The sequence below is a fragment of the Acartia tonsa genome, chromosome 2 (assembly GCF_053477335.1).
Source record: "Acartia tonsa isolate MP-2025a chromosome 2, ASM5347733v1, whole genome shotgun sequence".
NCBI lineage: Eukaryota > Metazoa > Arthropoda > Copepoda > Calanoida > Acartiidae > Acartia > Acartia tonsa.
Genome location: NC_137261.1, coordinates 20,648,819 through 20,937,176, shown reverse-complemented (window position 1 = coordinate 20,937,176; position 288,358 = coordinate 20,648,819). Strand labels below are relative to the sequence as shown.

General features: G+C 32.1%; 8 protein-coding genes across 12 annotated transcripts; 3 read left to right on the top strand and 5 right to left on the bottom strand.

Moving 5' to 3' along the window:
- Window positions 1–1,688: 1,688 nt before the first annotated feature.
- Window positions 1,689–20,513, bottom strand: LOC145306581 (uncharacterized). The gene is made up of 16 exons (XM_080148786.1): window positions 20,101–20,513; window positions 19,611–19,717; window positions 18,617–18,735; window positions 15,231–17,966; window positions 14,963–15,030; window positions 11,757–11,824; window positions 11,229–11,352; window positions 10,740–10,807; window positions 10,094–10,193; window positions 9,714–9,781; window positions 8,765–9,535; window positions 7,098–8,507; window positions 5,801–6,329; window positions 5,428–5,517; window positions 4,235–4,604; window positions 1,689–4,089 (listed from the first exon to the last, which is right to left on the bottom strand). Exons 1-16 carry the CDS (start codon window positions 20,464–20,466, stop codon window positions 2,540–2,542), a joined length of 8,544 nt encoding a protein of 2,847 aa, XP_080004912.1. The 5' UTR covers window positions 20,467–20,513; the 3' UTR covers window positions 1,689–2,539.
- A 725-nt stretch (window positions 20,514–21,238) lies between these two features.
- Window positions 21,239–29,103, bottom strand: Mvd (mevalonate diphosphate decarboxylase). Of its 2 annotated transcripts, none has more exons than XM_080148798.1 (12): window positions 28,959–29,103; window positions 28,489–28,585; window positions 27,069–27,198; window positions 26,009–26,123; window positions 25,655–25,715; window positions 25,008–25,147; window positions 24,552–24,672; window positions 24,035–24,181; window positions 23,120–23,212; window positions 22,315–22,387; window positions 21,891–22,035; window positions 21,239–21,622 (listed from the first exon to the last, which is right to left on the bottom strand). In XM_080148798.1, exons 1-11 carry the CDS (start codon window positions 29,069–29,071, stop codon window positions 21,962–21,964), a joined length of 1,164 nt encoding a protein of 387 aa, XP_080004924.1. In that variant the 5' UTR covers window positions 29,072–29,103; the 3' UTR covers window positions 21,239–21,622; window positions 21,891–21,961. The 2 variants fall into 2 exon arrangements, with proteins under 2 accessions (XP_080004924.1, XP_080004933.1); XM_080148807.1 differs by having other exon boundaries at window positions 21,413–21,622; window positions 21,897–22,035.
- A 1,389-nt stretch (window positions 29,104–30,492) lies between these two features.
- LOC145306605 (E3 SUMO-protein ligase NSE2-like) lies at window positions 30,493–43,759 on the bottom strand. Its single transcript, XM_080148820.1, has 7 exons — window positions 43,560–43,759; window positions 42,604–42,725; window positions 41,783–41,846; window positions 41,244–41,343; window positions 40,008–40,105; window positions 39,589–39,664; window positions 30,493–31,254 (listed from the first exon to the last, which is right to left on the bottom strand). Exons 1-7 carry the CDS (start codon window positions 43,632–43,634, stop codon window positions 31,145–31,147), a joined length of 645 nt encoding a protein of 214 aa, XP_080004946.1. The 5' UTR covers window positions 43,635–43,759; the 3' UTR covers window positions 30,493–31,144.
- LOC145312315 (uncharacterized) lies at window positions 32,910–36,623 on the top strand. The gene is made up of 8 exons (XM_080151559.1): window positions 32,910–33,003; window positions 33,563–33,636; window positions 34,284–34,388; window positions 34,835–34,912; window positions 35,640–35,736; window positions 35,803–35,867; window positions 36,049–36,193; window positions 36,435–36,623. Exons 1-8 carry the CDS (start codon window positions 32,944–32,946, stop codon window positions 36,621–36,623), a joined length of 813 nt encoding a protein of 270 aa, XP_080007685.1. The 5' UTR covers window positions 32,910–32,943.
- LOC145306606 (peptidyl-Asp metalloendopeptidase-like) lies at window positions 36,725–39,593 on the top strand. Its single transcript, XM_080148834.1, has 5 exons — window positions 36,725–36,851; window positions 37,701–37,799; window positions 38,072–38,149; window positions 38,667–38,745; window positions 39,112–39,593. The coding sequence occupies exons 1-5, from the start codon at window positions 36,799–36,801 to the stop codon at window positions 39,223–39,225; spliced, it is 423 nt and encodes a 140-aa protein (XP_080004960.1). The 5' UTR covers window positions 36,725–36,798; the 3' UTR covers window positions 39,226–39,593.
- A 1,697-nt stretch (window positions 43,760–45,456) lies between the features above and the next one.
- LOC145306614 (uncharacterized) lies at window positions 45,457–172,744 on the bottom strand. Of its 2 annotated transcripts, XM_080148849.1 has the most exons (11): window positions 172,255–172,744; window positions 171,696–171,770; window positions 170,460–170,625; window positions 170,070–170,179; window positions 169,072–169,906; window positions 168,361–168,584; window positions 168,057–168,118; window positions 64,863–64,914; window positions 58,423–58,500; window positions 49,858–49,914; window positions 45,457–46,991 (listed from the first exon to the last, which is right to left on the bottom strand). In XM_080148849.1, the coding sequence occupies exons 2-11, from the start codon at window positions 171,759–171,761 to the stop codon at window positions 46,929–46,931; spliced, it is 1,713 nt and encodes a 570-aa protein (XP_080004975.1). In that variant the 5' UTR covers window positions 171,762–171,770; window positions 172,255–172,744; the 3' UTR covers window positions 45,457–46,928. The 2 variants fall into 2 exon arrangements, with proteins under 2 accessions (XP_080004975.1, XP_080004970.1); XM_080148844.1 differs by lacking the exons at window positions 168,057–168,118; window positions 168,361–168,584; window positions 169,072–169,906; ... (2 more) ...; window positions 171,696–171,770; window positions 172,255–172,744 and adding an exon at window positions 124,846–126,520.
- Window positions 172,745–172,844: 100 nt separating this feature from the next.
- On the bottom strand, window positions 172,845–207,464 carry LOC145306628 (uncharacterized). 3 transcript variants are annotated; one of them, XM_080148861.1, is made up of 9 exons: window positions 207,050–207,463; window positions 206,329–206,464; window positions 205,544–205,642; window positions 204,240–204,302; window positions 201,498–201,597; window positions 199,894–199,963; window positions 192,580–193,279; window positions 173,260–173,334; window positions 172,845–172,919 (listed from the first exon to the last, which is right to left on the bottom strand). In XM_080148861.1, the coding sequence occupies exons 1-9, from the start codon at window positions 207,376–207,378 to the stop codon at window positions 172,863–172,865; spliced, it is 1,629 nt and encodes a 542-aa protein (XP_080004987.1). In that variant the 5' UTR covers window positions 207,379–207,463; the 3' UTR covers window positions 172,845–172,862. The 3 variants fall into 3 exon arrangements, with proteins under 3 accessions (XP_080004987.1, XP_080004997.1, XP_080005008.1); XM_080148871.1 differs by lacking the exon at window positions 204,240–204,302; XM_080148882.1 differs by lacking the exons at window positions 204,240–204,302; window positions 205,544–205,642 and having other exon boundaries at window positions 207,050–207,464.
- A 45,568-nt stretch (window positions 207,465–253,032) lies between these two features.
- LOC145312459 (uncharacterized) lies at window positions 253,033–278,271 on the top strand. Its single transcript, XM_080151717.1, has 3 exons — window positions 253,033–253,149; window positions 253,451–256,564; window positions 278,234–278,271. The coding sequence occupies exons 2-3, from the start codon at window positions 253,729–253,731 to the stop codon at window positions 278,269–278,271; spliced, it is 2,874 nt and encodes a 957-aa protein (XP_080007843.1). The 5' UTR covers window positions 253,033–253,149; window positions 253,451–253,728.
- The last annotated feature ends 10,087 nt before the right edge of the window (window positions 278,272–288,358 follow it).

Below are 288,358 nucleotides of genomic sequence, written 5' to 3'. Positions count from 1 at the left end.
CAAAACATCTGAGCTGCCAGCCTTTAGCCATTACTTTTCCAACTTTTTGTTCGATTTAGGAAAAAAGACTTACCAAGGATTATTCATGCAAATTTCAGATCAAAATTCGAATTCTAAGTGTCATTTAATCATTGATTACGAGATGGTTGCATAACCCCCCCCCCCCCTTACTTCATATTTTTTTACGTTTTTTAGGTAAAATTTGCTTTAAAATGTTATTAGATCCTAGTCTTTGAGTAAATAGAGGTTTCATTTGTAAATTTTAACGTGAAATTTCAATGTTTTTTCAAAAACCCAAAAAACCTTGGGTTTTTTTTCAATGGGTTTTTTAAAAAACCCTGGGTGGGTTTTTTTGGGTGGGTTTTTTGTATGCCCACCCTGCTTTCAAGCAATGTACCTACCCAGTTAATATTTCTGTTTGCACCAGATCTCAAGGTTTATGTTTATTTCCCTTTTTTTAAAGAGAATCTTTTATACATTAAGGATCGGTCCGTCCGTCCGTCATGGATAGTACGGACTGTTATTTTTATGTATTTTATCAACTTCCAAGCAATTTGTTTTCTTTTGTGACTGTTATCATCCATGTTAGAAGTTAATTTATCATACATTAATTTCTAGTTTACAATCAAAGTGATGATTTTTAAAAAATATGTACGTACAGGTCTAATACCTATATTTATTTATATACTTTCTGTCTATAATCTTAGATTTGTTTGGTGAAGGGATGGGTTTGTAATTCTTAAAGTTTAGGAGATAGCTTATTTGGCTTTCTGATAGAGATATCCTAGATGCGTACTCTCTAAATCAACCAATAGGAGAACAATGGAGGTACATTCCAGACATGTAACTAGCTGAAATTGTGAACTTTTGGTATGAACTGACATCTATATATATTACGTCTATTAGGTTTCGTGGTTTTATTTCATCGGGACGTTCCAGTGGTTTATTTTCTTTTATTACATATTATTTGCAATTTTAAAGAATTTTTTGTATTATCTAATATTAACTTTTCATCCCTATCCTTCTTTCAGTGAATATTTATCCTAGTTGAAAAGTGATGATCAACACTAAATATTTAAGTATTCTAAATAAACCAACACATATTAATGTCAATAGTAAAATAAGTAACATCTCATCTGGATTTCGGCTCAGATGGAATTATGTTCAAGACGTAAACAATGCCAAGGGCAATGTTTACAGATTGAATAGTTAGTAATGATTGGACTAAGAGTTGAGAGTAACTCGTTTCTTTAACTTTCTCAACCACATTTACCACTGCATACATATGGGAAAGGTCTACAGGACTTGATGATAACCTAATACAGAAAATATCTCCAACAAAAAAGAAATGAAGTGCAGCGACAAAATATACAAAGTTTAGTTGCCAGGTATTGATCATCAGGAAGAATTTGATTGAAAGAAAACTTTGTTCTATTCTTAGGAGGTTGCCCAAGGCGTTCAGATATCCAAGCCAGGATTAAAGGATATTTTATGGGTAGCTTAGAATAAAACAAGAATAATTTTTGAAATTATAAAAAAAATACTGTTCTTTCGTGTGAAGAAACATATGGAATTTTATTGCCCTGTAAAATCGCCTCAATATTAATAAAACCAACCAAAATAAAAGAAAAATTCTTCTAGTCCAACTGTAACCAAAGTTACATGTTTAAGGTATTAAAATATAAATATTCATACCTAATATTTTATTTGAATTTTCATGATAATTTTGGTATAAAAATGATTAATTTACATACAATATACATACAAATATTAGAATAATTCATTTTTAAAATTCATTGATAATTTTGTACTTTTTATTAAAGTTATGATATAATGCAAAAAGGGGGATTCAGAAAATAATCAGTACAGCAAAAACAAACAGACTTATTAAAAAAACAATAAAGATTTAGAGGGTTTATCCCATCCATCAAGGTAATAGGAACATTTAGAAATATTCTAAGAAGGTAAAGGGAACTATGCACAAACGAGAGCAAGTGATTTTAAGCGCCTTCCAGCAGTGAACCTGAGAATGTTTTGGTGAATATACTAGGTTAATATTAAATACAGTTATATCGCCTAAAAAATTAAGTTCATATGAAATATCATCAAACGTTTTGGTGAGATCTAACTGTTGTTTTAAAAGCTTTGACACTAAAGTATGTTTTTTTCTATTAAACATGATCATTCAGAAATACAAAAAAAACAAGGTGAAGCTTAAAATTTTAGTCGATATAACTAAAAAAACATAAACCTAGTGCATACACCAAAAAAATTTAGGTTCACTGCAGAAAGGTACTTAAATATTTTGCTCTCGTTAGTGCACAGTCTCCTTTGACTATCATAATAATGCCAAATTTTATTCAAGTAAATTTTAAATTCATATGTTTTACAATATTATAAAAGCATTAGTTACAAAATAAATTTCATTACAAAAATATCATTTTCATACTTTACTATGTATACAAATAAAATAATCAAAGTACAAAAGTATAAAATATGGCAAATTAGATGATAAAAAATGACTTTTCACACATTTGATTTACTCATTACTTTGTGACTGCACACAGATAACTGGAGAGGCGGACGCCAGACCAAATCCTAATTTATTCCTTCTTTTCTTCTTACTCTTTGCACCGCCATCCGGCGATGCTTTGGCAGCTTCGGAATTTTCCCCAATGGTTGCACCTTTATTTTCCAACGGTTGTGTACAGATAGTTTCGATTTTGCCTTGGGTAGCTTTATGTTCATTTGTAACATCTATATTACTTACACAGGATTCAATTGTCGTAGGCTTGCTGTCAACTGGAGCAAGAATGAGAGGCATACTTGGCGCTACAGCTTTCGTTTCTAGGTCAACTGGTTTAATGACATCATCTGTTTTATTATCAAGTATATTTTTGATAGCATCTTTTTTAATTGGCACTGTAGCTGGTTGAGTATTCAAAATTTGCATACTCTCTGATTTAGCAGTTGAAGGGGAACTTAACTGTGTAGAAAGGTTGACAACAGATGCAGGAATAGGATTTGCTGTTCTTTCATTGCCACTATCATTGCCTTCACTAGAATTACTTGATCTTCGCCCGACTATAATCTCCATCGGACCCTTTGATGGGCGAAGACTTATTCGTTTCTTTCTTTTCTTCACTATTGCACTGCCTTTGAAAGAAGATAAACTTTTGAAGTCAATAACAGCATTTTTGTTGACATTGCTGCTTGTACTACCTTTGGGTAGATCTTGAACTTTTAAATTCGTAAAAGGTTTGTGGGAAATAGAAATTGGTTTAGCTTCTGGAAATTTATTTTTGGGGGGCGACATTGTGTCTTCCAGAGGGCTTAAAGGTCGTGGTAATGGGCTAATGGGCAATGGGAAGCTTATGCTCTTTTGGGGAGTTACAAACAGTTTTTGTGGTTTCTGTTCGATTCTTTTAATTGGGGTTCTACAGGGTTTCATAGGAGAATCTGCATCGCTTTCACTCAGAGCTAGGTCATCCAGAATATCAACTGATTTAGAATCAGGTGGAGTTATGTTTGATTGTCCTGATTTTGAGAATGGCGGAGTTGTTTTCTTAGGCAGATGAGCATTTACTTGATTTGGAATAGGGAAACTGTTTGCAAATGCAGCTCGAGCTTTAGCAACATTTACACTTTCTGTAACATTGTCTTTGAAAGTCATTGTATTCTTAGTTACAGGAAGAGATTGTTTTATAACTGGTGATACTTTTGTTGTTGGTGAAATTATTGGCATTTTTGATGATGATGGCTTTGGTGTCTGGGATAAAATTGACGGTGATACATTACTTGATGTCTGTTTTGTTGACATTGAAGAAAAGGAAGGACTATGCGATATTTTAGATGAGGTTGGCTTTGGTGACATGTTATTGGACGCTTTCATTGTTGAACTTTCTGATAATTTATATGATATTTCTGCTGTAGTTTTGGCATTAAGTGTTGATTTAACTGGATCATACTTTATAACATCAACAGGAACTGCAGGGATTGAAGTATCATTAGCTACTTTGTTTTCAGGTATAGGTTGAGCTCGAGCTTCTTTAAAGAGATCGGCTTTGTGTGAATCAGTGGATGGTTCATCTAAAATAAAAGATATTTTAAGATTTAAAGGTTATGTAAAAATCTTAAAATTGAGAAAATTAATAATAGATCATCCAATTAAACATAATACATTCTTGTTATAATTGTGTAATGTGTATTTTTAAATAGAATAGTTAGGTATTACCTTTTGCATGATTTTTAGCTAACTTCTTTTTCTTATCGGCGTCCCACAAGGATAACTTCAGTGGAGAAACTTTTCTTTCTGAATCCTCGCTCGAGGAATAAGCTCTTTTCAACGGCAATTTTAGAGGAGGCACTTTTTTGTCACTAGTCAATGGAGACGGACATTTTTCTTGTGCAACATGTAATAGTGTTACATTCGTGTTGCAATTTTGTAAGTTGTCTGTAGTATTTCTGAGGGATAATTTAAGTGGAGCCACTCTAGGTTTACTTATGCTGGCGTCCTGATCACTGCTAGAGCTGGTGCTGTCAAAATTGCGCCGCCTAGAGCCACCGTCTTCTTTTAGTCTTTGCTCTTTAATCCGGATCTTTGCCTATAAAAGTATTACAATTTATTACTTTAATCTTCAATGAAAATGTTAGGGGTAGTATAATTTCAGTGAAATCAAAATTAAATGAAATAAGAGTAAATAGATAGGTATTAGACTATAAAAGTTTTAAAGATTTTTAATCAATATAATAGATTTGAAATCTGCATAAAATTTTAAGGATTTTTTTTATAAAATTCGTTTTTTATATAAAATTTTGACCAATAGGATAGCTGGATTGGAAACTACCTACGCTCTAATTGGTTGAATGATGTACGTCACTTAAGCTTCTCCAATCAGAGCGCAGATAGTTTTCAATCCACCAATCACAGATCTCAAAATTATTTAACTTAATTTGTATTTGCGCCTTTAAATAAAGAATTATATAAAAAACTAATTTTATAAAAAATCCTTAAAATTTTATGCAGATTTCAAATCTATTATATTGATTAAAAATCTTTAAAACTTTTATAGTCTAATAGGTATTTAATTATTTTTGTTTAAATCTCCTCTAAAATAAATTTTCCTTCAGTTTAATTTATGTTAGTTCTCTTTCATGTATTTGATTTTATTACTAAATCAAAGCTAATACTTTAAATTTAACTATCAGCTGGGCCCGTAGCATCTAAGGGCTCTATATTCATAGGAGTAGAGAAAGACAGAAAATAGCTTAAAACCATTCCAATTCTTCTAAAAAATAACTTTTCTAAAACCATCTTGGCACCTATATGAAGCTTTAATGTAGAAGCCAATCGGTTCATTAGTTATAGAAAATATTAAGCTGCAGACTGAAAAACCTTGAAAACTGATTTTTAATAAAAAAAATCACCTTCAAAGTATCTTCCACTTCCTTAAGCTGCTCTAGTTGCTTCTGTTTAAAAGGTAAAATCTGATTGTAAATTTCGTCCTCAGAATAATCCTAAAAAAGAAAAAAATCATGAGGGAAAACTACCTAGGCAAGCATTGTAGAACTACAAAAAGTTTGAGCACGAGAAATTCAATTGCAGTATGAATATAGAACTATTTCAGAAGACTTACAATAGAGATACCAAGTAGATAATATTTTCTCAATACCATTTTGTAGATGCCATTTGGTAACAACCACAACAAAAACCACACGTTAATCTTGCAAAGAAAACAACGTTTCCCAAAAAAATATCATAGAGTAGATTCTCTTAGAAATTATAATATATAAAACTAACCTTCAAAACGTCACTGTCGAACTTGAGCTTATCTGATTCATTTGAATGATCATCCATCATTTTAGGAGACTCTTCAGCAACCATAGTACTCTCTGACATATCAATATCACAACTCTTGGAATTCTCCTTATCACTTCCACTCTCACATCTTACTCTGTTTGGATCCATTTTGGGTTCATTGTCTACATTAGGATTACTTTTAACAACTTCAATACCATTGACTGTTGCTTGTTTAGATGGTTGTGGAGATAATTGAAGCTGACTCAGCAGAAATTGTTTCTGTGCCTCTAAACTTTCCAGAGATTCATTTTCTAGCAAGTTTTTATCTGCATTCTTTCTTCTGGGTGATTTATCCTTTTTGCTGGATTTTTCTAGCCTTTTGGGGGAAAGAGATTGAGATCTTCGGGCCATACGAAGACGTTTTCTGTGGGGGCTATTGGATCTCTTGCGGGATGTTCTTCGTGTTCTGTCCCTCGATCTCGAGCGTGACCGTCTAGCATGTCGATTTCTTGACCTGGTTCGAGGTGATCTGAAATACATATAGATGAAAGCAGGGATTTAAAGGGATAAGACAATAGCAGATAAATTTAAGTACATTTGCAATGATAATAAACAAAATTACTACTTAGGTAGATTACAATTTGTGGTTGAAACATTTAGACACTCAACTCAATAAACCAATCAATCAAAATTCTCTAAAAAAAGTCCCCAAAGGTGTTGTTAAGCAACGAATAATAAAACATTAATATAAAACTTTGGGGACTAGTGTATTAAACAGCCCATTTTCCCCTCCATCTCTGAGATTAAACGGATAGTTGAAGACAGCCTATTTGTGATTGTAACCTTCTCAATAAGACTAATTTTCATAAAAACCGTAAGATATAGAAATTATATTCTGACACTTACAGGCTAAACAAGTTTACTATCAACATATAGCACCCTATCTCCTAATTAAATAATCTCAAAATTAATAAAAAATTTACCAAAAAAAACGTTTGCAACTGTTCTCATGTTTCTAACAACATGAAGAACCAAAGTAGCCGAAGTGAAAAAACTTAGACGGGGATACAGACGTACAAACGAATGGACTTGGACATACAAACGGACCCGAGGCGAACGTTTGTAGTGTCCTAGATTGATTAGATCCCTATTGAAACGAAAAAAATAAAGCACATTTCTAAATACCTAAATATCAACTTTTTTGTATTTTATCATTTTCTGTAAGATTTTCAAATAAAAAAATTAAAATTCAGCAATCAGCATTTTAAATATTTGATCTTAAATAAACAATTCTTACCTGGAACGACTGCGATGGCTTCTTCTGCGTTCCCTTCTGGCATTTGACGACCTTTCTGGAGAAATTGAACGTTGCCGTTTTCTAGATTTTGTCCTATCTCTATCATCCTCTTTTTCTCTTGTTCTCATCTTTAGATCATTCTTAGTTTTAGATTTATCTTTCTCATTATCTTTTTCTCTAGATTTTTCATCTCTTTCATTTCTTCTTATATAATCATCTTTTTCTCTAGAACTCTCCTCCCTATCTCTGCGTCGGTCTCCGTTCTTTTCTCTAGATTTCTCATCCCTGTCTCGTCTTATTTCACCATCTCTATCTCGTCTTCTATCTTTTTCTGAGGATTTGTCATTCCTGTCTTTTCTTTTTCCTGGATCTCTTTCCACATCCCTTCTCCTTTCATCACTAGAAGATGTTGTTTTTAGATCCCTCTTGTCCTTCCTGTCTTCTTTGGCATGCTTTCTCTCAACTTCTTTTGAATCTTTCTCTTTTAGATCCCCTTTTGGTTTTTTGGGTATCGTATATTTTTCCATATTTTGTGGAGATAAAGCATCGCATGAAGGAATTGTAGCCTTGATATTTGGAGTCTTTGAGCTATCTTTAATTTCATCCTTGTTGGCAGACTTCGAACTGATGGCTTCTTTAGTTACTATCTTATTTTTAACAGATATATTGTCTTTAGATGGTTTGCTAATTGTAGCTTTCATAGGAGAAGTTTCAAGGTTGAAGTCAAGTAAATCTTCATCAAAATGTAGTTGTAATTCATCTTCTTGAGAAGTAAAGTCAAGAACTTTGGGCTTTGGCATTGTAGTTGGAGAATCTTCACGAACTTCCCCTTCTTCAAAAACTTGGGTTTCATTTGAAGAATACATTGGTTTTACTTTAGAAGGAGTAGTTTCATTAACATTTTTGTTAATAACAACGTCTTCATTAGTTAAAGCATGTGTTGTGTCTTTCTCCTTGTTGATAGGATCAGAAATATAATCAGCTATGTTTGCAATTGCTTCACTCACTTCAGATGTATCGTCAACTTTGTTGACATCAGTTTCTAGTTTGTCAGTAATAAAATCTTTTTCAGCTTCTTTTACTTCTGCAGGGGACGGAACAGACTTCATGGGAAATTTTCCAGTTGACAAATTTTCAGAAAGAGAATCTATAGTAGGCTTGTCAGAGGCCTTAGCTGTAGTTTCTACGTCAGTTTTAACAGAACTATTTTTGTTGTGACACTTGATAGGACTTGCAACGTTAGAAGACTTTATTCTTTTCTTTGGAGAAGTTATTTTACTGCTTTTAATAGATTTTTCTATTTTCTCATTGACAACTTTCTTTTCATGATTTTCCTCTGGTTCAAAATCAAACTCATCATCATGAAGAAATAGCTCAAGATCAGTCTCATCAGTCTCACCCGTGATGGAACTTAAAATATAAGGAAACATTAATTTTCCAATACAGAATGGTTATTAAAGCTTAAAAATAAACATTGTATCATTAAAAAAAACTAGCAATAATAAGCTTACTATGACAAAAAAAACTAAAACTGTATTTTATTAAAAAATGAAGCTAAGAACCTGTCCGTCCTCCATTGCTAACACTTATTTTGTTTTTCAACTAACGGACTTGTAGCTATTATTCTTATGAAAAAGAGCAATTGCTAGCATTAAAACTGAAGTTACCTGATTGCTAAATCAAGTTCTTCATTACCCACAGGTCCTCTAAGCTTTGGCTTCTTAAGGAATTCAGGTCCAATATCAGGTGATGATCCTCTTTCTTCCTTGTTTTCATCCACTACTTTTTCAACAACGTTTGTAGCTTCAGTTGGAGAATCTACTTCATGTGTGGGGGTCTCAATTACTTTAGGAGAAGTAGCTTTAGGAACATTTTGCTCTGAATCATTTTCAGCAATGTTATCTTCAGTAGTCTCTTTGGGAGATTTTTCCACTGTAGCTTCATTATTTGTTGCAGTTTCTACTTTAGCCTGGGTTTGATCTGTATCAGTTGTTTCAACACTAGAGATTGTGAGAGATGGTGAAGTAGATGTACATGTTTGAGTTGAGGAAATAGAGGTAGTTTGAAATTGGGGTTTAGCTGTTGTCTGGGGCATAAACCAAGATTTGCTGAGCTGAGGAGAAGCATCAGAATCATCGTCAGTAGAGCTGTCAGAACTATCACTATCACCACTACTTGAACTAGAGCTTGAATAAACTTTAATTGACTCCTTACTTTCATCTACTTTTGGCTCTGCAGATTCATCTACTTGTGGCTCTGCAGTTTCCTCTACTGTTGGCTCTACAGTTTCCTCTACTGTTGGCTCTGTAGTTTCTTTTATTGGTTCTTTATTTTCATCGACTTTTGTCTCCTTAGATGTTTTATCTGTTCTTGGAGTTTTTTTATTCTGTTGATTCTTGATTTGTTCCAACATGATACCAGAATTATGAGTTATGCTTCTAAAATAGAAAAATATTATAATAACATTTTTACAATAAAACATCAGACCTTCCCCTTTCTCCTTTCTTGCATTTCGTGTTTATGAATAGAATATCATTAGGTATCTATTCTATAGTTATAGAACGGTAATTATCACGTTGGCAATAAATAAACAAATTTTATTTTAATTTTTGTTACCTGTGAAAATCCCTTGAAAATCTTGATAAAAATCCAACTTCACATTCACGACACTCCCAACATGAAATCTAAAATGTTTAATTATTTTAGAACAGAGCTTAATACAATAGGTAAAAAAATCAATTTATGAATTATATCGTGAAAGAATAGCATAGAATGATTAAACGTTTAGCTGCTGATATCATTGATGTTCAAGAAAAAATCAACCCTAACTCTTTTAAAAATATACATCTTGTTTTTTGTCTACCATATTGAAACGTTGCCCCCCCCCCCCCCCATTGAAACTTTTCAGTTCACTGTCAAAAAGCAATATTATCTTTCTTTGAGTATCTAGAATGACATAATGCTAAATAAAACTTATAATTTTGCAATAAACTTACTTCAAAAAGCTCTTTAGTTCCCTGTGCCCGAATCAATCTTTGTTCCTCAGTTTCTTTACTTCTAATTCTTTTCTCTTCGGCCCCACAGTTAAACTTCTCTCTGAAATTATTGTCGGCATTAAAGGGTTAGTTCTATGTGGTAGGTTTAATGCAAAGCGGAAAGAGGCGTGTAAATAATACCAGAACCAAAAGTTTTATAAAAAGTAAACGCGTTATCTTATTCGTTGGCACAAAAACTTTATTAAATTGTGATTGGTTGGTTCTACATTACAATGGTAATGTTAAATTTTTCAAGTAAAAAATGTTTGTCATAACTGAAATGTATAAAAAAATGTCCTTTGTTGTATTTGCAACTTAGGGGACTTATATAAGATTTTGTTTGGTTGATTCATTAGGAAGTTGATTTTGGGACCGAGGATGCAAGCTTTTCCGGAGTGGTCCTATCCGGGGAGATGGAGAAGAAGTCCCCGGGCAAACCTGCATCAAACACACCTGCTTGACCATTGACCAAAAGTTTCAACCACTCATTGCAATCTACAGAAGGGTTAATTTTGTGTGTCATCATTTTGGGTATACATTAATTTATCTAACAGTGTAACCTTTTCAATTGCTGAGTACAAAGAAAAAAATCTAGGGAATAGTATACCTGTGATCACGCATGTCTTGTCGTTTAGGGAATCCTAGCTGGCATAAATCACAGTTCCATTTTACAACCTTAAAAATTTGACAATTTTATTTAATGTTTCTAGAATATGCCTCAATTAAGTATTAAGCATTAGAGTAAAACAATAAGGGGGAGGGGGTTAATTTTTTATTATAGGTACTAGTTGCTTCGCCATTAGCCACTAGGATAGGGCGAGGAAGGTCAAAAAATAGCCTAAAACCAATCTATATCTTTTATAAAGCTTCCCTGGAGAGTAAACCCCATTAGGAATAGCAATTTCCGAGTTAGTTTGCTTCATCCAAATAAAACCCTAATACTTTTATAGGGTTGCCCGTAGATAAGAAAATAATTTGTAACTGTTTTCAATATATTGATTATCGCGCGGAAAGATAAAAGCGTGACTTTTCTATTGAGAAAAACTTTTTTTAAAACAGTTAAACGACTGTTTTTAATTTGAAATAATCTAGGTACCTTGTAATGTTCTTTGGTCCCCGTAGAAGTTAGAGGAACCTTTTCTAGAAGTTTAAGCACTTCGTTGTCTTCAAGTTTGTCCTCGGTTAGACTTTTAATTTTCTGGAAACAACCTTTCTTTTTCCTAAACAAAATAAGATGATTAACTACGTCCTATAATCAGAGAGATAGGGGACGATGGGCGTTTTTACAATAGTTCCAGGTATCATTTTACATGAGTTAAAGCAAAAATGAGTTTCAAAAGTAGATTCCTACGTAATTAATGATAAATTTGCCCTAAAAATAGCCAATAAAAACGGCTGAACTGCTGATCCGTTAGCCGTTACTTTTCCAACTTTTTTATTCGATTTTGGGAAAATACACATACTAAGGATTATTTATGCTAAGTTTCATAATGAAATTTAGATTCTAAGTGCCATTTGCGCATTGATTACGAGCTGGTTGCATTAAAAAAACCTTATATTAAATAAGTATTATATTCTAAGGGATTTTTGTGTCTATAAAATTATTTTAAAATCATTGTTATACCTGTGAATCAAATATTGACTTTTGGAAAAGAAACCCAGCTTGCACAAATCACACTTCCATCGAGCAGTCTAAAGTAAGAAAAATTGCAAATGCTATATTTAATACTAGCAGCTCCGCCCCTAGAGACCAATAAAAAAAATAATTTAATTGGAATTCAGTTATATTCCTCCTTTTAATAATTTTTAATTTTATGCAATTTTTTTAATTTTAAGTTTGAAATCGATAAGACAATTCTAAACTGTTTAAATTAACGAAAAGAGCCAACTGTCCCGGACGGACCGACCCTAATTATAGAAAAGCTTCACTTTTAAAAATGCAGTTTTGCACAACTATTCCTTGCACGTTGCATAAGACTCTGTAAGAGAAAGTGATACCATAAACAGAAGGCAACATCTTTGCAACCACGTTTTTACTATTTGTCAAGACTTAATAACATCAAGGTTCTTCAGTACCTTTATATCCAGATCAGGGTTAGCTTGAAAAACGTTGCGGATTTTTATAAGAGCAGCTTTTCTATACCAAGGGTCGGTCCGTACGTCCGTCCGTATCGGATAGATCTTATCGTTATCGAATATCCGTGCATTCATCTCAAACATGTGCATAGGAAAGGAAATCTATCTATATAAATCAACAGAAACTAAATTCCCTCAAGAGCATTATAAAAACACAAGCAGATCATAGAGGTTAAATAGTAGATACTCATATGTCAGCGGAATCTTTGTCAATACTGCAAAATAAAGCACTACCAACGGAATACCTTACTCTAAAAGTAAAAAGATTCAAAGAACTCAGGCAAATTTAGAATATTTGTTGCAAAAAAGGGAAAGAAAATGTGAGTGTATAAATAGTTTGTGTTACTGACATGCAACGGATTTTTGGCAAAAAATTCGCCAAAAAATATTAGGTATCTTTCACTAAAATTTGTCTTTTTTAAACAGAAGTAAAAAATTCTTTACCTATTTTATACTTTTCTAGAATAAGTAAGTACAATGTACATCCTATTATCTAATGTAGTAAGATTTTTCCTAAAACGAATGATATCTTTAACTACTGAACCGAATAGCTTGTTATAGGTCCTGAGATCGTTTAGACTCTGATTATTTTTATAAAAATAAGTCTGGGTATGGTTCAAATCCCTTCAAATGCTAGGGGCGAGGCCACTAGGATAATTTAAAAAAAAACATAATTAATTTTCTAAACTGTGACATCCCAACAATATATGCCTAGTGCATGAAGGTTTACTACCAACTTTACGGCCGGATTTACTCAAACATAGATTCAAATAGTCCCAGTGTTATTTTACTTATTTGTACATTACATAAAGTTTCTTCGTTGTAGATTATGTAAACGCGGGGTTATCAGAAAAATAGCCTAATAGCTCCTCCCCACTTCATTTATAAAGCTTCCAAAAAAGAATAAACCATTAAGACCAGCCATTTCCAAAATCTTAAGTTGTAGACAAAAAATCTTTATTACTTTATATTGGAGGGTTTAAGGAAAAAATGAAACTGTAATTTCGGAAGGGAGTGAGCAATAGACTGTAAATTTTTAAAACATGTTCTGGTATTTGTTAGCTCAAGAAACTGCAGGGGGTGAGAGTCAGGGATAGGTGAGAGTGTATCTTAATGGCATTGTACAAAGTAACTGTATCCAAACTTTTCCACAGATAAATTTCGGAAATTTAGTATTAATCAATAGGTAGTAAATTGTTCTATCTATTAGATCACAGCAGTTATAATTTTGTTTTTATATTTGTAATTTCTTTGTGTTGTCACCTGGAAGGAACATAATTTTTGTCAGAGAAAAGGCAACTACACAAACAGTAGAAGAATGCCTTCTTGTAGTATGACAATGCATATTAGAGGATTTCATATTCAGAAAATGAAACATTTTTTAGATACCTACAGAAAGTCTTATTTTTAAAAGCGAAGTATTTCTATATTTAGGGTCATTTCGTCCGTACGTTCGTAACAAATTGTGTTTTAGATTCAAACTTGGCATGGTGATTCCTGTAGTAATTATGTACGATATAGAAAGCGTACCATACGTCCATTTAAAACATGTTGATTTTTAACCTTTTTGACGAATTTTTATGTGATATAATTATCACATTAATCTAATTTTTGGAATACTGATTCCAATTACAACAAGGATCAATGCTTTAAGAGAAGCATCCCTAGTATCAAGTCCTAAAATGTAAGTATGTCCTTAAACAGTATCCTGTATTTAAGCAGTTTTTCAACAAATTTATTTACAATTTTGTTAAGACTTATACATTTTTTTCATCGACATTTATCATTTTTTATACATTAAAAAAAATACTGCAATGTTGTGTTATGAAACCTTCTAATACGCACATTACTTTGTGTATATGACCACAATTAAGATTCAAACTGGATATGAGTCTTAAATCCCAGCCATACTTTTTCAAAGAAAAAAATATTTTTGATTACAAGAAGTTAAGTAAAATTAAAGTAACAGGATCTCTCTGTGTGTATCTGTACCTAGAATCTCTCTAACCGCTGAACCAATATGATTCTCCTTCACAGTGAAGGTTCTTATAGGTCTTGTGCTGGTTTTAGGCTGGTTTTATATTAAGTCTGGGTTGTTTTTAGGCTATTTTTCAGCCCTTTTATATCCCTTCGAATGAATAGCTCCCAGATCCAGAATAGTAGCGTAAAAAATCTAAAGTTAATAAAAATCCCAATTTCATAATAATATAACCACATACAATCCCAGGCATCAGGGTGTCGGAGCCGTTTAATTTTGATGCGGCTCCGGCTCCTACCTTAAAATTCATACATCAACTTTTGTTCATTATTGAAATTGATAAAATAAAATAAATAATATAAAATATTTTGCTTTTATTTGATTAAAGCTATATAAAAGTAGAAGGATGTGTGTCTATTTGTTAAGTAACAATAGTTTTTCAGTTTATTATATGGAAATAGACCGTTGCCAAATTATATTATTACTTTAAAAAATCACTTTTGGCTAATCTGGAGCCGGAGCCGTTTTTAACGAAAAATACGGCTCCGGATCCGGCTCCGGTTCCACCAAAAATGTTGCTGCTCCCGGCTCCGAAACCCTGCCAGGCATTATGCAAAACTTCCTCACAATTTATAACTCATTTCAGGGGTTGGTTAGCGAAATCTTAACAAACGGACAAATATTACTACATATTGTTTAATAAGATAAAAGCCAACCTGATAACTTTCATGGGATCCTTCAAATGGAATGTTTTGACCGGGGACTTCAGCATAAGATATTTTACCTGAAAAGATCAAAATTAAAAGAAATTAATCTTATTTTTTTTAGGCAATAAATTGTTTTCAATTTCAGACTAAGGTAAAATCCAAGTAAAAATTTGCAACAAAAAGAGAAGCAAAGTGTTCTTATGTTAAAGCTAATCTATAATTCACTTTGTCCGTGTGTTTTTAAATTCTATAATGATAATTCTTAAAAGTAACTTACTTCGTCTAAGGCTTTTTCTAGATCTAGTCCTAGGAGTATATTCCACATCTATCTCGTCCTCACCCTCTGACAGCATTACTTCAACTGAAGGCTCATATTCACTGTCATCTCCATCTAACTCTTCAGCATCTAATGAGTCTTCATTATCAATAACCTCGTTTTTTATATCCTCAAATTTAATTTCCTCTTTAACTTCCTTAGAAGTTTCAAGATATATTTCGGTAATTTTTTCAAAGGTTTTACTTTCAGGTATATTTGCTATTTCAGTTTTGTTAACATCTTCCATATTCTCATTGACGTTGGAAGTGTCTTTCTCGATTTCACGGATTTTGTCATTTTCAACTTGAAGATTTTTGTGTATAGTTTTGTTGACAGTTTTAATGTTGTCCTTTTTCTCCTTAGCACGAGAAGCATCTTTTTCTGTTGCTTTGATATTTTCGTTGATAACTGGAGAAATTTTGCCTTCAGTTTTCTGTGAATTAGTTGTAATATTATCAACGGTAATGTTTTCATCAACTTCATTGCTTTCATTGACTAGATGATCCTTTTCATCATTCTTACTTTCATTGACTATAGGAGTGTTTTCTGCAGTGGTATTTGTGGCATTAATGTTTTCCAAAACTTCAGCCGATTTTTTCATATTGACTGTTTCATGAAGGTTTTCACTGTTCTCTTTGACTGGATGTTTTATAGCTTCAGTATTCTTATCATTACTTTGGTTGACTTCTGTATTATTTTCATCTCTATCTACCATTTTGGTGTTGACTTCAATGTTCTTTTCTGTATTATTTGTAATAGAAGTAGTATCCTTCAACATAGCAGTGTTAGTAGCTGTTTCTTTTAATGTATTGCTAGTTTTAGTTAACCACTTTTCCTTTTTGTTTCCTTTATTTTTATCTTGAACAACTGATTTTTTGCCTTCAATTACTAAAGCTTTAAGTTCATCATACTTACTTATTTCTTGATCTTCATTTTTCTTTTCAGCATCAGAAAATAGTTCGTGCATTTCTTGCTCTAATTTATCTCTGGGCAATACGGTCTCATTCTTTTTGGTCACATTACTTTTATCTGATATTGATGTGTCAATTTCTCCTTCTTCAAATTGATTTTTGTGCTGGTTAGAGAGAGCCTCTGACAAGATTGCTCTTGTCACTGTTGGCGGAGCTGATCTTGTTCTGCGCCTTACATCTTTAGTAGGAGAAATAAATGTTAAAACTTCATTGTCATCAAATTTTAATGGTCTGCTTCTACGAGCAAAATACAGTTTATTATCACTTACATTTGGAGCTGAAATATGCCTAGTTTTACCAGGAGATCCATAAACTTTTGACAGGTCGCAAAACTCAGGAAGAACCTTGAGTGATGAAAAGTCAACTTTCTTGAACCAAGGTATAGAGGAAGCAGGTTTATTTTCTGATTTTTTAACTTCAGTGGCTACTTTGCCTTCAATGGATGTACCACTGTTGGTAGCCGTCTTGTCATTCTTTGATTGTTTATCTTTGATATTAACATCGTTTGATGAATTGTTCTCAATATTACTTTTAGAATTTGCAAGGGTTATGGTAGATTGTTTAGCCTCTTTGATAGTTTCAACATTGGCAGCTACTTTTGTCATTTTGTTGCTGTTATCACTGACACTTTTTAAAGGTTCAGTCTCTACAATTTTCTGTTCACCAGGAGCCGGAGTTTCATCGTCATCACTGTCAGTAACTTCTCCTTCTTCAATATCATCCTTTGCTGCCTTTAATTTTAGAGTATTTTTCATTTCAGATGTTGGTGGATTTTTTGCGACAGCTTTTGGTGGATTTTCAGTTATATTAATGGATTGTTTTTTGTCATCAATTTTCTTGTTATCATTAGTAGAAATGGATTGCTTTTTTGGTGAACTTCTCAATTGTGGTTTATCTACAGAAATCTTCTTCACGCCAATAATGTTGTTGTCTACTGTTTTAGATTTAGATTCATCTGAAGTTGAAAGATTTTTTACTGCTGAGTTTGTAACATTTTTATTGTCATCATTACTGTCAACTTTCCGACCGAGTCTGTCTTTGATGGACTTACGTGGACTAGAACGTCTTGTTTCAATTTGACGGGTGATTTTAAGTTCTTTGCTAGTTTCAGGTTCTTTATTAATATTATTACTTAAACTTCTGGTTCGATTTCTTTTACTTGAACTTTCTTTTTCAATCTTAGCAATTTTATCATCTTTGTTAGATATTTCTGTAGATTTTGAAGATTTTTTATCAACAACTTTTTCTTTATCATCTGATCTTTCAGAGGTTTGTTTCTTTCCATTGTTACTTCTTTCACTTTTTCTTCGTGATCTAGTTTCTACTTGTGGCTCAACTACAGCAGGACTTGGTTCCTTGAAATCTTTTGCTTTAATATTGTCAGCATCTTTAGATGCTCCAATTTCAGATTCTTTCGCTGAATCCACTTCCTTCCTAGGTTTACTTTTGGACTTAGATTTGCTTTCATTAATATATTTATCAGTATTAATTTGATCTGCAAGCATATCTAGTCTCGATGGTTCTTTTCTGATTTTAGTTCTTGAATTAGCTGATCGACTCTTAGGTCTATCATTCTCATCTATCAAATCCTCTTGCTTAATATTCAATCTTGAGCTTGAACGTCTTTTGATGGTAGGTTTTTCAGTAGTTGTATTTTCATTCTCTTTGTTGTTGTTTTCTGGAGATTCTTGGCCAGACTCAATTTCTTTTGCGATTTCAGCAGCTCCTAAAACGAAATAATATTTAAAATGAAAATTCTACAAATAATTAAACAAGATATATGTATGTAGAGAAGGTTGTAAATTGTTTAAAATGCAATTTGAATTGTATTTATTTCTTATCTCACTGCCTAGTTATACAAACATTTTACATCGCAACTTTACTCAACCCTAAGTTATAGACTACCGATGTCCCCTTGCCCCCAAATTTTTAAAGGGGGGGGGGGCGGATGAGACACTTTTTGTAATCAAACCTATAACGCATAGGAACTCGACCAAAGAAGAGTTACAGCACTGAAATTTGTCATGGCAGGTACTTAAATGTAGTATAGCGTAAAACTATAAAGAAATGATGGCGGGATCACCGCTCCCACCTAAATAAAACCGCCGTGTCTAACCAATTATTATTGCCTTTCCACACCAAATTAAATAATTTTGAATCATTTGAGTAAAACTATACAAATTTTTCTATATTTTCCTTGACACTTTTGGGTTGAGTACCTTTGGTTTGGTTACAAAAAAAGTGTATCATCCATCCCCCCCCCCCTTTTTATAAAAAAAACACTTCGGTACCCCCATCCTTCCTGATAATAATATAACTATAGCATATATTTACAAATAATAAAGATAATGCAAATTTTCAATTTATATATCTTACCCAGACAATTGAAGTTGCATGGTGGTCTTATTCTTTGAAAAAGTCTTTCAATTTCTCTTTTGGTTAAAACCTTTCCGGCTCGTCGGAACATAACATTCTCAATCTCACGTGTCAGATCCCTGAATTAAATATATCTGTCAATAAATAAAAAATGGATAAAAAATTAGGGGCCTAAAGGGATAAGACAATGGCCGATATTTTTATGTACATATCCAATGATAATACACAAAATTAACCCTGCTTTAGATTAGTAGTTGAAAAGTTTGGACAATAAACTGAACTAATGACCCAACCAATCAAATTCAATAAAACTAAAAGTTTCCTAAGTTGTAAAGCCAACGAATAAGAAAACGTTGTTATAAAGCTTTGGAGACTGGTGTAATACATTACACAGCCCAATAACTCCTCTCTCTCTCTGATTAATGGTTTAAATGCAAAATCAACAAGGGCACTACTAACCATAGGTAACGAAGTACAATTCTATAACCAAAAAACATTTTAAAAGTCAGATAAACTAAACAAAAATATTTTTAAAAAATGTAATTAATTTAAGGGCTGTGAATAATAGCAATTAACAGTTCAATAAAAGTGCTCTTTTATTCAAGACTTTTATAGAAGGGGTAATTTTGTCTAACATCTATTATTTTATCTCTTAAGATCAATGGTTTATCTCAGCTGCTTTTAAAGATAGAAGGCAAAGATTACAATAACCAAAAACTAATGTAAAACTCTTATAGTCTACATGATCTATTATTATTTTTGAGCCTTGCAACGTATAGATGTTGTACTTGTTATAAAGATAAATCTACAAATACATAGCACGACAATAACAAACATAGAATAGGAACGTCAACTGTAATACTAGCGAGAAATTTTAATTTTAAAAGAGATACTGTAACATTTGAGATTTATTATTGGCCTTGTTTATGTGACGTATGATCGGATGTGGCTGCCATATATATAGAGTAGCTCTGCAACTAAAAATTCAACTTACAAAATCTGTCTATTCTTAGCTCTGATTTCTATTCGCGATGTTGTGATAAGATTTGCTATGTGTTTCTGCAGCATTTTATTCTTCTTATCCAGCTCTATCAACTGGCTCTAGAACAACAAAGCACATTTCATTAAATGGTAGCGACTCGTTTTGAATAGACACGACAAAATAACTAAAACAGACTTTTAAAAATTTAAATTTAAGTTGCGAATTTAAGTATATACCAGTATTAACAGTTTTTGCGAAATGGGATTTATTTTGTGGGGGGATGTTTTTTTCTCAGGGTGATTTCTCTTGGGAGGGTGGTCGTAACCTCCCCCAAAATAGTTATAAATCTTTCCAGGACCTATGAAAAGCTACATTGTCAAAGAGAATCATATTGTTTAGCGAGATCCTTCGGTACAAACAGACAGACAGACAATCATCCTGTTACTTTATTGGATTTACGTATTGGTAGACAATTGTAAACCATTTCATAAATGAGTATTACCTCCAACTCCGCGTTGCGTTGTTGAATAAAGTGAAGTTGTTCATCTATCTGTTCATCTTCTTTGTCGTTAGCCGAAATATCCTTTCTAGGTTCAACCTTAGGCTTAGGAGCCTTAGGGGTAAATACTTCATTTAATAAATCATCGAGATCTTCGTTATTTTCATGAGGATGTTTAATTTTATCTTTTACTTTTGTTATGTCTGCTAATACTGGTTTAGAAATAATGTTTACTTTTTCATTGGAGGATTTTTTATTGCAATCAAGTTCAGTATCATCCATAAAATCCTCGAAATCATTGTTATCATTATTTTCAATGTCTAAATCATTGTCAAGATCTCCGTAGAGATCAATGTCGCTGTCCTCCATGGTATCAAAACATTATTTTTTTCTAAAAATATAAACAGGTGTAAAAATAGATCTTTAACAAGAATAACAACGTTCAAATATAGCATAACAATCAAGGACGACCAAGAGAGGTGTTTACCCCTCTCAAAATACTTAGAAATATATTAGATTTAACACCCAGTCTCATAAATATTTTACCCCAAATAGCCACCTTAATAAATTTTACCGTTGAGGTAATTTTTTCGGGAGGGGAATTCAAACTTCCAAGCAAATTTTGCCCTCCCCCCACAACAAAAGGCATGGACGTCCAAGAAAGCAATGGTACATTGATAATAACAATGAATACAATCAAACTATAAGATTTACTTTGATATGAAAAAAGAACTGAAATATCTGAATAAGAATATATGATAACAATATCTAAAGGCACTGCAACTGGTATTTAAAATATGCATAACAGACAAGTTTTTAACAATTTAAACATTATAAAAATAAACAATTAACAACAATATTCATTAAACAATAAAATAATGATATAATAACCATAACCAATAACCAAAACAAAAACAAGAAAAGTTTTCATGAAAACTGATGCCTTTTTGAACTAAAATAATAATGTTTACAAGATAAACACTCACACACAGTCACCGACAAATTTTTGGGTACCTATATAAAATATGTCGACAAGGCCATAGAAATGACGAGAGAATTGAATTTTTTTTTGAATTGGTGGAAGAAACGAACACTTTATGCCTTATTGAAAAAAAGGCATACCTAATAAACTAAACTAATCTTCTGTGTATCAGATCTTTATTTATCTTAGTAGATAATTTTTTTTGTATTTTTCAATTTAAAAATTCAAAATAACTATATATATATGAATAAGTATTAATGATGAGTATTTCAACTGGATAGCTAATACTGAATATTAAAAATGAGCAAAATGGGTTTAACATTGGATTGTTGTTTTCTTTCAGATTTTTTTTGATTACATAAATAAAAATAATTAAATCTATATTATTTGAATATAAGGAATTTTTAAAGCATAAAACTTGAGTAGGTATTTTTATCTAAAATGAGGTATGGAATTTCATGGAAGGTCACATTAAGTAAGCCATAAAAGCTCAAAATTTTAAATTTCTTTTGCTGTGATATCAATGTATTATACATTTCAGTCCTAAAATTTCCATACGAAAATTATTTTTACAGTTTCTTAATCATGAATTTTCTTGTAAACAGATATATTTAGCAGAAAATTAAGATAGTCTGATTGCTTACTTCGAAAAAATTTCTACTATTTTGCACCTAAAAACCTTTTTTAAGAACAATTTCACAAACTGTAAAAATTATTTTAATCTTATAAGTGGAAGTGGCTAGATTTGAAGAATTTTTAAGAGATTTTTTTAATCAAAATTTCAATGTAAATTTTTCGTATGAAAATGAACATAAACTTTTTATCATATGATTATGAATCTATTTGCTATAGGTATTATTTTCCTGCCTCCTGCCATCATCTCTATTGCATGAATTTCGGTTCTCCTTGATTGTTAAGTAGATGTTGATCAGCTGCCAATACTTCTGGCCCTTCTCCTGCAAATAAAAGGGGATATGTAAATATGCTATAATAAATATGTTAAAAGAATTTGCTGCTGCTATGTAAAAATAAGGTTGCAGACAATTCCTTGGCCCAATAACATCCGTATATCACCACCATGAATGAGATTTAAGAATTGTTAAATGCACCGGGAAAATAAAAAAAAATTAAATTTATTTATTTAATAAGAATTTTTGCTAATTTTAAAAACATTAATTTTACATCCTATTTTTCACTACCCTTAAACCGGCTTTTTCCATGGTCATTACTCCTACCTGGACGTGTACAGATGACATATTTCAGACCTCCAGCAATTCTATCCACGCTGTATTTAGATGTTTCAGCCTCCTTACAAATAAGAAAAAAAAACAATGAATTTAATTAATAAAGCTTTACTAATTCTAATACATAACACAATATTAAAGCTATCTTAACAATGTAAAAAAAATGGCTATTAAACTCAGATAGTTTGTGTTTTCAAAGTCATATCTATCCTCCATTTAAAATGGATGTAAAGTCTGACACATAACAAAGAAAAATCACCAGAAAGATTATTTTGAAATATAAATCTTTTCTTTTAAGAACCCTTTCCTATCTTTTTAAAACATATAAATAAATCTTTAAAATAATAGGTAAGGGGGGGGGGGGGGGGTTAATGCAACCATCTCGTAATCAATGATTAAATGACACTTAGAATTCGAATTTCGATCTGAAATTTTTCATGAGTAATCCTTGGTAGGTCTATTTTCCCTAAATTGAACAAAAAGTTGAAAAAGTAACGGCTGGCGGCTCAGCCGTTTAGCCGTTTTTTGCATATTTTCAGGGCAAATTCATCATTAATTACGTAGGAATCAACTTTTAAAAACATATTTTTGGTTTAATTCATGTTAAATGATAGCAATAACCATTTTTTAAATTTCTAGTACCAACAGCTACCGGCTAGAACAGTTTGATAAGGTTTTGAGTGACAAAAAGTATTATGTGAAGATAGGTTTCGTGACTAATATGCTCTTAAGATTAACAAAAATCGGCAAAAACGGCTGAAAACACACATATCATTAGAAATCCTTTAATAAATACCGTAGCTTCTTCCATGGGTAGTTCTTCTCCCCTGACAAATTCATCCCCCTCGGCAAAGAAATACTTCAATAATCCAAGCACTTTTGGCACATCCTAAATAAACAATTGATTTCTTAAACTTATTTCTCGTATTCATTCGAATCCGGTGGATAGGAACCGGTTCTCATCCATACGAAAAAACTATGTCTAGCATCGTATTATATCCAGTTTTCTACGAATATAGAAATGTACAATCACAAGATTAAAACTAGTTTTTTTAGCCGGTGCCTTCGGCACCACGGGGCTAAAAAAACTAGTTTTAATCTTATAATTGTACATTATATATCCGCGGAAAGCCGTTTATAATACGATACGAGAAATAACTATTCTCTATCTTTATAAAGCTACTCTGTACGCTTTACGTGTTAGTTGGTCTGTATGCTAATTGCACTTATTGTGAATTAGCAATTCTTGAATTTGTCTTGATAGCAATGTTCAGAAGATTTTGAAAGGAATAATATAAAAGATTTACATTTACGATTAGCTAGTATAGTCTCAAAATCAACCTCCCCTCTACCTTTCATACTTACGTTTAACCATGTACCTTAAAGAATAGGAAAATGGACGATGAATTTATTTACACCCAGTGATGATAATCAAAATTACCCCTTCTATAATGAAAAGTTTGGACGCTATCAGATTGGAATCAACCAATCAAAATTCAGTAAATATAATAAAAGTTTTTGGGCCAACAAATAAGATAGGATGGTTACAGGTATAGGTATGTATATCCAATCCATCAATAGAATTTATTAAAAAAAAAATTCGCAAGTGAAGTTTTTTTTGTGGCACTTCTGTAGTATTAAGATTACGAAATATTTTTTTTTTGAATTTAATTCAGCTGTTATTAAGTCACAAAAAAATCAAAAAGCAAACCTTCTCCATAAGAAAGATACAAGCATTTGGTCCAGCATCGAATGTATAGGTGGCCACAAATCTTCCAGAGAAATTATTGATCTGATGGACGAGGGAGGACACCTGGTGGGACGTGGGGTTCAGGTACACACATGGGGGATACGTATCCTGCAGAGAAATAAATCTAACATTATTCTATAGCTTTATTTTCAACTAGCGGCTACGCTAAGGGCATTTGGGGCTTTGAATTCAAAGTACTAAGAAAGAAGGGCACAGAAAAATAGCCTGAAACCGCCCAATGTGAAGCTTTCCTCAAAAGGAGAACCTAATCAGTTCATCAGTAGTTATTAAAATATTAGCTTCAGATAAAATAACCTTACAACTTTATATAAGCATCGCCCCTGGCCTCTAAGAAAGGCGGGAATATCATGAAAATAGCCTAAAACCACCTCAAGACATTTATAAATCTTCTGAAAAAAGAAAGTAGACAAGATTCTATCTGGAACAACAAAGCGGGTGCGTTACACTTTACGTATACCTGACACACGGCATGGAACTGGTTGCTATCCTTGATGGTGATCTGTGCAAATTTAGAAAAATCTTTCTCCTTGATTGCTTCAATCATCTCCAGTGTTCTTTTAGGCACTATCTCTTCAGCTCTTAAACAAGAAAAATAGCTAGACAACCCTCAACATAGTTTTGTAAGAAAAATCTAGTAATACATAATTAAAATTTATGGGTGGGTATTCTGTTATCGTGTAAGTATAGAATATATATATCAACCCAATCATACCAAAAATAACCAAAAGTCTAAATAACATGTTAAAAAATATCTAACCCAAAATAACAGACAATCAGATATTAATGCAAAAGCAATGAAAAAAAGACGCAAACTGAAAATATCAACCCAATCATACCAAACATAACCAAAAAAACCTGTTTTTCCGGTATAAATATTGCATAACAGCATAATATATACTTATGCTATTTATACCTATATTTAAGAAGTTGGCTGGTCTGAACACTATTCTTCATACCCGTAGAGCTACTTGTCTTCTTCCTAGTATCACTGGCCACACAAATGAGGACCCGCATTTCTGGCCAGTGGCAGGCAGGATGCAACTGGAAAGCTCTTGTAAAAATACAAAATTCAACCTTTTGCACAATCTTTTTTTTGTATATTAGGATAATTTTGACGGTTTCCTACCAAGTACATAGTAATGAACAGAAACATAGCTTTTTTTCTTGTGTTATATGATACCTTAGGCTAGGTTAGGTCAGGTTTTATTGGGTACAGGATATACCTGTAGGGGTTTGGCCCCTTAGTTTCAATATTACAGGCACTTTGAAGGAAAGCAGGTTAAATATCTTTCTCTTATTTACATTGTAAAAATAGGTCAATAAAATATACCTATCCTCATCTTGAATTCTAAAAGAAATAATGGATATCTACTGATTAATTGTCGACATGGGTGTTTTTTTCTGCATGGTATCCCCTGCTAAGGGAGGGGGGGGGGGGATAAAATCTAGAGGGAAAATGAAATATTTTTTCAGCCGGGGAAAAAATAAATCTTGTGCGAAATATATTATATACCCATGATTGTGATACAACTAATAATAGATATTATTGAATATTTTCCTGCTATCTTCTCCATCAGCCCTTTCTCCCATTTTCCAGTGCACAAAGCCACCATAAACAGACCTGCAACGATTTTTAACATCACTTTTTTTACTTTGTAATTTAAAAAAAAATTTAAAACCTATAGCAATTCTTATTTTATAGCGTTTAACGTAGGGTTAAAACCGGTTCTTGGCCATACTGAAAAATAATGTATCATACGATTACTGTTATAAATTTCCATTATACCTACTATCAGCAAAAAGCCGTCTTTTATCAATCTATGGTTAATGTTATATAAAAACAAAAAACAAAATTTCCTATTTAAAAAAATAATGATAAGATTGTGTATTAGTAACTAATTTAATTAAAATAACCTGCAAGCAGAGCCAGATCCCCGCCTGGCTAGTATAGACGTATCTCCTTTGATGCCATAAAGTTGGCACAGGGCACTCACAAGGCAGGCATAACCAGCGGCTGAACTTGCAAGACCTTAACACAAAAAACATTTGTATTATTTTGAGAAATATATTTCAAGTGGGTTTAATTAAATGTTACAAGGTTAAGGGGAGGGGGGGAAGTTCTGACACATTTGCATAAACCTGGTGTATAGGCTTTATCTTTGGATTGAGAGGATAGATTATTAGAGATAAAATCATTCTTATATAATGAATTTTCCCCAGATTTATGATGTTTTGGATAGGCCTCCAGGTTCAGGAGCTCCAGGCCTCCAGGTGGTCTCTGTACAGGTAAAAATAAATAAAAAAAATTTAAGAGTGAAATGTCAGCTTATGAGACAAAATATGTATGTTTTTTCTTCAAATATGTGAAGAACAATCAAAAAGAAGCATATTTTGTTTTATAAGTTAACCTCTAACTCTTAACTTTTTTTTAAAAATTTTTACCTGTACGTACAGAGACCACCCGGAGGCCTGGAGCTCCAGAACCTGGAGGCTTATCCAAAAAATAACCTATCTTCTCAGTCCAAAGATAAAGCCTATACACCAGGTTTACGCAAATGTGTCAGAACTTCCCCCCCCCCCTCTTGATATTAACATACAAATGACAAAAAAGAACTATTTTTTTTTCATTGGTGGAAGAAAGAAGTAAAAACTATGCCTTTGTCATAATAATACCTAGAAACTGTAAATTTTACAGCCACATTTAATTTCATGAGTATGAAAATGACAAAAACATATTGACTTTACTTTTGCTAGTCGTAGAAGTGGAATCATCCCTTCCATTAACGCTCCACATTGCACAACGTGATTATAGCCACTTATCCTGGCAAAGTCCTAGTGCTTAAACTTTTTTTTTTATTTGAGTTCCTTTGTGTTGGGTTTTTGTTATTTAGATTATTCTGAGTGGATGAGAACTCGACCTCCCCCCCCCCTCCCCCAGGAGGCTAAAATAAAGCTATAAAAAAAACTTTCTCACCAGCAGCTGTCGGAAAGTTATTTTCCGAGCAAATCCTGACCTTCCAGTCCGGATTAACTGCTGGAGCTTCCAGCTGGCGGGCCTTGGCTCTCACTTCTTCAAGACAACTAGATAATCTGCTTGAACTGGCCTAAAACGCAATTAATCTTTTATAGGTAAAATAGTACAATTCTTCATTTAATTTTAATTCTCAGACTATAAAATCTTTAAAAATAGTTATAAACATATAAAAAAAACTATATAATTTGTGACCCTTGTATAAAATGTTAAAAACAACAATATATACGTACAATAATGCTTGTAACTCTATTGAACATGATCGTATCCTTTAGAAAGGTAATAATGTTTGGCAAAGGGATATTTCTACAAAGTGTATTTAAAGAGTTAAGGTACTTAGAGTAGTGAACTTTTATATGTCTTAGTAGAATATATTAGGCATTGGATAGATATGATTATATGTTCAAGAATTTTTAACATTGACCAGACCAAACTTTTTTTATTTGACAATATCTAAAAATAGTTAAAGTGATTTGCCACATAAATTACATGAGAATGGTCTATTTTTTCCAAATATGTATAGCCAAAACACCAATAACAGAGAATCTTTTAACACATATTTCACAAGAGTTATGAAAAAATTTAACAGGGGTTCCCCTTGGGACAAGTTACTTAAAAAACATAAAAATAACGTCCGGTTCATTATAGGACAGGTTTTCTATAGATTCTTTTTAAAAAATAAAGAAAACCGTCCGATTTACTTACAATATACACATTATCTCACGCGGAAATACCAACTAACCATACAACATATATATATATAAAAAGACCAGTCTCATGTAATTTATGTTGCAAATCACTAACTTTTTTAGATATTATCAAATAAAAAAAGTTCAGTCAGGTCGGTGTTAAAATTCTTTATCACAATCATATCTATCCAATGCCTAATATATTCTACTAAGACATATAAAAAGATCACTACTCTAAGTACTATATTAAATATTTTATTGGTCATTCTTTGTTATTATGTGTATTTTGTTGTATAAAAAGTTTGAAATTCTTTTAACTAGTAAATGCTATGTAAAGTTGTATTTATGTCAAAAAAGTTTTTGCCATATATAACATGCAACGAAGTTGAAAATAAAAACGAAAAACTCATTTTTTAAGGAAAATCTCTGATCAAATCTTTTAATTTTAATCAATAACTTTATATTATGCACTACTACGTTATTTAAAATAGAAATAACTTACAGTTCACTATTTTTTTTAAAATGCACTTCGTGAAACTATCCCTTTGTTATGTTTGCAATAAAAGTAGATTCCCAACACACACAATATACCTGTAACCATTAACATGATCTACTGATGTTTGTTTATATTAAAAAGTAGCTATAAGTCCACCTTATACATTACAATAATTTACCTGTAACTCTTTATTTAACCAGATCTTGTCCTCTAGGAAGGTACTGCTAGCTGTAACAGTGGTCTTGGCATGCATCTGTTCTGAACTCAAAGTCACACTGCAACAAAATTAATTAATGAAAACTTCTGCATTTTAAAACGTATTTCAACAAAAGTAAGGTTCTTCCTAGAAGCTTATTAAAGAGTAGTATTAAAAATGAGATAACTATCGACTGTCACAAATACAAGAATTGCAAACGATATAATTGAAACTTATAGGTCTTTTAATACTATGATTTATATCATGCTTAAAATAAAGCGTTTAAAAAATGTTTTTTATACATATTATTTCACAAATCCACATTTAAGCCCATTAAAGCAACTGCCATGCCAAATTTAAGCGTTAGACTCCTGGTTTAGTCTTGGTTGGGACTCATAACTACAGGAAGTATGCCTCCCTTTCTCGTCCAGTGCCTTATCCCTGACTAATACCTGATAGAATCATTAATAGGCAGAATAAGCTTCTCATCCCTCTTTCCCCAATACTTGATGACAGCAATATTAACTGGAGCAGTACAGGTTACCAGGCGCAGTTCTTCAGACATTTTAAAGCTATGAAAAATAAAAAAAAATAATGTATGATATTAACAAGATTAAGGAATACATATTCTGATCAACAAGACAGACTATTAGTTAAGTAAAGATATTAACAAAGTTAAGTTGCTTTTAAGTATAACGTAACAACATTTCTTGCCAATCATGTACTAAAATTTTCATAAAAGAAGTTGATTACAACATCCATAAATAGCAAAATTCAAAATAATTACGAACAAACAAAGTGAGTTAAAGAGCTGAGGTGGATTCTTTAAAAAAATTGGTGCTTGCTTACATGTGAAGACCGGAGCACCGAAACCCCCCCCCCCCCCGCTTAGTTTTGACAAAAATCAAAAATAAGGGGGGGGGTAGTTTTTTAACCCCCCGCTTAGTTTTGACAAAAATCAAAAATAAGGGGGGGGTAGTTTTTAACCCCCCCCCCCTTAATTTTGAAGAAAATCAAAAATAAGGGGGGGGTAGTTTTTTCACTGTACAACGCGCCAGAAAGTTGAGTGAGGTAAATCAAGTAAATCCAGTATACCAGAGGGGAAACCTTATTACAGGGATATTCATGTTTTGGGGCATAATTTCCTTATTTATTGACTTTGGCCAGTAAAAGGTTTTAATTTTGCGCAAAATTAAAACCTTTTACTGGCCAAAGTCAATAAATAAGGAAATTATGCCCCAAAACATGAATATCCCTGTAATAAGGTTTCCCCTCTGGTATACTGGATTTTCTTGATTTACCTCACTCAACTTTCTGGCGTGTTGTACAGTGAAAAAACTACCCCCCCCTTATTTTTGATTTTCTTCAAAATTAAGGGGGGGGTTAAGTCTTTGCCTTGCTGAGCACTTTGCCTCCTTGCCTTTTCCAGACAATAAAAAACTACCCCCCCCCCTTATTTTTGATTTTTGTCAAAACTAAGCGGGGGGGGGGGGTTTTCGGTGCTCCAGTCTACCACATGTAAGCAAGTACCAAAAAATTTGCCCCACTAATCGCTTAGCGGGGCAAAATTGTTTTCGTGAAAAATCCTTCAAAATCACAATCTTATGTTAATAACCATTCTATGATTTGTTTAATTTTTGTAGATTTTTAATGTGATTTTGGTGGATTTTTCACGAAAACAATTTTGCCCCACTAAGCGATTAGTGGGGCAATTTTTTTTTAAGAATCCACCTCAGATGTTCAGTTCTTATAACAATGAAAAAAGAGAATATGTAAAAACTCGAGAAATTCACGAAAGCTTAAAAAACAACGTTAACATCTTTTGAAGTAAGACCGACAGACAGAAGAACAAAACTACGTACAAATTAGATGCGCATATGTCAAAATTACATTTCCCTCAATAGCGTTACGGGCTAACGGACGGACAGACAAAGGGAATTATAGAGTTGCTGCGCTACTAAAAACATATGAAAATTACATCTCTACTTAAATAAAATTGTCAACTCTGTTCTACTCTTAACTTTTAGAATTTGTATTCCTTGTTGTATTTATCATGTCTTAACAAAAACAGGTACTTTATTAACTGTAGCATAATGACAAATGCTTAACAATTTTCAGTGTTATAAAAAAATATTTTAACGTAAGATATAATGATTATAAAAAATGGCCAAATTTTAACATTAGGAAGTATATAAAAAGCTCTTTATAAATTTCGATTTTCTTTTAAAATATCTCTTTTAACATATATTAAGAATATCACAATAATTTCAAATGAAAAGAACAAAATGTGATCTCAGTGCAGGGGTGAGGTAATATTTTGAGTTTTAAGTTAATGACTTACAAATAATTTGAAGTAAGGTGCCTTAAAAAAGGATTTGGTAAAAAATCCGCACATTTTCCTATTAGTTGTGGAATTATCTGTGTTAATTTAAGGTTAATGGCGTTTAAAAACGTTTTATTTAGTTTATTTTCACCCCTGAAATACATGAGAAATGTTTATATTTTAGTAAAGGATTAGAGTTTGAACGATTAACGATATATTAATATGTTACCAATTTCTAGTGTGAAAGTTGCCTTTGGTAACTGAAATAATGGGATGTATATTATTTTAATCGCAAGAGTCCTCTCCGTGCCTGATTTACTGTTCATTTCTACTGGCGATGATCATCTGAACCTCTTGGTCTACCTCCAGTTCTGTTTGTTTCAGGTTGTTATTGCTACATCCCACCACTGGACATTTCACTTTACCTGAAGAAAAAAATTTAAATAGAACAAGAATAAATGGGTTCGCTGGTATGTAAGCAATGTAAAAGTAAAATAATAGAGGGAAGGTGTCCACATCCCATGGACCCTGTGCCGACTAGCAATTGGGTCTTGGAATATAAGCCAATGCAATGGCGTTTGAAATAAGTATTAACACAACCAAGTAATGAATTTTACAAAAAAAAAATAAGATTCTTAAATCTATAATTCATTCGGCCTTATTCTTCTTACATACCTATAAAACTTTACATCATAATAAAATATTGTATTTGATTTATGAGACAGACTTTATAGTTAAAACTTCATTTTAGTAAAACTTAAACAGAAGCATTTAAAAAAAATATGCATGGCCTCTGTGAAATAATACTTAACTCATAAAATATGATTACAGGGAAATGATCCCCCATTCTTTTGTGTGATATTCTGCCTTTAGAGGATTATTTGTGGGTGATGGGGTTGGAGGATAAAAGGACGTAGATCAATTAGAAGAACCCAAAAACAGATGAAATCATAAATCCTAAAATATATTTTTTCGATTCAATTAAGTTCTTATCGTCCTTAAAGTATAATTCTTAATTTCTTGTGATAATAATATAAGATGAGATAGGTTAGGTTAATGAAAGTTTTTTAATGAACGTAAGAATGGACCCTTTAATGAAGAAGTTAAAACTATATATCATAATAAACATTGGTTGAATCAAAAGTTAGAGAGCATCTTATCTCCAAATCACAAGTGTGTATTAAAAGTAAAAATACATGATGATTGTCATATTTAAGAATATAAAACCTTCAGTATCATCCTAATCTGACTTGCAGCAATTTTTAATTTACTAAACGCTGTTCAGATTTTTCTAGAAAAAAGTAATAGATAGTCTATCTGATTTAAACACTTTAAAAATTAATTCAAAAATATAAAAATGTTACAAAAAGGACTTGGTATTGGTAATATTATGTGTAGCAACTAAATAGCAAACATACAAAAGAAGTAGTAAGTTTTTTTTTTTCTCAGGCTGCAGCCACGGAAATTATTGGTATGAATATTTTTTTTCTTCGGAGAAGCCACTAGTATTGTATTAAGCTCTTTTTCTAGCTCTCCCCTAAAGTTTAGGGGCGAAGCAACTAGTAGAAAATTAAGGTAAAAAGAGGTTCAAACATCAAAGTCAAGAAGAAAAAAGTAGGATACTATTTGAATAAATAGACAATTAACTATTTTTTTTGTTTTTAGCGTTCTAAACCCTGAAAACAAAAGCGTTTTAAATATATATATCATCCACCACCCCCCCTTTAAACTAAATATTTACAAAAAGCATGATATCATACATACGAACTAAATTTAATATATAATTCATTATCCTTTCCCTCTATTCCTAGAAAAATATTTAAAACTTTCTTTTTAGAGAGCTATTTTTATGGTACTGTCACTATAGAACACAATTCTTAACTAAACTATAAATAGACTTACAATGAGTTTCACTATACTTGGTATACAATGATAAATATAAGATTGTCAAAGATAACATATGTTTATATTTAGATAATTCCTACTGAACTTTTAGGCATTTATTAGATAAATAATAGTCCTATTATCCGATTTATATCATGTTATGCTTGTGTGGGTATATCATAAATATTATTTTACATAATTTCTTTCTTTATGTTGATTTCAGAATAGAAATGAACTATCCACTATTAGTTTTCTTAATTTTACAATTAACTGTTAATTTATCATTTCAGGTGATGCTTAATAGTTAGGTATTCGAAAACGATTAATATCCGGAGTATTAGAACCGGTTCTCAGCCATACCGAAAAATTATGTATAGCATCCTTTTATATCCAGTTTTCTACGAATATAAAAATATAAAATCATAAGGTTAAACCCAGTTTTTTAGCCCGTGCCTTCGGCATCTTGGGGTTGAAAAACCGGTTTTAATCTTATAATTGTACATTTTTATATCCGCGTAAAGCTGTTTATAATACATTATACAATGCGATAAATAACTATTATATCGCGCCTACTCTATAGCTGAGGGTATGAACTAAAGGCTGTCAGCCTCTGCGTAGCTCAATCATACCAACTTATGTAATAAATGACTTACTTATTGGCGAATCTTAATGTTTTAAAATAAAATTGCTTTAAACTGAATAAGAATATGTGATATACAGAATATCATTGAAAATATCTATAAAAAAAATTGCATGTACATTTAAAAAAATAGTATTTATTATATATTAGAGCAATGAATGTTTTCTATAACTGTATAACATTTTACTATTTTAATTCTATTGTTATAGGTTAACCTAATCGAACTAAAGAAAAACGTATCAACAAAAAATATAAAATCATGTAAACCGTCAAGATTAAAAAGGTAGGCATTGGCGATACCAAAGCTTCTCCATAATTGATATGTATAAGTTGGTTGGTCCTATTGTCTGTAATGTATATTTACAAGGAAGGGCCGGGACAATAACAATCACGCTAGTTAGTTCATGAAGTTTCATAAACACGTTTTCTTATTCTATGGCGTAAAACTATGGACTTTTCAAATAGTTTTAAGAAGCGAGTAGGTGTATTTGTAATTGGTGAGACTGTACATCAATTATCGTCCATTGTCTTATCCGTAAAGCTTTAACAACAAAAGTTCAAAATTTTTATTTCAAAATTCACAATTTAAGTTATTAAAGTAGGGGGGGAGGGGTTAAAAAAAACAGTATGTCACCACCTCGTGGACCCTTTGCCAACTTTCAATTGGGTCTTTGAATATCATCCAATAGCGTCGGAAATATTAACACAGCCAAGTCGCTACATAAAAGCAGAAAGCAATTTGCGAAAAAGGTCCCCAACACTGGATCCAGATAGTTGTCTGGGTTATAAATTAATATTTAATGCATTTATTTTCAAGGCAACGTCTAAAGAAATTTTTTGATTTCTAGGAACCTGGCCAAGATCAATGCAAACCCTTCTTCACAATTAAAGACCGTTTACGAAATCTTAATAATATAAAACTTTTTTTAGTTGTACAGTTGCAAAGATTAACTTTTCAGCACTAAAACTGAAGAAGTTTGACATTCATGAATGTAGAAATATGGTTAGGAAATTTACAAACACACATCCCATGAGGTAAAATATTAAAGATAACTATGTTAGTTTGCATTAAAACTGATGCATTTTTTAAAAAGATTTCTGTAATTATATAAAAGCTTGGCTTTTTAAATTATTGCATTTTAGAAAAATACATTTTTTTATTAAAATAGGAAACTTTGAGTAATTATAATTTCCTTGAAGTGATCATGAAAATATTTTAAAAATATAATCACACAACCTTGTGGGGGAAATGGGAAACACAAGTGTGACTTACTAACGGATAGACAAACTTTTTCCTTTCTAAAAAGGTAATAGGGCTATTCTCTGATAAAACCCAAAACAACCAACACAACAAAACGTTACCAAATCAACATAAATAACATCATAGTTATAACTTATATTTATAAGATAAAATTAATGGAGAGCAAAATGAAGAGGAAAAAAGAACCATTAAAAGCTTCAATCCTCACTCTACTATTTAGATCAGTTGAAAATGGAACAGAAACTAAATCAGCTTTGTATGAAAACCAGGAAGGCTGCCAAGCTTATTTAACATTCAGGTAACCGACACTTTTTAATTCGTTGATTTATTAGCGATAGTTTCTTAGTTTTAGGATCTAAGTTTTCATGGATTAGGTTTAAGCACTTATGTTTAGAAACTAAGTCAGTTCAAGCACATTATGTCATGGCTGCTATCTCGATATTACCAAACAATCCTAAAGTAGGGCAGGTGGCTAAAATTAAATCTCTAGAAAGAAAAGCACACCCCATTGAGGCTTTGGGAAAAGGGTTATTTAAACTACTCAATAATTTCTTTTCTTATAAAACCACGGGAAGTTGTGTCAATGTATTGCAACTGAAACTCAAATAAAAATTTCAAATTAATGTTATATATCTAAAAAACAATATTTTAAAGCTATTTTAGCTTATTTTAAGCTTTGATTAGCAGTACTAACTAGAAAAAATCCGAATCTGCAATCATAAATCTGCCCAATTTTTGGACAAATTTTAGACCAAGAATCCCAATCTGCAATCTGCAATTGAATTTGCAGATTTGGATTGTTGATTTATTTTATTTTACAGAAAAAACTATAAAAATATTGTTAGAATCTGCAATCCACAATCTTAAAATACGCAAAAAAAAACCAAGAATCCATAATCCAGGGATGAATTTGCTATTTTTTGGGCGGATTTTTGTAAGAATCTGAATCTGACTCAAAAATTGGGTGGATTGCCAATCCTAGTACATGTAACTATGTAAAAAAAAACTAATTATGCACTATTCAGTGGACATTTCCTGATGGCTGTAATGACGGTACCAGGTACAGATGACTTTTTCACAATAGATCCATGCAATGCTTTTGAATTCTGCCATGTTTGGAAGGTAAGGATATTCTTTCTGTCACATGCAACTTTTTTATTAAAAATCAAAAATCCATATTAATTTAAGGAAGAAATGGCTGATAAACGTCCAGAAGCCTCAGATGTTATTGCACTGCCTCTGCCAACTTCCAGGTTACTTTTTATTTGTAAGCAGAGGAATTTTAATTGCTTGACAAAACTTAGGCATTAGGAGAAACTTTAATTAATAAATTCCATCTTATGAAAAGTAGGTCACACTAAATAGATTGTTAGGCAATAAATAAAATGATTTATAAATGGCCTATAAATTATAAAGTCTTGTTTTGATATTCAGGCTATTACCATTAGAAAGATCCTTGTTTGATTTGAGAAAGAAGGGAATAATGGATAGCACCACCTATGCAGAATTTACAGTCAAGTTTTACTATAATCAAGAATTCAAGAAAAATGTGGATAATATTAATATGTATTTTCAAGAGGTAAATTTGAACATTTGTTGCTGCAAATAATTTTTAAAATGACAAAGAAAACTGAGGAAACACTTCGAACCAACAAATAATACTTTAAATTAAAACATTATTTTTTTTATGCTTTGAATATAGAATTATGCTAATATTCAGCTTCCAACAATTATGTAGGTACTTTGGCTACAATAACACATTAAACCAAATACCTATTTACCCAAAGTCAAAATTATAATGACAGTTGTCTTTTATTTAGCTCATGATGAGGACAAACCAAGGCTTCATAAACAGTAATATCCCAGTTATAATGAGATTGCATCCAGTCATTGAGGAGATCAAATTTAAAGAGGGAAATTTCTCTTATCAATCTTATTTGGAAAGATTCAGTAGAATCAAAGGAATGCTCCATGACCATAATAATAAATTTTCATTTCAATTATCTTAAAAAGTTTTAAAATTTAAAGAAATTTTGTTAAGTTGCCACTGAATATGTTAAACACAATAGGTACCATCACTATATTTAGCAAATTATTTAGTCCCAAATGAAGCATAGTTATTGAGCGTTAATTAAAGGGGATATACCAGCAAAGCTGTTGAGAGGAGCAGACATTGCTAGCCTTATGATTGAACATACTAATAACGCTTGTGGTATCACATGGCTGGCTGCATGGAGGTAAGATTAATTTTTTTAATATCAAATAAAATAAGTTAAAATGAAAATAGACATAAAACCATGATGATTCCTGGTAAAATCAAAATATTTCAGTGGGGGCTTTTTAAGAAAATTAGATTTGAAAATTTCAAGTTCAATTTTCACCCCCTAGGAGTTGCCGCATAATCATGACAAGAAAAGCAAATATTATTTATTTTAAATTTTGAACAACTTTGCTTTTATGAAGTCCTTCTTAAAACCTCTCTATATATGATTTATTTTAGGCTGAATTTTCGTGACCTTTGCAAAGCAAGTGATAAAAATGGCCATTTATTAACTCCCTTCAGGAGTGGTTTTATGAAGAACTTTATAAAAGCAAAGTTGTTCAAAATTTAGAATAAAAAATATTTGCTTTTCTTGTCATGATTATGCGGCAACTTCTAGGGGGTGAAAATTGAACTTGAAATTTTCAAATCTAATTTTCTTAAAAAGCCCCCGCTGAAATATTTTGATTTTACCAGGAATCATCATGGTTTTATGTCTATTTTCACCATACATAGGTCCCAGGGCTCGGCACTTACTTTTGTCTTGATTCAATTCTAGCCCACAGTGTAATACTTCTGTAGATTACAATTTGTTTGGTCCGGCATTTTACATCCTCAAATTCTTGGTTGAAAAGTTTCCAACAAACCAATTAAATTTAAAATGTACCCAAAGTTTTAGAGCCAAAGAACAAGAAAATGTGGTTATAAAAATTGGGTACCAGAAAAATTTTTCAGTTAAATTTTCCCTTTCTCTCTGAATTAAGTAAAACATTAATTTTGAGAAACACATATTTTCTTCGCAGATTCATGGTTATAATTTATCTAGACTTGGAGAGCCATTCACCGTGCAGACTAGAGAATGTGCAAGGAACGAATTGACCTTTGCCCATGAAATTGGCCATATCTTTGGATGCATCCATGACAGGTTACACTTTGGGGGATCCCTGAAGGGATAAGCTCATTTCATTCATGCAGCAATACAAATATTAAATTTAGGAAAAATAGAATGTTTAATTCAAGTATGCCATAAAAAATCGCTTGTAATATTGACACCTGTCATTTAAATGAGATGTATAAACTTAAGACTTCCAATATATAAATCAACAAGAAATCTTATTTTTCGTTTAGGATAAGGATTATGTAAGTTCATTTGATTTTTTATCTATGGATTTAAATATAAAAAACTCAATGTTTTAGAAATAACACAAAAGTGGATCCTGCCAAAATACCTTACAAATATGGACATGGAACCTATATTAAAAATAAGCCTTTAAGGTATAACTTACATTACATTCATTCACGCAACTTCTCAATGGTTGTGTAAGGAGGAAAGGAAGATTATTGAAAAGTCGCGTATTTATTAGTACAGCCCTTATTCCATTCTCTTCTAAAGGTGAGGTTTTAATTAATAGCTTTCATGAGACATCAGGTCAAGCCCTTAACGTGCTTGAACAGGAAAATGGCTATTCTAAAGATTCTCGGCCTACTTCCTGACGACTTAAATCCAAATAATAATAATTTGAGGCTAATTTATCAAGAAAGTGAATTGTAAAGTAGAAGACACATAGGAAAAATTAAAATACTTTTAGCATAAGAGCAGTGCCAAGGGGTGAGGATTTAATTCAACACGTTATATCTCCATAGTGTTTCATTTTCAAAATGGCAGATTTTGATTTTGTAAAAATATGCAATTAATTTAAAAATATGATGCTCCAGGGGTAAAGGAAGTAGGTACCACATGAAAAGTGTACAAAATAATAATCCCCAAAATTTAAAAAATCTTTCAATTCAGGACAATTATGGCCTATCCACGAACTGAACATGACAAGCCAATTATTTCCTATTCTTCTGATACTTTGAAATACAATGGGGTAAGCTTTAAGTTCATGTTGTATACTAACTAGGTTGATTTTGTCTATAGGTATGAAAACTGGGTTTTATTCTTTTTCTAAAGGAAGATTGTTTCAAAAATTTCCATTTTTTAATCTAATCTATCGCTGAGACAAATAAAGTCTTTAATTTGCTTTAAATCTGGATAGAAAAATATCTATTAAAGATTGTTTTTTGATAAACAAGTTATTTTTCAATAAAAAAAGGATGGACCTAATAATAAAATAAACCTTTAAAGAAAATATAAACTTGATGCTTATTTTGGGTTAAGTATAGGTATTGAGTGTCAAGATTAAGAAATATATTTGAGTGAAAGCTCCCATACATTTTAATTTATTTTTATGAAGGATTCAATTGGAGACGCCTCAGCAAATTGTGCTCGAGTCATCAGAGAAAATAGATTTGCAGTGGCTGGTTTGAGTGAAAGTAAAATAATTCACAAAAAAATTCCTCCGCCCTAAACTTATTGATAATTCATAAATAGATGTGGTATATATCAATTTTAATTATGTAATGTTTGTTACCTAAATCTAAGACATTTTTAAAATCAATAAATCCTTGAATTTAAAGATTGTTGTCAAAAAAATTTACATTATACCTAGCCATTAGAAAGGTTAGGTTAAATAAATTGGGTTAATAAAGTTTTAATAATTTGTTGAGATTTATCATTAACAAAGTGTAATTTTTAGGTGCAATTCCGTCTAAGTAGAATTCCAAGTGAACTATTTTAACATTACTTTAAATATTTCAGGAATTTCTAAATGTAAAAATGAAGAAAAATAATAATTAGACGATATTTTTCATTAAAATTAAATAAACCTTACCTTTACTTCTTTGGAGCATTTTCAAAGCTGTTTCTTTGTCGTAGTGATGACCACATACTTTGTTCTTTACAGGTATCTAAAAAGTTGACGATTTAAAAGAATTCTTAAGACTTTAAAACCTGTTACCAATACCTGACCATATTTGCTAAGTAGTTATTTAATAAACAATTCGTTAAATGATGAATAATATCAGATATTCCAGAATCGTTTTTTATTGTGAGTAGGTAGGTACATCTTTTTCGAAAAAAAAATCTTAATTCGCTAAATTTATCAATTTTCAGGAGAATTTTTTTTTATATAAAATGGAAAAAAAGGTTGGTATGTGTGCGGTTTTGCTGGCTTTGTGATATTTTTTTTGTAGAAATGAAATTACACTGCACTGATTAGGTATCTATTATCAAAGTATAAATATTTGTTACCTCTATTTTCTTTTTGCTCCATGGATCAATGTATTGACGAGTTTCTTCCTCTGCGCAAACCAAATCTTCGTCATCAGCCAGACCACCTCCAAGCTTACCTGAAAATAGTTCTATTTGTTTCAAAACGTAAATGTCCAGATTACTCATGTGTATCAGGGATCATAAGGGATAAGACAATTGTCGATAAATTGATGTACATCCCCAATGATGAGGCACAAAAAATTACAACTTCTGTAGATTACAATTAAGTGATTCAAACATTTGGAAACTCTAAATTATAAACCAACCAATCAATTTTTGATAAAAGTCCTCAAAGTTGTTAAGCCAACAAATAATGAAATGATATTTTTCCCCTTTTGGGACTCCTGTATCAAAAAGCTCAATGTCCCCTAGTGTCAATTAAAAATTTCCATGAACTAAAAGGACATTCATTATGTTAAAATTGTGAATAACTAAAATATTTGTTTAGGTTGTTTGTTGCAAATTATTTGTGAATGAGAAGATTACCTAAATCAGAGATAATGATTAAGATCAAAGTTTTTATGATGTAATTTAAATAAAACAGAAATATAATAATTTTTCTTTATTCAGAAGCTTTTATATTTGAAATTCTTTATTAAAGACATAATTTTATTTTCAGATAATTCCACCAATTTATTAGCACACCTATTATAGGAAATGTTGCATTATATACAGTAATATAAAAGTGTGTGAAGGGGTAAAAATGTACTGTTAAGTGAAATAAATTAACTTAATAAAAATATACCTCCCCTTTATTCCGTTAATTGCAAGGATAGCATACCAAAAGTAGCTTTTAATTGGGACAATCACTACACGTTAAAGTGAAGTATTTTTAAGTAATTGGGCAATTATTTTTATTGGCTTGTGAATATAAGTTTTAGCCGCCACACCCCTCGCTCCCTGATCAAATGTAGTTATTCTCAGCAGGTAAGTACTGTCAAAATATCCCTAAAAATGTTACAAGAAGGGGACTTATAAAATTAATATGGAAATAATTAACTATTACTAGGTACATAAATTGGACAAAGGAAGGGAAGAGGGGATGCTAAAAAATGTTAATTTTGTTAGAAAATATAATACCTAGTTTGTTAGGTAGGTACGTATTAATATACGTATTAAAAATGTATCTTTTCTTAGGTAAAGAGCCGGAAAAAAATGCCTTGGCTAAACTAGTTACCTACAGAGTTAATACACAAAAAGATAAATAATACTTACTTGATATAAGCTGCTCTACTTTCAAATATTTTGGATTCTTCTTTAGACTTTCATCCGTTAATTCTTTGGCTTTATTCTTCAACTCTTCCTCATAACGTTTCTGAATGCAAAAGTGAAATCAAACGTAGTTTGTGAAGGGAAGACTTGTTATGCATAGTTTTACATTTCTTTAATTGCTTTACATTACCATGCCTCGTATGAGCGGGATTCTCCTTCGATTTTTAAGTGATCATCTAGAGAATCCAGAGCATCATCCGCCTGTAATGGGATGCGATACTCTAACACCCAAGGATATTGGGTTAAGTAACATCCAACAGACAAACAACCCTTTGATGGCACGACTTTTGTCTGAGAAGTCCTAACTGTGCATTTTAATGAGTTGCGCCTGTTTATGGGACAAGGTAATCCCCCTACTCTAACTATTTATGTCGCGTACCTGACATAGCAGCAGTAGGAACCATTTCTAACGTCTCTAGTTAATGACGCGGTGTCGAACCTAGATTCGAGATAAAGTTTCACGAGCAAGATTTGAAATGTACCTCAAATTCAGCTACCATATCTGTATCCATCGTTCCCTCTTTGGTCTTCAAATGCTCTTCCAAACTATAAAAAGCAAATAATTTAGGAGATAACATTTTTTTTGTTACATTTAACTGTCCTACAAAACTGTTCTTTCCGGGAACCAATGTTTTAGAGGGGGGTTGGGGTATCTAACAGCCGTTTCTCTTGTGAGGTGGTACCCTTTGACCAAAACAAGAAAAAAACATACTAAATAAAGCTTCACCAAAAAAGAGCCTTATCAGTCCAACATTGAGCAATTACATTTGGGTACTGACTCCCTTACATATCCAGAGACAGAAAAACATCCTGTTACTTTTATATATACTAGCGGCTTCGCCCCTAGCCTCTAGGGGCTTTGCCCCAAGAGGTATAATTACATCTTCTATTACTTACCCAGCAGAACGGATCGCAAATTTTCGCACCTACCCAGCAGGAAAACAATTTCTCGTTTAAATAACGAATTTGTAAAATTCGTAAAAAAAATAGTCTAATGTGTTCTCAAGAAACTACTGGTGCTGCTCATAGTCTAATGTGTTCTCAAGAAAATTATTTTTTTTTTGGGGGGGGGGGAATTTTCATTTTTTGGGGGGTTGGGGGTGTCCCACCCCCCAAGAAAATAGCTTAAAACCACCACAGGACCGATAGGTATATACCCTGAAGAGTAGAATCTAATCGGTTCAGTGGTTACCGAGATCTTAAACTTCAGACGGACGGACGGACAGACAGACGGACGGATGGACAAACATCAAGCTACTTTGTATTATAGATAAGAAGATTTATGCTTTAGATTTTATCTTACTTTTTAAGAATACTTTTTCCAGTTGTGTATTTAATTTCCAATCTGAGATATTCGAGTATTTGTTGTCTCTGTTCCTCCAACAATTCCATTCTTTCTTCTCCCTCCAGGTGTTCCAAAACAGACTGAAATTAAAAATAATCTAGGTAAGTACCCAAAGTTTTGGAATTCGATCATTTTCACAAAAACAAGAAATCCTTTTTATGGCAGTATAAAGTAATTTTAGAGAGGTTTGAACATCAGACCTATAAAAACAAACTAAGATCTAATTGAATATAAAAAATGGCCGTTATTAACCGTTAAACGTAGCGTTAGAAATACATAGAAATAGTTTTTTGGACATGATTTGGTTTAACAGTAGCGTTATGATTAATCTACAATATACATTCTTTTTCCGAGATATAATCAGCTAGCTTTTATATCAGGGATGGAGGATGCAGCTTGGATTTAATAGGATAAGCCAATGGCCAATAAAAATAACCATGTCATTGTAGATTACATTTGGTGGATAAAACGTTTAAACAATCAACTTAAAGGAACCATCCAATCAAAATTCAATAAAAGTTCCCAAAATTGTTAAGCCAAACGAATAAGAAACCGTTGTTATATGACGTGGTGCTTTAGGGTCTTATGCAATAAACAACCCATTGTCTCCTTTCTCTCTCTGTAGAGGATGCCATTGGTATGTGACGGTGTTTTAATCGTAATTTTTTTGGCCTAGGTATGTAAATTAATTTCTTGATCGTGACTATATAATGATCAACAAGAATTAAATGAGAGAATAATCAATTTAGATTCGCTACTAAAGCACCATCTAACGGAAACCGCTGCATGAAAGGAGAAATTCCGAATCATATAATAGGACAGAATTTGTGAAAAATACTTAATAATCTATAAAGATCAAAAGGCGAAAAGTTTTATCTTGATAAGATCGAGATTTGTTTATTTATAATTCTCACCTTAACTGTTTCAATGACTAGCTCTGTCCCTGTTTTAATATATTTTAATTGACGATCTTCTAATAATGAAGACATTTTATCTAAAAATTATAACAAAAACTTAAAAATAATATTAAATATTGAAAAAAATTAGTGAAATTTAAAAATTATCTACAGGTCGCAGGTTTGTTTTGACATGGAGCGCATATCAACATAAGAATGCCGCGTAAAAGTTGCAAATGTGGCGGGAGCAACTTTTTGGTATAAGGAACAATTAATTACAGATTTTGCTTATTTTTGCAACTTTTAAAAACAACATATCAGTATTAGATTGTTCAAAGCTTTCAAATAATTTTGTTTTAAATCCTTAGATGCTTGAAGTATAGTATATTGCAATCTATCTTCAGATTTTTTAAAATAAACTTTGCTGAAGAAAATAATATAATATAAAAACGTACCAAAAAGAAAAAATGTATATAATACAAGTTTAAATTTTTAAAATCTGGTTTGTAAAATAATAATAGTCTAGCTTCTTGATGTTTATTTCTAAAAATAGTTTTATTCTTATTTTAAAGTATTTTTGTTTTGTTCGTCTATTACAACACCTTTCCAATTTCACATCGAGTATGACGACATTCTATAACTTATTCGAAAGAAGTTGGCTCTTTTCGTCAATTTAGGCATATTAGTATTGTCCTATCGTTTTCTAACTTTGCATGATGATTCCTATGACAGTTGGGAATGGTCTACCAAGCGTAGCAACTCTATGATCGTTACCAAAATGTCCGTACGCCCGTTAAAAACAAGTTGTTTTTTAACCTTTTTGGTGATACAATTATCATCTGAGCTGGATCTTTGGAATACAGAAATGCCTATTACAAAAAGGCAAATCATCTCTACAATCAAGTCATAAAAATGTAAGTATGTCGTAAATTAAAATTAACGCAGTTTGGCAACATGTATTAATAAGAATTAAACTAGGCGATAAAATAAATCTATAAATCTTTCGTATTCTTCAGCTACGAACTGCTGAATCTCACAGAGACAGCATTAATGGGTCGATAATTTGTGAGAAAAATATAGAAAAGCTTCGCTTTTAAAAAGGAAATTAAAAAGTAAATTCAAGTAGTATATTATATAGTTATTGAAAAACAAGGATGACAACATCCATAAAAGCGAAGCACTGAAACGGTAGGACAAACGGACATTAACACTTATATAGTGTCAGAACTGAATAATCAGAATAAAAATATATAAGAGTCGAAGCAAAATTGTAAACAAATTTGATAAAATACTGCTTGATACAGGATAATGTTTATGGACATACTTACATTTTTAGGACTTGATCATAGTGTTGCTTCGCTTATAACATTATACTTTGTTGTCCCAGGAATCAATATACCAAAAATCAGATCAATCCGATGATTAGATCACATAAAAATTTGTTGTTAAAAAAGTAAAGAAAAACAACATGTTTAAAATGGACGTACGGACATTTTGGTAATGATTAATATTATAGAGTTGCTACGCTTTCTAAATCGTACCTTACTACTAAAAGAATCACCATGCAAAATTTAAAATCGATAGAACAATTCTAACATGCCTAAATTTACGAAAAAAGCTATCCGTTACGGACGGACGGGCCGACCCTAATTATAAAAAAGCTTAACTTTTAAAAACACGGTACGCCCCTCTTTCACTGGCTTCAATCTTTTGATACTGAATTGCTTAGTTTAATTCAGCAGTGGCTAATCATTTCAAACTAAAGGAGAATCATTTTTGGGATGTATTTCAAATTCTTTATAATATCCCTACTTTAAGCAAATATGCATAATTACTACGCTTATTATAGATATGTATAATCGTTCTATATCCTTTCATCTATCTATCATAATTGATCATAAAATAAAAACAAAGCAATGGTTCTAAGCATTTATTATTTTAGAAAAAGTAAACTAAATTCCATTTTTCCAAAAGACAAAAAAATTCAATTGTCAATCTTATTTCGTTTTTTTAAACACCACACAGCCGAAAAATTTTTTTTTTTTTGGAAGAAAATCATATTTTTGCTTTAATATGGATTTTTAATTTTACTTTTTCATTGAGGTAAAAAATAAAAAAAGTTTGATCTTGAATTAATTTTAAGGGTTAAAAAGATTATTTTAAAAGCTCTAAAGCTTAGAAAAACATCTTTTAAACCCTCAATAAAACTGACAAAAATTAAGAAATTTGAATTAATAAATCACAATTGAGATAAACATTGGGCAAATCGCTAAACCAATTAAAAAAACAAAAACATTAAAACTATTGCAGAATGCCCAAATGACTGTTCAATAGGTATTTTAAAATAACTAAGAGGTCGCTGTTTTTTTATAATAATAAATTTACAATTACAATTATTTAATTTAACTGTAAAATAAATAAGTGTGTGTGTGTTCAATAATTAATAAAAAGTTGAAATGTCAGGTGTCTCAAAAAATGTCATTAAATTCTGCCATAACATTTGAACCCTTTATTAATTACTCCGTTGCTGAATGTATAAATATATATATTTTATAATATATAATGTTTTGTATTCCCTCTATAGAAGAGTAAATACTATCAAATTCAATTTACGAACAAGTTATCAATCAAGAACAAGGTTCTTTTCTCAATATCAGTACAGACAGTACAAAATGCGAGTAATGACTGTGGGGCATCGCCGTACAAAATGTACGACTCAATCCATCAATCATGTTAATTCTCCAACCGGTATTCATTGTAGGTAAAATATTGACAAAAGTTTTGGCCCTAAATCAGGCTTTTATTACAAGCAATATATAATAGATTATAATATTTTGAATATACAATGTTATTATTTCTTTATGCATGGTTAGGTTATCATAATCATAAATAGCTGGTTATTATATCTACTTGTTTTTTAAAAGATAAAATATATCTTCGTTACAAATTTACAATGAATAGAAAAATTCAGTATTTTGAAAATTTAAGTTAAAATAAGAAAATATTTAGAAAAATCAAAATTTGGGGAATTTAGAAACTTTTTTTAAAGGTTTAATCTAAGTCATTCATATTTTTACAGCAATCATTTTATTGTATCACATAAAAGGTGTTACGGATTATAATATTTTAGATGTTTTTAGTTTATTTTCTTTTCTTGAATGCTGAATCAAAAATTGTACAATATAACACTTTTTCCTCCGCCAGCAAAAAAGGTCTAGAACCGCCGCCGCTGCTGGCAGTTGTACCGATAACAAGGATAATAATAATGCGAAGCTGGTGGCTGTAAATTTGTTCAAGTAGAATAATGAGGTGGTGTAGTGTGAAGGTATAATATAAATTATACTTGAAGCTATAATTGTATTTATATAATTTGTAAAATTGTTCTTTTTATTGATGGTTGTTGTCGGGGGGTTGGTGAGGGCGCACCCCAGATAGAGAGGCAAGAACGTCCTGAAATAAAAAAAAGGAATAAGTCTGCTGTCCTTAAAATATCCTTATATAAAAATAACAAGATATGTGTCTGTGTGTCTGAACCGAATGGTCTAGCTAACCACTGAACCAATATGCTTCTCCTTTATCGTAAAGCTTCTCATAGGCCCATGACAGGTTTAAAACTATTTTCGGTGAGGGAACCTCCACCATTCAAAGATAAATCATCCCCAGAACCATCTTCCAAATTATTTACTTTAAAACCCACTGAAATCTTTCCCTATTTCCCGATACATTTTAAAATACAGTCATCTAAATTTAAATGTAAATCAAATTCAAATGAATCCAATAACGTCCAATCTCAAATTTAAAATGCTAATTTTGACCAAAAAGATTTGAAAAGGAATGTTATTCAACAATCAACATACAACCCTTTCATTCAACCAATAAATGCAAGCTTACAATATCCCAATTAAGCACACAAATATATGGTAGATTTATTCACCATCAATTGTCCATTCCCTGCCAACTATTGATTTGTTACCAAGTAGATCTAAAATTGTTTGGTTTAGGGCCAACAACACTCCTACCAAAGAAAGTTGCCATTCAAAACAACGAGGAATAGCCAATTGTTGACTGGTTGATTTGGTAACTGAACTGTTTATTTGTGTTTTAGATAAGAGATCATGAATGACAAGTATTTTATTATTCTATTGAATACTAGTTATAAATAAGGCTTTATTTAAAAATGTAGTGGGCATTTTATGAAAAAGGCGTTTTTTGAGATAGGCCATTTCTGAGATGGGCGTTTTTTTGAGATAGGCGTTTTCTGAGATGGACGTTTTTTTGAGATAGGCGTTTTCTTGAGATGGACGTTTATTGAGATAGGCGTTTTCTGAGATGACCCTAGCCAATAACTAAATTTTCGGGTCATGGAAAGAAAACAAAGTAGTAGGTTTTGTCGTATTTTTACAGTAGCTTTTCTACTATTTCTAGCCCCTACTGTAAAAATACGAAGAAACCCGCTACTTCGTTTTGTTTCCATGATCCAATTTTCTCTTAGTCTTTAAAACTTAATTAATATCTATTTTAAATAATTTTAATTGTTCTTAGCGAATATTTTTTAGTTTTTCTATAAGTTTCTGAAATTTTAGTTTCTTTAAAACTAAATATTTTTCTAGATTGAATAAACATCAAAAGTTTTACTGCATTGCTCAGCACACAGAATATTGCTTTTCTACACACACTGACATGCACACATAGAATCACACAAACAAAAATTAGGACCTACAGATGTATGAAACTTCCCTAAAAATACAAATAGGAGAAAATAGATCATAATGATAAACAAAATTAACCCTTAATTCAAATTATTGGTTGAAAAGTGTAGACAATACTAGAGGGAACCAGCCAGTCAAAAATAATTAAAAGTATCCAAAGTTTTTAAAAACAATTAAGAACAATTGAATGTAAAACTTTGGATACCATTGTAATTTACAGTTCTTTGTCCCCTTACTCCTTGATAACGTGAATCCTTCACACATAAACGTTTCCAAACTTTAATGTATATAAATTTACGCAACTTGGGAGAGAAAATATGGTTATGTAAGGTGCTAACACCCTGCCTCGCCCACTTTACTTGGCATTATTTATATCCTGGCTGGATATAATCACACTTTACTCATTTGCACGATATTAATATATACTCAGTTTTAAAAGGGCAGAAATAATAAAGAGCTATTTGGACAAAGTTATGTTTTAGTTGGTTGAAATTAAAATTACAAAAATTAATTGATCCTAATCGATTACTATTGCTTTAAATAAATAAAAAACTAGAGAATTTTACAATCGCTGTTAAATTAATCTACAACCATTTCCCCCCCCCCCCCCCGCTCAATTATCAGCTACCAGAGCCAGAATTTAGACATATTTCATTTACATTTAAGTATAGCCTTATTAAGATAACCAAGTTTTCATCAGGTTAAAGAGTTATATAAACAGATTCTTCTGTACTGTCAACGTGCAAGGTGGTAGTAACCAGATACTTAAGCTTTATGCAAGCAAGGTACGTGAATTTTAAATGACCCCGTAGGTATTGTAAGATTCTGTAAGCATCTGTAAGATTTTGTATGTCCGTTGTTCACTCTATTAGTTTTATAATTAATACATATATCTTTCAATAAATGTGTTTATTTTCAGATTTTTATAGTTAAATTATAGTTTTTAATTTAAGCAATGTAAAATGTACATTTAAATCCAATACTAGTGCAAAAATGCAAATTTAATTGCAACAAATATAGATAAACAATATATTACTGCTGTTTTTAATTACTTAAAGGCAACTTCAACTTGTTTGAATCTTGTATTACTTGTGTGAAGTAAAAAATGATTGTTACAGCCAAGGTATTAAGGCTTTTTTCGTGTTACTTAAAAATACTAATATTTTTAATAAATAATGTGCACTTTTTACCCACTATATGAATAGGAAACTTTTTTCTTTATGAAAAAAGTTTCTTACCAAAAAAAGTTCACCAACTTATGTCATGTAAATAACGTAAAAATACTTATATAACATAAATAGTTTTATGTAGTTTTGTCAAGGATAGGACAATAGACTCAAAATTATTCCTCCTTCTGCCCCCCCCCCCCCTACTATTGCTTTTATGAATTTTTTGCTGAGAAAACCCAGAATTATTGATTTCCTACTTCAAAAATGTAAAAAAGAAGACCTTTTTCGGGACATAAAAGAAGCACATCTGTAAAGGAGAGCCATATCGGTACACCAGCAATTATAAAGATCTTTCAGTACAAACATAAAGAAAACAAACAAACTGCACCTTTAATAATCTATAGACCTTGCAGGGCTTCTAATAAAAAGTATAGATACCTGATTCACATTTGCTCGTAAATATTCATTTTCTCGTGATAACACAGTAACCGATTCCTAAAATAAAAAAAATAGTTAATTTTACACAAATAAAAATTATTGAAAATGTTTCCCCCCCCCCCCCCAATTTTTATCTTTTGCTCTCCTGCAATTATGTATATCAATATGTTATCGACACATTCAAAATTGATATTCATTGACAGTACCTATCAAAATTAACATTTTTAATGTACAATACTATATTTTGTCAACAAAATGTTGTTAAATACTCATTGCTCCGTTATTTATTATGGAATATCATTAAATAAATCCGTAGAAATATTCCTATTTCCTCGTTTTACAATCATGAATGTATTTCTAAAAATAATTTTTATTACATGTTATGACTACAAGAAAGTAATTGACCGCCGCAAAAAAAAACAACATTTTCTCAGAGTTTAAGTGATATTTATGAAAGGGCAACGAACAAGGATGAACACAAACAAAACTGGAATAATGTTTAGAAATTATCAATAGGAAGGAAAAATAATTTTTTAGGCAGCGATCTAAACGGATAAGACAATGGCCGATAAATTGATGTTCATCCCAAATGATGATACACAAAATTACTCCTTCTATTAATTAAAATTATTGGCTGAAACGTATGGACACTATACTTAATGAACCAAACAATTAAATTCAGCAGAAGTCTCCAGAGCTGTTAAGCTAATGAATAAGAAATACAACTTTTGGGACTAGTGTAATAAACAGCCCAATATTTCCTCCCTCTCAGGTTTTAGGCTTTTAAAAATAAGATTTATGTTGCGGAACTTGAGGTTCTTGAATAACCGTTTAATAAAAAAATGATCTGATTCTAATTGTTGAGTAGCTGCGCTACAAAAGATTGACGTAGGCACAAGATGAAAATATCAGTAAACAGTAAACTATGCGTAAAATTTGGAGCTAGATTATTGCGTCAATTCTGCTCTTCTCCCTCCTCCCCCTTCACCCACCCATACCCGACTGCAAAATAAACATTTTTTCTCTCCTTTGCCTAGGTATTTAATTGGATTGAGTTTCACACTTTACATTTTTGCATTTGGGGTTGTTGCAAATTATTTGTTTTGTAAAGGATTTTAAGTCTGTATTCTAATATCTCGGAAACTGTGGATCCTTGGCAGGTTTATGGCTAATATTTTTAAAGGGAAAATCTGCAAAAATATTTTTGTGCTTTAAATTCCCAACCAATTATAATAATCACTTATGTTCTTGAAACTTTTCATAAAAGTATGTTTCAAAACTCGGAACATCCTTTTTGCAACCTTTCTAGCTCAGCAAAAAAATGTGTTAAAAGATCAGGAATTAAAAATTGACATTTGGCGTGGAGAGAAGGCAGCCAGGCCTTGTTGTTTAGTAGATATGGTAAAGAGGCCTAGGCCTTTTTTTCTAGGTAATATTATGCGAGTGTGTGCGTGTGTGTGTGGTTGGTGTGTTAATATGGATACCAGGTAAAAAGTTATGTAAGTCTGAACTTATGAGTATTGAGTAGCTACTCAATTATTATTTAGTTTATCTGTGCGTTTTTACAAGATAGTATCTTTATTTTCATACCACAATGCTATGTTTATTGTTTATTTTTCTATTATTTATTATGATATAATTTTCGCCCTTTTAGATCTACTAGCTGCTGCGAGCCTAGCATCTGGGAGCTCTGTATTCAAAGTAGTAAGGAAAGTAGAAATTATCCAGGGGCAGTAAGAAGCTTTATAAAATGGAGATCTCAATCGGTTCAGTAGTTATCAAAATCTTAAGCTACAGGCCAAATTTTTTTAGTACTTTATTTAATAGGATTTACAGTAACATACATTTAAAGAAAAGGTATATGTTAGCTTTTATATTCTTCCTAAGAATTTAGATAGTATTCTGTAAAAAATAAATTCCGGAAGGATTGTTGACTGTTGAGCCTATAGGCTTCTAGCTACAGAAATATTTAGGATTATGTATTAAATTAAATTAATTTTCATGTCTAACTATAATTTTTAATCATTAAAAGACAGTAATACAGCTCAATAATTTATATCTACCCCCCCCCCCCCCCCCAAATAAAATATATTCCTGTCAGCCCTGGTTAGCTACCGCATTGAACATCATTTATTACAACTCGGTTTCAGTCAGCTTTACATAAGAATATTTTAGGTTTTATAACTAGCCATTCTACAACTTGGAAGATTTTAAAAATTTAATAGCATCTTTTTGCATTGGTTAAATTGTTGTTTTTAATTAACATAAAAGAAATTTGCTTTTTTAAATTGCAAATTAAATTCTTTCAGTGCAATCAAAAATGAAGGGATGAAGAAATAAAATCAGCAAATTTAAGGTTTTTTAAAAATAATGTTAGTGTGAATAAGAATTAAAAAAAAATATTTTTAAAACTTTCAATTTAGAAACAGATGCAAAATTGAAGTTTTGAATTAAACATGTTCAAATTCAAGTAAAAAAATAAAGAATGTACCTAATAACACTTGACTAAGTAATCAAAAATGCGCAGCAAGTACAATTATATATTTAAAACGCAAATTAAGATGAGAAACAGATAAGAAGAGCAGTTAAGGTCAGATTAATTAGTCCCCTGTCTACACGTGTGCTGGGATAGTAAACAAGAATCATAATAGTAAGTAGTGGCGTGATATGGATGACTCATGCCTAAAAATATAAATCTAAATTACATTAAAGTAAAAATTAGGTACTCATATAAGCAGCGCCATTTCTAATAATTGAAAAATAACGAACATTTGATGTGAAAGGAGAATGTAAGAAAGTTGACAAATGTTTTATGATTCAAGCTTAAAAATAGCCAATTATGTCACCTTATTATTTTAAAGGGATATACTAAACATTCAAAAACATTATATCTTACAAAAGAATAGCTTTGCTACTTTTAAAAAATGAATTTAAGACCTAAATCTTTTTTTTCTCCAACCAAATGAAATTTATTGCCTCTAGCATGTAAACAAGTGGCGTAATTTGTTTACAGGCAGGGAGATATCAATAGCGTTTAAGTTAATCTTAAACCCCTGCTTAAATCAATTAAATTGAAGCTACCCAATACAGAATTATACAGATTGAAATTAGGGGAAGATAAATTTATCTTGCACCTTCCATATCCCTGCATCTGTTACAAATCAGGTAAAAATTTAAATGTTTTTAATCTTTAACCTCGAAATTGTTTAATGATAGACTAAACAAACTTTTTAGAGACATTTTTTAACGGGGAGATTTTTATATAATAATGATTCATAAATAGTACCTATGACCAGTTAGAACTCAAAAACTTCCATTTTCAGGAAAGCTTTACTTTGTTAATTGACTGGTTTTAAGCTTTGAAAAGGTAGGCGTAATAAATGTTTATGGTGTCAGTATGCTGAGATACACATTAGGAAATTCACCCTTGATTTTCGTCAATTAAGAAAACTCAATTGATGAAATGAATCATGAGAAATACTTGGCGTATTTTGTGGATGTTGTCATCCTTATTGCAAAGAATGTGCGTTCTTTCTTCATGAACATTCCAGAATCATATGTATCTTTGGACAGGTAAAGAATTGTACATTTTTAAATATGTAATACAGAATATTAGAGTAGAACACTAGAGGAGGAGGGGGGGGGGGGGGGGGAGTATGGGTTAATAAATAACTGTATGCCCCTAACCTTAGGACCTTGTTCCGACTCTCAATTGGGTCTTTGAAAATCAACCAATGGTGTCGGTAATATTAACAAAGCCAAGTAGCAGAAAACAATTTGCTAGCAGACGAAAAAATCATTGGAAAAGTGGGACATGTAGTTATCTGTATAGACATCTACACTATAGATATGTTTACAGAATAATCAAATGTAAAACTCAACTTTGCCTCAACTTTTTCTGCAGTTATTTTAATAGCTGTAGTTATCACTAGGTATAGTACTCTAATCTTAGTATTTTTTATAACAATTTCTTTTTTTGTTTTCTGTTTTCTGCTTTTTAGTATTCTTATCTCCAATTTAGATGTGATAGTCTAGCGTAGATTATCCTTTTTAAAACAACGTCATTTTAAAATATGCCCGATGTACAAATTCATGTTGAAACTTTAAAAATTTTAAATGATCTTTTATCTTTGAAATTCATTTGGGCGGATAGTTTTAGGAATCTTTAAACATTAAATTGATATTTTTAAAAAATGAAGGCAATGTTATTTTCGTATAGTTTGCATTATGTAAATAATTGTATATGTAATTATTACCCTCATAAATAAAAATTTACTGTTATAAAAGAAGAAATAAAAATCAACAGTTATAACAGAAGAAATAAAAACACCTGCTTTAATAGACAATGAATTTACATTATTCTATTAAACTTTTTGTATTCAGCGTAGCTGCTCTAAAGTTAACTTTTTTATTATGTTTCAAATGGTGATGGTAATTGTAATTCAGTTATAAATCTACAGTTATAAAAGAAGAAATAAAAATCAACAGTTATAACAGAAGAAATAAAAACACCTGCTTTAATAGACAATGAATTTACATTATTCTATTAAACTTTTTGTATTCAGCGTAGCTGCTCTAAAGTTAACTTTTTTATTATGTTTCAAATAGTGATCCTAAATTTACAGGAAGAATCTGGACTGACATATCAAGTAATTTTGTGTTTTGTAACTTTTGCTCTGGGCATATTTTCCCTCTTATCATCTTTTCTATATTATATATATTTTAAATCTATGGATGTTATCATCCTTGTTGATTACTTTTAATACAATTTTATTTCACTTTCAGACGTCTACGGTAGGGTTGAACGCAGGGATAAACGGATAGGTAAATGAACAAGAAATTAAATTTCCCTTCGGAGTTTTAATTTTTAAAGCTTAAAATAATGGCATAAAAGGAAGAGGTAATAATTAATTTAACTGCCATTGTTCTGTCCCCCAACAAAAGGAGACAGGCTCGTAAAGTTTTAATTAGAAAATCAAACAGAATAAATCTAATTAACAAGCTTGACAAAAATTTTAAGTAAAACACTAAATTCCCAGGTTTAGAAACTTGTGTCCTTTGTAAACATCAAAGGCTTTTAATTGCTACTCATAAAGTATTGAGTGGCTTTGCTCCTCAAAGTTGATTAAGTTGAAAGAAAAATGAAATCAAAACTTTCAAAATCAGAAACGAGTCTTCTAAAGCAAATTTGACCTGTTTTATTTTCTAAGACAAAAAGTTATTTTTTTCCATTTTTATTCTTCGTTTAATTTTAATTATAATACCTAGCTTAGTTACAATAGAAAACAAGGATGACAACATCCATAAGTAGCGAAGCACAAAAAATTGTGGATGTGAATACGTAGAAGTAGATTTAAAGTGTATTTATTAAAATCAAGAATAGATTTATTGGAAAAAATAAACACGAAACCTTGTTTTATTTTGTATGATAAAGACGGTTAAAGTAATTTACATACTAGATGCACATAACAATGGAAAAAAATATTTTGAAACTGTTAATGCAAAAAAGTTTTAAAATTGGACCAAAAATAACAAAGATATGGGGAAATATGTCAAACATATAAAAATAGCCAAAAACCTGCTAAAAGGCAGTTTGGCTGCCATTGTTTCTTTTCTTAAAACGCCAGAAATTTAATTTTAATATCTTTAACTCAAATTTTTTTGAAAATTGGACCATAAACACCAAAGATATAAGTAAAAATGTGAAAAATATAAAAATAGCCAAAAAACCTGCAAAAAGGCAGTCTGACTGTCATTGTGTTTTTCTTCAAATGGCAGGAAATTTAATTTTGATATCTTTAACTGAAAAAATTTCGAAAATCGGACCATAAACACCAAAGATATGGGGAAAAATGTGAAAAATATAAAAATAGCCAAAAACCTGCAAAAAGGCAGTCTCACTGTTATTTTTGTTTCTTCAAATGACGGGAAATTTAATTTTGATATCTTTAACTGAAAAAATTGTGAAAATCGGACCATAAACACCAAAGATATGGGGAAAATTTGGAAAATATAAAAAATAGCCTAAAACCTGCTAAAAAACAGTCTGACCGCCATTGATGTTTTATAGTTAATTGTGCTCCTTAATGATGGAAATGTTGTCAAAAAATTTCAGCTCTTTATCTTTTATAGGAGCCGAGAAAATCACGTTTCCCCCAATTCATTAATTACGGACGGACGGACGGACAGACGGACGGACATTGTGAATTATAGAGTAGCTTCGCTACTAAAAATTGGGTCAGTTTATAAGATAATAATAAACTGTGGTTATAAAAAAAATTCCATATAAGATCAGGGACAAGGGAGCACTGTATAATAAAAATATTGGAAGATTTATTTTGCAACATAAACTATCTTTTATAAATTATAAAGGGGGGGGGGGCGAAAGTGACACTTTTTGAAACCAAAACTAAAAGTAAAAGGAACTCAACTAAACAAAAGAGTTACAGGTCTGACATTTTGCAGGGCAGTTGCTTTATAGGGGTACAATATGGAACTGTGAAGAAACGGCGTCGCAACCGACGAAAACCGCCGAGAAAAGGCAAAAAAATTTTTGGCGGGAAACGGCGGTTTTCGGCGGTTGCGCCGCCGTTTCTTCACAGTTCCTTATTTTACCCCTATAAAGCAACTGCCATGCAAAATCTCAGACCTGTAACTCTTTTTTTTGTTGAGTTCCTTTGTTGACTTTTAGTTTTGGTTTCAAAAAGTGTCACTTTCGCCCCCCCCCCCTTTTAATTCATCTTCAGGACTATCTTATTTCTAAACGGAGTGTATCAGTATGCATACTAGCGCTTCCTAGAGGTCTCTATATATTTTGAATTTTGTGATTTCTTTTGGGTGGGCATTGGTACCTTCCCCAAAATAGCTATAAACCTTCCCAGGATCTATGAGAAGTTACACTTTTATTTTTATATAGATACTTATTTCCCTGTTGATAATAGCACATAGCATAATATTACTTGAACATGCTTAAATAACGTGAGAGAATTGTGAATATAACTGCACTCTAGTACAAGCTTAGTTGACATGGTAACCACTTAACACACTATTATTACATTACAGCAAAAAAAATTTAATATCTGGCTTTTTTGATAGTTAAGTTGTTTATCCAATTATATAAAGTAGCAAGGTTGTATTTGTATGTAGAATAATTTTGGGCTATTTTTTTGCTTTCCCCACCACTTGGAATACAGTGCTCTTAGATGCTAGGGACAGGGCCGCTTGTAAAGCAAAAATAAGTAAACAATAAATGAAAATATTAAAAGCTGTCTGTCAAGTTAGTTGTAGAAAACTAGCAGGCTATAAAATCTACGATTTTTAAGGAAAGTTCTTTTTAAAGGAAACATTGTAGCATGATTTTAATTTTAACAATAGTTTATTTCAAAAAAATAAAATCATTATCGTGATCTGAAATTTCTTTTTTTTTACAATTTATAATGAATTAAATTTATTTATTTTAAAAAATCTTTGGACTGTATCATATTTTATCCTATTAAATCTTAAAAGTAATACTAGAATGGTAACTAAATCATTTTAAAAATCGTTTTTTTTAAAGATTTTCTTTATTATTTATAAAAAATACTTTAATATTCATGTTTTTCCAGAAAAATTTTTTCTTCTGTCTTTGCTTAAAAACAATTCTGATTTTAAAAAAAGGGGAGATAATTATTTTCTAGAATTAAGATAAAGAGCCTTTTCTTTTTCTTTGTTATGCAACGAAAATTAATGTTAGTTGCATAATAGGTGTTTAATTCAGATTTGGGTAATATCCCCCCTGGTCGATACTGGACCACTTATGGCCACATCCCAACTAAAGAAAATTTCTATTTATGATTTTATTTTCAGGATAGATTACGTCAAATACGGGTTAAGAATAACCCACAAGATAGAAATCTAGGCATATATTTTGAAAACTAATAGCGTATTTGGGTGGTCAATAGATAATTCGAGGGATGTTACATTTAATTTCTGACTGCAAAAGTTAACAATAATTAAGTATTTTTATCTCTAGGCAAGATGTTATTTCAGATAAATATTAAAATTATCCCAAATTCAAAGATTTTAAAAATGCTTTATTCATAAATAAATTTCTAATTGTATGACTAATACGTCCTGTAAACTTTCAATTATAGCATTAAACAACAAACTCCCTTTTTTTGCAAGATCCCTGTTTTTGGGTTTTATAGGAGAACATTACAATTCCCAATAACTTATTAGTTTAAAAATAATATCCACAGTATAAAAAAACTTTTTTTTAAATTTCCTATTAGTTTTGCTAATTATAATCTTGTTCAGGAAGGGAGGGGACACTTGGCATATTATTTGTCCTCAAAGTTTCATAATCAATTTTCTAATTCGTTAGCTTAACAACTTTGGGGACTTTACCTAGTGAATTTTGATTGGTAGGTTTATTGAGTTAAGTGTTCAAACGTTTCAACCACTTATCTTAATCTAAAGAAGGGGTAATTTGTATGTCATCAATGGGAATGTACATCACTTTATCGGCCATTGTCTTATCCCTTTAGATCCCTGAATCTTGTTGCTATTTGTTAATTAGTTGTTTACCTCTAATTTTGTAATTTTATCTCTGAGCTCCTCCACCTCCGACCTCACGGCGCTCATCAAGTGCGATTTTACCAGGTCCTAAAATAAACAAATAATTGTTAATAACAAAGAAAATACAAAATTACTGATAATGGCAGGTATCCTCCTTTGGATTTAGCTGATTATACTGGAAGAGTGATAAATATAAGTATAAGTATGGTTTCAAAACCGATTAATATCCGTAGAACCGGTTTCAACCATACTGAAATATTATGTATTGCATCTTACAGACAATTTTCCACGAATATAAAAAAAATCATACAATCAATAGGTACCAGTTTTGTTAGACCTGTACTTTCATTAATCTTTAATTTGTAATTATATATCCGCGGAAAGCTGTCTAAAATGAGATTCGATAAATAACTATTACTACTTTGAACTACTTTACAATGTTTATAATAATCCTAAATTAAATATTTTCTTGTACATTGAACTTTGGAATTTATTTTATCTTAAAAATTTCAACTCTTTTCCTGAAAGCTTAAGATAATAAAAATGTAGTCTTATACAAGAAAGTTTTCGAGACGAAGTTGCGAATGACGAATAAATGAATTGTATAAAATCTTTGCTCCGAAGAATGTCTTGCTTATTAAACTATAAAATGATATCAGATATTGGATATCTTAAAATTTATCAATAATTTGATAGAAACTTGACATATAGCGGCTAATACGAATATTAGCGTAGCAAAAGAAAAAACGAATAACGTAAATACGACGAGGGATAATTATTCTATAATTTAAATTATGTTTTATTAGTGCAAATTAAAACTTACTAGATGTTACTTAAAAGTAGAAAGTTAATAATAAAGAAAATGGAAATAATGAGTTAAAGGAAATTATTAAAAAGTCCACAAAATTTCTGAATGTACTAACTGGATAGAAAAAGTCTCAAGTTAGAAATGTGTTAAATTGTTAAGATATCTTTTTGACATTTTTAATATAGTTACCAATTGAAATGAACAAAATTTATTTTCATGTTCATATGAACATTTTTACTAAAAGATTATTCTTTATGCTCTTCAAATTACCCACGTTTTTCGACATAAGGAACTGACAAAAAGTTTACAAGTCAGCACTAACATGCTAACTAAGAACTTTTATACATCTTGACATACAAAGATGTTTTTAGATTCTTTCAAACGCGTTTTTTCCTGCATTTGTAATATTTTTGTAAAAATAATCCCTAATTTTTAAATTTAGTGCAGGATTCTATAGGATATGATAATGAGCTTGTTATTGCTGCGTTTTTTATGGGCAAAAAAATTGTTGTACATATATAAGTGGAAAACCCCCTATTAGCGCAAGACGCAAAGAAAAACTACGTAGTTGAAATAACTTGAAAAAGAAAGTCACTTAAGCTGAGGACAACTTGAAATAATGACTTTATAAATCACAAAAAGGTTAAAAATAATCATTAATTAAATATTTAGTTTCACAAATGGAAAAACAAAAACAGAATTAATGTTTTCTCTATTTTGAATTGAAAGAAAATTTAAATTTTTATTTGTTTGTAAAATGTAATTAGTCTGCATTAAAAATTTCTAGAATTCTAGGGCGGTTTTAGGCTATTTTGATACATTTTAAGACAGTTTTTGAAGCCTCTTAACGTAAAAAATCATCTACTACCTATCTAATCCTCAAAGATTTTAACAACCCTAGGGTTTTCAAGAAAAAGAAAATTAAAATAACTTTTTAGACACATGTTTCTCCATGCTTTTAAAACATGCTTTATTTCTATAAATCAGCATGATATTCATAGATTTATTTTAGTTACGTAGCCCACTTCAATATGTTAGTATGTCTGTCCCACAGAAACAAATCGGAGACTTCCCTGGTTATTGACGAATTATAAAAATAATTACATAAATTACTTAAGATTATATGCGTCCTAACAAAAATGTTATATTAATTGACAATGTTCGCCATTTGATACAGCTGCGCTACTTAATAGATTTTGTTTCGACTATCAAATTCATCTTTTGACAAGGATAATGACTTGGAATGCAACACTATGTTGAGACATGATTTCTTTATTTACACTATACATAACACTTACGTGTACCTAAAACTATTCTAGGTACATTCATAAATTAGAAAAATAAAAATATCCAAAGATTCCTATACAATAAAGTTATAAACTAATTATCAATTTTTAATAATAAAATATAATAATACTAGGTCTTCCAATTCCTACCCTAACACAATTTCAAATAAACTGAAGTACAAGAAAACTTTTAGAGTAGCTGCGAGGGATTAAAAAAGTTAAAAACTAGACTTTATTAGACGCATGGAATGTATGTATTCGTTTACCTCGTTTGCCCTTGGATAGGTAAAGATATTCTGTCAATACAATCATGTTAAGTTTGTGCTCATATAAAAGTAACAGGATTGTTTGTGTTATATGTTTGTCTGTTTGTGTTTACTGAAGGATCTCGCTAACCGCTGAACCGATATAGTTGGTTTTTACAATGAAACTTCTCCTGAAAAGGTTTATAGCTTTGAGGGATCGCCCCCCAAAAATTGACCTTCCAACACCCAATTAGAATATGAGAAAATGTAACCCTAGAATTATGTTAGGGTGGTGTCAAGAAAAAAACTATGTTGCAAGACCTTGATATCAACACAAATAGTGTCTATTAGGGAATGGCTATACGTCAACTTTTATATTATGCATAACTTTTAACTTTGTACGCTAAAATATTAGTATTTGACCATAAATCAGGTAATGTTAGAAACTCTTTTTTTACTCCAGCAGTGTGTTTGATTTTAAACCATAAAATTTAAAACAAAAATTTATGTTATTAACTAAAATTTTAAAAAATCACAAAAAAGTAAAATCTTGAAGGGACATCCCATTAGAAAATATATTTTGCAAGCATAGAATGCAATAAAGAATGAGGATGGGGGGGGGGCTTATAGGGAGGATGGGCGTAAAGGTGGCAAAGTGGACGCCATCCAAGGACGTAAACTGGACCATAGTAAAAAGACGTTTATGCAAAATCTCCAAATTTTCACCGAGAAAAAAAATGCTATGAACTATTGGAAGCAAAAATGTACAATATGATTTAGATTTTAGGTTTTTGAGATCACAATTAGACTATTGGTAGTATTACAAAATACTTTTAGCTATTTTTTGTTGTTGTATTAAAGTGTGCTTTTTCGTGTAACCATCTCTGAAAATGTCGAAGGGAATATTAGATAACAAGGCCAACTGGGAACTTTAAATGGGAATAACATTTTCATAATTTGCTGACTTTTTTATTAAAAATTTAAGGTAAGGATGTTGCACTCGAAAGCAATTTTAAATCACAAATGATACAGAAAAATTGTTAAAATCAACCTAAGCAGCTAAATAAATTATGTATCTGCATAAAATAAATATGATATTAGGAGTAAGACCAATCCTATTTCTTAAAATTGCAACAAAATATAAGATCAAGAGAAAAATGGTTCTTAAAAACATAAAAAAATTTAGAATCACAATAGAATATCGATCTGGTATAGACTGTTGAAGAGATGTCATATTGAAGATATAGTTTAAATTTAAACCCAACGTTAGATGAAATGCATTCTTAATTCCATGAATCTGCAAAACACCAGGGTTTTCTTATTTTTAGCCCTAAAGTGTTAAAAAATAAAATTAGTAATTTATGTTTCAAAATATTAAATTTTTCAAACTAAACCTTTTTATTAATAAAATAATGAAATACAAAATCTTTATCCCTGAAACAAAATAGGAGAGTATTAAGAAAATTTCAAAAGTGCAAAATTGCTTTTCTTTTAAAGCTTAAAAATATAAGAAAATTTCATAAAATTACAATTATCATCTATCATTTGCAGAATTTATGATTTCATAGAAGAAATTTGGCAAAATGCTTTCTTTTTGTAAAAAAACTGAAGCTAAAATGACTTAATTTGAGATTTGAAATAAAAAAGCTGTAAACTGAGGACAAAAATAAGTTGTAGCCACCTTGCAATAGAGTCCAGACAGCAGTACATCTAACCTTCAGCTCAATCTTTTTGTGTAGCAAACCTACTCTTTACCCTATTTGTCTGTCATTTATTACAGATTAATGCTTCTAGTAGTTGTAGAGAAAATAAAGTTAATTTTGAATCAAGTAATGTTGCTGTTTTTTTTCTTCAAATTAACAAAATTCAAATTTTTTACTCCTAATCATTTCCTATATTCTCATTTTTAAAATAATGAAACATATTATGTCACTAGGTTTAATTTCACATAAATAAAGAATGATTAAAATAGCTGAATAATCCAAATTAAGACATCTTTACCGCATTCTTGTAACATGTCATCCTTGATTGTCAGACAACTTCACCTTGGTGGAACTATTTAAAAAGCACTGACAGGAAGGTTAAATCTTAATATGTCAGATTTAAAATCAAATTTTGTTTCTTATTGCCCCCAAAATATTTATGTATTTTGATAATTTAAAGAAAAAGGTGAAAAATTGTGTTTTAAGTACGAATCACAACCCCCTTCTCCCCCCGAAAAAAGGTTCAAAAATATCAAAAATGAGAAAAAATATCAATAGTTAAGCATAAAATGTTCAACTAAGAGTGTTTTCTTTAAATGGAAATAAAACTTTTTAGTGCACTTTATAAATTTCTGTTAAAATAACGTAACATACCTCGACATGGGAGAAAAATTCATCTAATCCTTTAAAAAATTGATGTTGGGTCAAAGAAAACGTACTTTACATTGTTTCGAGGCTCAGAAATCAGCTGTTTAGGAAATAACATGGATAAACAAATAGTGTTTATATCATTGGGTAAATGTATTATCATAAATTTAGCAAGAAAAAGTTTTCGTCATTTTTGGGAAGGTGCTTCTACAGATATTAATTAAATTACTAATGTAAACACAAATATTATAAGAATCAAATTAATTTAAACTATAGGTATATTTTAGCTAAATCATTATGAATTATTATTAGTTGTTTTGAAGCAACACCCAAGTAAACATAGCTTAGTAGTACAAATAAAACTTTACAAGAAAATGTACTAACAACTTTTTATGGCCAATTTTGGGAGATTTCCTACAAATTGCATGCATTCTAGTCTGCTAAAAAGTTTCCAATAATCTTAATCTTTAAAATTAGTCTAAAAATAATATAAAAAAATCTGTAATTTTTGAAGTAACGCAACTACTCTATATCCATGCATCTGTTAAAAGTACAATACCTAAATGTTTGTAAAAAATAAAGTATCTATCTAATATTACAAGCTTTAAGATGTAAACAAATCGAATACAGGCTTTAAATTTTTCATTTTTAGTACATGAATCTAATATTTCAACTTGTTATAAAACAAAATGTTCTTTTTATGAGAAAAATGCAGGTGGCTAGAAAAATTGATTATATTGTCAATATTTTTTCTTCAAATATAGTAGTAATATGTTCTTTTATGGTAGGTATAAAGAATAGTTATTTAAAATTAATTAATAAACTTTAAGAAAAATGTATACCTAGGTATTTTATTGATAAAATTTTTTTAGGATACTTTTTTCAATTTTTTATTGAGAAATTTTGCAACGTTTCAAAAGTTATCATATGAATAAAATATTAAAATGATATTCCAATGAAAAGACAGTTTGAATGCATGAAAGTTTCAAATTACACCAGCCTTGTCCTAGATATTTTACATAAAAAACACAACAATATTTAAAAGTCAAATTCATCATATTTTGATGCATTATTAAATATTTAGTTGTGTAGGCGGTTTCAATCAAAGTTATTATCTAAAAGATATAAATCATTAGGTATCTTTATTTCATTATTAAACTGTGCTATATATAAGTTCAAATAAACATATAAAAAGATCTTCTTAAATAATAAGGCTCATTAGGAATCGGAATTAGTTTTCATTCCAAAGCAAGTTCAGGTTCATAATTCTAGACATATAAACTCTAATTGTAGAGAAAGTGCGATGTGAAAAATTTTTTTTCTATAAACCATTACTGAAAAGAAAAAGTTACTTCAATTCAAAATGTCGGATGGCATTTAAGGTATCGATTTTTAGTGACCCAAATTTTACTAGTTTAACTGTAAATAATATTCTATTTTGCGTACTATGGTAAAACTAATTAATTTAATCAAAGGCAAGGACAAAGAAATGCAAAAGAACTTTGCAGCAATAAAATTTTAATTTAGAATTATTAAGTAATTTTCAAAGAAATAAAGTTTTATAATTTGATGTCTAGAATTTGATAAAAATGCACTGATATTCTGAGAAAATAGAAAGAGAAGGATAAAGGAAAGAAAGGTTAAGGTTGTTTTCACTGCATTGGTTGGATTTGTACATTTGTCGTGCGCGTAGCTTCTCTTCAACTCTCTATAGAGAGTTTGAATGGCAATTTTAAATTAGAAAGGAAAAAATTCTTACCATGGCTTGTTCAATTCTGTTGTCGATGGTTCCCTGGCCTGACCCAGTTGAACTGAAATATAAAAAATGACTATTAGTATAATGTATCACTGGATTCTACGACGATGACAATGGAAGAATTGTCGTTATTATAGGTTGCTAACACGGATCTAGTTTATTGATCAGTTCGTTCATCCAGTAGGAGGAGAAGAGATGGCGTAAGGGATTGGAAGTAGGTTATTTTAGCCCGCTAAAAGTTTCATGAAAATCTGGTGTAAGATACAAGTAATAACATATCCATTACGATAACATATTTAAAACATTATCAATAAAAAATTTTTCAATGGATATTATGCATTATCAAAAATGTTGTTTTTCTATAATACATTATCATTAGCTTGTATGTAAACGTCGGAAAGAAAATTGATTATGTGTCTAATAAGCAAACAATTTGAGTATGGATAGTTCAAGAAAAAAATTATTAGGTATGACAACGTTGTTAAGTTTTTAATAAAAATTATCATTATTCTAAATTAACTTTAAACTGAACAAAAATCTTTAAATTACTTTTTAGAATATTGAATAACTTTTCATAAAATGTATGAATAATACATTTCATACTGATTATTTCTTTATCCTATTATATAAAGCAGTAAGCTTGTTTTGTCTGTAGCGAAGGATCTCGCAAACCGCAGAACCGGTATGGTTCTCCTCTTTCACTGAAGCTTCCTATAAATCCAGGGAAGGTTTTTAACTATTTTGGGGGAGGGTATCTCCAAACCCCTCAAAAAAGTATTTTTTTACTTTTATTTTTAAAACTCAATTTGAATATGGAATGGGTCGACTTTTCTCTTTCCCACTTTAAGTGCCCCTAGAGGCTTCTAGGGGGTGTAGACGCAAGTTATATTATATGTTAACAAGAAAACATTAGTTTCTAAAAAAAAAGGTAGGTATGACAAGATACAAATAGTAAAAAAAAAATTTCAATGTTAAAATTGTATAAGAATTTTTAATCAAACTAGTTTTTTTTTACTTTTAAACTATGCCTAAATCTTGAATATATTGTATAATCCTCAAACAAGGTTGGTATGGGCCCATGTATTTAATGAAGCTTTGATCTACTAAGAGCAGCTTCCTGTTCATGAATAGGCCCATTTAGACAAGGAGAGGAATCATCACTAGCAAAAATTAAAATCAATTCTTTATTATAAATGGAGAATTTCTAAATAATATTAAGTTTTTACTTAAAAAGATTACAATAGCAAGTTTTCTATAGGAGCTTTATAAACTTTTAGGCTTAACAACTAGTATTCAATAAATATGGGGTTTTATAAAATCAATAAAAAAGTATAAGGACTTAAAACTTTCAAGAACTTGAGTATAAAATGACCAAAAAAAACAATGAAATAGTTTGTATTAATATCTGATAATCATATATAAATTGAATAAAAAGTTAATAACATCTTTATCCGCATCCAAACATCTCTCTGTAAGTAAGATTAATTACATCCATCTGGGATAATGGGAGACATTTATCAAACCCTTTATTAAAGTCAAACTGCTCTTGATTATAAATAATTTTAATTATGTACATTGCTTGTACTGTGTTTTATTGTGTACAGTTTTTAAGCCGTTTTGTAATGATTCTAAAATCATTAAACTTCAATTTACAATGTCATTTTTAAGAATCAATTAAGAATTTTATGCGTATATAAAAAAATCATTAATTGCAGGCCTAAAATGGCATGCCGCAATTCTAAAATAGCACCCCGCGACTATAAAAGCGCACTCCGCCACCTCAAAAGTCCACTTCCGGGTTGGCAACTGTGCAGGAACTAACTACCTTAGCAAGGTAACATATTTGAGAACAAGAGTATCTTCTCTGTGCTTGGAATCCAACATTTTGTAAGTTGTGGCACTAACATCTTTTATACTCCCGTAAAAAGAACTTGCCAAAGCGTTTTCTAGCGCCGTTTTAGTGTCCCTTTTTAAAGTCCTATACAAATGGTCTAAAAGTTCACTGATATGTCAACATTTTTATATTCACCAAGTAAATAATAAGTAAGTACAATTGTGTGTTTTGTTGAAGAAAGACAGTTCCGTACTCCTACTTTATGACCCTACCAGTTCCAACTAGCTAAATTCAGTCTCTTAGAGCATTCTGCTCTTTATAAAGGGCACACAAAATACCCCATACCCCCCTCTCTTCTCTACCTCTCTTAAATCCCTAAAAAACGAAAGAAGAGAAAAAACTAAAAAGAGAAGGAAATGTAAGGGGTATGGATTTGAAGAGAGCCTCTATTTTATAAATTCCCTCTTTTCTACAAATCATCAGGTCTAAATACCCCCCCCCCCTCCCCCCAATCATGCAGCAACCATCGTTCTATCATGGACAGATGGTTGTGTGTGTGTGAGTGGCTAGAAAGAGGGTCAGTAAACCATATTTCTACTCACCAAGGGGGTATTCCCAAACCTGACTCACTTGAGGCTGGTTCCAGAGTCATAGAAGTAACAGAAGAGTCATAGATATCAACAGCCAAAAAGTGCTGTAATAATTTTAATTTTCAAACATGAAACCATTTTCAAAATGTATACATTAGCATGTACTTCAAAACACACACATAAACACATACAGAGAGAATATGAGAAATTTCCTCAGCATGAAAATTACGACGTAAAAAAAATATTAAAATACGAAAGGAAGCCATATTTCAATAATTTTATCGTTACATCGCATTTGTTGGATATAAGATTTAAATGCATTTAAAAACATTCTTTGGAATTTCAGTTTTTATTTTAAATATTCTTAATTAAGAAACTTGAGCCTTGGAAACCGTGGATCTGTTTTAAAATAGTATTTAAGTAAAGGATTCTTTCATATAGGATACTTTATGATATGGCTTCTTACTTTTTTTTTCATAAATCAAATTTAGCTATTTAGAAGTGTTGTTAGAAATATTTGTAGATTAAGTCTAGTCTTTGATACAAAAAATCTAATAACATATTAGTAACTGTATATGAATTAAATTTTAAAGTTTTGACAATTCTTACCCTCTTTTTAATATTGTGTTAATAGCGATGAATAAGTCCTTCTTTGTGACACCAGATGGTGCTAGTTTACCCATATTTATTTATTTTTTAATATACTTTGTAATATCACTAATAGTTTATATATATACACAGCAGGGGGGTCAGGTACACGCGTAATACTTGATTAAACAGGAGGGTAGATAGATGGATAATTGGGATAGTCAAAATTTCAGGTACTAGATTAATTTCTATCTTTACAACTTTCAAGCATATCCATTTTCATATGTCTTGGCTGCTTTGTAACATTAATGTCACTCAATATGAGTACATTTAACTTTTTTGAGGGGGAAATTTGAGGTCTTTTTAGAATTAAGACAAGAATTCTACTAATGCAGGTCCTAGATGGGTAAAATACAGAGACTTTAGCGCGCCCAGCAATGCTTGCAGGAAAGCTCTAGAGTGTGTGTTTATGTGTTGCCCCTACATAGCTTGACGGTTAGGCTGTACATATTCAGCCAGGGGAAAGGGGCGTGGGTAACTGTCAGAGACTTTTAGAGATATACAGGAAAAACTCATTTTCAGGGATTAATATTACAGATGTAATAAATGAATTAGGTAATTCAAATTCAAAATAAACTAAAAACAAAAAAGATTTGTTAGAAGAATTTATGATTGAAATATCAAATTTCAAAGTAAGGAAGATATATTTTATTTTATACAAAGCAATAAACACGCTTCGCTCATTCAAAAGACACGAATTAATTCTTTCAATCTAATTTCAATTTGAAGCGAGCAGCTTCTTTATGACCTTTCTTGTCCGTCTGACTTGTTGTCAGTTTTAAAAATTAGTTATCTAGATTAATTATTCAAATTCTTTTATTTTATATCCTTTACTTCGAATGATAGAAAAATTCATATTCATAGGTATAATTTTTTATAATATTTCAGAAAAGTAATAAAAATATAAATATAGAAAACTAATAGCCTCAAAATTGCATATATTGCTATAAAAAAAAATATTAAAATGTCATAAAGAAAAGTAAATTAAGAGATTTTTGACATAAAATTGAAAGATATTTTTTGTGATGTCAAGAAAAGAAAGCTTAAAGTGATAAGGAATTCTAAGAATGTTTTACCTTGCCAATCTTAAGAACAGCGCAGCTACTCTATAAAAAAGATATACCTAATCTTGCATATTTTCTAAAATACAGACTTATCTAACTTATCTATTAGCCAAATTTACTGGACTTAGAACTAAACATTGTTTCATATGAAATAGAAAATCTCTTTAATCCTTGAAGAAGTAAAATTGAACTTTAGTTTTTAATGCTTTGTTACTAAAAAAATCATATATTTTATGTTCTTTTTATAGATGATTTCGTACTTGTTATAACGGAAAACTTCATGAAAATATTATAATATTCGCAATTTTCTTTTCAAGGGCAGAAAACATGAAGGACTCTTTGCTTACCTAGTACATTTTTGTACTATAGCTTTTTAATATTTTTTATTTCAATAGAAATTGAATACCTATTAAATTTTCAATTTTTTATCAAATCCAACTTTTAAATATATTCAAATTTACATTAAAACGATTAAAATCTTTAATTTCTCAGTATTTCAGGGCTAGGTGCATGAAAGATATTAAATAACCCGAACACTACCATTACACTACTTACTATTACATAAGGTAAGATTGATTTAACTATCATTGAACAATAGATTTATTTATCAAGCAATGGACAATACAATAGGTCGTTTGTTATTACACTATTTAAAAGTGCACACCCTTTTAAATAAAGTATGGCTTTTTTAGTCTGTAGAAATGAATCTCGCTAACCACCGAACCGATTTGGTTTTCCTTCGTAGTGAATTAGGCCCAGGGAAGGTTTATAACTGTTTTGAAGGAGGATATCCCTTCTAATAAAAAAATTCCCCACTCCCCCCTCCAAAAAAGACGTCTAGGGGCGCAACCTCTATTTAATCATAAAACATTCTACATTTTTTCATACTCAATAGTGCAAGTCTATTTTCCCGAATTTAAACATTAAGACACAATAACAAATAACTTTAAATCAACAGGTTTAGAAAAGTTATAAAATCAATAATTTCTATTCCCATACGACTCCCCCCCTCCATACATGATAAATATAATGAAAACAACCCCTGCTTGATCAATATTAACGTCTGGCAGTTGCCAGGGACGGACAATTGAATCCGCTAAGTCTAAGGCATAAAGCTTTAGTTTCTTTATATGCTAGAAATATTAATGTAGAGGAGAAAGGGTTTAAAATTAATTTTATCTTTATAGTCCTATACTTCCATGGAATGTTTTTTTTTCTTGGAATTTGTAGCATAGTACATAGTATTTATTACTTTGTACACTTTTATTTATAGTTTTTTACAAAAAGGGATAGAATTTGTCTACTTATTATGTTATATTGTGTATCCAATCCAGTAACATCTTCTTTCAAGAAAAGATCATTTTGATATTCAAATTATTTTTAATCAAATATTCTTAGAAGTCTCTAAGGCAAACTAGAAGTACCCCCTAAAGAAGCCCCATAAGGTACTTGTATAATGTAAGGGGTTATGAAAATAGTATGCAGAAGGGTTCCTAGGGCAACAACCCTACGACAGTGCCCCATACAAATATATTTATCTAACTATAGAGGGTGCTCAAACAAAACCAATTTATATGAAGATATCTAACTTTCATACCACCATAAAAAATGTTTTTCTTAAGATGTTAGGTAGATCAGTAGCTATTCTGCAATTTTAGGCAATTATAAAATTCAAATTGCTCAAATTCACTAAAAATACTTTTGCTGTTTTTAAATAATGCCAACAGCTGTTCTATATCAGATAAATGTGGGAGACTGCGAGGCCCATTCATATATATTTAGGCCCTGCAAGTACGAACACAATTCTTTAGGAGTTATTACATTTCTACCATTTTAAATGGTTAAAATACCATTAATCATGTAATGTTTGGGTGTATTTTTAGTTTATTAAATTAATTTTAACTCCCTTCGAGTATAATATTTGTCAATATGTCTTTAGTAGCTGATGACGATTGTGTAAAAATAGAATGTTTTTTTGGTCTTTTTCTTTTCTTGTTCAAATCAACATAATCAATATTTTAAAGTTTGATTAAACACAAACATACTGGATGTATATATCTAAAACTATATTGCTGATATTTTATAAATAATGTAAAAACGTCCAAATAGGCATAGCAACACCGTGATATCCATATGTATGTGTAAATGTACTGTATAAATGTACATGAGACTGCAACTTTATCAAATACCCTACATTTCTTACAGTCATACATGTATATTATGCATATAGGACTATTCTCTTGGGTTTCATAAGTAAGGCCCCTGCTAATTTAATAAAAGAAACTCATTTGCAATCACATCCTACACAAATAAGTAAAAAATTTGAATTCTGACTTTGTGTTTTTTTAAGATTACATAAATGCTAAAACGATCGTTTAACAATTTGTATGAATTTCCAAGCAGTTTTAATGGTTTTTGGCAAAGGGAAAACAGAGATAGAGCCTACCAGAGGCCACTAATGTAACACCTAGTAAGATTTGAAATCCAACTTTAAAGTATAAGTTGAGTTTGTACAAAATAGAGATGCAGACAAATAAATCCACCTTCTATTTTTTTAGATCATAATATTCTTTTTTTTATAGCATAAAGGGGATATTAGTTTAGTGTCTAATGTCCTCTCCCTGCCAGGAATCGAGGATATAAAAGGGGCCAAAGATGCTGCTTCATTATTTTTGCATGGAATACAGGGATAACGGGATAGGACAATAAACTATAGAATTATCTTCCCCTAATTCTTCAATTAATCATATGAGGCGTGTATTTGTTGGGGGGAGATTAATTTCAGTTTGTTATTGTCCAACACCTCCCTGAATGGTTTTATAACACCGTCCGCAACTTTATATAACCGTGTCTCTTTAGAATTGTGTGTGTGTGTGCCATAAATAGAAAGGGTTGGGCCAATTTCAGGGAAGTAAAGACTGATATTGCAATTCATTAGAATTTTGGAAATTTCTTTGCATTGAAATTATACGGTTGGTAATTTAAAAATTATGATCTAAGAAAGGATGAAAAAAAAAGGTTATGAATATTAAAATTTACACATTAATTTAACATAATATACGAAGCACAAAGTAAAAATATTACTAAATGTTTATTGATATCTTGAAAAAAAAACATTGCTAAAAACAAAAATTAGTTCATTGCATAGATTCTGCACTTTTTTGCAGTTAGAAATGAATAAAGTCTTCGCAATATTTCAAGTATATCACTTTTTTTCATTTAATCAATTAAGTTAATTGTTTCTAGTTGGAATATTTACAGGGACAAGGGGCCACAGTTTTAACAGTCAATTCAATATAAGGATTATGTTCAAATGCAACATTTTTATTTCTGCATTAATCACGTAATTTGTATTTTAGAGTAATTCACACAACCATCCGTTTACGAGATCTTAAAATTTACCCCTCCCCCTTAATTCTATTAGTAACAATGCATTATCTTAGAATAGATTATTTGTTTTGCTCTTTTCCATTTCAAATGTTGAATACTTAATTGATAGTTGACCTAAAAATTAGAAAAGTCTAAAAAATTTGTAATTGGCCTGTTATCTGCATGCACGTGATCAGTGTGTACAAAAGATGGTGTTTCTTTTTAGATGCAAAATTATTTTATATAATTCATATTAAGAATAGGGGCATACATATATCAAACAACTAACTTATTTCCTTCTATAAACACACAGCCCCTGATTTAATTCATACCTTACTTAAACTTAAATTAGTGATATATAAGAGTGTGTTTAAACAATTTTCGCTATCTTGGATGGACAAGAACAAAAAGATGAGAGAGAAAGAGGATGATATGCAAATAAACCAGGAATAAAGATAAAGCCTATGGAATTCTTCCCTCCAAGTGTAATGAACAAAGTTTCTTTATTAGTAGTGTAAGAATAGCAGGGAGGGGACATTGAGATGTTTATGATACTAGTCCCAAAAGTTTTATAATAACATTTTCTTATTCCTTGGCTTAGGGGACTTTTAATAAATTTTGATTGGTTTGCTCATTAGGTTTGGTGTCCAAACGATTCAACCAATAATTGTAATCAACAGAAGGGGTAATTTTGTGTATCATCAATGAGGATGTACATAAATTTATTGGCCATTGTCCTATACCTTCAGATCTCTGGGGAACAGTTGAAATACTTTTGTTGTCTTTTGTCACCTTTCAACCTTACCTCCCACGAAAATTAAGCTAACAAAGGCAGAATGTAGCTATAAAAAGTCTAAAATCTTCCATGTATGTATTTCTGTATCCTAGCATGCAAGATATGCAAACACGAGATCAAATTTTGACACATTTGGGATGCAAAATCTTGCACCACAGGTTTTATACAAAATGAAAGGATTTACAAAGGGAGAGGTCATTTTCTAGTAAATCCCGTAAAGGTGTGTGTTATAAGGCCTAAAAATAGTAGTAGAACGATAAGGTGCTCTAGATATATGTATTCCCTATTGAATAGAACAATAGGGAAATTTTTTTTTTTTTTTTTGATAACCGTACCTGGATTATCTAAAAAAAATACGAAATTTCTATCAAACGCTTTGTTTGGCTCAAACTGACAAAAATTAAAAAAAAATATAATTATAATAATAATGTTTTCTATAGGTACAAGGTAAAGGTTAAGAACAATCTATACCATTAAACAAAGGAAGAAGTCATTCTTTACAGGTTGATTTATTATAATTATATTTTTTTTATTTGTGTCAGTTTGAGCCAAACAAAGCGTTTGATAGAAATTTCAGATATTCCAGGTATGGTTATCAAAAAAAAAAAAAAAAAATTTCTTCCCTATTGTTCTATTCAATAGGAAATACAAATATATAGAGCACCTTATCGTTCTACTACTATTTTTAGGCCTTATAACACACACCTTTACGGGATTTACTAGAAAATGACCTCTCCCTTAATTAAAATTTTTGAAATATTGACATTTTTGCATCCCAAAGAAGATGTTTTTAATTTTATAAGAATTTTTTTTACTTGGAAAAAAAGAACTTCTATCATAGTTCAATCCTTATATATGTCTCTTGGGGCGTAGCCGCTAATAATCTATGAAAAAAACAATATAATAGATAAAAATATTCCTTGAATTTGAAATAGTAAAGAAGTTAAAGACAACAAATAAGAAGCAGCGATAAGGATACAATTTTGTACAAGGTTTCGTGATTTCTAAGTGAAGTATATTTCAGGAATCTTATTCTTCACTGATGGGACAATGTATGATAAATTAATGTACCCTTCATTATGTCAAACAAAAAAAACCCTCTGTAGATTATAAGTATTAGAGGAAGGATTGGAGAATGTTAATTTATACAACCTAATCATGATTCAATATCTAACCCAAAACCTTTTAGACTGACGAATGGCAGAACGATTAAAATATTTTGGGTGCACTACAATTAACAGTTCATTGACCCCTCCCTTCCTGAGTTTAAATCTTTAAATAATCAATCCTTTACCAATTAGGCACAAAATTCAAATTGGCTGAAGCTTTGAATGGGTCAATTAGCCACCTATTGATGAAAATAATCAAATTTTACTGTTTAACATTTAATTTTCATGATATTTAATATTATTTCAAGCAAATTATGCTTTAAAGTTATTTTATGGAAAAATTGCATTTTACAGTAATTTTGTGTAAATAAAATATTTTTCCATAAAATAAATATATATAATATTATAACAACAAAGAAAGTAAATGAAAGGAAAATTCCACAGGCTAACAGGTTTATCCTTATCTTTCAACTTTGTACACTTTCAACTTATACGCATTGGATGTTTATCTAGTAGTTAGAAGAAAAAATATTTTTTCTAAAAAAGGAGGGGTGATTTTTGTAGATATCACGTATATCAAGGTATATAGAAATCATTACAAATGGTTTCAGTTTATTGCAGCTTCCTAGCAACAGGTATTACATGGCATATCTTTTGATAAAATGCACATAGGAAACAGATAACGAAACCATTTTTCAAGATAAAGAAACACTAAATTTGGTCCTAGCAATTTCACTATTTTGGTTAAGTGTCCATACATTGATAAAAGAGATTTCTACGACAATTACCCATCCCTTATGACTTCAGATTGATTTATTTGTATTTCAAAATAAAAATAACTGTAATTTTTAACTTTTAAAGTGTATGTTTCATAGTTTTTAACAATTGAATCACTAAATATCAAAATAAATTTTAAATATAACAATTTAATATTCTCACCATTGCTGTTTTCTAGCATATTCATAATCAATTCCCATAACTTTTGGTGGATGAAAAAGTTTCTGGTTGCTGTAATGTATATGTACACTTGGTGAATGTAGTTGCATAGGCAGTTAGGATGGTTGTACACACACCCACACACATACACACACACACACACAATAGTTAGCTCTGATCAGCTTAATAGCTGGTACAACCCCCCCTAGGCAGTACTCTAAAAGTTCACATAAAAAAGCATAAATTATCAACTATGAGATTGTAAATTGACTAAGATTTACAGCGAGATAACAGATTTCAAAACGAATAACAGATAAACCTAATATTAGTCCTTATTTAGGCTAATAGGTAGAAATTTTACAAATTTTTAAAATACCTTTTAGGGCTCTTATATATAAACCTAACCTTACTATAAGAACTATATCAAAGCAGGGAAAGATAAATTATTTGGATAAAACTATACCCAAACCACCCTTCTAGTATTTAAAATTAAATAACCACAAAAAGAAATATCTCCATTGTTCCATCCCTAACTGCAAATACATTAAAATATAAGAGATGGTTAAGAGAAAATATTGAGAATGAATTCTCAAAAATTACATAATTTTGTTTTGAAATTTTAGAGTGTTATTTGGGTATCTACGCAATTTAATTCCTGGTAGTAGAAAGTGCAGAAGGAGGAGGGGGGAGGGCTCATGGTTATACAGGGAAATAGGGAAGGATAATTAATCAAAATTCCTCAAAAAGTAAAATGTAAACATTTTATGCCTATGGTAACTTCCAATTCAGTTTTTAATAGTTTTCAACCCCACTTGGATTTGACCCTTATTCTACGATGTCTTTTTCGCTGTATTTATCAAAAAAAGGAGGGAAAAGGGGCAGTCTAGATTGCGTTTTAAATGTTAAAGGGGGTGGGGGGGGGGGGGAAGGAAGTATTTTTGAGTGTATGTATTTCTTCTATTCGGAACCGCTAAATAGTAGCTTGGCTAATGATTTTAAATGCATAATTTTAACGTCTATAGCGAATTTTTATCAAGACCATTGGCTCAAAAATGTTTTTAATAATAAGTCCGTATATATATAATAAAGAAATTTATGATTAAAGAAAGTTGATGAGAAAATCAATATCAAGGGAGATTTATATTGATCTAATTGATATTACTAGAATCAAACTTGTGTAAAAAGAAATTATTTGATTTATTTTGGTTTTGGTTTTCCTGATTTATTAATTAAGAAATGGCGTATATGATAGAATGCAGTATTTGTAAGTGCAAAAAAAACCTTAAAACAATAAAAAAAAGAGTACCTTACTAATGTTTCGAAAGACATTTATGAAGAGAAAAAAATGGAAATACTTTATGACGGACCAATGATGTAAATTTGTAGAGTAGCTTTGTTTCTATAAGTATTTTTGAGTACATTAGCACAAAACTTACACACAAACATTAATTTTCCTCTAGTTGAAAGTATGACTTACCTAAAGAATAACAAAAAAAGTTTAATAGATTTTTTACTGCAATATATAAACAGTATATAATTTAGTTAATAAAATATTTTTTTTATCAAAGGGGTAGTTTCACGAAGTGCATTTGAACTTAATTTAGTAAACCGCATATTTTTTCCTAGTTAATGGGTTAAACTACATTTATATGACATATATTTGAAAGAAATTCAACTTTCTACCACGTAGTTTTGAAAATATCAAGACTTGAAAATCGTCTTTTTGTGATATATGCAATTTAAAAAGACGATTTTCAAGTCTTGATATTTTAAAAACTACTTGGTGGAAAAATGAAATTCTTTCAAATATATGCCATATAAATGTAGTTTAACCAATCAATCAGGAAAAAATATGCGGTTCACTAAATTAAGTTCAAATGCATTTCGTGGAACTACCCCTTTTCAAAATAAATAACATAACATATAGTTACCAAACATATCCAAGAAAGTCTTCAAAAGATACAAAAAGACTTTAATCTTTAGTTGTTTTTTTTTTGTTTAAAAAATCACAAACACATCCCTGTTATAAAACCTTAAATTTCTCGGTAAATCATTTTTAAAAATTGCCCGTAAAAAGTTTCATAATTTTTGCGAAAATTATTAAGCTTTGTGCCATCAGTTACAGGGGTTAAGAAAAAGGAAAATTTACAAATTTTATTGACGCAGCTATTCTATAAATAAAGTCTGCTCTACCGGATATCATACCACTTATAATGTTTATCGACGGATTTAAAACACTCAATAAAGTGCTAATTAATGAGGAAATGACAGATTTTAAACATTTGATAAAGTACCAATTAATGAGGAAATGAAATTACAAGAGATTTTTCGAATATTAACAATCACTAGGTACTTTTAGCAACCCTTAACATATATATCTTCCAATAAACCATTTGCCCAAAAAGGATATTTTCTTGAACTGAAAACTGGAAATTTAAAACTGCAATCATACTTTTTAAACTCATTTATTTTTTCTTTAATTTATGATAGTAGTGCTTTGTTGCATTGCAAATTGCGAGGTGTCATCACTTCCGCGTAAACTCTTGTTTTTTTTCTTTTAAATTATCAGCTTTGCCTATTAATAAATTACAACCTACCCCTTCTATTTGGTTGAATAAATGCTACCATGCATTTCGACTAACATGAAAGACTTCTAAGGCACTTTGGCGGAGACTATAACTAACCTAAATTATCCTGTTTCTATCTAATACAACTTTTCAAAGTACAAACAAAAATCTAAATATCACTTTCGAGAAAAAATAATGTGGCATTTTGTTATCTAGATTTATAAATTTAAGTAATTATATATATTATTAATATTTTCTTTTATTTGGAAATTAATGTCCTTGTGTCCTTGTTATAGTTAAATATACAATTTTATGGAAAATCTATTATTCAAATACAACATTTATCAAAATCAAATATATTAATATTTAAAATTTGACCTATTTAAGCAATTTTTGAACCTTCAGTGTATATTCATGATAAAAAGAGTTATTACTTGCATTATTCTAGTCCTTAAAAATCAATTTTAATTTCAAAACAATAAAAATTATCTTTGTCTATCATGAATTTTCAATAATGAATTTTTAAAGAATGCTAGGTTAACTTTAAGACATAAAAAAATTAACTTTATGGGCAATATTGAACAAAATTTACTCTTCTTAATTATGAACTTTAAGGATTGTCCTTCTCATAGTTTTTAAGGCCCGAGCTTTCCATTGCATCATAACACTTAGCTTGCCATGCAATCATTGCTTGGGGTCCAACATTTACACTTAGAAATGCGTGGATATGACAATGAAAGAAAATTAATCTTTCAATTAATACTTTTTAGCTCAAAAAAATGAAATATTTAAATGATTTTTAATAGGCACTTGTTTATTTCACTATTATTTTTTTCTAAACAAGTGTCAGAATTCCATGAAATTACCTATTAAATTAAATTTTTCAAGATATTTTTAAGATAAAAGTAAAATTTTTCCTTCATTGCATATTTTGAAGGTATGGAAAGTAAAAATGGTCTAGGAATTTTGGCGTCTGATGACTAATAGCCTATATAATAATAATAATAATACTGTAATTCAGCACATAATTGTTACAGAAGTGCAATCAAGGGAATCATGGGAAAATTATCCAGTTTCTTGCGGCTTTACAAAATTGAGCTGAAAAAACGATTGTTTCATTAAAAACTAACTCGATCTGCTTTTTTCTTACTTTTCTGCCAAAATCTTTTTTTTACATTAGTTGACCTTTTGGAAGGTAACTGATATGAATTTAATTAAATTACAAAATTTATAATTTAATATTCAGCATTGTTTTTGTTTTTAATGTTTAGAATTAAATTTATAAAGCAATGGAAATACCAAACTTTGAAGGGCAAGCAAAAATTATCATAAGACAAAAATAAAATAAAACATGTTTTATAAAAAAGCAATGATACAAAATTCCTTATGCATGAAGTTTATTTAATGTGTTATTTTTAAGTGTTTAGAGTTCAATGATTCTTAAATTATGTTGTCATTACTGCAGACTTAGGAAGATGTTTTCTATGTTTAGTTTTTAGACAGAAGATAAATGTTTTTATTTGTTCTAGAAAAAAACTTTTAATGATTCAAACAGCTACTTTAGGATTTTATATGCTTTAATTTAACATTTATATTAAAAATCTTTTTTAATCAATAGACAACACAGTTTTCTTTGAATCACAAACTCCCCGTTTTTAAAACTTTGGTTTAAATTCTTACCCAACAAAAGACTTTACAAATCTGTAGACATTAACCAGCATATCTTCCGTGGTTTCTTGGGACCAACTTTTAGGTATCGACAAGATCGACCCATTTATGGTCCCGGTTGAGGAGCAGGTCACTATGTTTCTGTGCTCCATGGGGGCGGCGGGACTATAAAACCCGCCTGTATTGCCAACCCCAATAGCGGCGGTGTCATAGTAGTCTGCAGTGTTGACCGATATACCGTTTATGTATCCGCCGGCATGGTTCATCATTCCATGTCCCTGGCTTTCAACTGTGCTCACAGCAAATGATTGTGTTGGCTGGGCTTGGATTAACATGATTGTTCTTGTTTTATTAAAATAATTTATATAAATAAATATAATACTTTATGATAAAATACAACACTGGTTATGTATGAAAGACTTAAATGACTTCTTTACAAAAAATAGACTTAATGATCCTCATAGATTTAAAATGTTCATTCACTGTTCGTGTCGAGGCCTACACTGCCCAAAACGAGGTGAAATTAAGAAATGTCTTTTGTATATATGTTTGAAATTATATGTCTCTTTATTTACACTCCCGCCATCTCACTCCACTTAAAAGCTGTCTCAGTTTCCTGTGCTTCCCAACGGAGTGAGAGGGGGACGGGCCAGTACGGGGAGCAGAAGGGCTAACAGGTAGTAGCTGGGGCCGGGCTGTCTGCCTCTAAGAAAAGCGCGCGAAAATCCGCGGCGCAGCACGCAGAAAAACAATGTCCCGCGATAGAGGGGGACGTTTAGCAAAAAAAATGCCAATTGTGCTTGTGCAAATTTTTTGGGGTTAATTGCTGTTAGCAAACCCTAAACGTCTACCCAAACAAAAATGAGATAGAGGATGAGAAAAGCCCAGGGAAACACGGCCCAAACATAGGGAAACATTGATAATGTCTTGGAGAATTTAACTAAATATCTTTTTTTTCAGTACAAATTTTTTTTACCAAATCACGAATTTGCCCCGTGAATTGAGAATGTTCACTTTTTTGGCGCTTTTAATTTATTACAGTATATGTTTGTCTTAATGTTTATTTAAATGTTATCTTCAAAATGTTACTGAAATAAAGACTATTTCTACTAATTTTTGCACTGTTTTTGCTTTGTAAAATTATGCTAATAAAATTTATAACTTCTGTAACACAATAATGTTTCTGTTTGTGTTGGATCTATACAATGTTGAATGTATGATTCAAAACTAAAGTTAGTCTGAGAATAGAGAGACAGAGAAAGAGTGAAGGAGAGAGACATAGTGTCGCCACCCCAGTAGAGTATATCGCGAGACGGACGGACGTTCATTATTACGGGAGGGGGGAGGAGAGGCGGTGGGGGATAACGATAACGCCGGTGGGGTGGACTTATAAGGGGGGGGGGGGCTGAGACAATCAGGAAATGAGGGATAAGACAACAAATTTTCTCAAAAATTTCCTTGAGTGAAATTCTGACTTTGGTAGACAAAATTCTTGGAGAAATTCAGGGTTGTAGACAGTTTTATTGGTTATTGTCCACTCCTTCCTTGACACGATGCAATTAACAGACTTGGGGTGGGGGAGGGGATAAGGAGAAAGGTGGCTAAGTGGGTAAAGGTTACGTTATTATGGTTTAAAAGTTCTTCTACCTGATTCGAAATTACTACCCTTGGGTCCACACTCAGAGATGTGGATATGTATGTATGTAAGTGAATATCAAAGCAGAGAAAAAAAAGATCATTGATACTTATAATGTACTTGAACGTGTAGCTTGAGCTGGCTCAGGTGGCTATACAAAAGTGTCTCAACCTACTCCATGACAACTTAGTTCCAAACACTAAGAAACTATGGCTAATCAATCAATTACCAGAATTAAGCTTCTTCTATAAAAATGTTTTAGAGTTTATTCTTATTGTTAATAAATACAATTATATCCATTAGTAGAGCAGAAATAACCATACATAAACAGATTAGATAGATGGTGTACCTAAGATTTTCTACTTTTGATTATACATATCCATACAAGAAATGTATAAGTATAACGTACCAACAAAATTGTTTGAAATTTCCCCTATTATTTGCCTTTTCCCCTCCCGGCATCCTAACCAACCCTCCCAAGACCATTTTACAGCAATGACCAACACTAAGACATACTTTTGTTGTCATTTCAGTGACATTTAACGTACTAAACAAGTAAAAGGCCTATAAATACCTAGACTAAGAGACGTATAATGTACAAAATATTAGGTTCTAAGTTTGGGATATCAAAAATAACCATATACGTGATTCGGAATAAACCAGTAACAATGAAATAATGACCAACAGTAGGAACTTAATTACTCGGACATTTTATCAATTTTAACAAAAAAAAACAATTTGGTGTTTCACTTAAGCATTACAAGCAGGATAAATCTTACACAAACTAAAAAGTCATAATAAAATGGCAATGCCCTGACAATTAGCACCAAGTGTTGGCCATTGGAGAAAAGACAATACGATGAACCCAGGTCCTAAAAGGTTTCCGTAGTTTTTGAGATATTAAAATGTGTAAGGGAAGGGGGGGGGGGGGCACACGTAACCTTGTGCCCTATATGAAATAATAGATCATTGGAATAAAGTTATATTTTATTAATTTTTCATAGATATATGATTAATAAATTTGGATTTTAAAATTCCACTTAGAGGTTTAGTTTTATTAAAAATAAACATATGCTTGATAAGATAATAAAATGAATTATATCAATGTAATAAAAACGTTTTTTTTTTCATTTGTCTCGTCATTTTTTACGGTCTAAAATAAACCAGAAATTATTGATTGAAAAGTATTGATACAGTTTAGAAAAATCTTATTTCAACAAGATATTTCAATTCATTTTTATTTAAAGTTAAAGTTAAAAGGCTAAAAACAGGACTAAGCCAAACCAAGCCGCCTAGAAAAAGTCAACCTCAGCAAGATTTTTCTTAACCATTTCTTTTTACAATTAACCAATTGTAGACAATAAAAGACAAGATATTTTCAAATTATTGGGTTATTGATACAAAAAGTATCAGAATAAGTAAATTCTTTTATCTAGGTAACCGGATTTCTCTATTTAACTGTGAATCTGTATCTTAGGATTTCGCTGATTGCAGATCCTAGATGCCTCTAGGTGCATTTTTGGTAGTAGAAAATATATTGTAGTATAATATTCCGTAAGATGAAAAAATATTTTTTTTTTTCAATTTATACTTAACATTAAAAAAAACTGTCAATGAACATGGAAAATAAATCCAGTATTTTTTCTTAGTCATAAAAAAGCTGCGTTAATAAAAAGTAAACTTAATCAATATTTTCTGAACCAATTGTTTTTTTTCTCTCTCAAAAGTGAGAGACAGTTTAAACAAGATATTTCCAAATTATTGATTTAGAAAAAATAATAAAAACCTAATAATAGCAATTACCCTACATTTTCGTGATGTAATTTATTCCCATACTGTCAAAAAATAGGAAAAAAATACGGGATAAAGGAAATTTAAATCGTTCCATGTTATTTCAAAAATAAAAGTGAAAGTTTACATGAGGTTTGCTCAATGACATATTATGTAAAGTAAAATTTGCAGAACATTTGATTGAACGACATTTGTTCTAATAGTTCCAATTATATGGTTATATGCTAGGTCTATTAACTGTTCTAAGCAAGGGTCAAACCTTTTATTTGCTTTTATTTTTTTCTTCAAAAATTGAAAATTAAGTGGGTTCTATGGTTCATTTATAGTTACGAGTGAAAGGACTTTTATTAAGAAAATTTATAAAACCCTTTATGCTTTATGTAACTAGATAGAACAAGATGAATTCTTTCAAGCATGAATTTTGTGCGAGAAAAAATAACTGAAACAATCATAATTGTTTCCATTCAAACTGGTGTTCCAAAATTTGTTATGAATATTAATCACATTAGAATTAGTGCTAAGGGTAGCTTTTAAAAAAGCTGTAAATATCATTTTTAGAACCAACTCTTCTAGCAAAATATGAGTCATTTTGTGAAGAAAATAACAATTGACAATTTATTTTCGTAATGTACTTTTTAGAAACCAAAATATCAATTTTTCCATTGCAATGGATTATTGTAATAGATGCCAATTTTTCTATAACGTTAAATACTACCTACGAAAAGAGTTTTGTCTAAATAAATAATATTTTCTGAATATATTTGACTTTTTAATTTTATGAGAACATGTAACGGATTGATAAAGTCACAGTTAAATTGTATCAGGAATAGAACAAAACAAAGATGGCAGAGGCTTTTCTCCTATTTCTAGCCTTGCAAGGGGGACTCTAACCCTGCGCGGGGCAATAACCAAAAATAACCTATCAAAAGCTTCTGTGAAAATACGAAAAAAACGCACTTTAAGAGGCGCTGTCACGAAAGGGACTATACCCAAAAGATGATTTAGTATATAAAGGCTTTAAAAAGTAGTAAGCTAAGGAGTAAAAATAGTTATTGTCTTGTTTCATGAGGCTCTAGCTGCAGGTTGATTCATGGTCGGTGAACTGTATTGATAAACATGTACAATTCATTTTTTACGTCAGATGCCCAATCCCTTCTTTCATATTTGTAAAAATGCAAAAATCATAATAGATAACTGACACACCCCTATGGCTATTTTCAGGGATGGGACAATGGAAGAAAATACCCCCCCCCCCATACTAAAAAAAAGTACGAAAATATGCCATGAGTAGGTACTATAAAAGGTTAAATTAGGGATAAAGCAATTTATATTCCCTTAACCTAGCCCAGTATGCCTGAGTATATTAATGTTATGCTATAATTTTGAAATATCAACAATGACAGAACAGTTTCTATTTATTATGTCGGTATAATCCCTATATTCTAGTTGTGAACCCTTAATTCCCCCCCCCCCCAAACCCCAATAAAGAAAAATATTTTGAATTATCATTTTAAATATCTATAATACAAAGTAGAACGAAGTCTGTCTGTTTGTTTGTCTGTTTGTTTGTAGCGAAGGATCTCGCTAACCGCTGAACCGATCGGGTTCTCCTTTACAGGGTAGCTTCTCATAGGTTCCGGGAAGGTTTATAACTATTTTCTTGGGGGGAGGAACAACCCGAACCCCCCCCCCAAAAAAAAAATTTTCTTTTTTCTTTTTAAAACTAAAATTAAAATAGTGGGGTCGACGACCCCCTCATCCCCATAAAAAAAATCCCCCCCCAAAGGAAATTTTTTTTTAGATTTATTTTTTAAATCTATATTACGAAAAATTGGTTTGATCAAACCTCTTGGGGCAAAGCCCCTAGAGGCTAGGGGCGAAGCCGCTAGTAATAATATAAAGTGGGGTTTTCGTTGCTCCACACTTACGTTTTTTTTTATTGGGTATCGCCATATCCAGTAAAATAGGCGTTTGATATGAAGAAAAGCGTACAATAAACTTAGTTTGGCAAATTTTCTTCTCTTTAAAGCATACAATGCTAGATCTTTTAAAGCATACTCGTCACTTCGCCCCTAGTATATTAAAAACTATATTAGGGTGTAAGAAGGGAGACAAAAAATTTTCTATAACAAACTGCAGCACTTTAATTAGGGAACGAAATTAAACAAAACCACTGCAAGAGCTAAAATTATTTTCTTCTAATGTAAGAAGCAGGACTACCTACCATTTACTCTTTGTCTGCCTTTTTACGGAAAGCTATGGAGAAAACGTTATTTTTTTTTTGGCTGCTCCTTAAGATAATAAGCTGATTATTCTTCGTGGACCAGTTAACATACCTTTCCTTACATAGCTAGCCCGTCTTTTTTTTGAAAAGCTTTTTTTAGATTTTTCATTACTGTTTAAAGGGGGGAGGCGGATGTGCCACTTTTTGAAACCAAAACCAAAAGTCAACAAAGGAACTCATCTAAAAAAAGAGTTACAGGTCTGAGATTTTGCATGGCAGTTGCTTTATAGGGGTACAATATGGAACTGTGAAGAAACGGCGGCGCAACCGCCAAAAACCGGCGTTTCCCGTCGAATTTTTTTTGCCTCTTCTCGGCGGTTTTCGGCGTTTGCGTCGCCGTTTCTTCACAGTTCCATATTGTACCCCTATTAAGCAACTGCCATGCAAAATCTCAGACCTGTAACTCTTTTTTTAGTTGAGTTCCTTTGACTTTTAGTTTTGGTTTCAAAAAGTGTCACATCCGCCTCCCCCCTTTCTAATTGATTAAATTTCACCTTTGCTAAGTACAAAAGAGTTTCCTTTTGAATTGATTGTATTATTCTAATCAAGAGACATGAAAGCATTCTTTCCTATAGTTTATCTAAAGTTTTAATCTGTACGTACAAACGTGAAACAAGATTTATTTGATGATAACTTATAACAAGAGTGAAAATGTCCACAACAAGAAAATAAGTTGTTAAAAATTTGAAAAACAAAGTAAAACATTTCGGTAGTTCATACATTTTTTAAAAAAAAATTTTTTTATAAACTAGTGCTCGCCATTTTATTTTTGTCTTTCAGGTGGGGAGAAATAATCCGAAAAAAGCTTTCATTAAGTTAAAAAATCCGCAAGAAAAACCTTCATTTAGTTAATAATCCGCCAAAAAAGCTTTCTTTTAGTTAATAATCCACAAAAAAGCGTTTATTTAGTTTATAATTCGCAAAAAAAAGCTTTCTTTTAGTTAATAATCCGCAAAAAAAAACTTTCATTTAGTTAATAATCCGCAAAAAAAACTTTCATTTAGTTAATAATCCGCAAAAAAAACTTTCATTTAGTTAATAATCCGCAAAAAAAACTTTCATTTAGTTAATAATCCGCAAAAAACTTTCATTTAGTTAATAATCCGCATATAATGTTCCATTTCTAAACAATCTTTAGCAGCATCCTAGCCTCACTGAAAATGAGCTAGGTATTTTATTTATCAATAACAAATTTAGGGAAACTTAATCCAAAAGAAAACAAGTTGAATGGGTTGAAAAGAACCAATATGGGCCTGCCTATTATTTTAAATGTCAAGGCACAATTGAATAACGTGATGATTATATAAACATACCATCCACGGGTTACGAAATCATACGCAAGATATGAACATCAATGTTCTGGTGAAACGGCAAAAAAAAATATTTCTTCCATATTCAACAATTTATCCTCTAGTAAATATTTATTAGTTATCAAAAATTAGATTTTCATCAAATATCATTTGAAGATGAAATAACCATTACCATTTTAACCAATTTTTGGAGAGTTAGTACAATTTTTTGTCTGCATCAAAGAAACACCCCAAACTGAAACCTGAATAATGCTATGGTTAGTTTTCAGGTGAAAACGTTAAGTCTGCTGTTTACTAATTAGCACGGAGACACCAGACTTCAAGGTTTTATAACAAAAGTAGCAAAATTAGCATTAATAGATATTGTTGCTCAAGGTTTTTTGTTTATTAAAGGTGGACAAACCAGCTACATATTTTCCAATTATCTCGAAGACATAAGAATTCATTGTTTTATTTCAAAAGTAGTCAAATTAGTATTATTAAGACACTGGTCTTCAAGGTTTAAGAATTTGAGATAGGTTTACAAATAAGTAAATTGTTAACTTTTTAGTTTAGAGAATTAAACTTTTAATATCAAAAGGAGCCACATTGGGTCTTCAATACTTTTAAAAATTTCTGTATAAGTAAGACTTTTATTCATGAAACCTACAGTCGAACAAAACCATTGAGTTAATATATCTCATATCTAAATAAAGCACTTTTATTTTAAAACCTTGGTTTTAAGTCACTGTTTGCAAAATTAAAATAAATCCGCTTAAATCATCCTAATATACATAGTTACATATTTTTTTAAAACGGGAAAAATGCAAAATTATTTTAGATTTTAGGGTGATTGTTGAAAAAAGGCGTCAATATTAATCAACACACTTTATATCACAATTATTCTATTATATAGCGAAGGATCTCGCGAACCGATATGGTTCACCTTTATAGTGAATCTTCTTATGGGTCCAGAGAAGGTTTTTTAAAAACTATTTTGGGGTTTGGTATCTCCACCCTCCAGGATAGATCGCTCCTAGAAAAAATACTACCTTAATATTATAGGTTAATATTGTTACAAAAGAGCACACATGTAATAATTAGCAATAAACATTTTGATTTCTTAGGATCAAGCTTTGCTCTGGAGAAATTACCTATTCAAATTTTTATTTTTTGTATATGTACCTATATTGTACATAAACAAAAAATTTCAACTGTTCATTTTTAGTTGGACGAATTATTGAGTTTGCTTGACATTTAGGGTCCTTTATTCCACATTTTTTTTATTTTAATCTTTGTCTTTTGTTATCAAGATTTAATTTATCTTAAAAGTTATCAGTGTTTATGTATAATTCATTGATTAGTTAAATAACTCCACATTTTTATTTAAAAATATCTTTTATAACTATTTAAATAATTTGTAAAATTCATAAATTATGATAATTTTTGCAAAATTTAAGGTACATCAAAACAAGGACAATTATATATTTAACTAGAGCAGTGGAATAACATTCTAATAAAGACAAGTAGTGATTAAATAACATTTTCGACATATGATGAAAATGTCTTAGTATTAGATTTATATTTTGAAATAGTAAGACTTAGAAACAAGCTATATCCTTTACAAAAATATTTACTCTATCTTAAGTTTGTTTTTGCCAATATGGTATTAAAAATACCCCAATACAATTTTCTAACCTTAGTATAATTCGAATATAATTGTCCTTGTTATGATGCAAATCTAACTTTTAGAGGATATTTAAAAATTACCAAGTAAAATCAAAAACAAAGAAATATCTAGGAATTCAATAATTTTAGCGTATTTTTCATGACCTTCAAGATTTCAGAATACTAAATGATAAATGTCCTTCTTAGTTTTCCAAAACTAATTCTTAAATTGTTCAAAGAAATGAAATAAGTTTTTATTGAATTCAAGGCCAGATTTTGTCAACATTTATAAAATATTAAAACTTTTAAGTTTGCTTTTTCTAAAAATAAAAGTTTGACAGGCTAAATTACTTATTTGTGGCTATGTTTCTAATATTTTTAACTTTAATTACCTATAAAAAGACATAAAAGTTTAATTCATATACCTATTTATATGTCATAAGTTATTTTAGTCATAAATACAATGAAAATGATAAATAAAGTAACATTTTAAACGCCCTTCAAGATTGATGTATTAATTCAAACAATTAAATGAAATTTTTTTTATGACCTTAATTTGTAATATCATAATATTTTGCACAATTTAAGGAGTGATAATATTTCCTTATGTAAACAAAACGACCAACCTTAATGAAAGAGTTGCCTCGCTCTAGAAATGATTTCTAATCCATCACGGTATGAGGGAGAAACAACGAGCTAATCAATTTCTTGTTTTCCCGGCCCTACGATGACAAAACACCGCCAAATTTGCACAAAAAATTGCACAATATCCCTCAAATCATTAGACGACCCCCATATGACATCCCCCCACTTGTTATTATTGAAAAATTAATTTGTTATCCTTTAAAAAGACAAGGTTGAGTAAAGTTGAAGAAAACCCAGAGGAGTTAGATCTCTTTACATAGCCTTTATGGATGCGAATCTTTTTTGCGTGTTTGGGGAGGGGTTAAGTTGAGAGACAAAAGGCAATTAGAAGGATACTACTAAAAAGTCGTAACTAAGCGCTACACTTAAACAAATAAGTTTAAATACTTATTTCATGTTAAAGGACCAGCGACTTTGCTAAAAAATGTATTAGTCAAGAGTAAGTGGGTTCGTGTCTCGGCTCAATCCCTACAATAAAAGAGAAACAAATAAAAATGCTTCATCCTGCTGCTATGTCAGACTGTGTTAGAAAATTATACAAAAGTCGAGGATATGCATAGGCCCAAACACAGGCGCAATTCAATTTCACAAATATCAGCAAATATAAATGATAAAAAGCTAACCCTTTCTCCCTGGTTATTATTACAAAATGATCTTTCTCAACTTTTTTGCCGCTTAAGATTTCTTTTGTTTATATTTTCTATCTTATTTCTCTATGGTTAGCTTACATTGACTTTTCTAGTAAATAAAAATATAAATACAAGATTACAGAATAACTTTTTATTGATGGATCATTCACAAATTGTACCTACCTTATTGTTTTAGTATTCCTTGGGTACGGTATGAAAATACAACAACAATAGAGTGCAATTTGTACATTTTGTGTAAATTAGGAAAGGCAATGTTGCCCAATTTTTCTATCTGTATATATTTTAAATAATAGGATAAAAGATTGCAGTACGATTACTTTTCAAAACTGTCAAATTTTTCATAATATAAAGACAGTGATACATGTATTTCTTTTGCTTAAAGTTAGAAGTTAGTTTTTAACTATCAGTGCAAGTAATAAAAGAAATCATAATTTTCTACTAAGGAGATAGTTCTCGAAGAAAAATATGAAGTAAATTAAATTAACCTTTACTCTAATAGTGAAATAAAGGGTTGTTGATAAATTCATACGAGAAATAACAAACAATCAAAAAGCACATACCTAGAATAAAATACATTTTTTAATATTGCTATTTTTAAAATTAGCTGTTATGTAAAATACCCCCACAGTACATTTGTTGTTCTAGAATAGACAAAAAATTAGGAATGTCTTATGAAATTTTCTTGCTTGAAAAACAACTTTTTTTATATACACATTTCACCTTTATAAGTCTAATCATATGGTAACGTAACAAGGATGGCAACATCTTTAAAAACGAAGCTCTGAAACGGAAAGACAAACGAACATTAACACTTGTAGAGTGTCAGAATTGAAAAAGTAGAATATATCTATTTATAAGCCTAAACAAAGTTGTAAGTTAATTTGCTTTACTGCTAAAATGCAGGATACTGTTTAAAGACCTACTTACATTTTTGGGTCTTGATTGTAGAGATGCTTCTCTTATGACAGTATAATTTTGTATTCCAAAATAAGAAGCACAATTGAATCGGTGCAGCAGATTCAGAGGTCTTGAGCATCAGAATAGGGGACAACATTATTATTAATGCTTCTTTGAAAAGCATACTATAATAATTATATCGGTCCAAACGCTTAAAATAGAACATAATGACGGACATTCAGCCTCATATATTAGAAAGCATATTTTTTGCGTTTTACAAACGAAGAACCTTCAAAAGTTATTAAACCATGAACAATTTCCTAACATATTCCCCCTCCTCTCTACTAGTAAGCTAAAAAGTTCATTGATCACAAATAACTTGTTATACATATATGTTAAAGCATATACTGGTTTTTACTAGAAAAAGAGAAAATCATAAGAAAATACAATAACTTCTATTATATTCAGGGGTAAAGGCTTCAGTAAGGTAAATAAGTTGACAGAATTAAGTGTTTTTAGTTTTAATTGATTTAAATTAGGGAAATTAGGTATTAGGAAAGATGTGATAATTCAAATCTCTTGTAAGGTTTCATCAGGGATCTAAAGGAATAAGACAATGACTGTTAAATTGGTGTAAGTTCTAATGATGATACACAAAATTACCTTTCCTGTAGATAGATTACAAATAGTGATTGAAACGTTTGGACACTTAACTAAATAAACCAAAAGTGTATCTTCAATTAAAAAGAACATTATTTTTGACCAAGAGACAATCCATTTATTTGATTATATTGTACATTATGAATTGAAGTATATTCTGAAAGGTTATTGTACCCGCAGTTGCAGTGTAAATAACCTTAAGAGAAAAGAGAAAATATATCATTGTAGTTATCTATAAGAATAAGAGGACCATGGAAAGGAAAGGAGATGGCGTGTTTCGTCATATTTTCACAGTAGCTTTTGATATGTTATTTAACAAAATATCTGCTGCACTTGTGCTCACCTCTCCTGTAGAATAATATACAGTTTGTTAGCAAGAGACACTGTATTTTAAAAGTTAGTAACAATAAGCATCTATTATAATAGCAATCAGCATATTATTATAGCATATAATTCAAACACAACTTTTTTTAGTTAAAAAAGATATCTTTCAGGTATTTGTAGTGTATTATTATTAATTTTTACTGGGGACACATTTAATTTGTATAAAAAGGTAAGTATTAAAGATTTCATAATTTTGACTAGATAAAGTTTTTATTAAGGTGCAATATTTATCTTAATGAAAGTCCTTTTTTGTCAGTATTCAATATAATGTTTATTTTCCCACCCTACTGTTCTGGAATATCACTAAGGAATATCGTGTTAGTGTTCAGTTTGTTGCCAAGGTAAGAGAAAAATCAATTAATCAAGGACAACTACTCACTTAGAAACATAGCTTTTTATTTGTACTATGCACAATCAAGGACAATCTTTCACTTAGCAAGGCAGCTTTTTTAGTTCTATCAACAATCAAGGATATAAGTCTACATTGTGCAGTTCTGGTAAAAAAGGACAGAGCTAATATTTTATTAAGAGTGTATAGATATTGTAAATCTATCCAATTGCTTAAAAAATGTAATTGCAACAATTAAAGATGAGGAATTTGTCACTAAGTGTTTCCAAATTCATTATGAATTTAACTAATAACAGCTTAGAATCATAATAATTTCATAGCAAATAAATTTTAGGCATTAATTGTCTTTTTCAGGGTAAATACAAAGAACTAAGAAGATTGTTGTTAAAATATTGTACAATATTTGAAATATCCTCCTGCTTAGTTTAGGTCAGTCATCCTTCAAATATTTTGATATTTAATACATTACAAAGAAAAGGAAAAAGTAAATTGAATGTAAAATTAAATAGAAGATGATATTATAACAAGCCACCAAGGATAACATTTTACAGAAGTGTCTCAGTCCCTATCATAACACTTATAGAATTAGATTGAATATAAACCAGCATTGATATTTAACGACCTTTTTCTAACTGTGTTTTGTTACTCCTTATAGTTTAGTAATCAAGACATTCCCTTAATATTGATAATAACAGCACGCCCCTGACATTACAGCAGTAATCACAATATTTAATACCTCTATTATGACGCTATGCTTTCAAATTTAGCCAAACATCTAGAATTTGATGATTATTACTTTTTGTTCATTGCCCTATTCCTCAATCCCTGGTATATATTCTATACAAATTGTAATTCGAACCTTAATCAAAGGATAACACAGTTTTCTCTTCTTCTTTCTGTGTTTGTGTATTTTAAGTGTTCATACATTTCAGTTGATAAAACGTTTAGACAGATTTTAGTTAAAAGTTTCAAAGACATTGGTTCATGGTTTTCAAATCCTACTTTAATACCTACATTTTAAATTTTTTTCTAAGGATTTGTTTTTATAGCTAACTTAAATGCACCTTATGTTACATTACAGAAAAACCTTAAAGTAGTACTATACTATGTTTGTATATATATAATATATACAAAAACAAAATTAGGTCAGGGTTTCTATAATGACAGACATACGGACAGACAGACAGCTACATTGCATGAGATATATGCATCAAAGAAGAAAATTAGAGAAAAATAACTAGTTACTATTCTTTACTTTAATAGGTTCTTTCTCTAAGCTTTCTTTTAAAGCATGTATATAATAAGTCAGAACTGCAATTTGTTCTCTAACATAAGTATTTTGTACTTTTGTATTTATATTCCGACAGAAGGGCATATAATCTAAAAAGTACTCCATCGTGACAAATATAATCATGAGAAAAAGGAAGGCTTTCTGGATGTAAGTAGGTATGGGAGTAAAATTGTTTTTCAACCTCATATTTTCACTAAGTAATATTGAGAAAAAACTTCCAAATAGGAACTTGGTATGCTTGAAAATGACGACAATTTGCAACATGCTTATAAAAAAATGTAATAATATGGTGCATTATAACAAATAGGCATAATTGTCCCTATTACCCTACTTAAATCAATCCTTATACTAAAGTAACAGGATGTCTGTCTGTTTGTGTGTCTGTGTGTTTGTACCGAAGGATCTCGCTAATCGCTGAACCGATCGGGTTCTCCTTAACAGGGTAGCTTCTCATAGGTCCCGGGAAGGTTTATAACTATTTTGGGGGACGGTACCACCACCCTCCCAAGAGAAATCGCCCATAGAAAAAATTCCCCCCCCCCAAAAAAAATTTTTTTTGTAAAAGTTTTTTAACAAAAAAAAAATACGAGGGGGGGGTGAAACCCCTCCACAAAAAAAAATTTTATTTACTTTTTCTTTTCAAATTTAAAATGATAAATTTGGTTATCAAATTCGACTCTATCCTCTTCAAGTGCCCCTAGAGGTCTCTAGGGACGTAGCCGCTAGTAGGTATTAAAGTATTTCTTTCGGCTATACTCAAAAAACGCCTATCTCAGAAAAAGCCTATCTCAAAAAACGCCTATCTCAGAAAACGCCTATCTCAAAAAACGCCCATCTCAGAAAACGCCTATCTCAAAAAAACGCCTTTTTCATAAAATGCCTACTACATTTTTTAAAAATAAAGCCCAATTTATAACTAGTATTCAATAGAATAATAAAATACTTGTCATTCATGATCTCTTATCCAATACACAAATAAACATTTACCAAATTAACCAGTCAATAAACTATGTACAAAGATGGATTAAATGGTAAACTAAAGAGTAGCTTCTATATTAAGAGTATAGGGATACTTTTAATAAATGGGGGATGGGAGAAAATTATTGTAGGGAGAACTCATTAGAGGAAAGGGTTTAATTATTGAAGCTTATTCAAAAGTACTTAATTTTCTAATCTTGTAGAAATAAGAAGGTATATAGGGATAAGTGATTAAAATAAACTCACCATATTTTTCTCCCAAATTATATCATCTATGGAAAGTAAAATTTAACAAAATGTTGAATTGCTTTATAACTTGTAATAATTATTCTGAACAAATTTTTTATTTTGAGGAATAGCTATATAATTCTGATAATTTTAAAGCATATCATACTCAATAAATATAAATGAATATAAAATTTCTTTTAAGCATAATAAAAACTAGGACAAAATTTTGTGTTTTCCAGACTATTTATACCTTCCTTACACCCTACCCAAATTTCACAACCCTATTTTGTAATTCACCCAACTCAAATTCCACAACATCTATATGAATATCTCTTAACAAATTTACCAGGTTTAGTCATATTTACAACCTTTAAACCTGATTTTCTGTTAATTCAAGATACTAGGTCAAAAAATTAAGAAAATAAATAAGAAGTATGTTTTAATGGAGCTCATAGTTGTTCATCTGGGTTGTTTGCAGTAGATATATGAAATAAAGAAACCTAAAACATGAATTCACTACGTAAAAGTTTTTGTTATTCAATTGTGATCAATTTTCAAAAAGCAAACCTTTAGTATGTTATTGATCAAAATGATAGAAAGAATAAAAAGTGCCTAAGTAATGTACAAGAGAGACATTATACTTCAGGGATAGATAATTCAATAAGAAGATTTATAATGTACATATTGCACAATATTCACAATACCTTATTAGACTTACATGTTTCACTACAAGATAATTTTAAAAATTGTAGTAGGCATTTTATGAAAAAGGCGTTTTTTGAGATAGGCGTTTTCTGAGATAGGCGTTTTTTGAGATAGGCGTTTTCTGAGATGGGCGTTTTTTGAGATAGGCGTTTTCTGAGATAGGCGTTTTTTGAGATGACCCTTTCTTTCACACAAAGTGCCTTGTTGAGCAATAATCCCCAACCTCTTTATTTTTTAAATAAATTGAAATTAAGGAGGGGGGGGGGGGTTGCTCATACATTACTTTAGGTCAGGTAAGGTTAGGCTAAATTGGGTTTGTGAAGCCCCGCAGGATAGACTGCGTAGGGGTTAGGTTTAAAAATACTGTTCTACCCATTTTTAAAATATGATATTATAAATTACAAGAAATAAAAATGTGCAAAAATCCCTTTTTATTTCCAAAAGAAAAACATACAAAAAAAATACACGAAACGAAAAAAAACATCATTTATTATTCTACTTATTCCGAGCACAACAGATTTTTTTGTACATTTCTTATAGAATTTTCTAAGAAAATATGTATTTTTTCATCAATAGATGTATTCTTATGTTATTAGGTATTTTGATTACATTTATCATTGCTATGAATAATAATATTCCATAGGAATTCATTTTATCTTTATTCTATTTTTTTATGTCTGTAACTTAAGATTTTGATAACAACTTAACCGATTGAGTTATCCGTTAAGGAAGTTGTTATATGTTTCTATATTGTTTTAGGCTATTTTTCTCCCCTTCCCTACCTACCCCTTTAAAAATAAATAAAAGAAAAGAAACAGAGTATTTGCCTGCAACTTAACGCAAAGTAAAAAAACATCATATGTAAAATAAACTATTGTCTTTGACTGAAAAGTTCATACAGAACTTATTTTAGTTACAAAACTACTTGCCTATCAAGTACCTTAAACTAACAATATTTATGAATTACAAGAAAATCCCGCCTGCAAAATTGATAAATAAAATAAATCAGGCAAAGTACAAATCCTAAAAAAAGTAAAAGTAAATATTTGTTGTGCAATATGTTATTTCATTGTTTTTTCTCAATATTTTAAAAGTAAAAGGATAAAAGTACAAAGGGGAGGCACAGCTAAGAAGTTTTAGAAAATCAATCTCCACTCAAAAAAAAATTGGTATTGTAACCCTTTCAGTAATGGTATAACAGAAGGTGAAACATAACACATTAATGAGAAAAATAGATCCTTTTTAAATCCTTGTTTACACTAAGTCTACAAAATTACTAATACTTTAAGAAGGCTTTAAAAAGTACTTTCATTTGAGACAAATTTTTGTAGTGTGTTAAGACACATGGAATGAACGCAAAGCGTACAAAAATCTTCCAATTTAATAACAATGAAATTATTTTTACTTTCATTTGACAAATATGGATTGAAACTTTTTAGTTGTTCTTAAAAGCTTAATATAATGGACCATAAAAAGGATAAAACTCTAAAATATTAAAGCTCTGTATGTTAAAAAATAGAGGATTATATTATTTGTCATTTTTCTCCAAACAAACAGGGAATGAAGAAATCATTAAATCCAAGAGCCGCGATCAAACAATTAAATTAACTTGAAATAGCCTAAGGTTCAAGTATTTTATCAGGGTTTACCCAGGTTAAAACTGGTTTTTATATTTAACCAAAGGTTAGTTGATAAGAAAGGGAGAAATGAAGAAGTTATTAAGATTTTTTTTGTAAGAAACATGCTTCTTAGACCATGGTTAAACCTCTAAAGCACAAAAAGAGGACCTTTTGTAATTAAAATGTTGAAGGCAGATTCCTACATTCCTGCTTGCAAGTACATGTTATCTCCATGTGCTCTTGCATGTGACAATCTTAACATAGTTTTACACACTAAATTGAGAAAAAATTAGATAAATAAAAGCGTCGTAAAGTTAATATTGAACAACAAATATTTTTGGTAGCACAGCATCTTTACAACAAGTGTATGTCTAAAGTCCATGGGTCACAACGACCTAATAGGCTATGCAAATTGACTTAATTCATGGAATATTTGTAAATCTTTTAAAGAATTAAAACAAAAAAAATTGCTACCTTTTTCAACAATAAATTTACTTTCATGATTTTACTTCGGCTAAGATTTTCTGTTCCTCTTAAATTCTTTTGATATTTGTATTACTGGTACTTATGAACATATTTGTTCTAGTTTAAGTACTAAACGTACAGTGCATAAAGTGAAAAAAGAACATTTTTCTCCAGTTAAGGTTAAATTTATTTTAAGATTAGTATTTATACTGTTTTTTAGATGAACTTGTATCATTTGCACAAAGTGATAGTAAAAAAAAAACTTTTTCTGCCTTTGAAATTATTAAAATGTATTGTTTGTTTCAAGTTCTTTATAACTTTAATTAATTAGTAAAGTATTTTATTTTTTACATCCTTAGATATTTCTAGGATGCAAAGCCTCCCTCGCTTTAATTGAAATACAATCCTAAACGATTTTGAATCTAGATGCACTGTTAAAAGATGATTTTTAATTAGTTAATTAAAAGCCCCACTAAAAACAAACTTTTTCTAATTGACAGGAAAAATAGGGTAATAAAAATTGAACAAAGTACATGTTATTCAAATGTTAAAAATAAATCTTTGCAACCCAAAATGAATGTTCAAATGGCATAGTACATAAATCTATTAACACTGTTTAAATGAAATTTTTACTAAAATGCTGTTTTTAGATTAAAATGTCATTTGATTATGTAAAATGGCGAATTTATAATCAATTTAAAAGGATAATTCGCAGATTTTCTCAAAAAGCGCCCATTATAAAATTTAATCTATACTCCTAGACAAGACATCTGACTTTAAGGCTGTGCAAACCGCTTAAATGGGAATTTTCAAAAACCTGGAATTTTTTTTAGCCTACCCGTTAGGTGCATGAGGTGCATTTCAGAAATGATTTCAAGCAAAAGTTACAAATATTCCGTCAAACTTTTTAATTTTGGATTACAATAAATAAGAAACAATTAGACATCACTTAAGTAGTCGTCATGCTGTTTTTGTGAAATTAAGCTAGCTAAATTAATTGCATATATCAAAAATTTACGAATTTCAATATTTTTTATTGAAAAATTTCCCTAGAAAACTTTATTTTTATGGTTAACTCATATTATGCTTTCTTTGCTCATTTAACTCAAACAAAAAAAATGCTGAACTCCATTTTTTTATCGCTGCAAATAAGTTTTCCTTGGCACAATATCTCAAGCGAAACATTGAATTTTTGCAGAAAAGAAAAATTCTGCAATACTTTTCAGTTTTCTTATTATAAAAAGTAGCAAAAAAAAGTTTGGGGACAAGAGTATTGTTACGATGTAGCGGATTTTTTACTAAAAGTTCTTAAAGGCTCTATAATACAAAGTAGAACGATGTCTGTCTGTTTGTTTGTCTGTCTGTTTGTAGCGAAGGATCTCGCTAACCGCTGAACCGATCGGGTTCTCCTTTACAGGGGAGCTTCTCATAGGTCCCGGCAAGGTTTATAACTATTTTCTTAGGCGGGGTGGGACACCCCCAACCCCCCTAAAAAATGAAAAATACACCCCCCCCCCCTTTCAAAAAAAAATAATTTCTTTTTAAAACTAAAATTTAAATAGTGGATTAAAAATTTTTCCCGTCCCAAAGAAATTTTTTTTTACATTCTTATTTTATATCTAAAATACAAAATTTGGTTTTATCAAACCTCTTGGGGCCCAAGCCCCTAGAGGCTAGGGACGAAGCCGCTAGTATTATAAAAAAGTAGCAAAAAAAATTTGGGGACAAGAAAGAGTATTGTTACGATGTAGCAGAATTTTTATTAAAGTTCTTAAAGGCATATATTTTCTAGGAGTTGAATCTTTTTTACTTGTACAAAATCGACATCAAATTGCTTCAGCTTTTGATTATTTTCCAAATTTTTAAATAATAAGATATTTTTCAAGAATGGCTATTTTTCAAAATATGTTTTTTTTTCAGGTTATAGTGGACACCAACACAAGTAAAATGCAACAGAGGGGAGGTGGAGTGCTGATAGAGGTTCCAGGTATTAATATACTTAGATGTCAGGGACATATCTTCATTCTTTACTTATTACTATTATACCTCAAAGATATACGCTAAGGTAGACAACTTAGGATTTAAATTAGGCCTGTAGTATTATCATCCTAATAAAATCTAAAAATATAGACATGATTTATGTTATTTTTCTATTATGTAATAGGAAAATCTAAATTTATTTTTAAAATCTATAAAAATATTAAAGATAAAAATCAAAAAGTATGAAAATTTAAAGATATTCTATATACTACAGTTAGGGAGTTGAATCCATTTTTATAGAAGCAGAAATATAATCTATGATTATGGTTTGGACCCTCTAAAACTGTAATCTACCCTTCCACTTTCCCCTCTCTTGGTGAAGATATCTTCAACGCCGATACGATTTTTGAAATATAAGATTCCACTTTTGTCTCTCTTGTTGAAGATATCTTCACCAAGAGAGGCAAAAGTGGAATCTTAAATTTCAAAAATCGTATCGGCGTTGAAGATATCTTCACCAAGAGAGGGGAAAGTGGAATCTTACATTTCAAAAATCGTATCGGCGTTGAAGATATCTTCACCAAGAGAAGGGAAAGTAGAATCTTACATTTCAAAAATCGTATCGGCGTTGAAGATATCTTCACCAAGAGAGGGGAAAGTGGAAAGGTAGATTACAGTTTTAGAGGGTCCAAACCATAATCATAGATTATATTTCTGCTTCTATAAAAATGGATTCAACTCCCTAACTGTACTATGTAAGGAAAAAGGATATCTGTGTGGATATAAATAATTAACAATTTACAGGGAAGTTTTATTTTGGTCTAAGAAAGACTTTAGTATATTGGGCGAGAAGATGGAACACTAATGACCACCTCCCCCCCAAAATATTCAGTATATATGTGTTGGGGAAAGCCCCCACTAACTTAAGAGGAGCAGCCCCTTGAGGCTAGGGGAGAATACACAGTACTTAATTTGATAAAAAATTGCACACTGTTCATAAGAATATTCCGGTAATTCTTATTTGAAAACCGCATACTAAATAAAAAAGATGTAAATCATCAACCTTAAGTTGTTAACTTTTTCAAATGGAAAATTAAAATCTTTTTCGTTCTCTTTTCATTTTAAATTGGCCCTGACATTTCTATTTCTATTAATGGGTCATTTCAACTACTTTTTCTTATGACAAGGACATATTATACAAAAGAAGAAATGATTTTTAAGAACAAATTTCTTTAAAAAGGGACCCATTTCGAATAAGAAGACATCCAATTTTCATCTAACTTTTCCACATGTTAGAAAAATATACAAACGAAAAAAAATTTAAATTTGTATTTCCAATATCATATCAAATTATCGCTTGCCAAAATATTAATCACGACAGAATAATAACTAAGAAAACTTAACTGTCCTAACAACTTACAGAGTATCTGCGCTATAAATAAGAAAGAGTTCTCATATGAAGGAAAAATGAAATGATCACAAACGCTCCAATTCGTTTGAAGTTTCAGCCAAGGTTGCCTTTTTAAAAGCAAAGCTTCTATATAATTGACAAACAAAGCATTATATAAACGTCTTTCTAAAATTTCAAAACTAGACATTCAAAATAGATTTTTAATATTATTTGTTACAAAAATCTGTATTTAAGTCCTCTCTTCCTTCCTTCATACCTAATTTACATTTTGAAAGAAATTGTTCAAAATGTTTATGTAAGTGTTAACATAAATTGTTGTGTAGTTAATTTCCTAACATATTAAAAAGATATTTGCTGAGGAAACGATAACAATTGAAATCAAGAGAAAATAAATTTACAAATAATTAATGAAATTATTAGTCGATTTACAGTAAAATTGTCTAAAAAATATTCTTCCAAAAGGGCATACCATTTCTGTATTGTTAACAACAAAAGTATGCCATTGCACAATAAAAACAGACTTTCCAAAAATACAAAGTGTTTGGACTTTTCTTTAATTTGATTATTTTAGTAAATTGTTTAAGTGTTGACCTAACGGGAAAGTAATGCATGGAAATATAAAATTTGCATTAATCCTCTAATGTTCAATTACAAAACTTTTACACGTTATAAAACACATTTTTTGAAGCAGAATTTATATAAAATTGTTCATATCTTACAGAAGGCTAAATTTTGATGGATAAGGGGCTATATTGATTGGAGACCTCGAAATATGTTTTTTTAGTGGCTTTTAGCCTTTGAAAATATTGAAAGAGGGTCTGAAAAAAGAAAAACTTTTGTTAAAACGTTTTTTTAAAGAAAAATATTAAAGTAGGTAAAATTTGGGTAGAATTTCCTAAACCTTAAAAGAGCTTTCTTAAAAGTCTTAATATTTTCCAGAGCATAAAATTCTGACAGTACATTTACCCTTAAACGTTTGTCGTATTTAATAATTTTTCATAATTCTTGATATTATGTACTGTTGGCTCATTTTAAAACTAGATTAATTGTAATTTAATATTTTAATAAAATTTGGTAAATTAAATTGTTACAAATAAAAATTGCTTATAAAATAAGATTAATTTTGACAAAGTTGGGTGATTAAAATACGAGAATAATGAAAATAACTATTATATGCAGTTTTCTAAAGGGGTAAGACAATAGCCGATAAATTAATGTACATCCACAAAGATGATCCACAAAATTACTTCTTCTGTAGATAGAAATTAGTGATTGAAAAGTTTGAACACTCAACTTAATTAATAAACCAATTAAAATTCATTACATAAAGTCCTAAAAGTTGTTAAGCCAACGAATAAGAAGGTTATTATAAAACTTTGAGGACTAGAGTAATAAACCGCTGATTGTCCCCTTTCTCTCTCTGATTTTATGTAAGGTCTAAAATCATGTAAAGTTTAGGTATTTTAGTGTGCTCCCCCCCCCCCTCTCCTCAAGAATGTAGAAAAAAATCAAAATAATCCTTCACGTTTACTTAACCCTTTAATGTATTCTCAATTAAAGTTTTCTATCCACAATCAAAACATACCTACAAAAAATTAAAATTCTATAGAAATAAAAAAAAATACGGGAAGTTTAAAGATGTGAATCTACTAAACTAAACATTTCTGTTCATGTTATCTAAACATTAGGTAAGATGGGTGTGGCTCCAATTCAGCAAGAAATATTTTACATATAGATAATTTATTATTAAAACTTTATATCATACTAGCGACTACGCCCCAGAGGCCTCTAGGGGCTCTTGTGGAGGGGGGGGGGGGTTCTAGTGGCGATTTCTCTAAGGATAGTGGTGGTACCTTCCCCCAGAATAGTTATAAACCTTCCCGGGACCTATAAGAAGCTACACTGTATAGGAGAACCATAACGGTTCAGCAGTTAGCAAGATCCTTTGGTACAAACAGACGTTCTGTTACTTAATTATAAGGATGTCATTATTTACCCAATTGCGCGTAGACAAAGTCAGAAAACCTAAACTTTCGTTATTCAACTTTACAATATTAACTTCTCACAAACAAACCATTTCCTTTTGTCAAAAATAAAGCAAAACCCAATTCTAGTAGTTTGGACTGCACCAAAGCATTTGACGAATTCGAGATAGTTACTTAACTACATAAAATATGTATATTAGCATAAATGTATCCTTATACTAAAGTAACAGGATGTCTGTTTGTGAGTCTGTGTGTTTGTAACGAAAGAAAATCACTAACCGCTAAACCGATCGGGTTCTCCTTAACAGGGTAGCTTCTCATAGGTCCCGGGAAGGTTTATAACTATTTTAGGGGAGGGTATCACCACCCTCCCAAGAGAAATTAGAAAAAAATTCCTCCCCCCCAAAAAAAATTTTTTTTTTACTTTTTCATTTAAAATCTAAAGTAATAAATTGGGTTATCAATTTCGACTCTCCCCTCCTCAAGTGCCCCTAAAGGCCTCTAGGGGCGTAGCCGCTATTATACATATAAAGTGTTAAGATGAAGTAAATTTGAATTTTCCTTTATTACATAAGGCCAAGTGTAAGAAGAAAAAAACTTGATGAAAGAAAAGTTAAGTTTGCATCTTAAAATTATGAAAAATACTAGGTCCTTGGATTATTGCTACAAACTAGACGGCTAAAAGATGAGTGATACAAAATATGAAAACGTTCTGCGCCTGTTTTAGGGCCTAAGCATTACTCCTACATTTCATTTTAATGTCACTCATCAGATATAGTAGCTAGATATTACAATTTAGCAATTCTAAATACCACAACATCGCAATGAATGAAAAAGACTTAATTTTCTTTCTTTTATAAATTAAGCACAATGACTATCAGTTTTATTTAAGGTTCCGTCTGGTAAGATTAAATATTTTCGCCAAAAGCACCGCATTTTTTCTGCACAGAGTAAAATGACCGCGGAGAAAAAATCTGGAAAAATAGCGTAACACATTTCAAGGAGGGATATTTTGTCTGAAGAATAGTAACTTGCGTAAGGATTTTTTTTCTTGGACTGATATGAAAATTGAACTTTTTCATCCGTTTATGAGATCTCAGCGGATATATATATAAATTTTTTTAAAATGCATAGTTTTTCATAGTATTCATACATTTCCTATTTAACACCTAAAAAACGATAACATACAAAAAATTGTTGTTTAAAGTACGGGTTAAACAGTAGAAAACTAAAACTACAGGCAGCTAGAAATTGCAAAATAGAGAATTTTCTTGCTTTTTTCCATTTTTTTTTTTTGGGGGGGGGTGAGTTTACAAATTACATCCCATATGAAAATGGCCAAAAACCTTACTAAGAACAATACGAAGACTTACACACACACACACACACACACACACATCCAAAGGGAAATAAAATATACAAACATATATTTTGCTAGTCAACTTTGCAAAAATAACATTTTGCAAAAAAAAAGCAATGTTTACTTCAAAGGATTTAAAATATTGCAAAAAATGTTTTTTTTGTGTGTGAGTGTAATTGAATGTGACAAATGTATTTTTAAAAGTTGTTAAAAAGTTTAGAAAATACAGACTGCTCGGCTGCTTAAGTCTAGGTTAATGTGCAGAGATAAAGGTAAAGATTCATCTTTCTTTTTGCAAAGCTTGACAGCCAAAGTTTTCAGTATAGATATGAGTCAATATACAATATACACTAAAAATAACTCTATTCTATTCTCATTAAGATATTGCAAACTAATGAAACAGACGATCCTGAATTTAAAGAAAGTTTAATATTAGTCCGTGACTTGTTAAAGGCAATTTGGGTGTTAATAGTTTATCTTTGGCATAAACAAAGGGGGGAGGCGGATCACTATGTGCCCAGGCAATGCAAAAACTCCAAGATTCCAAAAACTGCAATTTTGGATATTGACCATTTTTATAGTTTAAGGTTAATCTTTGTCATATTTGAGAAGGATTCCCAAAGCAAGAGGTGAAAATATCAATTACTTATGATTTTACAGCCTTTAGAAGTAGCCTACCTAGATATTTAGGATTTTGTAATAAAGCCTGACTATTGAAATTACATTTTATATGCAAACTTTAAATTATCGTCAAACTACCAAAAATTGAGCTACAGTAATATATTATACCTTTTTTGAAAGCTTATTGAATATACTATACGATTTTAAATTAATTTTTATATGTTTACTTCCAAAACTTATGAAAAAATTGATGTCAAAGCATTCCCCCCTAAAGAAGCAGGAATTATAATATTTTGTCATGATACTCTCAACTTCAAATAGTTTGATCTTTTTTCAGCTAACGAGGCCGCATATCAGACCTTTACACATGTTTAACCAAGGCGCTCAGTGAATGAATCCCGTTGGTTTCACTGGCGGCCTCGTTAGCTGAAATTTTTTTTTCGCATTTTTGTAGGTGCGGTCGGACCCATTTTATAGCATTTTTTACATAATAAAGACGAATTGAAATAACTTTTTACAAATCATTTATCGTGATATCTATAGTTCTTGATGCAATTTTTTTATACAATCCCTTATTCTTATTGCTTAAAGTCTTGCCCCTCCCCCCCCACCACTGGAGGGTGGGGTGAGACCCCCCATGCACACCCCTAGGAATATTTATTTAAGCTATGTTATCGAACCTGTTGCTTCTAATCAATTAAAAGGTATTGTTTTTAAATCAAATGAATATCATCTTAAATGTTTCAATTTGATAAAACTAAAACCTATTCCACTCCGTATACACGCTCTAAATATATAAAAGAGTTAAGCAAACTTGTAAAGAAACTAAATGATTTAAACCAATTTGTTAATAAATATATATTATACATATATAGAGCCTATGAGTATGAAGGCCTAGGGATCTAAAAGGATAAGACAATGGCCGATAAATTAAGGTACATTACCAATAATGATACACAAACTTACCTTTTTTGTAATTTACAATTAGTGGTTGAAAAGTTAAGACACTCCACTTAAAAAACAAACATGAAAATGTTATTATAAAACTTTGGGGACTAGAGTGATAAACAGCCCAATGTCCCATTCCTTCCTGATAAAGGCCCTATTGCAGACAATCAATCCTTTTACTGGAAGGCCTTTGGATTAAAGTTTTTAGTGCTTTTGGGGTGATTTGTGATGTATTCGCTTTTGTTTTTAAAACAAGAATTGTTTTGTCTATAAGTAGCGCAGCAATAACAGATCAATTTTTTAATAAAAAATTACAGTAAATTATTTTACAAAATGTTATTAACATGTTTCTTTGTTTCAAGTTATTAATGTCAACAAACCCAGGGATCTAAAGGGATAAGTTAATGGCCGATAAATTGATGAACTTATCCAACTATGATACACAAAATTACCCCTTCTGTATATTTCAATTAGTGGTTTAAACGTTTGGACACTCAACATTTGAAAAAAAATTAAAATTCAGTAAAAGCCCCTAAAGTTGTTAAACCAATGGATAATAAAACGTTATTATAAAGCTTTGGGGACTAGTGTAATAAACAGCTCAATGTCCACTCCCTCCCTGAAACAAATCAATTGATATATAAGTATTTCATTGATAATTTATTTATGGGGGGATGGGGGGTTAAAATGTGGTGACTTGAAACACTACATACCAGCAATTTTTTTTCGCGCTACTTAGTTTTAGAGATAATTAGGTAAAATATTTTGGGTTGTGAAACCAATCACCCCAAGTTTTGGTAACTTAAAAAAAAAACCGGGGCGTTCACGGCCGTTTTCCGCCACAACCAAAATATTTTTTTAAAATGTATTTCTCGCTGAATTAGGCAATTTGGAATCATTTGAGAGTGAGACCCATATCGTTTTAGGATGTCACTAATCACCCCAATTTTTGGTATCTTTGAAAAAAACGACGGCGGGCCCGCTGTTTACAGCCGCCGCCGCCAATTTTTTTTTGCATTTCTCGCCGAATTAGGCAATTTGGAATCATTTGAGATAATGTTTTTTTTTTGGCGGCGGAAAGTGGCGGTTAACGGCGGAAACGGCGATCCCGCCGCCGTTTTTTTAAAGATACCAAAACTTGGGGTAATTAGTGACACAACTCAAAAGATTTTACCCAATTTGAAGCAAAATTAACAGAATTATGAGTTTTTGTTTTATTTTGGAATTCTGGGCACATAGTGCGGATGTGCCACTTTTTGAAACCAAAACTAAAAGTCAAAGGAACTCAACTAAAAAAAAAGTTACAGGTCTGAGATTTTGCATGGCAGTTGCTTAATAGGGGTACAATATGGAACTGTGAAGAAACGGCGGCGCAACCGCCGAAAACCGCCGAGAAAAGGCAGAAAAAAAATTCGGCGGGAAACGGCGGTTTTCGGCAGTTGCGCCGCCGTTTCTTCACAGTTCCATATTGTACCCCTATAAAGCAACTGCCATGCAAAATCAAGTGGCACATCCGCCTTCCCCCTTTAGAAAAAAAATTTTCATTTTCGAATTCTCTTTTGCTTAGCCCTGACATCATATGTCTGAATTTTGTTTACTTGATCCTATTAGAACTTTTGTCGCCCGGAATCAGGCTTTTAAAATATTTTTTTCATCTTCTTAAGGATAAAAAAAACATTTTATCCTTACTTTTCAAAGAGAAGCTTTTAATGTATTAATGGTCAGTCCGTCCGCAATACCTAATATACTGAAAGTTTATGTAAGTAGATTAAAATAATTTAAACCTAGGGAAAAGAAAAAAACTGATTAAAAACTGGTGTAAATTCTGATTAATCCAAAAAGTAAAAAACACGTACTTCCAGATAAATTGCACGACAACAAGAAAAACTACAGATAATTTTGTTTTAAAGAAGCGTAACTATTCAAAATTATGAAAAAAGAACAGTTAATTTGTAGGTATACAGGTATAAGGAATGTTTGTCATTGTAATGTGCATAACATAAAAAAATATGACAAATAAAGGAAAACGTAAGAAAAAACAGGTAACCTGATTAAAAGCGTAAGGGAAAAGTTAAATATAGATATGCTACGATTCTAAAACTGTTTTTCCTCTATTGTTTGCACTGTAATAATAGTGTAAATAAAAGCAATTTCTTATCAGTTATAGCACATTACACCACATTTTATTTCCACAATAAAACAAGATTCGTTTACAGGAAAACCTATGCATTTGAATTTTAAATTATAAAAACTTTGTAGGTGGAAGATTTTAACAAAGTTTTGGGGGCTATCGTTTTAGAGGACCGTATATCAATTATGACATTTTATCTTATTTAAATTAATTTCAAATCAATACGCCTTCTCTCCAATACACAATAAAAAGTTGTAAATCAAACTAGGCGGACAACTTTCATAAGTACCGCGGAAATTATTTTAAGATGGTAGAAAAAATTATATTTTAACCAATATCGCATGTTGCTTTAAAGGTATTTAAAGAAAATTACTTTTTATTGCACGTCTTTTAGTAAAGGTCCTTTCTAAATACCAGGTTGTATTAGAATAGCTTCGCAGCGTACATCAATAAAACAACAATGCATTAGCAATAAAACTAATATTTAATAATTATAAAATAATAATATTAAAAGGATGAAAACAATGTATTTAAGACTTAAATTATCACGTAGTTTAGAAAATCAATATAAAGTATTTATTTACAGAGTAATGTTAGCTCAATTATATAATATGTATTTTCAATCAGAATAATATGTACTCAATTCATGCCGAAAACAAGGATGACAACATCCATAAGTAGCGAAGCACAAAAAATCGTAGATGGGAATACGTACAGGTAGATTTAAAAGGTTTTTACTAAAATCAAGAATAGATTTATTGGATAAATATGAAACCTTGTTTTATTTTGTATGATGACAATGGTCAAAGTAAATTATATTAAAGATGCTCATAACAATAAGAAAAATTATTTTGATACTGATATCCCATAAAAGTTTGAAAATTGGATCAAAATAAACAAAGATATTGGGAAATATGTAAAACATATAAAAATAGCCAAAACCTGATAAAAGGCAGTCTGGCCGCCATGGTTGTTTTCTTAAAACGACAAAAAATTTAATTTTTAAATCCTTAAAAACTTTTAAAATTTGGAAAATCGGACCATGTACACTGAAGATATGGAAAAAAGTGTTAAATATATTTATAAATAGCCTAAAACCTGCCAAAAAGGCAGTCTGGCCGTCATGGTTATTTCCTTTAAAGATGGGATTTTAATTTTGATATCTACAACTGAAAAAATTTTGAAAATCGAACTACAAACACTGAAGATATTGAGAAAAATGTAAAAAATATAAAAAAACAGCCTAAAACCTGCTGAAAAGGCAGTCTGGCCGTCATGGTTGTCTTCTTTAAAAGATGGGAAATTTAATTTTGATATCTATAACTGAAAAAAATTTTGAAAATTGGACCATACACTGAAGATATGGAGAAAAATGTGAAAAAAATAAAAATAGCCTAAAACCTGCTAAAAAGGCAGTCTGGCCTTCATGATTGTTTCTTTAAACGACAGGAAATTTAATTTTGATATCTGTTACTGAAAAATTTTTGAAAATTGGACCATAAACACTGAAGATATGGAGAAAAATGTGAAAAATATAAAAATAGCCTAAAACCTGCTAAAATCGGTCCGACCGCAAATGATGTTTTATAGTCAATTGTGCTCCTTAATAATGGGAATGTTGTCAAAAAATTTCAGCATTCTATCTTTTATAGGAGCTGAGTAAATCCCATTTCCCCCATAACGTTACGGACTGACTGACGGACTGACTGACGGACTGACGGACGGACAAAGTGAATTATAGAGTAGCTTCGCTACTAAAAAGATAGATATCTTATGAAAATTGACTAATAATCATAATAATTCATTAGGTGCTGCCAGGTACCCCCCTAAATCATTTTTGACCGATTTTAAAAATGACAAAATAGCTTTGTGTTATCATTTATAATCTTCTTATTATGTATAAATCTTATAGGTACCTAAATTCTGAATATTCATACTTAGAAATTTTAGAGGGTTCTTCCTAAGTCTACTTATCTTTAAAAGTTACATCTAACATAAATGTGGACATTTTCCTTTATAAGTCTTTTTGTAACAAATCTTCAAAGATTAAACATTTCATTTCCATCCCAACGCTTGAAGGGATAATCTAACATAATATCTGACATGATTTAACCTTTTTAATGACTAATGCTAAATCTAATTTTAAAAATTTGCTTCTTCTTTCAGAATCTTGGTCACAAACCTTTCAGAAGTTATAAGGAAAAGTGGATAATCTTTTTAAGTACTCTTTAATGTCATAAGAATGAGATTAGGATTGTAAATAAGGGGGGAAGTTCTGACACATTTGCGTAAACCTGGTGTATAGGCTTTATCTTTGGACTGAGAGGATAGGTTATTAGGGATAAAATTATTCTTATATGATTAATTTCCCCAAGATTTAAGATTTTTTGGATAGGCCTCCAGGCCTCTGTACAGGTAAAAATTAAAAATACGATTTTTTTGAAGAGTTAGAGGTCAACTTATAAAACAAAATATGCTTTGTTTTGATTGTTATTCACATATTTGAAGAAAAAACATACATATTTTGTCTCATAGGCTGACATCTAACTCTTAAAAATTTTTTTTTTTTCATTTTTACCTGTAGAGAGACCACCTGGAGGCCTTGAGCTCCGGAACCTGGAGGCCTATCCAAAAAATCTTAAATCTGGGGGAAATTCATCATATAAGGATGATTTTATCCCTAATAACCTATCCTCTCAGTCCAAAGATAAAGCCTATACACCAGGTTTACGCAAATGTGTCAGAATTTCCCCCCCCCCCATTAAATAAAAGATGTATACCAACAGAAACTTATTTATGATAACAATTAAAGCATGCTATTGCACCAGCTTTACTTTTTTATCATAAAAGACAACAACATAAATTAAAGGAAAGTTGTATGAGAAAATTTTTTTTAATAAGTCTTTTAGGTAAATCCGAATTTGATTAATCAATTTTCAATATTATCTTATTGAAGTGAATTAATGAAATCTAGCTCGGTAAGGATGTGTTTACAACTTCAAATATCAAAAACTTCTCTAATCTATTGTTTATTATTTAAATTAATCCTTTCCTTCTCCATACTTCAGTACTAGGAGAATAAAATACGCATTATAGTGACTAAAAATTATGAAAATAAAACTTTCTATTAATTAAGTATTATTAAGTAGGTATTGATAATTAATGGTTTAATCCATTATCAATATTCATTAACTTAAAATTAAATGCTATTAGCTTGTTGACATTAAAAGTACTTCAGAAACGAACTTTCAAAATAAAGATTAGTGCTTTTTGACAAATACCTTTCAGCTTCTAGAAAAAGAATCAATAAAGGAGAAAATTAAGTAGTTTCAATGCTGTAATATTTATTTAAGAGCTAATTTTTCAGCTTATTTGTCATTTAAACGTACTCTTTAAACTAAAGGGAGGGAATTTTAGTTGATATATCGTAAACACTGAGCTTTTAATTCGCATATATCACTTACTTTTTAGAATAGTATTATATGCATTGTTTACAGACTTGAAATGGGCGAGGGGAAAAAAAGTTAGTGAGAAATATTGTCTATAAACCTATATTTCATATTAAAATTGCATCATTTGAATGAAATTGCCCAATGAATACACAAAATTCTCAAAGATCTTACCCACTCAATGTTTTCTCATGTAAATTTTGTGATTTATTTATCATTACTCTGACATATGCGGCAATACTCAACAAAAATACACAACTATTTTCCTCTTCAAAGCAAAGCTTTTATACAAGTCTCCTCTCAAAGTATAGATAAAAAAAAGCTTCAAAGAAACAGATTACATGGCCTTCAAATAGGGCTCAGTGTTAGTTAAAATCTTTTTGAAATTAAATCCTAGCTGCTCCTTCCCACAAGATTTATTAGTAAATCCGCTGTCTGTCTGTCAGTGTCAGAAAAGTCATACCGAAAGTCCTGATCATAAATTAACTTACCAAGATCTTGTATTTCGATTCCTGTCACAATAATATATTATTTATGTAGAAAAGCCTCACTATAGTCATTACAGAAATTAGTTAGTACGTCCACAACAATCATCTTGCAGTAAAGACAATATTTCAAAAGACTGAACTTTTTGGTTGATATTTCTGTTTAAAGAATATTTTCATATCCCTGTATTAATATCAAACTGTTCACATTGAATAGGCAAAATTTACAAAATTGAGGAGGATTACTTTTATCTTCAAAGCAAAACTCAAATACCAATATGCTTATAAGGTTAAGGGTAAAGTACAGAAAATTCGTTTGGGATTAAAATTCATTCTAGAATCAACTTGTGAAATAATTTAAACCCTTTTATTCAAATGTACTTTCAAGAGCATTACAGACTAACAATCAAACCAAAAATATAAGAAAATAAGAGTAACTATTTTGCTTAAAAATGTAAATCAAAAAGAAAAACAAATAGTTTTCTCGAATTAAGTAACCAAAAGTATTTCAATTATGTATGTCTGTACTGACATAAAATTCAAATGGATTAAAATAAAAATCTAGTTATACAAGTTAGATATGTTTAAAAAATTATAATTTCAATACAATAAAGTACAAAAACAGACTATATAGCAAAAGCAATGTGCAATCTTAATAGAACAAATAGATTATGATTTTTCAGTACACCCTATTTTTTCGGCCTGTCGACTAAAATAAAAATTCTAAAATCAATGGTGAACTTACATAGACTTTCCAAGCTTATAACACAGAATAGAATACAAAGATATTCTAACTTTTTTCTCTATCTATTTTTTCATATTTGATGTACTTTAAAATGACAAAGCCGCGTGTGTTAGATTTTTTGTAAGATTTTTTTAGATATGTATTCCTTAAAATCTATTCACTAATACTTCATTTGTGATTTAGGTTTGGTTTTAAAAGTGGCACATTCGCCCCTCTTAGAATTATTAAGAACATTGTCTTATGTAGTACATATTATTAAATAAACTGTGTATTTATCGAATATATATATGAGTAAACTTGAATTCTTATGCAAGTGTACATTGTCTGTACACTTGTGGGCTTAGATAAGTGGACTCAATAGATGACTATCATATGTTAATTTGAGTATACAATAAAAAACAAAACAAGAACAATCAATATCCATAAGAGAATTAAGAGGATAAAGATTAGGAAGTTATACATCAGAAATTAAAATTTTATTTACCAATGGATGTATAATACGTGGATATTATGACAGGGGAAAAATTGTCGTCAATCTAGCTTGCCAACATGGAACTCATTTATTGGTCATTTCTTTCATACAGATGGAGAGGAGGGTATATGAAAAGAAGGATGGAATGAGGAAATAGCCCGCTGCGTGTTTCGCTTCATTAGAGAACATGATAATCTGGTGTAATATCCAGGTAATAATATTTATCCATTTATTTACACATCGACTATAGATAGTTTAGGTAATGGAGTCTCAACATCAATATAATTTCAAAGTTTAACATCTTTACAAATTCTTTCATCTACCTTCATTTCAATATAAAGGGGGGGGGGGGGGGGCGAAAGTGACACTTTTTGAAACCAAAACTAAAAGTCAAAGGAACTCAACTAAAAAAAGAGTTACAGGTCTGAGATTTTGCATGGCAGTTGCTTTATAGGGGTGCAATATGGAACTGTGAAGAAATGGCGGCGCAACCGCCGAAAACCGCCGAGAAAAGGCAAACAAAATTTCGGCGGGAAACGGCGGTTTTCGGCGGTTGCGCCGCCGTTTCTTCACAGTTCCATATTGTACCCCTATAAAGCAACTGCCATGCAAAATCTCAGACCTGTAACTCTTTTTTTAGTTGAGTTCCTTTGTTGACTTTTATTTTTGGTTTCAAAAAGTGTCACTTTCGCCCCCCCCCCCTTTTAAAAATTGAGGTTAACTGCAGCACGTTTGTCTTTTAATGACATTGCAAATCCGGGCTTTTAATTCAGAAGCATGCACGTTTCAATTGACAGTAAATGGCATATTAAAATTATCAGTACTTTATCGTAACAATAAAATGCTTAATTAGACTGGGAAACGTTTATGTAATGGATGTTATTAAATACAAAAATTGAGTGTTTTAATTTGAATCCTTTGTCATGGCCAATAAATTGATGTACATACCCAATGTTGATACTCAAAATTATCCCTTCTGTAGATAACATTTTTTGATTGAAACGTTTGGGCACCAACTTGATGAACCAACCAATCAAAATTTACTAAAGACCCCAAAGTTACTATACAACTTTGGGGACTAGTGTAGTTCAAAGCCCAATGTCCCCTCCTTCCCTGAATTTTTATACTTAACACATTTGAAAGCTTACATAAGCAACAACATAACAGAAAATTAGCCTCAAATATGTCTTTGAATTTGTTTAGGTATCTACTAAACAATTTAAACTATACAAATTCTACCTTTTTGCGATTTAATTAACAATCCATGGAATATAAACTAAAATTAACTTCTTAGCTGGGATCTTCTTATAAAATCTACTCAAATTTCTACATGGTATTCATTAAATACTAGTAGAAGGGTCAAAAACTTTTAAATAATGAATACCAAACAGCATGTGAAATGATTCTAAGATATTACAAAAAAAGGCTTTTAAATCCCTACAATATTATTTTGGAGTATAAACTTATACTTTCGAGATTTCAATAGACAAAATTACTCCTTTTCAAAATTTTTCTTCGTCATATTCAAATATATCAGGCAGCAATTGCAGGAAAAGTGTAATCGATGATAAAATTAGATAACATTAATAGATTAAAAATGTAAATTGTAAATCATTTTTGTTTTATGATTACAAAAAAGTCAAACAAAGTGGAAAATACATTTCTTTAGGTCATATTCCACCTCCCTTAGCAATGAAAAATGAAACAGCATTTTTGTATCGGTAAATTAAATATCAATAAGATAAGAAGCTGAAAGCAAATATTGTTTATGACCGGAAACGTCTGTGGCAAGACACTTGCTTATTTATTGACCTATTTACAAGGTATGACTTTATAATGTAAATATTTGCTTTATTGAAAACTTTTTTGTCATTGTAATTAAATGACAGGGATAAGTTACTTGAGGTTAATAGAATAAAGTTAAGATTCTAATTAAAATTTACTAAATATAAAGCAATCCTTAACATGTTGGAATATTTCACCCAGGATAACTTTTATTTTCATTGATGAATAGAAATGTTCGTTAAGTTCATCTTTCAATGGATTATTTTAAACATTATAGTTTACATATTCATGTTGGTGTTTCAAATAATTTAATTTTCATAACAATATGCAATCCCTGCTGACTAGCGGCCATTCTAATTTCTTCGCTAGTCATTCATTTGTACTTATGTAAGGGCAGTAATAGATATTCATCTATATGAATCATGTAATCTTTTTGTATATATATACATATACCTAGTGTTTTGTAACATCAATAGTAAATGATTAGCCAGGACGCTTCCTAAATCATTTACTGTGACAGTTTCACCCACAGTATCCCAAACTAAATTTTGGTTACTCCTTGGCATTGTGTTAGATCAAATTTATTAGGATGGATCAAAGTAGGACAACTGCCATACTCCAATATTGAATTATTTTTTTAATGTGTGGACGTGGAGCTCACAACGTAAACACAAATTTACATCAAAGGGTCCTATCTCTTTTATAATCAATAGAATAATATAGTTCAAACAACAAGTAGGACACCTGTCATAATCAGGCCAATGTTGTGAAATCTGATATCTGGTGTAGATTTATCCATGTAATTTAGACATCATTCAAATTTATTAAAATGACAGAAAATCTATCCCTAGTCCTAGTCTTATGGAACAATGGATTCCGCGCCAAAAACTGGAAATAACCGGATTTAGTGCATTTTGCGAAAGTGCAGATTGACTTATTGATTTTTAAGAATAAAGCTAAAGTAAAATAGACAAAAAATCATTTAAAAACTTTCTCCCTCATTAACAAAAAAATGACTGGTCGTTAAGATGTAAAAAATTTACTGTAAAACAGCATTAGTTTGATTTTTAAGTTGATCGCCAACACCTTTTTGAGTGAAAGCTGCGTATATCACGAAAACTTACATTTTGAATTATTAAATTATTTGTTCGATATAACACAACGTAGAATGAGGATTTGAATTATTAATGTTTGCATGCCAGCTTCATAAAGTTCATTGCCTAAAAGTACTTTTAAAGATAATGATATTTTTTCTAAACCGCTTATTTCCGAAAAGGAAAGAAATTAAAGATGAGGTTTTTCCGCTAATTTTCATGGATTTATTTTAAATGACAAAGTTACTCTATAGATTTCTTTTTCATTTAGAATTGCATTGGACATTCGTAGATGTAACAACAGTTAAAATATTTTTGTAGATATTATTAATAATACTAGAATATTGTAAATTTTATCATGTCTCTATGATTAATAGCATAATGTTATTCATTTATAAACAAATAAGTACTTTAGAATACTTACCTACCAAAAATATTCCTCAAAGATTCCTTCAAATAAAAAACATTGACATACCTAAAAAAAATAAAAATATTAGTATAAATCAAAAATATGATCCCAAACTGCTAAACAGGACATTTATTAGTGCTTTATTTTAACCTGTTCCAATTAAAAGCAGATATTTGGCGAATTCTTATTGAAATTCAGAAGAAATTGTATTTTTTAAAAGTTAAATTTAAGGGCAAACTCGTAAAATAAGAATTTGCTTGCCTTCAAGCGATGATATATACAACATATATGAGTTTACCATGTTTAATATATATTTTTATATTCTTGTTTACAAAAAATAAACCCATCATAAATTTCAAAACCCCTAATGGATTTCTTTTAGTGATATATCTATCAGATAATGATGTTTTATTTATTTAATGTAAATATCTCTAAAACGACTGAATAATTTGGGTAATGGTTTCAATAAATCTTCTTTTGTGTCCTCTTGAGGAAAGGACAAAACTTCTATGAGGTTAGAAACCAAAATTGGCTTCAAATTGAAAACTAAGCTTGATGGCATTTTTGAAGTTTAAGTTTATTATAGTACATAATCTTAAAAAGTACATGTCAAGAGTTAAAGGTGGGATTCTGCCTATTTTTTTAAAGGCAGGCAGGCGGACAGCTGGCTGGCGCAGTAGGCGGCCCTGATTCGCCTCATTTCTGGTAATGAATTTGAAAACATTGTAATTTAGTGTTGCGTGCACTGACCCACACACACTCACACACACACGCACATATACTTTAGCTACCCACCCAAATTAGGATAGAAGTTAATTTTTGGGCAGGCATTAAAAAGAATTAGGTAGATACGCGATTCATGATAATATTCTTATAGATAAGTATATAAAAGTAACAGGATATTTCTGTCTGCAGCTTAAAATCTTTCTAGCTGCTAGACCGATACAGTTCTCCTTTACAGTGAAGATTTGTATGGGTACTTTTAGGGTACCTTATTTCCCAACAAAATTCTAAGACTCAAACTTAAATCTTTATCTGTCCTTTTGTATTTTTTTATAAATTCCCCCCTCGCCAAAAGAATGGGTTAAAAGAAAAAAAAATAGACAAGGAGTGGAAAGAGTGAGGTAAACGAGAAAGAGGTGAAAAAATGGGCCTAGCAGGAGCTATATGTATTTTAGGCCTGAAATGAAAAGGCAAAGCTAATGTACAAACAAAACAATAGAGGAGTGTTGGGTGTTTTGGGTGCGTGAAAGGGGGAGGGGGGAGGGGGCTGAGCGATGAAAAAAAAACTAAGCGCAAAGTAGGGATTGGCTAAAATATCCTGAATTTGTATTTATTTGTGTGTGTGTGTTTGTGTGAGTGTGCGTACGTTCAGTGTGTGTGGCTTAATGCAAATCGTCTGTGTATTTTTGTGTGTAATATTGCAGTTTGTCTGAGTGTGTGTGTGTGTGCTATGAGCAGGTCCCAGACTGCTTGGCACCGAAATCCAGGGATAAATATTTCTCAACATATTTATACATTAAAATGCATTTTTTCCCCAAGCAAAACAAAGACTTTGTTTACGTCAAATAATTGAAAATTATAGAAATATCCCTGTTGTTCATATAGAATTGAAAATGTGTGTGAGCGGGCGTGAGTGTGTATATGTATAGCGAGAGCTAAGTGTGTGTGTGTGTGTGTCACGTGTCTGCAAAGCAAGCCTAATGCTTTATGTGAAAAAAATGTACTTTAATACAAAAATTCAAAGCTGTAACTAAAATGACATCATCCTATAGAAAAAAAACATATTTTGCTTACGGTAATCTTTTAATGCTAAATAACATTAAAAAATTTGTGACTTTTAAAATAAAGTATGAAAATGTAATTATATGAAGGTTTATTGCACTTAAAAGTGGGACAGAAATCATTAACCATTCCCAAAATTGGTGCTTGTATGAAAAATTGACAAAGCCACGAAATGTTTAATATGAATTAATAATCTAAACCGCCATCAATCATAATAATAATTGTCTATCGTATTTTCAAATGTAGTAATTTTGAGGAGAGAGAGAGAAAGAGAAGAAAATGAAAGAATAGAGAGAATTGAAAACTAGGTCAAAGTTTCGCTAGGTCCTCTCGTACTTTTCCAGCAACCAGCCTCCAATACGATCTCTCCCTTTCCCGCCAAATTTTCGGCGGAAAAGTGTCAGCTCCAGTCCCCAGGAGTAGTGGGTAATAACTGCAGCCTCTCTTCCTTATTAGAGGCCTAGTCATCCGTCTTATTTTCAGGGACGGAGTAATAGTATATTGACAAAAAAAAAATTAAAACTTAAGAAGTGTATAAAATTGTAGGTTTTCAATTAGATATGTAGAATAGCTTTTAACCTATTTGTCAGTGGATTGCCATTTCCTCTAGATTTAAAATAACACAACCCCCCAAAAAATTACAAAAATTTATTTCAATGGGAGAGGGTTTTGTACTAAAATAACCCACCCTTTGAAACCACAAGAATATGTCTGAAATTTGTAGGAAAGCATTGTATAGGTCCATAGACGTCCAAGGAGGGGGGGTAATGGGGCGATTACCCCCCCCCATTTAAAATTTACCCCTACCCTGGGGGTGCCGTAGGCACCCCCAACCATTTAGGAGGGGGTATTTACCCCCCCCCCCCAAATAATTTTGCATTTTTAATACTATATATTTAATAAAATTTAAATTACCCCCCCAAAAAATTTTACCCCTGCCAACAGATTTCAGGGGGGGGGGTAATTACCCCCCCCAAGCAAATTTTACCCCCGGGGTAAAAATTTTGGGGGGGTAAAAAAAATTTGCGGCGCGCGGCGCCACTTTACCCCCCCCCCTAAAAATTTTTTACCCCCCCCAAAATAAAAAGCTTGGACGCCCCTGTATAGGTCCTGGGTGAATTCTAAGCTATTTTTGCAATGGTAAATTGGAAGAGGCGTAGGTCATCAGAAGAAAAAACATCCTGACATCCCTGCATATACATACACACACACACACACACACACTGTTGCGACCTCATTTACTGCACAACCCAAAGGGCCCCAATCCTTTACAAAATTCCTTACTAGAAAAAAAAACATTTTCTTGGAATAAATTAAACTAACAGAGATTAATTTAAGTTTCACCTAGGGTAAAAGAAATTAACATATTACAAAAGTTTTAAAATGTGTACTTATGCCAAGTTATATTGAACCTTTTAATTAGGCCAAACAGCAATAACATTCCAAAGGAATTCTATAATTCATAAAATTTATTAGGGTAAAGCGGGGCGAACTCGGTGTATTTTTCGGTTTTTTGAACCTGCAAATCGTAAAAATTATTTTTTTTAAATGGGACCAAGACCAGTAGAAAGATCTCGGAAAAGTCGATCAGGTCCTAAAAGGACGTAAACCTAGGACTTTGGGAAGTTTGTCAAAATTGATCTCTAAAACGGCACCGACTTCGCCCCGCCTTGAGGCGAAGTCGGTAGGGCATTTTCAAGCTTCGAAAAATCGATGACGTATTGATTTTATTACAGCATGCCCAAAAGGTAAAAGTTGCTAAATGTAATAAAGAGTATGCACAAAAAAAATTATTAAGATAGGTCAATGTTTTCTACCAAAAAAAATAATTTTTCCGAAGTACGCGAAATTTGACTTTTTTTTTCGAAAATTTTTTTGATAAAAAACATAAAAATACTACTAGAAAAAATAACTTTTTATGACTTTAAAGGCCTGATCCTTAAAATTCAGGCAATTTTGAATAGATTTGGCCAAAAAAAAATTTGTTCTATTAGCAAAATTTCCTAAAAAAATCAAGTTGAAAAAAGAGAAAAGTTTGGCAAAATCTGTGGTCGATTTTCCAGCTTCAAAAAACCTATGACATATTGATTTAATTACAGCATGCCCTAAAGGTTAAAGTTGCTAAATGTAATAAAGAGCATTCACAAAAAAAAATTATGAAGATCGGACAATTTTTTCTATAAAAAAAAATAAATTTTTTCTAAGTACGAGAAATTTGACTTTTTTTCTCGAAAATTTCACTTTTTTATATAAAATTGAAAAAGTTAGTATAAAAAGTGAAAAAACCGAATTCGCCCCGCTTCACTTTTAGTCGATTTAAGAAAAAACTATACAAGCTTTTTTAAAGTTTTAAACGGAAATGGATAGCCTATTAGATTCTTAATAAGTCCCCTGAAGACGTCTAAGCTCTAGCTCTTACCAGTTTTTGTCCAACTTACCGTTTTTCCGACCGAAGCAAAAAAATCGAAAAAAAAAATTTTTTGTCGTCCGACTTTAAGACCCAATAAGTACCCTAAAAATTCATCTCACAAAAATTTCATTTTATACTTTTTTGTAGGCAATTTAATAAGGAACAAATTTGATTTTATGTTTTTTTCTGTCAGTCGATTAGAACATGGAGAAAAATGTCATTTAATGAAGGTGGTCAAAAAAATACCGACTTCACCTCAAAACCGAGATCGCCCCGCTTTACCCTATATAAAAGATTTAATATGAGATTTTCAAAAATAATACTTGTTGAATCGTACTAGTACTTTTTATATTTTGCTTACGCAGTATCAAAATATTATATAATAATCATTAAATCATATTTTTTATAGGATTCATACATTTATTCATTTTTTCAATTCAATCGGGAATATAAAAATGTTCAATACTGTAGGAAGATTGGGAGGAAGATTAATTATGTTAATGATAACTGATTAAAGGGGATAGGGCAATTTAAAAAAAATTTAGGTAGAAATTTTAACAATCATCAAAAATTAATTTGATGAACCAATAAGACCCCCCCCCCCCATTACATGCCAAAATGTTTCAGTGCTTTCACACAAAGTGCCGGTTGAGCACTGATAAGTTCCTCCTCCTTCCTCTTTATTTTTGAAATTAATTGAAAATAAGGCAAAAGGGTATGTTTTTTAAAAAAAATTTCTCCTAAACCTGTAAGGCTACCTATTACTCAAAATACCCTAACCTAACGTGACCTAAAATAAAAAAATACTTTACAAAACCCCCCTTCCCTCTTTTTTTTATTTTTATTTTATAATGAGGGAGGGAAGGATAAGTATGCTTACTTCGTGTTTAAGTGCCACTATTTTAAATTCCTAAATTCTTGCCTGTCCTGTTCTACAAAATGTCATGCCCAATGCATGATTTTTCTTAATTAGAATGAATGATTGTTATTTCAGACATAGCCTAGACAGTGGCAGTGCATTCTGTGCCTAGCCTCGCAATATTTACCCTCTAACCCCCCATCAGACAACAACCTCATACTACCCTTTCTATTTTTATTATATAAGGGTGTTTCTGTAATTTAGCCACTATTATAATGCTTAGAATAAACAGCTAACAAAATTTACTTATCCGAATGAAATATTAATACTAGCTAACAATCTTCACTAGTTTGGATTTTATTGCACTAAATATTTCGTTTAATTGCTAAATAACTTGTAAAGGTTTTGTGATTTTTTAAAACTATACAATACGTTTTTTGCTATAGTAAGTTCATTTTTTTAGGTATAATTATAAGAATACTAAATCTGGGGACATTATAAACCACAGAGGGTGTCCCATCATTTCTGCATATTGTTTCATATTTGCAAGTAAGAGTTAAAAATAAATTAAAGTGTTTAGTAGTAACAAAAGAGAAAGGGGCAGTTGTTAATATTTTGCAGATTTAATTATTGCATAAAATGATATTAGGATTAATTTTACGCAAAAAATAACGCACCACTACAGAGCAACCAATAGTGCAAACCATTGTCACTAGAAATGATAGGAAATTAATATTATACAAATGATCTAAAAATAGTCTGGTCCAAAAATAATCCTTAATTAGTTAAATAGGAAAAAAATACAAATACTGATTTGTTTATTTGTTACAATTGAAATAAAATCTGAATACGAGTTTGTGGTAACTCAAATTCTATAGCACAATAGTCAGTTCTTTTTAGTAAGATCATAATGGTTGATTACTCATTTTATTTAGAATTATTATTTCACAGTATGTCATAAAGTGGATGATCTAATCCTGAGGGCTAAATAAATACCACACACCTCGATATAGGGCTCGGCAGCTGCATCCTAATTTAGTCAAATCTTCATTCATTAATGTTAATAAGCAGTCGAAACAAGCTAAAAATGCAGTCGCCCATTAATCGCAATATTTAGAATAATTTGCAGCTGTGGTTTCTAAATAACGTCAGCACATTCATTGCTGTTATTTTTATGCAGCTGCCGATATCTTTATGGCAAGCCGTCCGTATGTTATTGATCCGCAGCCGCCAATTGGCGGCTGCCAAGTCGTGTCTAGATTGACAGATGGAAACACATGTTATTTGAAAAAAAGCTAAAGTTTTAAACACACAAAAGAAAGGACACACGTACATACACACAGAAAACTACACACACTCACAAAATCACACTGAAATTCTGTTGCTATTTGCTTTAGAATATAGGTCATTTACCACTTGTAGAGTTAAAGGGACGTTTATCTTTTATAAAAATAAAAAATCAGGACTAGGAAGAGAACTTTTTATACCTAAAAATCGTTTTATTATCAGACCATTTATACAGAACTTTTTAAGACACATATAGGTACCATAATAAAGTGTTGGTCGCTTGGTCTATGAGGCACTTGTAACGTAATTCAAGCTACTCACTGGTACTCAGCGCCCTTTAAGAGAGTATATTATGTTTAGAACGAGATAATTATATATAAAAACAAAACCTAAACAATTGAGAACAAAATAATCTTAATAAAAAAGAATAATGCCCCTTTTAAATGAGTAAACAAATGAAATAATGTAAATAAAGCTAAAGAGTTGATAAAAAGCGAAAAGGTCGGTAGAGTTCCTAAAATTCCTTATCTTTACTGCTCAGTACAAATGCAGGAATAAATTCTAATGTGCAAGGGGTAGACTGTTTGTCTGTCTAAAAATATCATTAGTCAAAGGACAAATTCGGTTCTCCTTTAAAGAAAAGCAACATTTAGATCCTAAGAAGGTTTAAGCTAGTTTAAGAAAGGGGGGGGGGGGGTGGTAAACCATCCTGTTCTAGTACAACTTAATTCGAATAAACCAATCAAAAAGTAATATATATTATTTTCTTATGATTAATACTGATATTTTTGGTTCCCTTGATAAAAATAGGATATATTCAATAAAAAAATATTTTTCATATAAATATTCTATTAATAAAAGTAAATAAATAGATCTCTAGAAATGTATTTGACATTATAAGGTCATCAAATATTTTCAGATCTAGGAATGTTGTAAAAAACTAACAGTAATTAGTTCAGAAAAATCCAGTTTTACTCAATTTTTTTTATCTTTTTACAAAATATTTTGTAGATATAGATGTCGCTAGTGTTAATAGTGTGAAAATACTCGTACTACACCAGAGAACTCTAGCGGGAGAAAGTTCATAATTTAAAGTTGCAGTGAAACAAAACTTTTTTACATCATTCATTGTAAATTAGTATATTTAGGTATTATTGTTTAAGCTAAATTTTTTAAAAAGTATTCACATGCTTTTAGGCCAAAAACTCATAATTCATAAATATTTATTTTTAGAGATTTGAAAATGTTTGTAATTTATTTCAACCTAAAGGTTAGCTATATAAATAGCTAAGATTCATCAAGAAATAGAAACCTAAACACCTAACCTCATTAATAAGTCTCGAAACTACTAAACAAGGTAGAGTTTTATAGCCGGGAGCGCAGCAATGATAACAAAAAGCTTTAATAAGACTTGGTACCCCCCATCTTCCAAAGAGAAATCACCATGGAAAAAAAAAACACCCTCCGTATTTTATGCATGTTAGACTGTAATATCACATTTGACAAATCGACACTCTAACAATAGCCAATTCTCCAACAGACAAACAGACAAAGTGACATATAAAATAGCGTCATTTTTAGAAAAAAATACAGACTTAATTGAAATATCACTTCAAACGGAAGATGAAAGGTGTACATAGTTTTCAAAGGATAGGATAATCATTCCAAAAACTATACAGGACAGATTTATTAGTAATCTTCTTATTTTAGTAATATAATCTTAAGCTATAAGTATACAGCCACTATCTGTGCGGTCAGTCAAGTTAAGTTACTTGATAATAATCACCACATACTATTAATAGCTATTGTAATAATGTTTATTAAATTTCAAAAATCTTAATCTTAATGAGGATAATCTAGACTAGCAAAATATTTAAGGTTCGATTGTGGTATCCAAACTTGATTTAGGTAAGGAAAATTTGCTTTAATCTCCTAGGACATTCAAAAAACTTGTAATTTCTCCTATTTTTTTTCTTTCAAAAAATATCTCTATCCGTAGTAGTCGGGCATTCCTTAGACATGTAAAAGAATATTTCACAAGATCTCTCCTTGACCGCAATTTATCTTCAAGTCGAAATTTCGGGTATAAAGGTTTTCAAAAATTGATCATGATATTTCAAAAGCTCCATAGATTTTTTTCTGTGTTATTAACTTTTAACAATATTGAAAAGATTAAACCCAGTTCAAAATATACCTACTGTAGATAACAAAAATTTGTCTTTAAATCTATCATTAAAATATACTTATGATTTCAATATATACCTATTAAGATTTAAACAATTTATCTTTAAACCTATTTACTTATACATGTAGTCCATGAAAAATGAAAAGAAAACATGAAGTAAAAGTGTGTCAAAAACTGCATTAATAACTCATTACACTACCCCCTAATTAAGCCTCAAAAAAGCAGATTTATATTTTTTTTTAAAACTGAAAAAGGTCATTTAATAAAAGGGCGGATTGTCTTTTAGGTGTTGGATCGCTAAATTGTTTTATAAAACGACATAAACCTAGGTCTTAAGGAAGCGAAAGCGCTCAAAAAAAATAATGGATCCGCAAATTGAAGGCACTGACGTTGACAATGTGTTTAATGAGAAATATCTCAAAAAATATTATCTTATCTCACTAACTAAATACTAAAATATTCTACCTTTTAGTTTTGGTGACCAGCGCAGTATGCTCTAAAACCTTGACTTGTTTCAAGCTAGCCTGTCCACCTGTATTCATATTCTTGCAAGTCACCAGTCCACCAGAATTGCTAGCAGGGCTGACAGATCCAACCTGCGAGGTTGGAGGAAATACAACTGCCTGGCCCTCCTGATTTTTAAGCATAACTATCTGTGTACCATAAAGACATGGTGTGTAGCTAAAGTAAGGGACGTTGTTATTGGTACAATTAAACTCATCATGTTTCACAGAAGATCCGGGCGAAAAAACGTTACAGATTTGGCAGGTTTCAACAACAAAAGGATAGGGCTGTTGATTGTTGTTGTTGTTCGCCCCCGTAGGGGTTAGGGATCTTTCATGGACAGGGGATAAATCCTCACAGCTTGTACCAACATCAGTTTTCATAAGTGACGCGGTTGCCCCTGAACACCTCTCCTTGAAAGTAGGGCTATTAGAGGTACATTCTTTGCTTTTAGATCCATTAGGATCAGAATCAATGACGCTGTTGGGTGGAATAACAGCACATGGTTTCAGCTGTTCAGAAACTGGTTTAGGGCTAATGCTACGACGTTGGACACGATACAATAAACTCCTGCGCCTTCTGGATGTTTGTTGGTTAACTTCTGGAATATTATTATTGTTATAGAAATGTTGCTGCTGTGGTTGTTGTTGTTGATAGTAAGGATCCATAATGGGATTTATATTGTTGTTGATTTGTTGTTGCTGAGGCTGTTGATAATAACCAGCTGAAGGTTCAGAATAATTCATCACAGGTAGGATACTTCCATCTTCTGTTAGATAAACAAGATTCTGCGCAAATCCCATTTGATTTCCTGTTGGCTTCAGATTGTTATAGTTGATTTGCTGTTGATTTGATAGAATGGAATTATTAACAGGGTCATTTATTATGTTGTAGGTAAAGTTATCATTACTTCGCATCATATATTGGCTTCCATCTATTTCTGGAAGGTGTATTGTATTTGACATGTTATTGTTAACACCAGAAGGATAGGGTAGGTCTTGATAGACTTGTTGCTGATGTGGCATTTGATACATCTGTCCACCACATCTTTGCCTGACAGGGCTAGCCACCCGAGAACTGGTTCTGGGTACACTTGATGAAGTTACAACATGATGGCCACTATTGGAATGAACACTTCCATTTGATCCCATATGAATGTGATGGCCTGATTGAATACTGCTGTTGGATCCCATCGGGGATATGGCTGGAGAAAGGTTGTATGATCCTCTTGCGGAAATGGAAGGCGGTACAGGGGATGAAGCTCTTGATGTTGGAAGAGAGTTAGCTGGAGAAATAGTTGTGACAGTGGTTGTCAAGTCAGGCTGGGATACTGAACTAACCCAACATAAGTTGGACAACCTGGACAACTTTCTCATAGGAAGACTACCCTCCAAACCATCAGTAACCTGCCTATGATGCGCCAGCAGATTTTCATTCAAGCTTGGCATGGACAATGAGGTATTAGTCAGGTTGGAGGTATAAGGATAGACAAAAGAACAGGGGAGATATTGGACTGGCTTTTCACGAGGTTGTTGTTGTTGTTGTTTTGAAGTTACATTTGTTTGAGTTGGAGGCATAGAGTTGTTGAAGATTGATGTGTTGGCCTGCATAGCTGGCTGACTGCAAGACCTTACCAAATTTTTATTCCATAACAGTAACAAAACAAAGGGATAGGAAAAGTTTTGTGGTAATGTTAATCAATTCAAATGTTTCCAAATTTTGACTACTGAATGTTGTATACAATTGGATGAATAAAATGAGGTAGGTTAAAGATTAAAAAAATAACTATGTTAGTGAAAAAATTGAAGAGCAGCTCGGCTCCAAACTAAAATGCACAAAATATGATGCAAGCCTATGATAGATTTCTCTACAAATGTCATATCATATGGATAAACAACTATGTGACCAGGGATAGGTTTAGATATATTTAAGAACAACAATATAGAGCAGCTGCGTTCATAATAAGATAAGAAAATTGGATGATCTACTTCAAAGATAGAAAAATTCAGCAAGTAATTCTAAATTAGGCAAAAACTTAACTTGATCTAAATTAATTTAAATCCTATTTACAGAATCTTTAAAATATGCCTGTTCTGCTTTACCGATTGTAAGTACATTAATCAAAAAAAAAAAGAATAGCATATTCCTTATTTTCTTTTATCAGTTTGTCTTTTCTTTAGCTGTTCTGGCATTTGTCTCAATTTATGATCTTTGCTGTAAAATAAAGATGCCATCCTTATCTAATAGAATCCTTATTTCTAATCCCCTAATATGACATTTAGCATAAGAACTATGCAACAAAATTACACAATAGATTATTGTTTTTTAAATCCTCTAATATTTATCAAAATTTTTCATCCTTTTTAATGACATAAATGTCAATGCTTCAAAATTTTAATATTTCAAAGTTATTGGTAAGAACCTTTAGATGTAGCTTTTAATGTAAAATAAAAATAAACTAGACAAAGAGGGTATGGTAACTAAAATTGCCCCCCCCCCCCATCCAAAAAAAAATAAAATCAATTCTATATCTTTGGTAGCTTAAAACTATATGAAGTGGAAAAAGTACACAAAACAATATGCTTCTACCTGGCCCCTTTCCCAACCTCCAAATATTCTATTTTCATCTGCATCCAATTTTTAACATATAATTTTCAATAAGTTCTAAATTAAGCACCATTTAATACCATTTCAGGAAAAACAAAATCATTTTTATTACTTAAATAGCTTTTAAAAAACTAAGAAAAAGTTATGTTCCCACTGATAAGCTTGAAAAGCTAACAAAAGAAGACAGTAGAAAATAAACACACATCAAACTTGGTGTTCCTTCACTTCCCTATATTATTATACTAATTGTGTACTATATTTGTAAACAAAGACACAACAGAATAAATGATTATAGGGTCTTTACTGCTGAGGGTAAAGTAAAGGATATGGGCCTGCAGTTTGTCACAGGGAGGGAGCGAATATTGGACTGTTTATTACCCTAGTCCCCAAAGTTTTAAAACAACGTTTTCTTATTCGTTGGGTTATCAACTTTTGGTACTTTTATTAAATTTTGATCGGTTGGTTTATTAAGATGAGTTTTCGAACGTTTCAACTACAAACTGAATCTAAAGGAGGGAAACTTTTATGTATTATCATTGGGAATGTATATTAATTTATTGGTCATGGTCTTTTCCCTTTAGATCCCTGAGTTTTGCTACTTTGATAATTTAAAGCATGTGCGGAAGTTAAGGCCCCGACATCAAACTATGTCTATATTATCTTAACACTAAAAAAGCCTTTGCTCTGAACTTTGAAAGTGATAAGATTCTTAAAAGATTTCTCCTTATTTTAATTTGAATGATTATCTCAGGGCCCCCTCCCCACCCCAAAATAAATTTTAACTTTCTTTTTTCAAGGAAGCCTTGCTGTGGCCATTTCTAATTAAAGATCAAGACAGTGATATGGCCACTAAATTTAGCCCAAAAAGGGGGGGGGTTTTAATGCAACCATCTCGTAATCAATGTATAAATGGCACTTAGAATTCGAATTTTGATCTGAAATTTTGCATGAGTAATCCTTGGTAGGTCTATTTTCCCTAAATCGAACAAAAAGTTGGAAAAGTAACGGCTGGCAGCTGGCGGCTCAGCCGTTTAGCCGTTTTTTGCCTATTTTCAGGGCAAATTCATCATTAATTACGTAGGAATCAACTTTTAAAAACATATTTTTGGTTTATTTCATGTTAAATGATAACAATAACCATTTTTTAAATTTCTAGTACCAGCTGCTAAACGGCTAAAACCGGCTGAAAACGGCTGGGAGCCGCCAAGAGTATGAAGAGTAGATAGGGCATGTGACATGTCTAGGGGTAGGTTTTTATGGTTGCTGAGCTCAAAAATGCTACCAAAAATAGTGGCGGCCCATCCATATGGCAGCTGGGTAACAGCTGCAGCTCAGCTGGGAGCGGCCAAGAGTAGAATCAGTAGATAGGGCTTGTGACGTGTCTAGGGGTAGGTTTTTATGGGTGCTGAGCTCAATTCTACTACAAAAAATAGAAGCAGCCTATCTATATGGCAGCTGGGTAACGGCTGCAGCTCAGCTGGGAGTGGCCAATAGTAGAATGAGTAGATTTAGCTTGTGACATGTCTAGGGGTAGGTTTTTAAGGGTGCTGAGCTCAAAAATACTGCTCAGAATAGTGGCCACCCATCCATATGGCAGCTGGGTTACGGCCGCAGCTCACCTTTAAGCGGCCAAGAGTAGAATGAGTAGATAGGGCTTGTGACGTGTCTAGGGGTAGGTTTTTATGGGTGCTGAGCTCAATACTACTACCAAAAATAGAAGCAGCCCATCCATATGGCAGCTGGGTAACGGCCGCAGCTCACCTTAGAGCGGCCAAGAGTATGAAGAGTAGATAGGGCTTGTGACATGTTTAGGGGTAGGCTTGTGACATGTCTATTGCCTAGGGGTAGGTTTTTATGGGTGCTGAGCTCAAAAATGCTACCAAAATTAGTGGTGGCCCATCCATATGGCAGCTGGGTAAGAGCTGCAGCTCAGCTGGGAACGGCCAAGAGTAAATTGAGTAGATAGGGCTTGTGACGTGTCTAGGGGTAGGTTTTTATGGGTGCTGAGCTTAATACTACTACCAAAAATAGAAGCTGCCCATCCATATGGCAGCTGGGTAACGGCCGCAGCTCACCTAAGAGCGGCCAGGAGTATGAAGAGTAGATAGGGCTTGTGACATGTTTAGGGGTAGGTTTTTATGGTTGCTGAGCTCAAAAATGCTTCCAAAAATAGTGGCAGCCCATCCCTATGGCAGCTGGGTAACAGCTGCAGCTCAGCTGGGAGCGGCCAAGAGTAGAATCAGTAGATAGGGCTTGTGCCGTGTCTAGGGATAGGTTTTTATGTGTGCTGAGCTCAATACTACTACAAAAACTAGTGGCAGCCCATCCATATGGCAGCTGGGTAACGGCTGCAGCTCAGCTGAGAGCGGCCAAGAGTAGACTGAGTAGCTAGGGCTTGTGACGTGTCTAGAGGTAGGTTTTTAGGGGTGCTGAGCTCAAAATACTACCAAAAATAGGGGCGGCCCATCCCTAAGGCAGCTGGGTAACAGCTGCAGCTCAGATGGGAGCGGCCAAGAGTAGAATCAGTAGATAGGGCTTGTGCCGTGTCTTGGGGTAGGTTTTTATGTTTGCTGAGCTTAATACTACTACAAAAATAGTGGCGACCAATCCACATGGCAGCTGAGTAACGGCTGCAGCTCAGCTGAGAGCGGCCAAGAGTAGAATGAGTAGATAGGGCTTGTGACGTGTCTAGGGGTAGGTTTCTAGAGGTGCTGAGCTCAAAAATACTAACAAAAATAGGGGCGGCTCATCCACATGGCAGCTGGGTAACAGCTACAGCTCAGCTAGACAAGTCACAAGCCCTATGTACTCATTATACTCTTGGCCGCTCCCAGCTGAGATGCAGCTGTTACCAAGCTGCCATATGGATAGGCCACCACTATTTTTGGTAGTGTTTTTGAGCTCAGCACCCATTAAAACCTAACCCTAGACACCTCAGAAGTCCTATGTACTCATTCTACTCTTGGCTGCTCCCAGCTGAGCTGTAGCTGTTACCCAGCTGCCATGTGGATTGGTCGCCACTATTTTTGGTAGCAGTTTTGAGCTCAGCAACCATAAAAACCTACCCCTAAACATGTCACAAGCCCTATCTACTCATTCTACTCTTGGCCACTCCAAGGTGAGCTGCGGCCGTTACCTAGCTTCCATATGGATGGGCGGCCACTATTTTTGGTAGTATTTTTGAGCTCAGCACCCATTAAAACCTAACCCTAGACACCTCACAAGCCCTATGTAATCATTCTACTCTTGGCCGCTCCCAGCTGAGCTGTAGCTGTTACCCAGCTGCCATGTGGATTGGTCGCCACTATTTTTGGTAGCAGTTTTGAGCTCAGCAACCATAAAAACCTACCCCTAAACATATCACAAGCCCTATCTACTCATTCTACTCTTGGCCACTCCAAGGTGAGCAGCGGCCGTTACCCAGCTGCCATATGGATGAGTTGCCACTATTATTTGTAGTATTATTGAGCTCAGCACCCATAAAAACCTACCCCAAGACACGCCACAAGCCCCATCCACTTATTCTACTCTTGGCCGCTACCAGCTAAGCTGCAGCTGTTACCCAGCTGCCATATGGATGGGCTGCCACTATTTTTGGTAGCATTTTTGAGCTCAGCAACCATATAAACTTAACCCTAGACATGTCACATGCCCTATCTACTCATCATACTCTTGGCGGCTCCCAGCCGTTTTCAGCCGGAGCTAGCCGTTTAGCAGCTGGCACTAGAAATTTTAAAAATGGTTATTGCTATCATTAATGAATTAAACCAAAAATATGTTTTTAAAAGTTGATTCCTACGTAATTAATGATGAATTTGCCATGAAAATAGGCAAAAAACGGCTAAACGGCTGAGCCGCCAGCTGCCAGCCGTTACTTTTCCAACTTTTTGTTCGATTTAGGGAAAATAGACCTACCAAGGATTACTCATGCAAAATTTCAGATCAAAATTCGAATTCTAAGTGCCATTTATACATTGATTACGAGATGGTTGCATTAAAAACCCCCCCCCCTTTGGTATGATTAAATTTCTGTATTATTCCTCTAATACGATAATTACGAAAAGGTCATTGAGATTTTTAAAAATTTCAGTTTAACAAGAAAGAGAAAAGGTTGAGGATTAAAAAAAATTATTCTTGGGGTGCCATATCACCATGAATTATTTAAAGGTTTAGGTGACCCATAGCACATTTTAAGATGAATAAAAGTATAATAAAAAGGCGGAAAAGGGGGGGGGGTAATTAAAACAAATAAAATTAATGGGAAATTGCTGATTTGTCTTAAGATTGAATTTATTATCAGTAAAAAGAAAGTTTATAGCTTCTCTTACAGTAGGTTAAAACAGTTTACACAAAATAACATACCTTAAATAAAGAAAATCATATGAAATAATGATAAAATTTATCACGAAACCTCATATAATAAGTAGTTTTTAATATTAACTAATTTTCTTCCGATGTTAAAGCTTAGAAAAGAACTGTTTTTCCTATTTAATGCAAAAAAATATATATTAAATAAATAATTTTTCTCCTTGCTATAAATCATTGCAAATACTTTTAGATTTGTCATTTACGGGGAGTTTTTCTAATCAAACAAAATTTAATTGTTAAGCTACAAAAATTACTGTATTTTTAAGTTTGTGGCAAGAAATCCTATCTCCGATTGTTCTATCCCCGAATAGAAATATTCTTTTCTCGTGTTCATTCGAATTCGGTGGATAAGAACCGGTTCTCATCCATACGAAAAAACTATGTATAACATCGTATTATATCTAGCTTTCTACTAATATAAAAATGCACAATCATAAGATTAAAACCAGTTTTTTCGGGGCTAAAAAACTGGTACATAATTGTACATTCTATATCCGCGGAAAGCTGTGTATAATACGATGCAAGAAATAACTATTCTTAGAACCGTATGTTTCCTTTAATCTCATGTAGTTTTAAAATCCAAAAGAAACATAATTATTAATTATCACAAATCTTAGGATTAATTCATCTTAGAATAATGCAGCTAAACTTTCAAAAGTTTTATAATGAATATAGTTTTATAACCATAGTGTGAAATTATAAGCTAGAAGAAGCCGTATTATATTTTGAATAAATATGCTTAATTCAGTAGCAATGCTTCTCTGCTTGTCTGTCCAACAGATTTGTTATTTGTTGATTGTCTTATTAGCTTATCGTGAATTAAAAGTTTAATATCTTACAAACATTTTAAGATTCAGCTAGATTTCATTCGATGAAGTTTCTAAAACCTGGTATTATTGACGAAATAGATAAACTACGACAAAATGGATGAACACAACCTATCCTTGTTAAATATAATACGTAACCATATTTTTTTAAAAGCATTTAGCATTATGATGATGACGTTTAATTTCCAGGTTTTGTCAGGAAAATAAGGGTAGTACGATGGAGAAATATTCTATTTCCCCCAAATTCAAATATGTGAAATTATATATTTGGGTTTTACAGGTTTGTAGATTAGTTTAACTTGCATTACCATCTCCCTCCTTGAGTTTTATATAAAATAAATGCAAAAGATTGGACAATAAAAAGAATAGGAAAATGATAAAACTATAAAAAATAATACAGCAAAGCTTATTTGAATTCTTTGAAAATAATAAGGATTATTTTTTTTATAATTTTCAGTCATAAGAGAATAATGAATTCTTTTATTAGTTTTTGGTTTTATAATTTAGTGCAAGTTAGTTTAGAATATACAAGGTGATATTTTCTTCTTAAAAAATAATCTTAATTTTTTTGTGACATATGAAAATAAATCAGATTTTTAGGTACTTATTTAACCAAAGACAATGTTAATCTTAATTTTTGTTATGGAATTAAAATCTGCCTAGGTGTATGTTGATTCATCGGGATGGGCGAGGTGATGGCTACTCTGTTGGGCGACACCGAGGCATCCCTAGAGTGGGGCCCGTTCATGGCCCGAGATCTTGCCAGCCTCTTTATCAACGGCTCCTCCTTGTTATGTGGCGGCGACATTTTTAGATATTTTTTGTGGTGTTTCTTTTTTGTTCACTAGAATTCTGAAGTTAGATATAGTTATAATTACAAATATCAAAACAGTTCTATGAGCATTTTAAAACCTTTCTTTTTTAGTCAAAATAAATTTTTAAGTTATTTTTTAAAAATTATATGTAATTGTATGTTTGTATCTATTTTCAGGTGATCTATACATAACTTGTTGCTCCAGCCCTGGCACATAAGGGCCGGGGAGGGGCGGGGCGGTAAACAACCTTAAACCACCTAAATACATGTATAAAGCTTCCCTTAAAAGTACAACTAATTCAGACTATCATTTTTGCGATCTTTAGCTTCAAACAAATTTTTTTTAACATTACTGATATATTTTTTTCTAAACCTTCATTGATGCATCAAATGTGTTTATGTAATATTTAGATTTCTGATAATTATACAAAATATATCTGCAATAATCTATTTTACTTTTATATTTACACAGCTACTCTATAACTTTGGTTAGTACGTGTACGTTTGTCAAACAGTAAGTTACCAACTAAAAGTTTGTTAAAAGCATTGACTAGGTATGACTAGGTTAGTTCTTTTATGCTGACAGATTTTAAAAATTGCTTAGAATAAATGTGAATGTCATACACCAATCAGGTAGATTTGTGCCATTGGGCTAAGTCCTCAAAGCGTTATAAAACGACCAAGCTAATATTGCTTGATTCACTTCTACAAGAGATGCGATTAATAATGAAGATTTTTTTTCTTTGAAATATATTTTGTTATGAAGCAGCAGTAGTTACTAATTTATTAATGTTATGGTTGAGATAGATTTATAACTGTTAAAAGTGCTTTATAAAACAGTTTTCTTATTTGTTGGCTTAAGAAAATTTAATTTAAAAGAAATAATTTTGTGTATCATCAATTTATCGGCCATTGTCTTATCCCTTTAGATCCCTGCATACCAATTCATAATCTTCCTGTTCTATTTTCTAAAAATGTTTTTTTTTAATTGCTTCGCTACTTGTGGACAAAATCGCCCTGTTAGCTTTAAGAAAATCTATTTTTTTAAACCAAACCTAGAAGCCGTAAAAGACTAAAAATTTAAGCCTATCTTCATAAATATAACAAAATTAACTATGCCATTATGTCATAAATCTTTTTATGTAAGTAATTCAAGTTTTAAATCTATGTACAAATAGGTCAACAACGATGTAAGTACTGATATAACGAGGATGACAACATCTAAAGTAACATAGAAAATATCAATATTCAATAAATAATTGTCATGGAATACGGATATTTAATGATTTAAATCAATTTGAACAATTTAATGCTTGGGCGAAATATATCTTTGGTGATCTGGTTAATAATATCCAAAATTAATGGTTCATTTTAATAAAAATCTTATTGTTTTTAGATATTAAGCAAAACAGAAAAATACTTAACACCAAATATTCAATGAGTTAATTACTAAAACTATATTTAGCGTAAACGAATATTTACATCCAAAGGTATTGAATGAAGTATCACATTTTACTTTTATTCTTCATATACGACAGACAGATACTTAATTATACAGTAGCCTTGCTACTTATAAAATGGCAACGTCTAGTTGCTGACAATAAACTGCACTCATTTTTTTGCAATCATGGGGGGCACTTAGTCGTCAGGCTTTAATTTAAAATGTCAATTTTGTATTAAAAGCTATTAATCATAAATGGACAGTACAAAATAATGTTAGATAAATAAAAATAACAAAAATAGCTGCCTGAAAACACTTTTTAAACAGCTAAAAGATCACTTTTCAAGTGTAGCTACTCACGCACACTAAGCTAGTGTGTATGTATAAAAGTACTCTGTGTCTCGCGGCGCACACTACAACACCCATAAAATATATACACTGCATTTAACATAGCTCAGCCGGTGAACTTGCGACTAATATGTACATTTAACATAAGTCTGACTGAAACAGAGGATTAGATTTCCGAAAATATCCGAAATTATTCGGAAAATCATAAAAGACATACTATCTTTAGTACTATATACTATAATATGCTTGTATTTACAAGGAGAGACAAGTCACGTCATTAGTTTATTTTAGCGGCAAATTCACAAATCGGAAATTTTAAACAATATCATTCCACACTTTTACATAAAACTGAGATATAGAGATAAGACAATGGATGATAAATTGCTTTACACTCTAATTTTAGTTGGTATTTATATTTAACATGGGGGAAAATGTTATAGATTAGACTTATCCTTCAATGACCTATCCCTCCCCTATTTAAAAATGCTTACAAATACCTATAGTCAGGACATTATGCTTATGAAACATTCAGTTAAGCTAAGCTTTGGCAATTTTCTACAACTTTCTTCAAGTAGTAAAGGTGGGGCAATTGACTAATGATCATACGATATCCAAAGTTTTATAAGCATGATCTCTTATACGTTGGCTTGTTTGGGCACTTTTAAAAACACAATTGGTTGGTTCAATCTGGCTGTGTCCAAACATTTCAACAAATAATTTTCAACTATAGAAGTTGCACTTTCATTTATATCATTGAGGACGAACATTGATCAATAGTTCTGTAAGATCCCTGCATTAATTCAAGTGGATAAAACATGAAGGACTTAGTGAGTATGGCCTCATTTAATTTTCATTTTATTAATATGAGTTGATGAAAGGTGTCATCCTTGTTTATTTTCAATCTTTATTTTTTTGACCTAATGTCATATTTTTTAGCACACTTCTGATAATGTAAGCAAAAAAACATATGTTGCAATTTTTTTCAGGCAATGTTTATAATTTTTTCACTCACCAAACTTGGGTGGGATGAAAAAAATCACCAGCAGGAAAATTAAATAGGATAAAAAAAAATTTTAACAGAATTTTTTTTTCTTCGGGGAATGCAACAACTTAGCAAAAATAAGTCTCTTAATATCTCCATAACGGCTGAATAGATATTTATATTATTCTGGGTGTCAATTTTAATCAGTCTGTTAATTTACAAAATATTTATAAAGTAAATAATACGCGATTATAAATGGGCTTTCTTGTAAAAAATTCTGCTAAAGAGAAGCTCCAATTCTGTATATGGCAAACATTACCAACGAACTAGTGCAAATATATCTGCAGTGCCCATGAAAAAACTTATTTTCTGACCAGGGGTGTATATTTTCTCCCCCAACCAAAAAAATTGGACAAACAAAATATCAGTATGGTCTGTATGTCCGTCTATCCGTTCTATTTGAGAGCATCGAAAATCATTCAACTAGTATTTAATTTTATAAGAGATAACTAAATGTTGGGTTAAAATTCCACTGACCAATAAGCATCTAATAAAAAAAAATACTTTTTCTTTTAGTCTGTATGTTACAAGATTGAGGCAATGATTTAAAACCCTGTTAAGATTTTCCTAACATAAAGTCACAAAGATCCTGATACACATGAAAAATACAACTTTGAAAATGTTAGAAATTATTGAACCCTGTTTTGAAACTCAAATAAAACTCTGAATTGAAAAAGATGTATCACCGCAACTTTTACTATTAATTATTTAATTATTAACACCTGCATTATTATTTTTCATTTTATAATTATCAGAGAAGTTGGAATGCTTTTAAATAGCGCAGCTACTCAATAACTAAGATCTGTCTGTAAGTCAGTACATCTATAAATAAAGTAACTAGGAGCTATGGACTTTTGCATATATCTTAACTCAACTGCCTTTCATCTTTTTTTATTTGTAAAACCTTTCTAGTGTTCTTTCTAATGAATAAATTTTACTTTTTGTTGATTTCTTTCATTGAAATATATTTGCTTTCGCTGTAAATATTTGCTGTAGGGTAAATTACATACTTACTTAAAAAATAAATTGCAAAGAATCCTAACTACAAAAATAACTTAACTATAGGTGAGTATAGTTTCAATGAAGTCATTGTCAGTTGCAAAAAAACTAGTTTTTAAAATCTGTCCAAAAAAAGGGTTCGCCATATTAACAAGGGCTCATAAACATTTATTAGGATAATCCCACTTATTCACAAGCACGAGAGGGGTCACCCCCTCCCCCTCCTCTCTATTTTTTAAGGTTATTTCATTGGTAAAAAATAAGTTTTAATAGGTATAAACATATTTTTATTATATGGAGATAAGGCCAAGGGGGAGATATTATTATATCTGACCAAATTTTTTTTGTGGAAAATGGGGTTCCACGACAAACGTAAGAGTCCCAAACGTCAGAGTGGAAAAACATCAGAGTGGACAAACGCAAGAGTCCCAAACGTCAGAGTGGGACAAACGTCAGAGTGGGACAAACGTCAGAGTGGGACAAACGTCAGAGTGGACAAACGCAGGATTTTTGGGACAAACGTCAGAGTGGACATTTTATAAGTAAAACGTATGAGTCTCGATTTTATAATCATTAAAGCGCTGCGGCTAGGTAGGCCAGGGTGCTGAGTGCTGCAGCCAGAGTCATTTTCTTTATGATTAGGTTAGGTTAGGTTATAGGCTAGGGGGCCGAGCGCCCGCGGCTAGGCAGGCTAGGGGGCCGAGCGCTGCGGCTAGGTAGGCCAGGGTGCTGAGTGCTGCAGCCAGAGTCATTTTCTTTATGATTAGGTTAGGTTAGGTTATAGGCTAGGGGGCCGAGCGCCCGCGGCTAGGCAGGCTAGGGGGCCTAACTGTCTATTTTTTGTCATATAATTAAAATAGCATAGACTCTGATGTTTTACTTAAGCAATGTCCACTCTGACGTTTGTCCCACTCTGACGTTTGTCCCACTCTGACGTTTGGGACTCTTGCGTTTGGGACTCTTGCGTTTGGGACTCTTGCGTTTGGGACTCTTGCGTTTGTCCACTCTGACGTTTGGGACTCTTACGTTTGGGGTAGGACCGAAAATGGTCTTTTCATAAGCTGACTTGAATGAATTGTTAATTTACCCTTTTTAGCATTTATCTTTTAGCTCCCGCCCCCCCCCCCCCCCCCCTTCTATTCATTAGTGTTGAAATAATGAAACTAGAAAAAAATGGAAAGGCATTTTAATATTTCACATTAAGACAAAACCTGTAAATAAGTAGCATTCATTTGAAATACAGGTATAACTGTTACTTTTTAGTTTGGAATCTTAACTTTTTTGTTAGGAATCGAAACTTTTCAACAAATAGTTTTAATCTACAAAAGTGGATACATTGTTAATCATCGTTTGGGGTGTACATCAATTTATCGCCCATTGTCTTATCACTTATGATCCATGATATAAGTCATTGAAAACTATTTATATTTTAGTGATTCTGTATGATCACTAATTTCAACGCCTTAATTTGAACATGGGCCTTACTACAGTGTGCTTTAGTCATATAAATAAAATAATGACCCATTCTTGAGTATTTCATTCTACTTTTAAACTTTTACGTAAAAAATCTATGCAATTCATTTTCTCGGACTTTTCGTGTGCCTTGCTAAAAATCTGGTTTGGTAAAAAGTACGTTTTTGTTTTAACAAGAAAGACCCCTTTATTAACCTTCTTTTTACCTCATTTCTATACAAAGGGCCAAAAAATCCTATAAATTTTTTTTATGACAAAAATATCAATCTATTTTTGAGCATAAAATACAAATAAAATTCTCATTAAAAAAAAGCTTAATGAAACAATGCTTACATAAAAAAAATTACCTATCATAGACCATTGTACACTTTTGGTAAAAACAGACAAAATGTGTAATTTAAAATATCATATTTATGTAGAAAAAACTCAAATTTAGGTTAACATAAAAACTTTCTTGACTTCAAACACCTTTTATATTTTTAATTTAAGTTATAGAAGAATTTTATCATTTATAAGAAGTAGGCAAGGGGGGGGGGATTTTACACTTATCGTAACCGTTTAGGTTTTACTAAACCTTAACTAAATTCAGACAAAAAATGGTGAATAAGTATAATTTAAACTAGTCCTCAAAAGAATTAAGTGGCTCTTTATATGGGTTAAAATTGCTACCTTAAACTAACTTTCATAACAAACCTCATAGGCAATTACGAATTTTCACCCTATGAAATAAAAAATGAAGATTTAAACCAGGCAAATTAACATTCAGACACTAGCATGTAAATTTAAGGAAAAATACAGAAAATCTTGATTCTAGTGGAAAATAAAATTAAACAATTTAGACACGCACATAATGCTTCAGTTGTCAGGGAGGAATAGGACATTGGGATGTTTAATACAGTAGTCCCTAAAGTTTAATGATAACGTTTTCATATTCGTTGCCTTTAGGGACTTCTAATGAATTTTGATTGGTTAGTTCATTAGTTGAGCGTCCAATAGTTTCAACCACGTATTCTAATCTATAAAAGGGGTAATTTTGTGTATCATCATTGGGGATGTATATTAATTCGTCGGCAATCGCTTTTCCGTTTAGATCCCTGTTCAGTTGTAGTAAAATGTTTAGGTATGCAATCATTTCCGAACATTGTGACAACTGCTTTTCATTTCATTTTCGTTTTCATTTAATCCTATTATACAGTGTGTTTTTTTTTATGAGAACTTTTTTGAAAGCAATTTTACCCCACTTATAGTTATCAGAATTTAATGATTAATGGCTTATTTTCTTCGTTTTTTAAGGCAATTAATAGAACAAAAAAATATTTTAGTTTTTATTTGAAAAGTACAGTAAAATCTAAAATTCAAAACTTAGGTGTCAACATCTAAAAATGGTTTTAGCGCATTTTTCTTATGCTCAAATAATCAACCTTTTGCAAGAATGGCTGCTAAACACTTCAAAGTTGAGATATAGAGCTAAAAATGTATACAGATACTATTAGGGACATGTACTAGAACATATCAAAGTTTGAAGGTCATATCTCAACCAGGGAGGGAGTACTGGCCCCCCAAAGTCGACTACAGAAAATCCATTTTTTAAAGAAAAATGCGCTAAAACCATTTTTATATGTTGACACCTAAGTTTTGAAATTTAGATTTTAATGTACTTTTTAAATAAAAACTGAAATATTTTTTTGTTGTTCTATTAATTGCCTTAAAAAACAAAGAAAATAAGCCATTAATCATTAAATTCTGATAACTATAAGTGGGGTAAAATTGCTTTCAAAAAAGTTCTCATAAAAAAAAACACACTGTATAAAGTATTAAAGTTTTTTTGTCTGAAGCTAAAGATCTTAATAACTTCTGAACCGATTGGGTAAGTTATGAACATGTGCAGAAGTAAATGCCCACCAAAAGTTTTACAATAAAATGTAGTGATATCAGTATTGACAACTTAAAATATAAAAGATTTAATTAAAATCAAAATCAGTGCAAGGGACAAACAAGAATAAATATTATAAAATATATAAACTGGCAGATGTCCTACCATAATGCATATGGAGTTATACCATCGAGTCTCGCACTATACATGCAAAGAACCCTAAGAACAATAGCCTAAATCCTACCCTTGCATTGCCTCATATTTAGCATCTTTGAAATTTATGAAACAATTTGTCCAGCTGTTTTCAAGACACACAACTTACTGTTTGTAATTAAAGATATATAAGATTTCTGTTCTGTTTACTTAAAAATAATGTTAGTAACTTTGCTGCGCTACTAATGGAAAAATTTACCATCTTTAATCCCAAATTAAATTAACTAAAATAACTTTTGTGCAGACGCTAATTTTAAAATAAAGTTTGTTTCAAGACGCACAAAAAACAAATTATGACAAAAACTTTATTATTAGCAAGCTTATAAATACAAAATAATGAAATTTTCTAATTTTAGAATGCAAGTCAAAAATTTATTGGTAAACTGTTTATTAGTACTGAATGAATATTTATTGCCCAAAAAATATTCAGTGGACATATAATATAAACTTTATAAAAGCTGCAAATTAAAAAAAAAATTCACGAAATCAAATCAATTAAACAATGAAAGAATAATCATTATATTAAGTAGAAAGACGCATTTATCATGATTTTTTGTGGGGAGGTAAATACAAAATAGATTTGTTGCAGTCCCGTACTAACAGAGATGGAGGGATTTGTCAATAAAAATAAAATCTTTTAGATGTTTAAAAGGTTAGGGGAAAATGAGAATTGAAGTTACATTATCTTTTACACTATACCCAAATGCATGTTGTGTCACAAATCAGACGCTTTACCAGGGTATCTTAAAATCAAAGGTATAGTACCTTTCGTGGCAACGCCTCTTGAAGGGCGTTTCGTCGTATTTTCACATTAGTTTTTATAGGTTAGGTTAGGTGATTGCCCCGCAGGGTTAGGTAATTGGCCCCGCAGAAATAGGTAAAAGCCACTGTGAAAATACGACGAAACCCCCTTAAGCGGCATTGCCACGGAAGGGACTATACCAAAAATATCTAGTTAGTTAAAATTATTGCAAGAAAAAATCTAGACAACATTTTGATAAATTACATTTCTCTTATTCCTAGCTCATTGCAGATATAATTCGCCAAATTTTCGCCATTTGGATGAGTCAATTTGCAGTTATTTTGGCAGGAAGAGTTGTATACTGCAGCTTTGATGAAAGGGATTTAAGGAAAGGGTTGTCTGCATAAAAAAAAATTTCTAGTTACAAATAAGTTGAACTTGAAAAAAAGATGAAAAGGTAATCTTTAATTTATTAGTAAGTCCTAATTTTCTTTAACTCAAATTAGAAGGAATATCAATTTATCGCCTGTTGCCCTATTTCTATATTATAAACTAGCGGCTGCGCCTCTAGCATCTAAATGGGGGAAGACAAATAGCTTAAAACCATTCCAAGGCTTAAATGAAAAATAAAATAGCTTAAATCCATCCCGGAAAGTATGGCAAGTTCAGTAGTTATGAATATAAAGCTTCAGGCAAAAAAAACCTTGCTAATTTTTAGAATAGGATAATTTTATTGACTTTATTTCTTTGTCACAATTCTTTTAATATTTTATTTCAAGAGAAATGAGGAAAAGTTAAACAAAAATATAAAAAAAAACTCAAATGATTTGCCCCAAAATGGGGGTAAATGCCTAATTCACCCTTCCCTTATTTTTAATGCTTGTATATCTATTTATCTTATGCGTCCTTTCTGTATTCATTCATTTAGATGCATCTTACAGTGAAGACTATGAAACTACTAATATAACTTTGGAGTGCAACTTATCTATAGTTGATTCATGTTAGTAGCTTATTATTGCAAAAGTTGTTTTTATTAGCAATTCTTAAATTTTATATTTTTATTATGATTTCTAAAAGTAAACATAGATTCTATTGTATTTTACGACGCCATTGACTTTACTATTTTAGATGAATTTTAAGTTTTCATTACTTTATAATCACAAAGAACCAGCAAGCTGCTTATGACACAAAACTTACTGTAAAAATGTTGAATAACATTACTTTAGGAACTAGTTAAACTGGTAAATGTTATGCAGCTGAGTTTTTTGACAGCACTAATTAAACAATCTTATTTTTAGAAAATTTTCATACATTTTTAGTACAATTAGATAATGATTCATTTTTTACTAAAGCTATTTTCGCTTCCAAGATGTAGAATGATGGAATTATTTTTAAGAATAAGATAGAAAATTCAATTTGAAAAGAACATTGTTCAGCTGTTCATTAAGTGCTTTGATTATTGAAAGATCCATATCGATTAAAATTGTGGGTGTTCGATTTAGATAAAAAAAAAGCAACATATAAAACAGCTTTATGCATCGTAGTGCAATTATTTGAAAAACCTCCTTCTTATTTGCTTAACAAGGGCAAATATCTTTGAAGTGGCGCAAAAATTAACACATAAGCTTAAGATAAAATTATATAATCACGGCGGCTCGCTCACTTATAGAAATGGGAAACTTATAAAAGTTTTACTCAACACACGAAATCGTAACAATTTTCATGAGAAATACGCATTTTATAAGGCATACAAAACGCTCTAATTTTTGTTCTATTTAACGTAATTTTATCATTTTTTTTGCTGTTTATTTTATTTTACATATACATTTATCATTTTATCAAAAAAAAATTTATCTTTTTTCATAATTTTTTGGAGAAATTAATGCTTAAACTAAGGGTATCTTTAGACGCAAAATTGACGCACTTAGAATAAAAAATGCGTATTGAGTACAAAAGGGGGATAATTTCAAGTCATGAATGTTCTAAAGATATCTTTTTTTCCATAAAATTTTAATGTTTAGTCCACCCCACGTCACCCCGAAAATTATATATCAATTTAGGAAGATAATTTTTGTAGAATAATTACAGAATTTACAACGTTATGGACTCTGAAAGTATAGTTAAGATCAAAGGCGTGCAAAAGGTTGGTATAGGGGTTGTTTACACCACCCTTGTAAAATTAAGGGGGATGGATACACCTCCCTAGGTTTTCACCCATGTCCACATTCTTGACAAGAGCCTACACCCTCAGATACACCCCTCTATAAATTCCAAGGGGGTGTAAAGGAAATAAATTCACACCCCTTAAAATAAAGTGGGGTTGGAGTGTTTAAGGAGGGTGTATATAAGCAAGTCACAGATTCAGATAATTATATGCTATCTATTTTTAGATAAATTAATTACCAGACTTTACTAAAATAATCTTGCAATATTCTGTACAACTGTACTGTACAACTTTTAATTAGTAAATTGGGACATGAGGAAGCTCTCATACATATGTAGGGGGGGGGGGGGAGTTAATGCAACCATCCCATAATCAATTAATCCAAATTTTGTTATGAAAATTGGCATGTGTAATCCTTGGTAGGTCTGTTTTTCAAAATTTAACAAAAAGTTAAGCTTAAGGGGGGGGGGGGGGGGGGGGTTAAGGCAACCATCACGTAATCAATGCACAAATGGCACTGTTTGCTCAGCTGTTTAGCCGTTTTTGGGCTATTTTCAGGGCAAATCCATCAATAATCATGTAGGAATCATCCATTAGGGATAGGTTTTAATGGGTGCTGAGCTGAAAAATACTACCAAAAATAGTGGCAGCTGGGTAATGGCTTATAAGGATATAAAAAAAATTGAATATTTCCATGGAATTAAACTTTTCTTAATTAACATTATAACTTTATGTCATGGACATATTACTAAAAGAACTTTTTTTAATTTCTAGATTTTGCTGTCATAACAGCTAAAAACTGCCAAAAATGGCTGAGAACAGCTGTCAACAGCCAAAAGTATATATTGTAGATTAAATCATCCCACCCTGGAAAAATTTTGATAAAAGTTTTGCCCCCAGTAAAAATTGGTTGATTTAAGCAAAAAAATGACCCATGCTAAATATTTTTCTGTGATGCAATAATTGTGACCTCATGAGCACTGCAAAGTTTTTGAAATCTGCAAAAAAAAATTTTTTTTAGTTCTTTTGTGTGATCTTAATTTTAAAGATTTTTACAAAATTTCAATTCTAGTGTGTCAATATAAACGTGAAATTTACAAAAAAAAATGGAGTAGTCTCAATTATAACATATGAAGGTGTAGCAAGTAATCTGCAAAGTCAAATTCCATTTTTGCAGAGTTTTTCTTACATAACTTAAAAATAAAAATTTTAATTTGGTTTTCATTTAGATGCAGTAACTACTGTAACCAGGCAGTTTCAAAATTTTAGCTCAATATTCAATCAATTTTGCTCACCTTCCAACACTAAACCCCCTTTATAGATAAGAAGACCATTAGTTTTATCTGGGGTTTCCCTCAAAGTTTTTACACAGATAGTGTTAGTATTTATAGTAAATTGTGACCTCAAAAATTGTATTATATATATTTATGCAATTTTGACTTTGGAAGATGTGACATGTCTAGGGTAGGTTTTTTTTTTAAAACATACTTTTGCTTTAATGTATGTTAAATTATACTAGTAACCATATTTTAATTTTCAGTACCACCCACTTAACAGCTAGAACTGGCTGGAAACAGCTGGGTGTGGTCAAGAGTATGATGAGTAGATAGGGCTTTTAATGTGTCTAAGGGTAGGTTTTTATGGGTGCTGAGCTCAAAAATACCACACAACATCCATATGGCAGCTTGCTAACGGCCGCAGCTCAGCTGGGAGCGGCCAAGAGTAGAATGAGTAGATAGGGCTTGTGACATGTCTCTAGATAGGTTTTTAACAGTCTGTGTAACAGCCCCAGCTGCCAAATGGATGGACACCCACTATTTATAGTAGTATTTTTGAGCTTGGTACCAATAAAAACCTACCCCTAGACATGTCACAAGCCCTATCTACTCTTCATACTCTTAGCCGCTCCCAGCCATTTTCAGCCAGTTCTAGCCATTTAGCAGCTGGTACAAGAAATTTTAAAAATGGATATTTAAAGCAAAAATATGTTTTAAAAAGTTGATTCCTATGTAATTAATGATAGTTTTGCCCTGAATATAGCCCAAAAACGGCTAAACGACTAAGCCGCCAGCTGTTAGCCATCACTTTTCCAACTTTTTGTTTCATTTTGGGAAAATAGATATACCAAGGATTTTTCATGCCAAGTTTTGTAACGAAATTCGAATTCTAAGTGCAATTTGCGCATTGATTACGAGATGGTTGCATTAACCCCCCCCCCCCCCCTTAAACTTGAATTAATTCCTTTAATGATCTTGATAGATATATGTTTATAACTTTTAATATATTTTACAATAGTGCTCAAAGTTAATGTTGGGAGGGAGATATATCCCAATCCTCTTTTTATAAAAAAATTTTGAAATGTAATAAATTTCTTATGTAAAGTAGTTTTGATAAAATCTTAATAAAATAACCCTTGATTTTAGTTTAAGGGGGCTGTTAAAAGTCATAAGTGGGGTGTCAAAAAATTTAGTTGTTAAAAAATTAATGGAATATAACCTGATATTATAAATTTGAAACATATTTTTGATGTACAAAGAGATTTAAGGAACATGTATTACACTTTTTTTCATAGAAGAAATTGAATAATTTTTTATTTGTTTTTTTTCAACACAAGGTTATTTGTGTATCTCTTGGTGCAAGATACCACCATATTATTAGTTAAATCTAATTTTTTATAAATTAAGTGAATCAGTCTGTTAGACCAAGGGTAGAAACTCAGCAGATAGACAGACAGACAGGCAAGAAGAATTATCAAAGTTTGACTATAATAGACAATTAATTACATAAAATCCAATAGAGAACCTGTGAATGATCAGACAGACGGAGGGATAGACAGACGGACAGACAGAGGGACAGGTAAATAGTAATAGACAGTCTTTGAGGCATTAACAAATTACAATTAGGCTATGCTAGATGATTCATTGAAATCCAAAAGAGAGGCAGTTAGACAGATAGACAGACAAGTGGTGGGACAGACAGACAAAAGGACAGACAGACAGAGGGACAGACAGACAGACAGACAAATGGGTATTGCCTAAAAACAGTTTGGCTGCTATATGAATCATTAAAACCCACAATAGAAAAGAAATTTACAATAGTTTCTTTTTTCGATACTCAAGGCCCCCCCCCTCCCCCACTCAAAGGGGTTTATTATTTCTGAAAATCAATGAGTGACTTCTCAGCATAATAAAATTGAATATACTTTTTATTTCATCAATTTATCTTAAATAGAACGAAAGTTATAATCATTTTATTGTCTACAAGAAATATGCTTTGAGTAAAAATCAACCTAATTGTCAGTAAAAACGTTATATTTATGCATATTTACACAGTAAATAAATTTTAAAATTGTATTTTATTGTAATGAATAACTTAAGGGGGTTGTATGAATTATCAAAAACCTAAAAAAAACTAATTTAATCAAATTAGTCCAAGAAATGATTGATTTAGTACAGCACATATGAATATGTTGTCAATTTCCTATCAGAGTCGCAGTGATAATCAGTTTAAAACTTCAAATCAATTTTATACAAGAATATATTTTAGTGAATTATATTTACAGATACTAATGCAAAAGAATAGAGGGGACACAAGCTATATGTAACCTTACCCACGGGGTGGGGACCCTGTGCCGACTTTCAGTTGGGTCTTTAAATTTCAGCTAAAAGCGTCAGAAATATTAACACAGCCAAGTCGCTGCAAATCAAAAAACAGAAATCAATTTGGACCAGAAAGTTGTCTGGATTATACATCTATACCTGTACATTTATTATACAGATAGACTAAGGACAAGTATTAAGTAGCTACGCTACTGCAAAAGAGCATGGCAACACATATATGTATGTATGCACTTCCTACTTTCTATTCAGAAATAGCCTTTCAAAAATGCACATATTACTCCTGATCAGTTTAACAGAGAACAGATAGAGGTCAGAAAATTTTCCACAAGAGTTGAACAAGGGAAGAAATAATTCATTCAAATTCAAGTTTATGTCTGATTATTACAAAATATGCCTTAATAGTGCTATTCGGAAGGATGAGTTTTGATCTAGTATTGGTTTTCAAAAATATTTTAGGATTTCAGCTGTTTTTTTACGAGCTGCCTCAGAAAATGCTAGGACAGCTTGCAAAAACAGTATGGTACTTGCTTACATGTAGTAGACTGGAGCACCGAAAAAACCCCTATTTATTGTGCTTGTTGGTTATACCTATTCCTAAAACGGGGCACTTTGAATCCTATCCATATATACACAGGGGTGAAGTTAAAGGGGTTTGCCCAAGTTTGAGAGGAAAAGATTTGTAGTTTTTGCATACTTGACTAAATTGATTCTACATTGTTAAGAATATTTACTATAACCTGGAGAACAAAAGAGTTTTACAAGCTCTATTACCCATTTTGAAGTCATACACCATACAGACCACCAGTTCTTTGATTATACAACCTTTGTCTTAAGGTCATATTTCAATCGTCAAATTTACTATGGATGGAAACTACGTCATAACAAAGGACATTAAAAATTTATCTGCTAATGATAGGCATTAAAATTTATATAAAATGCAAACAAATATTAAAATTTCTGCCATGTCCGACGTATGACATGAATTATAAAGGTAAATATCTAAATGGTATAAAGAACTGGACATTCAAAGAAATATGTTGATTAAAGTAGAAATAATCAAAACAATAAAATATTCTACGAAAGAACCATGTAATAAAATAATAATAATAGCAAATAGAATTTATATGACCTTATGGTAAATATTCCTTGAAAAATAGAGCAGTGCAGTAAGATTCACTTATTTATTTTATTTACCCTAATTTCATTCCTTTTTTCGACATTTTGAAGCAGTACAACAATAAACGTTACAGAATTACTATCTTATAACAAGAATAACCAAATAGCGAAGTATTAACAATTTTTCTATTTACCCTATCTTAATCTTTGACTAAGCATGAAAATATTAAAAATATCACAGCTATAGTCACTTATATATTTTCTATAATTTCATCTTTTAACGAGTATGACAAAATAGCAAAGAAATTTTAAAATAAAGCAAATAATTGACAGGAAATTATTTTATAGTTTAAATTCACTGAGCTTAATGACTAACACATTATAATTCGTTCCTAAATCAAGTTTTGATTTTGATACTATTAAAAATATTTTTACTTATAAATTCTCACAAATGTTAATCACAAAAAGTCTCCATTGAACTAGAGACTCACTTGAAAAATAAATAATTCCATAGCGTGATTTAAAAACGTATTTAAAAATTACATAGTACATTACTTTTGTATTAGGTACCTAGGTAGATAAAGAGATTAGAATACTGGTTTTGAAGCCTCGCGACGACACTAAACAAGGATGACAATGAACAGAAGTAACAAAGCATAGTACATTCATTTTGTACACCAACAATGAAAAGTATGAGTCACATGAAATAATAAAAAATAACTCCCCAACCCCCTCCCTTGTTTGCAGCACTTTTGTCTGGTTCTGAAATGACTAAAAAAAACTTTTTTCTTCAAAATTACGCCTTTAAAGTACCTATTGAAAATTGTAATGAAAAATTCATGAAATCATGTAACCTTTTATCAAGATAAAAAGGTTTAATTCTTTTATTAACACTTCAAAACATAGCATTATCAGCCAAAAAATTTACTGTTTTTAGACATCCATAATGGCTATAGAAACGATATAAAGAAAGAAACAAACCATGTACCTACACACAGGGATTAGATAATGGACAATAAATAAATTTTATCCCCCTATTCTTATGTGTAAAAATCTTTAGGGGCCTAGATAATATGAGATGCAATAACGGATTGTAGATTGATTTAATTTTAATTACCTCAATCCCTCCCCCCCCCCTGATAAAACTAAACGTACCAGTTTTAGCCGGTATTTAGAAATTATGTTTTGAATAATAAGAACAATAAGGCGTTTTTATGACTGATTATTTTCAAGGAAAGAGAAAACAATCTTAATGATATGCAGCGATCGTAGCTTTTTTGTAACTTAAGACTTAGGTAACTATTTCTTGTGAATTAAACTCATGGAATTTATGTGTGCTACATAAACAATGTCAAATGTAAATCATTGACAATGACTGCGAAAACTCTAAAATATAACTGCTCTTTTAAAACAAAACAAAAATATTGTTGACAAAACATTGCTGCCATTCTCATGTTTTGTTCTATAAATGAATATTTTTGAACATTTAACCCTGTCATTGATTTGACGTACTTTTTGTGCTAGGTATTAAAAAGGTAGGGCCATAACTTTCATTTGCTGAATACAATACTGGGGGATACAGAGCTATATTTTAGGGGGGTGGGTTCTATCAATCCACTCCCCGAAAAATAAATTGCTTTCCAGTTTACTATAAAAAAATTAGGGGTATAGTCCCTTTCGTAAGATCGCACATTATGGGGCGATTCTTTGTAGTTTTCACAGTACCTAGCTTTTCTCCTATTTCTAGCCCATGATGCGGGGCCAATTACCTAACCCTGTGGGGCTATCACCTAACCCAATATAACCTAACATAATATAACCTATAAAAGGCCATTTTAAAAATACGACAAATCGCCCCTTATGGGGCGATGTTACGAAAGGGACTATTCCCAAAATTAGAAATTTTTCAAGTTTGCAGAAAATCAAAATATCTAAGTAAGCATCTATCATTTATACATTGTTTTATATTGTTAGGTTAGGTTCACTATTGTCTCAGACAATGACAGCCCCTGCAGGTCAAGGCTTCTTTATTTGACACAGTGTTTTGTTTGTAAATCTTTGAGATTCGGTTTAAAATTTCATCCAAATATAATTTTTTAAAACTTTTTTAAAACAAAGCTACTCGAAATTTCCTTTGTTTTTCGTCCGTCCAAAAAGCATCACAGCGATTCACCAGGGTATTGTAAAACCATTGGGGGAGGTGGGGGGGTGGTGAAAAAGAGGGATGGCAAAACTTCCCAATTTCAATTTTAAGGAGGTATTGACACCCCCTACCAAAATCCACGGCAGGAAACTTATTCTTTTTAAGCTTTCTTATGACCCACTTTTACTAACCTTTTAGGACTTACTTTTAAATTTTTTTGTCTATCTATTCAATACAGTTTTATTTTATATTCATGGTTCATTACTTTTGGATGCTTTTATCCTTGTTTCACAAAAAAAACACATAATGTTGAAAAGCATCCCCAATTAAAGATGAATTGGGTTAAATTAATTCATGCATGTCAGCCGGGTGTGTTCGGATAGGGAAAAGAATTACTGTGCACGCCAATGATTTTAAAGGTTATTTTTCAAAGAAAGAATTGAGATATTTGAATTATGTTAATATTCAAATTCAAATTTTATTAAAAAAGGTTTATTAGATTAAAAAATTAATAAAGACTCAAAACTTAGAGTCTGAGGTTATTTTCTAAACAATTTATAAAAAAAAGAATATAGGTTAACTATTGATAATAAATTAGAATTAATGAAATAGGACAATGGACTGGACACTGTCTTTGGTAAATGTTAAAAGAGCAAATTTTAATATCGTTTTAGGTGTTTTAGATAAGTAAGAATTAACCATACTAATTATCTGCTTTCTAAAATCATTTTTTTTCTTTATTATATAACCCATGTCCCTGATTCGTCTAGCCAATATAGATACATCACAAAGCGCAGCGCAGTGTGCGTGCGCGACGTGCGTGTGTGCACGTCTGTAAGACAGCCGCGCCTATGAGAAAAATCAGCGCATTGTACAAAAAAAAATAGGTTTCAAAACTGCTCAAGGCGAACTTTTATTAACAATTCATTCACTGACAACACATATTTATGCTTTTTTACACACTTTTCATTACAACAACAACTTGTTTAAAGTACTATTTGAAATATATATAAAGGTTGAAGTATAATGTATAACTAAGGCTTTATAAGTTATTCTCGCTGTTGACCGTGAATTCTTCAGTGGTACTACAGCGGTAAAACTTCAAAACAACCAAAATTAATTTGCTAACATTTTAGAATAAAAAGATTTGGATACAATTTCTACTTAACACTAAACCATCACCCTTGTTTGTGTAACATAACCTTTCTCTCTAACAAAATTGATTAATTTAAAACCTGTCCAGAGCTATTTAGACCTTACTCTGAAAAGTCTAAACTCATTGGTTCAACCGTTAAGGAGATCTTACTACTCGGACAGACATTTGTCCAAATACTTAAATTTTGTGATTTTGTATGAATAAAGGAAAAAAGTATTTTTAGATAAATTATTTTTGTTTTCTTTGAATAAACACTATAACAACTTCTACTATATATACACACACCCACAGAAAAGGGGAGGTGGGGACGGAGAATTGAGCGGTTGGGAGGTAATAATAAGTTGTTGTTTTGTGGGAATAGGGGGGGGGGTTGAAGATTGCAGCAGACGATTCATGGATATGAATCTCTGTGTACGTGTGCTTGTGTGCATTTGTGTGTATGTGGGGGTGTCTGTGTAAATGTGTGTGGGCGTATGTATAACTGTGTGTGTCTGTGTAAATGTGTGTGCATGACAGTTCATGATAACTCAAAGCTAAGAGCAGGTATATTGAAAGAAAAAGGGGGGGGGGAGGGAGGTGATATAAAATCATTAACAAAATATGTTTCTGAAGCAGATAGATAGATTACAAGGAGGTCAATAACCAATACATTTATATTTGAAGATCACACTTAGTATGTATTAATAAAAAAGGAATGAAACATTGATAAGTCAATAAAAGATGATTAAATCATCCTCTCTATAAAGAGCAATCAATGAATCTATACTTTTCAAGATGAAAACTGATATGTCTGTAATAAATTGATCTATTCCTGTATTTATGTGTTTTAGTGCACTTGTACACAGGCAGGCAGAGAATATGTAAATTAAACTGGTGTCCACCTTTAACATATTCAATCTCTGTGTAACAGTGTCAAAACTTATAAACCAATAATTTAATTTTAATTTACAGAATGGGTAGTTTTGTGTATCATCATTGGTGATGTACAGTACTTTGTCGTCCTTTGCCTTATCCTTTAATTACACAGCATTATTGGGTCATTATTGGTTATTGTTATCATGCAGTAATAATAAATATTTTTAGGACCAAATTTTAGGAGGGAGTTTAAATAGGTATACAGGCTACGAAGCAAGGATTGCTGTTATCCTTTGTAAAAAGACAAATGTTCTTTAAATAAATCAAATGCTAATAGAAGCCAAGTAAAAACTCACAAAAATTACATAATAAACTACCAACAGACAGACCTAGTGATTTTATATTGGATAAGAATTGGTATTAGTAAGGAATGTTTACAAATAACTTAGCCGTCTAACTTAAATAACATCAGATAAAAAGGGGTCGTTTCACGAAATGCATTTGAACTTAATTAAGTGAACCGCATATTTTTTGCTAATTAATGGTTTTAACTATATTTAAATGGCATATATTTGAAAGAATTTCATTTTTCTACCACGTAGTTTTTAAAATATCAAGACTTGAAAATTGTCTTTTTGTGATATATTCAATTTAAAAAGACGATTTTAAAGTCTTGATATTTTAAAAACTACGTGGTAGAAAATTTAAATTTTTTCAAATATATGTCATATAAATGTAGTTTAACCAATTAACCAGAAAAAAATATGCGGTTCACTAAATTAAGTTCAAATGCCTTTTGTGAAACTACCCCTTTAAATTTCCTAAATTTATCAGACAGATATTTATAATTATTAAGAAGCTTCGCTAGTATAAGGGATACATACGTGTATGTAGCTTCTATACAAAAACTATTATGCACCCAAGTTTGGAAAATTGCTGGAAATCTTCCATAATGATTCTTATTATATTCATGAAGATTAGATCACGCAGGTAGAGCATGGAATTATTTTTTATTTTCAGTGATGGGAGGAAAGTTAATTGAAATGCCTTTAAGCTGATTTTAATACCTACCAATTATTCACTTAGGGGTAAGGATGTTGCTCTGAAACTATTTGAAAAAAATGATCTAAAATAAAAAGTACTTTAATAATATTTTAGTGTTTCAAATTTTTCTAGCTCAAAATTAGCTTTGTAAGAATTTTTTATTTAAGAATAACATTATCTCTGAAAATATTGGAATAACCAGGGTTTCGGATCCGGATCCGCAAGGATCCGCATATTTTCGAGTCCAAGGATCCGGATCCGGATCCTTGGACTCAAAAAAATGCGGAAAAAATAGAAAAATTTACCTAAATTTATATAAAATCTCAGACATTCTCTTGATGAGAGCCAATCTTTAAGGTTTAGGGTCAGACTTGAAAATTAAAAGTATTTTTGACTTCAAATTAAAGAATAAATATTTTTGAAAAGTTTGGTGATTTTATTTTTATTGTCAAGGATCCGGAACCGGATCTGGATCCGGATCCGGATCCGCACTGACCAAATTTTGAGGATCCGGATCCGGATCCGCAAAAAATCAATGCGGATCCGAAACCCTGGGAATAACATATAAATATTTTTTAAGTAAGCAGATGTTATCTTATTTTACTTTGAGCAAAGCTACTCTTCAATGGGGAATTCCTATCCAGTTTTTTGTATAGTAAAAGAAAGCATAATTTTTTAATTTTTTTTTTGAAGATTTTCAATTTTTTTTTGAAGATTTTAAAATGTTTATTAATTATGCCCGAGGGAATAAATGATGAAGCGATAGCTCATCATTTATTCATGAGGGCAAAAAATATTCATTCCTAAACAAAAAACTGGATAGGAATATCATTCTCATTTAAACAAAAACTCATTTTTATGCTAAAATGTGGTTTAATTTTGGTTTTTAATTTTCATTTTTCTCCCTGAGGTAAACATTTATTTCCCTGAGGTAATTATGCTTTCTTTTAGTAATTAATAAACATTCTAAAATCTTCAAAAAAAAATTGAAAATCTTCACAAAAAAAATTCAAAAATCTTTTATAAATATTTTCATATAAATATGACTGTATAGACATGGGAACTTCAGTCGTGCGAGGCTTGTGGTGCAGAACTGTGATTCTGTTCACCAGTTGCCATGCTTGGGGGAAAAAAATGACTTCCTCGGGGATAAAAATTACTACCTCAGGGAGATAAATGATACATCAGGGAAATAAATGATACCTCAGGGAAATAAATGATACCTCAGGGAAATAAATGATACCTCAGGGAAATAAATGATACCTCAGGGAAATTTAAAATGACTACCTCAGGGAGAAAAAAAGAATATTTACATCCACTATTTAAGGGGTCGTTTATGTGAGAATGCATTTTTTATTTGTCAAATATGTAAGTCATTCTAGAAACATCCACACGACAAAATGCCCAGTAGTTATTTTTATACTTTAAAAATGAAGACAATTTATTGTTATGGGGTGTCTAATTCAATGCTACATTTGCATAATAATATCCTTGTTTGAGAGCAAATATTTATTGATTTACAATAATGCCTATGGAGTTTGATGACTTAGATTAAGATACAATATAAATAGTATATCAATATCTTACGTTTATTTAATATCATTTTCTGACAAAATTACGCTGGTAGTTGGAATAAACTATCTTAATTGGATATGCACTTAAGAAAAACAATTTTACCTTCAATAAATCAATTCAATATCGGGGATACAAAGGGATAGGACAATGGACGATTAATTAATGTACATCCCCAATAATAATACACAAATACACCTTATGTAGATTTAATCAACCGATCAAAATTTAATAATAGTATCCAAAGTTGTTAAGTCAACGAATAAGAAAACTTCATTAAACAACTATGGGGACTAGTGTAATAAAAAACCATATGTCCCCTCCGTCCCTGGGAAATATACAATGATGGTGAAATGTAACTTCATCAATTTTGATATCATAACGGCTTTAATTTTCTACCCTTGAATGCAATGTTGCGGAGCCGGGAGCCGCAATATTTTGCTGGAACCTAATTTTCTTTAAAAAACGGCTCCGGACTAGATAAACAAAGAGATTTTATCAATTATAATTTGGTAACTCTGTTTTGTCATGTGCAAATGCCCCTTTTAAGTTTTTCAAGTCCATTTTTATCAAAAATTGAACTTTTAAAACCTTTAAAAGTAAACAAGGATGACAACATCCATAAGTAGCAAAGCACAAAATTTCGTGGATGGGAATGACCGTCATGGTTGTTTTCTTCAAACAACGGGAAATTTAATTTTGATATCTAAAACAGAAAAAATTCTGAAAATCGGATCATAAACACCAAAAATATGGGGAAAAATGTAAAAAATTTGAAAATAGCCAAAACCCTGCAAAAAGGCAGTCTGATTATTATTGTTGTTTTCTTCAAACGACGGGAAATTTAATTTTAACATCTTTAACTGAAAAAAATTTGAAAATTGGACTAAAAACACCAAAGATATTGGTGAAAATGTAAAACAAATATAAAATAGCCAAAAACCTGCAAAAAAGGCAGTCTGACATTCATAGTTGCTTTCTTCAAACGACGGGAAATTTGATTTTGATATCTATAACTGAAAAAATTTTGAAAATCGGTTCATAAACACCAAAGATATGGTGGAAAATGTAAAAATAGCTAAAAACCTGCAAAAAGGCAGTCTGACCGTTATTGTTGTTTTCTCCAAACGACGGAAAATTTAATTTTGATATCTTTAACTGAAAGAATTTTGAAAATCGGACCATAAACACCAAAGATATGGGGGAAAATGTGGAAAATCTAAAAATAGCCTAAAACCTGCTAAAAAGCCGTCCGACCGCCAGTGATGATTCATAGGTAATTGTGCTCCTTAATAATGGGAATGTTGTCAAAAAATTTCAGAATTCTATCTTTTATAGGAGCTGAGTAAATCCCATTTCCCCCATAGCGTTACGGACTGACGGACTGACTGACGGACGGACGGACAAAGTGAATTATAGAGTAGCTTCGCTACTAAAAATAGACGTGGGGAAAAAAACATGTCGAGTTTTTCTTAATTTTAGGTCGGAGCCGGAGCTGGAGCCGCAATCATCACAGACGGCTCCGCGAGGCCGTAGCCGGAACCAAAGCCGCACCAAAATCAAACGGCTCCGCAACGCTGCTTGAATGCATTCCTTAAACTCTAATTAAACTTTTGATTAAAAACATATGTCCCTGTTTTTCAGAAAATTAGTCCTAAACCTATTGAGACAATTCGACAGATAAAACAATCAATCACTTTTAATTAAACATTGGGTGCCAAAAATGGTGGTACTAGTACGTGCTTTAGACAGTACTTTATACTAATAAGGAAATGGGTTAAAAAGAAACGTCTTAATCAATGATAACTATATAAAAAATTTAGAGAGTTTAAAAAGGATCAGGTGGCTTTAAAAAAAAAATGCAACCTAAAACACTAACACACAGTGGTCCTCAAGGCAAAAAAAGTTTGACAAAACCCACCAAAAAAACGGACTATATGGCCATCATATATACCCATTGGGGGGCCAGGAACTGATTTTCTTAAAATCATAGCTGTTCCTTCTTGGGATTTATTCCATTTTTAAGATAATAGACCGAATTCCTTAAAAAAATAAGGTTGTTTGTCACTATTTTTGTTGGTATGGTTTCAGAATAGATAAAATCCTTATAAACCCTGAAAATCTGGCTCGGGTAGATCACAAAAAGTCATGACCTAACATTTTCCCCCCATTGGCGAAAAAGTTAGAGCACCTCAAAGTTTTTTTAACCATGCCCTGGTGTATTGGCCCCAGAGGGCCTCCCAGAGGAGCTAGGAGAAATCTAAAGGTACCTATAGAACCACAATGGCTGGCTCTAACTATGATTTAAAGTTGCCGGAGACGCTGGCCGGCCTCCTTCCTGCCTTTAAGTGGCGGCAAAATTAGCGCATTCCAAAAATGACCATTTTTTGATGTGTTTTTTGCGCGTAGTGCGGCGTGTGTGCAGGGCCCAGCCACGTGTATTCCAACTTTTTTGTAGGCCATCCCAAGCCAGTTCAGCAGATGTTCAGCCGGAGGCAGTCAGCCCAGCCGTTTGGCCGACAGCGGCCGTCAAAGGTTGCAAAAATCGTCAAAAATTGACGTTTTTGCAGATCTTTAGTGGGCCGTTGCAGCTAGGCCATTTGGCCGACCAGTTCAGGACTAATATCCGCCAAAAACAGTGTGTTTAGATGGTTAGATGGTTTTGGCCGCACTGGCCCACCGAAAATCCGCAAAAACGTTGATTTTTAACAATTTTCGCGACCTTTTACAGCCGCTGTCAGCCAAACAGCTGGGCCGACCGCCTCTGGCCGCACATCTGCTGAACCGGCTTGGGATGGCCTACAAAAAAGTTGGAATACACGTGGCTGCGCCCTGCACACATGCCGCGCTATGCTCAAAAAACACATCAAAAAATGGTCATTTTTGGGATGCGCTAATTTTGCCACCGTTTAAAGGCAGGAAGGAGGCTGGCCAGCGTCTCCAGCAACTTTAAATCATAGTTAGAGCCAGCCATTGTGGTTCTATAGGTACCTTTAGATTTCTCCTAGCTCCTCTGGGAGGCCCTCTGGGGCCAATACACCAGGGCATGGTTAAAAAAAACTTTGAGGTGCTCTAACTTTTCCGCCAATGGGGGGAAAATGTTGGGTCATGACTTTTTGTGATCTACCCGAGCCAGATTTTCAGGGTTTATAAGGATTTTTCCTATTCTGAAACCATAGCAACAAAAATAGTGACAAACAACCTTATTTTTTTAAGGAATTCGGTCTATTATCTTTAAAATGGAATAAATCCCAAGAAGGAACAGCTATGATTTTAAGAAAATCAGTTCCTGGCCCCCCAATGGGTATATATGATGGCCATATAGTCCGTTTTTCTGGTTGGTTTTGTCAAACTTTATTTGCCTTGAGGACCACTGTGAACAGGCATTAATGATTATGATATTATTTAAGTTATTTATTTTGAAATATCTTTAGCTAGAGTTTGAAATCAACTTATTTATGATATATCAAAGAAAAATGATAATAGCATCATAAAACCACAGAGCAGATTCTATTTTTTTAAACTTAATTTTCTAAAAGCTAACCTGTTTAATATCATTATAGAGGAAAATGCCAATATATTCAATGTAAACTGTCTATTTACACAGTAAAATAATTTTTCTAGTTCATTAATGTCATGCACCAACATTATTTGCAGAATATTTTATCATGACTCTTCTCTTGAATATGAACAAGATGATTTTCGTAACTAGAACTTTTCTTTATTTTAGCAACTTTGTTTTTATTAGGGTTGGCAAACCCCTGTGCACGCAACTAATAACAAGCATAAAAATGTACAAGAATATTGCAAAAAAGTAAGATTAAATTCATGTGGAGATCAGTAAAAGTATCAAAACATTTAAAAGCTTTATATATAGATAATAGTTATTTCTTGCATCGTATTATAAACGGCTTTCCGCGGATATAGAATGTACAATTTAATTTATAAGATTAAAACTGGTTTTAATCTTATGATTGTACATTTTTATATTCGTAGAAAGCTGGATATAATATGATGCTAGACATAGTTTTTTCGTAGTGATGAGAACCGGTTCCTATCCACCGGATTCGAATGAATACTAGAAATGCATATAGTTTCCTTTGGACGAGATTAGGGAAGAACAATCAAAATAATAGACATTTAAATCTTATTCTTGATTATAAGAATACCAATCCATGTGTAGCTTAAAGAAAGTATAGTTTGGGTTTCCATGATGTTATTGCTTGAAAAGGGATAATAAAAGTTGAACTTTACACTAAGCCTACCTGGCTATATTTAGATTACAGGGTGTTTTAATTCAATTTAAAGAAATACTAATGTTTCTTAAAGAATTAAGATTAGATTAAGAATATCCTCTGATTTTAAATTTGATGTTTTTTTGTCATTTGTTTCTTAAATATGTTATTATGAAATGATGGTATTAAATATCCATTTATGCTAAATTTTGTTTGCTTAAATAACTCATTTCCGCGGATGCAAAATCAATCAAGATTTGCTATTATTTTACTCAAAGTTTACAGTTAAGTGGAAAATTTCTATTACCCTATAGGTACAGAACATGTGTTAACCTCATATTAATTCTGTGGAATTATAGAAAATTCTAAAGTTTACGAAAAAAGGACTAATTCTGCTTGCAAATAAATTTTAGTAGCATATAACGATTAATAATAGTCAAAAATAAGATTTAAATATCCATTTTATTTAATTTTTTAGCGTGTTACAAAATGAACTTGCATTTCGGAAGTATTAAGTATCTTTAAATTCTTATAAAAGATTGATCATCTAGGTAAATTTGGAGGGGGTGTCCAATACTTTAAGCTTTAAAATCAAGTCTAAATAGATTAAAAACCTATAATATTTTTACAGTTCTTTTCTAACCTGTAATATCTGAGATTTTAACATAAAATGTAGAACTTTTTCTTACCTGAAAAAATAAAGAATGGTTAATATTTTGTACAGTTAGTAATGATAAAACAACAACAACCAAAAATACTTTTAACCATGCAAAAAGTATTATTAATAAGAGCCAATTCAAAATACTTTCACTATAACAATTTCTTATTTCAAAAATTTTGTTTTTATAAACTCATCCTATTTAGAACATTAAGCCAAAGATACATATAAAAAATATGTCTTATAATAAAATATTTTAAAATGTGGAATTAATTTAAATATGGCCCTGTACCCAAAACAAACAATGCATTCCTTCTAAATAGCCTAAAATTAAGAAAGAAAGATTTACAGATTTGAGTTTAGTAGAAATTGCTGAATCTTTTACAGAATCATGGAATCTAAGAACGTATTAGAGGTAAAACTTGGGATAAGGAAACTTAATAAAAGTTGATCCAAAAACATAATGGAGTTAAACTCCAATTAAATATAAGGCACAGCCTAACAAAACTTGTTTTATGATTTTTATCATAATATTCGTTGACATTTGTCTGTAATATGATGCTATTCATGATTTTTCAGTATGGCTAAATTTTAACTTCACGTGTAGCGATTTCAATACACCCCACCCTGCAGGTCAAACTGAAAAGTTTCCCACTGTCCATCCTCCTGTAGTAAAATGTAGGAAATAAATCAAAAACTCCACTTGGGTATTAAAAGAACTTTTATCTGATCTGAGTAAGAGATATTAGAGGAAACTTGTAAAAAAGTTAAATCTTCTCAGGGACACGAGTATAAACAAAATTAAAGATAAACCTTTATTTCTTTATTTTATTCTTTATTGCTAAGGAAGTGGCTGGTAGTTAATCTTGCATTAACCTATCCCTGTATCTCTAAATCTCAGAGAGAGAGGGGACATTAGGCTGTATATTACATTAGTCCCTTAAGTTTTATAATAATGTTTCCCAATTCGCTGGCTCAACAACTTTGGGAACATTCATTAAATTTTGATTGGTTGGTTCATTAAATTGAGTGTTCAAACGTTTCAACCAATATTTGTAATCTACAGATTAGGTTATATTGTGTATCATCATTGGAATCGAACATCAATTTAATGGCCATTGTCTTATCCCTTTATATCCCTGAATCTACTTGACCCCATTATCTGAAGCGAGTGCTTCTAGGATGATTTGGATAATGATACTTGAAAAAAATTAAGTATCAGGAATACAGGAATATGCTAATAAAAAATAGATTAAGCTTACTACAATATACTTAGGTAGTTAAGTTTTGTATAGCATGATTAAATCTTTTAACATTTTTCATTGATTTAACTTTAATGAGAAAAATTGTCTCTTTTTCAATGAGTGTTTGCACTATTCTTTAAGGAGAATTAATTGTAATCTTATGTTTGTTTGGAGCTTATATACTCTATTATAAACTTTGTCGGTCATTTCTCAAAGTTATGTCAACTAGTATAGGTATTATTAGTCCAATCGAAAGGTAGCAGTTTTTCTGCAAGCTTTGGTAAATAAACCCCTTTCTATTATTTTCAATTGTCCGCAAGAGAAATCCATGGTAATAAAATTACATAATATATATAGATTGAAAGGGGCATGGGTAATGAAAGCCATTTCTTCCAATAGCCTACATCGGTTAGTCCTATCTTTACCTTTATACCTAACTGTTATGCTTTTGTTACATTTTTGTTCTTGATAAATAGTTGTTTTTTTTTCAAAATATTTAGTACAGATGCCTAAAATTGTAAATTAATAGTGTGTACTATCAAAGACTGTACTAAAATTATGTGTGTGTTTTTTATTATATTATATCATATTTTTGCATTAAAACAAGATTTTTGACATGTCTGAACTTAGATTTCCATTGATATCAAGGACAAATAAGTATATAAGAAGAGCAGCAATAACAAGCTTTGAATATTAAATTAATAACAACCTTACAAAACTTATAAACAGTAAATCATTATGAATTTCTTGAACGACTTATTAAGCATTTAAATATACCTGAGCAATTTATTTGATTATTGATTTTAAGATTAGTTAAAAGTGTATTTCAAGTAACAAGGGCAGGATGATAGGCTCTAATAGCTCCAAATTTTCAGTTTAAAGTTAAAAAGCATATTTAATTTCAACTATTGTTAAAAAATCAGATTATTATGCAATAAAAATGAAATAAAAATAGTATTGAATACGTATAAAAGTATCAAAGGTAGAAAAAGGCAATATTCTGAGAAGTAAACGCAATATTTCTGTGGAAAAATGACAAATATTATCCCTCCTCTGCATTTTGTAAAACATAAAGCAAACTCCTTATTGATTAGCAACGCTTCTCTATAATTTAGTTATGATCTTAAAAAGACCTAATTAGTTATAAAGACAAAACGTTTGTCCTTCTGAGGCATTTAGATTTATGAAATGTGCGTTGGAAAATATTACTTCTAAAGAATGTTTTTAGCTATTTCTCTTGGGTTTTAGGGATATTCCTCTGAAGAATAACGTTTCTTCCTGTTAGGATGAAGATAATATCTATCAATATATCGTACAAGTCCTAAGTAGAATTTGTGTACTTGTTGAAATTTAAAATAAAAAAGTTATAAAGGAAAGGAGAAGTTATTCTAAAGAAAATTATCTATTTGTTTTTTAACACGATTGGCGAGTGTCCAAAATTTGCAAATTTATCACAAAAACAAAACCATTTAGGAAAGTGAAACTTGGTAAAATCTTAATTAATTGGGTAATTAGAAGTTATATGAAATCAAATAAAAATAAAATTATCATTATTATGCCTCGATAAAGAACAACAAGCTTAAAAAGTGGGTAAAATGGATTAAAATAGGATGGCAAAAAGAGCATACAGAGACTTTTAAAAATCTTTTTTAGGTACAGTTTTTATTAATATAATCATCCCTATCCAGGTATAAAGAGGCCAGAAAGGAAAATGGGAGGAAAAATAGAATCATTAGCAAACAATGATTAAGTAGAATTGAGAGAAAATGTTAGGAGGCAAAGTTTGGTCATTAAAATTACAGAAATTAAGGTGTTCGGAACCTGGGACAATAGGTTTTTTTTATTGTTTGGTTGACTAAAGATATCTTATTTACTAGGAATCCAACTAACAAATTGTATAGGCATAAACCTTTCGAGTAAAATTTTTGTTTTATTGGCAGAAAAGTTAAATAAAAGTTGCGCTTCCTTTAAAGTTCAATAAAAAATCCCAACAGAAACAGAAAAAGGACATTTTCATTGTTCTGTTTTTTTTACAAATTACGCAATAAGTTGTAAGGTTATTTTAAGCCAAGAAAATTAACATGGTTTGGTGATGTTAATTAAAGTGAAGATTGCAGTTTTTGTATTGAAGAATTAACACAATCAAAACATCTTTCATATAAATTTCAGAATTGCAAGTTTTCAGAAATGTAGAGAAAATAGGTCACTAAATAAATCCACAACCCTTTCTTTCTTTAAATATTTATCTGCGACATAACACAAAATTTGACCCGTAAGATTAAAAAGCTAAGGCGGACGAGCTTTTCCTAGGATACAAGATACTATGCACAATGCCTACCTACATTAAATTGTAAATATCATATGTACAGTAATGAATTTTGTAAAAGTACGTTTTTGTCATCAATAATACAAAAGTCGCAATGTAGTCTAAGGATATTTAAATTTTGAATGTCCACTATTAGAGGTCAAACTTCTGTAAATTAATGCTTTTCCTTTAAGAGCATAGACAACGCCCCCCTTCCAACTTTTTTTTTTAATTCGTTAAAAATAAGGGGGAAAGGTTCGTTATTTTTTCATTATGTCTAACCCTTTCGGGGCCTGTGTCTGCGGTGCATCAACCCTATCATTTTTTAGTGTCTTAACTCATTTAAAAAAAAAAGTTTGTAAATTGTAATGAAATAAGTTTCTTTAGGAAAAAAGAAAACGTTTTTGTATAAACGTGTACCTATTTATAATAAAGTACATTAGCCTTAAAGGACGGAGACAAAAAAATCAAAAAGATTTAAATAATAAACATTAAATAATGAATATAATTTTTTGGTTCTTACCAATGCTATGAACTTCTATAGGTAACAATAACCTTAAGTGCAGAGGTTTTAGCCCACCTCCACCTACCCCCTTATAATAAAAAATTGCGAAGGCCTACCTTAAATTTTTTTACACCCCCTCAAGAATTATACCCACTTGGAAAAACCCTGTGCAATACACAGAATATTGTCATTCTTCCCAAACACAAAATGCATGATTTAAATGGCTAAAAATTGTGAATCTCTGTGCCTAAGCCTGGAAACCCAAAGCCTTATCAGATGGAAAGTAAACATAGTGATGCAAAATTTGAAATCCATGTTAGGAAATCGGTCAAGGTGTTGTCTACCTTACTTACTTGGAAATATCTAGTTTTCTCACTTAGTAGTCCAACTACTCTATAACAAAGTTATGCCTGGGGCCGTATATAATATACTACTGTTAATCTTGCTTTTAAAAAGGTCCTGGCGTGCATATATGACACAATCATAGAAAGGATTTATTTATTTATTAATGTTTACTTTAAACACAATAATATAAGGGCCTGCTTTTTTACATTATTGACCTGTGTGTTGCAAATATAAGATTTCAAATGATAGAATTTAGCTTGAAACATTTACCTATAAACTGTATGTGAACGGTCCAACTACAAACATTCTTATTTTCATTTCATGTAGGTAAAAAAATTAACAAATCTTTACTTTTTTAATTGTTGCATATTAAGGAAGTTTTCATACTTGTTTTGTTTCTCAGAAAGAAGGATATCATGTGAAAATTTAAAGAGTTAATTATTAAAAGGGAGGAGGGGGAAGTAAAAAATAGGTTTAAGCTTTTAAGAAGTAAAAATGAAAAGACTACCGAAATAAGAGAAATGGAAGCAATAGCTATGGGTGATGTAACTAAGTTTCATCCAGGGAAGTGGGAAACTTAAGCAGCTTAAAGGGGTAATGAGTAAGGAGAAAAAGGGTTATAAAAAGGGAAAGAGGTGGGGGCATAGTTCGTCACAGTAGGCTGATCTGACCGTCAAGTCTCATTGGAACTGGAGCATGAAGTGGTGTCAACATAAAACTGTTAGGATCTTAACCACGACAATCTTTTCTTATTCAATTCTTTTCTGTGTTTACTGATCTTAAAGATTAGGCTAATAATGAATATTGAGAAGAAAAAAAAAATTCTTTTTAATTCACTCAATCATTAAAGCATTTATGTCAGGTTTTTAAAAAAAAAAATAAATTTTAGCTAGATTGTTTTATGCTCACATTTCAACTTTCTTGTAGGAACACTCATGAAGCTGCAAGCCTAAGGAAATCATTAGTGAGACACAAAGTCTAGCAAAACTCAAAGCTCAAACTTTTTGCTTTAGGAAAGTATCAATTAAAAATGTACTTTATGAACTTTTTACTTTTATATAATTGAGCTTGTAAACCCTTTAAAGTAGCGGGATTCAAGTGCATTTGCATCTATCGATAAAAAGTCTTTTAATTAGTATATCTTAGGTTAAATTTTTACATCTTTGACTTAAGTAAAGCATTTGATCAAATAAGTAAATTCTTATTTTTTAACATGCAAGTCAGCAATGACAATTAAGTCTGTGAGCAATGACAATTAAGTCTGTGATATAAAAAGACTATTTTTATGCATTTATTATAATATTATTCTAAGGTCAATTTTCTTGTAATTTTCATTGTATATATTATTCCAAGAATAAAATAATACCCAGAAAGTTTGACCTATAACGTCAGTTAAATATCTTTAAGAAAAGCTTCTGTATTTGTATTATCATATAAAAGTACAACATACAAGAACAAAAATATCCAATTAGGTTAAGTCTTTTTCATCTCTGGAACCACTTAATGAACCGTGTAGATATTTTAGACTTGAGCTTTTTCTTTAGAAGTAATCAAGCAAGTGATAGCTGAAGTCACAAAAATCTGCTCTTTTTATCGAGCGGATTCTAAGAAAATTAAGGTTAGGTGCATTTTAGGGGGTTTTGAGCCCCAGAGGGCTATGGGATGAGAGCGGGTCAGGGAGTTGACTTGTTAGTTTATACCCATAATAACCTATTAGCTAGAAAAAAATACGGGGTGAGCAAATAAGATAAAGAAATGGAGCCAAGGATTATTTACTCTGGTCTTTAAATTTTTGAATACCTAAGTGATAAACTGGTTTCAGCTTAATAGGTTTAGATTCCATCTATAAAATCACATTTTATTAATGTCTGACTCTGGGTTGTTACCTTAACAAATCTTTATCTAGGCAAACCCACTTATTTTTAAATCCATATGGAAAAGAGGGGTTTGTGTGATTGAAGCTTTGAACCTGGCGGACTGACATTTTTTAAGACACTGTTCAATAGCTGTGCATTTGCAACTAGAAAAATATCCTTGCACCAAATACCAAATTAATACACGGCTCATAATATACCTATCTACAAGGGTAATAGACAGGGAAAAAGGAAAAGTTTAATTGAATATAAAGTAATCTTTCCCATAAAAAAAGATCGTGAAACTAAAAAAACTGTGTAGAGGAGATAGGATACGTAGGTAAACGAAACTTTTATTAAAACGTTAAGGGGCCTCCTTTAAAAGCTAACCCTACAAGTACTGTTATATCTGCCATTTCTCTATCCTTTAATCCCTGAGGATAATATCATAAATTGTGAATCTTGTCTGCGTATTTGTTTATGTTTTGAAAAGTAGGTTAAAACTTGTATCTTCAAAATTTCATTAATACATAATACATACTCCTGTGGGAGTCTACACCGTATGGGTTAAAAACCTAACATATCCTTCACCTAAACTAAAAATATTTTTTACCGTTATCGGTATGAATAATACTTTATGAAATCTATTTGCCAAAAAAATACCTATGCAATCGTTTTTTCCTAGTCTCGAGTAACTCATAAAAAGGTTGCGCGATTTTAATAATCTGTTGTATAATAATCTAATGTTTTATATATGTACCTATTAAAGTGTTAATAATTTTATTTTAGCTTCTCATGACCGTTTAGAGTCTTGTTTATTGCACAATTCCTTTGACAAATTCCTAGAAGTATTGCCAGAAAAAACATGACATAAGATTGTTGATATAAATTGCATGATTATATATGTTAAGGACATATTTCTCGAGGTTTAAATAAAGGTATACAAATAAACCTTAAAATCTTATATGCTTGACATAACTAAACTACACGATAGAAAAACAGCTCTATAATATAGATGTTACATACATAGATCTTTTGAATTTATATCAGTACAAAAACTACTTTTGACAAAAAATTTCAACCTTTAACTTAATTCTTGGATATTAATCGAGCAGATTAAAATCTATTAAATTGGAAAGTCCAATTGACAAGTAGTGTTATGAGTAAGAATGAGTAACAAAAGATCAATGTCAAAATGATGTAAACCCAAAAATATTTAAGTTTCTGTAACATTGTGTTAATTTCCAGTATGGCTTCGAAACCGATAAATATCCGTTGGATTAGAACCGGTTCTAAGCAATACTGAAAAATCATGTATCGTATCGAATTATATCCAGTTTTCTACGAATATAAAATGTACACTTATAATATCAAAACCAATTTTGTTAAGACTGTTTCGGCATCTCAGGGCTAACAATCTTATATCCACAGAAAGAAGTTTATAATACGATGAGATAAATAACTAATAAAGGTATGTAAATACTATAGTCTATAAACATTTACGTACGCATCTAGGTAAAGTTTGTTTGTAATTTGCATAAACTAAAAAGATCTCAGTATTCGGTTGTCAAAAATAATAGATTTTACATATGAAGTTAGACTGATGTTACCTGTCTGTTTCTGGATCCTGCTGTGCCTGAGATCCGTCTCCACCTGGCACAACACCATCCTGCATTGGAAAAGATAATTTTATGATTAATGGATAAGAAGTTGTAGACCAAAGAGGTATAAAGACTAATTGGGCAATTGAGGATGTTTTATAGATATGTTACACAATAAGAAGCTTACATGTATTATGTAATTTCTTTTGTATTGGTTTCTATTTTAATTCAAACTGCCATCAATTTATTCAAATTATGCCTTCAATTAAAACTTTGCGTTGTTTATTTAAACAGTCAAAATTATCATTTCCTGAAGCAATGAAATCTCAAGTTGTTCAACGAGCCCCTCGCCACCGCCCACCTCAGCTCCACCCACTCCTCCAGCTTGCACCAGTGGCGTCAAGGTGGACAGCGGGGGCAGGTTGGCGGCCGTATAACCGGCCAGGGTGATAACTCCGCCGTTGTTGGTGATAACCCCACCGTTGTTACTCGTCTGTTTACTGTTCTGTACACTCACTGACACGTTGTGAATATTACCTAAAGAAAAATTAATATTAAACATATTTTTTAAATAACTTTTTAAAAACTCGAAGACACCTATTTTGAATAATTGAAAATAAAATAATATAAATAATAGGTAGGTTAGTTAAAATAAAAGGTAGACGACCTTTATTTTACATATCGCCCTAACTTACTAAATAAAAGGTACCTAATGCAGGGATAAATCATCCAATTAAAAAATGTAATGGGAGGAGAATTAACATTATTTGTATTATATTGTAATCTAGCAAACTTTTGAGTGAAAGGTTTCGCGATTTTCAATTTAAAACGACCAAGCTAATATTGCTTGATTCACTTCTACAAGAGACAAAATGAATTGAAAATGATTGCTAAAATCGAAATATATCTTCATGTCTTAGAATAGTGTAATTTTTTTTAAAATAGGTTGAAAAACATACTAACTTTAAAATAAAAATAACATAGATTTTGACTTTTATTACATTTTCTTTTCTTGTAAAAATACCTTGTTGGGAAGACAACTGATTGTTAATAAGTTGAGGATAACCAGCAATAGTCGCACCATTATTACCCACAGCTGAGGGGCTGCCGGCAGCCGAGGGCTGTGCTGCTGAAAACTGGTGAAGAATGCCCATCTGCTGTGGCTGTTGCTGCTGTTGTAACAAACTTTGTTGCTGTTGTTGTTGAATTACTGAAGCCGCAGCCAGGGTGGTGCTGTTAAACTGATGTTGTGAAGCTCTGTTTTGCTGACTTTGCTGCAGGCTGACAACAACTGGAACCTGTTGAGAGTACTGCTGCTGTTGCTGCTGCAATGAATTTTGTGCTTGTTGTTGCTGTCCAGCTTGTTGCTGCTGACTTATTCCTGCCACAGACTGCTGTTGCTGCGGCTGTTGACTTGTTTGCTGATGGTTACTACTGTTTGAATTTGACAATGTTTGTTGTGGCTGACTACTGGCGGCTGCAATCTGCTGTTGGTGTGCTCCAGCCGCCACGGCAGCCTGAAGAGTATGCTGTTGTTGTATGTGGTTAGCAGCGCTACCAGGAGGCATATGCTGTTGATTTTGCGACTGCTGCTGACCTGAATGAATGACATTCTGTTGACTGCTGCTGCTGGCTGCTACCGACATTTGACCCGTAGGCAGCTGCTGACTCACACCGCCTCCACCTGCATTAAGGCCACCACTGGTCGAGCCGGCGGCTGCTGCTGCTACAGCAGCCGACTGTGACATCTGTGGAATGGAAGCCCCGGCAGGTGGCATGTGGGACATGACTTGAGCTGCTGAATGGGCTGCTTGAAGCTGCTGTTGTTGACTAGGCTGGCTCGAGGCAGGAGAGAGAGTCTGAAAGAACAACATAATATATAAATTAAAATCTCATGATATAAGAAGTTAGATTGTAATATATTTTATAATCTAAGTAGATATATTTATACCACCTGTTCCTGTTGTAAGTTTTTTTTTATCTGTTTAAATCAATTTAAACAGTTCTTAAATAGGTACTTACTTGAATTTGACTATGCTGTAAATTTTGTTGAGTTTGGTGGTTTAGACCTTGTTGTCCTTGTCCTTGTTGTAGGGACTGACCACTGTGCTGGATTAATATAGAACCATTTCCTGCAAGAAGTTTTGTTAAAAAAATACCTAAAGAAAGTATCTTAACATCTTTCACACTAATTTTTTTTAACATACCGAGTGGTAAAAATGACTTATTTTTAAATTTTGACCCCATAAGAACAATATGATTAGGTACGTATTTGGCTTTAAAAATATTTCTGGTAATAACTAAATAGCAGTAAACTTAAATGTCAGTAAAAACGATACAATAAATTTTTCAAGATAGTTCTTTAATAGATTACATTTTTATAGCTAATAATATTTGATAAAAAATATATACCTGAAGGTTTAGATTGAGCTGATTGCCTGGAAGGTTGTTGGCCACCAGGCTGCTGTCCAGGTGTGGGTTGCTGACCGCTAGCCTGCTGCTGCTGACTGTTAGCTGGGCCAGGCTGGCCGCCACCTGTAGCCTGCTGTCCTCCAGATGTAGCACCCATTGTCTGGTTCTAGTTAAAAAAAAAATATAAATGAATACCACTGCACTAGGGAATGAAAATTTTTATATATATAATGTAATTAATGTTTCGAGAACAGAAAACTTAAGGCAGCTAAAAAAGCATAGGTATGTAACTACCTAGAAACGAATTACAAATATCTATTTGAATTTAATTTTTGACCGTATGGAGGGGGGGGGGGGGTATTTGCTCAGCCAAACATCTTGAGGGAAATTACCTACGTAGGTTGTAACACCTTTACCTGACTTGGTGTATTCTGTTGACCTTGTTGAACTATGGAACGAACTATTCCCTACCTGACTAGGTGTATTCTGTTGACCTTGTTGAACTAATGAACTATTCCTTACCTGACAAGGTGTATTCTGTTGACCTTGTTGAACTATGGAACTATTCCCTACCTGACAAGGTGTATTCTGTTGACCTTGTTGAACTATGGAACTATTCCCTACCTGACTAGGTGTATTCTGTTGACCTTGTTGAACTATGGAACTATTCCCTACCTGACTAGGTGTATTCTGTTGACCTTGTTGAACTATGGAACTACTCCCTACCTGACTAGGTGTATTCTGTTGACCTTGTTGAACTATGGAACTATTCCCTACCTGACTAGGTGTATTCTGTTGACCTTGTTGAACTATGGAATTATTCCCTACCTGACAAGGTGTATTCTGTTGACCTTGTTGAACTATGGAACTATTCCCTACCTGACTAGGTGTATTCTGTTGACCTTGTTGAACTATGGAACTATTCCCTACCTGACTAGGTGTATTCTGTTGACCTTGTTGAACTATGGAACTACTCCCTACCTGACTAGGTGTATTCTGTTGACCTTGTTGAACTATGGAACTATTCCCTACCTGACTAGGTGTATTCTGTTGACCTTGTTGAACTATGGAACTATTCCCTACCTGACAAGGTGTATTCTGTTGACCTTGTTGAACTATGGAACTATTCCCTACCTGACTAGGTGTATTCTGTTGACCTTGTTGAACTATGGAACTATTCCCTACCTGACTAGGTGTATTCTGTTGACCTTGTTGAACTATGGAACTATTCCCTACCTGACTAGGTGTATTCTGTTGACCTTGAACTATAGAACCAACAATTAGTTGACCTCCACTGTTCATCACAACACCCTAAAAAAACAATATTGAATCCACAAATTTTTAAATTACTTCCTGTTACCCAAAAAGTATTGATTACCTACCTACTAATTTAAAAAAATCAAATTATTTCTTAATTTCTGCTTTAATGATGCGAAGTATAATATGTAGGTAATATTACTAACTTAATTTAATGATTATTAGGCACATGATATCTATGCATAACATTTCTATAATAAAACTTTGAAATAAAAGTATCCTATAATATGTAAGATTTAAAACATCTTGGGGTGATTTTTAGCTATTTCTCTGACCCGCTAAGGTTAAGGGTAAAGCAACTAGTTTCAATATAAAGCATCCAATATTATTAACAATCATGCGATTGTATATTGTATGTATATGCAATTTTTAAAAAAAAATGTTCTGTTTTTTTTAACACTGAAAACTCTTCTCTGGGTACTAAATTCATTTTTCGCTATTCCTTTAAATTGAGATTAGAAATTGTCAAAATTATAACCTTGTGCGGTAGATTAGATTGGGCAGGATTGATGGGTTGGAGTACAATAGTTTGATTATTAAAATTAGCTCCGGCATTTGCATTTCCTCCTCCCTGTTAAATAATGCAAATATTATTTCATCTGTTCAGTTTCTCACTCGTTTTAAAGTGATTAGGTAATGTATACTAAACGGCAAAAGTATGCAGCTAAATATTAAAATGAATTTTTAAATTTATCCTTTTTTTAATATCTAAAAAAGTAGGTCCCTACAGATTTTTAAATTTCCCTATATTGTTATAAATATAGTTATGTAACTATTTGTTAGGGTCCAGGGAATTTATTTGCACTTTTGGATTAGAATATAGAAAGACTTATTAAAAAAGATAAGATATTCGGATTTATGCAAAAAAAATTGAGATTGACTTTAGATTGGGATAAATTCAGTTAAAATTACTCAAAAACTAATCCAAAACTATTTTGATTTGTTATTCCAGCTAAAATAACAATTTTCCTCTAAAACGCATTTGCCTTTTCTAGGCTTCCTATCAATTTCCTTTTTATATAAATCAACCTTGAAACAAAATACAATTTAACAAATGTTTTCTATAAATTTGGTCTGTATGTCACATTATTTGCTTTCCTGTTGCGTTTGTTGTTGAAGAACGCTGAAAGGAGCTAAAGCAACCTGAAATTAAACAGAAATATCATTAAAGTGAACTTTCTAAGTATTTTAACCTAACAAATTAAGAAATTAACTTAAACTTACAGAATGCAACAAAAAAAAAAACATTTTATTGTTAAATAATATTATGCGCTATCTGATAAAAAAATTTATTGAAATTTTAGAACAAAGCAAGAGACAGTTTTAACCAAGAAAGGCAAAATTGGGATGATTTCAGGCTTTTTTATTACTGAATTATTAAAGTTCTGTGTTCTGTTAAGGCGTTTTAATACGCCTTCCTACCCACATATTTACCGTTCCTCTAGATTCTAAGGGCAAAGTCACTAAAATGGTCTATCTTTACCTGGGCTAATTGACCGTCTGGTAACCGTATAACTTGACCTAGCAGCTGAGCAGCCATCCCACTGGGGGACTGAACCTGAATAAGCACAAATAATAAGTACATATTTATTTAAAACGAATTTTTCTTTGAAGGTATTTCAGCACCTAATGCAAATGAAATAAAGGACCTTTCATAAGTAAATCTTATTATAAAGTACCATTAACCTTTTCTCTAGGTAAACTTATTGTATAAAATCGGCAAGTCTTTTTAAATACCTAATGAAAAAATACACTGAGTTTTAAGAGAAACAGTATCTCTATGTACCTAAATAGTTGGCAAGGAAAAGAATGAAGCCTAGCAAGAGTAAAAATAACATTTTCTTTACAGATAAAACAATAAGCAAAAGTTTTATAATCAAGGACGTTGTATATTAACCCTATAATACATACATTATGTGATCTTGTACTTGAGAAATAAAACCAAAATACCGTTCAAGATTTTTCTATTTCTTTGCAGCCAGAAAAGCTAAAAGTTTCGTTTATTATTAACCCTTGTTTGAATTATAAAGGGGGTAGGCGGATGTGCCACTTTTTTTTAACTAAAAGTAAAACGTGCATGATCTCAGCCCTTAAAAGAGTTATAACTCTAAAATTCGGCACAGCAGTTGCTTTTGTGGAGAACAATATGGAACTATAAAGAAACGGCGGCGGAACCGCCGTTTCCAGCCGATTTTTTTGCCTTTTTTCGTCAAATTAGACAGTTCTCAATCATCTGAGATAAACTTTTTTCTCATAAATATTTCCCTTCTATTTTCACGTGACAAACTTGTCAATATTAGAAAATTCATATGAAGAAAATGAAGTCATTCCTAAAAAGGACAGAAATTCCCTTCCTTGGGTATAGGAAGGCTATTTACTTTCCTTTTTCTTACAAATTCTCTGTAAGGAAGGTGATTTCTGTCTACTATCTTACAAATTCTCACTAAAGGAAGGTGACCTCTGTCCACCATCTTACAAATTCTTCCTAATTCTTAGAAATTCTTCCTTTTCCTCACTATTACAACTATGCTTAATAAATCTACCTTATTTACCCAAATTCTTACTTATTCTCAGAAATTCTACCTTAATTAGACAAATTCAACCTTATTCTAAGAAGACCTACCTTATTCAATGAAATTCTTCCTTATTCTAAGAAAATCTACCTTATTCCCTCAAATTCTTCCTTATTCTAAGAAATACTTCCTAATTCTATGAAAATCTACCTTATTCTAAGACATTCTTCCTTATTCTAAGAAAATCTTCCTTATTCTAATAAGATCTACCTTATTCTAAGAAATACTTCCTAATTCTATGATAATCTACCTTATTCTAACAAATTCTCCCTTATTCTAAGAAGACCTACCTTATTCTAGGAAATTCTTCCTTATTCTAAGAAAGTCTACCTTATTCCTTCAAATTCTTCCTTATTCTAAGAAATACTTCCTAATTCTATGAGAATCTACCTTATTCTAAGACATTCTTCCTTATTCTAAGAAAATCTACCTTATTCTAAGACATTCTTCCTTATTCTAAGAAATTCTTCCTTATTCTAATAAGATCTACCTTATTCTAAGAAATACTTCCTAATTCTATGAAAATCTACTTTATTCTAAGACATTCTTCCTTATTCTAAGAAAATCTACCTTATTCTAAGACATTCTTCCTTATTCTAAGAAATTCTACCTTATTCTAAGACATTCTTTCTTATTCTAAGAAATTCTTTCTTATTCTAATAAGATCTACCTTATTCTAAGAAATACTTCCTAATTCTATGAAAATCTACCTTATTACAAGACATTCTTCCTTATTCTAAGAAAATCTACCTTATTCTAAGACATTCTTCCTTATTCTAAGAAAATCTAGCTTATTCTAAGAACTTCTTCCTTTTCCTTACTAATTCTCTCTTATTTTCAGATAACCTAGCTTTTTCTAAGAAGTTCTTCCTTAATTCCCCTAATTCTTCCTTTTTCTCAGATAATTTTCCTAATTTATATTGGGATATTGACGTATGAGGGGATGTACAGACAGACTGCGAATACGAGTATAGAGTAGCTCCGATACAATTTAATAATCAATAATCTAACAAAGTATTTCTAAAAAATACACATTTATTAAACATATAAAACTGGTTAGAAATAGGCAGATTAATGGGATTATTATTATAGGATATATTTATTATGATATATATATTAAAGGCTTGGACGTCCTGTTTCTTAGTTAGGTAAGAAACGACGTACTTGAACACGTGGGAGATATAGATACCGCCAGCCTAGACTTATAGGCTTGTATCTAACCGAGTGCAGACGGGAGGAAGCGTATTCACTCTTTGGCCTGCAACAATCAACTAGCCCTCAACACAGCAGGATGGAGTATGGTGGCGGTTACCAGTGGAGGTCTGACTCAGCCAGAGAAGTATAGGAATGTGAACAGGGATAAGGATACATAAACTTGGGTGTATATTACCACACTTGCCCCCTCTGAGGGAATATGAAATATTCCCTCACAGTTGACCTGCACGCCGGCTTCTGCGGGTTGATGTGGTACTCGCAGGTTCTTCGATTGCGGCCATGGCCCTCTCTACGATATCCACAGGATTGGGTTCAGCGGGAGTAGGATTTTCTGGAGCTGCTGGAGGCTCTGGAGCGACAGCATTCTGGAGGGCTAACATGCCCTCACAGGGAGCCGTGGCTACTGGATCTTCAGAGGCAGCGCCAGCTTGCGGATTAACAGGCAGATCAATTCCAGATGGAAAGAGCTCATTGATTTGATTATCGAGCTCTGTGTCACTGTTTTCCTCTGCAGGATCCAGGACCTCTGGATTGCCTTCTCTATCGGTAGGCCTGTACTCATCAGAGCATTCAGAACCGCCATAATGGGAGATCAGCTCAACTCCATCATCATCTGGCCGGGGTACGTCCCCAGCGGGAAGGGATGCCTCTATGGGTGCCACATTCTGCCCAGGTACATTCATTACATTACAACGAGTATTAATATATTTAATTACCCTGTCAGAGTTTTGGTCCAACAGTCGACTAGTGGCCTCAATAACCGTGGTCATTCTTGATTTTAACTCAACGGTCGAGTCCTCAGAGACGGTGCGAATTTTGTCGCGTAAAGTTCTGCGGTTCCGCAGTAATTCTGCGGAAATTTCAATAAGGCGCTTGCCATGTTGTATATATGCTTTCTCAACAAATGAAGCATTGCTAGCAATTTTAGTTTCCAGACTTCTCTGGAAGGGGAGAAGAGCTTCCTCCATTGCTTCTTTTACAGTGGAGGATAGGACTTTTTTCCATTCCTCAGCGGTCACCCAAAAAGCCTTAGGCTCACTTTTGTTTTCTGCTAATGTCTCTTTCTTTTTAGGGGGTAATGGAGGCGGTTGAATTTCCACCTTAGCCCGTTTGGCTACTGGGCCGCCGCTGCCTGTTGGTGTTGGCGGACGTTTTTCTACCGCTTTTGGGGCAGATTTTACGGCGACTACCTCCAATTCAGGTGAGGCACTACGTTTTGGCGGCGATTCCACCCGATTTTTTTGCGGTTCCCCTCCCCTATTTTGTTCCATTAGAGGCCTGGTCATAGACCTGGCTTTATCGGAATATTCGTTGGCTTCTAATTTTTTAGCCTGCCGCAATTTTTCTTGCAAGTCTAGGAGTTCCTTTGGAACATCTTTTCTCGCTTGGCGGTAAACGTGGATTGACTTTGAGACACATTGCAATTCACTGAGGTTTTCAGGGTTGCGCGGCGGTTTTACACGCGGCTGATACCTGTTTTCATCAGGTTCATAGTAGGCTTCCTCAGGGCCGCCCTGGGGATAGCCATGATTGCTGTCATAGTAATAGTCCTCTTCATTGTAAAAGGGTGCCTCTTCATATTCTCGACGGTATGAAGAGTGACCGGCCCCATGGGAGTGGTGAAAACCCCTTGAAAAATTCCGCCTGGGATATCCTAAAACAAAAATAATAAACTTAAAATTAAGGGTCATTAATTCCTTATACCGAATAAGGAAATATTTTTACAAAGACGACCTTTAGAGACGACAATTTTTATAGGTATATATGCTTGATACAGGTCGTCCGTTTTTGAGGGGATTAGTTTTCCCCATTATTTGCAAAATCCCGCAATTCGTGCGTTTCACTCGTACCTCCTTCCTTGTACGCGTGAATTTTGGTGCAGGCTAATATGTAGATAATAAAAGCGACGCATAATAACGACCCTATTCCTGTAAGGATGGCTGCTACTACAAGCACTATATGATACCAAGTACTGGATAGAAAATCAACCACCTTATGATACGTTTGAATAAACCAGGAATCAGTTATTTTTACTTCAAAATTATTGGAGTCTGCGGCAAGTTGGCTGAGGTATAATTCCTCGGCACTTTCTGAGAAATTAGTTTTTTTCTAGGCTTTGCCAAGAATGATATAGAAATAAGCTAATCGGTTTATCCATAAGATATTGATTTACATTTAGTATTTGCATACCCTGCCCTTGATTACCGAGGAATTTTCCTTGGTACAAATGTAAGAAAATTGGATTTTCGGCACATTTAGTCGGGGTTAGATGGGTGGTATTGACCAATCTGCGTGAAAATGGGGATATTCCCATAGTCTTATTATTAAATGAAACCGAAAAATGATCCACAAAACAGGGTAGATTTTCTCCCAAAGAAACATTGATTTTAAGACTGTCGCACTGTATTACTAAATCTAGCTCACCGAGCGCCCTAACTAATTTTTTACGATGAGTCTGAATACTGCTTTTAGACAGAAAATGGTTCTGTAAACAGCGAGTTTCGGGGACAATTAATTTGTTATATTGTTGGTAGGAATAGAAAATCTCTAGTGGTAACATATCATCTTTTTCCTTAGCGTTTAAGAGTGGGAAATATGGTTTTATAGCATTTGTGAACCATACCATTAAGTTATCAATATTAGTTTTGTAATAAAATAATTCGGGAATTAGACTTTCAAAATGTTTTTTATCTTTAAGTTCTAGTGCTAGAGTAATTTGGGGATCGATCACTAGATATTTTTGGGTACCCTGTTCTCCTTCAAATGTAAACAATGAAATATTAAAGATGTCTACCGTTCGCCAAGGAGAAGTGAATTTTTGTGCGCTATCAGTTTTATCATCTGAGATAATCCTATCGTAGCCTAATCTCAGATTGTGATCTAGACAATTGTTTCCCACCCAGTGACTGCCCAGGTAACAGCCCGCTTTTGTTTGTAATAATTCAACAGGCTCAGCCTGGACCCCTATTTGTTTTTCCTCAAATGTCCCAGGGATAAAAATGCCGTTAATGTTTACGCCGTTCCCCTCGCAGGCGGGGTCGATGCCGTTAAGGATGTTGTTGGGGTAAGTAAGTGTCCCGTTTACCAGGAAACGCGTGTATGACATCTGGTGTTCATACACTGAGACTGATTTTCCTTCAAAGTTAAATATTTTAGTTTTGGACATGGTGTAACAGTCTTCATAAGTTACGAGGTTCGGTATCTCTACAAGAGCTGGAGCAGCGAGGTGTATGTGGCTATATCTGCCACAATACCAGTAATGAGTACTGGTTCGGAGGTGGCAACGAATTCCAGGTATAATTTTTCTTTCAACCTTTTGCAGCAGGTGAAATTGTTTTTGTTCTATTTTAGTAATATTAAGAAACGCAGCGCATTCAGAGATTTTCAAACGCGGATTTTCGTTTGCTACACATTGAGTCGCATCTATTTGTATTATTTCGGACGCATTTGATTTTGCCAAAATAATAAAAAGCCCCAAGAATCCCAAAATAAATTTACCTCGAGCTCCTGGTGCCTTTGCCAAATGATGCTGCATTTTATTTTTATGCTTCTCGTTTTTCTCTGAAATATGTTAATTAGTTAGTTTTAACATATATTGTTTATTTTCGTTATTATACATACGTAGATTAAGCTATATACATTTGCCACCTTGGTTTTATATATTACATTTATATACATTTTATTTTTTTCTTTTAATTGGGTTATGCAGTCCGATTTGGACATGTATGCGGTTATCCCCCCCTTGTGACCTAGTTTTTCTTTCTTCTTCTAATATATACTTAGGTACTATGCTTTGTTTGTTAACGTTAATAACCTTTTCAGGGCTGGATTGTTTGGGTCTTTGCGCGAAGAAAGAAGCCTCGGACGGGACGGTTTCTTCCAAGAAACTATTTTCGACGTGAATTTGAGGACCGGATGACCGATCTGCGCCAGGGGGTTCTTGGTCTTTGGGCTGTGACTCAATTGGTGAGTTTTTTTCCATTATATCCCCTCCCCCATCACAATCCACCTCCCCCTGGGGTAAATCCTGACTAGTTTCAGGGTTTTTATCTATAAAATCGTCACCATCGTTATCTAGGTAGGTAAAATCGTCATTTTCCAAACCTTTATTATCGTTTATTTCGGTTTGACCGGTATTATCTATTCCTAAGGTTATTTCCTCAGACGGGACGATTTCCTCAATAGGAAAGACGTTAAAGGAAAGTGTTTCCCCGAATAATTCTACTTTAGAATCTATTTTCCGTATTTTATCTCTACTAACAACTTGGTTAGTTTTTATTGGATTTGATCCAAAGGGACTGAGCTCAAAAAGGGCCTCTGAGAATTTTTTTGTTACAATAAAAGGACCTCCATAGAAAGATTGCAATTTTTTACTGACCCCTATTTTGACTAGGTTAAAAAATGCAAAGACCACGTCGTTAACGAAAAGGGGAGATGAAGCCTTCCTAGATTTATTTTGAAACTCTAAATAAATCTTAGATTTTTTGGAAACCTGTGCAATAATTTCTTCCAAATTTTTTAGGTAGTTCAAGTAAGACCTGCAGTCAATGTCCTGTCTTTTCTGCAAGATTGGAGAAAAGAAATCGAGATTGAGAGTTGGTTGCCTGCCGAACATGAGGTAATAAGGCGTATACCCCGTTCTTCTAGACGTACTAGAGTTTATTACAAAAGTGGTCAAGGCTAATTTTCTTGCCCAGTCTTTACTTTCAAATCGGTCATCAGATCTAAGACCTGCATAAATGCTTTGATTATGCCTTTCACATGGGTTACTATTAGGGTTTCTTGGGGGAATAAGTTTAGTTTCGATACCTAGTTCATCCATAACCTTTTTGAAAACTTCCCCAGTAAAATTTGTTCCCCTGTCACTTCTCAATGACCGAAATAAGCCGTAGATGGGTACCACCTGTTCAAGGATGACCTTCACCGTGCTTTCCACGGTGGCGTCCTTGATGGGGTGAGCGATAATATACCTAGAGAATAGGTCAACCAGTATAAATATGTAGCGGACATGTTGTCCTTGAAAATAGTTAGTGGTTAAAGGACCGATAAGGTCTACTGACACCTGGCCAAAAATCTCGTGACTAATGGCTGAATGGGTGATAGGTTGCTTGTGTTTAGGTACCTGTCCTATTTTTCTTAGGCAGGTAATACAATTTTTAATGCGTGATTCGACAAATTTATTAATTCCTATAAGGAAGAATCTTTCATTTATCTTGCGTGTTGTTTCGTTAACCCCCTTGTGACCTATACTATTATTATGTGCCAATTCGAAAACTTTATTGTATAATCCAATGGGTACGACGGGTCTTTCAATGAATGTTCCATTGCTAAGAGGTTGTCTAAATATTAGAAGTCCTTCCATAACGTATAAATGTTCTATTAACTTAAAAAGGACCTCTTTCCGGCCGGTTAGTTCAGCTTTTTCAAAGCTCGACAACTTCTTTTTTTCGAATATCCACCTACGAATTTCAGATAATACTTGATCCTTTTGTGTTTCAGATTGCCAAACATTGTTCACACCGACTTCCGAAGCCGAATGTAACTCAAAGATCTGGTCTTGGTATGGGCAATCCTGTTCATAAGGATCCAAGGTAAATGAGCTAGTACATTTTTCACAATCGGTTTCCTTATGTTCTTTGCATAAAAATTGCCCTCTAGATAAATTGTCGGCATTACAATGGTCCCTACCCTTTCGATGAATTACTGTAAAGTCAAAACTTTGGATGAAGTAAATCCATCTTACAGTTACACCATTTATTGTTCCTTTTTGCCATTTTTTGTAATGAACTAAGGAAATCGAATCTGTACGCACAATAAAGTTTCTGAATCTTAAATAATGAAGAAAGGTTTTAAGAACAAATACTAGACATGCTAATTCGCCTTTATAACTTGGATAATTTTTCTCTGCCCCGTTACATTTTTTGGAACATATTCCAATAATTCTTTCTACCCCCCCCTGATTTTGGCTGAGAATTCCAGCGAAATAACTCGTAGAAAAATCTACGTCTACTATAAAGGGGTTAGGATTATCCCACTGGGGGTAGCCTTTACTTATAGAATTTGAGAACATATTTATGAAATTTTCCCAATCTTTTGATAGGGAATTAGTCCATTCGATAATTTTATCATTTCTGTGTTCATCTAGGGTGCAAGAATTTTTTGCATATGATGGGAAATAGGCCCTATAATAATTGGAGAAGCCCAGGAAACGCTGGAGTTCCTTGCCTGTCCTGGGCCTGCTCCAATTTTTAATTTGTTCTAAATATTCGGGGTTCATTTTAAGTCCTTGGGAACTGACTATATGACCTAGATATGTACATTCGGATGTGAAAAATTTACATTTGGCTAGATTTAACTTAAGTTTTGCTGTTTTTAGGACTCCGAAGAGTTTTCTGAGATGTTTCAGATGTTCATCAACATTCTTTGAGAATATAATAAGATCATCAAGGTAAGATATTATAAATTCATATAAGCCAGGGATAAGGGTTAGGACCTTATCCATCAAGTGGCAGAAAACACTTGGCGCGTTACACAGTCCAAACGGCAGTTTCTTGAAAAGATACTGCCTGTTAAGGGCTGTGAACGCGGTCAAGTGTTTACTTTCCTTCGAAATGGCTAGCGCATGGAATGCGCTAGTCAAATCGAGGGTGGTAAATACATTACCAGTGCCTAATTTTTCTAAATTACTAGAAATCAGGGGAAGGGGCCAATTAATTTTTCGTGTTACACTATTAAGCGCACGAAAGTCGATAACGAACCTAAGCTTGCCTTCCCCCCCAGCCGTCGGTTTTTTCTTTACCGCAAAGATTGGGGAGGACCACTCGCTGTAGCCCTCCTCAATGACGCCCCCCCTTAGCCAATTTTCAATTTGTTCTTTTAATTTGGCTTCGTATAATGGGTTTAACTGAATGTTTCTAGCCTTAATAGGTTTAGCCCCGGGGATCAAGTCTATTTTATACTGTAAGAGGTCACAGTTACCGATATCAGCATCATCAGCCGAAAATATATCAAAATGATCAAGGCATAATTTTATTACCTTTTCCTTCATCCCTGGGTTGTTTTTGATAAGATCACTATTTTCTAAATCTAATTTTTCTTTAATGAATTTAATTCTTTTAAGAAGTGTAGTTCCTGATAATTCATTTATTTGATTAATACTTTTATTGCAGGAATTTGGGGGATCTGATTCGAATTCAAAGCAATATCCAACTTTAACGTTATCCAATAAGGTAATATTTTTTCCTGCTAAATTAACAAAATTTACCCAACATTCTCCTTTCTCATTTACATTATAAATACCCTCCATAAGCATTAAGCCGTTATGGCTTGTCATTTTAGAATTATTTGGGGATATATACAGCTTCCTATTTTTCTGATGAATAGGAATTGTTATGATTGTTGTATTCCCCCCCGGCAAGAATGTTGTTTTCTTTGCTAATTTTACGCATGTTTTATTTTGTTTTAATGTCCCAGTACCCCCCTTGTTACTCCAATTTATTCCCGGGATAAGGGAGTTTTGTTCCGTATGAACATTACTTGTAGGAATTAGGGGTATGTTTTTACTTTCTTCAACTATATTAATTGTTGAATTTTCTATGGGGATTTGCTCGCCATTGGGGAGCTCAAAGGAGAACTTATCTAATAATAAATTAATTCGATTAACTTTGAGAAATTCATATCCTAGATTTATAATTTTAGACGTCGTTTCAGGGATGTAAAACGTTTCTTCGAATATTTTATCTGACCCATCAAAGCTGAATTTTAAACTTACATGTCCTATGATATTTACTGGTTTTAAATCTACAGACAGAGCGCTAAGATTGGCGGGGGTGAATGTGATTTTATTATCATCTAAAATTTCTCTAGAAATAAGGGACCTAAAGTTATTTCCTGTATCCACTAAAGCGGTTTGCAGGAATTCCCCCCCCACGGGATTAAGAACTTTTAGTTTTGCACAGATAGGCATTATAAAATAAATTATATTTTTAGTCGAAGTCTAAAATGCATATTTTCCAAGATCCCCACCTCAGCGGTTAGGCGATGGTAATCCTCACACAGAGACTTCCTGTGTTCCAGGTATAGTTGTCTGTCGAAATTTTTTAAATAATAAAATGTTTTAACAATATGGTTAATTGTTAAAATAATTTTGTATAGCTTTCTGGGTTTCATTAAGTTTTTATCAAGCGCTTTTCAGCTCCAGAAATGTCTCAATAAGCATGAGAATGTTAATAGTTCTAAAGAAACTACTTAATTTTTATACGGGTCCTTATTTATATACTTGGATATATGATAGAAACCTATCGGAATATAACTGAACTAAAAAGTTTTAAAGGATTGAAGGGCTACAAAGTAGCTTAAAAATAAGTGTTCAGCTTGCAACTAACAAGACATTAAAAACAGACTGACTTATTTTTTGATTTACATCTGTATTTATACAAAATATAGTGTCATTAGTCAGTATCTGTTTCACGATACAAATAATTTAAGGTTAGCGCTAAATTATAGCTCAAAAAATTATTAGATATGGTTAATATAATAAAGAGGGTCAATGATGACTGGTTTATTATTCTGATATTGTTAGTATTTATACTTAATTTTTTCCACCTATGGGGTAGAACAAGCTTATATATTTACTAGAGTATAATTAATGCTGAAATCAGCTTAAAAAAATAGGATGTGGTTTGTAGTAACTGCTTTGGTAGTAACTGGCCTCGATTAATAATGTGCATTCACTTTATATAGAATTTTTATTCCACTGGTAATCCTAGCGGAAACTATTAGAACTAACTTTTATTTCATTCTGCTAGTAATCCTAGCGGGAAATAATTTAATCAAAATGTTTTAAGATTTTATTAATCACATCTTAAGTGATTAAAGATTTTAATTTTTAAATGCTGCTTGATTGCAGCTCAAAAATGAGTAAATGATAACAACAAAGAACTGAAGGACAACTGAATTAGGTTTGAAAATTTGCTTGTATTTATACAGATTTTCCATAGACCCCCCCCCTTCTTAACCTTATCATTTACTTATACGGACCGCGGTAGCATTCTAAGCGACATCTTTCGGATACATAATAAATTAAATATAGTTCTATTATTGTCACTGTACAAAATGCAATAATATGTATCCATATGGATAAGTTAATATACATAATTGCTGAGATATTTCAGCTACAAAAATCAGAGGCTAAGAGTGAGCAACTCTCAGATAAAGTCGATACTGAGGGTTCAACTCAAAAATCATTGTTTATATACAGATAATTCGCTTAAGTTCCCCTAGCGGTTAAAAATTAAACTAGAATGTTTTAGATTCTACTATATATACATTCAACATATACGATATTTACATATTAGATAAGTCGTGTAATATTAAAAATAAATACTACTAAATAGAAAATAGGTATTCACTTATTAGCTTCTTGATAAAGACTATTAGATTTTAAAAAATGGAAATATTAAGTGCATGTGAAATGCTCCTCAGGTTACTTCCCTACTTCCCCCAATTTCCTGTATCAGCTACATTTGGATAGGGAAAGGAGGGGGAGGAGTTTATTTTGTGTTGCTTAGTCAGACTTAATAACAATAATTTGTTTTATTTTTTCGCGCCAAAGCATTGCTTGGCAAGGGATATTTGATATTAAGGAATTTGCAAGCTTAGCTTGGCATGGGATATTTTGTTTATCTTTCATATCAAAATATGAAACTCATTCAGCAAATATTATTTTCTGGGATAGGGACAATTAATATCGCATAGATCCACTTTTATATTTAGAGGACGTGATTTTTAACAATCGCTTGAACATATTTATCTATTTCAGATTCTTCGCTGGCTTCCTGATCCATTTGGTTGATAGTTTTACGCGCATACTGCTCAGGTATTTTATTACTATTACTTGGAGCTTTTCTGGGCGTGAATTTACTCCGTGTTTTACCAAAGCGGGACTCAGGATTTGGGGGCTCCCCAGCTTTCTTTTTGTTGCAATTTTGCACTACATGGCCAGGGATATTACAATGCCAGCATTTAATAATTTTACTCCTCCCATTAAAGGCTCCTATAACGCCCTCGATTTGATCCCAAGCAATAGGATCATCCTCATGGTCTACCCAAGAAGGAACCTCGTCAGGTTCTTCGGTTAAGTTTTCTTTATACATTGCCGTGTTAGTGGGGATATTATCTTTGATAATACTGATTATGGGTTGTTTTTTCGTTTCCGCAGAATTTTTAGGTAGGAACATTTCCATAGCTTGAGAATAGCAAGCAGAAAGGTTTTCCTTGCTAATATGGCCAGACCCATCCCAGTTAACGTATCTCTGTCCGAGATTAATAAGTTTATTTAAGTAAGCGTTGTAATCGTCCAAAAATTGCATGCTCTCAACATAATTGGCCATGTCTATGGCAAGGTTGGTATACAGCAGATTTTTGCTAACGTTAAGATAGAATTCTTTCCACTTCTTTTTAGGTATGAGACCAGGATTCATGAGTTTGAACACCCTAAGTTTGTTTTCAAAATAGGTGTCAAGGGGTTGATTAGTCTCCTGTTTTAGGTTGTAGAAGTACTGAGAGGCTACTTCTGGATCCGAGAAAGGAGTGACTAGCCTCCTAATCATCAGGTAATAACTTAAAGCAGATAAGGCCTGATTTCTTTCAGGCGTAATTAAGTCTCCTAATCGTTCCCCTCTAGAGTCATAAATTCGCTGGTATAAAATATCCTTAAAAAGGATTGGGTCACAGATTCTATATGTCTTTGCAACCCTCCACATATTAGAAAAGAAGTTATCAAAGTCAGCCCTACCGTCCCACCTAGGGGCATCCCTCGCAAAATCGGAATCCCATTTTTGTCCCTTAATAAAGCATTCTTTAATAAAGTCATCGTCGGCGGCGCTAGTTGTTGCCGTTGCGGCTGCGCCTGTGTTTGGCGTATTCCTTGTAGAGGGTCTATTTGCTACATTGGGTGCAGACCTTGTAGTTTTACGGAGGGGTTCTAACGACTTAATCCTATCAGGGATAAAGGGAATCCTTTCTAGCAAGGTTTTTTCATATTCAGTTAGAGAAGTTTCTCTTACATTCATCCAATTGTCATTATCCGCCGGACCTATAAAGCCTACAATTGAATAGGCCATACAACCTGGGGCTGTCATCCTATCCTTGGCAACCCATTCAACCACGTTTATCTTTTGCTGGACCGATATACGGTCATAAAAAGTGGCATTAATTGAATCGTCACCTATGGTGTTAAAATGAGTCATGTTAAGACTTTCGTTTAGCGTTTTTTCAGCAAACAATGGGCCAAGATTTCCGTCCGCTGGGAGTTTTGATACTCTGCGTTTTAGGTCTAAAATGTCGGTATCGGCTAATAATCTGCGATGTGATTCTGTGTCCTTAAACCCTGCCCATTTTGTTTCTAATTCGAGCTGCATAATCTCGGATTCTTGTTTTATTAAATCTCTATAATGTGCCGAATATTCGTTTAACTTATCATTTAACGCTTCCGATATGAGATCTTTGATTTTTTCAGGGGAAAGCGGGTCAGCCTGCTGCTGATGCTGCTGCTGCTGCTGCGAGGTGCCAGAGACGGCCGGAGCCGGCGGAGGCGGCGGTTTTTGTTTATCATCATTTTTCTTATCGGTCATGGTGCTGGAGTGTAGTGTTCGTTAACACTGATTTGTCTACCACGAAACTTTTTAAGAACTTGGGAATATCCCTTTCTTCCTGTTTTAAGGAGAAAATATGAAAATGTGTGAAATTAAATACTAGTGTGAAAATAAAAGGCGGGTTCCTTTTTATCTTTATTTGGCAGTTTGCCACGAAATAATTATTATAAATATTCTGTAACAAATTGTTACTGTCAACCGTTTCCGTGAATAAACTTAGTTATCAGGAAAATATTAATTTCACTTTGCAATCGAAGCTACTTTACAATTTAATTTTGTCTGTACGCTAATTATCTAAACCTTCCCCCCTCAAAAAATGAGTGGTAGACAAGACTGCGCCAAAATGACGTATGAGGGGATGTACAGACAGACTGCGAATACGAGTATAGAGTAGCTCCGATACAATTTAATAATCAATAATCTAACAAAGTATTTCTAAAAAATACACATTTATTAAACATATAAAACTGGTTAGAAATAGGCAGATTAATGGGATTATTATTATAGGATATATTTATTATGATATATATATTAAAGGCTTGGACGTCCTGTTTCTTAGTTAGGTAAGAAACGACGTACTTGAACACGTGGGAGATATAGATACCGCCAGCCTAGACTTATAGGCTTGTATCTAACCGAGTGCAGACGGGAGGAAGCGTATTCACTCTTTGGCCTGCAACAATCAACTAGCCCTCAACACAGCAGGATGGAGTATGGTGGCGGTTACCAGTGGAGGTCTGACTCAGCCAGAGAAGTATAGGAATGTGAACAGGGATAAGGATACATAAACTTGGGTGTATATTACCACAATATCATAACTGAAATAGAGGTATAGAGAATATATAAATTCTGCCTTTTCCCCTTCCTTATTCTCTCAAAATCTTGGTTTTTCTCACATATATTTCCTTATGTTTATTGGGATATCAGAACAACATGTGTAGGATAAGTTTGAGTTGTATCTTTTGACCTGAAATGTTTGTTTGTACTTTAGAGGTGGAAATTCATAAAGTACATTTTAATAGGAACCCCAGTCAGAAGTATGAAATTATCTTAAGAAATAATAGAAAATTCAGTATTTTTTTTGGTTGTATCTTTTGACATTTAGTGTTAATGTTTTTATTCATAAAATTATTAATAATATTAACATAATTTTGCAGAGAAATAAACCTAATAATAACAGGATAACAGAAAAAGACAAGTAGTCTTTACAATCTTTCTCTAGCCAACACATAAAATATTAGACCAAGACCAAAAAAGTAATAATTTCAAAACAAATTAAAATATTTTGTATATTTTACTGATAATTTTCTTCAATAACTATATGTAATTAGCAATCCTTTTATAAAAGTAACAGGATGTTTGTCTGAGCTCCCAAGAAAAATTGCCTGAAGAAAAAAATTTCCCCCCTAACCATCAGAAAAAAATCTTTTCCTTTTCAAAAATAAAATCCCAGGCTTAGAGTCAGACATTTTTATTTGATTAATTACCCAAAGTGTCCATAGAAGCCTCTAGTGGCGTAGCTGCTAGTCTCAACCAATGTAATGTTTTTTTTCTTCACATTCCTATTTATGTGGTACAAACTCTATAGAAAGTTGGCAACTTATTCTTTTCGTCGGTAAACTAAAACAGCTGATAATTATGAAATCAATTCAAGGGCAATTAGAGTGGGTCAATTTTCAATTTTTTTTTTAATTTTGAATTCACCACAATGGATTTATTATTACTTAGATCTTACACGAAACATTTCATGTTCTATAATAGAGTGAACTCTCTTGCGGGCTAAAATAACGATCTTCCCCACCCAATTCTTTACCCTATTCCCTCCCATCCTAATGGAAAAATGGTACACCAAATAAAATCGAAGGGAAATTGCAACCTAAACTAACTAAAAATTTTCTCCTGTGATAATATCCACGTGAATAAATATAGAATTAATTGGAAGTTGAACCATAATTTTGTATCCTCTTAAAATATCATTGTTGTAGATGGTTAAAACATTATCTATCCCCTCTCCCCTTTACCCTATCTCTTTTCCTTCTTTATGGTGAATAAACTGACCAATAAACAGGTTAGCAACTTAATTTGGCGACAACTTTTCTATGTAACTCTATGTCAATAAGATAGGGTACTTATAGCTTTAAAAATTGAACCATCCTTTTAAATATTGACCCAACTCGACCCAATTTGTTGCTTTTAAAGACCAATACTAAAATCTAAATACAAAAAGTTTTGACATTAAGAAATATTTTATTTTTTGGTATTAAGTAATATGAATATTAAGAAAATTCATAATCCTTTATATCTTTTGAACATATATTTATAATTATAAAAATATCCGAAAATCAACAATTCTTTAGCTCTGATGTTGGTCATCACTCATCCCCTCACTAACCCATATGTTCTATTATTCATTCCCCAAATATACTATTAACAGGGATCTAAAGGGATATGACAATTGCCGATAAGTTGATGTAAATCCTCAATGATTAAACATAAAATTATCCCTTCTGTAAGTTATAATTGGTGGTTAAATCGTTTACTATTAACAGGGATCTAAAGAATAAGACAATTGCCGATAAGTTGATGTAAATCCTCACTGATTAAACATAAAATTATCCCTTTTGTAAGTTATAATTAGTGGTTGAATTGAATCGTTAATGGACAGGACACTCATTTTAATGTACAAACCAATAAAATTCAATAAAAGTTTTAAGTCACTGAATAAGAAAACGTTATTATAAAACTTTGGGGACCAGTGCAGTGTAATAAACAGCTCAATATTCACTCCCTCCCTGGATTATTACACAGTTTTATTTTAACAATTTCTTATTAATGGGCTCAACAACTTTAGAGACTTTTTATTTAATTAATTAAGTAAATTGATTTATCATCCATTGACCTATCCCTCTTAATTCCTGATTATAGGTTGATTTCTCTGTTTCGGCATGGGACAAGGACAACATATCAAAGACAATTTGTAAATATAGAATATGTAATATAAAAGTTTTTTTAAAATAATTAGATACCGCTGAACCGATATGGTTCATTTTTACACTGTAGCTTCTCATAGATCCTGAGAAGGTTTATAGCCATTTTGAGAAGGGTACCACAACCCACCTTGAAAAATATTACTCCTTTACAAAAAATTTTAATTTAAAATAAAAAAAAACAGAAATGAAAAATGTGGGGATGAGTATGATCCCCCCCCCCCCACCAAAACAAAAAAAAATAACCCCCTTCCCTTCATTTTTTTCACTTTTTCATTTTAAACTACTATAGAAAATGGAGATATTAAATTCAATTCCCACCACCTAAAGTGCCCCTAAAAGTGTCTCTAGGAGCGTAGCCGCTAGTTTGAAATAAAACACTAACAATATAATTAATTATCCATTAAAATTCTTAAAATTCTAAATATACATAGTCTATGGTCTTATTTTAAATGTATGTCTGTGGGTTTGTGTTCGTTCATAAAAAATACACCCCCTCCCTTACCATGTAGCCGGCCGTGCTGCGTCAAATTCTTGTCCAGGCTAGCCAAGCTGACGGACGTTTTTTTCTCTAATTTCTAAAAGCTACCTTTTTTATAAGAATATTTTTTTAATATTATATATAGAAGCAGTATGGTTCTTCATTACTGTTTAGCTTCTTATAAGACAAAGGAAGGTTTATAGCTATTTTGGGGGAGAGTACTAACACATTCTAAAGAGATATCTCCCCTAGGAAAAATCTCCCCCCCCCAAAAAAAAAAAATTAGAAACCCACTAAAATTAAAGAGGTCTCTAGGGGCTAGTTTGTCATTAAATTAAAAACATTCTTATTTTTCACTCTTAAAAAAAGCTAGCTTTTTTATTTGGATGAAAAAATCTGATCTACATAAAATTATTGCAACACAGCACTTTTCTCATCTCCTGGTAGAATATGAAGAAAATAGTAAGGTTTTTCTGTCTGAAGCTTAAGATCCCAGGAATGGTTGGTCTAATTAGCAAGAATTAGCTAAATTATCTGAGACAAAGGAAGGATATGTGATGAGAAGGAAGACTTTGAGGGAAAAAGGTAGATTTTCTTAGAATAAGGAAGAATGTCTTATAATAAGGTAGATTTTCATAGAATTAGGAAGTATTTCTTAGAATAAGGTAGATCTTATTAGAATAAGGAAGAATTTCTTAGAATAAGGTAGGCTATCTGAGAATAAGGAAGAACTAGGAGGTATTGGGTTAATTTTCTTATAATTAGGAAGATTAAGTGAGATTTAGGAAGAGATTTTCTTAGAATAAGGAAGAATGTCCTAGAATAAGGTAGATTTTCTTAGAATAAGGAAGAATGTCTTAGAATAAGGTAGATTTTCTTAGAATAAGGAAGAATGTCTTAGAATAAGGTAGATTTTCTTAGAATAAGGAAGAATGTCTTAGAATAAGATAGATTTTCATAGAATTAGGAAGAATGTCTTAGAATAAGGTAGATTTTCTTAGAAAAAGGAAGAATGTCTTATAATATGGTAGATTTTCATAGAATTAGGAAGTATTTCTTAGAATAAGGTAGATCTTATTAGAATAACTAAGAATTTCTTAGAATAAGGAAGAATGTCTTATAATAAGGTAGATTTTCATAGAATTAGGAAGAATTTCTTAGAATAAGGAAGAATGTCTTAGAATAAGGTAGATTGTCATAGAATTAGGAAGTATTTCTTAGAATAAGGTAGATCTTATTAGAATAAGGAAGAATTTCTTAGAATAAGGTAGGCTATCTGAGAATAAGGAAGAACTTAGAGGTATTGGGTTAATTTTCTTAGAATTAGGAAGATAAAGTGAGATTTAGGAAGGTGATTTTTATCCTCTTTTTCAGATATGTGAGAAAAAGGAGAGTGATTTTTGTCCATATTTGAGATATCTGAGAAAAAGGAAGATGATTTCAGTCCTTTTTGGAAGGGAATTTCTGTCCTTTTTAGGAATGACTTCATTTCCTTCATATGATCCGAAAATTGCAAGTGTAAAATCTTACAAGTGTCAAGTGAAAATAGAAGCGAAATTTTTATAAAAAAAAAAGTTTATCTCAGATGATTGAAAATTGTCTATTATGGCGAGAAAAAGACAAACAAAAAATCGGCGGGAAACGGCGGTTTTCGGCGGGAGCGGCGGTTCCGCCGCCGTTTCTTCACAGTTCCCTATTGTTCACCACAAAAGCAACTGCTGTGCAACATTTTAGAGCTGTAACTCTTTTATGGGCTGAGATCATGCACGTTTTAATTTTGGTTTCAAAAAGTGGCACATCTGCCTCCCTTTAGCGATTTTGATTGATTTAATACCTTTAAAAATCTCTGAATCAAATCACGTAATATTTGACCTTGGATGATTGATGGCTCACCTGTGTTAGAGAAGATATATTTTGTTGAGTAGGTATAGAATGAGACGGATGATTACTGTAGGAGGCCAATCCATTGCTAGGGCCGCCGCCAGACTTGTGGCCTGACCGCTGACCTGCAGGTCCTGGGTCGCCACCACTGGGCTGACGGCCAACCCCTGTAACAGCACTACTCTCAACACCTTGCTGTTGAAGCTCGTCAGCAAAGTTGCTATCAGCCATAGCGTTTGCAGCGGCTGCCGACGTTTGCTGGATAGAGGCCACTGCCGCTTGCGGCTGTTGTACACCAGCCGACTGCTGGAGCTGCTCTAATCCACCGCCAACAGCTGTTGCAGCAGTGCCGCCACCAGCGACAACGGAAGAACTAACGGCAACGGCGGGCGCAACGTTTATCGTTGCGGAGAGGTTGGCCGCAACACTAGCCGGACGTGAGCCGCCGTGCGGAGCGGCCGAGTTCGTCTTCACTGTGGCGGTGTGCGAGGCCGCATAGCTCATTGTGGCCGCACCTGACGGCCCGCCGCCGGTTGTCGTCGTTTTCACCTGTTTTTCGGGTTCTGAAGTACCCGTCACTTTGTCTTTGGATGCAGGCTTGTCTACAAAGTCGAAACAGGTCCAGCGACCACGTTTTAAGGGTTCTGTTGTTTCGACTTTGACAATTTTGAATCTATTTTTGAAATCCTGGGGACCAGACACAGGAACTTCACTAAAAAAAAAAAAGAGTTACAAATTAAAATCCACCTTTTCAGAAGAAAAATATTGGAAAAATATCATAGCATTTGTCATACTAGCCAATTTAAAAACCAATAAATCTTAACAATGCCTAAATGAACTGGGAGCAAAGTTAGAGTTAAAATATCATCTATTTAGATAAAATATCTCTATTCTAAAAGGGGGGGGTTTTTAATGCAACCATCTCGTAATCAATGTATAAATGGCACTTAGAATTCGAATTTCGACCTCAAAGAGGACTATCCACGAACGAGAGCACATGATTCTAAGTACCTTCCAGCATTGATCCTAAGTATTTTCTTTCAGAATATAATAGGTCACCATATATTATTAATATATTGACGAGAAAATTTATGTTTCACCATGTTTTTTTAGGTATTTTAATTGATTTTGAAAACTTTTATGAAGCTAATTCTTTTAATAAAATGGATACTTGATAATACATATGCGAATACTCGTGTTATATAGATTGTAAATTAATCCATATTAGCATTAATTTAAACATAACATATAAGATATAGTAAATGTGCTTTTGACTTTTTTTAATTTTTATCATTTGACAACATGGACAATTAAAGACACCCCGAACTCAACAAAACGTTTGATAAAATTTTAACGAAAAATGGTGGACATTTTTTTACTTTTCTTCAACTTGAAGTGGTGAAACATAAATTTTCTTGTCAATATATTAGTTATTGATAGTGACCTATTATATTCTGAAAGAAAATACTCAGGATCAATGCTGGAAGGTACTTAGAATCACGTGCTCTTGTTCGTGGATAATCCTCTTTTGCATGAGTAATCCTTGGTAGGTCTATTTTCCCTAAATCGAACAAAAAGTTGGAAAAGTAACGGCTGGCAGCTGGCGGCTCAGCCGTTTAGCCGTTTTTTGCCTAATTTCAGGGCAAATTCATCATTAATTACGTTGGAATCAACTTTTTAAAACATATTTTTGGTTTAATTCATGTTAAATGATAGCAATAACCATTTTCAAAATTTCTTGTACCAGCTGCTAAACGGCTAGAACCGACTGAAAACGGCTGGGAGCTGCCAAGAGTATGAATAGTTGATAGGGCATGTGACATGTCTAGGGGTAGGTTTTTATGGTTGCTGAGCTCAAAAATACTACCAAAAATAGTTGCAGCTCAATCATATAGCAGCTGGGTAACGGCCGCTGCTGAGCTGGGAGCTGCCAAGAGTTGAATGTGTAGATAGGGCTTGTGACATGTCTAGGGGTAGGTTTTGATGGTTGCTGAGCTCAAAAATGCTACCAAAAATAGTTGCAGCCCATCAATATGGCAGCTGGGTAACAGCTGCAGCTCAGCTGGTAGCGACCAAGAGTAGAATGCGTAGATAGGGCTTGTGACATGTCTAGGGGTAGGTTTTTATGGGTGCTGAGCTCAAAAATACTATCAAAAATAGTGGCAGCTCATCCATATGGCAGCTGGGTAACGGCCGCTGCTCAGCTGGGAGCAGCCAAGAGTAGAATGAGTAGATAGGGCTTTTGACGTGTCTAGGGGTAGGTTTTTAGGGGTGCTGAGCTCATAAATACTATTGAAAATAGTGGCGGCCCATCCACATGGCAGCTGGGTAAAAGCTACAGCTCAGCTGGGAGCGGCCAAGAGAAGAATGAGTACATAGCGCCTGTGAGGTGTCTAGGGATAGGTTTTATTGGGTGCTGAGCTCAAAAATACTAACAAAAATAGTGGCCGCCTATCAATATGGCAGCTGTGTAACAGCTGCAGCTCAGCTGGTAGCGGCCAAGAGTAGAATGGGTAGATAGGGCTTGTAACATGTCTAGGGGTAGGTTTTTATGGGTGCTGAGCTCAAAAATGCCATCAAAAATAGTGGCGGCCCATTCACATGGCAGCTGGGTAAAAGCTACAGCTCAGCTGGGAGCGGCCAAGAGTAGAATGAGTTCATAGGGCTTGTGACGTGTTTAGGGGTAGGTTTTCATGGGTGCTGAGCTCAAAAATACTACTAAAAAAAGTGGCCGCCCATCCATATTGCAGCTGGGTAACAGCTAAGCTTAGCAGTAAGCCGTTATTTAAGACTCATTGACTATTGGGACTATTGAAGGATAACCAAATATTGAATATTTCATTATAAATACACTATTGTCATTTTATATTATTAATAACAACACCTTATCAATGTATTGATTTAGTTGTAAAACGGCTGAAATTGGCTGAGAACAGTTACCAACAGATAAAAGTAAACAAGTAAAGACATAGCTTGTGATGTGTCAAAGAGGTGTAAGTTTTTATAGGTGCCAAGCTCATTAATACTCCCAAAAAAAAGCCCATCCAAATGGCAGCATGGTAAGGGCTGCTGCTCAGCTGTAGCTGTTACCCAGCTGCCATATAGACAGGCCCGAACTTTTATTGGTAGTATTTTAGAGCTCAAAACCCATAAAAACCTACCCCTAGACACGTCACATGCTATGTACTTTTGGCTATTGTTAGCTTTTCTCAGCCGTTTTTTGGTAGTTTTCAGCTCTTGAAACAGTGAAATCCAGTAATTAAAAAGAGTTATTAGTAATATATCCATGAAAAAAAGGTAAAATGTTAATAGGGAGAAGTTTAATTCCACTGAAATAATCAATTTTTTAAGCCTCAAAAAACAGCTGAGCTGTGGCCATTACCCAGCTGCCATATAGAAGGGACGGCACTAATTTTTGTGCTCAGCGTCCATTAAAACCTACCCCTAGACACATCAGAAGCCCTATCTACTCATCTACTTTTGGCCGCTCCCAGCTGAGCTGCAGCTGTTACCCAGCTGCTATATGGATGGGCAGCCACTATTTTTGGTAGTATTTTTGAGCTAAGCAACCATAAAAGCCTACCCCTAGACACGTCACAAGCCCCATCTACTCATTCTACTATTGGCCCCTCCTAGCTGAGCTGTAGCTGTTACCCAGCTGCCATGTGGATGGGCCGCCACTATTTTTAGTAGTATTTTTGAGCTCAGCACTCCGAAAACCTACCCCTAGACACGTCACAAGTCCTATCTACTTATTCTACTCTTGGCCGCTCCAAGGTGAGCTGCGGCCGTTACCCAGCTGCCATATGGATTGGCAGCCACTATTTTTGGTAGTAGTATTGAGCTCAGCACCCATAAAAACCTACCCCTTGACACGTCACAAGCCCTATCTACTCATTCTAATCTTGTCCGCTCCCAGCTGAGCTGCAGCTGTTACCCAGATGCCATATGGATGGGCTGCCACTACTTTTGGTAGCATTTTTGAGTTTAGCACCCCTAAAAACCTACCCCTAGACATGTCACAAGCCCTATGTACTCATTCTACTCTTGGCCGCTCCAAGGTGAGCTGCAGCTGTTACCCAGCTGCCATATGGATAGGCGGCAACTATTTTTGGTAGTATTTTTGAGCTTAGCACCCCTAAAAACCTACCCCTAGACACGTCACAAGCCCTATCTACGTAACACATTTAACTCTTGGCAGCTCCCAGCTCAGCAGCGGCCGTTACCCAGCTGCCATATGATTGAGCTGCCACTATTTTTGGTAGTATTTTTGAGCTCAGCACCCATAAAAACCTACCATTAGACACGTTACAAGCCCTATCACTATGTGCCCAGCCAATGCAAAAACTCCAAGATTCCAAAAAATGCACTTTTGAATATTGAACAATTTTAAAGTTTTAGGTTAATCTTTGTCATATTTGAGAAGGATTCCCAAAGCTAGAGGTGAAAATATCAATTACTTATAATTTTACAGCTTCGAGAAGTAGCCTACCTAAATATTTAGGATTTTGTAATAAAGCCTGGCTATTGAAATTACATTTTATATGCAAATTTTAAATTATCGTCAAACTACCAAAAATTGAGCTACAGTAATATGTTATACCTTTTTTGAAAGCTTATTGAATATACTATACGATTTTAAATTAGTTTTTATACGGTTACCTATAAAACTTATGAAAAAAATTATGTCAAAGCATTCCCCCTTAAAGAATCAGGAATTATAATATTTTGTAATGATACTCTCAACTTCAAATAGTTTGATCTTTTTTCAGCTAACGATGCCGCATATCAGACCTTTACACATGTTTAACCAAGGCACTCAGTGAATGAATCCCGTTGGTTTCAATGGCGGCATCGTTAGCTGAATTTTTTTTCTCGCATTTTTGTAGGCGCGGTCGGACCCATTTTATAGCAATTTTTACACAAAAAAACACAAATTAAAATACCTTTTTTTTTACAAATCATTTTATCGTGATATTTATAGTTCTCGATGCAATTATTTGATACAATCCCTTATTCTTATTAATTAAAGTCTTTAAAGGATATCCTCGCCCCCCCCCCTCACCCCCGGAGTTTGGGGGGAGGCCCCCCATGCCACACACCTAGAAATATTCATTTAAGCTATGTAATCGAACCTGTTGCTTCTAATCAATTACCATTCTTTTTAAATCAAATGAATAATATCTTAAATGTTTTCATTTGATAAAACTAAAACCTATTCCAACCCATATGCACGCCCTAATGAATTAAAGGAGTTAAGCAAACTTGTAAAGAAACTAAAAGATTTAAGCAAATTTGTTAATAAATGTATGAAGGCCTAGGGATCTAAAGGGATAAGAGAATGGCAGATAAATTGATGTACATTACCAATAATGATACACAAACTTACCCTTCTGTAGATTACAATTATTGGTTGAAAAGTTATGACACTCAACTTAATAAACAAATAAGAAAATGTTATTATAAAACTTTGGGGACTAGAGTGATAAACAGCCCAATGTCCCCTTCCTTCCTGATAAAGGCCCTATTGCAGACAATCAATCCTTTGATTGCAAGGCCTTTGGATTAAAGTTTTTAGTGCTTTTGGGGTGATTTGTTATATATTTGATTTTATTTTTAAAACAAGGATTGCTTTGTCTATAAGTAGCGCAGCAATAATAACAGGTCAATTTTTTAATGAAAAAGAATTAACATGTTTCCTTGTTTATAGTTATTAATGTCAACAAATCCTGGGATCTAAAGGGATAAGTTAATGGCCGATAAATTGATGAACTTCAATGATACACAAAATTACCCCTTCTGTAGATTACAATTAGTGGTTTAAACGTTTGGACATTTAACATTTGAAAAAAAACAATTAAAATTCAGTAAAAGCCCCTAAAGTTGCTAAACCAATGGATAATAAAACGTTATTATAAAGCTTTGGGGACTAGTGTAATAAACATGCCAATGTCCCCTCCCTCCCTAAAACAAATCAATTGATATATAAGTATTTCATTGATAATTTATTTAAGGGGGGGGGGAGGGGTAAAATGTGGTGACTTGAAACACGACATACCAGCAATTTTATTTTGGGCGCTACTTCCTTAGTTTTAGAGATAATTGGGTAAAATCTTTTGTGTTGTGTCACCAATCACCCCAAGTTTTGGTATCTTAAAAAAAAAACGGCGGTTCCGCCACCACCAAAATTTTTTTATTGCATTTCTCGCTGAATTAGGCAATTTGGAATCATTTGAGACCGTGTTATTTTTTCAAAATTTTTTCTTATAACCAATCAACCCTGTGGGGGACTTCATTTTCAAATTCTCATTTATCAAGGTATATCTTAAATTCAGTGCTTCTCCTGTGCTTTTAAGATATTGGATCCAAATCTTTTTAGGGTGTCACTAATCACCCCAATTTTTGGTATCTTTAAAAAACGGCGGTGGGCCTGCCGCTCCCGCCGTTTTCAGCCGCCGCCGCCAAATTTTTTTTTGCATTTCTCGCCAAATTAGGCAATTTGGAATCATTTGAGATAATGTTGTTTTTTGGCGACGGAAAATGGCGGTTAACGGCGGGAGCGGCGATCCCGCCGCCGTTTTTTTTAAAGATACCAAAACTTGGGGTAATTAGTGGCCCAACCCAAAAGATTTTACCCAATTTGAAGCACAATTAACAGAACTATGAGTTTTTGTTTTATATTGGAATTCTGGGCACATAGTGCCTATCTACTCATTCTACTCTTGGCCGCTACCAGCTGAGCTGCAGCTGTTACCCAGCTGCCATATGGATGGGCTGCCACTATTTTTGGTAGCATTTTTGAGCTCAGCAACCATAAAAACCTACCCTTAGACATGTCACATGCCCTATCAACTCTTCATACTCTTGGCAGCTCCCAGCCGTTTTCAGCCGGTTCTAGCCGTTTAGCAGCTGGTACTAGAAATTTTGAAAATGGTTATTGCTATCATTTAACATGAATTAAACCAAAAATCTGTTTTTAAAAGTTGATTCCTACGTAATTAATGATGAATTTGCCCTGAAAATAGGCAAAAAACGGCTAAACGGCTGAGCCGCCAGCTGCCAGCCGTTACTTTTCCAACTTTTTGTTCGTTTTAGGGAAAATAGACCTACCAAGGATTACTCATGCAAAATTTGAGATCGAAATTCGAATTCTAAGTGCCATTTATACATTGATTACGAGATGGTTGCATTAAAAACCCCCCCCTTAATATTTTGAATATAAAATTCTTTAAATACATGTATTTTTAGGTATATTTTTCTAAACAATGTTAAGTAAGTTATAAAACATTTTTTGGTGAAAATCCCACCAGAAATTATTCTACTAACCTGACTTCTGAGCCCTGTTCTGAATTGTTGTTTACAATCACAGCCATAGTCCCAGCTATTGGTAGCTGACCTAAAGTATAATATTCTATAATATTTACTATTACAACCATAGTCCCAGCTATTGGTAGCTGACCTAAAGAATAATATTCTATAATGTTTACTATTACAATCATAGTCCCAGTTATTGGTAGCTGACCTAAAGTATAATATTTCTATAATATTTACTATTACAACCATAGTCCCAGCTATTGGTAGCTGACCTAAAGTATAATATTTCTATAATATTTACTATTACAACCATAGTCCCAGCTATTGGTAGCCGACCTAAAGTATAATATTTCTATAATATTCACTATTACAGCTATTGATAGCTGGCCTAAAGTATAATATTTCTATAATTAAAGATGGGAGTGGAAGAATAATTTCTTCTTAGCTAGAAAATATACATTCCTTGTAATTAGCCTAAATACTATTCTCTCTAACATAATATTAAAAAAAATCAGTGAATTAAATATTTGTCAATACTTGACTTTCTAAGTACACGAATTCATGATGTTCCTGTGAGCTAAAATTCCAAATTACGAGATATCTACATTTATGAACGCTGCCCTCCTTCCCATAATTTTAAGAATAAAGTATAATGTTTACAATAAAGAAATAAAAGATTTAATTATACTGAAATGTTTAAAGTGCTCCTTCGAAGGTCAAATAGCTGTCTGTCTTGGAATTTCATTTTTGATGGCGCTACTACTCTATAATTTGGAAGATCAGTAGGTTGACACATACAAATAGTCTACATCTGCACATACCACGGTTTAATAACACTCTGCAAACCCAAAACAAACAAACAAAGATTAGATTTAATGAATACTTAGAATTTTTTTTAGATATTATAATTAAATTAGTTTAAGTACTGTTGTTTACAAACAAGATATAAGTAATTTATTTTTGCTGCGATACTTTGTAACAAAATTGTCCTCTTATTTTATAACAATGTTTCTTGTTTACACTAGCTACATTCAAAAGCAATTTAAGAAAATACATGAAGTGTACACTGTACATTTACACGGTAAAGTAGAATACCTATCATTAGAAGCATTCTGTTTCATTACATTACAATAATAATAAAAAAAGGACTAGACTTATGAATTACCTTCTATTTTCGATTTATATGCGATACATGTTATTTTGTATAATGTCTATCAAAATATCCAAATTTGTTAAATGACTGAAATTAATGCTTAAAGGAATAAAATATGTATGTAGATGGGATTTAAGACCATTTATACTTCTGGGGATGGTTGATAACAACGTAGTTCCAGGAGACATGCACCAGTATGTCCTAGGGCACTAAATACCCTACTATTGCAGACAACCGAACATTCGATAGTTGTTCGACCTTCGTCTGGAAGTCCTAACTGTGCATGGTAGTGAGTTGCGTCCTACCCCCTACTCTTACTATTGGTTTAATGCATCTGACATAACATTAGTAGGTTCAAATCTATAGTTTTGAAGCGGTTTTGGCCAAGATTCGAAACCATCACCTTCATAATGACGAGCAGATACGTTACGAGTTTCGCTACGGAGAGATTATTATACGCTACCTGTGGTTTTGTCTACATAGCTGACTTGATACCCGGCGTCCTGGTTGTACGTAACAAATCCGAACCCCGGATGGGCGTGGTACGCGTCCTGCTCCCAACCCTAAAATAAGATAATTTAATAATTTATTGTAAATGTTATTGTACAATCCATATATACCACACTTGTCCCATTTTTACGACATTTTTAAGTTGCAATTCTTTCTATATCAAAAAATTTTTAAAGAAAAATTATCTATAAGATGAATTCAGAATAGGTATGATTTAAACTTTTGAAAGAATTCCGACTTCCAATAAAATATACCTACCTAAAAAAATCTTTCGGAAAAATCTTAAAATACTAGGTAATAAGAGCACAAAACAAAACGTATTTAAAGCAGAAAAGAAAGAAGAATTAATATTTTAAACCAGCAATACAAAAGTTTATATTATGTAATGTATTTTGAATGAGTAATAAATGTATGTGCAGAGCAGTAAGGATAATGTATCCAGGGTTTCGGATCCGCATTGATTTTATGCGGATCCGAATCCGGATCCGGATCCTCAAAATTTGGTCAGTGCGGATCCGGATCCGGATCCGGATCTTTGACAATAAAAATAAAATCACCAAATTTTTCAAAAAAATTTTATTCTTTAATTCGAAGTCAAAAATACTTTTAATTTTCAAGTCTGAACCTAAACCTTAAAGATTGGCTCTCATCAAGAGAATGTCTGAGATTTTATATAAATTTAGGTAGATTTTTCCATTTTTTCCGCATTTTTTGGAGTCTAAGGATCCGGATCCGCATTTTTTTGCGGATCCGGATCCTTGGACTCAAAAATATGCGGATCCTTGCGGATCCGGATCCGGATCCAGATCCGGATCCGGATCCGAAACCCTGAATGTATCTGAGGAAAAATTTCTCCGCCAAGTTTTATTCTGTCAAAAATATTGAATTATATGAGAACAAATTTTTTATTATATCATTGTAAAATACTTTGTTTTTGAGTTATAAATATTTCAAGTAATCCAATATCTTAGAGAGAAAAAAGTTTTTCTTCAGATCTAGTATTCCTGCCGGGATATGCTATATTACTTACCTTTCATGATCATGAAATATTATATTTATAAAAGTCAGAAATTAAGGAAGAGGTGTAATAAAAAAGACAAATGTTTTATTAAAATGATAAAGTAACAGGATGTATGTTAGTTAAAAATAATTGGATAATGAACTCTAGTCTTGCATAGAAAAAAGGTATTGCTTTAACTTTTTAAATGCATTAATACCTCTAGATTTAAGGAAAAAAAGAACAAAATGGGATTTTAAAAAGTTATATATCACTTAATTCCTGTATTTAAGCAGATATAATATTTACGAAGAAGTGCAATTGTGTTGTAACAAGGTTGACAACATTTATAAATAGCGTAGCCAATATATTTCACAAAAAAATCTTATATGCAGGAGTTGCAATGTCTTTTCATTTGAAATGTTATTTATAGCGAATTTTGAATAAATCAATATCTTAAACCTCTATTTTTTTAAAAAATGGACTGAAGCAATGTTTCAATATATGCTTTAAAAAAATGTTTTTTTTTCAAACTATTAGGTAATCAAGAACTGTTTTTTTTTAAATATAAAGAATGAAGATAAAACCTAGGAAACCCATAAATTGATGATCTTTAGAGGCCCAGTGGTCGACTGTCATCTCCAATTGATTAGTAAAAAAACAAATTAATTGGAAAAAAAAGTGAGAGAAAATTTGTGTGTGCAATATTATGATTACAAAGCATATGATAGAAGACGTCAATCTTCAGGTGTGTCCAGAAAAAAAAAGATGTTGATGATAAACTAGGTACAAAGAAAAAAGTAGGAATAGCAATAGTATAAATAGAATATGATCACTTGTTTTTTGTTTATGATTCTGCAGCTACTCATGCTCGGTTATGCCTTTACGTCCTTTAGGCACTAAGTCTTAGAAGTTGATTACCTAACTTATCTGTATCTTTCTTGTTTTAAAATGATTTCAAGAACAAAATCTATTCGAGAAAAACAAAATTTTTGCAAATAAATTCGCAATACCAAGTTCTAAACTAACTTTACTTTGCTCTAGTTTTTAAAAACAAGTGAAAGCGTCTAAAACTGCACTTCATATGGACATACTTGTCTTTTTGCTACTTTATAATAAAAATAATTTGAACTGTTTAAATCTACTAATTCAATGTACACCCTGTTTTGATAGAAATGGAAGAGCAAAATTAATCAACCATAAGATGAGAGAAAGAGTGTGCAAGAGATAATTGACCAGGAACAGGCACATTCATTGCAAGAAAAAAAGAATAACTTTTGCAAAAAAAGATTTATGTTTATTTCTACTTTTAATTTGATTAAAGGATAGTTCAAGGAATTTAGAATTTCAACAAATTGAAACAACACTAACGCCATTCAAAATCTTTTATGTTATAACTTTTGGCCATCTTGCATAAAAAAAACCACAGGATATAAAGTAGTAATTCACTTTAATATTGAATGTAGGATTTTTCTAAACTTATATCATTGAACTATCCAATTAAAAACAATAACATCAAAACTTAAATCTTTGTCTGAACTTCTTTTCAGCATAAATGGCCTTGTCCATGTTAGGGATGGCAATCCGAGGTAAATATCGAAATTTTGACGGATTTTTTATTCAGATTTCAAGTTTTAGTCCAAAAATTAGCGGATGCGGATTGCCATCCCTGGTCCTTGTGATTGACAATAAATTAACCTTTTCTTGAGAAAATTTTCTGTTTCTTGTCTCATGTCCAGGAGTTACTGGCTTTCCCTTGCCCTGGAAAGCAAATGGTTTACTTACATCCCAAAAAACGAAAACCCATTGAACAAAATATTCTTAAATTTTAGGTTAAATTAAAATTCATAGATATACAGCTTTACATGTATTATTTAAACATTTTTAACTAGAAAAAGGAACTTAAAACCATTTTAACAGTGCTAAAATAACAATCATAAATAAGCATAACATCTAAGGGAATGTAAAGCAGAAAGTAATTGTCTCGGTATACTTATCATTAGCCAAAGCTTATGTTTTTATACAGACAAAATAATAATCAATATGTCTGAATTATATCTTCACAGCATTAACACTTGCGCATTTTTGCTTATTATAAAGCAGCACTGAAAATATTTTATATACAACTTGCAGGAAAGCAAATTAAGTTTGAGATAATAATTGCGACAATTGAAAGTGGATTAAGAGTCTACGATCAATAAAATTCCATAAAGGAATTGAAAACTTTTATATTTTTCTTATTTTTTGTTCAATAGGTACACAAGACAAAATATTTTCCCATAGTTCCTTATTTTAAAGAAAATTTTGCCTCTAACTTCTTTTGCTTACCACCACGCAGTGATTGGAACTTAATTTTCTAATGAACTATGAAAGGTCAAATCAATGATATCAAAAACCTTAGAATGGACCCTTCGAATAACTTAAACTTTGTTTTTTGTTTTAGGTTCAGGGGTGTATATTCTGCACAAGATTTATTTTTTTTCCCCTGCTACAAAATTTTTTATTTTTTTTCCCCCTAGATTTTTCTTAAAAAGTAGGGGGGGAAATAGAAAAATATTTAAAGAACTCTATATTTTATTTATTTTATCCCTCCTACCACACATTTTTTTAGTTTTTTTAACCAAGGAGGGGGGCGAAATGGAAAAAATGTTTTCAGTTTTCTTAATTTTTAAATTTTTTATCCCTCCAACCACTTATTTTTTATTCCCCCCCCCCCCCTGAGCCGGGGATCCCATGCAGAATATACACCCCTGTTTAGGTTTAAAATGGAATTAATCTTAGTACAAGCCATCAAATTGAGAATATAAGGGAAAAAGGCCTGGAAAACAATTCAAGAACAGGACAATAAAAGATAGGTCATATGACTATATAATTAAAGTGAGTTTAAGATGTAAACCTGTTTCTATACGAGTAAGTTTGAATCTTTAACGGCTCTGTTCTAGAAGAAATATTCTTTTAAATCCTTAAATTCTTACCCCACGTCGTTCAGAAAATTTGTCTACCTGGGGAACGCCATTAACTCCTGGCTGGCCGCTGGCAGCACCCGCCGCCGCCAGAGGTTCTAACTGACTTGACAGACTGTCTGCCATTTCAGACAAGTCCTAGACAAATTATTTTATCACACATGAAAAATTAAACATACTCTCAGAAAAAATGAAACAACCAGAAAATAGTTTCATATCGGTTCATATCATAAATCGAGATTAGAAATAACAAGAATTAAATTTTTGTGTGATTCATAACTTTAAGGTACTTATTAAAAAATAAAAATGAACACTTGCACTTCGATTAAGCTATAATTCTTAAGAAACTGTAGGTGTTGTCGAAAAGGTGATGGATTCCAACCCTGGCCAAATCTTGTTAAAAATTATACTCATTAAAAAAATGCAGAACTATACTTAGAATTGGAAGGGGGTAGAATTATCCCATTAAAAGGCGTAACACGTTAATTTGCACGTTTATCAGACAAAGATCGTGTAATCAAAGAGTTAGTTTTCTAAAGTAATTAAATCTCATAGATTTATAACCAAGGCCTAGAACTAAGAATATATTAAGTAGGTATTGATCACGCATAACCAGATTAATATCATATGCACCCAACTCTAACAGTGCACTCATTGTCACAAATATTTACTCTAGTATGACAAGGTCTGAGCACAGCGCATCACTGATTTACAATTTGTCGTCACTGGACTAATCACTTAACATTCTTGATAATAATATCAATTAAAACTGAACTTAGTGCTGTGCTTTCAAAGAAGATTCCCAAATGTGATAAAACAATAACCTCAGTGTGCGAGTCCTCAAGGTCGTCCAACTCCTCGTTGCTCTCGTCCCCGTCATTGCTTGGGGGCCGCGACAAAAATACGTTGGTAATCTTGAAGCTTGTTGTCTTCTTTCTAGGCTGATGCGCATCCTCAACTGTTACACCAATTTTGGGTTACATTTTTGTTTATTATTTTCATGTACCTAGGTATTTTTGTCAAAACTGGCGATAAACGATTGTTCCAAATAGTTTTAAAAAGTTTTTTATGTGGTACCCTACCCTAAATCAATAATTTACATTCCCAGGACCTATAAGAAGCTACATTGTAAAGGAGAACAATATCGGTTCAGAGGTTAGCAAGATACTTCGGTACAGACAGAAAAACACACACACGCATAGAAATCCGATTACTTTTATACAAGGATGAACAAACATGACTTATTTTAGTACTTCCACTTTTAATCTTCATCATTAGGGTGGATGAAGAATTACAATCTGATGTTGAATAGGTATTCATTTGTATTTTTAATATCGGGACAAACGAAGCTTATATTAAAATGGCACTTTGAGGGAAAACACAGAAAAAATTGTCATACACGAAAACAACAAATCCCAGTTAACTCATATCAACGTAATAAAGTAATATAAAGCTGTAAATTATTCGTATATTAAATATCTTAAAGTCACTTTGTGTTTTGTAACACTTTTAGTTAACTTTCTTAAATTGAACCCAAACTTTCCTTCTTGTTGAAAGGTCATTGTTTCTGATCCACCGTAAAGAACACCTTCATCAATCCTTCCAGGCAACGGGTGCAGTTCAAGCCCTCTCCCACCGGTCTGCTGTAGCTGCTGTTGTTGTTGAGGGTCTACAGGCCCCCTTGCAGCAGCCGCGACCGCCTGAAGATCACCTGCACTAGCCGTTCTGGCCGATTGTTGGCCACTAACTGTAGCTGGCATGTTCGAAGGTTGGTGATGGCCGACAGAAATATCTGCTGCGACTCTGGTTGCCTGTATGTTGACAGGATCCCCCCGCCCTCCCCCACTGCCACCAGCTGGAATACTGGAGGCCATACACCTCTGTTTGGGACGAGGGATATTTACATCATTTCAATCTAAAATAACATTTTCATCTGAAATTTTGAAAGATTAATATTTAAACAAATTTTAAGGCAATCATATTTGTGCGTACATAGTACCTAATCCAACTAACACTTCTAGAAGAAAATTATTTATTTCCATTGGACATTATTGTATAATACCTAAATCTAAGAGGTACATAAAAAATGTTCCGCGTTCGATCGATCGATCAAAGCCTTTTAAACTAACTAGATATTTCAACTTCAGATACAATATTAGCATTAAAAACAACATTACTTCAGTATTCATTCCGGTATATATACTTATAAAAAAGAATATAAATACAATTAGCTTTGATCAAAAGTAAAAAACTAAATACCTAGTCAAATCTTGTTTAAAGTGTTCAAAGGGATAGTTTCATGAAGTGCAATTAAAGAATACTTACCAGATCCGTTTTAGTAATCATAAAAAAAGTTAACAATCTAGATATTCGAAAGAAAATGATTTTATATACCAGGCATTTGAGTTGAGTTATACCTAATCACTTTGAAATTAATATAATGTGGATTACTAAATTTTAGTTCAAATGCATCTCGTGGAGCTATTGTCTCTTAAAGTATATTTCACTACTTTTTTATGTGAAAGATATTGTGTTCAAATTCATTTATATTGTTCTGTTTGATTTTTTGTGCATAATTAAGAAATTACGTCGTAATTTCATTTTTCAATTGGCCAATTAAAATCAATAAATTCCAGTAGTATTAGCATTTAAAAGTTATTTTTCTTGGCGTAAAAATTGTTGGGGCTTAAAATTAATGTTAATCAATGATTTAACAATCATAGATCATTAAAAAAACTTTATATTTTTCAGCCAACTGTCAATTTTTTTTTAGGGGTCGTTTAATAAATGTTTAGGGTTATTACACTTTTATATGGATAGTTTATATGAATATAAACATGAAATATATCAATAGGTACATATTATCATCTTTAATATATTGCCACACCCTTATATAATTAATTATTTTATTCACAACTTGGTAAAATTTGTTTTGTGTATATGAACATGGCGACCTTGTAGTTTAGACTAGTTCAGTTACTCATCACCCCCTCTTGGCTCATCCAACGGACATTTTCTGCTGCGTCATTTTGTTCCTTAATTAATATTCCAGATTTCCCTATTTTCTAAAATATATTATATTAATGCTTAAGAACTGAATAGGATAAAAGTAAAGAACTTGTAAGTGATTTTTTTATGTAGTAAGTTTTAGGGTTATTTTATTTTATCTTATATTATAAAGTGAGGAAGAAAAAAGTAGAGTAGTGATGTACCGTCTGCTTGACCAAATCTAATCATTAGCAAAGACTCGTCGATGGGCATAGTATCAAATGTCGTCTTTTAAACACTCGTCTTCAAATTAATGATAAGGTTTTTGGTGATTATCTTTTTAATATTGACTATTGGAGTGCAAAACTATTAATAAAAGTTAAGATTTTCTATAATCAGAGTCATTAAATAATTCTATTTCCGGCTCCAAAATGATCTCTTTTTTTTCTTTAGATTATTCGTTTCTTGATACAAAACCGTCCCATTTTACACTAAACAATGAGGATAAACAAAATAACCATACTGATTAATCTACTCCATTAATCAGCACTGAACCTTCCCTATGATCTCCATCATAGGGGCTAAACCGTCTTAATGCTACTCAGCATAAATGATAAACTTATTCATGACTAATCTCATGCACTAAACTATCTTTATGCTAATTTCAGCCATAAAGGATTGACTTTTTGATGACTATTTTCTTCATGCACTTTTATCGCTGCCGTCTATTGGCCCTCCTTTCCTTTTACAATTATACATTTTGACAATGGAACTTCCTACCGGAACTATATATACTTTATAAAAGTGGGGATTTCATATAATCAGAGTTGGTCCGTATGTACGTCTTATAACGAAGAGCTCTTACTATCATTCCATGCCTGTTAGAATTTTCCATCGATTTTAAGCTTAGCTTGATCATTCCTGTGACAATTATAGTACAATTTTGAAAGCGTATAAGCAAATCTCTAACAGAAAGTCTGTACGTACATTCACTACGTGCTAAAGATTTTTTGATACTACATGATTCCTATTCATCTGATTTTTGGAGAAAGGCTTCCTAGAAAAACAATTATGATCGGAACTATTTCATAAGCGAAGCAATAAAAGAAAGCATATAGATAACAAGGACAGCGTTGACCATAATTAACAAAACATTAAAAATTCGTATTCACAAAAAAAATGTTTAAAGTTAGTAATTTTATATCAGATCGACTAAGTCAACACGGGCGTGCGCAGCACTTTAAGTCTACCGGGAGAACCGGGTCATTTAAACATTGCAAATTGTATGTAATATTTATAGAGCATTACAGACAGACTGACAGAACAAGTAAGGTGTAGAGTAGATGTTCGTCGAACATGAAAATCTTAACCCGAAAAATTAGCTAAATTAATATTTTTCTGATTTAAATCAAATAACTGTCAGAGTATTACAGACCAGTAAGATATGGAGTAGATTGCAGTCAATCCAGTAAACAATTTCTCTGAAAAGTCGTTTCCACAATAACGTTTCTTATAGACAGACAGACAGACATTTCGGATTACAGATTAGCTACTAAAATTAAGTTGATTCTCGTCTTGTTAAGAGTGAAATCTTCTAATTTATATGTAAAGATGACAAAACATCCATAAGAAGCATTAGACATATAAGAATACCAGATAATGTTCTGTGTTAGGACTCTCAATATCAACTGTCTTTATTACATTTTCTCTTTATTCTTTCTGAGAGCAATTGAAGAGTAATTGAGAGTAACAACTAAAACATGTCTGCAAACTTAAATATATGACATCACAACTTAAATATATGACACTGATGAACTTACTTTGTCCGTCCGTCTGTTGGAATGCTTTGATATGCATCTACTATCAAAGATATTATATAGATTCTATTGTAAAGATTTCCATGTTTATTAGCTTTTCTAAGGACTTATAAATGATGTCATCCTTGTTTAGCTTTAAAATTTCTAAGAAATTCTATATGTTCTATAATTAATATCTTATCAAGAATAAAGGCACATCAAGTGTAAACCTCGGTGGGTTAGGGCCCCTGCAAGAGTTAGGCTTATGTGAAAAAAAACTATCCCTTCTAATTTACAATTTATTTATAAGATATGGAAGTGTATTTTCAATGCTCGATATGCACTCGATATGGAAAAGCACCCTAATCCTCACTTTGGCTGACCTTGCTTTTTTTATTAAATATAATATTTTTTACGCGAAGCCCCTCTTTAATTAGAAATGTCCGTCTGAGGGTAAAACATAATTCACCATCTGCTATTAAAGATAGACGGTTTTAATTTTTGAGAATATACCCTATACCTTTAAGCATCCAATATGTGATTTACTTATTCCGTCAGCCTGTCGGAAATACCCTGCAAGGCATTTAATTTAAAATGTAAAAAATTAGATAGACGATCACTACTGATTTTTTCCAGAGAAGATTTTCCTGATAGATGAATATCTACTCTCTACCTTATTTAGTCGGTTAGTCTGTCTGTAAACCTCCAGATGACATCAATTTCTGTAGGGAAATGTGCATTTTCTTCTATTGAAAATAAAAGTCTAGTTTATAGTCCTTAAAATAAAGTAAAAGGATCTCGGTGTGTGTGTGTGTCTGTCTGTACTAAAAGATCTCTATAAACGCAGAATCGATATGGTTCTCCTTTACAAATAAGCATCCATTATATAATTTACCTGGTCTGTCAGTCTATCGGTAATGCTCTGATTGTCATTTGATTGATAGAAAGATGAATTTTTCCCTGGTAAAATTTTACAGGGTTGATGAGCATCTACTCTGCATTCCAATTGGCCCGTCAGTCTGTCTGCAAAAATATGTTTTTTCCACTTTTTTATGAAGGTTAAGATCTTAATAACTACTGAAGCAATTGGGTTCTCTATTTTAGGTAAGCTTTAAATAGGTCCCATGATGGTATTAGGCTATTTCATTTTCAGATGGTTTTGAGCTATTTTTTCTAGCCTGTTTCTGCCCCTTTTAATTGAGAGCCCCTGGATGCTAGGTACACATCCGCTAGTTTAAAATATTCTTATGCATTTAGAATAGAAAGAGATAAATATATTAACTTACACATAAAGATTACTTCAAGTTCAACTACTTACGATAGAATTTCTGTCCGGCTGATTTTAGTTATTTATTTTAAAATAAAAGCCTTTGATACTATGAACGTATTAACATTCTGCCTTAGTGTTTTCTTGTTTTTTAAAAAAAAACCTCTCTCTAACTTGCTTTTTCTTCCATTTTCTTTTGATTTCTTAATTTAATCTTTAAATACGTATTTATAATAAAGCCATTTTCATTTTTTCAAAAATGCAATTTAAATTACGGAATTTATTTTCCAATATATATTTTTTTATAACCGTCAGGAAAGGGTTAAATTGTTTTTAATTTTTGTTTCAAAATTTGGACACATTAGGGAGGGGCGCTAGAATCAACTCATTTTAAAACTAAGTTTTCTTTAATTTACTATATTATGAATTTAAATTTTCTTTTTTAAGAATAGTAATAAAATACTTCAATATTATGTAAATAGCAAGATGAAATAAAAAAAATGAATTTATTCTTAATAAAGTAAAATATTGGGTTTTATTGTTCTGGGCAATGAGAGTTTATTATGGATTATTGGAGCACTATGAGTTTTAAACATTTATTTCTTGGAAAACTTGAGCTCGTTTATAGACATTTATTTCCTATATAGATCTGACATGGATCTTGAAGCAATAAAGCAGGCCCTTTTGTAAATGTTAAAAATTGGAAAAATCTATTAAATAAAAGTAATCGCAAATATACTTAGCAAATAAGTTGAAGAACAGCCAAGCATAAAAAGTGAGTAAAAAAGAAGATGCTAATTGCTTATCTAAATATTAGATTATTACCAAATTCGAAACACTTAATACATCTCTTTAATAGCAACAGAATTATCATATTTTAAGCTTAAAGTGATCGCGAAGCAAGTTTTAAAAATTTGATATATATTTGGAATTACTTAGTTAATCAGAATTATGACAAAAATTTTGCTAAATTTGATATAAAAAGTGCCTTAAAACTCCTATTTTTAAATTTGCTACAGTATAACTAAAATTCATTGACACACTTCTGTGCTAAACAAACCTTTAGATTTGTTGGCATTTCTCTTAACACAGATGGAGTTAATAAAATTAATACTTGTAAAATAAGAGATAAATTACTGCTCTTTATGCAGTTATTATCAATTTTGCTTATTGACAACTGAAAAAGTTGCAATTAAGGTTTAAAAATGTTGGACCAAATGTCTAAAAAGATATTTTTCAGCTTATTTTAGTGCAACTAACATAACAGGCAATCAGAACTAGTGAGGAATAATGTATTATGGAAACACAAGTTTAGGCGCCCTCAAATGGTTTTAGAGAGATGTAGTATTAGTAATTCACAGTTATATTCAGTATAATTATTGTTATCTATGTTGTGCCAAAGTGCCTCAATAAAATGACCCTTAGAATAGGAGGAAACTGGTAGTGGATGTATCATTTACTAAGTATATTTGCGATTACTTTTATTTAATGAAATCTTCCAATTTTTAACATGTACAAAACGGCCTGCTTAATTGCTTCAAGATCCATGTCAGATCTATATAGGAAATAAATGTCTATAAACGAGCTCAAGTTTTCCAAGGAATATATGATTAAAACTCATAGTGCTCCAATAATCCATAATAAACTCTCATTGCCCAGAACGATAAGACCCATTATTTTACTTTATTAAAAATAAATTCATTTTTTTCATTTCATGTTGCTATTTACCTTATATTGATGTATTTAATTTCTAATCATAAAAAAGAAAATTTAAATTTATAATATGATAAATTTAAGAAAACTATGTTTTAAAAGAATTCGATTGTGGCGACATTTTGTGTGTTCAAATATTAAACTAAAATTGTAATCATCATCATTAACCCTTTGGTGATGGTAATGTAAAGAAAAAAATATAATTTAAAAAAATCTTTTAAAAATCATTTAAATTATTAAATATTTACTTTCTTTTAGATAGTAATGCCGGGTGAGGAAAATAGATTTATTGAGAAATAGATATGCATATAGAAAACTAGCCAACTATAGGGAGATAATTATATCGAGCCAACTCTAGTTTATTAAATAATACATAGATATCCAATTAAAAATATTTTGATTGTGTAATTGTAGAACAATAAAATATGTATAGTCTAAATATTTTATTCGGTTCTTCATTGATGTTATAATTACCAAAGAAGACCATTAGAGCCCCATTAAATCCACAAGCAATCAATTGGGCTATGAGGTGAAAGAGCATGCATTAATGTTCCCATTTGGCCATCATAAGTTGGTAGATTAGTAATTATACAATTCATTCATACCTCTTCTGAATGCAAATAACAGGCTTTAGTATGGAAAAAAAGCATGAGGCACTCTAACATCAGAAGAAACAAATCATGTAAATAAGTGCCCTTTTAAATCTTCATGCCATCAATTGCTTTTAAAGGCAATAATGCCTTCTTGTAAGGTTCCATATAATCATCATTTTATGGGGAATTGGAAATCTAATTACTATTAGGTGAGGTCTAGATATGTACACAAAAAGGGCAGGGGGAATGAAATATTTTCCCCTCATCAAAGATTATTTATATATATATAGATGTTTAGATTAAAAGGATTTAATAAATTTGAAAAATATTTCTAGAGGCATTTCATTTATTGTGATTTCCTAAAGGTTATATTTATGTGGCATTGCAATAAGTATATTTTCTAACTATTATTTTTTCTGTATCAATGTCCCATTTTACAAATTCATTATTTTTTCATTAGCTATTTTATTTCATATTGGGCTCTATTTGTATAGTCTATGATGTTTTGGGGCTGCCTTTGAACAAGGGAAGGCTGTACAAAATAAACCTTTGTACTGTAAATATTGAACTGCTTTCCCCTATTTGAAGTCAACCCCAAATCATCAAAGAATAGACAAATAGAGCCCACTATAAAATAAAAATAGCAATTGTAAAAGTATTTCTTTACAAGATAGTATCATGTTTGAGAGGAGAAACAGGCAATGTTGAAGGGTCCCTTCTATATATGTAGAATTATCTTTTCAATCCTTGGGTAATTTAATAGCAGAACATTTATGTATGATCAGACCAAAGAAGTGATGAATGATGCTCTCTAAAGTAACTGTATGAATATAAAAAAAATCAAGCTACTATCACAATAAATGAAATGCCTCTAGAAATATTTTTCAAATTTATTTAATCCTTTTAATCTAAACATCTATATATATATAAATAATCTTTGATGAGGGGAAAATATTTCATTCCCCCTGCCCTTTTAGTGTACATATCTAGACCTCACCTTATACCAAATAGTAATTAGATTACTAATTCCCCATAAAATGATGATTATATGGAACCTTACAAGAAGGCATTTTTGCCTTTAAAAGCAATTAATGGCATGAAGAATTAAAAGGGCACTTATTTACATGATTTGTTTCTTCTGATTTTAGAGTGCCTCATGCTTTTTTTCCATACTAAAGCCTGTTATTTGCATTCAGAAGAGGTATGAATGAATTGTATATTTACTAATCTACCAACTTATGATGGCCAAATGGGAACATCAATGCATGCTCTTTCACCTCATAGCCCAATTGATTGCTTGTGGATTTAATGGGGCTCTAATGGTCTTCTTTGGTAATTATAAAATCAATGAAGAACCGAAAAAAATATTTAGACTATACATATTTTATTGTTTTACAATTACACAATCAAAATATTTTTAATTGGATATCTATGTATTATTTAATAAATGATACATCCACTATCAGTTTCCTCCTATTCTAAGGGTCATTTTATTGAGGCACTTTGGCACAACATTGATAACAATAATTATACTGAATATAACTGTGAATTACTAATACTACATCTCTCTAAAACCATTTGAGGGCGCCTAAACTTGTGTTTCCATAATACATTATTCCTCACTAGTTCTGATTGCCTGTTATGTTAGTTGCACTAAAATAAGCTGAAAAATATCTTTTTAGACATTTGGTCCAACATTTTTAAACCTTAATTGCAACTTTTTCAGTTGTCAAAAAGCAAAATTGATAACAACAGTATAAAAAGCAGAAATTTATCTCTATTTTGTAAGTATGAATTTTATTAACTCCATCTGTGTTAAGAGAAATGCCAACAAATCTAAAGGTTTGTTTAGCACAGAATTGTGTCAATGAATTTTAGTTATATTGTAGCAAATTTAAAAATAGGAGTTTTAAGGCACTTTTTATATCAAATTTAGCAAAATTTTTGTCATAATTCTGATTAACTAAGTAATTCCAAATATGTATCAAATTTTTGTATCAAATGTATCACTTGCTTCGTGATCACTTTAAATACAGCATGCATAACAAAGGAACATAGTGAGTAGTAGAAGAGTAGACAGTTAGGGATTATATGAATCCTCACACAAAATTTCATCATTCTAACCCTAAAAACAACTGAGAAAAACAGGTATTTCCTATAGAAATTGGCCGTCTATCTCAAATAGCAAACTGAGCAAGTAATTAGGGATAGATTTGAACAACCTTCTGCCGTCTAGACTTCTAGATATTGTTGAATGTTGAATTCACTGTTCCCTTATATTTGTCAATGTTCGTTTTTCTGTTGGATTTGTTGAGATTTCTTTTATTAATGTTGTTTACAATGTCTATTCAATTATATTCTCTATAAAGATCTACTTTCTTTTTTAGATTTTTCTGACCATGAATGTATTGAAATAGTATATTCCATCCCTATAACATTTTCAGGATTTTACGTAATGTGAAATTATTTTCTTATCTCCAACTGAGGCTCATGGGATCTTAAGTTTTCTTTTATTTAAGTTAGATCCTGCCAATGCCAGCTCAGGGATGCATTTATATTCCTGCACTCATATCAGGGGCGTCCAAGTTTTTTTTTTGGGGTGTGGGGTAAATTTTTTTTACCCCCCACAAAAATTTTTACCCTGGGGGTAAAATTTGCTGGGGGGGGGGGGGGGGGGGGGTAATTACCCCCCCCCCCAGAAATCTGTTGGCAGGGTTATATTTTTTTTAACCCCAGGGTAAAATTTTTGGAGGGGGTAAAAAAAATTTTATTAAATATTTAGTATTAAAAATGAGCACGAAGCGCGCAAAAATTGTTTTGTAAGATATTTTATATTTTTTTGGGGGGGTAAATACCCCCTCCTAAATGTTTAGGGGTGCCTACGGCACCCTCAGGGTAGGGGTAAATTTTAAATGGGGGGGGGGGGGGTAAAATGAAAAAAAATTGGGGCGGGGGGGGGGGGTAATCCCCACTTTACCCCCCCTCCTTGGATGTATATGACTCATATGGTCTATGATAGAGTAGAATAATAACAATGATGACAACATCCATAAGTAGCGAAGCACTAAAGATTCATGAAAAGACAAACAGACAAAATGAATTATCGAGAAGATGTTCAGTTGATAAATATGCAATAATTAATATAAATCACGAATCCTTTTAAAATAATAATAAAAGATATTTATAATGTCTTTTTATGCATGATGGACAGACTGACGGACAAAGTAATTTATGCATCTAATACTCAGTGATACAGGGAATCTTCACCGAAAATTTCATCCGTGTATCTTCAATAGCAGCCAAGACATCGCATTTCTCCCATAGTGTTACAGACGGAATGTTGGACAGACAAATTGAATTATAGAAAAGTTTCACTAACAAAGTGAATTATAAAGCTAAAAATATTGTATATGTATTAGATCTTTTCATGAAAATACCCTTTCTCAAATTTCATTCTTCTGCTAACCTAAAAAGTTACTTTAGGGGCCTAGAAATACATGTACAAAATTCCAGCTCTTTATCTCTACTGGCGACCTAGCGCCAGGCATGTAAAATATCAACAGATAACAGTAGCACGGCGGTTTTAACAATATCTCAGTAATGTGCAGGTTTTAAGCTCTTCTGCATATTTCAATTTAAACACATAAGGCCAAAGATATTATATCCAAAAAATCTTTTGTCAAATTCTACTCTACACCTAGCGCCAGTCAGTTTTCTAAAATCATGCTTTTTATACCTGAGAAAAATGAAATCGCCAGCGCTAGGTGTAGAGTAGACTTTGACAAAAGATTTTTGGGATATCATATCTTAGGCCTTATGTGTTTAAGTTGAAATATGCAGAACACCTAAATTCAACTTCCAAGCCATTCTCTATGCATTTTAAATTTTTTTTATGAAATAACGGGATTTCAAAACTGCCTTTTGAAAAGGCCTAAAAAGTATCTTTTTTTGTCCCTTTTTTCACTGTTTATAGTTACAACTTATTAAGATATTATTCTCAGTTAAAAAAAAATTGGCAATTCCAGCACCAAAACCGGCAAAAACAGGAAGTTAAACTTCTGTACCCCTACTTAACCCCCTAACAGACCACCCCTCTATCTCGGCTCCTGTTACAGATAGAGACGTAAAACTTTGTTCTGGTGATTCATGTGTATTTTTAGAGAAAATTACTTTTCTAGTCATAGCGGTCAGACCGCTTCTATCTGCTTTTTAGAGGCCAGCCGCTAAATATTAAAACTGCTGTAGAGCAGCTAATTTTTAAAGCTAAGAAAACCAAATTTTATGACAACTATTATTTTTTATAACAAAATAATACCTTTTCTGATCATCACCAAAAAACGACAAATAACGGAAACCGCCAATTTTGGCGGTAAAATGGTGGTTGGCAGCGCTAAATAATATTTTTATCTGTTTAAAGTTACAATTTATTAAGATATTATTCTCAGTTAAAAAAATTGGCGCTTCCAGCACTAACACCGACAAAAACAGGCAGTTAAACTTCTGTACCCCTACTTAACCCCCTAACAGACCCCCCCTCCCCCTCTATCTCGGCTCCTGTTACAGATAGAGACGTAAAACTTTTTTCTGGTGGTTCATGTGTATTTTTAGAGAAAATTACTTTTCTAGTCATAGCGGTCAGACCGCTCCTTATCAGCTTTTTAGAGGCCAGCCGCTAAATATTAAAACTGGTGTAGAGCAACCAATTTTAAAGCTAAGAAAACCAAATTTTATGATGAACTATTATTTTTTATAACAAAAAAATACCTTTTCTGATCATCACCAAAAAACGACAAATAACAAAAACCGCCAATTTTGGCGGTAAAATGGCGGTTGGCAGGGCTAAATAATATTTTTATCTGTTTAAAGTTACAATTTATTAAGATATTATACTCAGTTAAAAAAAATTGGCGCTTCCAGCACCAAAACCGACAAAAACAGGCAGTTTAACTTCTGTACCCCTACTTAACCCCCTAACAGACCCCCCCCCCTTCTATCTCGGCTCCTGTTACAGATAGAGACATAAAACTTTTTTCTGGTGGTTCATGTGTATTTTTAGAGAAAATTACTTTTTCTAGTCATAGCGGTCAGACCGCTCCTTATCCGCTTTTTAGCGGCCAGCCACTAAATATTAAAACTGCTGTAGAGCAACCAATTTTAAAGCTAAGAAAACCAAAATTTTACGACGAACTATTATTTTTTATAACAAAAAAATACCCTTTCTGACCATCGCTGAAAAACGACAAATAACGGAAACCGCCAATTTTGGAAGTAAAATGGCAGTTGGCGGCGCTAATTAATATTTTTATCTGTTTATGATCACAATAAAAGACTTCATACAAAAATTGGCTGATTAAGGTCCAGAAAGGGGCAACACAGTTAATTGTTGAAACCAATGTAATACATTTTTATTTTAGTCAGATGCCAGACGCAGGCAATTAAATAAATTAACATTTAGAAATATTATTAATTTGTCTACAAAGGGTTAAAAACAAAATCAAAATATACAAATCTAATTATTAAAAACATCAAGATGATCTTTTCCATCCTATTACATATTATCTTTCTTATTTTCCTTTTCAAATGCAAGATGTATTTTCAAAATTTAACTGTTGATAGAAAGATTCTGGATCATTGACAGAAAACGAAGTTGCCGGTGATTCTTATGTGCTAGTATGCATAAAATGACTTTAGAATTGTCTTCTGATTTTAGTTGAAAGGTGGATACAATTAGTGAAGGACCTATTTTTATAGTATCTAACAAAAAAAAAGTTTATTTTCAGTGATAGTGAGAAAAATTGTGTCTATGCATGGTTGTCTTTATATAAACTTTTGTAAAATATTTAATATTGATATAGTGTAAAAAATAATTGTAGTAATATTACCATTCTATACTATAATATGGATTTTTTTGTTATAAAAAATAATAGTCTTATTGTACTACATAAGTTTTGTTGTCCCTCATTTTTATTTTATTTGTCAAAATTTATTCAGAAGGTACCATGTGATCAATCATATATATTTATTCATACTTTTCTACACTTTTTGTGTGTCAAATCAGATTGATTCCTAGATTTTCAGGTTCTTGGGAAGGTGGTGTTACCCTACCCCAAATTAGTTATAAACCTTCCCAGGACCTAAGAGAAGCTACCCTGTTATGGGGAACCATATCAGTTCAGCAGTTAGTGAGATCCTTCAGTACAGAGAGACATAAAAACAGACATCCTGTTATCCCCCCTAAATGAAAATATCCTCCCCCCCCTCCCGCCTAATAAACACATTGGACGTCCTTGAAGGGGAGAATGGTAATATTACTACAATTATTTTTTACACTATATCAATATTAAATATTTTACAAAAGTTTATAAAAAGACAACCATAGACACAATTTTTTTCACTATCACTGAAAATAAACTTTTGAAAATACATCTCTTGCATTTGAAAAGGAAAATAAGAAAGATAATATGTAATAGGATGGAAAAGATCATCTTGATGTTTTTAATAATTAGATTTGTATATTTTGATTTTGTTTTTTGACCCTTTGTAGACAAATTGATAATATTTCTAAATGTTAATTTATGTAATTGCCTGCATCTGGCATCTGGCATCTGACTAAAATAAAAATGTATTACATTAGTTTCAACAATTAACTGTGTTGCCCCTTTCTGGACCTTAATCAGCCAATTTTTGTATGAAGTCTTTTAATGTGATCATAAACAAATAAAAATATTAATTAGCGCCGCCAACCGCCATTTTACTACCAAAATTGGCGGTTTCCATTATTTGTCGTTTTTTAGCAATGGTCAGAAAGGGTATTTTTTTGTTATAAAAAATAATAGTTCGTCGTAAAATTTTGGTTTTCTTAGCTTTGAAATTGGCTGCTCTACAGCAGTTTTAATATTTAGTGTCTGGCCGCTAAAAAGCGGATAAGGAGCGGTCTGACCGCTATGACTAGAAAAAGTAATTTTCTCTAAAAATAAACATAAACCACCAGAAAAAAGTTTTACGTCTCTATCTGTAACAGGAGCCGAGATAGAGGGGGGGGGGGTCTGTTAGGGGGTTAAGTAGGGGTACAGAAGTTAAACTGCCTGTTTTTGTCGGTTTTGGTGCTGGAAGCGCCAATTTTTTTTAACTGAGAATAATATCTTAATAAATTGTAACTTTAAACAGATAAAAAAATTAATTAGCGCCGCCAAACGCCATTTTACTGCCAAAATTGGCGGTTTCCATTATTTGTCATTTTTCGGCGATGGTCAGAAAAGGTATTTTTTTTGTTATAAAAAATAATAATTCGTCGTAAATTTTGGTTTTCTTAGCTTTAAAATTGGCTGCTCTACAGCAGTTTTAATATTTAGCGGCTGGCCTCTAAAAAGCGGATAAGGTGCAGTCTGAACGCTATGACTAGAAAAGTAATTTTCTCTAAAAATACACATGAACCACCAGAAAAAAGTTTTACGTCTCTATCTGTAACAGGAGCCGAGATAGAGGGGGAGGGGGGGGGGTCTGTTAGGGGGTTAAGTAGGGGTACAGAAGTTTAACTGCCTGTTTTTGTCGGTGTTGGTGCTGGAAGCGCCAATTTTTTTTTAACTGAGAATAATATCTTAATAAGTTGTAACTTTAAACAGATAAAAATATTATTTAGCGCCGCAAACTGCCATTTTACTGCCAAAATTGGCGGTTTCCGTTATTTGTCGTTTTTTGGCGATGGTCAGAAAAGGTATTATTTTGTTATAAAAAATAATAGTTGTCATAAAATTTGGTTTTCTTCGCTTTAAAATTGGCTGCTCTACAGCAGTTTTAATATTTAGCGGCTGGCCTCTAAAAAGCGGATAAGGAGCGGTCTGACCGCTATGACTAGAAAAGTAATTTTCTCTAAAAATACACATGAACCACCAGAAAAAAGTTTTACGTCTCTATCTGTAACAGGAGCTGAGATAGAGGGGGGGGGGGGTCTGTTAGGGGGTTAGAAAGGGGTACAGAAGTTTAACTGCCTGTTTTTGCCGGTTTTGGTGCTGGAATCGCCAATTTTTTTTTAACTGAGAATAATATCTTAATAAGTTGTAACTATAAACAGTGAAAAAAGGGACAAAAAAAGATACTTTTTAGGCCTTTTCAAAAGGCAGTTTTGAAATCCCGTTATTTCATAAAAAAAATTTAAAATGCACAGAGAATGGCTTGGAAGGTGAATTTAGGTGTTCTGCATATTTCAACTTAAACACATAAGGCCTAAGATATGGTATCCCAAAAATCTTTTGTCAAAGTCTACTCTACACCTAGCGCTGGCGATTTCATTTTTCACAGGTATAAAAAGCATGATTTTAGAAAACTGACTGGCGCTAGGTGTAGAGTAGACTTTGACAAAAGATTTTTTGGATATAATATCTTTGGCCTTATGTGTTTAAATTGAAATATGCAGAAGAGCTTAAAACCTGCACATTACTGAGATATTGTTAAAACCGCCGTGCTACCGTTATCTGTTGATATTTTACATGCCTGGCGCTAGGTCGCCAGAAGAGATAGAGTGCTGAAATTTTGTACATGTATTTCTAGGCCCCTAAAGTAACTTTTTAGGTTAGCAGAAGAATGAAATTCGAGAAAGGGTATTTTCATGATAAGATCTAATATGTATAATAATAGGGATATAATAAGATTTTCACTCCGCTAATGAAGGGATGTAATTTCCAAGATTATCTACTAGTCATTTCAGAAAAAAAATATGTATTTTCTCATCTGTTAAATACATTTTTATGGTTGAATAATGCTATAAAGATTTTAACTAATAAAAACTTAATTCATGTTGTTAGTCTGCCTACCTGTAAATTGTTGAAATTTTTGAGCTTCGCTACTTTTGGATGACGCTATCCTTATTCTTATTTATGTACCTGAAAGTAGTATCTCGTTGCTTAGTTTTACTGTAGAGAAGCTTCGCTTAAATCCCCAAAAACATAGAGGTTCTATATACAAGTTTATTTATACACAAGCAAAACAATACTAAATTTGAAATCTACATATAGGATGGGTTAAATAGGATAATTATAGATTCATTCACTTAAAATATTTTAGTGGAATGAATCACAAATACAAAAAATAATACAAAGTTATATTCATGATTTACTTATACAGATTTAATATTTACAAGGACATTTTATTATGGGGCGCGCAGCTATTATTCAAATAATCTGTCTGCTATACCTATACATAAAAAAATACCTAACATTCTAAATTTAACAGAATATATCTTTTAAATAGATAGAGAGTTTACCAAACCCTTTTTAGCATAAATGATGTGCTTGTGTAGCGGGACAGACTTACTTATGCATGGTGTAGCTATGCGCCACTAATGAAAATGTTCTTGTATTTAATTTGGTTAAATCAATCACATTAATGTATTCACTCCCCAAAATATAAAAAGGGAAGGAATCATTGTTATCCTGTTAAACCCATCCTAATTCTGTAAATATTCAAATCAGTATTTTTTTTTATTGTGTATAGATAAACTTGCATATAGAACTCCTGTGTTTATGGGGAGTGAAGCAAGGCTTTTCTACAATTAGAACTTAGTGAAATTCGTCTATTGTGCCCGCCGCTTACGCTCTGTCACGCTAGACTTGCACTGCTTATAATAATAAATATTAAGAATCTATTTTTCTTTTTTAAAGGTATGATATATTGTCTCGTGAGAAAAAACAGTAACCATGAAAATCTCAGTTTCCTCACATCTCTTCCATTTTATTGAATATCCTCATATCCTTACATACCCCTCCCCCCACCGTCCCTTAGGATGCAAGATGATAAAATTTTGATGGGGGGAGGGGGGTAATTCTGGATGTAATGTGGGTATGTTGACATTATTTCCACTACATAAACACATTGGATTCCAGGTTGTTCCGACAAAAATGATAATAGAAATAGAAATTAAAATTACATTATTATGTATTACTACCGGCTTAGCTCCTAGTACTTGAGGGCGGTGGTTTTGAATTCGACAACCTAATATTTATATTAGTTTTAAAAAGAAGGTTTTCAAAAAATTGTTTGGGGAGTCTTTTTTAATTTTACTTTTAAAAATAAATGTGGGGTGTTATTTTCTTTTTAGGGTCGATTTCTCTTGAGAGGGTTGTGGAACCCTCCCCCAAAATAGAAACTCATGTTCTTACGATGTACTGAACTAAAGTTCCATTTATTTTATAAATTAAGAAACAATATGTCTTAATATAATAAGAAATGTAAAAAGAACTCTATTAACAATTCTAAAGAAATGCTTGCACCCTTTTCCCCAAATTTTACTTGATAGGTAAAGTTAGGTTAAGTTCTTGAATGTGGAATGTTGGATGCAATACCGTCGGGGTAGACTATTATTCTGCCATCATAAACAGAAAAATAATGTAGAAAAAAATTAGGATCATGTTACTTGTCGATGCAGCGCTTATCACATGTTACTTGACGATGCAGCAAACTCATACATGTTACTTGTAAGTGCAGCAATATCCCCCCTCCATTTCCTATAGAGATACTAATATGATTATAAATAGAAACAATTAAGATTAATTCGTTAGCTCAACATTTATTAGTAATGGTTTTGAATATATGCAAAAACATTATTAAATAATTAAACATGATATTGAATAGCAATCTGGTTGCACAAATTGTAAAATGCATTATCATTATAGCGATCCATCCACATGTATTCATCCAAATAACTTTGTAAGAAGGTTCTGTGACAACCTCTCATTGCTTCAAGATGAAGGAAGTTGTTTGGGGTTTTGAAGTTCTTTAGAAATGACTAAAAAGCTATTTTCAATAAAAATATAACTAACATTGTCTGCCCATCTCCTTTTTTTTATCTCCCTTTATCATGTTACTTGTAGATGCAGCTCTTATAAACATGTTACTTGTAAGTGCAGCGCTGCATCGACAAGTAACATGATCCAAAAATTATATTTCTGCAATTAATGGGGCTATTTCAAGTTGTAAGTTATTAAATATATATACATGGGAAAAATTATTAAAAGATAGAGAATCATTCAATTAAAATTTTGATTAATTATATTGATATATAAGTATCTGAGCTGTCTTTCTTAGATGGTAATTTAATTCATGTTGTAGAATATTTGAAAAATCACGCAACTTTTCTGCAATTTATATCAATAAGTAGTTATTTGTGGGAAAAGATACACATATGATAGATATATTATAGATAGAAGGAGAGATAGGTTAATAGCAGATGAAAAAATCTACCCTGAAATAAGAATGAAAAAAATTGTCTCTTTTAGCTAGAAAATTTTTAAATTATGTCTATTGTTTTTATAATGGTTGAATAGTAAAACACAAGTTCAGCAGGTTTAAGGGGACACCCATTACAACCCCCCCTCCCCTCCCTCCAGTTTTTGTGAGAGTATGAAGAAGAATATTGGCACAATTTCCTAACACAAAATTATCTCGAAAACTACATTTTTCTCCATATCAGATTTATAGACGTACAAATATTAAAAGGAAATGTATGTTTTATGCACTATTCAAGAAAAGTATTAAGGAAAAAAAAAGGTTTTATACGTTTGGGGTGTATCCGTCAGAACGTCTGTCGATTAGTAATAGAAACTTTAAGTAAAATTTAGATTTGTTAAATTTGAAATTTGTATGAAGATTCCTATAACAATAAGATATCATCTTGAAAATGTAGCAATTATATAATAATATTCAATAGGTCAGTACGTTTATGTTGATATTTTTCAATTTCAACATTTTCTTTTTTTAAGTATGATTCCTAAAACATTGAGGCAAGATTATATTAGTGAATAAGAACGACAGTCAATTTTGTGTTAAACAAACTTAAATAAATTGTCTTTTTACATGATTTGTAAATCTTCGCTTTAATGTGTATTTTCATCCTCATCACATATTAAAACATGTATTATAAGAACATTTTTGAAAATTGAAGATTTATAGCTTCAATAACAAATCAAATATAAATTTTAAGTTGACAAATATTCTGATTTTAAGCTACAGCTTTAAGATTTAAAAAAAGACATAATAATGACACGAAAATTATACAAAGAGTGAGGGGACTATGGGCTGTTTATTACACTAGTCCCCAAAGTCTTATAATAAATTTTCTTATTCGTTGGCTTAACAACTCTGGGGACTTTAGTGAATTTTGATTGGTTGATTAATTAAGTTTGAGTATTCAAACGTGTCAACCACTAATTTTAATCAACATAAGGGGTAGTTTTGTGTATCATATTTAGGGATGTACATTGTACAATACATCAATTTAACAGCCATTGTCTTATCCCTACAGAACCCTGGAAAACTATACTTTTAAAATAATTTTTAGAATGTGATTTTTTAAGGATTTGTCCTATTTTACTATGAAAAAAGATATTATTATTAAATAGTAATTTGTTTTTCAGGAATATAAACAAAAATATTTCAAAAATGGTAACGATAAAGTTTTTGTCTGAAGAAGAAATGTAGAAATAAATTCAGTGAAACGTGATTTCTTATTATGAAAAGAATTCTTTACACAGAAATGATAATAATATAAATGCAATAAATGGAAATAATAAAAAAAAACTAAGGAAATAAATTTATTTTGCATTTTTGTCTTTGGAAAATTACTTTACTTTTATAGTTTCTTTAAATATAATTAAAATATAATATAATTGAATGATCATAATATAATTCTTTTAAAAGAATAATTAGCATCAAAAAGAATTATAAATTGGAATAGTAATTGATAAAAAGACATAAATGATACAAAGAAAAGATAATTAATAGAAAATTGCGCCAAAAATATTTTTTGCCCACCATTAAAATCACGCAACCTCGTATGAAAATATTTGCCGCCAAATTATAGAATAGAATTAATCCTGCTTTTCTACTCATACAAACAATTAACAATACAACACTTTTAAGAATAGAATTGACACAAGCCCTGTATGCCAATTTTGAAAACCTGTTGTGTTATGCCGTTTAACAAGTATTTTAGAAAATTGGGCATTAAAAAAAGTATTAAACTAATCATCATTGATAATTATATTAAGATTAAAATAAAACATTTTATGATTTTTAGGAAGGAATTTTGAATTATTCAAAATCACGTTCTTTCATTCGTTGGCCTAACTTTAGAGACCAACTAAATCTTGTTTGCAGACTCCAAACTAATTCACCAATAATTTTAATCTACAGAAGGAATGATTTTGTTTATTATAATTGCGGATTTATAAAAGAAGGAGTAAGTTGCGCTAAAAATCCGTAAAGGTTGTGAGTTTTAAGTTAAAAACAGTAGTAGAAAGATAGAAATTTTAGTTAACTTTTAACAATTTTTTTGTCTATAGTTCTTTTCCATAACAAATACGCATATTTAGTGAATATCACTTCTACTATTTATAAGCCTTAAAACTCACACCTTTACGGATTTTTAGCGCAACCTACTATTCCCTTTATCGTTAATTGTCTTATCCCTTACAATCCCAGATGATTTATATTATTTATATTTTTAGAACGTTTTCATCTTTTACATGCAGGTAGAAATAATATCAAATGCATAGTTATTATTTCACGACACTTAATTCATATTAGAATGAAACCGGCTTTAACACACGGAGAAAACCGATGTCTGGTATGGTTTTCTTTCCAAAATTGTCAAAGAAACTTTTATTTATGTATTCCCCTAATAATTTGTCTATATGTTATTCGCCAAAGGTTAGATTTATTTTCTTTCTAAAAAGTAAAAAACTTTCAATAAGCTTTAAACCAGAAATTGTGCTGTAAAGAAGAATAATATTAATAATATACTTTAGAAAACTTCCTAAACTACATGCAATAACAAATTTGTTTTTAATATCAAAATTTTGAAGAAAATTAAAGCGAAAAGCAACCGAAAAGTCGTCAGGAGTAAGTTAAGGTGAAATTAAACTTCTTGATTTCTCTTTAAGTGTTAATGAAACCATAAATTGATAATTATATTTTGTAATATTCAGAACATAATTATTGATGTAGATTGATCTACTTTATTTTAACGAAGACATTGTCTTCTCAAATATAAATATCAAAGAATACAGACTCTTTATTTGTCTAATTTGAATATTTTAAAATAGCATAATTTCAACCTATTTTAAAAAAAAATTCGCTATTATGAGGCATTAAGATATATTTCGATTTTAGCAATCATTTACAATTCATTTTGTCTCCGTTAGAAGTATATCAAGCAAGTAAATCACGCTTGAATACACTTTTAGAACAAAAGTTTTGTTATGATAACTAAAACAAGATTAAAAAATTTTTGTTCTTTAACCCTACTCGAAAAGAAGCTTTGACATCATTGTTGTCATTTTATTACTTTTTTAGCCAGAAATGTTACAATAATTTTCTAAAAAATGGACGAAAACTTAGTTGTAGAGCGGATACTGTAATCTTAACTATGTGTGTGGCTAGCTAGCATGACATCTTAACATCTGTGTTTAATCTGAATCTTGGTAGTTTATCTCTGAGTAATGCTGAATAATTGTTTAGATCAGCTTTAACCATCTCTCTCTCTGTCTCTCCAGGGATATAAAGGAATAAAACAATGACCGAAAAATTGATGTACATCCCCAATGATGGTACAGATAATTATCCCCTCTACAGATTACAAATAGTGGTAGAAACTAAACTAAATGAACCAACCAAACAAAATTTATTAGAAGTCCCCAAAATTGTAAAGCCACCGAGTAAGAAAACGGTATTATAAAACTTTGGGGACTAGTGTAATAAACTTCACAATGACCCCTCCCTCCCTGATTTCTATCTCTCCAAGTGTGACTTGAATTCCGCACTTGTGATACATTATCAAGCCATCAGAACCACACATTATTGTTACAGTACCAACTGCTCCTCCCTCTTCCCAATATAAAAAAAAAACAATTGTTATTTATTTGTCATTGTGAAAAGCCTGCGATTGTAATAATATGTGGAACTGAAGGCACACTCTTCTCTTGAATCAGGATTGCAGCCTTAAAATACGAGTTTCTAGCCCCTGCAAGGCTCTCCAATCCCTAACCTAAATTAGGCAAGTAAGTACGTTTTTAGTTTGGAAGTTCTGATTGTGCATGGTAATATAATGGGTTGCGCCTGTTTCTGGGCCAAGGAATTCCACCTAATTTCATGATGCAGTGTGGTTCAGAATCGAATCTGACACCAACAGCAAGATGACCTAATACCAATTATACTAATACTTCAACGCTACTTATAGTCGAATATTGAAATATAAGAAGTTGAAAGTGGAGTATAGATAAGGGAGATATTAAAGAATATAGCTAATTGAAAGATACAACCATTTATAGAGTAGCTTCATTACTAAAAATATCTATGTGACAAAATATTTAATGTGTATCTCATATAACCGTAATTCCTGAAACTTATTCACAGAGAAGCTTAAGCAGAGAAAATAGAAAAGGGCACTTTTGAAAAACACAAAAAGTACTTTTTATATTTTCTAAATCTTGCGTAGATATTACATCAAATATATGAAACGCAATAGCGTTTTACGTATATATTATTTTTATGTAGTTTTATTATAACGTGAAATTAATTTTTTTAAATTATAGAAGGAGTAAAACCAACAAAAAATGAATAACGTTTTTGGTTCATGGACCTCTATCTGGAAGTTCTAATTGTGCATTTTGATATGAGTTATATATAACAAGCCAAGACATTTCTTTAACTATTATTATTGTTGTCGTGCGCCGAATATAGCTGCAGTAGAAACGTTTCTGTGCTAAACTCAAAACCACGATCACCATGAATGATTAAAGATAACTTGTTTATTTCAAAATGTTAACATGAATTTATAAATTTTTAAAGAAAAGTGAAATTAACCTACATTTACATATATATCATTCAATAATATTGAATTGAAACCTTTTTTTCTTCCAAAATTCTCAATTCAAATTTCCTTCTCTCTTTGATCAATGAACTGATTGATCAGATTAGGGTGTTTATAATTTAATGAATTATATAAAAACAAGGACAATTATATACATAAGAAGTATTTTAACTACAAGTTTAAAATTTCTTTAAAACACTTCATATTGTATCTTCTAGGGCAGGTTCTAAGCTATTTGACAGGGGGATATCTACACACTCAACTTTCTACTACCTTTTGTAGTCTTAGATTTTTACTTACATTACTTTTAAATTTTTTTTCTTCTAAAAAAGCATCGCTAATTAAATAAATTTTTTTTGTATTTTTAATTTTTTTTTGTGTGTGTATTAGAAAGAGAGTGCGTGTGTGTGTGTGGGTGTATGTGTGTAAGTAAAAGCTTAGTATAATCTGAATCCTATAAAATGAAGAATAATGAGATTTGAAATGATTACCCTAGAATTTAATCTGAGAAAAATTACAGTGATACATTCATAAGATTTCTTAATAAATAAATATTACTTGTTAGGCTGATATTAAAGATAGAAGACTGAAATTCTTGGATTTTAGATATTGTATTTCTTCTCTAAGCTGCTTTGAATGTTGTCATTCTTGTTTCTTTGCTTGTCAATGCAGATCTACCGTGATAAGCGCAAGCGGCAGAACACGACAGACGGACGTTACTCAGTTTAACTATAGAGAAGCTTTGCTTCTATCTCCAATAACATAGAGGTTTTATATACATATTTAATTATACACAAGTACAACAATATCAAATTTAATATCTACAAAATTAGGATGGGTTAAATGAGATAATCATAGATTCCTTCCCTTTATCTATTTTGGGGGAAGGAATCAACAACACAATAGATATACAAAGTTAGAATCATGATTTACTATCATATTATTATTAGGGTGAGCGCCGCGATTCTTCACATAGGTCTGTCCGCTACACATACACTTTTTATCATTGATCCAATAAAACTAAAGTTATTCTTAAAAAAAACATAAATTATATTTGTAAAATGCTTCATCTCAAACTTTCATAAAAAGATAATAAAATGGAAAACATTATTAAGCTTAGATTTTTTTTAAAAGTAAATACTAGAAGATACTTAAATATTGAATTATTTCCAGATGAAAAACAAGGATGACAACATCCATAAAAGCGAAGCACTAAAACGGTAGGACAAGCGGACACTTGTATAGTGTCAGAACTAAATAATCAGAATATAAATGTATAAGAGTCACAGCAAAATTGTAAGTAAATTTGTTGAAAAACTGCTTGATACAGGATAATGTTTAGGACTTAATTATAGATTCGCGTACAATATTGTACTTTGTTGTCCCAGGAATCAATATACCAAAAATCAAATAATCAGATAATTATATCACATAAAAATTTGTTGTTAAAAAAGTAAAAAATCAAAATGTTGAAAATGGACGTACGAACATTCTGGTAATGATCATAGAGTTGCTACGCTTTCTAACCTAACTACTAAAGGAATCACCATGCAAAGTTTGAAATCGATAGGACAATTCTAAAATGCCTAAATTAACGAAAAAAGCTATCCGTTCCGGACGTACGGACATACCTACCATAATTATAGAAAAGCTTCGCTTTTAAAAATAAATAAGTGTACAGTTGTTAATGCACATATTATTGCCTCAATTAATATGTAATAAAAATGTAATAAAAATGTAAACAAAATTAACAAAAACACTTGTGACTAACTTTTTCTATATTATTTATAAATTAAAATTTTTACAAGTTTTTCTCTCTATATATTTTCATGTTTTGTGTGTTATGTTTATGTGTTAAAAAATCTACAACAATGCGTTTTTTCCCTTTTACTTAGTATTACCTACCCCAACTAGATGATGCATTAAATTACTTCAATGGATATGATTTCACTTGGGTGATGGATCTTACACCAGATTTCATATTCTCTATTAAAGCGACACTTGCAGCTGGCTAAAAAACGCCTAAATATTTTGATTCTGTAATATTAATCTTTTTAGTTTAAACAGTTGCACTCTTATAGACAAATTTATTCTTATTTCCTTTAAATACTAACTGAAATATGCAAGGATGAAAACACCCACTAAAGCTAAGCTTTCAAATCAAACATTCGGACCAAACATTGGACAGAACGTTCTTACATTTTAAATAATGATATTGACACATCATTCCTAATTGTCTTAGGATTTTATCCTTCAATAGAATTATTATTCATATGAAATGTTTTTATAGTAAAATTAGTAAAAACAATTAAATGAGTACACGGACTTTTTAAGAACACTTTCTAGATTATACACTATATTTAAACAATAAACAAGCTTCGCTTTTAATTTTGTATTAAATATTGAAAGCCAGCAAGTATAATTTGTAGCTGAGCCGCTAAACTGTTGAATTAATAATCTTCTTAAAGCTTATCTCCTTTAAACTATCCTTCTTGCCAGATTTCAGATTCTTCAGCGAGAAGGGAGATTTAATATTAATTCTTGTTGTACTCAAATTGTAAAAACGAAAGTTTATAGATATTTACATACAATCAGTTCTTAACAATATTATATTTACACTAGTTTAGAATGAATAAAATTTTACTGAATCGAATATACACAGTGAAAATTATATTTTTATATTGTGGTGGTTCAAAGCTTAAGGTTCAAGATGAATACACTAATAGTTATTTCTCGCATCGTATTATAAACAGCTTTCCGCGGATATAGAATTTACACTTATGAGATTAAAACCAGTTTTTTATATTCGTAGAAAGCTGGATATAATACGATGCTAGACATAGTTTTTTCGTAATGGATGAGAACTGGTTCCTATCCACCGGATTCGAATGAATACGAAAAAAAATTTAAGGTTAGCATATAGGAGTACAATGTCAATAGACATTGAAATTTTTACTTAAAAATTATTACAACATTCTTAAAGCGAAGCTAAACTAATCAGCCGGACAAACGAACATTAACAAATTTAAAGTAGCAGCACTTTTAATATTAAAAGAAAGAAAACAATTTGATGAAAATAAGTCGCAAAATAGTTTTAATACATGATTTTAAAATCGAATTCTTACGATTTTAAACTTAATGAGAAGATTTGCATGTAATACTTTGATGAACTTTCTGGCAGTGATTCTAGAGTTGCCAAGCTCTTCTAAATTGTACATTACTATTACAGCAATCATCATGCAGAAATTTAGAAATCGATAGGACATTCTAACATGACTAAAATCAACTATCAGGGCATGTAATGCAGAATTTAAAGCTTAGCATTTAACAAGTATCATTTATTCATATGTGGATTGTATATATTTGATAATAAGAAAAAAAGGGATTTCAATCTATAATTGTCATTTATGTATCCGCAGTCAACAGTCTATAAAACCATATACATACATTCATATATTATTTATTAAGACCTCAACTTCATGGAGAGTGTATATCTAATGTGTATATTTGGATTAAACCTCAATCATATAAGGGTATACTATGTATTTATATTAGGAGGGGATGGGGAGTTATAAAAATCTTTTATAAATCTTTATTTTAGGGACATTTTTTGTACATATTTTGTTACTTCATTCTAATCCATGTATATGATTCAGTCAAAGTTTCGTTAGAACATAAATCAAGCCTCTTTACGAAGCAGTAATAAAGCAATTTCAGAGATTTTAAGTAGAAAAATTGTACCTTCAAAAAAAGACTAAAGAAAAAGACTAGTTCTTTTTCCTAAAATATTTTCTTGTCTACGAAATCCCTCGACCATGTAAATAATTTTTAAATCATCTATAGCCGTTGTTGGAGGCTTTAACCCTGCAGAAACCAATATTTACAAGATATAATCCCTGCGGATGTGTTCTGACCTTTAGTTAACCTAACCTATCCTTAAATAAGCATCAAAACTACTTTTTTTCCATAAAGGTTGGTATGTGGTTTGAATACTATTTCAGGGAAACCGCAAAAAACACTTTTTATAATATCAAAATCTTTATATAGTTGTTTGGTGGGGAAATTCACCCCCTTATACACCCCATGTAAACGACCCCGAATTGAAGTTAATCCGGTATGTTGCTGACATACTCAAATAGTCATCAAGTTCACAATAATTCTGATACGGGGGAAATCTTAGAAATACACAAAATGATAAATACACCACCATGACAATTATATCCATTAAGAGCGAGGCAATTCAATCTCAATATATTTAAAACTAATGCCTAATTAACCACAACAGCATATCACCCTTGCTAAAGAAACAAATTAATAAAAGTTTTATTGAAGAAATATTGGAACACCCTTATAATGGTGGGGGAGGGATAAAAGGAAAGTGGCCTTGTAAATTGATTGGGGGGGGGGGGGGGGGTGCGGATTAATATATAAAAGTAGATTAAAGTAAATGTTTAATCAAGAATGTTTGGATCTACTGCAGTTCACGGTAAAATATTGCTGGTAACGAATATTGCCAAAAATCTATGAACTTTAAAGGCTGCTAGCTGCCAAACGGCTGAATGTACAGATCATACCCGCAAACCATTTTAAGCGACATAAGAAGGCCTACAAATAATCTGGAATAGCCAAGATCCAATGATGCACAGGGAAAGCTTCACTAAAGAAAAACGCGTAAAAAAGGCCTTTTTCGCACATTTCTCTGCACTGCAAGATAATTATGCATTATTGATTCATGGCTATTCCAGGTTATTTGTAGGCCTTCTCATGCCGGTTTAAACAGTGTGCGGGCATGATCAGTACGTTCAGCCGTTTGGCAGCTAGCAGCCTTTAAAATTCATAGATTTTTGGCAATATTCGTTACCAGCAATATTTTACCGTGAACTGCAGTAGATCCGAACGTTTATTTATCGTAAGGTCCGCATATTAAAACAATTATAGGATTTTTCCTCTTTTTTTGTCCCATGGGGAGTGCAGCTACAAATAACTTTTTAACTTGAATGAAATTATTCTTGTTTACGTCAAATCAAATGATTTTTTTTATAAATCAACGAATTAAAAGTTAATAAATTTTGATTTTAGTATAATTATTAAAAGTTGAGGCAATTTAAAAGCGATTATAAAATTAATGAATAGATTTAACAGATTCAAAAGACACTAGGTACATTAATCATATTTTGAAATTTTAAAGAAAGAGGATAAAAAAGGTCCTTAGATTTAAGTATGCCTTGATTTATCAATATAGATTTTGATACTACCTAGAAGATTAGATCGTACTACATGGACTTTCAAGAACCTACCCCCTCACAGAAAAATTAGTTTGGCGCTTTGTCCATTGGTTCCCTTACACTTAACAAATTTTGTTTTACCCCTCCCCCTCCCCCCAAAGGAAAAAAATATTAACATGGGATAATTACGCCAACCCCCCCATGTTAATTCAATACTAATTAATAATTCTTCTTTAAAATGATAAAACATGATGACCCTTTTATTTTGACATAAATAATATTGAAATTATTATTTACAAAGGAGTCGAGCTATTTTAGAATAACATCATTTATGGTACTTAAAATCGGAGTGATGGTTTGACACATAAATTAAGATTTTCAGGAAAGCGTCCCTGTAAGGTCTGTTCAGACTTGTAGCGCATTCTATATATCAAACAGATTTCATGAATGTTTAATAATCTTTAACTTTTTCAAAATCTGTAATATGGTAAGTGAATTAGGTAAAGCTTTGACCATAATATTTGAATAGTTCAAAGAGATAGGGATGGTCAATTGATTAAAAAATAAATCTTTGTAGTTGTCTTCTTGGCTGCCATGCACATTTTTGTGACAGTTTAGTATTAGTCCAGAGCAGGTTTTTAACTATTTTGTAAAGTGTAGATCTTCCCTCCTTTAAAGATATGGCCCCCATAGAAAATAACCCTCCCTCTCCTTCTTTTTACAAGAATAATATGGAGTTTTATATACCCCTTTCCCCTTTTTTAAATCAAAGACCTTACAGGCTAAGATTAAAGCTAGTAAACATAGCAACATATATATATATTATAAAATCTAAAGTTTATAGTAGAATTAACTAATCTTCTATTGACCTATCCATGATTTCCTGGCAGTCCTTGACTATTCTTTCAATTCCCAGGATCATGTTTAAAAACATAAAAGCTTATGATCAAAAACAAAACACCTTTGATTAAATTAACCCAGCCAGAAATAAATTATGTGCTTGATCAATTTTAAAAAGGTAACTTTTGAAAACAAATTACTTATATATGATTAAAGCTGCGCAATCGATGAATATTATAGATAGATAGATAGAAAATAAATATCAAGGATATAAAATCATAAAGCAAGATAGATAATAATTGGAGGACCAAAATGTTGATTTGTAAATAGATAGGTAGAAAGAAAGATATTTGATTGAATAATTAATATTTAGAAAGATAGACAGACACATAAAATGAAAGATATATACAACTAGAAAGATACAAAGAAGGAGAGGTATATAGATAGATAATTATTTGAGGACAAACAAATTACAAGGGCGTATTGATACAGAGATTCTTTACCAAAGTTTTGGATACACTGATAGATTGATAGATTAGATTAAAATATAAAAGATTATAGATGGGTTATAAAATAATAGAATAATTAAAAACTGGATAGATAGAAGAATATGAAAAGTATTCTTTTTTTATGTTAAAAATTTCGGTAATGAGTGGTTCGTTTTGTTTGTTTAAACTTGGGATGGTTTTAGGCTTTTTCTCTTATTGCCTTCTTACAAAACCTATAAGTTAGGGGTGACGTTACAGGAAAGACATAACACGTTAGTGGATTTAAAAATTAAGGGGGTTAGGGGTTAAAGGGGGATAAACAAATTTCATGTAAGTCGGAAATATTAATTTATGAGTGACTGCTTATTAATACATATCAACGGTGTTATATGTATTTTCAATAAACAAATACCACAAACATATTAATTCTATGCAACAAGAACGATTATGTAGATATACGAGACACTTTTACAACAAATAATGCCAGTTTATATCTCACTTCCCCTTTTTCTAGCCCCTTTTCTTCATTGTCATTTTCGAAGCTTTTTATAGTGCCAATAAAAAATGATGCAGAGTGGCCTAACATTGGTCAATTTAAATGTATACTGGCCTGCCATTAGTAATTTAGTCTGTCATTGGTCATTTGTATTGTATGGCGGCATTTTTTTAGGCACTATAAGGTGATTCGTAATTTCTATCTAATATTTAATTCTTTTAAAGTATTACTACTTTTAGTTTTTATTCTTGTCAGTTATATTTCAAAGGGTTGCTTACAATTTTAACAGAAATTCATTTATTAGTTAGCAGACCAAGTTAGCAAAATAAATAAGTTGTAGAATAGCTTCGGTACTAAATAAATATTAATGCAATAATACTAATACAAAAGAAATAGTCCGGAAGATTAACGTATTAAACTATATTGCGGTAAGCTTTTTGTCATTAGTTTTTAATTAAAATAAATAAATAATATGACATCCATAAATAGCAAAAAATATAGCATTCAAATACAAAAAAGTGAACAAGCGATTTGACAAAGTAAGATATAGAGTTTTTTTTAAAATTTAATCGATGAAAAAAGAACATAGAAGTTTTTTTTTGGAAGCTAATTTGTACACTTTCATTGTATACGACAGTTAGGTGGTAAATTTGCGTAATTTATGTTTTAGAATTTTTAAATCCGTCAATAAAAAAGTAGGATTAAAGTTGATTTACGTTATATTCTAGTATACTTTGTAGCTTTTAAGGAAAGAAACTAGGAAAAATATAAGAAAGTGTTTTTTTTCTACGGTCTATTTTTGACCTTGATTTAATTGATACATTGAAAGTATACAAAACTACATAATATCAGAACGATTAAATCTCTTAGCAGCGAAGCTCGTAAGTTAAAAACAATCTCTTAAAATGATAAGGACAATATCAATTAAAGAATCAAAGTAAAAGAATAGGGGGAACACGAGCTATATGTAACACCACCCACAGCGTTTGGTCACTGTTCAGATTTTTTATAGGATCTTTGAAATGAACTAGTTTCGTTAGAAATATAAACGCAGGCGAGTCACTACCACAGAACAGAAAGCAATTTGGGCTAGGTAGTTTTCTAGATTATACACCTATACTTTATTATTATACATTTATTATTCAAGAGAAGATATCTATTAGTGTTTGAAATCTCCATGCGAAATTTTAGCAACTATCTTTATTGCATAAATTTGATGTCACCCAGTGAATACAGACTGACCGACTAAGTGCGTTATTTGGTAAGTGTTATTTAGAAATTGTAATCTATCTCTATTAACAGCCGAATAAATCATAGAATGGAAGACACTCGGACAAATAGAGTTATAGAGTTGCTTAACTACTAAGTGTATGTGAATAAAAACATTGCATATTTGTATATATTCAGATTTCCCCCCATTAATTTCCCCTACCATGCAACTAATAAAGAGATTTTAGAGTGCTAGAAATCCGTAGTTTCATAATCAACTTACTATCTGAGATGTATCTTTAAAATTTTAACATTTACAGAGAGGGAGGGTATATTGGAATGTAAAAAAACTGGTACCCAAAGTTTTATAAACACGTTATCTCATTTTTTTTAAAGAACTTTTCATTCATCATTTAACATTTTGTTTAGTTGGTTCTGACTAAGGGTGTTCAAACATTTCTACCAGTAATTAGGGCGGGTTAGGTCTATAAAACAGCCTAAAACCACTCAGAGATATTTATAAAAGTTTCCCTGAAAAATACAACAATTTAATTTATCTTTAGATCTTAAGTTTCATACAAAAAACACCGTACTACTTTATATCATAGTATGTTTGTGTAGAATTATTCATATACAGGGTGTTTTTTTTATTGAGTTAAAAGTATTGCTTAATTTAACCCACTTGCCATTGACAGAAATTAATAATCTATATCTTAATTTCTTCATTGATGTGGGACATTTTGTATGAGAAAAAAATATTTGGCGATTTTCAACAAATTCTGCCTTAAAAACCGGTTTTTCCAAAGTACCTATTTTTGGAAGATTTTTGGATCATGACTAATTTAAAGAGTGTGCAAAAATGGGTACATTTTTAAAAATCAAATTGCGCGGCTTGTGTTAATAGTAGAAAAATGTTATGCATACCGTTAGAATTGTCATAAACTCTAGTTTTTGGAAATATATGTATCATATTCATGCTATTTATAGTATAGAAGCTACATTGGAAAATGTGAGAAATGTTAAAAATTTGAAGTAAGTTGGAACATTTTACCACGTAGCGATCCTAAACTATACATAGCACAGGAATAGTTCTTAAAAACCTAAAAACTAGAGTTTATGATGATTCTAACGATATGCATAACATTTTTGTACTATTAACACAAGCCGCGCAATTTGATTTTTAAAAATGTACCCATTTTTGCACACTCTTTAAATTAGTCATGATCCAAAAATCTTCCAAAAATAGGTACTTTGGAAAAACCGGTTTTTAAGGCAGAATTTGTTGAAAATCGCCAAATATTTTTTTCTCATACAAAATGTCCCACATCAATTTAGAAATTACGATATAGATTATTAATTTCTGTCAATGGCAAGTGGGTTAAATTAAGCAATACTTTTAACTCAATAAAAAAAACACCCTGTATTATTATACAATATGAATATCCATCTCTTTTGGCGCTCTAACATAATTGTATCTATTATATCTATTTATTATATAAAAGCTTGATTAATTATGCCATGTTTTTACCAAAAATAATCTGCACCCTAAATTAGTCCACCAAGCAACGTTTAATAGAGATTGTAACTTATAGATATTTACTCATTTGTATTTTATACATTTCCAATAATTGTAATTCCTATATACTAAAGTAGCAAGATATTCTCTCTGTCTGTATATCCAGTCCAGCAAGATCCAATGTTTCAGGTAAGTTTAGTTTTGGTCTATAGCAGGTTTGAGGCTATTCTTGCGGTTAGAAAGAAGGGGGTTACTTACACTGACTATCAGAAAGAAAACCATTTACGAGTAGACACAAAAAAAGAAATATTGAATTTAATTGTTGGCGTATTTAGCTTCAGGAATTCGTACTAACAAGTTGCAACAGTTTCAAGAACTATTATTTTTCTTTCTTATATTATACTTTTCCTAGGTTGATTTAAACAATTAAAAAAAACAACACGAAATCATTTAATTTGATTCAGTAATGGATAATATAAGATGTATTTTTGCTCTTTGGGAAGATATGTTGATGGATAAAATATAAGTAAAGGGTATTTGTCTCAACCTTTTTAGTTGTAACAGAAAGCAACTATAGAAAAAAACCTTGCAAAAAATACTTATTGTAGAAAACTTACCTAAAAATAACATTTAAATATGTTTGTATATAAAAGTAAAATGATGCCTTTTTGTACATCAAGATCACCGAAATCAGCGTCAGTTTCATTAGGAATTGCAAGGATGTGCCATCACTTGCGAATATTTTCACACTCGAAAATATTAACAAAAGATATATTAGGATTTAGTTTAAAAAAAACATTGAAATCAGGAAAGTATAGTTTGTGCTGTGGTAATAATTTTTTTAATTGATAATTTTTGGCGGAAATGATGACGCAAAATTGCAATGAGGTTCTCTTGTTCTACTAATCACTACACAAATGTCCAATAATATATTCCTAACACAATTAATCAAATACAAACCATATTAGACCACGGAGCTGTTATTATGTCAACAGCTTCACCTCTAGCATATCATATAGTCTTTAGACTAACAGGTGGACCTTCTCATAACATAAACGAGAAATATGGTATAGCCAAAAAGCGAAACAAATCTAAAATAATATTTGGGGGGGCAGATGAAAAGGTCGTCAATTCTAATAAGTGTTGCCCCCCCCCCCCCAACGACAGCATAAAAGCACGTGTAGGTTTCGTGATTTAAAATAATTAATTGTAGACATAAACCACAGGAGTATGTCAACCAAATACATCTAGGTGAAATCAATATAGAGAACATATATGCTTTCAAGCTTATTTATTCTTAAGTATAGTGTCCTAAATAAGTCACTAAAGTAAAACTATTTAAAACATCGTCAAAATTCTATAAAGGCATACTGACTTTGTTGATATTTTTTATCAAGTACTTTCAGATAAAGGTTTGGAAATTAAAGGTTGATTTTTGCAAGTGGTGCAATATCTGATTATTGACTGGGAAAAAATCCAAAAACCTACCCAAAATTTACTTTCTGCAGTTTTAATGTGCATACCAACTGATTCTTTTGTCGCAATACAAAACATAATATACTATGAAAGTTGAGTATGAATTATATGATATTGCATAATGTAATTTATGACAAATAATTCAATACATTTTGGTACAATTAAGGCTAATAAATCTACGAAAATCATAACAACTTCAAATTATGTCTTTGTCTTATGTCTTTTTTCTTAAAATAGTTCAATTAATTTTGGGCATTATAATCTTTTAAATTGTCGAAAAATAAATTTCATTTGACATAATAAAGAACATACGCATATAAAGAATAAATGCGCATTAAACAATCAGATATTCAATGGTAATAAAGTAATAAAATAATTATCATTATAGCTTCATAAAAAGCTGGGATTAAAAGTGTTTATCAACGATAATTAGCTGATTATAAAAATTTTAATGTCATGGCAATAAAATTTATGATTTGATATGCATATCAAATATTAAATATAAAACATTTGTTTATAATATAAGAAAAATTAAAAAAACAAGGTTGACAACATCCATAAAAGCGAAGCACTTAAACGGTAGGTCAAACGGACATTAACACTTGTATTGTGTCAGAACTGAATAATCAGACCATAAATGTATAATAGTCGAGGCAAAATTGTAAGTAAATTTGTTGAAAAACTGCTTGATACAGGATAAGTGAGGCTAAGTGGGGCTTAGGGCGGCTGCGACTGAGTGTGACTGCACCTGAGGGTGAGTTGGGCTTTAAAGTCTGGCTTAGGGCTTTTATGTCATATTTGTTAAAGTGAAATTTGGTAGCTACTGTGTGGCAGAAGTGATTTGCTAAAGTGAAATTATGTATTTCTTTAATGCTGGATTAGATTTTTTTTTTGAAAAAAAAAACAATTAGATATTCTTTTTTGCCCCTTTATATTACACATATATCAACCCTCCCCCCCCCCCCCCCCACCTTCCGTATTATTTCTCCATAAAAATGGATGGTGCTTCTAGAAAACAAAATCTGAGCTGGCCAATGAACTTGAGCATATACTGCAGTGTTAGTGTATCTCCTGCGCAGGATTTAGGCTATTTTGTCGGTATTGTAACCAATCTAAATACAATTACACTTTAATAAAACTTTGTTTATATCTAATGATATATTGATCATCTTGTTATAATTCATCTATAATACAAAGTAGCTTGATGTCTGTCTGTCCGTCTGTCTGTCTCTCCGTCCTTTAAGATCTCGGTAACCACTGATTCGATTGGATTCTACTCTTCAGGGAATATACCTAATGGTCCTGTGGTGGTTTTAGGCTATTTTCTTGGGTGGTCGGACACTCACAACCACCCCAAAAAAACGAAATCTTCTCTCCATTTTTTTTTCTAATTTGATGGTTGTTGCACTAGATGTACTGAATTTTTTTCTTCTTTTAAATCATCTCGTGGGGCACTAGTGGCGAAGCCGCTAAAATAATATAAGCTATTTTCTTGTCATCTTTGCATGTTATTACAGATTCTGCTCTTGCTTTTTTTTTAAATTAACTTTTTTGGCGATTTACATCTAATCGCATATGGACCAAAAACATTTTGAAAGATTTAGGTTAGGTTAGGAGAGCACCTCAGGGATTGAGAATAGAAAATTTTCAATAATCATCAATTTTGGTTCATTTATAGGTATGAGTGAAAGCACCACTTGGTTTTCCCTTCTCATTTTCTCTAAAATAACAATAAATAGAGAGATGTAATTGAAACAAGGATGACAACACTTTAAAAAAAGCAAAAATAATTAAAAGATAAAAAAATATGCACACAAACAATTGGATTGCTGCACTGAACTGAACTTTTAGCCAGCTTCACTTTATTAGAGTACATGATATTCTGGTGTAAGACCCAAGTAATAATAAATCCATTGCGTATATAAACTATGTGTAGAATATCTTTGCTCCTAATTGAAATATACCTTGTTTTGATGTTTGTGCGTACACACGGAAAACTTTATTACCAACCATTTTTAGTGGGGTGGGCTGGTGGGGGGTGGGTGGGTTTAATAAATTGTTTGAGATTAATTCTAAAAAGCACTGGGAGGGGGAAGCGGTGGGGGTTAATACATATTTCCCATTCCATTTATTCAACTCTAATTTATATTCTTTTTGTGTTGGGTAGGTTTTGATTTGAATTTATTCATCTTACTCTTAGGTGAGCTCAAAGTATATTCTTTCACTTAGATTTCTTTTATTCTTTTTTTTGAAGCACTAGCCTCTAGAGGTTTTTAGAAGCCCATTACGGAGGGGGGGGGGGCAATTTCTCTTACTGTTTTACTGCTCTAAGAAACGATCTTGACCCAAAGCAATGCAGCTTTTACAAAAGAGACTAGCTGAAAAATACTTGAAAAGTATATATTATGGATTTTGATTCCTTAACATGCAGTTGTTGACTTGATATTTGTGAAAACGAAAATGAAAATAAGGAGTTTCTCTTTAAGATGTAGAGTTGATGAGAGAGAAGGAGGGAAATGTTAAGATTCCCTTGCTTCTACCATAAGTTAAGGTTCCTGAGTATTTTGTAATAAATTCATTTTGCACAGTATTTAATCAAATGCTTCCTTCTATTCATCTAACAAGACTTAGGATAGCTAAGTAGTCTAATATTTTCATTTTGCACAGTATTATTACTCCTAAGATCCATTGTTGCTGAATAGTTTGTAAAAGTTTTTATTTGCACAGTATTCCCCTGTTTCTAAGGATTTATCTTCTTTGAGTTAGTGTTACTTTATTTTGCACAGTATGCAACTGCTTTCTAGGATTTATCTACCAAGTTGCTAAAAAATAGCAATAATTATTATAATCTCTGTTTATGATATCTAGAGGGCTAAATACTTAAATGTTTCCTTTTTATAACAAAGAAAACATTTAAATTTATGTTTAGCCGCTGTGCATATTAAAACAACTGGTGATACTACTTAGTAACACCAGGACCTCCCATGGGTGTGTATTGTTCCCACATCAATGAGGATAAATCAGGGAAACAGGGATATTGTTGAATTATTAATGAGAGAATACATGATATATAATGTTGATCTAATAAATAAATAACAAATAAACCACAGTATGATCGTTCTAGAAAATATATTTTTCATTCTTCTTTTTTAATTCTTTTTTTTGTAAAACAAATGATAATTATTTCTATTAATCCTTCTTAATTTCTATTAGTGACTGCGACCTTAGTCATAAAAAGAATTTATTCTCTCAGTTTTAGGGTTCCATTTTTAGTTGTAATTTTTCATAGTAGTGCTGAGCTACCCTTCCTCAAAATAGATAATGATCTTACTAGACCCTACACATGAAGATTCCCTGGAAAGAAGAACCTAATCGTCCTAGAGCTCTATGAGAACAGACATACACACAGACAGTCAGAAATCCTGCCTGTTTCATGTATTAATTTAATAATTAATTTTTACCTAGATAAGATTTTTATTTGGATCAAAGAAAACCTAATTAATATAAAAAAAGTTAAAATCAATGTTACTGAAGGCAAGAGACAAGAAAATAGTAAAATAATTTTAAAATCAATTATCTAAAACTTTTTGTTCGCTTACGCACAGACTGAAGGAAGCATTTACTCAGGGTTCAACATCCGCAGTTGCGGATTATCAAATTAGCTTAGCTGCGCATTTAGAGTTGCAGCTGATTTTGCAGCTGCTTCTTTTCTCCTTTATACAGATGACAAATAGATTGGCTGTTAATTGCAGCTAAGACTGACAATAAAGATTTTCCATACCTGGAATCGGCGACGGTTGCAGCCACACCTTTTTGTAAAAATTGTGACTGTTTGCACTGCATTTGCCGAGCCTTTGCAGAACAATACGAAAAATATTTTGTTTGTTTTTATAACTGGGAAAAAAAATGTGGAAAAAAGTGACGGCTTTCAAGCTTGATAAATATAAAAGTGAGGAGAGGGGGATGGGGGATATTCGCTCCCGTGAAATGAATGTGTTGAATTGTAGGGAAAGGTAAATGGGGTAAAAAAGTGTTTGTATGAGGTATGCGAGAGGTGTTTTAGGCAACCCCTTTTTAATAGATTAGATTAATGCCTTCCACTTTTCTTACAAGGCTCACGTCTTTAAACTTCTGTTATTGCGCCAGGCTTGTATCTAAACAACATTTAGGACCATTTTAAGACAAACAGTTATAAAAATTGTGGTTTTTGTTAAATTAAAAAAATATTTCAAAAGTTTAATTCTTAGTTCTTTTAGTGTTCTGTGCTTTCGTTTGAAGTATTTATTTAATTATTTTAATTATATTATAGAAAATAGCGTGAAAATTATTATTGCCATTGTATGACCAGACGTTACTGTTGATGAAAATAAAAGTGTTCATGGCTGACAATTACTGATATGATTAATTTAATTTAAATTTTCATTTCTCTATATCCCTGTTTCAAAAAAAGAGTTGTTTTCTACTAAGAAATAAATTATTTAAGTAAGAAACTGATGATTAATTTTGGAATAATGTTTTTACCAACATTTATAACAAAAGACAAATATTTAAAGTCGAGATTTTTTTGGCCAGCGAAGCTTTTCTAAAGTTATATGTTTGGCTTGATCTATCTGTTGATCTGTCTGTAATGCTAATGATCCTCTCCTTTTCATATGGAACATTTCAAATAGAATCGATAATTTCCTTGTTTATTTACAGACTTAAAAAATCTAGAAACATATTCTAATAAAAGACTATATAACTGATGGTGTTTGATAAAAATAGCTTTAGTGACTAGATTAAAAACATTTTTTTACTTTTATGTTATAACAATTTTTAATAAAGTTTTTTTTGACTATCTATTGCTGCCCTACTTAAATCAACTTCAAGTGAAGAACAGTCAATTAAACTTTACAGTATTCCTGATCGACAAAATACATTGTAAATAATAAGAAAAATTATAAATTATTTGGGGGATTTTTTGATGAATGTCATTTTCGACAAGATACAAAATCCAATTATTGTTTTATCTTTTAAAATTGAAGTTTTAGGTAAGGCAATTGTCAAAAATGTTAGCTAAATATAGTGTCGTTATAATGTTGCTAGTTTTTTTTGAAAATAAAAAAATTCTTCGGAATATACCTTATCAACATTATAACATCGAATAAAATTGGTTTTACCATTTATTCTATTAACATTTTTTTTGTCGACCTATATGACAGTGATAATGTCTGGCAACTCATCGAAATAATGACTACACAATGAAAATATGACAAAAGAATTGATTTTGAATCATTTGATTGCAAGACATTTGTCTGGAAGGTTAGATTTTGCATGACCAACTCTTGTTATTTCTAACATAAGCCAGACAAAGCATTATAAGGTAGCAATATTAACATCTTTTGTGTGACGCGGAGTGGCTTTTGTCATAATAACTAATAATTTTACACCAGTAGTTTGTGAGGGACACCTTTAGAGGTAATGTAGCCGGATTGGGGTACCCGACAATTTGACAGGGAGGCATTAATTTTGAGCAACACCGAAACATTAAACAGATTTGTTACTGCCCCGGATAAAAAAGTAGTGGGAATAATCTCATTATGTTTTAGTTGGCACTAGACCCCCCCGCCCCCCCCCCCCCTACAAAAAAAGATTTTTTTTATACATTTCAAAATTTTTATCGGACTATTATTTCTAGTATGGCTTCGAAACCGATTAGTATCCGGTGGATTAAAACCGATTCTCAACCAAACTGAAAAATCATTTATAGTATCGTACTTCAGACAATTTTCCACGATTATTAAAATAAAAATTATTACCAGTTTTGTAACAAAGCTGTTTTTAATTATATATTTTTTCATTTTAATATGCGAGAAAACTGTCTTTAATACGATGCGATAAATAACTACTTGCATACTTCTTTTATGCGGTCAAGGTTACAGAATTACAGGTTTAATAATATTATTTGGTTCTTAATTACATTAAACTTAATTGTATAAAAGATGCGCTACCATTACAAGTAAGGAAAAGGCTGGTTTGGGGCATTTTTTTCACCAATTTTAATCTAAAAGGAAAATTCCTAAGTATTTGCCTAAAGCGATTTACAAGGTTCAAATTAATAAATCATAAAAATGCTTTTTTAGAATGCTTTCGTAAGGGTAGGGCAAAATCATAATTTTAGTATCAAATAAAAAAACGATGAAAATTATTATCTAAACCACAGGTTCTATATAATTAGGGGTCGTTCGTTTAATTTGTCTTTGACTGTTTATATTTTGTTGTTGCAAACTTCAAAATATTTTTTTTGAATGAATCTTTTGTATATTTATATGAAATAAACAGAAATAAATTCAGTATTTTTTAATAAAGCATATTATCCACAATCTGTAGAAAGGCTATTTAAGTATAAAATCTATTGAATAAGTTTTAAGAAAGTTTAAGTAAGTTTTTTTATTAAGATCTCGCTTGCTAGTAAACCGATTGAGTTCTCTATTTTCAAAAAAGCTACTGGGATGGTTTTAGGTAATAATATATAGAATTAAAGTCTTTGGATGCTTTATGTTGGATGTTTGTCTTCTTTATGACTGAACTTTTCAGGAAAGCTGTGTATTGGCAGGTATTAAGCTATTTTTTTGTAAAAGTTTTTTTTGTTATATGTGATTGTGAAGAAAAACTTTAAAAAATTGAAATGGTGCTATAGGGTAAAATTGTTTTTCTGATGTATTTATTAGCACAAAAGACTGACAGAAAAGTTGAAGAAAATATCTTTTCTTACTGTTATATACACCCATATCTTTTTATTAAATTCCTGTTTCTCTGTTTTTGAACAAACTATTTCTTATTTTCCAACAAAATTCTTAAAACTATGTTTTTACTCAAAAATCAACGCGTTCAACGTCGAAAACAATTTTAAAATCTGTTAAAAACAAAGTCTTAAGCACTAAATATGAGCCTAATCTTATATGGTTATGAGTGTTTCTTCACTTCTGCAAAAAGAATGTCATCAAATCGAATTGCATCCCAATTTTACAGGCCAAACAGCCTTTATACTTGCTTATATGGCCTGTATGAAAACAATGTGTGCAGTGCATACTTCCTGCCTTTTAGGAAACTGCCATTTGGTAAGAACATTTTCATATAAAAGAACCATATCAATAAAATGTGACTGTATGTATATAATATTCATTAAACTAAATTATTATTGTTGTTCTTTTTATATACACCCAAGAATAATAAATCTAATCTATGTATACTTTCTACTATTAAAAGTACCAACATTTGCTATTCGATTATTTTCCCCGTATTCAAACGGTTGCAGATAATAGAACTTGCAGAAGTGATTGCACACTATGGTCGTGTCGGCTTGTCTGAAGGATAAACGGATAGCTTTCGAGACAGCATAAACAGGATTTAGCAATGAGGCTACAAAGATGATTTAAACAAGAACAAGGAAAGCATGTTGTAGGTTTAGATAAAAAAGTAAACCCATTGAGAATTTTTTTTTCGTAGCAATATTTAATCAATTTTTTCTTAGCTAAAGTTAATCAAAGAAACATTAAAAAGATACAGGAACTACGGTTTTGATTAAACACTTGGATAACTATCCATCTAAGTAAGGAAACAAGATATACATTATATTATAGGGGCATTGCAAGATTATTTAGAATCTTAGGAAAATTTTTAAATAGTAAAAATTATTATTATACCACTTTCAGAAAAGAAATGGGTTTCATAAATAATAAAGGATAAACAAATTATGAAGAAGATAATTTGTGTTTACGTATCTTATTAACAATTCTATTTGTTAGTTGGATCTTCACTTTGAATAAAAAAAGTATAAATATACATTTTTTTAAAAGTAGGTACATGATATACTTTTTTTATATTCTAAAAAACAACACTTAGCACTAAAATAAGATATGACAAAAATTACTTCAAACCTATTCTAATATGGCTTCGAAACTGATTAAAAACCGCTGGATCAGGGCCATACTGAAATCATGTATCGCATATATCGTATTATAGACAATATTCTAAGGAAAATAAATAAAAATGATATTAACCAGATTTGTTAGCCCGGGCGGGTCATCGGCCCGTCGAAGCTAACTGGAATTAATCCGTTAAGTTATAATTTTACTTCCGCGGAAAGCTGTCTATTACACGTTGCGGCAAATACCAATTCCATCCTGTGATGTGACACCTAACCCTAGCCTGCAGTGAATTACAAGGGGATAATCTTGTGTTTTACATGTAATACCTACTTCCACACTTCCCTAATTATCTAAAGAATCTCCACTCAATACCTGATATTATCTAGTAAGCGGTACTTTGACAACAATCTCATATTGGTTGGTATTTCTATCAGAGTAACAACCAAATCTTTGATTGCATGGCCTTTGTTTGTGAGACCTTATAATTAATATTTACGCCTATTGTCAGTGATCACGCATATAAATTACTTAACTCTAACTACTAATGTCACAACTTTAAATTTAGGCAGTAGATTCTATTTTTAACGTCTCTAGTATGACCTATTTTGGTCAGACTCGAGCTTACCACCTTTCAGACAAAGAGAATTTACATTTCAGCTAAAGCTGCGCAAGCTATCTACCACATATTAAAAAAAAAAAACAAGGGTGCGCCACAAATGCATATATTCATAGCACAACGAGTGAAACAAACTAAATCAGTAATTTTAGAGTAAAAAAATTATACGTTAATATGTCCAAAATTTAAGAAGCCTATACATCATTATATCTTTTCCTTGGTTATTTCTAATTTATTTAAAATTTAAAATCTAACGAATGTTTTTCACATTCTTATAATTTACAATCAGAGCTGAAAAGTATTCGCAATTATACTAAAACAGACGGATAAACATATAAAAATTGAAGAATACCTTCACTGACAAAATAGTCTGAGAAATTGATGCATAATGATTTTATTTGGGCGAGCCAATGTTTTCTAATGACAAATATAACATTGAAATTATGGTGTCCATTGACTTTCGCACATGTATCATATTATTATCAAATTCAGAGAGACAGAGGTTACAATTGGCTGTTTATTGTACCAGTCCCCAAAGTTTTATAATAACGTTTCCTTATTCATTCATTGGCTTAACAACTTTGGTGACTTTTGGTGAGTGGATGTACATCAATTTATCAGCCGTTTCTTATCCTTTTAGAACCCCTTATAATATCACAAGAACAGCAAATTATCCATCACAGTAAAAGTTTGAATCCCTAAACCGGCTGTCTAATAATTTGTGCTAATATGCAGGGAGAGAAAGAGTGAGTTAGCATTGCCTAGTAAATCCTACTTGTCCCAACCAATTTCAACTAACAATAATAACCTATAGAAGGCAGGGATCAAAAGTGATTAAAAAATGGCCGATAAATTTATGCACATCCCCAATAATAATACACAAAATTACCCCTTCTGAATATTACAACAATGATTATAACGTTTGGACACAAAACTTAATGTTCCTATTAATAAATTTCAATAAGAGCCCCCAATGTTGTTAAGCCAACGAATAAGAAAACGTTGGGAACTAGAGTAATGAAAATTGCACAGACCCTCTTTCCCTGTACAGATGGGTCTTGATGATATACGTAAATGAATGCACACTTGAAATTAAAATTATATCATATAGCTTTATAAATGATTCTGTAATAACATATTCACAGTTAGATAGAAAGTTTATTGTTTATTATTCTAAAAATAATATAACTAGCGGCTGCAACCCTATCATCAAGGGGCTCCGAGATCAAATAGGTAAGAATGAGGCAGAAAAATAGCCAAAAACATTTCAAGGCAAAGATCTAAAAATAATTCTATGTATAAGATTAGGATTTAAAAAAAATACTTTTCTCTATGAAATTATTTGATTGTTACTTAATTGCTTTTTGAAGTTGTCATTCTTGTTATACATAGTATAGACTTGCTTGCATTTCAAGCTAAAATTTGAAGTGATTTAATTTTCCAAAAATTACATAAATAATAAATAAGCTTAAAAAGTGCATTTATAAAAGAAATCAAATCATCAGTCTTTTGGATAACATCATTAAAGTACTGAAAGTACCTTCTTTTATTTTGGCTTTATGCTTTTTCAATTTTCAAAGCTTTGTTTGAAAAATTCAAGTAAATATAGATATTGAACTAATCAGCCCTACTACGAATATTAAAATATTTGATCAAAAGGCACTTTTATTTATTAAGTTTGATAAATTTTTAAAATGTTATTCAGTAGTTACAAATTTGCTTTAAAAACGTTTAGGTTTAGTCCTGGGATTAAATGTTTAAATTAAAATTTATAAGACTTTTCTATCATTTAAATATTTGCTCTAAATAGCTTTAATTGAACGTTTTTTTTAAATGGACATATGGACATTCATGTGATGATTAAAGAGTTGTCATAAATTCAGAATTGCAGTTGATATATGTATAATTTGTATAACGATTGAAATAAGTTAAAATAACTATACTAAATAATAAAATTATTTCATATTGCATGAACAAAAATAAAAAACGTTGAATCTCCTTTAAATAGATTTATAAAGGTAAGTTTATGATGGCTTATCAAATTATGAAAAGTTGTTGGACATTATTTACCTATGTTCACATGTCATATTTAATCTAGTCTTCACATCTAATCTTAATAATAAATGGTAGAGAATAACTTATTAATAAGTAAACGTTTGTAATATATTTGTTTTCAATATATGATATTAAACTAATTTAGATTCCAAAAAGAATCTTTTCATCATTCTTTGACGTACTTCCCAAAGTAATTAAATTTGGTCCCCATGCTGTTGCTATGTCAGGTTTATAGTTGAAATATTAAAAGTAATGGAGATTGCCTTGATCAATAAACAGCACCAACTAACATGTATATTTTGTACCTTCAGACAAAGGTTAAGGAATAAAAACGTTGGTTATCCTTATCTTTTTACTTTCATAATACCCAAAGACAGAAACACCCTTCCCTTTAATAATCCTTGGCTGTTGGACCTGACATTACAGTGGTATGGATAGCGGCATGTACGAGGTAATTAACAAGCTGTAACCAAAAAGAAAATTAACTAGAAAAAATGTTTGGTAATTTCAGCATATTTAGCATATTTTTGGGATCAAGTTCATGGTAAAATATTCCTGGTAACGAATATTTCCAAATATCTATGAATTTTAAACGCACACCGTTTTAAGTTACATAAGAAGGCCTACAAATAATCTGGAATAGCCATACATCACTTATGCACGATTATCTCGCAGTGAAGAGAAATGCGCGAAAAAAAACCTATTTTTTCTTCGGTGCAATGCAGTGGTGCTTTCCCTGTGCATCATTGAATCTTAGCTATTCCAGATTATTTGTAAGCCTTCTTATGCCGCTTAAAACGGTGTGCGGGCATGATCTGTACGTTCAGCCGTTTGGCAGCTAGCAGCCTTTAAAATCCATAGATTTTTTTGGAAATATTCGTTACTAGGAATATTATACCATGAACTGCAGTTGATCCTATTTTTTGTGACCTTTATGACTAAATACCTTGATTTTGACAACCCAAATAAGATCACTTGTGTGTGTGTGTCAGTGTATGTGTGTGTGTGAGTGTGTGTATGTTTTTGGGCAATTTTGTGTATTTGTGTGTGTTAGTGTCAGTAATAAAGTAATTGGAACATTTTTTAAATAGTAGCATTTTCTTTTACTCTACAAGCATTTGCTGACGGTTTGTTTTTCTGCAATACTTTCCCTTTGAATATTTAGACTTTTCTTTGTGATATAACTAGCAGCTACGCTCCTAGAGGCCTCTAGGGGCACTTGATCCTTTGTACAGACAGACACACACACACACAGGCAAACAGAGATGCTGATTGTTTGCTACGTCCCATGAGGCCTCTAGTGGCACTTAAAATATGTCTTAACCTCTTTTCGAGGAAGCTTTGTGTTTATCAAGTTCGAAATTAAATTCCTTATCATTAAACCAAAATCAAAGCGCAAATGTCGTCTTTTAGGGCTTTCCTTTCATAATGTGGCGCGGCATAGAGTGTTTGTTTATTTTGAAGCGCACGTTCTTTACTTTTGAATGAGATATGAGAGTGTGAAGATTGCGGAGAACAAAATTGGGCCTATCATTGGTCTCATTGAGTGTGAACTACCCTAGTATATCAGGGATTTGAAACCATAAGAGCTTCAGGTAGAATTTGTTAATTTGATTAAGAAGTATGGTGTATAGGACGATTATATGTAGTTTTAAAAAAAGGCTTTAGCCAGCTAAACATGAAACTTAATTATGTTTAATATATGTTTTAGTAATTTTTATGTGCCTTATTGTTGCATTTAACAATGATTTATTAAACCAAATAATTTTCCTTTAAAGCCAAAGTTTCCAAAGATTCTTTAACCATAAGAAAAGAAAAAGATTTTTTTTAGTGCTCAAAGTTTTAAGATAACGAATAATATTTTATTCTGTTTATTAATTGATCTTGTAATTTCAGGTCTTTTGAAATAATTTCATCAATAAATCTATATTCAAACCTGCTGTTGAAACTTGATGGTTCCTGGTATTGGGGGTTTTGTATGTTCGCCAACTGATCTCGTGAACTTCCCGCTAATTCGGAAGTCCAAGCTCAACCAAAGTGTCATGGTTGAGACAATTTCAAAATATCTGATGAATAGGCGTTAGCATTCATCAAGAGATCAATAGCATCTAGTGAATTATTGATGCAATAAACTGTGACAATTTTTCTGTGAAATAAGTACCTAGTGAATCAATATGCCACTAACCAAAAAGCAGAAAATTGAGCGAGCAATCGCTATTGGCAGTGAAAGGCTAGAAGTTTTTGATGAACAGTTAAAATTGTTTTATGACAATCTAAAAGCCTGCCAAAGTTTTAGTTCATGTGAAAATGTGAATGTAAAATCAATTCGTGACATTTTTAGTGAGGTCAAGGACCAATCTGACCTAATAAAAAGTCTAAAACCTGCCGTGGAGACTAGTGAGCTGCGCGAGTTTAAGCGTGATTTGGATGAAGCTAGTGAGCAAAAAACTGTTGCAGATAAAGTTTATGCGTCGTTGGAGCAGTGTACAAAAATTCTGTACTGGCTTGACAATGATTCAGATGACGCGAGGTCAAGCACTGTCGCCAGGAACCTCGACGTCATTGAGAAGGTGAAGATGGACATGGGAGTGCTTAAAATTTCCGTGGAGTTGCGCCAAGAAGTACGTGATATGTACCGAAGGCTTAGAGAGATGGAACGTCGTTCATCTAACCTGGATGAGAGTGGGACACCTGCCATGCTCTCCAGAAGTATGTCTGCCGTGGATATTCGGAGTTCCAACCCGCAGTATGGGCGCTGGGACAACAGTTTATTGCCGTCGTTCGACGGTACTGACACGGATTACCCAAACTTTAAACAGGTCTTTAAGGATCTATGCTCTGGTTATGGATTTGCTGACCAGAGGTTAAGCCTGATGTTGTGTATGGAGAAGGTGATAACCAACCCGGAACTACGCAAGCAAGTGTCAGCGATTAGAGATCACAATGAACAATGGGCGTTTCTTGACCAGATGTTTTTATCAAACACTCGCCGGTTCATGAGGATTTTAACTAAGTTGAACAAGATGAAACCTGTGGATAAACCTGTGGACGTGGTTAGCGCAATTGCTACTTTCAAGAGCATGATGCAGGAGGTAGAAGCCATCGTTGGTTCTGCAGCTAAGGATTACAACCACCTAACTCTCATTCATATTTTTAAAGACAAGTGCCCTGAAAATTTGAGGGATAAAATTATGATGGAGCTTGGTAGCATGAACCAACCAAACATCCCGAAGATTGTTGAACTGCTGGAGAGGACCAGAGGTGCCATGTTGGCCGGTGATATGTCCTATGATAGTGGCGCCGGCAAGAGAAATCGTGATAGAGCTGCCGCCGCGCAAGTATCTGGCCGCAGCGACGATAAGAATGGAAAGGCTGGAAAGGGCAAGGCTTCCAAGTGGAACAGTGCATGTCCTGTGGAGAGCTGCAAGGAGAAACACCCGATTTTCCGTTGCCTCACGTTTAAGAAGATGGATGTGGTTGACCGTAAGAAAATTGTCCAGCAGAAGAAGTTATGTGAACTCTGCTTGTGCGACGGCCATACTGCTGACAAGTGTAATAAATCTGAGAAGCTTGGTGTTTGTGGTACTAATAATTGCGACAGATACCATTCCAGGTTACTCCATGAGGCTAGTGCTGGTGTGAATACAGTCTACAAGTCAAGTTCTGCACCCAGCCCCTGTACCTTCTTACTTCAGTTAGTTCCTGTTGTAGCACCTGGCGGCGGCACCTGCCACGCCACGGTAATGTTTGACTCCGGGGCAAATTTGCCACTTGTGTCTGAGAAGTTATCCAACAAGTTGAAGCTGAAATCTACTGGCAGATATACAACTATTTCTGTAGCTGATGGCAGTGAGTCTTCCTGCCGCAATGTTGTGTTTTATCTGAAGGATAGGGACGGCAATCTGAGGGAGTTTGAGGCAGCTGTCATGCCTACCCTCGGCGGGGCCAACGAGATGCGCTCGGTCCACCCCGAAACTGCCGCCGAGATATTTAAAATGCCGCCAGAAAGGTTTACATATATTAGTGGAGGCTTAGATATCATCATTGGAAATACACATCCTGACGTGTTTCCTTCAACCTACCAAAAAGTGGGCCAGTCTATGTTGTGGCGAACCATTTTTGGTAGTGGTTTTATCTGTACGAGTGCTGATGGTGGAGCTGGAGATCAAAAGTCGGCTTATAAGGCTGTCAGTGTCAGTGGAGGCACTTTGCCAGACTTTCTGACGTCTGAATCGTTTGGCATACAGCCGCAGGCACTTTGTCCAGGATGTACTGCTTGTCAAGAGTGCAAGGCTATGGCCGACGGCACTACCTGGGACCAGCGTGAGAGGCAGAGGATAATTGAGGCAGGTTTAACCCTAGACTTGCAGTCCAACAAGTGGACAGGTCAATATGCTTATATTGAAGATCCTCACACTTTACCCTACAATGAAAGTTTAGCCCGCAAAATTGCTGAAAAGGATCGTGCCAGGATGGTCAAGGAAGGTACCTATGGAATGTATGTGGAGGTATTCAACGACGCCATAAGAAGAGGCGTTTTCCAAAAAGCCACGCCTGAAGAGTTGCAGTATGAAGGACCTAAGTCTTGTTCATCAATAGTGGTTGCTTTCAAGGAGGATTCAAGTTCCACACCCATGCGATTGTGTGCCAATAGTTCTCTGACGTTCAAGGGTACCAGTTTTAATAACATAATGCTGGGAGGCCCGCCGCCAATGCAGAAGATATTTTATCATTTGATGCTTTTCCGCGGTTACAAGGTTGGTATAACCGCGGATATCTCCAAGTTTTATAACTCCATCCTGGCCACAGAGTTCGACAGCCAGATGAAGAGAGTTTTATTTTCCCCGACGCCAGATGGTCCACTTGAAATTTACCTGACCAAAGTTGTAAATTTCGGCGAGTTAGCTGCGGGAAATTTGGCAGTTACAGCCCTGAAGTTGACGTCCCGCCTGTTCGGCGGAAAGAGTGAAGCAGAGGTCAAGGAGATGTATGGAGAGGGAAAAATAAATGGTAGTGAAATTGTTGCCAAACCTGAATTATGGAAGGAGCCACAAATACCTACCTACCCTGATGAGGAATTCAAGTTACCTCAGATTCCAGTTGCAGTCAAGCTTGAGAAGCACAGCTTCATAGATGACGTTATTTCGGGAGCAGGATCGAAGCCAGAAGCCAAGGAGATGATGAAAGAGGCCGACAGGATTATCGGTAAAGGTAGTTTTTCCTTCAAACAAGTCATTTATTCTGGAGATGATTGCCAGCATACCAAGGTTCTCGGGCTGATATGGAAGCCAGCCACCGATGTGTTGTCCATCGCCACAAGAGTCAATCAAGATGGTAAAGTCAAGGGAAGGAAGGTGAAAGAGGATGCTGATTTGTACAACCTCCAGGACGCCTTGGACGAGAATCTGACAAAGAAGATGGTCCATAGGTTCGCCGCCCAAACCTTCGACCCGATCGGGCTTTGCAGCCCTATTCTGTTGAGAATTAAACTTGTCCTGCGGAAAACCTGTTTGCTGAATTTGGGCTGGCAAGATTTCATTCCAAAAAGTCTACGGGATGAACTTGTTCAGTCGCTGGAGGACAGAGCTGAGGTCGCTAAATTGGAGTTTGACCGTTGTGTGGTTCCGGATGAACCAACTGGCCTTCCATCCTTGATGATGTTTTCGGATGGGTCATCAGAGGCTTATGCAAGTAATGCATATTTGAGGTGGCCAACTAGACAAGGATTTGAAACGTTTCTGCTAGCCACCAAGTCAAGAGTTGCGCCGGTCAAGTGTGAGTCAATTCCACGCCTTGAGTTGATGGGGTGCCAGATGTCCACAAGGTTGGCAAAGTCCGTCAGAGATGCCCTGCCCTTTGATATTATCAGAGTGATGTATTTTACTGATTCATCGTGTGTTTTATCACAAATAGTTTCCAACAGTGCTATGTTGAACACATTTAATTCTCATCGTATTGGAGAAATTCAATCTGCGACCAACAAGGATGACTGGAGGTGGGTCCCGGGGACGCAAAACGTTGCAGATTTGGGCACCAGAAGCACCTGCAAAGTATCAGATTTGGGACCAGGTTCCAGGTACAGATTGGGCCCAGAATGGTTGCGCCAGGATGAAAGTGCGTGGCCGGTGAAAACTGCCGAAGAAGTCAAGCAGGTTTTACCCCCTGAGGAGTTGAATACCAAAATGGTTAAGTTATGTTCAATGAAAGTTGCCGGAGAAGCCGCTGAAGATGTCTTTAGGTTTAAGCACAGGAGGTCATTTGGACAGGCCAAACGTATTATGGCAGCTGTCCTGCAAGTTGCGAACACCTGGTTGAAGAAGCTAAAGAGCAGACAAGAAGGTAAGGCTACAGCCGCTGGTAGTCATGTAGCAGCCGCAGATGCTGTGTACAAGCCGTCTTTGTACAATTTTATGGCGGCGGCGGAACTTTTCATTGTGTCACGAAGCCAAGAGGATGAGTGGATAAATGATGCTAAAGGCAATTATGCGTCATTAAATCCATTAGTGCATGAAGTATCATTGACCTGGCCTGTCGTTGGTCCCGGTGGAAATTATGTGACCAGGGAGATGAGGATTCTTAAAATGGTTGGTCGAGGACAGCCAGTCATTGACGCCATTACTGGCGGCCGTAAAATGATATTTGAAGACATGCCAGGTTTAATAATTTTGGAGCCTGGTAATTGGTTAGCTGCTGTTTTTATGAGAGAAGCGCATGTTGAGCTTCACTCTGGTGTCCGTGGAACTTTAGCTGAGAGCCGCCGTTGGTGCTGGATTGTGAAGGCAAGGAGGTTGGCCATCATGGAAGTGAAGAAATGTTGGCCCTGCAGTGTTGAGAGGGCTAAGGAATGTCGTGCTACCATGAAGGAGGTGTTACCTGACAAGTTGGTCCCGAGCAGGCCTTTTGAAGCTGTGCAAGTCGACCTGATGGGTCCGCTGGTTACGAGGAGAGCTGCCGCCAAAACGAGGAGTCAGACAGCAACGAAGAAGGTGTGGGTGTTCGTGGTGGTCTGCAGATTCTCAGGGGCGTTGTGGTTAGATGCCTTGGAAAAGTATGATACCAGCAGTATCCTGTTGTCCCTGCGCAAGTTGGAAGCTGTTCATTGTCTGCCGAAGATCATAGTAAGCGACATGGGCACACAATTATCCGGTGCTCGCAAGGTTTTAGAGCAGAAGTTGGGCAGCCAGGTAGAGTTTTCTTGGTCTCAGATCCCGGCCCGAGCCCACCATTATATTGGGCAGGCTGAGAAAATGGTGGGATTAACCAAGAGATTGCTGTCCAAGAAGTTGGTGAATAGTTCTGTTAATTTCAACGAGCTCCTGGTGCTGTTGGCGGAGGTCAGTAAAATTATGAATAGCAGACCACTGACGATTGAAGCTGCGAACGACGTGGAGAATTGGCGGCTAATTACCCCTGGCCAGCTGCTGGGAAATGTTGACCGCCAGCCGTTGTGCAATGTGGCGATGAAACCGGAGGACCAAATTTCCTCCAGGTTGAAGTTGTTGGAAGATTTATCTGCCCAGTTTTGGACTGCCTACCGCCAGGAGATCCTACCGAAGATATTACGGATGTCCAAGTGGAAGGATGAGATGGCAGAGCCACTAGCTGATGGAGATGTAGTTCTGGTTACGAGTACCAATCCGCTGATGAGATGTTTGAGGATGGGCCGAGTGACGAGAATTGAGGATGGAAGAAAGACGGCAAGAGTCTTGTTCAGACTGACGGATAAATCTCCCCTAGAAGAACATGCTGTATCAGTCAGGCAGTTGTTAAAAATTATGATTAATAATTGATTCTTATTTTATGGAAATTGAGATTTTTTTTAGTAAAAAGCCACATTTTTCATATGCCTATTTTTATGCCTAAAATAAGAATCAAATGAAATGCGATTAAATATTCTTCTATTTCATATGCTCAAATTTAATTTTATTGAGTTTAATTTCTTTTCAAAAGTACAATTCATTTTAAAACTTACCTGAAAAGTTTAACAAAAAGGAATAAATGTGTCGAGGTTGCGTGATTCGATATTTATTCTATGAAAAAAATCAAGTATTTTTTAGCAGATTTTTTTTAAAATTATATATGAATTTCAATCAAGTAAAACATTTTTATTCAGATCAAGGAATGATTGAAAATTCATATTTAAAGTTTTTTTTTTACAAAGAAAAATTGGTATTTTTTTCATAATTTCAATGAAAATTCTAACGAAGATATTAATATTTTGCTATTCTTTAAGTATTAAAAAGTTTTATTGTTGATTAAGATATTACAGTTCTTATTCATTAGGTTTGAAAAACTTTCTGCCCAAGGATTTTGAAAAATTTTTTCTTACTACTCTTTTTGATGCTTAACAAATTTAGTTTTAAGTACCTATAAATCTTAATTTTCTTGTCTAAGATTTATTTCGTTTTATTTTACATTATTTGTTTACATTTACATTTCAACCTGATTTCGTAGGTACTTATTGATTTATTAATAATGATTTATTGCCTATTGATTATGAAATGATTATTAATTAGTATAGTTGTTATATTTACAACATCATGATTAATAGGATTATCTATTTTAGGATTGTGTATGTGATCTTGTGATTGTCATGTGCATGGAATGTTGTATGGTACAAACCAATCCCCATCCTTCTATCCTAAAATGTGAGGTATTATGAGTCCTAGTGAGGAGTATAATATTGTGTATGCATTTCACGGGGTTTCATTTAGTTAGGAGCAAAATTGTCACGTTTTCGGGATGTGGCCATTCTCATGTGATTATGGTGAGTTGAGTTTAGTGAGAAATGTTGCTAGTGCTCAGCGCGAAAAAAACCTTGAATCTCGTTAAGGAAGTTAATTTGACTTTCAAACGGGGGGTGTGTCTTAACCTCTTTTCGAGGAAGCTTTGTGTTTATCAAGTTCGAAATTAAATTCCTTATCATTAAACCAAAATCAAAGCGCAAATGTCGTCTTTTAGGGCTTTCCTTTCATAATGTGGCGCGGCATAGAGTGTTTGTTTATTTTGAAGCGCACGTTCTTTACTTTTGAATGAGATATGAGAGTGTGAAGATTGCGGAGAACAAAATTGGGCCTATCATTGGTCTCATTGAGTGTGAACTACCCTAGTATATCAGGGATTTGAAACCATAAGAGCTTCAGGTAGAATTTGTTAATTTGATTAAGAAGTATGGTGTATAGGACGATTATATGTAGTTTTAAAAAAAGGCTTTAGCCAGCTAAACATGAAACTTAATTATGTTTAATATATGTTTTAGTAATTTTTATGTGCCTTATTGTTGCATTTAACAATGATTTATTAAACCAAATAATTTTCCTTTAAAGCCAAAGTTTCCAAAGATTCTTTAACCATAAGAAAAGAAAAAGATTTTTTTTAGTGCTCAAAGTTTTAAGATAACGAATAATATTTTATTCTGTTTATTAATTGATCTTGTAATTTCAGGTCTTTTGAAATAATTTCATCAATAAATCTATATTCAAACCTGCTGTTGAAACTTGATGGTTCCTGGTATTGGGGGTTTTGTATGTTCGCCAACTGATCTCGTGAACTTCCCGCTAATTCGGAAGTCCAAGCTCAACCAAAGTGTCATGGTTGAGACAAAATATTTTTCTTATCGGAAACTTTAACATAGTATTGGTATTATTTTTGTCAATTTTTGTAATCTCTCCCAAAAAATAGTTATATACCTTCCCAGGATCTTTCTTCTTATATTCACTATCTACCAGAGGGATAATCAATCTTAAGTCATCATGTTACCAAATCCCTTTAGTAACATTATATGACACAAATGGAGGGTCCAACAGACAAACTGACCATCCCTAAATTCATAATTATGATGGATAAAAAAGAAAGTGAATATGTCGTCATTAATTGTATATTGTAATACCAGCAGGGAGCCGCAGATTAGATCACGACAATGAAAAATACAAGATTAAAACTGATTACAGGGCTGTATAACTCTCCCTAACTCATTAGAATGACGATTGCATCCAATAGCCAATAGAAGGTTTGACAAGAATGCTTGTGACCTTAAATAGCTATGCCTTAACGAGATAATATAAGTGTGAGAAAAGCTGAACAATAAACTGTTATACAGAAAATTAGCTCTATATAAAGGTAATATAATAGCAAAACTTTTAGAACAAATAAGTGTTTATACACATTTAAACAATAAATCAAACGTGGAAAACTAAGTAATCTTAACCTTAAAGCTATTTACTTGAAATAGTACATGTTTTTTTTTAAATGACCGTCTTTTAGTTGTAATAAATTTTATTGTATGCCCCCCTGTAAAACGCTTTTATATGATAGAAAGGGTAATGTATTGTATTAAAGACAAGTAGCTAGATATATAGTTAGGTATATATAATTCAGAGGGTTTTCAAATCGTTGAATTTACGAGTATTTTTAATTAAAAGCTATGTTAAAGAAACATGAAAAATACCCAGTAGCCAATTAATAAGAAACAAAAATACAAAAATATTCTAATGTTTTTAGTTGATTAAAATGGAAATGACAAACCTTTAAAACTAAAAAACTTACTATAATATTCGACCCCAATAACTTGATGAAACGAAAGTAAATCTAGAAATTTACAAAGAAAACATTTATAATAGCGACACTCAAATTTATTAGGATTTTTGGAACACTCTAATGTTTTAATCAGGTATATGTATGTCTATGTGTATAAAACGGGCAGCTAGTTAATAGATAGATTAGAATAGATTAATTATACAAATGTTATTAAGATCCTAAAAGCAAGTCTTTAATGTCCCTAAATCATTACCAATAACAAGGTCCGATAGTTTCTTTCTTTTTAGATAAGCTTAATTAATGTTATACAGTGATTAGTCCATAAAGTGTAAGCATCGATCATTTTTATTAAATTCTATAAAGTCAACATTAAACATTAAAGTTGTATATCATTATCAGTTTAATGCATCTATATTCAAAAGAGGCTTTCGATAAAATTAAATTTTTCCAAATAAACGAAGTTCAGTCTGATTGAATCAAAAACGACTATTGGAACTCGTACAGGACCAAATACAAATTGTATATCTATATTATAAATCTATTGCTGAAATGAATATATCCAAATAAAACGAACTACTGTCTGTAAAGTTAAACGCACGTTTACATTTACATGGTACACACTGTAAAATTAAAATCTAGATATTCAACTTTTAGTCGGGGGACCTTAGGGGTAGGACAACTAACGTATGAATGTGTGTAATGATTACAGAGTTGCTACGCTTTCAGGATTATTCTATACCTATATGAGCGACTATTTTTTCTGTCTTTTACCTTATGAATTGTTTTCGACAGATTTTTTATAAAACGGCTTGCTTTATTGCATCAAGATCCATGATAGATCTATATAGGAAATAAACGTCTATATATGAGCTCGAGTCTTCCAATGGTAGAGTGTTTAATACTCATAGTGCTCCAATAATCCATAATAAACTCTCATTGACCAGAACGATAAGACCCATTATTTTACTCTATGAAGAATAAATTCATTTTTTTTATTTCATGTTGCTATTTGAATTATATTGAAGTATTAAATTTCTATTTATAAAATAGAAAATTTGAATTTCTAAAATAGTAAATCAAAGCAAACTTAGTTTTAAAATAATTTGATACTAGCGACGTGTCCGTAATTTGTTCAAATATTAAACTAAAATTTAACATTTAACTAAACATTTTAACCCTTTCGTCCTGTAATTTGAAACAAAAAAATACTAGGATCCTAAAATATTTTAAAGAAAGAGAGACAAAATTATAAATACTGTTTTAAATAAAAATAATGAAATTTAAAAAAAGACGCAAGGAAAGGAAAGTGAGAGAAGGACATTTAACCTTGAAAAAATGATGAAAAACGAATATTAAGGGATAGGACAATGGATGAAAAAGATTAATATTCAATCTAGCCTATAGCGGTATAATTTTAGAACGCCACCTCTAGTAAATTATAGAGGAACCCTATTGAAGGGTTTAAATCGATGGTTAGGTTTAATATAGAGGTCTAGATCCCGAAGGGTTAGGGTTACCTGAATGGCTTAGACATGGAAAAAACTACTCCGCTTTTCTAATTAAAAAAAAATAAGTTGGGGTTGTTTGTTTATATGATATCTAGGTAGAGTGCCCATTTTGGTTAATTTTCTAGAGTATATGTATCATTTTATTGTAAACTAGGTCTAGATTGGTTTTATAAATAGTCTGGTCAATTTTATTTAATAGGATTTAACACATACCTAGGGGATAGTGCATCTGAAAAAATATTTTACCGCTAACAATTATTTAATCTAACTGTTAACTGTTCGATATAAGTATGTTAACCCATTAGTGCCGAGCGCCACTTTTATGGACCGATCGAGCTGAAAATCTCAGGGAAGCTTTATAATGGTAAAAACGGAATTCCAATTTTTTTGTTTTGCTCTAGTGGCGTGCACAGGAAAGTTGCAATAAAACCCGGTTCGGCGCGAGTAAAAAAACCTTGCGGCATTAATAACCGTTTTTGGCGTTTTTTGGTGCTTTCCCCCGGCAGTAAAGCCCGTTTGCGACCTAAATACCCGGTTATTTGGCCCAAAAAATTAAAAATGTAATTTTTGAACGCCCAAAGTGAGATGAACACTTTTTAAAACTACGATACGATCCGTAATTGAAAACTACATAACCTCATGTAATTGATAGAGCTACAACTAACATACAAAACAATTTATATCACATTTAAGATTTTGGCTATAGGTACCACCCCTTTTTGGTTAATAAACCCGGTTTTTGTTGTTGTTGTAAAAAAGATCTATTAGTAAAACCGGGTAATGAAAATTTCAGACTTTCCCCCCATATGCCGAGCCGGGTCTATATAGAACGTAAAAAAACGATAAAAAAATCATATAAAAAATAATAATTTGAATAAAACGAATTCACAAATGAATGTAAATGCCAATAAACTTTAAATTTCACGAAAAAAATCACTAACTTTACTTCATAAACAAAAAAGTTAGGAGGGGTATTTTAAAATCACCTTGTTTTTCTTGGTTTTCAAATTTTGTTGAGCTATACCGGCAAACGGAAGTAAGCAAATCTGCCTGCTCCAGGGGGAAATGAAAACCAGGGTAGTAGAGGGGGGATTCATACTGAGAATGATGCAATCCTAAAACTGAGAACCGGTTTTTTTCGGCATTTTCTGGAACCGGGCGTTAAAAGCCGGTTCGTCACTAATGGGTTAAGCAAATTGACTAAATAGGTTACTTTTTATAAACTGATAAAGAAAAAAACTTATAATGGTTAAGAGACAATGTTTATTTAAAGTATAAATTTTTTTTTCTCTTAATGTATAATACCCTATTTTCTGTGTCTACTTAAGTAATGTAAAAGTGAAGCCGATTTACACTTAAATGAGCAAAGACGTTTGAGATACTAATTTAATGCATGGATCGTTTATGAGATCATGGAGGGGCAGCAACTCTATAACTAGGGCTTGTTTGTTAATCTGAATTAAAATAAAGATTAAGTTTAACATTTTTTAGTTTTTCAGTCTTTTAAATTTTTATCTTGAACATAGTTGCACTTTTTGTAAAGCGAGTAAAACACTATTGGTTGTACTTTTAATAAGAGCTCTTCACAGTCTATTTTAGCTAAACTTTTTAACCCACATGTTACTATACGGATAAGGGACAATGGCGTGCAGTATTTTCTTATTGCCTATACAAACGTCAAAAAAAAAAACAAAAAAAAAACAGGTGAATAAGTTTTAGATATAATGTGAACATAAATTTAAAAAAAAACTTTTCATTGCAAATATATTATGAAACTTATATCCACAAGAATTAATAAATACCCATCCCTTTCCCTGGGTTTATGATAGTTTATATATATTAAGTATGTCTTTATGTGTTATGTTATCTGTATTTCTCTATAGGTACGGTGTATAATATCTATTTAACTTCATTTGCTCTGTTTTCACTCCCCTCTTTGAGTTATTTTATATAAACGAAAATATGCTATAAATGTTAGTGTCAGTCTTTCTGTCTTTATGTTCTTCTGTAATGTTAAAGGTCATTAAATTAAAAAAATACTTCAAATAAAGACAGACAAACAACATTACATACATAAAAAATACAGATATACTTTTTTAGGGGTTGTTATTGTTTGCCCTAAAATGTTTTGAGTATTGGTACTAGCGGCTGTGCCCAATTATCTAGGGAATATACAGGGGCGTCCAAGCTTTTTATTTTGGGGGGGGTAAAAATTTTTTAAGGTGGAGGTAATTCGTTTTTTTTGGGGGGGGGGGGTAAAATATCGCGCGAAGCGCGCCGCAAATTTTTTTTACCCCCCAAAAATTTTTTTCCCCGGGGGTAAAATTTGCTTGGGGGGGGGGGGGGTAATTACCCCCCCTGAAATCTGTTGGCAGGGGTAAATTTAGTTTACCCCCCCCAAAATTTACCCCCGGGTGAAAATTTTTGGGGGGGGTAATTCAAATTTTATTAAATATATAGTATTAAAAATGTATTAAAATTTTGGGGGGGGTACTTACCCCCCCAAAATTGTTTGGGGGGGGGGGTAAATACCCCCTCCTAAATGGTTGGGGGTGCCTACGGCACCCCCAGGGTAGGGGTAAATTTTAAATGGGGGGGGTGAAATGAAAAAATTTTTGGGGGTGCCTACGGCACCCCCAAAATCGTTTGGGGGGGGGTAATCGCCCCATTACCCCCCCCCCCCCTTGGACGCCTATGAATATATACATTCGAAAGAGTAGGAGCAGGGCACAAAAATAGCCTAAAACCATACCCAGACTTATTTATAAAAAAATAAAATAGCATAAAACCATATTACATGAACTTATCCGTCCTTAGACAAAAGACATGTTTGATAGAGAGAAATCCAAGAAGAAAAAGTAAGAGAGGATGATTTTATGCTCCACAGCTTATGAAAAGGGAAATCACCTTTCTGGTTAAATATAAATATCTGGCTATTAGTTACACTTGATTAACAAATCTGGACAATCCATTCACAGATATTGCCAGGGATCTAAAGGTATAAGGCAGTGGCCGGTAAATTGATGCACATTCCCAATGATGATACACAAAAAGACCTCTTCTGTGGATTTCAATTAGTGGTTGAAACGTTTTTAACACTCATCTTAATGAACCAACAAACTAAAATACAGTAAAAATCCCCAAGATGGTAAGACATTGAATAAAAAAAACATCAATTTTAGACTTTGGGGACTAGCCCAAAAACAGCCTATTGTGCTCTCCCTCCGGGTTCCAGGGAAGCTAAGAGTCTCTCATTTTTGGGTTCGAGTTAAATACAAATATCAAGAAACTAAAAAAATAGTAAAATAGTAACGCCTGCTATTATGACAGGCCTTTGAACTATGATCATGTAAGAACTATTTAGTATTTTACACCAACTTTTCGAAGATTTAAAAATGCTTATGTTTAAGACGAAACAATTTGATTTTTGTATAAATAGTACAATTTTACGTTCATTTGTTAATTTAGAAGGTAGAAACGATTGTTTTACTACTCAGCTTTTTATCGTTCCCTTGCATCCTGTATTCGATGATAACCGTATCTTTTCACCCTGGTCAGTTCTCACAACTATATTTGTACATGCCAGGGATAGGGATAGACATTCAAACATTTTAGGAAAAAGACAATGACCAATATTATAGTAAACAAAATTGCACTATCTTTAGATTATAACCATCAATAGAATAATTTGAATACTGATAGTTTAAATCAACCAATACAGATTAAATATGATTATCCAAAATGTTTGATCCAATCAATTTATCACATAAAGTCAAAGTGTTTATAACTTCGAGTTCCAGTATAATTTCAATGTTTTTTTGGGCCAGTCTAATGTAGGTGTATAATTGACATTGACAAATCATAAATTTAATAGATGTATTTTTGTCAATATGTAGGTGTATAATTGACAGCAAAACTGTGAATATGCCAGTGCAATAACTGTATTTTTGTCATACCCCCTAAAAGTGTGAATTTGACAGTAAAACTGTGTTTATGACAGCAAATCACTGTGTTTATGACAGTACTATCACTGTATTTTTGCTAGTGGTAAATCTGCCATGTACCCCCTCCCTCCCTAGTTAAATCAAAGTCTATCCAATGTGGATTTTTTTTTCATAATGAATATTTAATCGAAAATAAGGTGAGCTTTATTGGCACATTGAAGGAAAGCACACTGTACAACTAATAATTGTACGCTATCCAACTTGTTAAGATTTAAACTATTAAAACCCTATCATAAGCCAATCCAAATAAAATTTTTTTTTTCACTCCTTAAAACGTATAGCTTAATAATCATAGACGTTCAAGGGGGGGGGGGGTAATGGGGCGATTTACCCCCCCCCATATAAAATTTACCCCTACCCCCAACCATTTAGGAGGGGGCATTTTTAATGATAAATATTTAAGAAAATTTAAATTACCCCCCCCAAAAAAAAATTTTACCCCGGGGGTAATGTTTGTCGTAAAAGCATCGAAGCCTTTCTTCTGTCGATTTGTTCATATATATATATAAACGGATATTTCTCCTTAGAGTTGGAAAATAAATACATTTAATAACATTGAACTTAGTTAGTCACTCTAATGGATTTTTTATTAATTGGATCTTAAAACAAAATCAACATGTACTGTAATAAAGAGAAACTTTTACCACCTCCCCTGGATGAACGAACTGACCAATAAGGAATGTCCATGTTAGAAAACAAATTGTCGACAATTTTCCCCCTCACATAATATCTACGTATATTTTATATCCTGCATTGACAATCTAGTCTTCCAGACAAAATACATTCAACCAAAGATCTTTTTTTTAATTGCTTCACTATATTCATGATTAAATTCATAGGAGCAAAATATTACTTACTGTTTTCTGTTCTTCCTACAACACTTTTATACTTTTTTTGCTCAGTTTGAATTTTAAGTTTGATTTTCAACTTTTTTTGTGATTAATGATTAAAGATCTGTCCATATATGATCTCAGATAGTCATGGAGTTATGACTTTTTATCATACTAACTTCCTATTCCAATTATACATGGTTAACTGTTAAGTATTTCGGTTCTTTTCTCTGAATTGTCAAGCAAGCACAGAAAGCCCCAAACCCCACAATTTAATTTTGAAATAAATTGAAAACAAGGGAGGTTTTTTTTCTGTACGCCTACACCCTGCGGGGGGTAAGGCTTATACCTGCCTTGCCCTTGCGGGGGTACTTGATATAATCTTGACCTAAAGTAAAACACAACCTTCCCCTCCCCTTATTTTAATTATCACAAATTAAGGGTAGTTGAGGCTTTCTGTGCCGCTAATATTTTAAAATTATATTATGAAGTAAATATCTATAATAGTTATTTCTCGCTTCGTATTATAAACAGCTTTCCGCTGATGTAAAATGTACATTTTAAGATTAAAACCATTTTTTAAGCCCCGAGATGCCAAAGGCACGGGCTAAAAAATCTGGTTTTAATTTTATGATTGTACATTTTTATATTCGTAGAAAACTGAATATAATACGATGCTAGACATAGTTTTTTTCGTATGGATGAGAACCGGTTATAATCCACCGGATATTAATCGGTTTCGAAATAATACGAAAAAAAAAACTTTCTACTAACCATCATATTTTTAAAAACCATCATCGGTTAAAATGAGTAGCCATGTAGCAAAAGGGGGATAGCACACACTATTGTATTTATTCCATCTTGGACATCAGCCAGCTACAGTCTGCATATTTATATAAACAACATTATTTGAAAAATTTGTACAGGTTGTACAATTTACCTTAAAAAAGCTTCTTATAGGTCAAAAAAATGTTGATAACTATCTTTTCATCCCTATAGCTCCTAGAAACCCCCCCACACAAAAAAATATTTTGTTTTTAAAATGATATTAAAAGGGGAGGATAGACTTCAACGCGCCCCAGTTTCCTTAAGTCCTCATAAAGGCCTCTGGAGGCGTAGCAGCTAGTGAACAACTACACTGACACGACAAGTAAAAATTGCTGTGCAATTCTTGAAAATAGATCTTAAAGATATTTATGTGATATGGACGAACATATCTTGTTTGATACAGCTAATCATGAGTAGTCTTACAATAAAGCTAACATATAAATAGCAAACATGATATATCAAAGCTTCATTAAATAAAAGGTATAAAAACATAAAAATTGCAATAATTGTTATCTATTTAGTTGATTGTGCATGATATGGCAATAAGCTCTTTGACTTTAATAAAAATGACAATTTCTTCATTTTTTTACACCATTTTTTTATTGGTAACTAATGCAACATGCATAAATGAAGATGTTTATATCATTTATTTTTTCTTGCAAATTCTATCCTTATCTTCATATTTCACTAGCGACTGCGCTTCTAGCATTTAGAAGCTATGTATTCGAAGAAGGGAGGAAAACAGTCTAAAACCAAACTTAGATATAAGGATTAAATAATATAAAACTACCCAGAACCTCTACGAAGCTTCATTAAAATGGAGAACTCAATCGGTTCAGTAATTATCAAATCTTAAGCCATAGACAAAAAACCTACTAATATGATATGATTATAATTTATAGATGCTAAATCTTTTCCTTTGCTAAAACTGTTTTCTGTTTTCAAGTAGTCATTATGTTGTTGTAATTGAATGAACACCCAAAAGGATAAACTAGTAATCTCGTATCGGCATCTCACATTGCGTAATCAGGATTTACATTATTAATAACAGCAAATTTATTCATAGAAATATCTATCTATCTATCTGTATGGCTATCTGTCAATGTATATGTGTCTAACTATCTATCGGCATCTAACATATTCTGTCTGTTAATTTTCTAGATATACAGGGTCATTCAAGAAAAATGATTTAAAAAAAAAACTTAATTATGCCTAGAAAATAAAACTATTTTCTAGGCATTTAAAATATTTGAAACATAAATGTCCCATAATAGGTTTTCCAAATATATAAAGGATTTTACATAATTGTTTTATTTTCTATGCATAATTAAGTTTTAAAAAAATCATTTCTCTTGAATGACCCTGTACCTATTGACTTTGTAACATCTACCTATCCAATTGACTATCTATCCAATTCATCTATCTATCTATCTATCTATCTATGTAGTAGGGTGGACACTATGTGTATTGTAACATATATGCTTTTTATTCACACTTCTCTGTGTGAAAAGTGCAAATTCACAATGGGCTAGAACCATTATTGATGTGGTCAAAATTGCATTACATTAGACTACAGTAGCTCGATGTATGTGTATCTACAATATTTGTATATTTGTCTGCTTTAGTTTCAGTAAAGATCTCTGAAACTGTTGTTGAAATAAGTATTATATAATCTTAAAATGAATCATACAATCAAAAACTGTAATCAAACGAATAAATAAATTAATTAAACAATTTTAAAATTTGTCTAAAAAAGGCATATTTTTTTCTAAATTCACTGTTATTCATGTACAAATATCTCGCTACTCCTTAAATTAATTTTCCTTGTTAAAGAAAAACTTGGTTCAAAGTGAAATAAAGTAATCCACATAACTGGGCTTAATATATTCTACACAAAGACATTTAGAACAAAATACTTCTACTAAACTCAGTGATGCAGCGCCATTAAACAAAATAAATAAAATATTACTTGGTGCTTTCCAACAAGGTAACTGTCGAGCACTAATTAAAAATGTATCATTTTAAAAATAAATTAAGAAAAAAGAGGGTAGTTTTTTCCCATGCCTAACTCCTGCGGGAAACCATAACCCCGCGGTACCCATAACCTCGGTACCTAACCCTGAGGGGCTACCTATTTCCCAACCTAACCCAAATAAAAGTTCAAAATTAAAAGGAATTCTGGGCTCAACAAGGCAGTTTGAGGGAAAATGCCTGATTATTAGAGAAAAGTCACACAATAAAAACAAATATCGTTTTAAACACAAATTAACAAACGGACAAATGACGGAAAGATAAAAAAGTCATCTGCTTCAGAAATCTTGCATAGAATAAAATAATGGATATAGAATACATGGATATTGTGAGAGATTCTCTCCTACCCTAATAAAATGTTTTTCCCAGGTGGCTAATAAAACGACCCTCCTCCTTAAATCTTTACCCCATCCCCTCCCTTGATTATGTATGAACGTACAGACCAATATCTGAGGACTACATTAGCACCCGACAAAAACTCCCCTATGACAATATCCACGTATTCTATATCCATTACTGTGTAATAGTTACTAAAAGGCTCTGCATCCCTGACATTTTTTTATTCTGTTTCCTCGAACCATCCTTCCTTGCTTGGGCGAGAAAGAAACAATATTTAGAGCTTTAAACCAGTTGGGGAGCTGAATATAATTAAAAGTCTTTCTAGTGCCTATAAAAATGACGTCATAAAATGCAAATGACCAATGATAGGCCGATATATAGACTAAATTACCAATGGCAGGCCAGTATATATTTTAATTGACCAATGGAATGTTTTAATATTGAATACAAAACACATGTCTATTAACTTGTATATATTTATTGAAACCGTATTCATCGTCCCTACCTCATAGAATCTAGGCTGCTGTACTACTAAACTAACTCTTGTGTATTGTCCAACTGTTTAGAAATCAGAATATTATTCATAAGTGAATAGAAATGCATACAGTGACCCAACTGTTAAGAATTTTGTGGTTTTTTTTACAATGTTTTTTTTTAACTATTTACAAAAGTATATAAAAGAATATTAATTGTCCCAACTATGTGCTACTCTCAAGTGAATGAAAACGCATTGAGAGTCCCAACTGTTGTGAATTTAGGGTGGCATTTATAGCTTCTAAATCACATAAACTTTGCCTAATTTGGAAATCAGCTAGAAGGATAATTTACATCAAGGTTGACAATTTTTGAAATCTTTTTAGACCCTCCCTCCTCTATATGCAAGATGTTTGTTCCTAAAGGATGGGCATACATTTTTTAGTAAAGCTTTTATTGACCTTTAGCATGTTTTGGACTATCTAAAAGGATATTATGTCAACCACCCTAATCTAAGAAATCTTATAATTATAAAGAAAAATCTTATTTGGGGTTGGAGGGGTGTGATTGAGTTAAACTTCCAATAACTCTATGGAAACAACCACAAATCAATGTAAAGATCAAACTGATAGTACATAATAGCCTAAAACCTGTCTGATTTGCAACCTCAGAGAACTATCCATGAATGGTTCTAAGTATTTGAAGAAAAAATGTAAAATTATTTCAAAAGAGGAATTTTTTACAGAAGTTAAAACTAAAAATGTAAATATCCCTTTAAAATGCGGTATTTCAATTTTAAATTATTTTAGAGGTATTTTTTGGTTTGGGTTTGAATTTAAAGAAACAACAAATGAAATTTGAAGATTGTACTGACATTGTATGTTATAAGAAAACAAAAGTGAAAAATATAAGGAATAGCATAATTGTTACAAATGAAAGCCCAGAATTTAAATAAAACAAGATTACGCCTCCACCACATGTTTTTTTTAATTAGTATTTTATATGCCTAACCCCAAGGGGAGCTCTACCCTGCGGGACTTGGTGCACGAAGCTCCTTTGTTCCTAACTTAATCTAACCTAAAGAAAAACACTAACACACCATAAACTACCCATATCTTTTTTTGATTTATATCTAAATGCTGTTATTAAAAGATGTGAAATAATTTTAGTAGCTTGAAACCCTTTTTTACTGTGACTTTCAAATATTTTATCAAATAGTTTTGACTGCAGGAATAGTTATTTATCGCAGCGTATTATAATCAGCTTTACGTAGATATTGAAAGTTTTGTTAGCTTCGAGGGGCCGAAGGCCGGGCTTACAAAACTGTTATTATTTTTTTAATATTCGCGCAAAATTGTCTATAATACGATGCAATACATGATTTTTCCGTATGATAAGAACCGGTTCTAATCCAGCGGATGTTATTCTGTTTTGAAGCAATAATGGAAATGTTTTAACCCACAATGACACGGAAGTCTTGTAGAAAAGCTTCGCTGTATAAAAAAGTCACAGTTTGTGAATCAACGTTCTAAACGTTGAAAAATGTTCTAATTAACCTTCAATTTTAGCCAAATATGAAACTTAATGATACAACAAGCATTAAAATATACATTAATTGCGAAAACGCAAGTAGTAAATTATTGTGTCGTGGCTTACACAAAGCAAATGTCTTGCTTTGTTTAAAAACTCATATAACCCCCCGAAAAATCTAAAAATTAATGACATACTTGAATTAAAGACAAACTCTCATTTTGTGGATTTCAAAGCTTTTTCTGCATTAAAGTTAATCTTAATAATATAAGGCACAATCTGTGTTAAAGCATAGCTTCACTCTTTAAAATTAATTAAGAGCAACTACCAGGGTTCTGGACATCACTTAATTTCATAAAAAAATGCGCAATTTCCTATAATTCATCAACAGAGCTTTATCCCCCCCCCCCCAAAAAAAATAGTTTGTTTTTGATGTTTTAAAGCGTGGCATTTAAAAGAGATATAGGAAAGGACAATGTACGTTAGGTCATTCTTTATCCTAATCATGACAAACAAAACTCTTTCTTATGTGTGATTAAAATCATTAGAATAGAATTTGAATTTTTTGAGGCACTCCTAACTCTTTCAGAAGACAAAGAGAGTCCCTCAATGACGTCATAAAATTAAGGGATGAGGAGAGAAGGAGTGGGAAAGAAAACCCCTAAAAAAGAGAAGGATAATCCTTCGTTTTTATGACGTAACATGCTGATTTTTTGAGGGACTTTCTTCGTCTTCACTCTTCCGTCCCATAATTTAAAAAACTATAAACTATTTGTTTGTAGGGGGGGGGGGGTGTAATTAATTATTATAGTTCCTTATCTATTTCTGGTTTAAGCTGAGAGGGGGAGAGGGGCTGCTTTGTATGTACAACAAACTTAATGGGAAGTTGTCATAAAAAATGTTGACTCAAATATTTTGATTAATTATTCTTAATGAAATTTTTTCATCATTTCATCTTATCCTAGTTTAAAGTACAGACCAACTACTTTTATATTATTTGTTTCATTCGCCAATAGCCTCTAGTGGCTTCCTCCTTATAGAAAGGGTAAAAATTGAATTGCCTGAACGCCGCCACTCGACTTTTATAAGCCTCAGCTACCGCTACCCCCAGCCGCATCCACAAAATTTCAGTTCAGCAATTTTCAGCTGCAGTCACTACTGGTTTCATAAAACTAAGTTAACCTCAGCCACAGCCATCCTTAGCCTTACATAGCCCAATCAACCTTCAGCCATGCAGCTTAAAAGGAGTCTGCCGACCACTGATATAAAGGATCGTCAGAATAAAATGGCGCTAATTTTGAAAGTAAATAAATGTAAATGTACAAATTAATAAAAAAATTAAATATTTTTTATTTAAGTTGTTTTTTTTTATGACTTATTCAGTCTCTCTGGCTCTATGGTTTTAGTAGCTGTTGTTAATTTTCAAAACAACACATTCAATTTTTTTTTCCTCAAAAATTAAGATTTAAAAAAAGTTTCAAAATTTTAAAGAAACACCTAATTTGTACACATATTCCTACTTTTAGAGTGACAGTGCTCCTAATAAGTATTAAAATCAAGAAATCTTTTTAATGAATTTTTGTTTTTGATTTGCTTTAAAAAGATTTCAAGTTTGTTTTGTTTTTAAATTTCCACCCTAATTGATTTTTAAATACATGGTACATATAAGAGTTCGCAATAATTATTATGTGATGTTTACTAAGATGTACAAAACAGTCAATAAAAATCTACCCATGCTCCATAAGAAGCTTCTCTTGAAAGCAAAACCCCTTCGGTCCAAAAATCTTGCATAACTCACTAATGAATTATTAAAACCTTATTATTATTGGCAGTTAGGTACGATTTAGAAAGTGTAGCAACTTTATGATCATTACTGAAGGTTCTTAATGGTTTTAGGCTACTTTTTTACCCCTTTTTCCGCTTCACCTCGACGGAGATTATTTAGTCCATGGACACATTTTAAGTATTATAAACTTTGTTACTATGTTTGTTGATGATTATTTCATAATATGTAAACATATAAATATGTATTAAGATATATAAGTTTTCCGGAATTTTTAAGTTAGGGGGAGATTTGAAATCTGCATCAAATTTTGAGGATTTTTTTTATAAAATTAGTTTTTTCTATAATTCTCTATCTAAAAGCGAAATGCAATTTAAGTTAATTAATTTTGGCATCTGTGATTGGTGGATTCAAAAAATCTGCGCTCTGATTGGATGGCGTACATCGTTCAACCAATTAGAGCGCAGGTAGTTTAAAATCCACCTATTCTATTGGTCAAAATTAATTAACCTAAAATGCATTTCCGCTTTTAGATAAAGAATTATAGAAAAAACGAATTTTATAAAAAATCCTTAAAATTTGGTGCAGATTTCAAATCTCCCCCTAACATTCCGGAAAACTTATATATCTTAATATGTATGCCATATATGTCACAAAATAGATATTTAAAAAAATAGCCTTTGAATGCTTAAGGGCCGCCGCTAGTTACAAATATAAATGGTGTATTTACTAGTAAATTTAGCATGTGATCACTGCAAAAACATAGAGTTTGTTTTTTGTCTTTACACAAAGTTCATGTCAATATTATTACTATTACAGCCACTCTTTAACTAACTTTTTATTTCAATTCATTCATTTTATCTAGGGATCTTAAGGGATTAGACAATGGCTAATAAACTGATGTACATCCCAAATGATAATTACCCCTTTAGTAGATTACAATTAGTGGTTGAACGTTTGGACACTCAACTAAATGAACCAACCAATTAAAATTCAATAAAAGTCGCCAAGGTAGTAAAGCCAACAAATAAGAAAAAGCTATTTATTATAAGACTTTGGGGACTAGTGTAATAATCAGCCCAATGTCTCCACCCTTCCTGGTTTTATAAGATTAAGTTATTAGATAAACATAGCCAGCCTAACATTTATATATAATGTTGAGTCTTTGCTGTTGATATTCTATTTCTATTATTTTATATGTTATTCTTGCCACTAACTCATATTCAAATTAGCTCAATAATCAAATATAAATAATAAAGCTGAGCTTTTTTTATTTTCTATAACAAAATTGTTCTTGTTCTCCATAAACAGAAAGCCGTATAAATACAAAAACAAACTTAATAATAAATATAATTCTGTTCCGAAGAAAAAAACTCTTAATTCTGTTTAATTAAAAATTATATGTTTCAGGAATAAGGTATAACCAACAAGCAAATTAATTCAGAAATTGATTTGGGGGGCAAAATAACGCAACCTTTATTAAATTGCCTTTTTGCATTATCAATAAACAAAATAATCTTTTAATAGCAGACAATAAATTTAATAAAAAATTACACGTACTTAGCAATATTGCAATGGATATAGCAAACGTGGATATATTGACAGGGGAAAATGTGTCGTCAATTTATTATAAAATAAGACTAATATAATAAACAGTCAAATGAACCCTCCCTCCCTTCTAATATGGTACTCATTTATTAGTTGGAGGGAGGGGATAAGGTCAAGGATGTGGATGGTGGGTTTCGTTGTTTTATCCAGATAACAGTTAATTTTTCTTAAAGTACACGAAAATCTGGTGCAACATCCATGTAATAATAGATCATTTACCATATAGGGACTGTTTTAATGCTAAAAATTATATCTTCTAAAAAACAGGTTTAAAGCAAGTATGGTGAAATAGGGTTAAATAATTAATTCGCTTGTTGGTTATAGCTAGCTGTATATGTTTACTTTTTCAAAAGTATAGGTTATTTAACTAAAAATCTTTCAAAATAGCAAAAAATTTAAGTAAACGAAAAATGTATGTATGTATATATTGATATCATATAACCTCAAAAATTAGATTTATATCAAAATGAAAAAGATTGCTTGAGTTACAAAACTTGTATTAATTTATTAAAAGCTTTAGACCAGATTTAAAACAGAAGAAGGAGCCAAAGAAGCCTATACAGTAGTCATAATTCTGTAAATGGCCAAGAAAATGGCACCACAAACTGCATTCTCTCGTAGTTTTAGTAATTTTATTAGCAATAATTGTATATATAAAAATAACCATCTTTTTACCCTGAAAAAAATGTCACCCCAGACGGATGCAGCTGCAGGAGGAGTAGAGTGCCCCCTGGTGGGAAAGCTGCCATGCCGAGTACTAATTAATCAAATACATCTAAATCATTTTGAAATTTTTAATTTATCAAATCCTTACACACACACACACACACACAAATGCACAAACGTGTGTCTGAAGCTTTTAATAGTGTCTGTAAAAAATGACGTCTTACTGGCCTACCATTGGACTATTAAAATGTATACTGGCCTGCCATTGGTAATTTAGTCTGTGTATTGGCCTATCATTAGTCATTTGTATTGTATGTTGTAATTTTTTATAGACACTCTAAACAGCTTCTGAATGTCTCTACATGTCAATATCAATGGAAGAATCTTTTCTTTAATCTTTGATTAAATTCTGAAGGCATTCCATCACAGAGTCTACTCCTTTTTGTCATTCCAAATAGATCTCGCTGACTGGTTGATAAATTAGGTTGTGCTTTACAGGGAAGCTTCTTAGTGCTTGTAGGATTGATTCTATTAATTTTTAGGTGGGTTTGCTGACCTAAAAAGATTGCTAACCTCCTAAATTTTAAAAGCTTCAAAATCTTAAAATGAATTTTAAGAAAATAATTACATAAACAAATTAAAACTGTGTATGAAATATAAAAATAGTATATAAAAAACTACATTTGTGTCTACTAAAGTTAGTTGTAAAAGTTTACACTATAACTTTTAATAAGACAAGGGGCGTGCAGGGGGGGGGGTGTGCATGGGTTGTCAAACCACCCAAGATATAAATAAAGTTAGTTTACACTAAAATTGAAGGTGGATTTGTAAAAACCCAGGTATAGTAAAAACACCTAAATTATTCTTATTTTTTCTGTTCCTAATCCCCTCTCCCCCGAAAGAATAATTTGTTAGATATAAAAATTATACAGCATATCTATACACCAAATCAATTAAAAATTTTGGGGTCGTTTTATGCCCGCTCTTTTTATATTCATGTGTATGCGCCTAAAATGGAATCAGGGAAAGGTTATTTGAAAATCGTTAGCACTCTTATTGTTATAAAACGCTACTCTGAGAGTATACAATTACATGTCCTTACATCCTTTCGTTTATTCGAAGACGACACATAATTTATACAGTCTTCAAAGTAAATAGAGTCTGTAGCTTAAGATATCGATAACTGCTGAACTAAATAAGTACTACATTTTAGGGAGCTTAACATATGTTCAGGAATAGATTCTTTTTTGATTTATTTAGCTTAGTTTTGTAAGTAAACACTTATCCCTTACCCTGTAGACCAAACCAAATCTTCACAATTCTTCCAGTCCAATAACAAAATAAAAAGAAAATCCTCCCTTCCTCCCCCTCAATATATTCTCCTTGTCTCTCTTCCTTATTTTCATACTACCTTCCCCTTTTCCTTCTTCATTCTAAAACAATTTTGTGCTTGTGACGAATTTTTAGGATAATTAAGTTACGTTGTCAGTATGTGTATGCTAAGGCAATTTCAAGGTATCTGGATTTGGTTTTAGGCTATTTTTGACTCATGCTGTACCACACGACCGAATGATTCTCAATTTTCAGAGTAGCTTCTAGTTAGTCCTTTCAAGTTTTAGGCTACTTTACAGGAGGATGCAGGTTAGAGTTATCACCAATATTAAAATCAGCAAAACTTAAAGCGACATGGATAACCTATAAAGACGGTAGTTGTTATTTTAGTGTATATCTTAACCAAAGTTTGCTATAGAAGCGTATTGATAACGCAGCCAAACGTCCTTTGGACAACAAACCCATAGTCGTTACAAATATTTTCTGCAAGTTTTAGCTGTGTACGTTTTGGGCCAAGGTATTACACCTCCTCTAAGTTTTAGTTTTAATGTAGCTCAACTGATATAGCAGCAGTTTAAATTCATAATTGATAATTATCGCATTGAATAAATATTATTCATGAGATGGGGAGGAGATGAAAATAAAAAAAAAATTATTTCCTTGACAAGCCTATGGATTTTTTTTTCTTGAAACTGGTTGCAAATTGAAACTCTGCCTTTTTGCTCCTGACAGTCAGAGCCAGCTAACGTCAGTAGCGCAGCTACATTATCATTAGGAACAGCCTGTCTGCTCATCCGACTAACCAATAAAATATACAGTCGACGTAAGTCTTGGATTTTTAAAATCGCGATTACTCTACAAATACATAGGACGTATAGTTCGTATGCCAACCACCTTACCGTTTATCCATACTTTCATTTAAGGAGACATGGGACACTTAACTGTAGTTTTACTGATTCCCAAAGTTCAAACACGTTCTCTCATTCGCTAACTTACAAACTGTTGGGAAATTCATTTAATCTTGGGTTGTACAAGATAGCATTGTTTAAACTTTTCTTCTAACTCTAATCTACAAAAGAGTTGTTTTGTTTATAAAGTAGGAGTATACATAGTTTTATCTTCCATTGTCTTACAAGTTACCTCTAAAGATCACTGACGTATATCCACTTTTATTCTTTTATTATTTTTTCTTGTTTGCCTATTATATTGCTGCACTACCCATTGTTAAAATCATCCTTGTTTTGTGTTTGAAAGAACAGGAAACATCTTTTTAGCAGTACTAACACATTTTTTAGTTTACAGTCAAAATTTCTAACATTTACTTGAAATTTTGTTTCTTTGATATTTTGAAAAAAACGAAGACTTTCTACATTTTGGTTAGGTCCATTTTCTCTTTGTAACGGAAAGAATCGGTCTAGCGATTTCAAACATTTCATGAGGTAAAATTTTAGCAGCATGGCAGTTTTAAATTTTTCATCATTTTGAATTTCAACCTTTTTTATTCTAAATCTTTATTAGTAGTAGGAGACTCAATAAACTCTTTAGTGAAACTTCCATAGAAATTGTATTTTAAGTTTTAACTTTGCTTCTAATACGTGTCACAACGTAGTTTCCATCCTTTATGTGCAGTTTCTCTGTAAGATATCAGGGTAAAGTTGCTACTTTGATTCTATTTTATTATTGTTTAGATATTACTTTGCAATTGATTGCATGTTTCTTTTAAACATTCATTAATTTTTTTATCTCTAAGTAAAGCTTTTATTTAAAAAAAAAACAGTCCTTCTGAAACATGTTCTAAATCTAAAGTATATTTTTGAACCTCTATGTGAAGTCTCCCTGTACAATGGTATTGTTCTAAAACATTTATATTTTTAAACCTCTATGTGAAGCCTCCCTGGAAAATGGTATTGTTCTAAATCATTTATATTTCTGAACCTCTATGTGAAGTCTACCTGGAAAATGGTATTGTTCTAAATCATTTATACTTCTGAACCTTTATGTGAAGTCTCCCTGTACAATGGTATTGTTCTAAAACATTTATATTTTTGAACCTCTATGTGAAGTTTCCCTGTACAATGGTATTGTTCTAAAACATTTATATTTTTGAACCTTTATGTGAAGTCTACCTGGAAAATGGTATTGTTCTAAATCATTTACATTTCTGAACCTCTATGTGTAGTCTCCCTGTACAATGGTATTGTTCTAAATCATTTATACTTCTGAACCTCTATGTGTAGTCTCCCTGTACAATGGTATTTTTCTAAATCATTTGTATTTTTGAACCTCTATGTGAAGCCTCCCTGGAAAATGGTATTGTTCTAAATCATTTATATTTCTGAATCTCTATGTGAAGTCTACCTGGAAAATGGTATTGTTCTAAATCATTTATATTTCTGAATCTCTATGTGAAGTCTACCTGGAAAATGGTATTGTTCTAAATCATTTACATTTCTGAACCTCTATGTGAAGTTTCCCTGTACAATGGTATTGTTCTAAAACATTTATATTTTTGAACCTTTATGTGAAGTCTACCTGGAAAATGGTATTGTTCTAAATCATTTACATTTCTGAACCTCTATGTGTAGTCTCCCTGTACAATGGTATTGTTCTAAATCATTTATACTTCTGAACCTCTATGTGTAGTCTCCCTGTACAATGGTATTGTTCTAAAACATTTATATTTCTGAACCTCTATGTGTAGTCTCCCTCCTGTACAATGGTATTTTTCTAAATCATTTGTATTTTTGAACCTTTATGTAAAGCCTCCATGGAAAATGGTATTGTTCTAAATCATTTGTATTTTTGAACCTTTATGTGAAGCCTCCATGGAAAATGGTATTGTTCTAAAACATTTATATTTCTGAACCTCTATGTGTAGTCTCCCTGTACAATGGTATTTTTCTAAATCATTTGTATTTTTGAACCTCTATGTGAAGCCTCCCTGGAAAATGGTATTGTTCTAAATCATTTATATTTCTGAATCTCTATGTGAAGCCTCCCTGGAAAATGGTATTGTTCTAAATCATTTACATTTCTGAACCTCTATGTGAAGTCTCCCTGTACAATGGTATTGTTCTAAATCATTTATATTTTTGAACCTCTACGTGTAGTCTCCCTGTACAATGGTATTGTTTTAAAACATTTATATTTTGGAACCTCTATGTGAAGCCTCCCTGGAAAATGGTATTGTTCTAAATCATTTATATTTCTGAACCTCTATGTGAATCCTCCATGGAAAATGGTATTGTTCTAAATCATTTATATTTCTGAACCTCTATATGAAGCCTCCCTGGAAAATGGTATTGTAAGGCTGTCACTTTGCTCATGGAAATTAACTTCCTGTCCTTTCTATGCCTGGGCCAGGGACGAAGGGAAATCTTCCCTAAAAAAACAGAATAAATAAATGGCTATTACATATATGCAAAAGTAGAAATAAATAAATAAAACTTATATTAATGTAACAGGATCTTTGTCTGTCTGTGTGTACCGAAGGATCTCGCTAACCACTGAACAGATAAGGTTCTCCTTTACAGTGTAGCATCTAATAGGAAGGTTTGTAACTATTATAGGGGAGGATTCCACCTTCCCAAGAGAAATCGCCACAAAATGAAAAATAACTAGCGGCCTTTAGATATTTTTTGGTAAACAGCTAATCTTAACATAGAAAAAAATTACGTGCCTTTAGAGGCGTATCTTCTAGTAATAGGGATAGACTTACGCTAAATTCAACAAAGTTTGAACAAATTTTGGCAAAACAAAACATTTATTTCCATTGAATTATACAATTTTTGAACGAAGGCATAAATACTTTAATGATAAAATAGACCAAAGTAAATAATTATTTGCATTTCATTCGTTGCAATATTTTTGTTAAGTTTTCAGTAATATTAGCAAATTTATAAATAGAAAGATATTTTAAAGTGGTATATTTGTGCTCCTTTTTTGCTAAAAGTTTTTTTTAATTTTCACCTTTTGGAAATTGCACAATGCATGCTCCTTTTTATCTCTGGGGGGATGGCAGTTTTTGATGAATTACCTATCCTTGTACCCCCTGATTCCTGTTCTCTTTCAGTTTCCGGTTTCCGATTGCTCGTCCTGATATGCATGTGAGCTTTCCACCAGGGATACAGGTATACACAAATGGATGAAATACCTCTGGATATTTGTATGTTTCAATAAGAGAAAAGACAGTAAAATAGAAGGTTAGGGTTTTAAGTCAGGAATCTAAAGGGATAAGACAATGGGCAATGTTGAATTTGTCGATACACAAAATACCCTAACTGAAGATTACAATTAATGGTTGAAATGTTTGAACACCCAACACTCAATAAAAAAATCAATCAAAATTCAATAAAAGTCCCCAAAGTTGTAAAGCTAACGAATAAGAAAACGTTATTATTGAACTTTTGGGACTTGTATATTAAAAAGCCCAATTTCCAAATCCTCTTTGGTTTTATATAAAATATAAAAAGATATATAAAAAGGAACTTTAAAGAAAAGGTAAAATACGATTAATGCTTTAAAGGAAATTAAGATATTTTTTTTGTTTATTATCTATTCATTTATCCATGAAATAAAGCAGTAGTAATGACATTTTCTTTTTCTTCCTATTAATCATAAGTTATCATATAAAAGATAAAAAGAAAGAATTATTAAAGATAACAAATTATTAAAGTAGAACATCATTGGTCAAATATTCATCCCCATTCTCCTATAAAAAATAAGTCATCCTGTTAACATATAAAAATTATTTACCAGCTAAAAAACATTAAGTAAAAGGATTAAAATCAATGTTTTAATCTATCAAATTTTAATAAAGTTGTTTCGGTACGCATGCCTTGCCGTACACGAAATCTTAATCTCCAAGCCCTCCGAATGACCAACATGTGAATGTTTACAAATGTGTATTTATTACCATGAAAACGGTGAATCTAAAACAAAAATATAAAGATTAATTACATAGCATTAATGGTTTATTATTTTTGTATATCGAGGTTGCGTGATTTCAATTTAATTAAAAATATAAAATTTCTAAAAAACTTTAAATTGGCACGAAACATATTAAATAGCATCAGAAATTGATAATTTTAGATTCAAATGATCAATAAAATTAAGGAAAATATTCGTATGTCAAAAGTTAGCAGTTAAATGGTCTATTTGTTGAAAAATTAATGTTTTAAATTTCTTCGTAAAAATATACCATACTACACTTATTATAAAGAATTAAGATAAATTCTTACCACATTATGATGTCAAACTAAGCAGGAAGGCTTATTTGAGATCTTCCACGGATTAGAGCGCATGTATATCCATCCAATACATTATTTTTATTCACGTAGCTCTTCACATGGGAATCAACAAGGAAAAAATGTGCGCGCCTTTGTTTGTTTACAAGCGAAGCGCGGAGATAGTTAGGAATGCCGCGTAACACACTCATTCTCTGGTGTAAGGAAAAGGGAATTAATGGGTTCGAACTTGCCAGGGAATACAAGAAAAATCATTCCAACACACACCCGTCTAGTCACTGGGAATCGAACACAATAACTCATCTTAACATCATGCGTGCAGACAGTGTCCACAAATCACAATCTCATAACGCATAAATTACAAGAGTTTAAAATGGCATGGCCATCAGGCCTAAAATTAATTATGGTAACTTACGAACACCACAATAACTCAAACCGACTCCACTACCACATAAGGATAGGAATAAGGAATGGGAAAAGCATTCAACATTCATGAAATGCACATTTACCACTCACACATCTCATTAATCATGGCCTCATAATCTCAATTAAAGTTAGAATTACAGACCATGTAATTGCGAATACATGAATTAATAATCAATAGTACCTAAACTTTGATTAGGTACCTACATAATAATAGGCAAATGATTTTTATATTAAAAATCGCATCAATAATTAAATAATCAACTCAAACTTTTAATCAAAGAAAGAAAGATTAAATAATGACATTTTTTCTACTAAATCTTTTTGCTAGAAAAGAAAAATAGAATTTTCATAAAAAACTTCTCAAAATTAAGCATTTTCTCCAGCGGAAAAATACTCGGGCTTACATCTAGACATTCTTAGATAAAATAGGTAAATCCTTAAATCTAACATGTTTAATAAAATAGATACTTAAATCTAAATAAAATATGACTGTGAAAAAAATCATCAAACATCGGAAAATTAAAATCTCATAATTTTAAATCTTCGTGAATCAAAATTGCGTAAAATAAAATTGCAATTGAAATATGCAAATTAAATTATCAAAATAAAACAAAAGCTCAATTATAAGAAAAGAACTTCTCTAAATGCTGAGTTTGCAATTTCTCTCTGTTTTAAGAAGAAAGCAACTTGTACATATTCATACAGTCAAAATTAAGGCAATTTGGGGCCTCAGTTAGAATGAACCCCTCAAGATACAAACTAACCAATCTTTCAAATATTAATAATGCCATGTTCCAGCTATCCTGACGGACGTTATGTCTTTCCATCACAATTTTTTGATACTGCATAATTTCCGACAGGATTTCTGGCGCAGGGCTCCATCAACTGAAAATAAACATAATTAGTGATGTTTAAATCAAATCAAAAATTAAAAGAATCATGAATAATTCAAGAAACTTTAGAATCATCAATCAAAGCAATCAAAATAAATCTTATGCTTTAGTTTTGCCGTTCTGTAGTATGTCTGGCCGAGGTAACAGAGCTAAGATACACTATAGAGCGGTCTTATTAAGCTTAAATCTTCGAACTCAAAGAATCTACTTAATTCAAGACGAAAAAAAATCTGCATTTTTCTTTAGGTACATCGGTTAAAAGGTAAATAGAAATAATTTTAATATATATGTAATATTAAATTATCTATGTGATTATAATAAATCTTAAAGAAATATTTGTATGATGTAAAAAATCTCATTGTGTTACTTTTTATCATATCGAATTTCAATTAAACAAGGATAAAAATGTTCGTATTTGCGTAGGTGCCTAGGAAAATTTCCGCGAAAAAAATCCCTGGTCCCGGAAAGACTTAAATCATTGAAAAAACTTGCGTAAACGTATAAATAACTTAAGTTTGCATTTCAAATGAAAAAATCTTGCGTCGATTTGAAAGTTTAAACGAAATTGAGTCAAAATTTGCGTTTTTTGTCTTTCGAAAAAAAATATCTGATAAATCTACAGTAAAAATAAAATTCAAAGTTAAACAGAACGATACTTATACTAAACTTTGGGTAGATTGATCTTGAGCAGACGTCTTGCGGAAGTCTCGTTACTCGTGGCGGCTGCGTCATCTGATAATTTGAACTTGCAAACCACGGTCCTCCCACCTGGGCGCACTTCTTCCACACGCCCCAATCTGAACTTCTTCATCAAATTTGTGCTATCGTCGATCAGCACCACGTCTCCCGGCTCGAGCAGCACCTTGTTGCTGCGCCACTTGACGGACTTGAGTAGCTCAGGCATGAGCTGCTCCTTGTACACCTGATGGAACTGACGGGTCAACTCCTCCAAGTTCTCCAGCCTCCTGGTGATGGGCTCTTTACAACCTGTCTCAAAGGTGCAGATTGCATCGTTGGTCCTGCCGCCTAACAGATCAGCAGGTGAAATTATTCTCCAGCAATTGACGTCATCTCCTTGGGTGGCATAGGTCAATGGCTTAGAATTCAAGACTTTTGCAGTCTCAGCACACAATACCAATAAATCATTGAAGGTTACAGTAGCACCAGCCAACTTCTTGTTCAACACACGCTTGACCAGCCCAACCTGCCTCTCCACAGTACCCACGAACGAGTGTGCTGCGGTGGGCACCAGATGCCATTCAAAATGCATTCGGGTATCCTTCAAAAGTTCATCCATAATTCGCTTGGCACCGGCCATATTGGTGCCTCTGTCTGTGGTAACCCTTCTAGGCATATTGTAAAACGCCTGAAGTTTTCTCAAGCCGACCAGCACGGCTTCAGTTGAATAATCAGTCAACACATCAACAAACACAGCCTGTGTAAATCTACAGGCCACAATCAACAACCAAACTTTGTACTTGGTCTTGGAACTCCTGGTACCAACGCCAGGCTTCGTAACTTCGATCGGCCCCGCAAGGTCCATATGCACCTCCTTGAAGGGCACAGAGGGCTCGACACGATCTGGCAGAATATTAGCAATTGCGGGACTCGAACGCTTGGCATATTCAATGGAACATGCAGCACAACTCTTGACCACTTTCATAGCCTCCATGCGGCCGTGTGTGATCCATGCATACCTGCGGCTTTGCGCCAACGTCTTACGATGGCCTCCATGCCCCAATTCATCGTGGGACTGTTGAAGGATGAGCCGCGCCAGCCTGTTGTGGCGGCTGAGCAAGACAACACCTGGGCTGTCCTTCATAATCTTCCTGGGGCCTCCAGCAGCGGCCTCAAGAGCCTCATCTCCTCTCCCGGACATTTTCAATATTGTAAATGTCCTAAGAGGATAACATCCATCATGACCCACAATGGGCCAACAAACCTGGACCTTGTGATGATACGGTTGAAGGGAGTCAAATTTCCCCTCGGCGTCCATGGTCATCTCCTCCTCTTGGTTGAAGGAAGTCAAAAACAGGTCACAAACAGAATCCATGTATGTATTTGTGAAAGTATAGTTCTCATAATACTTAGAACTATCATTGTTACTAACACCATCCTCATTTGCTGCAACGCCACGTTTCTTGATAAGCAGCGTTTTAAAGCAGTTGGCAGCCTTAAGAACTGCGGCCACAGTCCTCCTTGCCTGCCTGTAGGTCCTTCTTGCCAGAGACCTCCAAAAATCATTGTCCACTACCTGTGTGAACATTACCTTGAGCTTCGCCATCTTGGGATTTAACTCGCTCTCGGGAATGGATGCATTTACCTCACCCGCCGTCTTAACGGGCCACTGGTCCTGTTCCAGGCGCAACCAGCTTGGACCTTCCTGGTATGTAGATCCAGGTTGTACATCCTCAATCGTACACAAACCACGCGTTGCCAGATCGGCAATGTTGTGCTGGGTTGGAACCCATCTCCAATCTTCAGGGCTCGTCAACTGTTGTATCTCGGAAACACGATGACTGTTAAAAACATTTAACATAACACTGTCACTGGATAGCTGAGCTAGGGCGCAGCTGCTATCACTAAAAAACACTTTGCCAGAAATGTTGAAAGGTAGGGCTCTGGCAACAGTATCCACAAGCCTTGCCAAAATTAGACAACTAAGCATTTCTAACCTTGGTATAGACTCAATCTTCACTGGTGCGACACGTGACTTGGCGCAACACAAAACTACATCATATCCTCCAGGAACTGGCCATCTCAGGTAGGT

What these genes read in the sequence shown, in the direction of transcription:
- LOC145312315 (XM_080151559.1), top strand. Translation starts at nt 32,944, where the DNA reads ATGAACTATCCACTATTAGTTTTCTTAATTTTACAATTAACTGTTAAT. An exon ending in CTGTTAATTTATCATTTCAG is followed by an intron (nt 33,004 to 33,562) that starts GTGATGCTTAAT and finishes CTATTGTTATAG; the next exon opens with GTTAACCTAATCGAACTAAA. An exon ending in CAAGCTTATTTAACATTCAG is followed by an intron (nt 34,913 to 35,639) that starts GTAACCGACACT and finishes TGCACTATTCAG; the next exon opens with TGGACATTTCCTGATGGCTG.
- LOC145306605 (XM_080148820.1), bottom strand. Translation starts at nt 43,634, where the DNA reads ATGTCTTCATTATTAGAAGATCGTCAATTAAAATATATTAAAACAGGG. An exon ending in AGTAGAGCAGCTTATATCAA is followed by an intron (nt 40,106 to 41,243) that starts GTAAGTATTATT and finishes AACTATTTTCAG; the next exon opens with GTAAGCTTGGAGGTGGTCTG. An exon ending in GGAGCAAAAAGAAAATAGAG is followed by an intron (nt 39,665 to 40,007) that starts GTAACAAATATT and finishes TCAACTTTTTAG; the next exon opens with ATACCTGTAAAGAACAAAGT.
- LOC145306628 (XM_080148861.1), bottom strand. Translation starts at nt 207,378, where the DNA reads ATGGCCTCCAGTATTCCAGCTGGTGGCAGTGGGGGAGGGCGGGGGGAT. An exon ending in TTGAGGACTCGCACACTGAG is followed by an intron (nt 205,643 to 206,328) that starts GTTATTGTTTTA and finishes TAATTTGTCTAG; the next exon opens with GACTTGTCTGAAATGGCAGA. An exon ending in GAGTTAATGGCGTTCCCCAG is followed by an intron (nt 204,303 to 205,543) that starts GTAGACAAATTT and finishes TTTGCTTTCCAG; the next exon opens with GGCAAGGGAAAGCCAGTAAC.
- LOC145312459 (XM_080151717.1), top strand. Translation starts at nt 253,729, where the DNA reads ATGCCACTAACCAAAAAGCAGAAAATTGAGCGAGCAATCGCTATTGGC. An exon ending in TGGAGAGGGAAAAATAAATG is followed by an intron (nt 256,565 to 278,233) that starts GTAGTGAAATTG and finishes ATTAATTTTTAG; the next exon opens with GTGGGTTTGCTGACCTAAAA.
- LOC145306606 (XM_080148834.1), top strand. Translation starts at nt 36,799, where the DNA reads ATGATTGAACATACTAATAACGCTTGTGGTATCACATGGCTGGCTGCA. An exon ending in ACATGGCTGGCTGCATGGAG is followed by an intron (nt 36,852 to 37,700) that starts GTAAGATTAATT and finishes TAATTTATCTAG; the next exon opens with ACTTGGAGAGCCATTCACCG. An exon ending in ATTAAAAATAAGCCTTTAAG is followed by an intron (nt 38,150 to 38,666) that starts GTATAACTTACA and finishes CTTTCAATTCAG; the next exon opens with GACAATTATGGCCTATCCAC.
- LOC145306581 (XM_080148786.1), bottom strand. Translation starts at nt 20,466, where the DNA reads ATGGAGGACAGCGACATTGATCTCTACGGAGATCTTGACAATGATTTA. An exon ending in GATCCCATGAAAGTTATCAG is followed by an intron (nt 11,825 to 14,962) that starts GTTGGCTTTTAT and finishes TTCTTACTTTAG; the next exon opens with ACTGCTCGATGGAAGTGTGA. An exon ending in AGCCATCGCAGTCGTTCCAG is followed by an intron (nt 6,330 to 7,097) that starts GTAAGAATTGTT and finishes TATGTATTTCAG; the next exon opens with ATCACCTCGAACCAGGTCAA.
- LOC145306614 (XM_080148844.1), bottom strand. Translation starts at nt 126,494, where the DNA reads ATGCAGGCCAACACATCAATCTTCAACAACTCTATGCCTCCAACTCAA. An exon ending in CTGGTCACCAAAACTAAAAG is followed by an intron (nt 64,915 to 124,845) that starts GTAGAATATTTT and finishes TTTATATTTCAG; the next exon opens with TTCAACTGGGTCAGGCCAGG. An exon ending in ACAGAATTGAACAAGCCATG is followed by an intron (nt 58,501 to 64,862) that starts GTAAGAATTTTT and finishes TGTTTATTTTAG; the next exon opens with GACCTGGTAAAATCGCACTT.
- Mvd (XM_080148798.1), bottom strand. Translation starts at nt 29,071, where the DNA reads ATGTCTGAAGAACTGCGCCTGGTAACCTGTACTGCTCCAGTTAATATT. An exon ending in GGTTAAATAAAGAGTTACAG is followed by an intron (nt 27,199 to 28,488) that starts GTAAATTATTGT and finishes ATTGCGTTTTAG; the next exon opens with GCCAGTTCAAGCAGATTATC. An exon ending in AGTTCCATGCCGTGTGTCAG is followed by an intron (nt 24,182 to 24,551) that starts GTATACGTAAAG and finishes ATTTCTCTGCAG; the next exon opens with GATACGTATCCCCCATGTGT.